This window comes from Arvicanthis niloticus, chromosome X (genome assembly GCF_011762505.2).
Source record: "Arvicanthis niloticus isolate mArvNil1 chromosome X, mArvNil1.pat.X, whole genome shotgun sequence".
In the NCBI taxonomy this organism is placed as follows: Eukaryota; Metazoa; Chordata; class Mammalia; order Rodentia; family Muridae; genus Arvicanthis; species Arvicanthis niloticus.
In genome coordinates, this window is record NC_047679.1 from 64,777,005 (window position 1) to 65,065,362 (window position 288,358).

General features: G+C 36.1%; 1 protein-coding gene and 1 pseudogene across 3 annotated transcripts; both read right to left on the reverse strand.

Moving 5' to 3' along the window:
- Window positions 1–85,391: 85,391 nt before the first annotated feature.
- Window positions 85,392–228,483, reverse strand: Chm (CHM Rab escort protein). Of its 3 annotated transcripts, none has more exons than XM_076918732.1 (16): window positions 228,384–228,483; window positions 204,249–204,315; window positions 186,884–186,956; window positions 185,506–185,630; window positions 173,501–173,882; window positions 170,953–171,069; window positions 170,335–170,455; window positions 168,551–168,776; window positions 132,212–132,289; window positions 127,142–127,195; window positions 124,152–124,256; window positions 123,697–123,760; window positions 119,976–120,072; window positions 105,946–106,044; window positions 100,231–100,391; window positions 85,392–88,486 (listed from the first exon to the last, which is right to left on the reverse strand). In XM_076918732.1, the coding sequence occupies exons 1-16, from the start codon at window positions 228,430–228,432 to the stop codon at window positions 88,295–88,297; spliced, it is 2,010 nt and encodes a 669-aa protein (XP_076774847.1). In that variant the 5' UTR covers window positions 228,433–228,483; the 3' UTR covers window positions 85,392–88,294. The 3 variants fall into 3 exon arrangements, with proteins under 3 accessions (XP_076774847.1, XP_076774848.1, XP_034341387.1); XM_076918733.1 differs by lacking the exon at window positions 228,384–228,483 and adding an exon at window positions 228,144–228,162; XM_034485496.2 differs by lacking the exon at window positions 127,142–127,195.
- Window positions 228,484–264,331: 35,848 nt separating this feature from the next.
- Window positions 264,332–265,673, reverse strand: LOC117695000 (ras GTPase-activating protein-binding protein 1 pseudogene; annotated as a pseudogene).
- Window positions 265,674–288,358: the final 22,685 nt, after the last annotated feature.

Consider the following 288,358-nt stretch of genomic DNA (forward strand, 5'->3'; position numbering starts at 1 on the left):
TTCAAACTCTACCCAGTGTGTGAAAAAAACAAAAACAAACAAACAAACAAATAAAATCCATTCCTGGTTGCTTGTGGAAGATAGTCTCTGTCTCTTCCTGGTTGTCTTCAAATCAAAAAGTAGAACTGTAAGCTCCTCCACACAATGTCTGCCTGAATATTTCTATGCTTCCTGCCATGATGATAATGGGCTGAACCTCTGAAACTATAAGCCAGCCTCAATTAAATATTTTCCTTTAATAAGAGTTGTTTACCTTGTAGGAATCTCAACTAGGGTCACCCCCATAGACTCTCCAAAGCCTCCCCAGTCCCAGTCCCCTAGTCCTCAAGCTAGTCTCACAGATACCACCACCAATTTTCATACTCACTCCCTACCCTCTCCTGTTCCCCTTGCCCCACACCTGATCCCTATCCCCATCATCTCCCCACCCCTTCTCCCACACAGTTCTCTTTCTCCATCCACCTCTGATGGTTATTTTGTATCCCCTTCTGAGTGAGATTCACACATGCCCCCTTGCGACCTCCTTATTACCAAGTTTCTTTGGGTCTATGGATTATAGCATGGTTATCTTGAACTTTATGGCCAATGTCCACTTATAAGTGAGTACATAGCATATGTGTCTTTCTGGGCCTGGGTACCTCACTAAAGATGATATTCTCAAGTTCCATTCATTTGCTTAGATGAGATTCCTACAAGAAGGGGATATAGAGCCTGAAGTGGCCACCTCCTGTAGACAAGCAAGACTTCCAGTGGAGGGATATGGATATCAATCCACCTGCAAAATCTTCAACTCAAAATGTGTCCTGCCTATAAGATGTGCAGGGATAAAGATGGAGCAGAGACTGGGGGAACAGCCAACCAATGACTGCACCAACTTGAGATCCATCTCATGTGAGAGAGCCAACCACTAACATTATTAGTGACACTCTGCTATGCTTGCAGACAGGAACTTAGCATAACTGTCTCCTGACAGGCTTCATTCAGCAGCAGATGGACACAAACAGAGAAACGCACAACCAAACATCAGGCAGAGCTTGGGAAGCCTTGTAGAAGAGTGAAGGATAGAACTGAGCTAGCCAGAGTGGTCAAAAATACAAGAATACCAACAGAGTCAAGTAACTTAGGCCCAGTGTGGCTTAAAGAAACTAAAATACCATCAAAAGAGCATGTAGGGCCTGGGCCCAGGCCCCCTACACATTTGTAGCAGATGTGCAATTTGATCTCCATGTAGGTCTTCTAACAGTTGGAGCAGGGGCTGTCTCCTTTGTTCCCTGCCATTGGATTCCTTTCCCCTACCTGGACTGCCTGCTTGGACCTCAGTTGGAGAGGATGTACCTAGTCCTGCTGAGACTAGATGTCCCAAGGTAGGGCAGTACCTAAAGGGGTCTTCCCTTTCTCTGAAGAGAAGAGGAGGGGGTGGTGGAGGTAAGGATTTGTAAAGGCAGGACGGGGAGGAGAGTAAGGAGGGGGTATGATCAGGATGTAAAGTGAATAAATGAATTATTGAAGAAGAAACAAAGTTGCCTTGGTCATGATGTTTTCACAGCAATAAAACCTGATGACAACAACAAGTGTAATTCTTCTCATGGCATGGGTCTCAAGTTGAACCAATCATGGCTTGGCTACTCTTACAAGTTCTCCACCACCATTACCCCAGCATATCGTATCTAGGTTGGTGTCTCAATCCCAACACTGCAAGCTTGCATGGTTACAGAAGATGACTAGTTCAGGCTCCCTGTCCCCATTACTAGGAGTCTTTGCTAGTGGTACTCTCATAGATTCCATGAAGTTTCCATTGCACCAGGTTTCTTTCTCACCCCAGAAATGACCCCCAGTTTTAGGAGTTTCTCCCAGGATTTTCTACCTGTACCCATCTGATCCCTCTTGTTCATATGCCCACCTGCACCCAGTCCAGAAGTAGAAATCTGTTTTCCCTTCCCAGGGATATCCATGCATTTTCCCCCTGGAGCTCTCCTTGTTGTGTATTCTTTCTGAGTCTGTGGATTGTAGAATGATTGTCCTTTACTTTATAGCTAATATCCACTTATGAGTACATACCATGCTTGTCTTCCTAGGTCTGGTTACCTCACTCAGGATGATTTTTTTCCAGTTTAATATATTTACATGCATATATCATGATATTTTAAACAGCTTATTAATACCCCACTGTGGAAATATACTACATTTTCTGTATCCATTCTTCTGTTGGGGGATATCTAGGTTGTTTCCAGTTTCTGGCTATTATGAATAAGGCTGCTTTGAACATAGTTGACCAAGTTTCCTTGTGGTAGGATGGAGCATCCTTTGGGCATAGGCCAAGAAGTGGTATAGCTGATTCTTGAAGGTAGATAATCCCCAATTTTCTGAGAAACTTTCATATTGTTTTCCAACATGGCTGTACAATTTGCTCACTGACCAACAATGAAGGAGTGTTCCACTTGCTTTATATCCTCACCAGCAAGAGCTCTCACTTGTGTTTTTAACTTAGCCATTCTGACTGGTTTAAGATGAAATCTCAGAGTCCTTTTGATTTGCATTCCCCCAATGGCTAAGAAGGTTGTGTATTTCTTTGTGTCTTGGCCTTTTGAGAATTCTCTGTTTGGATACACTGCTTAGAGGGCCAGGAGTCAGAGACTGATAGCTCAGAGACCTAGAATGAAACCAAACATGTCTGCCAAAAACAGGAAAAAAAAATCAGTGGAAGGATTGTAGAATCCAGAGGGGTCAAGGACATCACAAGAACATTGCCCACAGAATCAACTAACCAGGGCTCATATGGGCTCACAGAGATTGAACTGACAATCAGGGAGCCTATATGAGTCTGACCTAGGCACTCTACATATATGTAGCTTCGTGTTCTTGTGGGACTCCTAACAGTGAGAGTGGGGCTGTTTCTGACTCTTGCCTGCTTTTGTGATGATTTTCCTCCTATTGAGTGGCCTTATGCAGCATTAAGATGGGGGAAGGTGCCTAGTCTTACTGCAACTTGATATGCCGTGTTTGGTTGATACCCCTGGGAGGCCTGCTCTTTTTTGAAGGGAAATGGAAGAGTGGATCTGGGAAAAAGAGGAGGTGGGTTGTTTGGGGAGAACTTGGAGAAAAAGCAAGTGTGGAAACTGTGGTTGGGAGGTAATGTGTAAGAGAAAAATAAAACAAAAAGCAATTCCTGTCAATAAAGCCACCATTTTAAACTATTGTGGCTGTTCCCCTCCTCCATGTTCTAATTTCACATTTCTTAATATGTATATGTTAGTTCTTAAAGTTTATCAGAACCATCTTTAAGTTGTTGATGACCACTCCTACACAACTCATTGAACATGGAGAGGTCAAATTGTGCCTACATAAGACCTTGCCCCCTACATTCTAGTGTTGTTTTGGTACAGGAAGGTACTCTGCAGGCTACCAAAAGAAAAAGTAATGGGGGGGGGCGCAGAAACTCAGCCACAAATCATTCCATCTAAAATGCTGTCCTGCCTGCAAATTATGCTAGGGCAATGGTGCCATAGAGCTTGTAAGAGTAACCAGCTAAGGTCTGGTTTGACATGAGGTCCACTCCATAAGATAGAACCCATACCTGACACAACTTCTATGACCAAGAACTGGAAATTAGATAGCCCAGAGGAATAGGGTAAAACCAAATACTACTCATCTTTGCAAAAAAAAAAAAAAAAAAAAAAAGTAGTAACAAAATGACTTGTAATGATATTCTGCTACAGCTCAGTGCCTTATTTTGCCATCATCAGAGAAGCTTATTCTAGCAGCAAATGAGAACAAATACAGAGACCCACAGCCAGACATTATACAAGGAGAAATAACTTGGAATATTCATCACTTACTAGGATTTCTCTATAAAATCCTTCACCTCAGATCTGAGGAAACCCCATGCAAGAAGAGGAAAGACTGTAAGAGCCAGAGAGGATGAAAGACACCAGGCAATCAAGTCCCTCTAAATCAACTGAGAAAAGCTCATAGCAACTCACAAAGACTGAAAGACTGAAGCAGCAAGCACAGGGCCTGCACAGATCCACACCAAAAAGTTTAGGATGTGGTATCCAGTTAAAAAGGTAAGTTATTATATTGATTTTATATTGAAATTATTAGTGTTAATTTAACTTGTTAAATTGGCATAAAACTAATGTGAATTATTAAGTATGTCATTTAAAATGTTTTTGATAAGATTGATGTGTAACTGTATATTTAAACATGTGTGTGTGTGTGTTTGTGTATATGTGCATATGTGTATATATATAAACATACACATATACATTTATATGCTTTCAGTTTAGTGTTTTCATGGCACACCTGAGTGTGTGATTGTGTGAGTGACTCTTGTACCTTCTTTAGGACTTTTTTCTTTTGTTGGTTTGCTTTGTTCAACTTTAATGTGATGGGTTTTTATATTGTTATATTTTATTTTGTTACATTTTGTTATCTCTTAGAGTTATTTTCTTTTCCAATGTTAGAGGAAAAGGGAGTGGATCTGGAAGGGAGTGGAGGGGAGGAGGAACTGTGAGCTTTAGAAGAATGGGAAACTGTAATAGAATATATTGCGTCAGAAAAGAATCTTATTTTAATACACAATAATAAAAAAACAAAAAAGAAAAACAAACAAACAAAACAGATAATGGAACTGGCTATTGTAGTCTAACATTTGAGACTTTTTAGCAGCAATTTAACATTACCCATATTAGGGGGATTCCTTATAATTGTCAAGGACAAGAAACTGTGGAACGGGCCCATGGAACTTTAAAACAATATCTTCATAAAATAGAAAAAAAACAGTGAGATATATCCCTGTACACAATAACATTAATTGAAATCATGTTTTTTATCTTTTATTTATTTATTTATTTGTTTTAAATTTGGATGCGAAGGAACTTTCTGCTGAGTGTCTATGGCACTCTACACCTAAGCATACTTATCCATAGGTGAAAGGAAAAGATCAACTTACTGGCATATGGCATGATCCCAATCAGGTATTAAATATGGGGGAAAATGACATTTTTGTGGTTTTTCTGCTGGATGCTGAAGGAGTATGGTGGCTGCCAGAGTGATGGGTGAGACATGGTGATGCCAGGACAAAGAATGATGCTGACCTGTGAGCCTGCTGAGTGCCCTGACAATGGTGACTGGGAAGCTGTATTGGACATATGTTCCCAACCCACCATTGCTTACCTATACCCCTGATGGGACAAGCTGCCTTGTCTCAAGTTCTTAGACCTTGTGGAACAGAAAATCAAAAAAAAGAAGTTATAATGACTCTTGTATTGTTCTGAAATGTGACCAGTTATTCAGAATCATGGTCTAGAAATTAATCCAATATTGGAAATATCAGTCTTCATTTGGAAGGCTGGTTCTGGACATTTTCAGAGACATATATGGAAATTAGCTGCAGCTGTATGATGTTATGTTCACCAGAGATAAAGGTGTGGCAGGATCTGGATTTCAAACAGGTGTTAGCACATGTGTTAAGGCTCTTTTAATTGTCAAGTTAAAAATACTTTTGTTTCTTCTACAGTATTTAATGTAAGTTGCATTGATTGTACACCTTCTAATTGTGTTTGTATTTTGAAATCCAACATATCAGTTATGGAGGTCTATCAACCAGCTTTTGTTTTAGTGCCCTGAGTATCACAGAACATAGCTATTCTAAAACTAGCTTGCAAGTACTGAAAAAAATGAGTAAGGGTTTAAGTAGAAGTAAGAGGTTAGTGGGCTTGATTATTGCTGGTATAACAGCTTTAATTACATTAATTGCTAGCACCACTTGCTTTGACACAAGAAGTTAAGACAGCTACATTTGTTCATCATTTACAAAAAATGTTACTAATATGTTGAATATACAAGAGGATTTAAATAGACATTTGGAAGAATAGATTTATCCTATTCAAATTATTGGAAGGAGGTTCAGAATTTAAGAGCCATCTCAAGTGTCATGCTAAATACCATTGGATTTGTGTTAGTTCTAAAATTTACACTGGTAGTCATTATAATTAGGAAAAAGTTTAAAGACACTTGAAGTGTATTTGGCATAATTCTAACACCTCTCTGGATGTTTTAACATTACATAGTGAGCTTATGAATTTCAAGAATGCTGCTCTGTTGAGCATTGATGTGGTAGATACTGCAGATAAAGTTACCCATGGCCTGAGGTCAGTATTTTTATTTTGGTCAAGCTTCAAGACTGGCGTATATAGCTTGATCATGCTAGCCATTTTTGTCCTGGGAATACTTTTATTCCTGCCCATCATGTTAAAGCTTGTCTTTAACAACATCAACATGTTGGCAGCCAAAGTACATGGTTTGAAGCTGAAAATGGACCCCCCCCGACAGAGTTATTAAATTAACAGGCTGGCAAGCTAAGGACAGGTAATATTCTGCACAGAGACTTACCAACCTAAGAAGTGCATTGCTTTTGATAATGCATATTCCATGTCGAGTAAGGAAGGCATTCTTGTCTGAATAACCTAAGACTGGTTCAGTCTTGTTAATGAAAGAAAAAAAGGGGGAGAGGCAGAGAGCCTTTGGGACTGCTTGGCAAGAATCTGACATGGGCCAAGGACAAGGAAATGGGCTGCTTGGTAGGAATATGACGTTGGCCAAGAACAAGGAAGTAGGCTTCAGGCAGGAATCTGACATTAGACTAGATCACAGAAGTAATTTCAGGTAGGAATCTAAACTTAGCCTAGAACAAAGAAGTAATTTCATGTAGGAGTCTAAATATTAGGCTAGAACAAAAAAGTTATTTCAGACAGTAATCTAAATTTGAGGCTAGAACAAAGTAGGCTTCAGACATGAAGATGACTTTGGGATAGAACAGGTAAGTAGGCTCAGATATTTTGGTCATCCTGATAAGCCCTTAGAAACAGTGATCACTGGAGTGTTCATATAATTGGGTTTAATGCCTTACTTATTCTTTGACTATTTGTGTTTATTGTCTTGCTTGTTCCTTGACTACTTGCATCTATTGTATTGCTAGTCCCTTAACCTACAACTGACTTTAATACATGCATGTAATTAAAATGGTATAGAAGCAAAAAGGAGGAGGGGCAATGGGATAGGGGTTTCTAGAGAGGGGATATGGAGAAAGGGGATGGCATCTGAAATGTAAATAAATAAAATATTCAATAAAAAATAAAGAAAAAAAGAAAAAATTCACCATAAAGATTCTAACAGAAAAGTAAATATTTCATTTATATTTAAGGTTCAGAAATTTTCTCAAGTATTTTAGGTAATTCAGTTATCATGTATAAATAATGATTAGATATGGACTGATTAGACATTAATTAAAAATAAATGAAGACAAAAAAAAGTAAGATAAGAAACTTTTCTGAAGCTAGTATGCCATCCAAGGCATCAATATCTTCTTTACACTGGATGCTTACAAAGCAAATGAATGTGATCAGATAGCAATGCAAATACCAATCATGAGTTTATTTTTTATAACAAAACTTAAATCATAGAATGAATGGTTGTTTCTGGTAATCATTTGCTGATAACACTGTTTCACTGTATGAACAAAATAATACCATCAATTTGTTAGAAACAAAATTGGCAAAATCTGTGTTTCAAAAAATATGCTTTCACTGCTATATGTTCATAAACTAATGTACAAAATCAAATATAGTTAGGTATTCATCATCAAGTCAATTTTTATCCTGTCCCCTTATTGGAAGAACTTAGTTATGTTCAGAGAGTTTGGCTAAATTGATTTTTATATTTTAAACACTAGCATAAGATGAGACATTAAAAGTTGTGTATGTCTAAGATGTACTTAATACTTGTGTACATACCTATCCTTGTCTGTGTGGCCACACACTTCTAGCACAGGTATATAGTAAAAAGGCAAACGTGGCTGTCAGTTCTCACATTCTCTCTTATTGACACAGGGTATCTCCTGTTACCTGTTTAGGCATCTCATGAGCCTCTAGTGATTCTTCCACCTCTATGTCCCTCCCTAGAAAAGGGCTAGCCGGAAGTACAGATGCATTTTTTCCTTGGACATTTACATTGATTCTGAGGAAATGCCTCCCTACTCACCAGCTCCTTTGATAATTTTTCTTTAGTACGAAACAGTTATTATAAAAGTTTAGGATATGGTATCCAATTAAAAAGGTAACTTATTATATTGATTTTATATTGAAATTATTAGTGTTAATTTAACTTGTTAAATTGGCATAAAACTAATGTGAATTATTGTATGTCATTTAAAATGTTTTTGATAAGATTGATGTGTAACTGTATATTTAAACATGTGTGTGTGTGTGAATTTCAATATAAAATCAAATAACAATGAATATGGCTACAGTAATAGGGTGATAGACATGATGGCCCATATGACCTCCAAGGTATAAGACGCACTGGACTACCCACCCTAGTAAGGACATGAGAGCAAGAGGTCCTTAGCTACTGAGGAGTCCCTGTTCCAACTTGGCTCCAAACACTGAGCAGCTCTCTCACAGTTTCCATTCCAGACCCCCATAGTAACAGAAGTCCCTGAGGAGCCCCTCTCTTGAATACCATCAATAAAGTTCGCTGCACCCCCCCCCCAAAAAAAAAAAAGAAAGAAAAGAAAAAGAAACACATCAAAAAACTTCTGGTGATGTTCCAACTGCTTCTTGATGGTTCAGTGGACTTGTGCCGATTGGCAGAGGCTCGGGGTTTCTCGTGGATGGAGCTGCAGCTGCTATTTGTGATTGAAGTTTTGCTAGTGGACTGAACTGCTGACAATGAAGATTGTAATTGAGCAAAAGAACTACTTTAAACAGGTCCACATGCCTATTAGCCATCTTCCTCCCTTATCTTTGGTTGAAGGGAGGTTGAATCACTTAAGAACCCTTATTAAAGTAGGTTTTGAAAAATATAACCCTACATTTCAGTAATGTACAATTATTGTTTCATGTAGAGAAGAGGGGAATAGTATAATTAAAATGATACTATAATAGAAATGGGAAATGTAGGAAGCTTTGAACTAGGAAGTGAGCCCTGTGTCTGAAGTGCATGTTTTTTTTTCCACAATAGAAATTACCTTGAAATTCTTCGAGGTAACCAAGGGCAACAACAAAAAGACTCAGCATGTTACATTTATATATTTATTTGCTTATATGTAATACAGATGTACCAACAATAATTGAAGAATAAGTGATTATAACTTGAAAGGGATTAGGGGGAGGGCATGGGAGGGTTTGGAGGGAAGAGAGGCAGCTACAAACTGCCCATAGAACTATGCTCAGAGTCATATTATGAAAAATAAGCATGTCAAAATCAACTCTATTTTAAATATGCCAATAATAAGCATGTGAGTCCCAAATTTTAACCAGAATTATTCTTAAATTAAATAACTAAGTTACAGGTAAACTGATATATAGAGACCTGGTTTGCTACAAACTATTTAACATTAACAAAATAAATCAAGGAAATCTAAATCTTGTAAAAGGAACTACTTAAACTTTCTTTTATTTGGAAATTGTGTGTGTATGTGTATGTCTGTGTGTGTGTGTGACTTCACCACCTTTCAAGTACTAAGCATTCATTGAAACATATACCAAACATAATTCTGTGTTTGTTCTATTTATGTTCTCAGCAATTTCAAGTCACTCAGACTAAATTAATATTTCCAATTGTCAAATAAGGTAATACACATATGTAATTTTTTCTCAAGAATCCTTACACTGGATGAATGTGTTTTTATATATAATTGGGGCTAGTGCATCTTCTGGGCCTGTTGCTTCCCCATGATACTGGGAATTCTCTCAGGAATCATATTAAAATTACACTTTTAACATGTTTTATTTCTTTTTTTCTAGGTCTTATTCCTTCTTTGTCTCGCACCAACCCTGACTAGCAGGAATTAAGACATGGAACAACTGGTTCCTTCTCACAGCAGTTTACTCAGGATGCTTAGCAGTTGGTAGTCAAGATGGCGAGCCCTCGAGCCCTTCCCAGGCGCAGCTTATAAACCCTGCCAGGAGCCCATGAACTCATGCCACGTATCATCTCTCTATAGGCTCGTGACACTTGTGTAAGATCAGACCACCTTGAAGCACAGCCTTCACACCTAATAAGGACTTGTTTATCAGTCGGCCCTCGGGTGGCCATCGCCATCTTGGGGCGAGGTTCTTATGGCGCCTAACACTTCTTCTTAGAATTGTAGTCTTAGTACTTTTCAGATTATACTTTATTAATGAATAGAAGCATATAGGCTTAGATTTTTAAACCTACTTTAATAAGGGCTCTTAAATGCTTCACCTTCCCTTCTAGCCTACCACACACAAGAGATAGTTAAAAAGAAAGGTTAATAGGAAACAGGTGTTATAGACTTATTTAAAAATAGCTTCTTGAGTCTATTCCAATCTTGGTTGTCAGCAGTCCAGTTTGCTACCAAATCATCAACAAGAATCAGCAGTGGCAACCCAGTCCACTCACCAATCACCACTCACAAATTAGCAACAGCAGTTCAGTCCAGAAGAAAACATGAGGCTCCACCAATTAGCCCTAGTCTGTGGAAGCAGCAAGAAGTCCCAGGAATATCATGAGAAATTTTTATCATGAGTAATGAGAAACATTACTCTCTACAAAGTCATGGCAAGGGAAGATCAACAACTCCATTCAAGGCAAACCAATGCCAGACCATCATCAGTTAAGCTGAGCAAGGCACAACAATGCCATAGCCTCCTCCCACTGTCTGTGGAGTCATATTTATATTATTTCTAAACATCATATGTACTCTCACATGTTTGCTTTAACAAAACACCCTTTCATGTGTTTTCTTCAGCAAAAACATTCTTTCATTTGCCTGCATCAGCAAAACATCATTTGACATAACTGAGTTTCCAAAAACCAGAAATTTCTACTTCATAAATCCAATGGAAAAAGGTGAGTAGTATATGCTCACTTGACCTCCATTGTCTGGCTCTGGACTATCCATGTCATCCCAAGAAGCCTGGGGGTGGGTACCCAAGAGTGTGCTACTTCCCCATGGAGGTGTGCAGGGACCTCAAGAATAACCAGCTTGGAACACTGCCCCACCAATCACTTGAAAGTTGAGTCTACCTAAGGCACAGCTAGCAGAGTCTGGTCCTCTGACCTCCATTGTCTGGCCCACAGTTCTACCTGACTTCCCAAGGAGTCGTCTCATATTAGCTTCATTCAGCCAACACCAGCAAAAAACCAGATACCTGAACTATAGCATAAGAACAGGAACCAGGGCAATACGGTACCACCTGAGGCCAGCTTTCCTGATATAGTAAGCCCTGGATATCCTAACAAAACTGAAGCACAAGATGATCTTAAATCCAATCTTATAAAGATAATAGAGGCCTTTAAAGAAGTAATTATAGAAATATAGGAAAATACATATAAATTGGCAGAAGCCTTTATAGAGGAAACAAATAAATATAAAGAAATACAGGGAAATACAAGCAAATAAGTGACAATATGAATAAAACTGTCCAAGAAATAAAAATTGAAATAGAAGCAATAAAGAAAACACAAACTGAGGCAATACTGGAGATAAAAAAACCTAGGAAAGAGAACAGAAACTACAGACACAAGAATCACCAAATACAAATACAAAAGAATACAATAGACAAAAGAGAGGATCTCAAGCATAGAAGATAAGATTAAAATTAAAAATATTTATGTATGTCAAATATAATTTTAAATATAAAAAGGTCCTGACACAAAACATAAACTCTGGGACACTATACAAAGGCCAAACCTAAAAATAATAGGAATAGAACAAGACTCCTGGCTCCAAGGCCCAGAAAACATCTTCAACAAAATCATAGAAGAAAAATTTTGTAACCTAAGGAAAGAGATTCCTATAAACATACAAGAAGCTTAAAGAACAGCAAATGGATTGGACCAGAGAAAAAACTCTCCAGGTACATAATAATCAAAACATTAAATGTGCAGAACTAATAAAGAATATAAAAGCTGCAAGGGGGGAAAGCCAAGTAACATATAAAGGCAGACTTATCAGAATTACACTTGACTTCTAAACAGAGACTAAAAGCTAGAAAGGCCTGGGCAGGTGTCTTGAAGAACCTAAGCTGTGCTAGAACATTCCCCTAATGAATAAAGTGTTCAGGGACCAATCACTGGTTGAGGAGTAGGCAGGAGTTCCAGGTCGGAGAGGGGAAAGGGGAAAACAGGAGAGGAGAGTTGGCTGCTGGGCAGAAGAAGAGGAGGCCAAAATGTAACTAGCAGAGACCCCCCCCCCCCCCCGTTTCAAGTGACAGATCAATTGGGGTCCACTACTGGAGGATTTAACTTAGAGTGGCTTACAAATTAGGATGTTTGTTGTTGTGTCCAGCAATTGTGTTACCTGTTAGTGATAGTTGTTAGAAGTCCAGCCACCGTTCAGAACAGATCACTCCAGACCACAGGGTTCCAAGTGGGGGAGGTTTATTCAGGAGATAGGGCGAAGGTGGGGGGAAGAAGAGAGAAGAAGAGAGAAGAGAAGTAGAGGCTGGTCATGACCACATGGACAGAGAGGAAGAGAAAGGGGAGGGGATAGAGAGGCAAGAAGGTAGGAGGGTAAGAGATTAAGAGTAAGAGATTAAGAGTAAGAGAGTAAGAGAGAGAGAGGAGGGGGCAAGCAGCCCCTTTTATAGTGGACCAGGCCTACCTGGCTGTTGCTAGGTAACTGTGGGGAGGAGCATACCTAGCTGTTGCAGGGTAACTGTGGAGGTGGAGTTTAGACAGAATACTAAAAAGTTAGTTCTAGAGTAAGTTTTTGTGGTGGTTTCCTTCACACAGTGACTCAACTGGGTTCCAGAGAGAAAGGTACAGCACCAAAGAAGTGAGAAGTGTACCTCAAAAGGCCATGGGAATTTGGAAGAGTGGGACTGGCATGGCAACCACTCGCCATGGGAACTTAACGACTTGGGTGGAGAGATTTCAGAGTGCTGGGTCAGAAAACCAACAAAGATGGGAACAGGCCTGCCTGCCCACCAGTGCGTGGTCAGTCTGTCTGCTGGTGCCCTGATGGCATAACATGGATTGCTTTTTTAATATTTCACACAACATTAAGCAACCACAGATGTCAGCCCAGACTACTATACTCAGCAAAATATTCAATCACCATAGATGGAGAAACCAATATATAACATGACAAAACCAATTTTAAATAATATCTTTCCACTAACCTAGCCCTACAGAGGATAATAGAAGGAAAACAACAATTCAATGAGGTTAACTATACTCAGGGCTACAGAAGAAATAATCTCACACCATTAAAACTAAAAGAAAAGAATCCCTCAATTTCTGTGTATCTCTGTCTCTCTCTGTGTCTCACTCTGTGTCTCTCTGTAACCGCCTGCAGCTACGGGTGACTGGGTTCACCTGAAAGGAAGGCTGGAAATGAAAGGGGAATGGAGGGCAAGAGAAAATATGGGGCCAAGACAAGGCCTGAAGTTTAATATTTTGCTTTCACATATAAAGGGGAAGCCCCACCCCCAGTGGCTGGGTGAGGGGATAGCTGCCCAGAGGTGTCAAGGCAAGCTCAGCAGGCATTCTCAACTCCTGTAGCAGACTGCAAGGCACCAAGGCTGGCAATGCCATGCCTCCTAGGTCCTATTGTTTATTTGGTCTATCGTGGTAAACAGCTCCATCAGGCCTGCTCAAGGCTGGGGGGAGGGCACATCTTTCTGTCTCTCTTACACACACACACACACACACACACACACACACACACACACACACAAGTCTCAGGGATGCAAAGGTGGTTCAATACATGAAATTCTATCAATGTAATCTACTATGTAAACAAACTGGAAAAAAACATTATTATCTTATTAAATGCTGAAAAAGCCTTTGAAAAAAAAAGCCAATTCCCATTTCTCTTAAAAGTCTTGCAGACATCAGGGATGCAAGGTTCATATCTAATAAAAGGCAATATACAGCCAGCCAATAGCCAACATCAAATTAGATGGAGAGAAATTTAAAGCAAGTCTAGTAAAATTAGTGACAAGACAAGGCTGTTCACTCTCTCACTGTCTATTCTATATAGTATAGGAAGTTCTAGCTAGAGCAATTAGACAACTAAAGAAGACCAAGGGGATACAAATTGGCAAGGAAGAAGTCAAGGTATCACTATTCACAGATTATATGACAGTATACATAAGTGATCTCAAAAGCTCTACCCCAGAACTCCTACAGGTGATCAGCACCTTCATCAAAGTGGCTGGATACAAAATTAACTAAAAAATATCTGTAGCACAATGATGAATGGGCTGAGAAAGAAGTTAGGAAAATAGTACCCTTTGTAATAGCCACAAATGATATAAAATATTTCAGGGTATCCAAGCAAATGAAAGACTTTAATGACAAGAACTTCAAGTCTTTGAAGAAAGAAATTGAAGAAGATATCAAAAGATGGAAAGATCTTTCATGGTCATATATTGGCAGAAGTAATATAGTAAAAAAAAATGGACATCTTACCAAAAGCAATCTACACATTCAATGCAATTCCCATCAAAATTCTAGCACAATTCTTTATGGACCTTGAAAGAATTCTCAACTTCTTATATAAAATTTAAAAATCCAAGATAGTTAAATAATCCTCAACAATAAAAGAACTTCTGGAGGTATCACTATCCCTGACCTCAAGCTGTACTACAGAGCAATAGTAATAAAAACTGCATGGTATTGGTAAAGAAACAGACAGGTTGATCAATGAAATCAAATTGAAGACAGAAATAAACCCATATACTACCCACACTTGATTTTTGAAAAAGAGGCCAAACCCATACAATGGAAAAAGAAAAGCATCTTCAACAAATGGTGCTGGTCCAATCGTTTGCATGTACAAGAATGCAATTAGATCCATATTTATCATCCTGTACAAAACTCAAGTCCAAATGAATCAAAGACCTAAATGTAAAACCAGATACACTACAACTGGAGCTGTTCTCTCCCTGACTCTGTTGCTTGTCGGTGGATCCCGTTCCACTAACTGAGCTGCCTTGTTTGGCCTCAGTGAGAGAAAATGTCCTGAAGTGACATGATGTGATGGGGGATGGAGGGAGTGGGTTGGTGACACGCTGGGTGGGACTCCCCCTTTTCCAAGAAGGGGAAGGGGAATTAAAGGGAGAATCTGTGCAAGGAGGTACTAAGAGAAGAGGTGGGGGGCTGATATTGAGGTATAAATTGAATACATACATACATACATACATACATACATACATAAGAAGTCCAATGGAGTTTTGTGTTTTGATTTTGCATCTTGATTATGTAGTGAATTTATTATTTTATTATTTAAATTGCTTATTTACTAGTCATGAAATTCTGTTTATATAAACATTTTTTACCTATATTACTAAATACCCTAATAAAAAGGAAGATGTCCATAGTCACCCTACAATAAAATATGGCTATAAGAGCCAATAAAGAAACATAAAATCTAATACTCAAGCCAAAAAAATAAGTAAAAAAATTATATTAATCAGAAATCTTTATAGAATATTTCAACATTTCCCACGATGCCATACTGTCTTATTTCTTCAGTTGTCCCTTTCCTTTTGACACTATTTGATTCAATACTGATTTAAAGTTTATTAATATTAATTATACTATGCTATTTCGGGATTAAGGACAAAACAGCAAATTCAAATTCAAAACGGAAACATTTAGGCATGAGATACCTATGGGGATTAATTGTGATCAATTAAAAATGACCTTTTTATTTGTTTTGACCAGTGAAAGTTTTAAGGCCACTAAACTTTTTTTTTCTTGTCTCATACTTGGGGTAAGCCAATAAAATGGCTCACAGTCCTGTTCCTTGACATTAGCAAATTTATTTCTCCTTATCCTATCCACACATACTAGCTACATTGAATAAACAAAGCCTTGTGTCTTCTTGTTTTACTCTGGATCATACATGTACCTTTCCACTTGAGGAACACTTTTATTTTTTACTGTATGAGTGATAAACTTTATCTCATAGCCATTAATGGGTGACTAGGTGCCATTAGTCCCAACACGCAAAATTTCTTGTATTGAGTACTAGTCAGATCCAGCAGGGGACGCTAGGTACCCAAATATAACTGACAAAGTCAGCCTTCTTGCACAGTAACAATGGCTCATTATCCTTTCAGAGAGTAACTTGCATCTTTCATAGTGTTCAGAGTTTACCATCCTTATGGCATAACATTTTTTCTTTAACATTGAACATATCTCTAGAATCATAGTAAACTTGTTCTTAACCTAGTGATGAGGATGAGAAATAGATAAATGAATGAAAACAAAGGATCTTGTTCTGACACATTACTTAGATTCTCCTATAAAACTCCTGGGAAATAGAATTTTGTTGTAGTGGCAACACACTAACATCACTCTGTAATCTAAAGAATATGGCTTATCATTTTGTGGGGTTTTTAATAGTATTTTATTTTTCCATCAAGTAGAGTATGAAATAAGTATGTGTTTCATACTTGAGATTTCTATGTGGAGTGCATGAGTGGATGGGTGCAAAATCTTTATTTGAGATTGGTTGATATCTCTGATAAATTAGCAATCACATGAACCGAATCAGTGGTAATGGATTTCTGAGCTAAGAATACTGCAAAATATCTCAAAATGCGTGTTTAAGTTAAATTTTCATTTACAAAACTTACAGACACTGAGATGTTGATGCTTACAGTCCCAAGTAGATGGCAGGAGAATCTGACTTTAGGAAGAAGATGAGTATATGTTTGGTTTTTCTAATTGTGGAGAATGAGAAGTACATCTGATTCAGAGTTCTAGTAGTAAGTAGAGTAGGGCCTGAAAACATGCTCTAGAGCTATGAAAAATAGCTATAATTTAGTATTGTTTCACAAATCCTATCAAAAAACTTATACTATGCTGATCTTCAGGTTAATATTTGCTAGCACTTTTTTAGTTTTAATTAGTTAGTTACTCAACTAATCTTTCAAAGAAGAAAATGATGAGAATGAAAAAAATCTGCTGTTCTGAAATAAAAGATTTACTTACTTATTCTGGAAATTAATATGGACTACATCTGCTATGTAGAACTGTAAGTAACCAGCTAAAAGGCTCCCATGATTACTCTAAGTTTTTCAGTAGGTAAACTGTTATATCTGACATGGCAACTAAAGCATTGTTTTTGTTCACATGGCATAATTCCTAAGATTCAAGTTGCTCAGATAGATACAGCTGTGTTATTTAATAGCTCAAAAGTAAGAAAAGGGAAAAGCCAAATGTCGTATTTTTATGAATTTCATTTTATACTGTTTTTCACAAGAAGTCAGGAACCAAGAAATTGAAATTAGTAATGATACTTTCAATCAGACGGCAATAGTCTGTTTTGATTGTAGCATACTCTCTACTATATAACTAAATTTATTCTTTGAAATTTTAATTTCCTGTGAATGTCACTGAACTCCTCCCAAAGATTAGAAGGCTGGCTGAAGCCAGGACACATGTCAGTGTGCATACAACTTTCAAACCTCCCCTTTTCATTGCTTTCTGAATTGCCTGGCTATTCTCTTCTCGTACAGAGAAAAATGATGCCCCAGAAATGGAACTTTCTCATCTCTATGCGGGAATGAGCTCATATTCATTTTCTTAGCTCCTCATAGCTTCAGAAAAGATAGTTATTGTTAGCATGGAGCATTCTTAGAGCCAGAAATGTTGTGGTTAGGGCACTTCATCAACAAAATCACACTCGCTCTGCCCTCTCATAAGTGATGCACTCCTGTCCTCACTTCCTATTAAATTGCTCCAGGAAAAAGAGTCTGCCACAACTAGATGGTTTCATACAGAGTTAGTTTCTTTTTCCTCTATCTAACACTTTGGTTTGCAAAAAGTCTTTCTCTTCTAATAAGGTCATACACCATATTCTGTGAATCCTAAGCAGTATCACAAAACATCCAAGTTATGTTTTTATTTAGATAAGATAGATACCCTTAAACGTTGACAGTTACTCTCTTCTTTGCTTTTTGTCATATATCTCTTTCCAAGTATATGAAACCCATCTGATACAATCAAGAAGACCTATGAAATGTCTTCATTTCTGTACTTTATTGTGCTATATATGCTAATATATTATTTATAATATATTTATATTATACAAATGTATGAAATGCTATAGATTTACTTATTTTACAACACACAACAAATTAGCAATATCAATAAGTCAGGTATTTGTAAAACAGTAAGAGGACAGATTTGACAAAAAAAAAATGAAAATGTAGCATCCTTTCCAAATGGTGAGAGGGTGAATTTTTCTTTTTCAAATATCATTGAAACATCAACTTATGGAGGAAAATGGAATAACAATACAACTGAACACACTCAAGCTTGCTCAAAACATAACAATAACTATGGCCAAAAAAACAACTGCAAATGTATTTTCTAAGGAATATTTGAAGAAATGGCTTGTTCTAGGACCAGAATATGACAGGCACAAAGAAAGTATAAAATATTTTATATACTCCTACTATAATTTTTCAAAATTTTTATTGGCTGCTTGCTAAAAATACATACATTTCATGGGAAAATATACAACAATAGGAACACCAAAATAAGTAAATTATAGGGAAAAAAATTCATGAACCCCTGCTGGCAGTAGTAGAAAATGTATAAGGGAACATGGAAGAAGGACTCTTATTTAAAATAGAATGATGATATGTATTCATGAAGTGACATAATTGAAGTCCCTACAGTTTACAGTTATAATAGCAAAGCCAGATCATTTAAGAATCACCAAAAGAATCTCGCTCTTGGGGTAAATTACAATGAGAACCATTCAAATTTACCTAGTCTCAAAGTGACGCCTCAGCAAAAACATATTAATTACCAAGGTAAAAAGAAAAATTATCAATACATTAGATAATATATTCACAATTTTGATCAAGGGACAAGAAGACACTGTAGAACTGCTTTAGCATAAAGGAACTTAATGAGGTATGTTCAACATACATGGAAGAAAGTCTAGACTACTTTCCAATTGGAAGGTGATGCTCTACAAAGAACACATTGGGTCAAATGAAAGAAACTGAATGTGAAAGATATATTATAACAACATTGTGTCATATTCTTATGACTATGGTTTTTATGACTTATCATTTTGTCTAAATAAAGCAATGTCTGTTTCTGTGCCTGTATGTGACAGAGAACAATAAAAAGGCCAACAGACACATCAGCATAAGGAGTATACAGTGGTTCTTTGTACAATTTTTATTTTCATTCATTTTTAAGTATAAATTTATTTTCAAAAATATTTGTTTAAAAGTAAACCCTGAAAGGAAAATGTAATAAACATATGTAACTTACTTCCCCTTACTCAGGAAAGAATTTACATCTGCTACTGTAAACCTGGTCAAAACTCCATGACTGATAAAGTCATGGGGCCTAGAGGGCAAGCTCCATTTGCTGTTTTGCTAAATGAACATGGTATGCCCATAAAATTGCCTTTGAAATATCTATATTTGTGCTCATATATTAGTGCTGCTGTCCACTTGAGTCAGAGAAGCTGTCTTTATAGTGGCCAGCAGTAATTTCAGGGGCCCATGACTGATCAAAGTGCTGAGAATAAGTGACCAATGTTCAAACATAAATGGGACATCTAAATGACCCCCTTCAAGTTTCAAGGAACACCATGGGAATCATGGTAGAGTAAACATAAGAGCTGACAAAAGGAGAAGAATGGAAATCTGAGTCTGAGTTCTGGGTATAATGTCACTGCTGTACTCCTAAATTCATTTCAGTTGAGATCACCTGTACAATACCTGTATAAGATTGGCCCTGCCATCATCTTCTCATGGAAGGTAGAAGGCTACCTGGGGTACACTCTTTAATGAAGATTTATATGCACATAGTGATTGATGAGGGGATGGCTAGAAATTTTACATTGTGGTTTTAGTCAGTGGTAAGGTGCCATGCTTTGATAATCAAGTCCTGACTCATGATTCTGTAAATGGGCCTAATGAAACTTACTGGGACTCACACACACACCCCACAGAAAATCAGACACACATACCACAAAGATGTGAAAGTAAAATTCTGAGAAAGTTGGGAAGTGAAAAGAAGGAGGAAATCAAGAGTGGGGAAAAGACAAGAGAAGGTAACAGGACACAAATATGCTGAAGAATCATCACATGCATGTATGAAAAAGTAATGAAACATATTCTTATATATAATCAGCATATACTAAAAAAAACAGTTAAATGTCTCTAGACCAATATGCAAAGATACTTCAAGTTATAATTCTAGTCATCTCCACTTTGGACCTGAGGTCCCTATAGAACTGCAGTCCTTCTAGTATATAGCCTGTGGAGCATCATTTGACTTAACCTGATTTTCATTTCTTCAAGAATATTTTTAATCCACTACTCCAGCACTATGACTGATCTCCTACCTGTTCTCTGTGTTTTCACTCAGATATGAAGATAAAGTAGAGAAACTCTTGCAACAGATCCAGCCAATCCAGATGTATATAGGCCTATGTCTATAATCTCAACTACTTTGAATGCTTAGTCACAAGAATTTCAAGTTTAACTTCTGCCTGGGCTTCAATAGAAGTTTGTTGTAAACTCAGACAACATATGAGATCCTGTCTCAAATTTTCAAAAGTAAAAATAGATTCCAGCATTTGGGAGGTAAAAGCAGGAGGGGCTCTGTGAATTCAAGTCCAGACTTGTCTACACAGAGAGGACCAGGCTATTTAGGATTACAAAGAGAAGTCTTCTCTCCATAATATATGGGGCTGTAAATCATTGATAATTTGAAAAGCCTTGGATTCAGTCCCTTCTGATACAAAAAAATAGAGACAGAAACAGGAGACTTAGTAAATGATTGCTTTGTTAATATATTGTGAACTGAAAAATTGAACTCCTCCTCCCCACCCAAAGTTTTTATACAGAAATCTTAACTTTCAATGTGACTACATTTGAAGATAGGCTTTGTTGAATAATTATGGTCAAATGAATTAATAATAACAAATAATAATCAGACAGGGTCATTGTCCTAAGAAGAAAAATGGGAGAAATCATGTTTTCTCTCTGTGAGTGCTCAGAGGAAAGGACACAAGGACAAAACCATTCTGTATAAGCCAAGATGCTGGATCTCAAGATAAACTAAGCCCACCAGAAATTTGATCTTAGACTTTCCAGTCTCCATATTTAAGACAATGGATTTTTCTTAAGTCAGCTGGTCTCTGGCTACTTTGTCATGGTAGCCTGAGGACCTGTGTGCCAATTTGTCTGCCTTCTCAACAGTTTCCTCCTCGCCAATTAGTTTTGGTTTACTTAAGAAAACATTTTTTAGTTCACGCGCGTGCGCACTCATGTGTGTTTGTGTGTGTGTGTGTGTGTGTGTGTGTGTGTGTGTGTGTGTGTATGTGTGTAGGGGGATGGGGGTGGGTGTGGGGGTGGGTGTGTGCATTTTTACTTGCCATTATATCCACATATGGAGGTCAGAGAACAAGTTGTGGGGTCAGTCATACCTTTGCACCATATGAGTTGAAATCAGGTCATTAGGCAAGCACCTTTATTCATTAAGCAATGCCATTTTTTGTTTATGGAAACCTGAGTAATTTAGTAGAAGGTCTCCCAGAGCAGAAAGATACAAGAAAAATGAGTACTTCAATAGCATCTCAAACTTTGATTTTACCATAAAAATAACTCACTTTAATTTGAAATTTATGTTTGGCACTATGTTGAGAATTTTGTCTAAATTATCACTTAATTCTAATAATAAATCTCTCTAATATGTGACAGTTTTATCTTGTAGCTCTTTAGCAGTTACAGGTAAACAAAATGAGGCATCAAAACTTAAGATATTTATTAACATCTTCCCAACTGGTAAAAAAAAAAAAGACTTGAAATTCTAATTCAAGTCAAGCTCTTAACCATTTCCAAATGGCCTTTCTAACAGAATTGTGTTTTTAAAGCAAATTCATTATGATTAAACAATAAAACAGCTAGATATATTCTAACTAATTGTGCTGTTTTCTTTTGTAAACTGGATGTTAGAGAGAATGATATAGCTAAGAGAAATATTAGATTATGAAATGATTCATCCTTGTAAGTGATAGAATCTTCATTTACTGAGTATTTTAAGTACACAATACACTGCATCAAACTTTGTGGCACGATAGGTCAAAGTTTCTAATTTTAATCACTTACTCATGTGTATGGTCCCTACCTCCTATTTCTTCAAGGAAAGACAAACATTTACTTTAGTCTGACCCATTATTTGCTGGAGCCTTACCTAAATGCCCATGCTATGTGTCTGTGTCTCTTTCTCATTCTCCGTGATGAACAGGATACACACAACAGAGCCATCTGGCAGTGGGGAGAAAAATGGTGTAAAAATGAGATATGTGTGTGTAAATATAATATTGATGAATGAATCTCTGAGAGCTGAGATGAAAGTGAGGCAGAACTGATAGGTAAATCATCCTGATACCTATGTTAGTGCTGAAATGATGCTCCTCTGCTTCCTCCCTGCTCACAGCAGTGTGGTGACAAGGAATATTTTCAGTTTTGCTGCTGACACAAATACTGAGGCACAAGAAGCAGTTTCGATTTTGCTGCTGAGTAAGCAACCTGCCTTCCAGAGAAAAGGCAACATACAGTGATATTGGCCAACTTACCTACAATGTGTACTTTATGTTCAAATGAAGGTAAGGTGGCATGAAAAACAATCGGATGGAAATATAAGTGAAATGTGAGTGAAGTCAAGTTTCTTCTTTTTGTCTGTGGTTTTCTTCCCCTTTACATTGATTTTGATCTCTAAGTTGAGTGTAAGGTTTGGAAAAGAAAATTCTTAAAATAGGATAATTACTAATCTTTATTAGCATGTACAGTATCTAATATATACTAAATGGCTCCCAAATACCAAACATTGTGCTCTCTTGTTTGCCTTCCAAGCCACTGTGAGGTATAGATCATTATTGTCTCTAGTTTTGCAGGTGATGATACAGCTTAGAGATATTGAGTAACTTACCTAAATGCTTGGATAACAGTCTGATTTCACAACCTCAGTAACATGGTTTTAGTGACCATGGTACACTGATTATCATCTCAAGTGTTTATAAAAACAGCAAGCAGTACCTTAGTCAGAGTTAATACTAGAGACTAGCAAAGTTCATTATCCCTGCCACAGATCTATCAATCTGCAGCTTCTCCAATATTGTTATAATACACAACACAATGTTACAATATTGAGAGTTATTATGAAAAATCCCATTTATCAGATTAAACATTGAATTCCTTAAAGTTTTATTCTTAATAATTGACAGAGCCAAGATTTGAAGTCCAAGAGCAATGTGCTGTCTGTTCTGTCATACTGCCACTAGACCTCTTAACAGGCATCATGTCCTTTCTCCCACATTCTCTCCTTTAGCCTGCTCTGCCTACACAAGTGACATATATACATATTCTTTGAATGCACTATTCTTTGAAAATCTTGGCAGTTCTTTCAAGAGCAATACATTATATTAAGCAATTTCTGTGCACAAAGCACTGGACTATAGAATTTCTTTTAAGGTAGGAAAATGAAATGAGGATACAATTATGTTGAAGAACTCATTTCTTTTCTTCAGTCTCAGAATTGGGGATAACTGTAAAGAAGAAAATACAGATATAAGCATGTGTGACTAATAAATACCAGTATTATATATATATATATATATATAGTCACAGGCTAACTTTTTCTGTCTCCTGGAGTCACATATACAAAATGCCAGGCATCAGAGCCAAATGATAAGTAAATTCTTGTTTCTCTCTCTCTCTCTCTCTCTCTCTCTCTCTCTCTCTCTCTCTCTCTCTCTCTCTCTCTCTCTCTCCCTGTCTCTCTCTCCCTTCCCTTCTCTCTCCCTCCTTCTCCTTCCCTCTCTCTTTTCCTTTCCCTCTCCCTCCTTATCTCTCTCGCCTCCCTAGCTTCCCTTCTCCCTATCTCTCTCCCTCCCTCCCTCCTCTCTCTCCAGAGCATTTATAAAGACATTTAAAATAAATCAAAGTAGCATACGCTTGATTCAGATAAGCTACATGGTAATTTAAAATCTCCCTTTTGCATTGAACAAGCTAGATAAAAGAACACTAACTTCAAATATGTTACTTGAGTTCTAATTATCAGTTACAAGGTAAAAAAGGTAAGTTTTATGTAGTTGCTACTAAAAATAATTTCTACATAGGCTGTTTCTTGAGAAATATATACTATTAAATGTATGACAATATCATATAACATTTTATCTGAGTTCTTTGGACACATTGACTTCGAGAATTTTCTCCATAATTCATTCTGTCCTCAAACTTATCAGGTCATGTTATTCTCTGTGTTGTACGCAGTGAAGTTTAGAGAAACAAGAGAGTCTGGATAGGTTTGAGAATACTCTAGTAAAAATCACAAAGCCTCAGAGCCTTCAAACATGAGATTTCTCTAACTTATGCTACATGTGCCTTGGAAGTCAGCAGGTGCTTGTTGCACAAAGTAGAAACTCACTTCATGCTTCCTGAGTGTATGTGAAGTAGACAAATTGCTAAATGAGACTTTTATTTTATTCAAAAAACATATGAACTGAGCAGGTTATATTTATGCACTTATTAATTTATGGTATATATGTCACAATTAATGATAAACAGGCCATGAATTTGAGAGAAAGCAATGGCAATATACAGGAAGATAGGATACAAATAATGTAGTTACATTATAATTTTACAAAGTAAAAAGGTTAATATAAAAATTAATATAAAAGAAAATGGCTGATCTCAAAATACAGTCTTCAGATTAAACTGTAAACTGTGATTCTTTTTACAGTAAAAATATTCTGACACAAAATACATGCTAAGGCTTCTAAGAGCACTGTTATTTTTTCTTTTCTTTTTACATATAGTATAACAATCTATTTTGAGTTATTATACAACCTACACTGAACATTACTAGGTGCTTGGAAGGAATGCTGGCCATAAGACATGGAAAACTCAGAACAAATAAAACAATGTCAGTACTATAGATGATTTGCTGAAAGCACATACAGCACATAAAATACAAAATCACTAACAAAATGAGTCACATGTAAACATGTTTGGACCCTAGAGATATTTTAAGGCACAAGCATTTACTGGTGCACATGTAGTATGGAATATCACTCCTTTGCCAACTCTCTTATCTCATCATGCTTCAGCTTTATTATCTATGAAACAAGGACTATGATTGGTATTCATAAATTAATACTATCTAGAAGTGATGTGATGGAAAATGGAATAATAAAATACACCTCAGAAAATTTAATGATAGAATTCCTTTCAACTATGCAAACTCATTAAAACATAGATATTGTCACAATAAAAGATGTAATTCTAGCAATCAAAAGGCAGCATTTTTTAAAGAATTCTTACAGAGTAAAGTTATCTAATGTTTTGAAGAAGGTACCACAGTGAAGTATGTGCACACCTACACACAGCTATACGAATTTTAAAGATAGATAGATAGATAGATAGATAGATAGATAGATAGATAGATCAATAGATAGGAGATACAGAGAAAGAGTCACACAGAGAGATTGTTCTAAAAATTATCAGATTGCTACCACAGTGGATGCTTAAGAATGTACACAGCTTCTAACCAAAAGTTTTTTCAACTAAAGTACTTAATTTAAGAGCAAAAGATACGCCGGGCTGTGGTGGCACACGCCTTTAATCCCAGTACTTGGGAGGCAGAGGCAGGCAGATTTCTGTGAGTTCGAGGCCAGCCTGGTCTACGGAGTGAGTTCCAGGACAGCCAGGGCTACACAGAGAAACCTTGTCTTGAAAAAAAAAAAAGAGCATAAGATACATGAATAAGAGTAGAAAAATGTCACAAGAGACGTCCCAAGTCTTATATCTTATTCATTATTGAAATGTTATCAAGTCAAAGAACATTTCTGGGTGTGCATCCAGTAATATCTATTATAGACTTATAGAACAGAAATTCTTTTCAAAGATTTTTTAGAGCTTTGTCCATGACTTACTTTTTTTTCATGTATTGATAAGTTTGTCACTTCTGAACTGAAACTGAATATCAGTGACTTATCCCTGAGAACATATGTACAGGCAGCATTATACAAACTAAAAAGGTTATGTCTGTATTTTGTAACACATAGAAAAGGGGAGAATTATGTAATTTGTTATAATCTAAACAAATAAAAGGAATATTTTTAGAAGTACATTTCTTCTCATGTCAAATTTGTTTGAATTTTTATCATAAAAGCCTGATCAATTGAGTAGCAGTAATATGATGATATTGGTGTGCATGTTATATACCTACCTACTCCACAAATGCATTCATCATGACCACATTAGTGCTGAAATATAGTTTTAAATAATATAGTCACGTTGTTTAAATAAATTTTAATAAGGATATACAAGAGAAAGTAGAAGCATAAAAAGGAAATGTGCCATTTATATTTTTAAATTTTGATATCATTCACTTTCCAAATGAGAGTAGGATGAAATTAAACATACTAAGAACCAGCAAAGGTCAATATGGGAACCAAAGTGCTGACATTAGCCTTTGGTTAGTGCCCATAGATAATCCAGTCCATTAACTCACTAATGGAATTGTTGTTTTAATCTAATAACCTTGAGTTAAAAGCTCAACAATCTTTTTTCAGCATTTTTAAAAATTCAGTTTTATTTTTCAGAATCAAAAATGCAACTTAGTGATTCATTTTTAGTCCTTCTTTAATGACCTTTGAAATTCTGTTATATGAAAAAGACACCTAAGAGACTTTTATACTTACTCTTTTTTATTGTTGTTGTTTTGGTTTTGTGAGACAGAGTATAGTTTATAGTGTAGTTCTGGCAGTCCTAGAAGTTGCTCTGTAGACTAGGTTGACCTCAAACTCAGAGATCCACCTGCCTCTACCTCCCAAGTGCTGGGATTAAAGGCATGTGCCACCACTGCCTGACCATAGTTATTCTTTTTATTAGTCCTTGAAGATTACTGAAACTCTGAAGACATTCTGAAATATAGTTTTGAACTGGAAAGAAAATCTTAATTTTGACATTTTCTCGACACTATGTATTTAATAATAAACCATCCTTAAATTTAAGGGTGAACCTCAGTAATTCCATCCTAAACAGTCTAAGCCTATAAACTATACTCTGTTTCATAAAACCAAAACAACAACAACCACAATAATAAAGAGTAACTATAAAAGTCTCTTAGGTGTCTTTTTCATGTAACAGAATTTCAAAGGTCATTAATTGAAATTAGGGTATATTATGTAGCATTTCACATAACATATTTCTTCCAGATACCTGTACATATTAAAACTCTCAGATTTCTTCTACACACTCATTCTGAAAGATTCATTAGATATATTGAAATTCTGGTACATCTTCTTAGTCTGAAAGTATATGACTGTGGTCTCTCTCTAAACTAGACATCTAGCATAACAAGTTTTCTATATTTTCATCAAAGTAATGGTCTAAAATATTGGTGGACCATGAAATTCTCTTACATGATTAACTCTTTGCCCAGCTTATATTCCATTCATGGAGGGAACATTCTTCATTTCTAATTTCAGTTTCAATCACATACCAGAGACGAATGCAGTCCTAGTAATTATACAGCATGAATTGGGTTATTGGCTATTGATAAACTTTTAGTGGAGGTTTCACCAGTTTGGGTGAACATAAATGTTTTCTATATTCTTAAGTAATGTAGAGCTCATTCAGGATATTAGAATTGTCCTTTGTTCCAAAATGAAGATTCCTTTGTTGAATGATTTCTGTCAAGGCACTGTAAAGTTTCTCTATTTCCCTCAGGGAAGCTCTGGACTAGAAAAATTAAAACCAAATACAAACATTTCAAGTGATTATTCTGACATATATATATATATATATATATATATATATATATATGTGTGTGTGTGTGTGTGTGTGTGTGTTTAAGGAGTCTGTTGCCTTGTAAAGTTTTTTTTATTTTCTAAATATATATTTAACCACAATTGCATATAAGAATTCTTTTTCCTTAGGAGGTGGGTTATCTTTTCTTAAATAGTTATTTGCTATAAAAAGATAGGAAAACCTTACCTTAACACACACACACACACACACACACACACACACACACACACTGCCCTGAGCAAAGTTGTTTAAGTCTGATATTTTCTTGATCTAATATGGAAGAAAATGTTGAGAAAGAATTGGATTGTTTAGTGTTGCATATCCAGATCTGGCCTGTCTGTGTCTTGAACATAATATTATTTAAGATGACTATTTTTATTGCTTTGCTTGGACCAAGGGGACAGGTCAATTGATGAAAGTCAATATTACCACTGTCAATCAAGTTGGGAAGAAGCTAAGAACATAGAGTGCAAATACATCTCCCTTTGATATAGCCAGGGAAAGCTAAGCTTGGAGACCTAGGAGGTGACATTCTTAAAAAGAGACTTGTGTTTGTGAGAGGGGAGATACATGGCAACTGAAAGAGGGGTAGAAAAAGAGAAAGACTTTTATGAAAGAGATATTTATGTTTTATATCTAGTTTCCTGTTTTCCTGTTTCCTCGTATTACCTATACGTTTTTATTAATGTTAAAACCATAACCTGGTTGTATTTAGGAATTAAAATGTGCCTCACACTAAGAGGAGCATCTTAGCAAAGATAAAAATATCAACAGCAACAACAACAACAAAAAACCTAAGGCAGCCAGCCATCTGAAGTAATGGATTTGGTGACTATTAAAACAAATTTGTGGTAGATAGCAGAATAGTGGTTTCGTGAGGCTGAAAAAAAAGCTGGCATCTGTATTGGAGCAAAAAGAGATTGGGTAATGGGTAAATAGTTGCTATCAGACAGAAGGAATACTTTCTGGTGTTCTAAACTGATGATTATTTTAGTTAAAAAATATTGTATCATTTAAGTCAAAATGATCAGAAGAGAGTACCTTTAGTATCTTAATCACAAACAAATTGTAAGTGTTAGAGATAAAGGATAGCCTAAGAATCCTATTTTAGTATTTCTGGATGTTTAAATGTACCAAAATATTACTCCATAAAAGTATACACTCATTATCTCTCATTAAAAACTAACTATAAGCAATGCACTTCTGTCTTAGGTTGGTAAGGCTCTGTGCAGAATATTACCTGTCCTTGGCTTGCCAACCTGTTAATTTAATATTTTAGTTAAAAAAATTGTATCATTTAAGACAAAATGATCAGAAAAGAGTACCTTTAGTATCTTAATCATAAACAAATTGTAAATATTAGAGATAAAGGATAGCCTAAGAATCCTATTTTAGTATTTCTGGATGTTTAAATATACCAAAACATTACTCCATTAATTTAATAACTCTGTCTGGGGGTCCATTTTCAAGTTCAAGCCATGTACTTTGGCTGCCAACATATTGATGTTGTTAAAGACAAGCTTTAACACGATAGAGAGGAATAAAAGTATTCCCAGGACAAAAATGGCTAGCATGATCAAGTTATATATGCCATTCTTGAAGCTTGACAAAAATAGAAATACTGACCTCAGGCCATGAATAATTTTATCTGCAGTATCTACCACATCAATGCTCAGCAGAGCAGCATTCTTGAAATTCATAATCTCAGTATGCAAAGTTAAAACTTCTAGAGAGGTGTTAGAATTATGCCAAATACACTTCAAGTGTCTTTAAACCTCTTCCTAATTATAATGACTACCACTGTAAATTTTAGAACTAACATGAATCCCATGCTATTTGGCATAACACTCGAGATGGCTCCTTTAAATTCTGAATCTCCTTCTGAACCTTGAAGTGTGTTGTTTCCTAATTTCTTTCTCAAACCATTTCTCATTTGTATATAGAAGAGCTACCATTTTTTATTAGTTAATTTTGTACCAGCTGCTATGCTAAATGTGTTTTCAGCTGTAGGAGTTTCTTGGTGTGATTTTTATCTGAAAATAAAGGTACTTTGACTTCTTCCTTTTGAAAGGGTATGAACATCGCTGAAGGAAGACCCCAGAATCAGATAGCATGCAAAACCAAAGAGCATTTATTCTGCAGAAACAACCAGCATGTGGGGGTTAACCATTCTTTGAAATAGCAACCCCAGACAAAGGCATGCAGGCCTTCTTACAGAGAACTGGGGGAAACTCTCTAGAAGGATAGGTAATCGAAAATTTCATTGGTGGGTGCTCAGGGGTCACAGGTGATCAATGGTCTACATTCCTATGTCATGAATGTTCAACCATGTAATGAAATAAGGCTGTCCAGCACAGATGGCCCATTCTGAGATAAGATATTTCCCCATTTTTGAGATTATCCCCAGGCTGTTTTGGGGGAGGGGGGTTTATGACCTTGTTCTTGATTTTATGGTCTGTTCTTAGAGCTGGTGTGTTATGACTTAGTTCCTGGGACTCATGGTCTATTCTTGAAGCTGTTGCCTTAAGGCCTTTTTTAAAATCAGGCTTGGTCCTTAAAATAGAGACAAATGGGGTTTATGTTGCCCTTTCACTTTCTTGTTTGTATCTCCTTGATCTCCTTTAGTTGTCTTATAGCTCTAATTCAGACTTCAAGTACTATATTGAATAGGTATGGAGAAAGTGGACAACTTTGTCTTCTCCATGATTTTAATAAAATTGTAGTTTCTCTCCATTTAATGTGGAGAATAATGAAGTACCTTTATTTGGTTAAGGTATCTCATTTGTATTCCTAATCTCTTCAGGATTTTAATCATGAAGGGGTGTTAAATATTGTCAAAGGTTTTTCTGCATCTAGTGAGATGATCATGTAGGGTTTTTTTTCTTTCAGTTATTTATATTGTGGAAAATATTTAGTGATTTTTATATATTGATTCATCTGTGCATCTCTAGGATGAAGCCTATTTGATCATGGTGGATGATCTTTTTATGTGTTTTTATTCAATTTGCAAGTATTTTATTGAGAATTTTTTCATCTGTGTTCATATGAAAAACTGGTCTGTAATTCTCTTTGTTGTATCTTTATTTGGTTTAGGTACAAATGCAACTGTGACCTCATAAAGCAAACTGGACAATGTTCCCTCAATATTTTGTGAAATAATTTGAGGGGTATTGCAATTAACTCTTGTTTAAAAGTCTGGTAGAATTCTGCACTAAAACCATCTAGTCCTGGTTTTTTTTTGTGGGGGAGGGAGACTTTTAATGACTACTTCTATTTCATTTTGGTTTATAGGTCTGTTTAAATTGTTTATTTGATCTTGATTTAATTTTCATAAATGGTATGCATCAAGAAAATTATCCATGTCTTTTAAGTTTTCCAATTTGGTAGAGTACAGCTGTCTTAGTTTGGGTTTTATTGCTGTGAAGAGATGCCATGACAACAGCAACTCTTATAAAGGGAAACATTTAATTGGGACTGGTTTATTGTCTCAGAGGTTTAGTTTGTTATGGTTAAGGCAGAAAACATGGCTACGTGCAGGTTCAGGCATACATGGTTCTGGAGAAGGAGCTTAGAGTTCTACATCCAGATATTCTAGCAGGACAAATGAACTGGCTTGAGCTTCTGAAACCCCAAAGCCCAAACTCTAGTGATGTACCTCCTCCAACAAAGCCACACCTAGTCCAACAAAGCCACACCTAATAGTGCCACACTCTGTGGTCCTATTTTTGCCATTTTCTTTCAACCAATCACATTCCACTCATTGGCCCCCACAGGCTTGTAACCATAACATAATGAAAAATTGCATTCAGTCCAATTTCAAAAGTCCTCATCCATAGTCTATGATAGTCTCAACATTGTTTAAAAGTCCAAAGTTTCTTCAGAGAAACTGTAACTGTAGCGCCTTATGAAATAGAAATCAGATCATGTATTTCTAATTTATAATGACACAGGATATATATTAGCATTCCAAAATAGTGGAAACAGAACATTGTGAGGGAATACTAGGTCAAAGCAAGACTGAAAACCAACTGAGCAAACTCCAAATTCTGTATCTCCAATTCTGAGTTCAAAATGCTCTTCAGATCTCCAACTCTTTTCAGCTTTGTTGACAACATTCTTCTCTCTCTTGGATGTGTTACACTTCCTGTTAGTAGCTTACTTTGGTAGGTATTCCATGATACTGGCACCTCATATCTTTCGGTCTCCATAGCAATCTAAGCTTCACTTTCAGAGTTTCACAAAATGGATTCTCTAAGCTTCCAAGCAGGGTTGCTAATGACATCTTTATGAGCCTCAGCATCTTTCCTTAGTTGTAGAAGAAAATTTCATGAACCCTTCTATCCTTGACTCTAAAGGTAGAACCAAGTGGCCAAAGCTGTTTTACTGACTACCAGGGCTGGAACATGGTCTCCTTGTTCAATTACATCTTTATCACATTACTGTTTTTGAAGGTTTACTTCACTGCCTAAGCTTGGCTGTCCTGGAATTCACTCTATAGACCAGGGTGGTCTTGAAGATAGAGATCTGCCAGCTTCTACATTTTACATTCTGGGATTAAAGGTACACACCACCATGTCTAGACCCAAAGCTGTTCGTTAATTCCTTTTCACTAGTTGGAAGCTTAACTAGGTGGGTGGGCTTAACTTGCCCTGACATCATCTCTCCATTTAATTCCATCTACCATAAGGGTTTTCTTTGATCTGTTTTTCTCCTTTAACACAAGACTTATCTCCATTTTACTTCCTGGTACCCCTTTTCTCCTCAGTCTGAACACTTTGTATTTTTTCTTGCTCATGTTGGAATGTTGGACTCTAAGATCCAGACCAGGGAACAGGCTCCTACAGAATCACACATGGACAGAGGGTTTGCTGCAACTGAAGAATGAAAAATTATAAAATCATTTTTATAGAATATATATATGCTTTTTAAGTTCTGTTAGGGACATGGAAAATTTTCTCTGAAACAAGCCAGGCTGGTTTCAGGAACTGGCTGTAAAGAATGAAAGTCATTCAGGTGGCAAAACACAATGACCGGGCTGTGGCTCTATGGCTGGAACAAGTGAGAAATAGTTAATAAATAGTTGGTAAATGACAGGGTAAGGCACAGTGACATGGTAAAACCACATTTTTGAGAAGAATGAGTATATTGAGTAATTTTCATGACTATAAACCATTCAGGGTGGGTTTCTCTGGAATGTTTCACTATTCTTATGTATCCTTGACAACCCATCATCCCCCTTCCCACTCCCCTGGTTTATGGTCTACCCCTTTAAAAACCCTCCTCAGACTGACTGACTTGGTCAAACTCCTGCGAAAGTGTGCAGTTTGACTGCTGGCTGCCAGCTCTCTTCCCTAATAAACCTCTGCTGATTGCATCCAGGTATAGTGTCTTGGAGTTTGTGGGTGGTCGCGACTTCCTGAGACTTGAGTAAGGGTCTCCCTTGTTTGGGGGTCTTCACAACAACATGAGTTTTAATGATGGGGCTCTCTCGAATGCAGGCAAGAGAACCCCCAACAAAACCTTGGGAGCAGTTCTTATACAGAGTTCACGAGGGCAATCGCAAAGGACCACAAAGGCTGCCCTTCCCAGGTTAGGTGACTAAGATTCACACATTACTTTTATGACAATGAGTGTCTTTCGTTTGCCCAGGTTTATTATTTTTAGGGTCCAGCTTCCTGACTACCTCCCATCCTGGAATGTGTCTCTGTGCTCTGGGCCTTCCCCAAGTTTCCTTCCAGGAGGTCTGAGGAATGTTAATCAGCCTCTCCCTTCCTCCTCTGAATGTTAATCCAGCAAGTGTCCTCTAAGGAATGTACTCCTCCCAGAATGTGTCCCGGGGCAGTGAATTCTAAGTTCAAACCTGAATATCTGACACTCAGCGTGCTCCTTTTCATTATAAATCTTCATAAGAGTGAACACTAATGATCATACAACAGAGTCAATACTAGTCTGTTTTGGGATTTTCTCTGCCAAGCAATTAATCTAAAACTCTGCACTTTAGCCTCAGGCAGACTGTTTGGACAATGGCAAAAGGCAGCCATATTCTTAGCCAAAGTATCACAAGAACAGTCTCTAGGCCACATACTAAAGTTTTTCTCCTCTGAAACTACTTGACTCAGGCTCCCAAATTTCAAATCACCCTCAGCACCACTGTTTTCCATGCTCCTACTTCTATGGCCCATTAAGCACCACTTAAAGCATTCAACTGCTTCTCTAATTTAAAGTTTATTTTCAAAAGTGTGGTTGGGCTTAGCACAGCAATGCCCAACTCCTAGTACCAACTTCTATCTTAGTTAGGGTTTTATTGTTGTGAAAAGACACTAGGACCATGGCAACTCTTATTAAAAAAAAAAAAAAAAACATAATGTAATTGAGGATGACTTACACTTTCAGAGTTTTAGTCCATTATTGTAACTATGAGAAACATGGCAGTGTACAGGCGGCAAACAGGGTGATAGAGAAGGAGTTGAAAGTTCTACATCTGGGTCAGCTGACAACAAGAATTGAATTCTTGTTTGACCTTATGTAACCCCAAAGCCCACCCCCTAGTGATATACCTCCTCAACACCTACCCCAACAAGGCCAAGCCTCCTAATAGTGCCAAATCCTGTGGACCTATTTGGGCCATAGTCTTTGAAGCCAACACAAGTTTTTAAAGTATATTCTTACAATTCTCTGAACTGCTTCAGTATCTTTTGTTATAACTCGCCTTTGATTTCTAATTTTGCTAATTTGAAACATCTTTCTCAACCTTTTAGTTAATTCAGAGAATAGTTTATAAATCCTATTGATTGTCTCAAAGAACCAACCCTTTGTTTTATTGATTCTTTTTCATTTTTGTTTTTTTGCTTGTTTCTATTTTATTGATTTCAGCCCTATGTCTGATTATTTTTTGCTATCTACTCCATTTGGGTGTGATTTTTTTTTTTCTTTTTGAGATTTTAGGGCAGAGGTCGAGGAGAGGCTGTAGCAGAAGGTCAGCTACAGAGCTAAGGATGACACTGGTGATTGAAATTGAAAGAACAGAAGGAGAGATGAAGATCTTCAGTTAGCCTACCTGCTTAGCTGGCAGAAGTAGCCTGAGGTTTCCTTTGCAGTGGCGGCTGGAGCAGTGGGCTTAGATAAAGCAATCAGTGTGTGTGTTGGGGTCGGGGCAGGGATTGTTGGGGAAGATCTGTAGGATTTACTGGAGTTAGGTCAGAAAAGAAGGGGACACAGCAGGTAGTCTGCTACAGAGCTAAAGGTTAGTCTTGAAGATTGGATTTGGAAGAGCTGATTGAGAGGTAAAAATTAGCAATTAGCCTACCTGCTAAATTTCTAAGGGGTGTCTACTGGAGTTGGGGGATGGGATAAAGCAGTAAGTGGGAGTAGAACATTTAGGGGAGTGAGATCACTGGAATTCTCTGACCCACTGGAAGTGGGGAGGTAGAGGAAAAAGAGGCCTCTGCGGGTGGTCAGCTATGTTGCCTTAGATGAGACTGCAGGCCTTGGATTTAGAGGCGAGGAGAGAGGAGTGAAGATCTGCAGTTACCCTCCCTGCTTTCCTGGCTGGAGTGACCTGTGCATTCCCAGGAATGCCTGCTTTGGTTGGGGGATGGGATAAAGCAATGAGTTGGGGGAAGGAGGTTTGGAGGGGGATATTGATATGGTCCTGGAGATGGGGGTAAATAGGAAGGAGAGGCCACAGTTGGTGGTCTTCTACAGTTCAAGGGTATGAGACTATGGGATTGGATTTGGATTTGGAAGAGTTAAAGGAGAGGTGAAGATCTGCTGTTGACTTACCTGCTTTCCTCAATGGAATCAAGAACACCTCATTTTTAAATTTAACTTTTTAATGATTCCTTGTGAATTTCATATCATACACTCCAATCCCTCTCTTCTCTTTATGTACTTGTACCTGCCCTCAACCCTTGCAACTTTTCTAAACAAAAAAAAATATCTCATTGTAGATGCTGTGGTGTGTCACAGTGTGTCCCACAGTATACCTTTTTGTTTACACATCTTTACTTGGAAATGTTCATAGCAATGAATCATTGGTCCTATTCCAGGCCCCTGGCTTCTGTTACTCTATCAATATGGGATCCTCAGTGGCACCCCTCCTAGAAATCCTGTTGTTGCCCCGTGTTATGGAGATCCTCCAGCTTTAGATCTGTAGGACTGGCCTCTTCGTGTGTCCCAGGAGTTGATTGATAGGGTAGAAGCTGGATCTGGGTTCAGGTGGTCAGCATGCCAGCTCTTCCACACCAACACCACCAGAACAAGAACCTCTTAGCACAGATTAAATGCATTTAAAAATAAGAGTGGCTGCAAGTGCATTCTCCATGAGGCCAACAATTGAGCTGCTCCTAGCCCCCAAACTCAGCATTGTAGAAGTATAACAGTTCTTAAGATGTCCAGGACACTATCCATAGTAGACTGTGGCATTAAGACAATGCCTTGGTTAGGTTGCAGCATTCTTGGAAAGAGCTGCACTAGAAAAGTATTATCACCCTAACTATCTTCCTTATCTTTCTTCTCCTGGAAGCATCATATCTAGATTGTGGTTTGAAATGTTTCTTCTTCTCTTTCTTTTCCCTTCTTCAGAAAAATTCTTTTGTGCATGATGCATATAATTTGGTATATCAGTGTAAGGGTCCATGATTTGCAGAAGAATGACACCCTGAACTCAAATAGTATGTAAACACAAAGAGTGCTTTATTCTGCAGAAGTCCAAAATACTGGGGTTTTCCTATTACCAAGACATAGAGACACCCAACTGAGCTTGCAAGCCTGATTTAAAGCACATTAGGCAATTCCCAGGGAGGTGATCTCTTTGTTAATCTGTTGGGTCCATCTTTATCCATCTCTATGGACATTCCATTATCAGAGTGTGGGGGCTGGAAACTTCCTGGGGAGATCTGAAACTGTTGGCTGAAGAAGTAGCTGAGGAAGTCTGGAAACTACTGCTGACCCATTGTCCTTACCTCAGGCCAGGTGTCAGGGAGGCTTCAGAAGCCTAGACTTGCATGGAATTGTCCAGTTCTTGGAAACATATTTAGGCCTAGTCTCCTTAACTGTCAGTTTGAAGCCTGCCATGGAATCAGCCTAGCCTAGCCTTCTAATCAGAACTATACATGGAGCAAATAATGGTATGGTACCATCACAGTTACAGGAACTAGTAGGTGAATTGTTTAGGGGAAATTGGAAAATTTTTGAACAAAAGATGCTAGGGTGATTTTAAATGAATATAAAATTACCTAACCAAATAGACAATCTATAAACACAGATATAAATGCACAGACTTCCTTTCTGTCTGATTTTTGAAAAATCATAATTGTATCAGAATTAAATATTTATTAAATATGTTAAATATTTTCTAAATGGTTCCTTTTAGTTATTTTTAATGGAATTGGAAAGTTCTTCACTGTTGATAAAGATAATAATAATAATATTTTTCTTCTGATATGTAACAAACTGATATATCCAGTCTGAGGTATTAAGGACAATATTTATGGAACACTTTGTAGCAGGTCCTGTGCTATGAATAGTAACTGTAAAATTAGGAGAGAGATGATGTTTCTACCAATGACATATATAATTTTGAACTCATAGTAAACTGTAAGAAAGCCCTGGATACTTTTGAAGTCAGGGATAAAAGGCATAAAAACAAGTTCCTTAGGAAATAGTAAGACTGGCTTAAATAAATCTTAGCTACCTAGCTTTAGTAGGACTGATAGTGGGCATATGTGTGTGTGTGTGTGTGTGTGTGTGTGTGTGTGTGTGTGTGTATGTTTATGTATGTATGGAAAGATTATAATATAGCCACAAACATATACACATCCCTACTAATATTCAATAAACCTTGTTAGTTCTATGAAGTAATATACTATATTTTCTCACAATTTAAATGAAAGAATAAAAATATATATGAAATATGTTAGAAAATACATGGAGACTATGTCACAGTTGCCTCTGAAAAAGAAATCTGGGTGTCTAGGTGAAAGAGACACTTCATTTTGGGTAATACGCTACAGGTATACATAACTTATTTAAAAATTAAAGAAATTTTGTTTTAAAAATGTATTCCAGAATAAACTACATCTGTTATTTGTTTGTTTGTTTGTTGAGATATGATCGTATATAGCCCAGGCTATTCATAAATTTATTCTATAGTCCAGGTTGTTCTCAAAGTTCTGATTACCCTGTATTGTTCTCTGAAGTGCTGTGATTACAGGCCACAACCTTCATGTTCCAGTGGGGATTGAGGGCATGTGCATCACAGTCTACAATGAACCTGTGGGAGTCAGAAAATAGCTTATGGAAGTTGTTTCTCTCCTTCTACCTTGTAGGTCTGGGGCTGATACTCAAGTCATCAGGCTTGGTAACAAGTGCCTGAACCCAGTGAGTCACCTCATCAGTCCATCCACCCATCATAATTTTTGAGATAGTCTCTCATTGAATATGTACTTCATCATTTCAGTTATAATTGCTGGCCAGCAAGTTTACAGGATCCAACCTTCTCCACCATTCCAGTGTTGGTATTAAAACTATTCCCTGTTGTGCTATGATTCAAGCACAGCTCACCATGCTTATTTAGAAAAAAAGTTTATCCAGCAAGTCATCTCTCCAAGCCTCTTATTTCTTTCATGTTGGCTTGGGAATTGAATTCAGAGCTTTTGTGCTTGCTAGACAAGTACTCAATTAATAGAAATTAATACATCCTCAGCTTGTAGTGTGTGTGTGCATGTGCGTGTGCATGTGCGTGCATGTGCGTGTGTGTGTGTAAGAGAGAGAGAGAGGAGAGAGAGAGAGATGCATATGTATGTGTGTTCTGGTGTATTAACCTGTGCATGTGTCATTTTGAGTAGGAATAAAATGTTTTCATTTTTACTGAGGTCCACATCTCAAATAATTTTCACTAGTAAACCTTATTTGAATTGGAAGATCAGCTTATTATCATAGTTTTCATTTCACTGATTAGTGGAATCGATTTATTAAACCCTCTTTATGCCATCTCTCCTCCTAAAGCCATTTTCAGTCAAAGAAGATACTTTTTTTTCCCAGAAAATTACCATTGGTATCAATATAACTAAAGGTATTGATACAGGTGCACTTTCTGTGCTAGAGCATTCAGACAAGATAATATGGTCTCTATGAAGGTAGCATTTATATTTTTCTTAATAGGAGGGGAGACAGAGAATATTTAATCAATGAGAGGTCAAAATAAGATACTGGTAAATACTGAAAATATAACATAGAAAAAATGAATTATAAGAATGTCATAGAAATGTCAGCAAAGTCAATATGCATTATATGAGAAACAGGTATTCCTCCAGTGATCTAAAGCAATATTGGAGTTCAGTGAAGAGCATTTCTCTTTGTTCTTGTCCGAGTGACATGCAGCAGCTCAAATGCTATGCAATGTCACTTCCCAGGACACAGGGGACCTCAGTAGCTTTATGGAATTACAGGCTCAGCAAGAAAGTGTCATTGAAATAAAATTTGAGAGGGAGGGATAATTGTATTTTGAATATGGACTTCTCAATTGCAAGATAGATTAAAATTTTTGATGAAAAGATATTTGTAGATTTTAGAAGCTTAGGAACCCAGAACATAAATGTAATATACAATAAATTGGAGACATTGCTATTTTGATACTTCTATAATACTAATTTCTAGAAAATCATTTCTTTAGAACGTAGCTTTGGAAACAGAGAGGGCAATGAGGAAAATCTTTGTTAAGTTCACATTGCCTTTCCGGGCCAGAAACTCAATCTTGACAGTAATTCAAAGATCCTGGAATGCTCATCAAATTAAAAAAAAAAAATGCTGACATACAAAACAAAATACAAATTACTAATTTTTGCCTAAAATAATCTGTAACATGTGCTACAATAATTAAATCCATTAATTGGTATATTCTGTTCTATTCTTTGATGATTTTACACACACACACAAACACTATATATATATATATATATATATATATATATATATATATATATATATATCCCATTACCTTCTTTTATCTCCCTCTCATTCCTGTTAACCTCTCTGTTTTCCCAACAAGTTTCCTGTGTGTGTGGCCCACTGAGCTTAGTGAAGGTTGTTTGCATGACTGTGCACAGAGAGTTATTCATTGAAACATAGGTATGATAGAAAATTTTTATATGTTATTGTGGTTTAAATAAGAATGAGCCTCTATAGGCTCACATATTTGAATGCTTAATCACCAGCGAGTGAACTGTTTGACATGATTTGAAAGATTAGGAGGTATGTCCTTGTTGGTGTAAGTTTGGCCTTGATTGAGGAAAGTATATCACTGATGATGAACTCTGAGGTTTCAAAAGCCCATGCCAGGCCAGGCACTCATTCTTTCTCTCTGCGTTTCTAGATCAGGATGTATATCTCAGTTACTTTTCCAACACCACACCTTCCTGTGTATCATCATGCTCTCTTTCATGATGATAATGGACTGAACCTCTGAAACTGTAAACAAGCAAGACCTCAGTAAAATGCTTTCTTTGTATAAGAGTTTCTTTGGTCATAGTGTCTCTTCACAGCATTGGAATAGGGATTAAGACATGTGACAACTCAGATTATAATCCCAAAGTGATAAAAAATAAATTTAGGGGTAAATCAAGGGGGGGGGTTCCATATGGTTTTCATTACTATTGCCACCAAAAGAAGATGATAGAGCATCAATTTTAATTAGAGGACTTGAACTACTGAAAAAACGTTTATACCAGTTCTCTGGTATCATTTGTCCTGCACTATTCAAGAATTGACCAATCAATTTCTCTTATCAGACCCTTAACTTTATATGTACCATGGATTAAGCTTTGTCTAATGCTCTCTTCCACATTTATTCCATAAAATATGCTTTTTGTTATGTTTGCACTTATCTGAGTTTGTTCATTATATGTTGCTATGTAACCATAATTCAGAGTTAAGAAGGAGCCTCATTCTAACTTCTAAAATCACTTAGATGGAAGTACTTTTTATAGCTTTTATATAAGAATAGTTTGAATATATTAAAATTTGTCAATAAAAACTTAAATATGTCTTCACTTTCTTTTGAATGGTTTAAATGTATTTTATGCACTAAATTATGTAGCACGGTGTTATTTATTTTTATTAGGATAGATAAGGCTATAATCACACAAGTCAAGGAACTTAACCACATATTCTCAGTGCTTGGATTCTAACTCATTCATTATTAAATCCAAGCATTCTAATGATCCTCCTCTTTTTTTCCTATGTTTTTGTGTATATACATGTATTTATGCATATTTTCCTCTTAACATTTTACAAAGCCTTTGATTCAAGGAACTTTTTTTTTATCCACAGCACAGAAAGACTTGCTGGTTGAGATATTGAAAATATTTGGTATTTTGATAGTCTAATATGGAAATAAACTAAATGTACAACAATAAGGAAGATTGAATAAAATAGTGCTTTCATACAAGAGTTCTATATTCTTTAAAGTAATAATATAACCTGCTGCTTATTGTCATGAAAATATTCTTTAAATTTGTGTCAAATGAAAACAATTCACTTTTATGCCAGTATATTAATTTTCTGTCATTGTGATAAAATACTCTGACAAAATGCAACTTGAGGAAGAAAGGGTTTATTTTAGCTTGTACCTCCACTACGATAGAGACCATTGTGGTGGAGAATGTATGATGGCAGTCAGGAAAAAACAGTGGCAGGAACAGGAAGCTGACTTGTCACATTTTCATCAAAACACAGGAAGCAGAAACAGAGAAAACGGAAAGTAGGAGAAGCCTATAAACTATCAAAGTTCATCCCACTGACATACAGCCTCTAGCAGGGCTCCTCTTCCTAAAGATTTCATATCCTTGCCAAACAGCACCACCAGCTGGGACCAACTGTCCAAATACATAAGACTATAGGAGACATTTCTATTTGAAATTGCCACAATTAGTATAGGGAATTTTGCTTAATTTTTATAAAAGTTTTTCATGTATGCTTAAAAAATAGAAGGCATCAGGCACCCACCTCTGTATTTGTCAGGCTCTGGCAGAGCCTCTCAGAAAATAGTGATATCAGGCTCCTGTCAGCAAGCAGTTCTTGGCATCCACAATAATGTCTGGGTTTGGTGTCTGTGTATGGGATGAATCCCCAGGAGGGGCAGTCTCTGGATGGCCTTTCCTTCAGGAAAAGGGATAACATTTGAAATGTAAATAAATAAAATATCCAATAAAATAAAAAATAAAAAAACTAGAAGGCATAAAAATGATAGCTACAATCGTGTGTCAATTATTTTTTATAAAATTATATTTTATTTTTTTAATATTTTATTTTTATAAAAAATAAAAATTTATACTTTTCACCCATGAACTTTCAGTTCTTATTGAAAGGATTTTATAATGTCTACTCTAATGTAATTAATATTAATAAACACTGTTTATCTATTTTCCCATAATAGAATCTTCAACTAAATGAAATTGCAAGACTTTAATTTTATATTACTTAATATCTTCTAAACTTTCTCTAGAGGATTCTTTCTCCACAAATTATGTAAGTAGACCAAAATGGGCCAAATCAAAACTTTGAGCAATTTATATCCAATGCTCTCTGCTTTTTAACTTCATAATCCCCAGATCTTTCAAACTATTGAAGTTCTTAGGTAAAAGACAAGGATAATAATAATGACAGACACAAGAGTAATTATAGCCATCAAGGCCATGGCAATACCCTAAGCACGTAACCATGTAATTGCTGATTCACACAGTTTCTTCAGATAGGTCTTATTGCTTTAATATTACAGTTCAAAAACTATGTTTCAGAAGTTTAGAAGAGGTTAGAGTTTAGGAGCTGGGTGGATACATACGATCAGTGCATGATATATGCATGTATAAAATATCTCAGTCTATTCAGCAAAGTGTGAATTAATATGTGTTACTACTTCTTAAAGACAAAGAAAACTAGAAAAAAGTATACCCTTGGAACTACACATATGTTATGTAGGAGAGTTATGATTAAAACCCATTTTGGTGGGAAAGAAAAATCCATAAAAGAAAACAAATTTTTTCCCCAAAACACTTTATTTATCAGTATTTCTATATACATACATACTTATACATGTATACATATACATACATATATGAACAATAATTAAATAAGATGTATTTGAACAGTATTGGGGGTGGAAAGAGTGGGAGGAAGGAGAGGAAGAAAAAATTATGTAAATACAGTACTTGTATATGAAATTCTCAAAAAGGAATCCATTTTTAAAAAAATGTTCAACAGATTAACTTGCATTTTACAATATGAAAATAAATATGACCTATAATTATGTTGAAGGACATTTTAACTCACCACAAACTTTGAAATTTAAAATGAAATCAATAAAAATTATTTTACCCAGCATACTAACAAAAACCACAATAACATTTTATAATTCAAAGTATTTCTGAGAACAAGAAAATAGATTGTCAGAAGCTAAGTCAGCAAAGCCAGGGGGACACTGTGTGTCATTTCTTTTCTTTTCATTTCTTTTTTTCTTTTTTTTATTACTATCAAATCATAATTTTTACTTTTTAACACAGGGGTTATAAACACGAAAATGCAGGATGTGGGAAAGGGGATAACACAGGAGCATAGATGTTCAGGGGGAGTACAGATATCTTTCAGAATAGGGTATCAGCTGGGTGAAGGTTCAGGGGTCAGATCACTATGACTCTGCCTATGCTTCACTTGTCCTTATCTAAGTTGGTACTATCAGCCAAGGCTGCCTATTTACAAGGTCTATAACTACTCAAGCTGGTAGATTTCCACAAAAGCTGTCTGTTTACAATAGTTTATAGACATCTGTTTCAGTGTTTTTCCATAGAGACCCAAGACTTTTTGTTAGCAGGCATGTATGTCAGGCCTATTGCTGATTTTAGGCTTATGGCTGATTTTAGGCCTTCAGTGTATAAGCAGGGCTGCCCCTGACATCTCCTCCCTTCTCTGATTATAGAAGGGCTGCGGTGATTCTAATCTTGCCAAGGTGGGGATATAGGCCTGACCTCCAGTAATTAAAGGGGACCTTGTAATGGCTCCAGTCCTCCTGTCATTGTTCAGTGAAGCATGAGAGCCATACCCGTCCTGATGTCTTTTTCCTGGAGAGGGGATACTTTTGACATCAACCCCTAGGCAGTCAGGCTTGTCCCTCAGGGAACCCAGAAACATATTTTTAACTTTTATTTATATTCCCTTGCAGTGCTTAGCCTCACAGCCTAAGCAAGAATTCAGATCACCAGACAGAGGGGGTTCTGGGTGGCCCCTCACTGCTTGGTCTAGGGGCAGAAGTCCCCTCTTTTAGGTTGGGTGGAGATGGGACTTGGGAGCACCCTGGATAGAGTAACAACCTCATCTAGAGTCTTGTGGTCCTCCATAGCTAACTTATGATAATGTATCTGAATAGATTTTGCTATCAGATTATCTGTTGTTTCACAAAGTTAGTCAGCCTATTTAAGGCCCAGGGACCAAAGGAAATAAGCAAAAATAACCTAATTAATGGTCCCAAGATGGAAGGAAGTAGGGTTAACAATCATGGAGAGGTTGAAGACCAATTCTTGTACAAGCTCTCATTTTTCTCTTTCTCTCTCTGTCTTTTCTCAAGACCTCCTCTGGCCTTTTTCATGCTCTCTTTAATCATCCCTGTTTTGTCTATGTAAAAGCAGCATTCTTCTTTAAGGGCTATACACAGTCTAGAGCTGTGCACAATCTTTTCTATTGTAAAAGAGAAAATCAAGTCCAATAAAGTCCCTTGCAATTTGGGGGGATTGCATCAGACAGCAAAACGAGGGATTTCTTCAGATTAGTGATGTCAGTCTATAGCTGTTTGACGTCCTTGTCAAAGGCCCATTGGAGGTCTGAGTAGTATAAGTCCAGAAGCCAGCATCAGGATTAGAACTCCTAACAGCAGACATCACCAGTGATTAATTTTTTATCAGGAAAGGAAAAAAGAAGGGAACTCTCAGGGAAATTTCTCTTCCCTGGATGTCAAATGTTATTCATCTTATTTATAATTGGGCCTGGTTTTGTGGGGGTATCTATTTAGTTCATTAATCTTTTGGTGGCCATTTAGCTGTGCCTTCTGTGGTATCAAACATGCATATCAATCCTCGGCCCCATGTAGGAACTGGGTCCTGGCCATTCCATTTAAGAGTAAAAGGGTCCTTCCACATAGTTGTGGCTTAGTTTGTAGTGGTCTCAGCGATGCCAGAGGCAATCAGCAGCAGATTTGCCATGAGCTCTCAGTTTTAGAAAGTTAAGAATAAACAAGGCATGCCCCTTCCACCCTCAGATCAAAGGACTATTATAAAACTGCCAACAATTAATCAATCTATATCAATCTATATAATATATAAATTAATGAGAGCTTCTACTTTTTGTAAAATTACTCCTATTTTGTCAATTAATTGTTGAGAGAAATTAGGATTTGCATCCCTCTTGAGAATATTAAACAGAGACATAAATTCTTTTGTGAAGAGCTTAAAATAAGATCTTAGCCAATAAGCATCTCCTGGAAACCTTTGAAAATTGTTTGAAATAAGTAAACTATTTTTTTCCAGACTCATTATCTGGTTTTTTTTTTTTTTTTTGGATATTTTACATATTTACCTTTCACTGTTATCTCCACTTCCTTTCTCCCCCAAAACCCCTTATCCCATACCCCCTCTTCCAATTTTTATGAGGGTGTGCTCCCACCATTCTCCCAATCCCACCTCCCTGCTCTCGCATTCCTCAACACTATGGATCCAATCTTTCGGGGAACATGGCCCTCCACTTCCACTTTTGCCTAATGAGGCCACCCTCAGTTACCTATACAAGTAAAGTCATGAGTCCCTCCCTTTCTGTTCTCAGACCCTGGGAGCTATGGTTGAGTATTTTGCTACTCCTAAAAAAAAAAAAAAGCACCCACACTTTGGTCTTCCTTCCTCCTCTTGGGTTTCATGTGGTCTATGCATTATGTCTTAGGTATTTTGAGCTTCGGGCTAATATCCACTTATCAGTGATTGTATGCTATGTATGTTCTTTTATGATTGGGTTACCTCACTCAGGATGATATTCTCAAGCTCCATCCATTTGCCTAAGAATTTCATGAACTCATTGTTTTTAATAGCTGAGTAGTACTCCATTGTGTAAATATACCATATTTTCTGTATCCATTCCTCCAACTTCTGGCTATTATAAATAAGGCTGCTATGAACATACTGGGGCATGTGTCCCTGTTGTATTTTGAAACATCTTTTGGGTATATGCCCAGGAGTGGTATAGCTGGCTCCTCAGATAATACTACGTTCAATTTTCTAAGGTACCACCAGACTGATTTCCATAGTGGTTGTACCAGCTAACAATCCCACCAACAATGGAGGAGTGTTCCTCTTTGTCCGCATCCTTGCCAGCATCTGCTGTCACCTGTGTTTTCGATCTTAGCCATTCTGACTGGTGTGAGGTGGAATCTCAATGTTGTTTTCATTTGCATTTCTCTGATGACTAGGAATGTTGAACACTTCTTTTGGTACTTCTCAACCATTCAAGATTTCACAATTGAGAATTCGTTTATATAGTGAATTACATTGATGGACTTCCGTATATTAAACCAACCCTGCATTCCTGGGATAAAGCCTACTTGATCATGATGGATAATTGTTTTGATATGTTCTTAGATTCGGTTTTTGAGAATTTTATTGAGTATTTTTGCATGGATATTCATTTGGGAAATTGGTCTGAAGTTCTCTTTCTTTGTTGGGTCTTTGTGTGGTTTAGGTATGAACATAATTGTGGCTTCATAGAATAAATTGGGCAGTGTTCCTTCTATTTCTACTTTGTGGAACAGTTTGAAATGAATTGGTATTAGCTTACTTGAAGATCTGATAGAATTCTGCACTGAAACCATCTGGTCCCAGACTTTTTTTTTTTTTTTTGGTGACTAGATTTTTAATGACTGCTTCTATTTCTTTCAGGATTATGGGACTGTTTAGATGGTTTATCTGCTCCTAATTTAACATTGGTAACTGGTATTTGTCTAGAAAATTGTCCATTTCATCCAGATTTTCCAATTTTGTTGAGTATAGGCTTTTGTAGTAGGATCTGATGATTTTTTGGATTTCCTTAGTTTTTGTTATTATGTCCCCTTTTCAGTTCTGATTTTATTAATTTGAATACTGTCTCTCTGCCCTCTGATTAGTCTGGCTAAGGGTTTATCTATCTTGTTGATTTTCTCCAACTACCAACTCCTAATTTTATTGATTCTTTGTATAGTTTTTTTGTTGTTGTTGTTGTTACTATTTAGTTGATTTCAGTCCTGAGTTTAATTATTTCCTCCTGTCTACTCCTCTTGGGTGTATTTGCTTCATTTTGTTCTAGAGCTTTCGGGTGTGTTGTCAAACTGCTAGTGTATACCTTCCCCAGTTTCTTTTTGTAAGCACTTAGAGCTATGAGTTTTCCTCTTAGCACCGCTTTCATTGTGTCCCATCGGTTTTGGTATGATGTGTCTTCATTTTCATTAAATTCTAAAAAGTTTTTAATTTCTTTCCTTATTTCTTCCCTGACCATATTATCATTGAGTAGAATATTTCCACGTGAGTGTGGGCTTTCCCTTGTCTTCCTGTTTGTGTATCCAGCCCATTAGCCTATGTCTTTTTATTGGGGAATTGAGTCCATTAATGTTAAGAGATATTAAGGAGAGGAGATTATTGCTTCCTGTTATTTTTGTTAACAACAGAGGCATTGTTTGTGTGTTTATCTTCTTTTGAGTTTGTTGGAAGAGACTTACTTTCTTGCTCTTTCTGGGGTATAATTGCCTTCCTTATATTGGTGCTTTCCTGCTATTATTCTTAGTAGTGCTTGGTTTGTGGAAACATATTGTGTAAATTTGGTTTTGTCATGGAATATCTTGGTTTCTCCATCTATGGTAATTGAGAGTTTTGCTGGGTATAATATCCTGGGCTGGCATTTATGTTCTCTCAGGGTCTGTATGACATCCGTCCAGGATCTTCTAGCTTTTATAGTCTCTGGTGAGAAGTCTGGTGTAATTCTGATAGGTCTGCCTTTATATGTTACTTGGCCTTTTTCCCTTACTGCTTTTAAAATTCTTTCTTTGTTTTGTGCATTTTGTGTTTTGATTATTATGTGATGGGAGGTATTTCTTTTCTGGTCTAGTCTATTTGGCGTTCTATAGGCTTCTTGGATGATTATGGGCATCTCATTCTTTAGGTTAGGGAAGTTTTCTTCTATAATTTTGTTGAAAATATTTATTGGACCTTTAAGATGGGAATCCTCACTTTCTTCTATACCTATTATCCTTAAGTTCTGTCTTCTCATTGTGTCCTGAATTTCCTGGATGTTTTGTGTTAAGAACTTTTTGCATTTTGTGTTTTCTTTGACAATTGTGTTAGTATTTTCTATGGTATCTTCTGCACCTGAGATTCTCTCTTCTATCTCTTGCATTCTGTTGGTGATGCTTGCACCTATGACTCCTGATTTCTTTCCCAGCTTTTCTATATCCCTGATAGTCTGTCTCCCTTTGTGATTTCTTAATTGTCTCTACTTCCATTTTTATGTCCTGGATGTTTTTGTTCAATTCCTTCACCTGTTTAGTTGTGTTCTCTTGTAATTCTTTAAGGGATTTTTGTGTTTCCTCTTTAAGGGCTTTCACCTGTTTATCTGTGTTCTCAATTTCTTTGAGGGTGTTATTATGTCCTTCTTAAAGTTCTCTATCATCATCATTAGAAGAGATTTTAGATCTGACTCTTGCTTTCCTGATGATATGGGTAATTCAGGACTTTCTAATGTGGGAGAACTAGGTTCTGATGAAACTGAGTACTCTAGGTTGCTGGTGCTTGTATTCTTGTGCTTGCCTTTCCCCATCTGGATCTCCTTGGTGCTACCTGAGCTGTCTCTGACTGGAGCCTTGTCTTTCCTATTATCTTGGTTGTGTCAGAATTGTTTGGGATGAGTGCTGCTGCTGGGGTTAGAGCTGAGGTCCAAGCTCTGCTCAGTGTTCAGATGGAAACAGGAAGAAACCAGTGCTCTGGGCCAGGAGTGAATTCCTGGGTCCCTGTGGGTCTTGGTTACTCCCTGTTTGGGTAGAGTATTGCTGTCTCCTGACCTGAGATACTGCCCAGGTTAGAACTCCTGAGAGCCCTACCACCTCTGGGTTTTGTGAGGTTGGGTACAGAGCTGCCTCCTGGGATCTACTGAGCACCCAGTGCTCCTGTCCAGGAGTGAATTCCTGGGTCCCTGTGTGCCCCAGTTACTCCCTGTTTGGCGTAAGTGTTGCTGATTCCTTACCTGAGATACTTCCCTGGTTAGAGCTCCTGGTAGCCCCTCTTCATCTGGGTTTTGTGAGGTTGGGTGCAGAGCTGCTGCTGGTGGTCCCCTCAGTGCTCGGGCCCAGACCGGAAGAATTTTTTATACTGTCCTTAATTGCAAATAACAATTGAATAAAAGCAGATATCCCAAGAAATTGCAGTGCTTCCTCCAGAAAACTATCTCTCCCTAGATCACCTAACCACTCAGAGCTGCCTGCATCTTCCTATACTTCAGTAAACAATCAAGAAATTTAGATTTATCGGTGCAATCTTTTAGCAAGTTATCTCACATCTGTATTTTGCTAATTTCATATCTCTAGCAAAGTATCATCCATGATCATTACATATTTATTTTAAATTAAAATTAATTTTGCTTTCAAAAACATTGTAGCAAAATGTATATAATACCTTTTCAACCATTTGTATTTCAGTGCTAATAAGTATTTTCACAGTGCTATGTAACCATTAGCACAATCTATTTGAGATTTTCTTTTTGCTCCTGATATCATGAAAATAATGATTTGTTTATTTATTTTTACTTTTAAATTAGTAGAAAAGAGAATATCACCTTGGCATTTCTTTGAACAAAGTGTGTTTAGTAGATTCTTTTTGCTCCTCTCATCCCCCTCACTTCTGAGCCTTTCTGTCCCTACCCCTGTAATCTCTCCTGAGTCTCTTCTCTACCATGTGACATGTGTCTCTTAGTAAGCCATCTGCCTTTTTAGCACCTATTTTTTAACCCTTTCTTGGTTTCCTTTAGGTTTTAACCGTATCTGTACTCATTTACACACACACACACACACACACACACACACACACACATCCCTTACATGCTAGCATCCACATATGAGACAGAAAATGTGGTGGTTTTGCCTTTCTAAATTTGAGTCATCTCAGTTATTATATTTTCCTGTTCCATCCATTTTTCTGAAATTTTATTTTATTTACAGCTGAATAAAATTCCAGTGTTTGTATGTACTGCATTTTCTTTAACCATTCTTCAGTAAGATATTTGTGTTAATTCCATTTCCTACTAACTAGAACAACAACAAACATGATTGTACAAGTATCTCTTTGGTGGGATATGGAGTTCTGTGGTTATATGCCTAAGAAAATATTTGCCAGCTACATCCCTGATAGGTGTTAATATCTAAATTATATTAAGAACTGAAAACAATTAATCATCAATAAAATCTCTACAAATTACCAAGTGGGGGTAATGAATGAACAGAAGTCTTTCAAAAGAAGATACACAAATGGATAGTATTTTTTAAATGCTCAGCATCTCTTATCATGAAGGGAAATGAAAATTGAAACTAATCAAAATTGAAACTAATTGTAGATACCACCTCACTCTTGTCAGAATTGTTATCATCAGTAAATCTGTTATCAACAAATCTAACATCAATAAATGTAGAGGGGATGCTGAGGCAGGGGGACCCTTATACATTGCTGGTGGGAGTAAAAATTAATTCAGCTATTATGGAAAATCAGGATGTTTTTATTGGTAGTTGAAATTTTATACCATTGCCCTTATGTCTCACTCAATAGGAGTGAATTCACTCCTGGTACCACAAACCTAGCCAACCACCCATAGCTGAATATGCTACAGACAGTGGAGGAGAATGTACTACAACCATTTTCCTAATATAATAGCTAACATTAGTCTAAACATTTAGTCTTATCCCCATAGGGTTGGCTAGGTTTATGGTACCAAACATGAATTTCCTCCCAGTGACTGAGATGAAATTAAATATCTGTTGGTTATCCTCAAGATAAACGTGTATTGTACCATTGAGGGTATCTTGCCAGGGTGGTCATTGCTGTTCACAGTTTTATCCAGTTATTACAGTTGGCTACTGATTGCATTTATCCATTGACAACTTGTCGAGTGCCTTTCTATATTATAAGATCTGTCCTCAGGGAAGAGGCTTCCAGGACAGTTTCAGTTGAGTTACTCCAAGTTCTGTGACTAAAGTATGTGATATCTTATGGTTTTCTTTAAAGATGTCTTTCTTTCTTCGACCTCCTCTACTCACTTTCATGGCTATTTTCTATACAGCAACTTTTACTAAATTACCTCCCAGAACTTGAATTCAACCATGCTACCTATAATTCTTCTTTCCACTTCAATTATTTAAGTTCTATATCATGAATTATTCAAAATACTTCTGGCCCCTAGTCAGTTTGTATGTTTCATGCAAGGTAAAGATCATCTCTTCTACCAAATTCCATAATAAAAACATTCAGTAACATAATTAGTTTCCATCACTCTACTTATGTAGTTCCCCAACTTAGATCAATTGACATCTCTATAGTTAATCCCTCATAAATACTTTTTAAGATGTATGTAGCGCTGGAAAAAAAATAGGAAAAGTCTCAATTAGACTACCAATAATTTATATATCAAGTTTGCTCATTCTCTCAGTATTAAAGAAATTGATTTTACATGAGAACAATAAACTGAGAGTCTTGCTAATTCTCTCGCTGCCTTGAGGCTTTGCTCATAAATATCACACATGAAATTATTTATCTAATATACAGGATAGCCAAGAATAAAGAATGAAAGTAAATAAGTCGTAAATTATATTGGGGAGATGTGTAAAATAATCAAGACAATGTAGGAAATTACTTTGAAAATTCTGTTCCAAAACCAAATCAACTGGCACAAAAGTAGGGGAATTCTTTTTTCTTTACCTTGGTCAGTCAGTTTTGTTGATACATTTCTGTAATTTGTAAATTCAGAAGAATTTTGGCCTCTGTTTCCTTTCCCTTGATTCCTTTGGTTATTATCGCCTCATTATACAGTCATTTGTACAATGTTTTGGCAGACATTTGCTATTGCATAAATTAAAGTCATGGAATCTCGTTTTGCCTACAGGTCTTTATGAAAATACCAGCAACATTTTTATTGGAATGTCAAAGTTTTTCAACCATTAAACTGATTGATTTTTCATTATACAATTCAATAGAAGAGGCAATCTTCAGTTTGTATGCAACATTACTCTGAGAAAAAGACTCATCGCTGAAAAATCCTTCCTGCTTATACTGTAAAAATGATATTCCTTTCAAAAGAGAGCTTCATGTTTTAAAGGTATCTTTACACATGAATTGCTCCATTCATATTCCTGGTACAGGTATAGCATGGTAATTCACCTCATTGCAGAGAAAGGGCTTTTCTATTTTCTAGCAACAACACAAGCCCATTTTATATTACATTATATTTATTAATTATATTATTATTTTATTCTCTCAAAAGGAGCTGCCATTCATTCAATATAAATTATAACTCTTAAAAATGATCAATTTGACTGTTTTGGATAGAGAAGAGCCTTTTCTCAGCACTAACAAGTCTCAGCAGCTGTGTTGTGTTTCCTATACAAATCCTCTCAAATGATCCTGAACTTCTTTTGTAGGCACACCTGTCATGGAAATTGTCTATGCTAAATTGTAGGTTCGTTTACCCTTTGGCTATGCCTCTAAAAATGTCAGCAAGGATACCAGTTCGTGCCAACTACTGCTGGAACAGCTGTTTGTTGGTTAGGAATGAGAAAGCAACCTTTATATTGGCTTATTTATTTGGAGCAAACAAAGAAAGATGTAAATTTCCACAGTCACATCTCGATTCATTAAGGCAGATGTGTATCTGTTGTCTGTATGTCATATAATCCCACAGCAGTACTAGGAATGAAAATTGTCCTTTGCTTTAAACGTTCATTACAAATGTCAAAAAGAAAAGAGAATTGTCCAGCAGTCGGAAACTTCATGAGATGCAAAAATCTTACCTGAATATTCAAGATAAACCTAAAGTCTAAAAAGATAAAGCATGGCTGATGAAAAACACAAAACACTTTTATTGAAACAGGAACCCTAAAAGAAAAGTTAAAAGAGGTCAGCTTGCAAAAGTAATGTTATTTGGCGAGAAATTACAAAAGAAGAAAGTCAGAAATTGATGTTGATCCTAGCTAGGTGAGTAGCCTTGAACTTCCAAAACTGGTGGTAAAGAGAATGCTGAGAAATATTAAATTACTTATAAACCCTCCAAAAAAATCTATCAACCTAATAGATATGGGGCATTTTCAGATATTGCAGGTTGAAGTTCAATGACAAACTCTAGAGTTGACACACGCACTGGCATGACTTTTCAGAAATGGCTGTCTTAAAAAGTGGAGCATGTGTTGAAGATGCTCTTACATGCTTTCATAGAGTGCCACAGCTGCTTACAATGAACAAAGACAGAAGCTTGTGTGATGAAAATAGAACCAACAATCATATAACTAAGATGATATAAAGATGAATTGAAATAAAGATTACAAACATTTCAGTGATTTTTCATGCAGCATAAGACTTATGCCAAGTCACAAAACTGTTGGGAGTATTTATTTTGAGTTATGACCACCTCCCTGCTACCTTGAATTTGCTATATAATTGGCTGCTCATATAAACAGTGACTAGATGCTAATAAACATCATTTGCCAAGAAGAAAATATCAATTTCTTTGCACTGTCTTCACCAAGACGTAAAACAAGCCTTAACACATACAAGAAGATTGAAATAATCCTATGCATTCTATCAGATCACCACGTACAAACACAACAGAAAGTCCACATATGCATGGAAACTAAACAAAACTGCTCAATGATACCTTGGCCAGGGAAGAAATAAAGAAAGAAATAAAGGAATTTGTAGCATTTAATGAAAACGAAGACACATCATACCCAAACTTATGGGACACAATGAAAGCAGTGTTAAGAGGAAAATTCATAGCATTAAGTGAGTTCATAAATAATTTGGAGAGATCCCATATAAGCAACTTAACAGCACACCTGAAAGCTCTAGAACAGAAAGAAGCAAATGCACCCAAAAGGAGTAGATGGCAGTAAATAGTCAAACTCAGAGCTGAAACCAACCAGGTAGAAAAAAGGAGAACATATAAAGAACCAACAAAACCAAGAGCTGGTTCTTTGAAAAAATCAACAAGATACATAAACCCTTAGTCATACTAACCAGAGGGCACAGAGAAAATAGCAAAATTAACAAAATCAGAAATGAAAAGGTAGACATAAAAACAGAACCTGAGAAAATAAAAAAAAAAAAAAAACTCATCAGAACCTACTACAAAAGCCTATGATCAACAAAACTGGAAAATCTAGATGAAATGGATGATTTTCTAGACAGACACAATATGCCAAAACTAAATCAAGATCAGATAAACTATCTAAACAGTTCCACAACCTCTAAGGAAATAGAAGTCATCAAAAACCTCCCAATCAAAAAAGCCCAGGGCCATATGGTTTTATTGCAGAATTATACCATACCTTCAAATACAAATACTCCTTAAACTATTCCACAAGATAGAAACAGAAGAAATACTACCTAATTCATTCCATGAAGCCACAGTTACTCTGACAAGACAAGGTTGCCCACTCTCTCCCTATCTATTCAATATAGTACTTGAAGTTCTAGGCAGAACAATTAGACCACAAAAGGAGAGCAAGGGAATAAAACCTGGAAAGGAAGATGTCAAAGTATCACTATTTGCAGATACGATAGTACATATAAGCAACCCCCAAAATTTTACCAGAGAGCTCCTACAACCAATAAATAAGTTCAGCAAAGTGGCAGGTTATAAAATTAATTTAAAAAAATGAGTACACTTACTTCACACAAATGATAAACAGGCTGAGAAAGAAATTAAGGAAACAACACCCTTCACAATAACCACAAATAGTATAAAATATCTTGGTGAAAGATCTGTAAGACAAGAACCACAAAATCCCTGAAAACAGAAATCAAAGGAGACCTCACAAGATGAAAAAAAAAAAAAAAAAAAACTATGCTCATGGATTGGTAGGATTAACATAGTGAAAATAGCCATTTTACCAAAATAAATATACAGATTCAATGTAATCTCCATCAAAATTCAGACACAATTCTTCATAGAAGTAGAAAGAGCAATCCTCGACTTCATCTAGAATAACAAAACATACAGGATAGCCAAAACATTTCTCAAGAATAAAAACAGTTCCTGGAGACTCACTATCCCTGACCTCAAGCTGTACTACAGAGCAATAGTGATAAAAACTGCATGGTATTGGCACAAAAACAGACAGGTGGATCAACAGAATAGAATCGAAGACCCACCCTATATGCTCCCAGGTTGGTGGTTTATATCCTGGGGAGCTCTGGTTGATTGGTATTGTTGCACATAGGGAGGGACCCATGACTCCAGCTGTATATGTAGGGGAGAATGGCCTTTTTGGGCATAGGTGGCAGAGGAGATTCCTGGTCCCATGAAGGACGAACACAGAGTGTGTGTGGGGGGGATGTAAGGGTGGGGAGTGGGGAGTGGGGGTGGGGGGTAGGTGGGGGCACAGCCTCATAGAAACTCGAAGAAGGGGGATGGGATAGGAGGTTTCTGGGTGGTGGGGGAAGTGGGGTAAGGGGATAATATCTGAAATGTAAATATAATACCCAATAAAAAATAAATTTAAAAATTTTTAAAAAGAATCCAAGACCCAGAAATAAACCCACACACTTATAAACACTTGATCTTTGACAAAGAAGCCAAAACCATCCAGTAGAAAAAAAGACAGCATTTTCAACAAATGATGCTGGTTCAACTGGCAGTCAGCATGTAGAGAAATGCAAATTGATCTATTTTTATCTCCTTGTACAAAGTTCAAGTCTAAGTGGATCAAGGACCTCCACATAAAACCAGACATGACAACTCTAATAGAAGAGAAAGTAGGAAAGAACATCGAACACATTGGCACAGGAGAAAATTTCCTGAACAGAACACCAATGGCTCATGCTCTTGCATCAAAAATTGATAAATGGGACTTTATGTAGCAGAAAGGCTTCTGAAAGGCAAAACTTGAATAGGACAAATCAGTAACCTACAGATTGGGAAAAAAATCTTCACTAACCCTACATTTGACAGAGGGCTAATATCCAAAATATATAAAGAACTCAAGAAGTCAATCTCCAAAAAACCAAATAACCCAATTTTAAAAATGGGATACAGAGCTAAAAAGAGAATTCACAACAGAATCTCGAATGGCCAAGAAACAGTTAGAGAAATGTTCAAAGTTCTCAGTAATCAGACAAATGCAAATCAAAACAACGCTGAGATTTCATCTTACACCAATCAGAATGGCTAAGATCAATATTTCAGGTGACATCAGATGCTGGCAAGGACTCGGAGAAAGAGGAACACTTCTCCATTGCTGGTGGGATTGCAAGCTGGTACAACTACTCTGGAAATCAATCTGGAGGTTCCTCAGAAAACTGGAAATAGTTCTACCTGAAGATCCAGCTATACTAGTCTTGGGCATATACCCAAAAGATGTCCCACCATGTTCATAATAGCCTTATTTGTAATAGCCAGAAAATGGAAACCACTGAGATGTCCCTCAACAGAAGAATGGATACAGAAAATGTAGTTCATTTACACAACAAAATACTATTTGGCTATTAAAAATGAAGACAACATGATTTTTGCAGGCAAATGGATGAAACTAGAAAATATCCTGAGTGAGATATCTTAGACCCAAAAGGACATACATTGTAAGTACTCACTGATTAGTATAAATTAGTCAAAATTACAGAATACCCATTATACAACCCAAAGACCATAAGAAGTATAACAAGTAGAAAGGCCCAAGTGAGGATGGTTTCAATTCCACTTAGAAGGGGAAGTAAATAATCATGAGAAGGAGAGGGAGGGAAGGACCTAGGTGGGAGGGGAAGGGGAAAGGAGAACAGCGTCAGGTATGGGGTGGGGTGGGGTGGGGGGGCAGAAGAGAAGCCCAGAGGGCCAAGAGAATGAATGGAGATAAACAACTTGGGGTGGGGACCCTCTAGAACATACCAGAGACCTAGGAGATGAAAGACTTTAAGGAATGAATGTGGGTGACCTTAGCTAAAATGCCCCACATTGGAGAGAGGGAACTTGAAGAGCCCACCTCCTGTAGACAGACAGGGCCTCAGGCTATGGTAGAGGGTTACTAACCTACAGTCAAAATTTCTGACACAGAATTGTTTCTGTCTAAATGAACTGCAGGGACAAATATGAAGAAGAGACTGAAGAAAGGCAGTCCAATGACCAGCCTAATTTGGGATCCATATCATGGGAGGGCACCAAGGCCTGACACTATTACTGATGCTATGATGTGCTTACAGATAGGAGTCTGTCATGGCTATCCCCTGAAAGGCCTTACTAGCAGCTGACTGAGACAGAAGCAAATACTTACACCCAACCATAGGACTGAAGTCAAGGACTCCTATGGTTGGATTGGGGGAAAGATCAAAGAAGCTGAAGGGGAGGGCGACCCCATGAGAAGACCAACAATCTCAACTTATCCAGATTCCAGAGAGTTCCTAGATACTGAGCCACCAACCAGGAGCATACATAGGCCAGGCCAAGGCCCCTGGAACAAATATAGCAGAGGTCTGCCTGGTCAGGCCTTAGTGGGAGAAGATGGGCTTAATCCTTGAGAGACTTGAGGCCCTAGGGAAGAAGGAGGCCTAGGGTGGGGAGCACCCTCTCAGAGGCAAGCAGGAGGAGGAATGGGATGAGGAACTGTGGAAGGGGGAACTGAGAGGGTGGGCAACGACAGGAATGTAAATAAATATAATAATAAAAATTGAAAAAAACTAATATAATATAGTACCTTTCAATTCAATAAAACTGATGTCAGATTTATTTGAAGAATTAGTGGGATAAACTATTCAATAAATATGGTTAAGAAAACTCATATAAAGACAGGATAGTAAACAATACAACAGGAGGTAGAACATCTATATAATAGTGTATGAAACATAAAAATAAATTGCTAAAACATGTTTATTGAATTTCCATGTTCCTGGCTTTGATTCAGACCTAGCATTCAGAGTCATTTTAAAGGCAAAAAGAAGAAATTCCTCTTTTTCAAGAAATTTAAATATGTATCTAAACAATATAAAGTATTTTCAAAGCAGTGTTTGTAATTATATGAAAATGCATACTAGGGGCTGTTAAAAGCAGTAGGTGCTTTTCCAGAGGACCTGGGATTGATTTATCAAAACTCACATGGAGGGTAATAACTGTTCACAACTTCAGGGGATTCAATACCCTCTTCGGGTGTCTGTGAGCACCAGGCACAGAAATGGTATTGAGATACATGCAGACAAATACCTCATACACATAAAATAAAGGTATTTTAAAAATCTATACTAAAAGTATTATTTTACCATCTGCTAAACTGAAATTTGAAAAATTGACATTTCCTAATTTTACTAGAAACTCAGATTAAAACAAAAATATAATTAATGTAGATCTGCAACCACACATCTTTCTCTATGACTAAAACATTGCTACACTGGGCTTTCTAGTATATTGTAGGATTAATATTATTGCATTATAAAACCATCACTAAGCAAGAAAAATCACAAGTGTAACAATTTTTTTAAAAAAATATAGCTGATAAAATTTAACCAAAGTGGCTTGGAAAATCAAACTAGGTAAATACTCAGGTAATAAGTTCTACCCAAGACTGAAAACAAAATGTGTTATACATATTTACCTGAAACATGGAATCTATTTTTCTCTTATAACTAATTGGTTGAAGATTTATTGTTTCAATAACTCTATGAAACTGGAGTTAATTTCATTCTGAGTATTTACAGATTTGTTCTTTTTAAGATGTAGCAAAATGCAGTCTCAAAACCTGCCTACACCCCACAAGTGTATTTTGTCTTTCACACAGTGTTTTGCATTTTAAAATATTTAAATGGATACCAATTGTTTAAAAATATTTAAATAGATATCAACTGTTTAAACTCAAATTACAATGAAATTTGGACAGTTATCAACTATCTAACTCAAAGTTAGGTAGAGGTTGTATCAACTACAGATCTTCATTCCTACGTGGGGAAAACCACAAACCCACATTTCTTCAAATGTTAACTCTTGAAAAGGAGTTGTTTAGTTTACATAGAACCTGCCCTTTTTATTCCTCTACTGAAGACCTTATTTATTGTTATCTATTTAGCCTCTCTAAGCTTTGTGACTTCAGTTTAAGAGAGCCACACATTGTTTGTTGGTAACTATATTCTGTCTCGCTTCTGTGATGATTATAGTTGGCTTAAAATATTTTATTACATTTATTTATTTATTTATTTGTGTGTGTACTACAAATGGCACAACACAAATGTGGAGATAAGAGGACAAATTGTGAGAGTTGGTTCTCTCCTTTCTCATGGGTCCTGGTGATTGAACTAAGGTTGTAAAGGTTGCCATAAAATGCCCTTACCCACTTACCCATCTTGTTGGCCCTAATTGGTATTTTTGAATTACCTATGTTTTGATGATAGAGTAACTAACTAATCATTTTCTGCCCATGTAAATGGAAGAGCATTATCACTGTCCAAATGGCAGTGCTGCAGTCTATATAAATTACATACTGTATCATTTTCACATTTCTGTGCAATCACATAGCTGTTTTTAGAAGTTAATCATTAGAATAGTAGACATGGACTGTGGCCTCATCTAAAATAAAAGTAACCCAGTAAAGATGTCTTATAGATGTATATACATATAATTTGAGTATATAGAGATAACTGGCACAGAGATAATAACAACTGTGTTTTAGAGTTGCAGGGAGCTTTTCTGAAAACTTCTGCTTTTCATTATAGCATCTATTGTGGCATTATTTGCTTAATTAACTATGGTTTTAATTTACTTCAATTTTAAAATGTTTATTTGTTTACTATTGTATTTGTGTGCATATGATGTGTGTATATAAGCAGAGAAAAAGTTTGCAGGAATTGAGTCTCTCCTTGAATCATGGAAGGCCAAACACAGTTCATCAGGCTTTTGAGACAAGTTGTTTTGCCTACTGAGATATTTTTTCAGTCATTGTTAGTTTTTGAATTTTTATTTTTATATATTTTAATTAAAATAGAATCACACCGCTTTCTTTATTTTCTTTCCTTGTTCCAGATGCCCTCCATCCAATCCCTACTATGCTCCTCTACTCTCAAACTGATACAATCTTTTTCCTTGATATATAATAAACAAATACAGAGATACAACCTGATGAGTCCATTTTTGTTGTTTGTGTGTGTATGGTTTCAAGATTATCCACTCTGTATTAAAGAATCCATGAAGGGACTCACTCCTGGGAAAGGCTAGTTCCCCTTCTCCCAGCAGTCAGTAGTTGCCTGTAGTTCTTTGTCTAAAGAAATGAGTCTTCAAAAATTTTCCCACTTCCACCTAAACATGTCTATTGATATTGTCATGGCTCTGGTCTTGTTTATGCAGCTACTTCTAGGATAAACTGTTTCACAGCACACATCTTGGCATTCTGGCTCTCACAGTCTTTTCATGTCCTCTTCCATGATATTCCCTGAGCCATAAATGCAGGAGCTGTAATGTCCATTCAGCTTGGACATTTCCTCTGCATTGTGCCCAGTTATGGTTTTCTGTAATGGCCACTATTTGCTGTAAAAAGAAGCTTCTGTGATAAGGGTTGGTAGTTACACTTATCTGTGGGTATCAGGAAAAGATTTAGAATGTAGTTAGGAGTTATGCTGGTTTAACAAAGTGGCAGTAGTAAATTCTCTTCTAAGATTTATGATTTCACTAGTTTCATGTAGTTGGCCAGGTTATTAGTATCAGACATGATTTTCTTACTGTTGGGTGGTGTTTAAAACCAATTAGACAGCTGTTGGTTATCACTATCAATAGCGTGTACCACTTATTGAACTTTTTATGGGTATCTGACCATGCTTGTCATTGTTGTAATACATAAGTGAAAAGGAGTACTAATTGTCTAATTGTTTCCCTTTCTTGAAAGATTGCATAATATTTTCTGGTACCATGAATGGTAGACTGCAGGAAGAATTTCAGTTTAGATCAAGCATAACTTACCTGAATATTTTATATTAAGTGTAGTTAGCAATAGGGGTAATCTAGAGTTTCAATAGTTTACTGTGTTTGGGAGTCACCTGGACTAACCTGATCAACCATTGGAAAGGTTTCTCATGCCTATACTGGAATTTTTGTTTGTCTATGGTTTTGTGGGGAGAATAACAAATCAAACATATGCTTTGGTGTTTATTTTGTAAAAAAAATGATTATTATATACTTGTAATAATTCCTTTCCTTATGGTAATGTTACCATTAGGATAAGACAGTCAATGTATCATATATTTGGATGATTTGTAATAATATCTGGGATAAATAAAATGTTCCAAGAAAGGCAGTAGTCTGTAAGTATAATTCCATGATAACTAAAGGAAATAAGCATTTATGGAACTATTTGAAAAATATTTGGTAACTGAATTGAATTAAAAGTTTATAGAAATACCAAGACATTTCATAAACAAATACAAAATTCAAAAATCAGAAGTGTATAAGCAAATGAATATATAAATGTGACCAATTAAATAATTACTAAAGACTATGTTTAAGAACATATACTGTATATGCAATCACATGACATTTTCTTTTACTTGTTATACAATGTGACAGGACTTAAATACAAGGCTTAAAGCTGTAAAAGTCTTAAACAAAAACACACAGGTAGATCTTCACTAAATAAGATTTTGGAATGATTTCTTGGATATGACAGAAAAAAATATATGGATAAATTGTACTTAATTCAAATTATATTTTTAATTTTTATTACCTCTTTGAGAGTTTGGTATATGTTTGGTGATATTTCCAAATTCCTCTTAGTTCCATTTCCTCATTTTAAGGGTTTATATCTGTTTTAGTTAGGGTTTCATTCCTGTGAAGAGACATCATGTTCAAAGCAACTCTTATAAAGGACAACACTTAATTGGGGTTGGCTTACTGTTTCAGAAGTTCAGTCCGTTATGATCACTGTAGAAAGTATGGCAATGTCCAGGCAGGCATCTTTATCTAAAGAAAGCCTGAAGAGTGGTTCCCATGTGGCTATAAAGAGGGTCTCAAAGCCCATGCCCACAGTGACATACTTCCCTCAACTCTAACAAGGTCATACATCCAAATAGTGCCACTTCCTGGGCCAAGCATATTCAAACCACCATAATGTCTATACTGAATTTTGTTCAACTGATATACAACTCCATCACCTAGTCTTTTATATACTGTCTTAGTTACTATAGGTCTATAGTAAATTTTGAGGTTCAGTGCATGAATATAGCAACTCTGCTATTTGGGACTCGACCCTTTGCAGTTTCACATAAATTTTAGGATCATGCTGTCAATATTTTAAATGTTTGTACAATATTTAATTAACTTTTAAAATTTTATATGTGTGCACTATATTACATCATTCTCCTTTCCTCCCTCCATCCTTCTAAGGCTCTTCCTTCCAATCTCCTCTCAAATACATGCCCTCATTAACATATATATATGTGTGTGTATATATATATATATATATATATATATATATATATATATATATATATATGATTAAATATACCAGTACAATCCACGGAGTCCATTTAATGTTGCCTGTATGTATAAGATTTATGGCTGACCATTTGGTATTCAGAGTTACTTGTGGAACTTCCTGTGGGGAATGCTAATTCTCCCTCTCTCAGCAACCATTGCCTATATAGCTCTTCATATATCTACATGTGTGGCCCCATAAGATACCTTGGCATGTAAACTGGTGTCATCATTGTTGAGCCTTGATATGGTTGAGATTCTCTGGGTGCATCTTTCCTATCATATATGGAAGACACACACTTATAGCAGACTTTGTGGTCCTCTGGGTCTTACAATTTTTCTACCTCCTCTTATGAAATGTTCCTTGACCCTTAGGTCTAGGGGTTGGATTTTAGATGTATGAGTTGAAGCTGGGCACACTATAGTCAGTTCTCTGCATTTTAACCTGTTGTGGATTTCTGTAATGGTTTCCATCTTCTGTAGAAGGAAGCTTCCTGGAGGAGTTGTGAGAGCTACATTTATCTGTGAGTAGAATATGTATTTAGAATGCAGTTGTGTATTATTCTGGGTTTGTAAAACGGTGGTAGTATTTTCTCCTTTAATATCCACATTCTTATTAGCCCTAGGTAGCTGATTACATTTCCAGTATCAGGCATAATTTCCCTATTGTTGAGTGGTCTATAAGTCCAAATAGACAGCTATTGGTCACTGCCAACATATAACTGCCACTGCTGCTTCTTTATGAATATCTTTCAATGTTGGCCATTGTAGTACATAGGCCCAGAAAGATATCCACAATGGTGAAGTGGTGATTTTGGGTGTAACCAACAGCTATTTAATTGGACTTATCTTACCATCTACTAGTAGCTAGTGAAATCATGGGTCTTAGAGGAGATTCTTTCCTATGACAGTATAACTTCTGTCAATTTCATTTTAAAATTCTGTTGAGAGTTTTAGGAGAATTGTATTTAATACATAGGTTATGTCTTTACAATATTGAGTCTTCTAAGTCATGCACATGGATTGTCTACTTATTTAAATATTAAGTTTCTCTCTACATATGATCTCTCCTGTCTGAAAGATGTGCTGAAGCAGTAGTGGCTTAGAACTTGTAGGAGTGGCCAACCAATGTTTGGTTTAACTTGAGGTTCATGCCATGAAAAGCAACCCATAGCATGAGAAGGAGCTCATGGCCTACACTTCCTCAATGCCCAGGAACCAAGGAACCCAGAGACCTATTAGTATGAAAGACAACTGACAGAAAAGAAACCAGTGATATTCTGCTATACTCATAGATTGAAGAGGCTTCCTCTGGTAGATGGGAACAGATGAAGAGACCCACAGCCAGACCTTATGTTGATAAAGAATCTAAAGCAGAGGTCTCCAACTGGTCTCTCCTCTCAGATATTAGGGAATCCCATGGAAGTGGGAGAAGAATGGTTGTAGGAGTCAAAGAGGATGGAGATCACCAGGAGAACATGGCCCATTGATTCAACTAAGCAGGGCTCATGAGGGGTCACAAAGACTGAAGTAGCAAGAGTGGGACCTACATGGGTCTGTACCAGGTCCTCTGCATATATGTTATGATTGTTAGCTTGGTGTTTTTTGCAGGACTATGAGCAGAAATCTGAATCTTTTGCCTCCTCTTGAGACTTTTTCCTCCTGTTGGGTTGCCTTGTCCAGCCTTGATATGAGGGCATTTGCCTTGTCTTGTTGTATCTTTTTAAAATTCTGTTTGGCTGTAGTCACTTTGAGGCCTCTTCTTAGGAGGAAACAGAGGGGTTTCCAGAGTGATTCTGGAAGAGGGATGGGAAAGTTGGGAGGAGTGGAGGGAGGTGAAACTGGTTGGGATACACTGTATAGAGAAGAATTTATTTTCAATATAATATAATCATAAGTTTTCTTTGTAAGTGTGTTTTAGTTTTCTATGGATAAACTACATACTTTACATAATAATCCTAAGTACTTTATTATTTTTGAATGCTAGAATACATCAGGTAATACTCTTAATTTCATTTTTGGATTATTATTATTATTCCATATATAGAAATATAATGGAACTTTCATTTTGTATCCCAATATTTTTCTGTATTTTCTTGAGTTCATTAAGCTTTTTCTTATAGACTACTTTAAAAAAATATCATCCACAGAGTTAGATTTACCTCATGCCAAATTTGGATGCCCTTTGCTTCTTTTGCCAGCCTTATTGTACCGAATAGAATTTCTAGAAAATATTAAACAGAAGTGCTGATAACTTATATCATTGTGTTTTGTCCTTATATTAAATAGTAAGGACACGGTATTTCTCTAGTCAATATGGCATCAGCAATAAGAGAATCATATGGGAGTTCCAGTATACTTAGAGAATAAATTTATTTCGCTAATTTTAAGAATTTCTGCTTTTTTTCCTAAAGTTTGAATGTGATGTGGCTAGATGTCAATCTCTCTGTGTTTACTAATCTATAGATTAATGTTTCCATCCAAATTAGAAATGTTTTAGCCATTATTTCATGAACTATCTGTTCAGTCCTGTTTCTTCTTTCTTTGGTTTCTTGAACATCTGTTAGAGAAATGTTGGAATGTTTGATGCTGTCCTACAGATCATGGAGACTCTAATAACTGATACACAATTTTTTTCTTTTTTAGATTAGATGATTTCAAACAATGTGCCAAGTTCACTGACTGGTATATTTTTTCAAATATAGTATTTGGTAAATAAGAATACTTTGTTTTAGTTATATCTTTAATTTTAAAGTAACATTTAAAATATAATTGCTATATATTCTTTGAGAAACTCATACATGCATACAATTTATTGATAATATTTACTCTCCAACTCTACTATTCAACTCTTTGTAGATCACCACCATGTCTACCTCCCAACATCATGACCTCTTTTAAAAAAATAACCCACTAAGTCAAGCTAGTGTGGTTCATATATACAAGAGTGTAGGAACATCTACTGGACCATGGTCAATTTTTATTCTTCATTAAAATTCAGTACTTACAGGTCACTGTCTTCATGCTTCCCCTTATTTCTTACATAGTACTATCATTTACTTTAGTATTTACTTGGTAGTTATTAGTTTGCTAAAGTCAATAGCTAGAGTCACACAGGCAGTTTGCATTTTTTTTCCTTTCTTAACAGAGTTTATATCATGGTTCTTTTTATGTCTAGAACTTTTAAACTGCATATTTTATGCAACAAGTGGTGGCTTTTTGAAGTTTTCCCCCTAAAGGTGCTTGGTGGTGGTATTTTTGTTTGTTTCATTTCTTAGTGACTGTCTTAGAGTTAATCTGTAGGTTTTGTTCCCCTCACTGGGTGGCCTCTGCTAGCTTGGCTCATTTCTTTAAATTCTTAGTTTTGCTTTCTACCCTGGCTTCCTAGGGGTCACTCTGTGTTTATGTAATTTAATGGTCAGTGAATGATCAAAGGTTGTACTCAAACAACTTCAGTCAGTGGGGCCCTTGTGCATGGTTTTGTGTATTTATACAAATTGGGTTCTTTCTTTACCCTCCAGACACTGGATCCTTTAAGGGTTCTAATTACATTTACATAGTTTACATAGTCTTCTGGTTAGCCAAGAATATTTTCTTATGGTTCTCTGACATACTGGATGTTCATGTGACATTTCAACTGTTTATTGCTTTGCTCTTGCCTGTAACCCTGCTCATATTCTACCATACTTTCTACTTTTTCTAACAGTGCCACTGGGCATAGTGTTTCCATCCTTCTCTACCAGTCATGATATGATTTTACTGCCTATATGGTGGGGGTAGAACTAGTTCAACTACTAACACAGTGTTAACACTGGAGAAGACAAAACCTTATGGATTTTATTGCTCTTTCCTGAAAATCAATTTTTCATGAGTAAACACTTTTTTTATTTTTTGTTTACTCTTACTTATTGTCAGTTCTCTGAAATGATGGTTGAGCTTATAGGAAAACAATATTATAGCTGGTGGTGGCTATGGTGGTACATGCTAAGATTAATAGCACTGGGGAGGGAGAGGTAGGTGGATCTCTGAGTGTGAGGACAACCTTGTCTTACTCATAGTAAGTTCCATACCAGTCAGTTTTACATAGCGAGACTTTGTTTCAAATATAAAAACAAAAGAATCCCCCCAAATCTCCAATATTGTGTAATTTTATAGTTGTGAAAGGTAAGATAGAGAATGTTTTCTATACTTTGATTATATTATAAAATGAAGTTACTGCATTTAAAATCTACAAATACTTGAAACTTGAATTTTTGGATTTTTCAATTTTTCTTTGGGTTCTTACTTGAGTATTCTGAACAGAGCATGGTTAGTCAACAGCACATATTATTTGACTACTAACAGCAAATCTGACTGGATGTAAATACCTAATCACAAACTCAAACTCTATGTTCACTCAGAATTATCTCTCTGTATCAAAGCATCTAAATAACACATGGTGAGGAATCAGCTATATCAATGTATCAAAGAATCACTCAGAGTCCTTAATAAAAACTAAGACTCCTGGCCAGCACCTCAGGTTCTAACTTCATAAATTTGGAGCCCAGGAAATTAGATTTAAAACAAGTATCATCAAATAATTCTAATGCAACTAACCCAAGAGAGAACTAAAGAAACTGTTCTATAAGAATGGAATATAATGCAACAATACCAACCAACCAGAGCTCCCAGAGTCTAAATCACCAGCCTGGGAGCATGTAGGGAGGGACTCATGACTCTAGCTGTATATATAGGGGAGGATAGCCTTGTTGGGCATAGGTGGGAGAGGAGATCCTTGGTCCCATGAAGGCTGAACACCGAGTGTGTGTGTGGGGAATTGTGGGTGGGGAGGTGGGAGTGGAGGGTAGTTGGGGGCACATCCTCATAGAAGCAGGAAGAGGGGGATGGGATAGGGAGTTCCTGGATGTGGGGGGATGGGGCAAGGGGATAACATCTGAAATGTAAATAAAATATCCAATAAAAAATAAGTGAAAAAAAAAAGAGAATGGAATATAATATTTGAGCCTGGGAGATGGCTCAGCTGGTTAAAGCCTTGTTTCTCAAGCCTGAGTTTGGAACCCTAGAAGTCATCCACTCATGTGAGGTCCTGACAGGGTGACATGCCTGTAATCTCAAAACTTCTTCAGTAAGATAAGAGGTGGAAACAGGAGAATGATCTAGAAACTTGTAAATCAGGTAGAATGGAGTATGTACCATATAGACAAACCAGAAGAAAGATCCTGCCTTCAACATGGTATAAGGCAAGCCTAACACCAGAGGCTATACTCTGGCTTCTATAAGCATGCTGTGGGAGGCATATCCTCTCACACATAAATGCATACTCATGAATATTTTATATACACACACAAAATAAATACATATTTAAAATGATATGAAGATTACTATCTGAAAAAAACCTAGCAATGTTTTATCAAGGATATTCAAACAGTTGAGAGTGAAGTCATATTTTGTTTTAGTTTTGTCATATATTGCTTTATGGCATTACAAATTTGGAAATATTGTTGTTAATTTATTGTGTCAGTCATGTTATTGTCAGTTAAACATAATTATGTCTTCCGGTAGTTGAACCTTTCCTAACAAGTTGATTCCTGTGTATGAGCACAAGTGTGGTGAGGGATTTAGATTTTTCCAGTCAGATTATCCACTCTTGTTGCCTAAATGTGTTGTTTGGGAATAAGCAAACAGTCCAAACTAGTCATTAAAGACATTTCTAGGAGTCTAATTGGAACTTGTGCAATAAATTCTTCTATTAAGAGATATAAACATAATATAAGCTTAGATCAGCTATTACTGCAGGAAAATTTATCATTTGTACCCAATTAAACAAGGAAGCAGTTTTCATTCTGCTGCAAATCTTACAGAAGTAAAACATATTTCAATAAAATCTCATTTTCTGTTATATGTTAATTACCTCTGTTTTTATTAATATCCAAACAAAGCAGTGCTTCTATGGATCAGTGAAAGTGGCAATTGAAAAATTAAAAAAAAAACATTAGTGATGGAAGTGGTACTTGGTCTGGAAAACATCTGTTGCTCTATTACATTACAGCTACACTTGATTTCCATACAGAAAATTGTTTGCATCTGTCCTCAGCATTTTCTCCAGCACATATTTATAGCATATCACTATATTAACACTCACTGTTTCCTCTGCTGTACAACATTTCACACTGCTGAATCAGTGCTGTTATGTATGTCAGGGGAAAAAAAGGTGAACATTTATCACTGTTCTGGCAGCATTTAGGTACCCAAACTCAGATATTCTCCTAAGAAGATATTAGAAGGGCTGTTTGCACAAAGTGTTGTCAACCAGCTTTGTATAATTAAATCAAGCAGAATAAATAATTTGGATTGCATGCAGAGATTATATACTTCCAAGGATATAATGGAGCCATTGATTTTATCCCTTTGTCACACTGTATAGGATTACAGTTTATAGAGCCATTTGGAAAATGTGATCTTCAACCGATTGTTTTGATATCACCAATTAGACTGGAATAAAGCCACTTAGCTCAGATTTCATTATTTTCCTTACTTTCTTGTATCGTTCACGAAGTGAACAGGGTCGTAACTCTTTCATGAGGTGAAGAATGGGAAGCCTCTCACTTCCTGGATATAATGCAGACTCCTTAGCAAACAACTTGGGCCTGATAGATCCAGTTTTCCTGTGAAAGCTCAGCTTTCATGGGCAAAGCCGCCTGCTTAGGATGGGGCTTGTCTGATTTTGTTGAAATATTAGACAAGACACTCATTTATCTAATGGTGCTGCCTACTCACTTCTCTGTGCCAGTGAAAACTTTGGCCTATAAACTGCTCTCCCAGGAGCCTCCATTATTAGATGGGAAGGTTCTAAATCTGAAATATGTTACTTTCACTTAATGGAAGTCAAATGAGAAAACTCTGCCATGGAGAAATTATAGATGGTTTATCATGGCATTTCTACTCTAAAGTTGTTGAGCAAAACATTCTATAGAAATTGAGCTCATCAAAATTGTCCAATATGTTGTGCTTTAAAGAAGTGAGTCAGATTTACATCAAAACCAAGCATTTCCATGCTGCTCTCCCTTTTAGTTTAAGCCTCTGAACTACTGGTAAGTGAAGGAGACAATACAAGAATGACAGCAGAAAGGATGCAAAGATTGTCACCAGTATGCCTTTAGATTAAAAATAAATGTTTTTAACTACCCTGGATTTGATTGCCTCAGCTTATACTTTGGCTTTACCATGTAATATAGAAAATCATGCCTCAGGTTTTTTTTTTTTAATTTTTATTTTTTTCTCTGAGTATAGGAAATGTAGTAGTACCTGCATCCTTGGCTACATAAGCATATAAAGTGCCTAATCCAGTGTTTCCACAGCATATGTGTAGTGTGTTAGCTATTAAATATTAGCCGTAATAAGCTATAGAATCTACTTTTAAAAAATTAAACCCAGATTTTAAAAACAATACACAGACTTTCTACTCTAAAGACATTGCTTTGTTTGCTGGGCATGTCTTATTGGTGTTATTTATTTTTGTTCACTATTTCCTCTGACCTCTCCCCTGCTCTTAAATTGAGAATGTCCAGATATCAAAACTCCCATTTCAGCAAGCAAATCTTATCTATTTCTCAGCATGTTAATGCAAACGAGTCACATTTGTAATGCACTGCCCTTGACCCCTTCACCCAATTTAACTTAGGTTCATAATAAAAAGTTTGGTTGGAATTCGGAAGCACTTTTGGCAAAGATCAATTTTAAGAGGCTGTCATCTGCTAAAAGCTGACCAGTGTCAAGTCCATGGCAGATACAGAAAGTAGAACAAATAGAAGTTTCCTAGATAGAAAGTGTAAAGTATCCTGAATTTATTCTTTAAAAATTACAGCTATACATAGCAATTGCAGCTGTCCTAATGCTGACTTGATTCTATATCTGAAAAAAGAATTTGTTAGCTATATGATTATCTAACAAAATTGCTATGCTATAATATACTTTAAATGAACTGTATCTAGTTTATTTCTACTGTCATTTTATTTAATAAAACATTCTTTTTTAATAATTACTTAATAAATATTAAAGTGACTTTAAAATGTGCAATGTATTGAAATCACTACCAAATGTGTGTTGTAATTTAGAGAGAACAAGTTTTTCCCTAATTTAGAAAAAAAAAGGAAAGGAAGAGTATTCAGAATATGAGAATACTCTCATATTCCCATTCCCAGTACTGCTTTATTTTCCTCAAACCTGTTTCATTTTTAAAAATTTATTTAGATTTTTATTTAGATTTTAATTTGGGCCTGATCTAATGGCTTATACATATTTGTTCAAGAAGAAAATACACAATTTCTATATTCTTATTTCAGAGTAACATTTTTTAGAGGATAGAAGTTTAAGAAAACACATGTCAGAAACGTGAAGTAACTAAGACACATTCTCTGAAAAAATCACGAGTCACATCTTTGTCTTTACTTATAAACAACAATACTAGTGGTATAATTTCTTACTTTTATATGTTTCTGTCTTCAAAAAATTGCTGAGCTCCTTGAAGACAGATTGTTTATACCACCATTTCTGATTTTTTAAAAATAAACATGTTTGTGTTATCATTTGGGAACATTTTCAATTAAACTTCATTTACCATTAGTAACAGTCTCATTTCAGTGGTGGTTTTAGTTTATTGCTTTCTTTTGAAAATGATTTGGGGATACAAAATGGCATCAAATTTCCCAATGGTGAGTGTGCTATGTGGAATTTAAAAGTTTAATAAGTCTATCTTAGTCAATTAAAGTCAATATGTACTGGATCTCTACCAACTGACAGACAATATGTTAGGAAATTTACTTAGTTTGTCTTAGTTACTTTCCTACTGCTGTGAAGAGACACCATGACCAAGGTGAATTATACATGAAAAAGTTTATTGGGCCTACAGTTTCAGAGGGAGAGTCCATGACCACCATGGCAGGGATCATGACAGCAGGAAAACAAGGCATGGTGCCAGAGCAGTAGCTAAGAGCTATATCCTTATTCATAAACAAAAAGCAAATTGTAATAACTAGGAGGCATGAGCTTTTGAAACCTGCTCATCTCCAGTGACACATTTACTTCAGTGAGGCCACATCCCCTAATCCTTCCCAAACAGTTACACCAATTAGGAACTAATTATTCAAGTAATGTTCTATGAAGCCATTCTCATTCATACCACCATATTCTACTCCATAACCACTATAGGGTTATAGCCATCTCACAATGAAAAATGTATTCAGGTCCACAGATTGGGAAAAGATCTTTACCAGTCCTACATCCAATAGATATCCAATATAATATCCAATATATACAAAGAACTTAAGAAATTAGACTCCAGACAACTAAATAACCCTATTAAAAATGGGGTACAGAGCTAAACTAAGAATTCTCAACTGAGTAAACTTGAATGGCTGAGAAGCACCTAAAGAAATGTTCAGTATTCTTAGTCACCAGGGAAATGGAAATCAAAACAACCCTGAGATTCCACCTCACACCAGTCAGAATGGCTAAGATCAAAAACTCAGGTGATAGCAGATGCTGATGAGGATGAGGAGAAAGAGGAACACTCCTCCATTGTTGGTGGGATTGCAAGCTGGTACAACCACTGTGGAAATCAGTCTGGCAGTTCCTCAGAAAATTGGACATAGCATTACCTGATGATCCAGCTATACCACTCCTGGGAATATACCCAGAAGATGCTATAACATATAACAAGGACACATGTTCCACTATGTTCATAGCAGCCTTATTTATAATAGCCACAAACCGGAAAGAACCCAGAAGCCCTTCAACAGAGGAATGGACACAAAAAATGTGGTACATTTACACAGTGGAGTATCATTCAGCTATTAAAAACAATGAATTCAAAAAATTCTTAGGCAAATGGATGGAACTAGAAAATATCATCCTGAGTGAGGTAACCCAATTACAAAAGAACATACATGGTATTCACTCACTGAAAATTAGATATTGGCCCAAAAGCTCACAATATCCAAGATACAACTCACAGACCACATAAAACTCATGAAGATGGAAGACCAAAGTGTGGGTACTTCGGTCTTTCTTAGAAGGAGTAACAAAATACTCATGGGAGCAAATATGGAGACAAAGCATAGGACAGAAATTGAAGAGGGGCCATCTGGAGACTGTTCCACCTGGGTATCCATCCCTTGTGCAGTCACCAAAGACAGACACTTATGTGGATGCCAGGAAGTGCATGCTGACAGGAGCGTGATATAGCTGTCTCCTTAGAGGTCTGTCAGAGACTGAAATATACAGAGGCGGATGCTCACAGCTAACCATTTAACTGATCATGGGGTTCCTAATGAAGGAGTTAGAGAGAAGACTGAAGGAGCTGAAAGGGTTTGTGGCCTCATAGGGAGAGCAATAATATCAACCAACCAGAACTCCCAGAGCACAAGCCTGGGAGCATATAGGGAGGGACCTATGGCTCCAGCTATATATGTAGGGAAGGATGGCATTGTTGCACATAGGTGGGAGAGGAAGTCCTTGGTCCAGTGAAGGCTGGATGCCCCAGTGTATGGGAATTTGAGGGCAGGGAAGTGGGAGAGGTGGGTGGGTGTGGGCATATCCTCATAGAAGCAGGAGGAGGGGGGATGGGACAGGGGGTTCCTGGGTGGGGGATGGGGAAAGAGGACTACATCTGAAATGTAAATAAAATATCCAATAAAAAAAAGGAAAAAAAAAGAAAAATGTATTTGGTCCAACTTCAAAAATTCTTATAGTCTTTTACAATCTTAAGAGTAGTTAAAAGTCTAAACTCTTCTCTGAGACTCAGGATAATCTCTTAAGTGTAACTCCATATAAAATCAAACAGCAAATTACATAATTCCAATATACAGTTGCACAGAATATATACTATCTTTCCAAAACAGAAGAGTGGGGGCATAGTGAAGAAATATTGGAACAAATCAAGATAGAAATCCAAAGGGAAACCTCCAAATCCTGTAGCTTTGTGCCCAATGTCAAAGGGCTTAGGTGACTCTCCCCTTCTAGCTTTGCCTACTACAACATACTGCTCTATCTTGGACTCAGTCCACTCCCTTTGTGCAGCTCTCCATTGAGAGATATCTCACAGTAATGACATCTCTACTATCTTTGAGTCTCCAACACAAACCAAGCTTTACTTCTACAGATTCACACATTGGCCTCTCTGGGTCTCCATGCAGGAACTCCCCTGCCACAGGTTTGGCCTTAGCAAAATTTTTTAGCCTCAAAGGAAGATTTTAAAAGCCCTTTACTCCTCTATTCTTCATGAATCTAAACCGTCATATGCCCGATGTTGCCAAGGTCTGCTGCCTGCTTATGATGAATCCTGGCCTCTTCTTGAATTAAATTTGTATAAGATTTGCTTTGTTATTGATTTTATGAATAGATAATCCCTTAGGTCTTTTTTATTTTCAAAAAGGTGGAAGCTTATCTGGTGGGGCATTGCCCTGAGGGCAAATCTCTTGAAGATAGCCTAATATAAGCTTTATCCATTGCTACCTTGACTAACATTAATCTTGGTTTGTCTCTGATGATATTCACTATCCGAAAACCAAGACTTTTAGAGCTGGACACGTTTAATGCACATTCAGAATTCTTGAGCAAAATTTTTTGAGGAAGAAAGGCATATTCATTTTATTTGTTTGTTTATTCATTCATTCATAATGCTTAATGTTTATAATATGCCATATGTTATCTTATTTATCATTAACCAGTAACATTGCAAAATAAAGATTCTTGTTCTCCAACCACTACTTAAAATTATTAATTTTTATGCATTTGGTGTAATCACAGAGAGCACTACAACTAGTGGTGTCTTTGTCAATGTTCTAGTTCTGTGATGAAACACCATGATAAAGACAACTCTTATAGAGGAAAACATGTAATTGGGGGCTTGCTAACAATTTCAGGGGCTTAGACTATTATCATAATGGCAGGGAGTTAGTGGCAGGCAAGTGTAATGCTGGAGAAGTGTCTAAGAGCTACAACCTGATCCATATACAGAGACAGACAGACAGACAGACAGACAAGCATCCTGGTGTGGGCTTTTACAATCTCAAAGCCCACCCCCAGTGACACATTTCCTTCAAAAGTGCCATACTTCCTAATCCTTTACAAATAATGCCACTTCCTGGTGACTAAGCATTCAAATGGATGAACCTATGAGGACCATTATTAAAACCAACTCAGTGATGCTCATGTATACAAACTGCCTTTGTGACAGTAGTGTCTTCTTTGAGTGATAAATATTAAAGTAAGTATCATCTATTGTTTTACAGTAAGAAGACTAGAACCAGAAATACGAATATGCTTAAAGACATATAGCTTTGAAAGTGAGACAGGTTTCAAGCCTGTAACTAAGTGCGGGATTTTGTTTTCCCTGCTATATATTGTTTCCCATTAAAAATATATTAACAATATATAAATTTCTACTTATATATTACAACAAGTTAATGAAATAGGCCATATGATATGTTGATATACCTTTGCCTTTATTACTACATAATTTTCCGTTGTTCCTGTAGAAAGAAGTACAATGTGATTTGTGGATTTGAGCATATTTGTCTTATTTTTAACTCAAATTTTCTGTGTAATGTTCTTTGTAAGATTCTGACAGAAGTAATTTTACCAAAATAGTAATTCTGCTATCACTTAGTAATGGTAAGTAATATGAGTAAAATACTGCTTATTATCTTTTGTTCAATTACCCATTGTTTATTGAAAGGTGATGTTGTAGCCATTGTACTTATACCATGCTTATGCTTTCACTTACTCCAGAGACAGAAACATCTATGTCACCTGGAAAAATTTTAAAGTATTGTAACATTAAAAATCTTAACATTCTTTACCATATCAACAGGAGGATGAACTAAATTTAATCAGTACATCACCTATAATTTAAAATGAATCAACATATACAGGAAAGAAAATCTCTGGCCAAAATTCTCAACAATTTGTAAGAAAAAATTTTAGTAAGATTAAAAACAGAAAGTAACTTCTTTACTTTATAAAAGGGTATCTAAAATAATTTGTAATAAATAATTAAACCTAGTGATAGAATGAGCTAATTTCTCATAGCTAGGAAACAATGATACCACCATTTCAGTTGGCAGTCCTTATGCCTTAGCACTCCTAGACATATCGGTAAGAAAATCTAAAAATAAATAAAAGGCCTAGGATTGAAAAGAAAGATATAAAAATATCACCAATCATGGATTTTATAATTATCTTGGATAAATATTAATAAGGCAGTTTAGCAAGGGGGTTATTTGGAAGATCAATACCTAAAAATTATTTTGGTCTTGTACAACCACAAGTTATAATGTAATGAGAATTTAATAAAACTGATTAATAAATCAAACATGGTCAATACCTATTAAATAAATGACATGTTATAGTATCCTGTAGTGAACATATAGTCCGTAAGATCACCACATAATAACACAATATAGATTGGTATCTTGTTCTAATTACAGTTAGTATCAGCCTTCTGGCTTTCTGTCATAGTTTTTAACCCACCTGTGTTGAGAGACCAAATCTTTTGTGTGTAGACTCCATCCTAGAGAATCTAAGTTCTAAAACTGAACTCAAGTTAACCAACAGGCCAATACCTAGCATCAGTTTCCAGGCTACTCCACAACAAGACCTGTGTTTAACACCAGTTTCCAGGTTCCCCCCCCCACCCCCCGCCCGTCCTCAACAAATCTGTACCACCAGATTACAAGCCTGTCCCTGGCATGTCATTTCCTAACTACCAATCAAGAGGAAAACAGAAGTTAAGTTTATGTTTGGCTCCCTGCAACAATCAATTATGTTAAAGGCCATAATGGCCTCTCAATCAGATGTGTATCAGCTTAGAAACCCTCTTCTTACCTCTATAAATACTTGCCTAAAACTAGGCTCAGGGCTTCACCTTCTGGCTGTGTCAGGGTTGGCGGGGAGCCCAAGCTCATACTTGAAAAAAGAGGCACTAATGCAATTACATAGGAATCGGCTCCTCAGTGGGTTCATGAACATTTTCTGGCACAACAGTATCACGACTCAGGATTCCTGTAAGTTTTAAGTTTGTGGTAAGGGCATCTGGAATATGTAAACAGTTATGGAAGAGGTAAAATGAATAGAGGAGAAAAATTGGCTCATAACCACCTAACTACCCTAATTTACTTTCAAAAGAGCATGGAAAATGTAGAGCTGAACATGGGCATTTGGTGGATATTATCAGTCCCTGACCAAAAAGAAAATCAATCAAATAAGACAAAACAAAAGAAAAAAAACCCAAAAATGAAAAAAAAAAAGACATGTTTAAGAAACATAATAGAAATCTCAGTAAAAAGCATGATATTCTATGTTCATGGATAAGAAATTAGGATACAAGTAGGTAAAATTTGAGTGGAAAACCACAAAGAATTTTATTTATTTATATTTTCATCTTTTAATTGTTTATTTACATTCCCAATGCTACCCAACCGCTTGCCCCTTTGACTCTGAGAGGGCACACACCTTACCCCATATTCCTCCACCATGGTGCATCATGTATCTGCAGGATTAGGAGAATATTAGATCCAGATTAGGTCAAGATTAATTGACACTGTTGGTCTTCCTCGAAAATCACAAGGAATTTTGTACATGATGTTTGCAATTTGACAAACTGACCCTTAACGTATATTACAGAACAAACCATCAAAAATGGCTGAAAAGAATGCAAACTAATACATATTTACCACCTTGTACAAAACTCAAGTCTAAATGTATTAAAGAACTCAACATAAAACAAGATATACTGAACCTTATAGAAGAGAAAGTGGGGAATAGCCTTGAACACACTGACACAGGAGTTGACTTCCTGAAGAGATCACCAATAGCTCCAGTACTATTATTGACAATTAATAAATGGGACCTCATGAAACTGAGAAGGTTCATAACAGTCAGAAACTGGAAACAACCCAGATGTCCCTCAACCAAAGAATGGATACAGAAAAGGTGGTGCATTTACACAATGGAATACTATTCAGCTACTAAAAACAATGACATCCTGAAATGTACAGGCAAATGGATGGAACCAGAAAAGATGACGCATCTTGAGTGAGGTAACCAAGATCCAGAAAAAATGCTATGTACTCACTAATAGATGGCCATTAGCTGTTAAGTAAAGAACAATTATGCTATAATCCACAGGCCTTGAGAGTCTAAGTAACAAGGAGGGCTTAAGGAGAGAGGCATGGATCTTCCTGAGAAGGCTGAAATAGAATAGATTTAAGGTTGAACTGTGGGCAGGTGAAGATGGGAACAGGAAGGACCAGGTGGGAGGACATGGGAGAGATGAAAGGAGAGAGTAATGCAAGAGATGACCGGAATTGAGAGAAATTTGGGGTGTGATGTAAAAGCCTGGTGCAATGGAAACTCTCTACAATCCATGAGAATGTCCAGAGCAAAGTCTCCTAGTAATGGGAGATACAGAGCCTAAACTGGCCATCTTGTATAACAAGGCAAAGCTCCTAACAAACTAGAACATCAACCCAGCCTCAAAATCTTTAACCTACAAGTTGTCCTGCCTGTAATGAGCCAGGGCAATGGTGGTCCTGAACTTGTGGATGTGGCCAACTCACTACTGGTTCAACTTGATGCTCACATTACAGGAAGGAGCCTACCCCTGAACTTCCTAGATGTCCAGGAATCAGAGGCTTGGATAGTCCAGCGATCCAAGATAGAACCAACATGACTTGCAAAAAGAAAAAAAAAGTTAATGAAATGATCCTGTCATACTCTCAGATCAGTGCCTAGCATAATCACCACCAGAGAGGCTTCACCCAGCAACTGATGAAAACATGCAGAGACCCACAGCCAAATACCAGGTGGAGTCAGAGGAACCATGCAGAAGAGTGGGAAGAAAGAACTGTAGGAATGGGAGGGGTCAAAAATCCTAGGAGAACATGACTGACAAAATCTACTAAGCAGGCCCCATAACAGCTCATAGAAACTGAAATGACAAATAGGGACCCTGTATGGGTCTGCACTTTGTCTTCTGTATATAGCTTATGGTTGTTGTGATGGTTTGTATATGCTTGACCCAGGGAGTGGCACTATTAGACAGTGTGGCCTTGCTGGAGTAGGTGTGTCACTGTGGGTGTGGACTTTGAGACCCTCATCCTAGCTGTCTGGAAGCCAGTATTCTGCTAGCAGCCTTCAGATGAAGATGTAGAAGTCTCAGCTCCTCCTGTACCATGCCTGCCTGGATGCTGCCATGTTCCTACCTTGATGACAATGGACTGAACTTCTGAACCTGTAAGCCAGCCCCAATTAAATGTTGTCCCTATAAGAGTTGCCTTGGTCATGCTGTCTGTTCACAACAGTAAAACACTAAGACAGTTGTGTAGTTCGATGTTCTTGAGTGTGTGTGTGTGTGTGTGTGTGTGTGTGTGTGACTCTTTTGCCTGCTCTTGGGGCACTTTTCCTCTTACTGGGTTCCCATATCCAGGGGTGATATGGGGATTTATGCCCAATCTTATTGTATCTTGTTAGGTTGTTTGGAAACAGATGTGGAATAGATCTGGTGCAGAATGGAAGGGCAGGGAGGGGAAACTGTACCCAAGATGTAATGTATGAGAAAAGAATAAAAGCTAAAAGAGAAAAATAATGGCAGAGACAACTTTGAAGAAAACAGTGCAGTTGCTGACCCTCCCAAGTTTCAAACTATGTTATAAAAATGAAAATGTTTTAAGTGTATATGAATAAAAAACCATACAATAACATTGAATATAAAGTTCAAAAACAGTGTTTTACACATATAGGCACTAAATATTTGATAATTGCAGTACTTCAGATTGCTGTGAAAATTAAACTAGTTTAAAAGTTGGGAAATGTAATATACATGTAGAAAACATTATGATAGCTTTTAATCTCAGCATTTAGGAGACAGAGACTAATAAATCTCTGTGAGTTTGAGTTCAAGTGGATTCCAGGTCAGTCAGGGATGCCTAGTGAGACCTGGTCTCAATTTTTTAAAAAAAGGCTATGATAATTTTAGATCTTATATAATACTTACAAATAAATTTCAGGAAGTTCAAAGAATTAGACATTCAAGACAAAACCTAAATGACATTAGGAAAACATATAGATCATTATCTTCATGATACTGAGTGAAGATGACTTTCCAAAACAATATGCAAAGTTGAAAAGCTATAAAGGAAATGAGTAAACAGCTTGTCTACATCAAAATAAAAATCTTGGGGATAATAAACTACAACACAAGCAAACTAAAAGTCAGACAGGAAAATCTATTTGCAACAAACATAATAGAAATATAACATGCTGAGTATAAAAAAGTACTCAGTCATAATAGTAGTGAAACATTAAATGAGACTCCACCAAGGAACTAAGTCAAAATTACCAATAAATACATGTCTAGATGTGTAGGAAGCAGGGAAATGAAAATTAAAGAACTATGATATAATTTAAATTCATCATATATCAGATTGATATGTAAAGCCTGAAATAATAATACTGTATAATTTTTAGTAAGTGCAAATCAGTCTTTTGGAAGTATTGTAACTATTAAAATCATCTATCTATCTATCTATCTATCTATCTATCTATCTATCTATCTATCTATCTATCTATCTATCTTCTCCAGCATTTAACCTGAAAGAATTTGCTTGAAATAGTCACAGAAATAGAAGCAATTTGGAATTTTTCCTGGTGTTTTTTTTGGCTTCCTTAATTCTTTTGGCTCAACTTTCAGCATATTCTACAGTCCCATTTTTGTTTTTCTTTTTTCTTTTAGAGCAGTATATCAGTGTTCCTGTCACATGGAATAACAAGATGCTGAATCTTAGGTGCCTTGGTCTTGGGCTTCTTGACTTCTTTGATTAAGGGCTTTCTGATAACATAATTACAGATATCATTTCTTTAGAGGGCTTGAAAGCTTTTGGATTCTGCTAGCTCTGTGAGGGCCCAACAGCCAAAGCACAGTAGTATCTGTTGGTCCAGCATCATCCTTCTATCCACAAGCCATCCTCATTCCTCTCTTGTTTTACAATAATCAATTTGAAGACACTCAGATTGTCCTCCACAATACATCCATGAACATACTTGCATGCAGAACTTCAGTTCTCTTGTCTATATTAAGAATGATTCTTATTTAATAGTAGGTGCAGTATGTCATGGGTCAAGATGCCTTGGTGTGATGGGAAAACTTTGTCATTATCACCAATTTGGACCACATGACCTTTCTGCTCTTCACTCAGAGCACCTAGTAACTGCAGCCATTCATTTCTCATAAAAAAGTACAAAGTTTGTGTTTATTGTCCTTGTCAGTGTGCTTCTAACAGCTGGTGACTGGGAAGGAGATACTGAGCTTCATCTTGACAAAGCTGACCATGTAGGAAGTACCATGAAAATTAGCACATGGCACATTTTTGATAAATAGAATTTTTACCCTAGTATTTCTTGTCTGTTCAAGTTATAACACAAACAGCTTTTGGCATTCAAATTTCCTTGGATTCTCCTTGTTAAGTCTGAAGTACCAATTGCCACAGAAACTTAAGGTACTTCCATGTATTTTACCCTGTATTGTATCAGTAACTGTTAGCTGGAGGGGAAAAAATTCTGTAAATATGCATAATTGTGGAATGTGTAACAGATACTTTTTCACAGTGAAAGGTTGAATTTCACACATCTGCTAATTTTCTTGTCTCACAGGCGTTTTTTGTGTTTTTATACCATTTACTTCATAAAATATAATGTGGAGATGGTGCAATTTCTACTATTTTAAAGGAGAATCTGAATATTTACACTAACCCTCTTTTGATGGAATCTTATACTTATCATTTTCAACTAGCAAGTTAAAATAAACCACTAACATCAGGTAACTAGAAAATAGGTTTGGTTCGCTATCAATTCTTTAGCACAAGTTCTATGGCAGCCCTTTTAGAAAGAACAGTGACCTGGTAATTAGGAAGCAGGAGTTGGTTTTGTCTTTATTCATAGGACATCAGCGCCATCTTTTACGAAAGTGTCTTTTTATGTACCAGGAAGTTTACAGAGTATTTCCCAGGGATTTTTATCAGATCCAACCATACAGAAATTATCCACAGCAAGTACTACCACAATTTCCATGCAACATACAAAGAAACTGAAAGCCAGAGACTGAAAGGACTTGCTAAGAGTTACAGTGAACAAGTGACAGCATCAGGATTCAAACTCAGATTTGACTTCAAAGTCTTAGGCCCTCAACTTCCTCAAATACAAAAGCAGGATATTTTGTCCATTAAGATTTCCTCCATCTTTTCATTTTCACAATTTTTAGTTATTTAAAAATAGTTTTAATTCTCTAAGAATTTCACACAATGTATTTTGACCACATTAACCGGCCAATTCCTCTTCAACTACACCCAGATCTATGCCTACCTCTTTACTCTCTCCAAACATCATGTCATTTTTTTTTTCTTAAAAATATACCAGTTCTAATTTGTGTTGTCCATGTACTCATGGGAATGACGCCATCCACCAGAGTGTGGTTGGCCTACCAACAACCATGCTCTTAAAAAAGAAAAATCTGTCTTTCTCTTTCCTGAAGCCATCAACTTTCAACATCTCTTCAGTTAGTCAGGCTTCCAGGATCAATGAGTGCATTTGCTGTCCATACTAGACTGGCTTGATGATATGCAGACATCCACAGCTGCTCTGAGTTAAATCAGTATAGTTTTTAGACTAGTAAATCACATGCCATTTCCTTTGGCTTTCTATCACAGATGATTTGAGATATGGTTTTGAACAAATGCTTTGGTATTTTTTTTCCTGTTTTTATGTTTTTTCAACATTTTATTTTTATGTGTTATGCCTGTCTTCTTGATCTTGTTACTATGGCTTAATACTACTACTGACTACCAAGAATAGGAAGGCCACAAAGGCAGGGATGTCATAGGACTACCATGAACACCCCAATAGTCCATCGAGAGGGCATTCACAATTCTTTATCAGGAACCATAGCTCATAGCTTTACTTAACAACCTCAATTCTAACTCTATATATTAGGCATTCATTTATTTCACATTTCTAGAGGATATTCCTTTCTTCATTTCGATACTGATTTATTTACAGTTTTTCCAGATATCAGTACACATCTATCTTCCATAATCTATAAGATCCATAAGGCATTTTCAATTCTGTAGCTTTAACACATACACATACAGAACTTTCTATAAGCTAGGTAAACTATAAGAAATGTACGTGCTGGATAACAGGCTATCTGCACTTAATGTCCTGGTAGGTACTAATAAATTACCCCTCATATGAAAAGGTCTTACCAATTTATACACTGATATATGAGTGGTTTTCCTCTTACTCATCATTCTTATCTACTATCAGTCTTATAAACCCTGCTGGTCTAGCTTCCCTTGACCACTGAGGTGGGAGGGGGCAGGTAGCACTATTATTTTTTGGGTTTAAAATTTTCAACATTTGCAAAACATATTGCATTTTGATTATATCCTTCTACCACTATGACCCTGTTGGAACATGGTCCAGGAATGAAGTCGTGTGAAAATTCTGAATGCTTGTGAAAAGAAAGGAAACAATCTCAGACTGTGTTTTCATGCCCCTCCCAGGTGTATGTATCACAAGTGAGTTTACTTCTGATTACTCCTTACTGCTGCTATTCAATTTAATAGTAAAACCATCCTTTATATGCCTTTATGGAAAAACACGTTTTTGATACATGTGGCTTATCTTTATGGTTGTATACAACTTGAACTCGAGGATTTTACTCATGTGATTTCTCTTAACCCCCAGAGTATAAATTGTCTGATGCTTGATGCATGAGACCTCAGTTCACCTCATTTAGCAACTCCATTCTCCTAGGTCTCACCACATCCAGATCAGTGCCACCTCCCTCTAACTTTTCGCTAGTTAGAGGGAAACTTTTCCACACTACATCTTGTGCCCACTTTTATGTCACATTCTCTCTTTAAATTCAATAACCCTGATTCCAATTAGTGTTGTTTATCTACTCATGCATGTGACTCAGAACTTTTGAACTATTACTGGCATATTAATAACAATGCCAAAGTAGTTGACTTATCCTTATTCCTTCAAGTATACTTCTCACTTATCAAAGAAGCATCCTTTTGAAATGCAGAAACTTACAGAGATGTACAACCTCCAGGCTAGGCAGGGATACATAGTAAAATCTTGCCTAAAAAGCAACAAGAAACAAACAAAAAACCCAACCAACCAATCAACAGAAATTTTCCTTCTATTCAAGAGAAACATATTAGTAGTTCTTAAAAATGCAAGTTTCTTATATATGTTAAAATGGAAATAGAAAAATCAAGAGCTGGTATTTAATTTCAAGCTCAGTAATCTTCTGCTGACCCATACTACTGCTTCTTTTCGACCATACTTGAAAATCCAGAATATGGCTAACTAGTGCTGCTTTTCCATCAGTGAGAGTGTACAACACTAGTTAATTTTCTTTTAGGGTTTAACTGTCTACTTTGTAGAAAGTGGATTTACACAAGCAAGTGTTATTATTGATAGAAGTTACGAAAAAAAAATTCTTGCAATGGTAGACAAAAAGACTCTACCTATCTACTAAGATTCAAGTGCTAATGACTGACTGCCTGTTATATGGTCCTAAGAGTCATCATCAACAGAAAGAGCAGACAGGGTAACTTGCAGGGCAAGGACTTCTCAATGAAGCCCACAGCAAAAGTGCATTAATGGAAAATATAGCCTTCAAAATGTGACTTGGGATGCCAAGTGTTAAACTGTTTGATGTTTTAAACTGCTAGCATTAAAGGCAATTCAAACATATCAAGGCCTTTTTTAAAGAGTGTGAATATTCTATGAGCTCCAAGGTGCTTGAAGGTTAACACAGCTACTTGTTTAAAAATTCAATTAACCTTAGCTTTCGAAAAGCTGATTTATTAATAATCTCACAGATAAATTGCCAGTTTCACAAGAGTTCTGGTTAACTTCTGAATATGTTCTATTTCAGCAGCTTCATGTACTACTTGGAGTTGAGTATCAGTAATCTTTGACTATTTTATTTAAGGAAAACCATAGCATAATAAATTATTTCTGCATACAAAGTACAGAAGCAACCATCATTCTTACTGCAAATAAGCTGTTAGAGACTCAAGCACCTAAGAGAAAAGCATTTCTAGTTTTCATCACCAAACATGGAAAAACATTTTGGATTCACTTTCTCTAGAAGGTGTGGAAGCAAGGTGTAAGAGATAAATGTATGGAAAAGTCATAGCTTATGTCTTACAGCCTCTGTACCACTAATTTCAGGATAAAGTGCCATCTTCTTTTGCTTGATAGTGACATTAGTACTGGCATCTAGAACATGCTGCTATGTAAATAAAAGCCATACAAACTTTGATAGCTTTCCTTACAAATTTACCACAGAGGGTAGGTGGATGCCTTGAAATTAAAACACACAGCTAACAACTATTTAAATATCAGTATAAAAGCAGAAAACTAACTCAGATCCAAGGCTGTCTTTCAGTTCTTGGTAGTTATACTTTTTAAGTGATGTCTGGGATTACTACTGTATAATAATCAAGATACATTAAGTCATTCTCCTATTAAAGAATACTTATTGAGTTATGATCAGTATACAGACAGAGGTGACTATAAACTAGGGAAAGCTTCTACGAGGAGTGAAAGTGCTAGACAGTAGGTTACCTACACTTAATGTTATAGCAGATACACTGCTAAGCAAAGTCTCTACTTCTGAGCTGTATCTCTAGCCCTATACACAAAATTCATATATAAAAAAGATAGGCCACTACAGTGGAAAGGCATTGAAAAGTCTTTATTTCCTCTGAAAATTCCCTGTTACAGGGTGCAAATTATTATATATTCATGCCTTTTTAAATACATAAGAAGTTTTACTGCGCAAAAGACAAATTATTCAATACCAGTAGCACTATATAAGTATTTGCAAAAAATGTTTTTTAAAATTTCTTTAAATGATTGCTACTATTAGGAACTAGATAACAATACTAGGGCAGATAATTCTAGAAACAGTCCCGCCAGAAGTTAATAATTATCAACAATTAACATTATAATTGTAAATATTATTTTAGAAACATCCACTACTCTAGAAGTTACCCACAACCGTGGCCATTTTATTATATAAAAATAGAAACTGATGTTTATTATATATGCTTCTTGAACAGGCACACCAACTAGAAAAAATGTACAAAAGCAACATAAGATTAGTTACTGGATCTTATCACTTAAATTAATGATAGCATTTTTGGTTTCCAGAAACAGGCATGCATATTTAAATACTTTCAACAAACAAGTAAAAGTTTTTTTGATATCAGCAACTTCAAAATTTAAAATTACTGAAATGTTTGCATTATGTAACAAAACAGCAATTTTATTCATATGACTTTAGACATGGTTTTACAACACAACCTTAAGGTTTATTGTTGGTGTTGCTTTGAATTTAATACAGTAAAACCAAGTATTAAGCAATAATTAAGAAAACACAAGAAAACTCTCTTCAAATGTTTAGAATGACACTCTTTGAGGCAACAAGAAATAGGTCTAATTGTCTACAATTTTAAAAACAATTTTGTGGTATCTTAACCACCATTAATCATATTCAGAAACTTTAATCACTTTAACAATACATTCAGTAAATGACCTGGAAGAGAATTTTTTTTTCCTGATTGCATCAAAAGGATGAAAAAAGTTACAGTATGCGCTGGGCCATGAAAAAAATAGTTTCTGTGTTTTTCCACAGTGTACACAGCTGCAGTGTCCAAAGGTATCTAGGTTTTCTAATTATTCTAACCTTATCTAGCCGAATAGTCTCCTTAGATAACTATGCATGCTGAATTTAGGAGGCCTTAACTCTAAGATTATAACAAAGTATAACATTTTTACTGGTGCGACATAACTGTGATTGTTCCAACTTAACGTTCTCATCTAAGAGAAACTTTCATATTGCTGGTATGGAGAGGCAGGACCAGTACCTGGTACATTACAGGTGCATACTTGGCATTTAGTGCATGCCCTAGGTGGGCTTCAGGAAACAACAGCTGACTTAAGAGCTGAAGCTTTGTGACAAAGTAGGTTATAAAGTGATTCTGTCCCTGATTTGTGTGACACTATAAAAAGGAAAGGATACTCCAGAGAAGAAGCGGGCTGTACAGTGGGAGGTGCATGCAGCCTGAGAGGAGCAGCCTGGGAGTCTGGGAAGTTTTTCCCAGTTTCGCATTCCAACTCAGTCTGCATCAGTCAGCGAGAGCTACAGTCCTTGGAATTTTCCATTTCTTAAGAATCTGTGCTGGGAGCTTTAACATCTTCTCTGAAACCTGCCCAGGTCAGGAACAAGCTGCACATGGAGAATTCTGTGCTTTTCATTGGAGCCATGGCTCCTGGCAGGAAGCATTGGGTTTATTTATTGTTTACTTATTTACAGGTAGTTCTAGGTCCAAACTATTGCTCAAAGAAAGTAGACCATCAGAACTTAGAGACATTTAAATGTAGGCATTGCAAATAGGTTTTCTGTCAATAGATAGCCCTCATTTTTTTTTCATGTAAAGTGTCTATTACAGGTTATTAACTGTGACACTCTGTTCAGTTCTTGATGATTTAGTTGCCAGAAAAGGAATATGAATTTATAAAGTATTCCTAAGATTCAAGAACCACCATTCCACCTGTTATTAATGAGTTTAGGAAACAGACTGTAATTCAAAAGTTACTGCAATAAATATAGCACTGTGATCATGAGGTTGGTTTGATATTTATCCACAGATCAATTAACAGTAAAGTTCCAAAACAGTATTTTCCAGAAGAACCATTCTAAGGATGGTGCTGCATTGATGTTCATAACTGCTCTGTTATAGTAGGCATAATGTTTCACTTGATACCTGGAGAAACTTAAGAAGTTAAACAATTCGCCTAATATTTTGAGTGACAGCTATGATCAATTAGTTCTGTGGATAAGAAGTTAGTGCTTCAGTTAACTTGACTCACTAGAATCATCCTATCCAAATGTTCGGTTGTATTCTTGTATTTCTTCATCTTTGAATTTTAGCCAATGTGTATATGATTTACATCCAATCACTAATTACAGGTAAATTAAAATTAGCAAAATGTCTAAATACTTTAGTATTAACATATTCAGGTATTACCATAGAAAATAGAACCAACTTTTATTCCAAATATAGGCTCCTGGCCAGATCCTGATAGTTTGCCTTAACCCTACTGTATTTACATATGCTTTGATTTGTCATATCATACCCAGATTGAAAATGTAATTCAAATAACTAAAATAAGTTGTGAGCTGACTCTCCAGACGTGGCTTTCAACAAAAAAGATCCCAAGTGGCAATCAAATTTATGTGACCACCACATAATTAATTATTAATGATGCCTAGAATCCCTTTCACATCACAACTTCATTTCTGGGAATCAGTCCATTTATATTTTTCACTTGCTAATCTCACAGGTTGGTATGTTAAAACAGGCAAATCAATGTGCTTTTAAAAGTGTTTTATGTTTCTGCAAATGCCCTCTTTGAAGAAAATTTCTTTTTGGATTTCTGGGACTCAATTTTTCTAATTTTCCCAAATAAATTGGTTGTTGCTTTTAAAAATATTTTAAATCCTCCTTCTATCACGAAGACTGTGAAGGCAAGAGGAATTTCCAAAGAAGGATGTTAAGTCTGATGCACATCCACTATTCAGAGGGCTCTTCTGAGTTTCCCAGGACTGTACTTTCCTTGGGAGTCTCCGAGTTGGTTTCTGGTATGACACTGGATTCTGAAACTTCTTGTTGTGAGCTGTCTCCATCAAGAATAATATCCTCAGGATTTGGCGGGGCTGGACAGAAGTCTTCATTTGGGCAGATTTGCTGGAAAAGTGTTTCCGCCTAGCCAAAGATATAAGAACAAATTTTTGGATATGAGCAGCTTAAATATGTGCATTTGTAGTGTTATCTAAATAAAAAATATCCTTAAAAATTAATGTAATCAGGTTTTAACAAGTACATGTGACTGAGCTTAGAAGGACAATATAAGAGAGTAAAAAAGCAAACATGATGCTAATAATAAGCAAATAGATAGTAAATGTGGCAAGTGACAATAACCCACCTCAAAGATAGCTAATTATCTGTGTCACAATAGGAAACTTCTACTCTTGGCAACTGGTGGGAAATTATAAGATGGTAAAGAACATAATGGTTTCCTACACAGCTTCAACTTTCTTGATAATGCACATACAAGATCCTCTATTTGGCTAAAACTTGACCATCTATAGTCCAAAGGTCCAACCTAGACCACCTCTTGCTTTTGTAAATAAAGTTTTATTGGAACACAGTTGACATCAGATTACCTACTATCTATACCTGTTTTTTTTTTTTTTTTCTATTTAATGGCAGAGTTGAAGAGCTGCAATAAAGAGTACAAAAGCTTTACAACTGAAAATATTCAGCATCTGGACACCTTTACCAGATGAGTTTGGTGGAAGAATAATAACAAAAACTTTGTCTGTGTATAATGTGTGCATATACAAGTGCCACAACATACATGTAGAATCTAGAAAACAACTTTTAGGAGTTGGTTCTCTCCTTCTGACTTGGCTTCTAGGATTTAAGCTCAGGTTGTCAGACTTTCATGGTAAGTACCTTTACCCATGGAGCCATTTTTTTGCATTTAATGTTTCCCAGGACATATAAGTCATATTAAAAAAACCATAATAAAAGCTCAGGAATAGAACACTTCGGGATCCAAAATTAGAAATAAGGTCAATGCATCTTAACCCAAGTCATGGAGAGCTATGAATTGTTTTGGTTACTTGATGATAGACAGAGCTGGTGTCAAAGAGGCCAAAGAAGATTAGATGCACATTTGCATGAATACTTCCCAGGTCTGTAGCTGGGATAATAGTTACAAGGTCTTAACACGTGATTTCAAAATGTCCCTCTGTGGTTCCTCTTCTATCAAGAGCTCCCACTTGCACACAATTATCCAACAATTAACCCAACTGATAATGCTGAAGAACACAAACAGGCCCCAGGCTTAACCTTCCTGCGGCCTACTTCCCCACTTGGGCCAGATCAGAGGCCGGGCAAATACCTGCTTTAACACTGCAGCCTGTGAGCCTCGCAGGAGGTCCACACTAACCAAGGGCACAGGTAAGAATTTTGCCCAAATACCCATGCCAGCTTGGACACCCACACAGCTCAGCTGATGCAGGACTTACACCCACCTCCAAACTCTACCTTCCCTTCTCTCCCAATTCCCCACCGGGGCCAGAGTAGTGGACCGAAACCCACCAGAATGCTACAACCTGTGAACCTCCCAGGAGGTCCAAAGTAACCAAGGGCACAGGAAGTCCACAGTAAGCAGGGACACAGGAGGCCTGCTCTAACCAGAGACACAAGAGGCACACACTAACCAGAGACAACACTGCCTGCTTCCAAGGAGACCAGGTCTAACTCAGGTCAGAGAGCTCTACCTGCCTCCAAGAAGACCAGCTCCAGTCAGAGACACCCAGGCCAGTTAATACCAGAGACCCAGACAGTTAGATGCAAGCTCAAGATCATAAGTGAAAGAAACCAATGCAATTTGGCACCATCAGAACTCAGCTCTTCCACCACAGTAAGTCCTGGCTAGCCTAACATGCATGAAAAGCAAGATAATGACCTAAAATCTCATCTCATGAAGATGATAGAGGCCTTTCAAGAAGATATAAAGAACTCCCTTAGAGATATATAGGCAAAACACATGAAAAGAGGTAGAAGCCCTTAAGGAAGAAACATAAATCTCTTAAAGAAATACAGGAAAATACAATCAAGCAGACGAGTGAATTGAACAAAAGGGTCCAAGAACTAAAAATAGAAATAGAAACAATAAAGAATACACAAAGAGAGGCAACCCTGGAGATGGACAACTTAGGAAAGAGATCAGGGGCTACAGACATCACAAACAGAATACAAGACATACAACAGGCGTAGGTAGAAGATACTATAGAAAATACTGATATTTCAGTCAAAGAAAATATAAAATGTAAGAAGCTCCTAACCCAAAATATCCAGGAAATTAAGGACACAATGAAAAGATCAAACTTAAGAATAATAGGAATAGAAGAGGGTGAAGAATTCCAGGTCAAAGGGCCAGAAAACATCTTCAACAAAAATCATAGACAAAAACTTCTAAAGAAAGATATGGCCATAAACATATAAAAAATGTACAGAACACCAAATAGACTGGAGCAAAAAGGAAATCCTCTTGTCACATAAAAATCAAAACAGTAAATGCACAGAACAAAGAAAAATATTAAAAGCTCTAAGACAAAAAATCAAGTAACATATAAAGGCAAACCTATCAGAATAACATCAAACTTCTCAACAGAGACACTAAAATCCTAGACTGATGTCATTCAGACATGAAGAGAACATAAATGCCAGCCCAGCATACTATAACAGGCAAAATTCTTAATAATCATAGATAGAGAAATTAAGATATTCCATGACAGAACAAAATTTAAACAGTATCTTTCTACTAATTCAGCCATAGAGAAGATAATGGAACAAAATCTCCAATTCAAGCAGGGTAACTCCAAGAAAACAAGAAATTAAACATCTCACAAAAAACCCAAAAGAAAAGAATCATGCATCCATACCATCTCCAGAACACAAAACTAGTAGGAACTAACAATTATCTGTCTTTAATATTTCTCGACATCAATGGAATCAATTCCCCAATAAAAAGACAGAGGCTAACAGACTGGGTATGTAAACAGAACCCAGCATTTTGCTGAATCCAAGAAAGAAACCTTAGGAACAAGACAAATTCCACTTCAAACTTAAGAGCTAGAAAACAGTTTTCCAATCAAATGGTCCCAAGAAATTGAAGCAGCCATTCTAATATCCAATACAATAAATAGACTTTCAACCAAAAGTTATTAAATGAGATGGGGAAGGACACTTTATCCTCTTCAAAGGAAAAATCCACCAAGATAAACTCTCAATTGTGAACATCTGCAAATGCAAGGGCACATATATTCATAGAAGAAACTTTACTAAACCTCAAAGCACACATTGCACCTCACACAATAATAGTGGGAGACTTCAACACTCCACTCAGAGCAATGGACAGATCATGGAAACAGAAACTAAAAAGAGACACAGTGAATCTAACCGAGACACAATGAAACAAACAGAAGTTATGAACCAAATGGATTTAACAGATATCTATAGAACATTTTAGCATAAAACAAAAGACTATACCTTCTTTTCAGCACCTCATGTTACCTTCTCCAAAACAGACCATATAATTGATCAAAACTTGAGCAATCCCACTAAGATCAGGGACTAGACAAGGCTGCCCACTCTCTCCCTGCCTATTCAATATAGTAGTCAACTTCCTAGCCAGAGCAATTAGACAACAAAGGAGGTCAAAGGGATACAAAATTGGAAAGGAAGAAGTCAAAATATCACTACTTGCAGATGATATGATCGTATACTTAAGTGACCCCAAAACTTCCACCAGAGAACTCCTAAACCTGATATACAACTTAAGCAAAGTGGCTGGATATAAAATCAACTCAAACAAATCAGTAGCCTCCCTCTACTCAAAGGATAAACAGGCTGAGAAAGAAATTAGGGAAACGACACCCTTCACAATATTCAGAAATAATATAAAATACCTTGGTGTGAATCTAACCAAGCAAGTGAAAGATCTATATGACAAGAACTTCAAGTCTCTGAAGAAAGAAATTGAAGAAGATCTCAGAAGATGGAAAGATCTCTCATGCTCATGGATTGGCAGGATTAACATAGTAAAAACGGCCATCTTGCTGAAAGTAAGCTACAGATTCAATGCAATCTCCATCAAAATCCCAAATCAATTATTCAGAGTTAGAAAGAGCAATCTGCAAATTCATTTGGAATAACAAAAAACCCATGATAGGGAAATGATTTTCAACAATAAAAAAACTTCTGGGGAACCACTGTTCTGGATCTCAAGCTGTACTACAGAGCAGTAGTGATAAAAACTGTTTGGTATTGGTACAGAGACAGGCAAGAATATAAATGGAATAGAATTGAAGACCCAGAAATGAACCCATGCACCTATGGTCACTTGATATTTGACAAAGGAGCTAAAGCCATTCAGTGGAAAAAAAGACATGATTTTTAACAAACGGTGCTGGTTTAATTGAAGGTCAACATGTAGAAGAATGCAAATAGATCCATTCTTACCTCCTTGTGCAAAGCTCAACTCCAAGTGGATAAAAGGACCTCCACATAAAACCAGATACACTGAAACTAATAGAAGAGAAGGTGGGAAAGACCCTTGAATACCTAGGCACAGGGGAAAAGTTCCTGAACAGAACACCAATGGCTTATGCTCTAAGATCAAGAATTCATAAATGGGACCTCATCAAATTGCAAAGCTTCTGTAAGGCAAAGGACATTGTCAATAGGACAAAGCGGCAACCAACAGCTTGGGAAAAGATCTTTACCAATCCTACATTCCAACAGAGGGCTAATATCCAATATATACAAAGAACTGAAGAAGTTAGATTTCAGAGAATCAAATAACCCTGTTAAAAATGGGGTACAGAGCTAAACAAAGAATACTCAAAGGATGAAACTTGATTGATCAAAAAGCACCTAAAGAAATGCTTAACATCATAAGTCATCAGGGAAATGCAAATCAAAACATCCCTGAGATTCCACCTCACACCAGTCAAATTGGGTTATGTTACTCAGGATGGAGTACTACTCAGCTATTAAAAACAATGAATTCTAGAAATTCTTAGGTAAATGGATGGAACTAGAAAATATGTTCCTGAGTGAGGTAACCCAATCAAAAGAACACACTCATTGACATGTGGATATTAGCCCAAAAGCTCACAATACCGAAGATACAACTCACAGACCACATGAAGTTCAAGAAGGAAGACAATAGTGTGGGTGCTTCAGTCCTTCTTAGAAGGAGTAACAAAATACTTAAGAGAGCAAATAGGGAGACAAAGTGTGGAGCAGAGACTAAAGGAGGGGCTGTCCAGAGACTGTTCCACCTGGGTATCCATCCCATGTACAGTCACCAAACCAGGACACTCACTGTTGTGGATGCCAGGAAGTGCTTGCTGACAGAAGCCTGATATAACTGTCTCCTGAGAGGCTCTGACAGAGCCTGACATATACAATGGTGGATGTTCACAGCTAACCATTGAATTGATCATGGGGTACTCAATGAAGGAGTTAGAAAGAAGACTGAAAGAGCTGAAGGGGCTTGCGACCCCATGGGGAGAGCAACAATACCAACCAACCAGAGCTCCCATGGTCTAAACCACAAGCCTGGGAACACACATGGAGGGACATATACAGCTCCAGGTGTATATGTAGGGGAGGATGACCTTGTCAGGCATCAGTGTCAGAGGAGGACCGTGGTCCTGTGAAGGCTGGATGCCCCAGTGTGGGGAATTCTAGGGGGAGGAGGTGGGAGTGGGTAGATGGGTGAGGGTACACCCCCATAGAAGCAGAAGGAGAGGGATGGGATAAGGGGTTTCTGGGGGTGGGGAGGGGAAGGGGATAATATCTGGAATGTGAATAAAATATCCAATTTAACAAATAAGAAATCCTGAAAAAAACAAGCTGTTAGTTTGTATACTGATAGCATTGGTTTACAATTACTTGAAACTGTTCTGTTTTTAGATACTGCTAATTCTAAAATTTTGCAATTACTTATGTAAATACAACTCAATTTTAAGAGAAAATTCTGTTCCTTAACTTTATAGGACATTTAAGAGCTCATATTGTATTGCTTGGACCTCTTAGGGCAATGCCAAAGGAGATTCGTATATCAGAGAGATTATAGGGCTTACACAGGAAGAGTCAACCAAACAATCTCATTCTTTACATCATTAAAATAGTAATAGCTTGAGACAACAATTTAGTATTTCTAGAGAATGTGCACATCAAATTGTAAAGACTTGTCCTGAATGTCCTCAGTTTCTACCTGTACCACATAATGGTGTTAATGCTCCAGGACTCCTACCTAATCAATTATAGAGAATGGATATTACTCATATTTCTGATTTTGGACAATAAAAATATGTACATGTGACTACTGACACCCCCTCAAGCTTTCTAGTTGCAACTGCTTTAAAAGGAAAAGCAACTAGAAATGTAATTAGTTATTGCCTACATTGTTTTTCTATGCTGGCTGTTCCAAATCAGATCAAAACAGCCAATGCAATCGAGCATTTGAGACTTTTTGTCAACAATTTAATATTAAAGGGATTCCTTATAATCCTCAAGGATGAATTATTGTGGAATGGGCCAACAGAACTTTAAAACAGTATCATCATAAAATAAAAAGGGGGGAGGTTTATCCCCGTACACCACAAATTTATTTAAATCATGTTTGTTTATTTATTTATTTATTTATTTATTTATTTATTTTTGTTTTTTGAGACAGGGTTTCTGTGTGTAGTCCTGGTTTTCCTGGAACTCACTCTGTAGACCAGGCTGGCCTCTAACTCCGAAATCTGCCTGCCTCTGCCTCCCAAATGCGGGGATTAAAGGCATGTGCCACCACTGTCCAGCTATTTTAAATTTTTAAAAAATTTGGATGCCAAGGAACTTTCTGCTGAGTGTCTATGGCACCCAACCACCAGGCATACTTATGCATAGGTGAAAAGGAAGGGTCCACTTACTGGCATATGGCATGATTGTGAGCTTGCTGAGTGCCCTGACAATGGTGATTGGGAAGCTATATGGGACATATGTTCCCGACCCACCTTTGCTTGCCTATATCCCAGATGGGACAAGCTGCCTTGCCTCGTGGGACAGAGAATTAAAAAAAAGAGAAGTTATAATGACTTACATTTTTCTTAAATGTGACCAGTTATTTGGACTCAATCATGGACTGGTTTAGAAATCAATACAATATTGGAAATAACAGTTTTCATTCAGAAGACTGGTTCTGGACATTTTCAGAGACATATATGGAAATTAGCTGCAGTTCTGTATGATGTTATGTTAGCAAAATTTATCTTTTGGGATATCTTTGTTGGGACAGGATCTGGATTTCAAACAAGTGTTAGTGCATGTTAAGGCTCTTTTAATTGTCATGTTAAAATGACTTTCGTTTCTTCTACAGAATTTAATGTATGTTGTATTGATTGTACACTTTCTAACTGTGTTAGTGTGTTGAAATCTTGCATGTCTGTTACAGGGATCTATCAACCAAGTTTTGTTTTATTGCCTTAAGTATTACAAGACCTTGGTATTCTGAATAAAGATTCCAAGTACTGCAAGACGTGAGACAGGTATTAAGCAGTAACAAGAGGGTAGTGGGCTTGACTATTGCTTGTGTAACAGCTTTAATTACATTAATTGTTAGCACCACTGCTTCTGCAATTGCTTTGACACAAGAAGTTAAGGCAGCTACATTTGTTAACCATTTAGAAAAAAAAATGTTACTAATGTATTGAGTATACAATCGGATTTAGATAAGCATTTTGGACAATGGATTGGATTGATGCTCTTTATCCTATTCAAATTATTGGGAGGAGGTTCAGAGTTTAAGAGTAAGAAGCCATTTTGAGTGTCATGCCAAATACCAATGGATTTGTATTTCTTCTAAAATTTACAACGATACTCATTATAATTAGGAAAAAGTTTAAAGATACGTGCATGGTATTTGGCATAATTCCAACACCTCTCTGGATGTTTTAACTTTGCATAGTGAGATTATGAATTTAAACAATACTGCTCTGCTGAGCATTGATGTGGCAGATAATGCTGATAACATTACCCAGGGCCTGAGGTCCGTATTTCCATTTTGGACAAGCTTCAAGTATGGCATATAGAGCTTAATCATACTAGTCCTTTTTGTCTTGGGAATACTTTTATTCTTGCCCATCGTGTTAAAGCTTATCTTTAACAACATCAACATGTTGGCAGTCAAAGTACATGGCTTGAAATGGAAAACAGACTCCCCAGACAAAGTTATTAATTTTACAGGCTGGCAAGCCAAAGACAAGTAAGATTCTGCACAGAGCCTTTCCAACCTAAGATAGAAGTGCATTCCTTTTGATAATACAAATTCCATGAAGGGTAAGGAAGGCATTCTTGTCAGAACAACCTAAGATAGACTCCGTCTTGTTAATGAAATAAGAAAGGGGAGATGTGGAGAGCTTTTGGGGCTGCTTGGCCGGAAGCTGACATTGGCCAAGGACAAGAAAATGGGCTTCAGGCAGGAATCTAAATATTATGCTAGAACAAAAAAGTAATTTCAGGCAGGAATTTAAATATTATGCTAGAACAAAGAAGTAATTTCAGGCAGGAATCTAAATCTTAGGCTAGAACAAAGAAGTAGACTTCAGGCATGAAAATGACTTTTGCCTAGGACAGGGAAGTAGGCTCAGATATTTTGGTCATCCTGATAAGCCCTTAGAAACAGTGATCAAGGGAGTGATCACAGGATCTGTTATTGCCTTGCATATATATGTGTGTGTGTGTGTGTATGTATATACATATATACATATATATATATTTTAGAAACAATGGTCAGAAAGTACAAAGTGAGGACAATAAGAAAATATTCATCAGATGATATAAACTTTCAGTGACAACATGATTAACTGTTGTAGGGTCAAATGTGTGGGCATGGTGATTAGGGATGACTCTGAGCTGCCTACTACAAATACCTTAAATACCAGTGATGCTTGCTTTGCTCTTCACCCTGGGGATTCACCATATGCTTCTGCTAGAGCTTCCTGGCTCCAATGATAGCAGCTCAAAGACCTAAACCAAGGCCTCTACTATGTTAAACCTCACGACATCCATTCTGTTTGTAGGAGGTCTCCCTCCCCTTTACTTTCTCATAGAAACAGTTGCCAAATCATGGGAATGTCACTTTTTGTTTTTTAAACTCCATTCTTTTCCCACTGACAAAGTTCCAGCATGCATCATCTGTTAAACTAGTGTATTCTTCTGGCTCATACCATAATCCATCTCTGTGCTACTCTCAGTAGGATTTATGGAAAAAAAAAACTTTCTTTATGCCATTTCCTGCTTAAAACCACCCTGTTACTGACAAGAGAAAAAGCCACAGGTCTAACTATTTCATTATAAAATCCTCCAAGCTTACCTTCTCTGTCATTTCTTTCAAGCTCTAGCCATCCTATGTTTTGCTTCACTAAGAAGTGGTTGTTTGGACTTTATAATATTTATATCCTGTGCAGGTCAAGATGCTATTGTCTCTACATGTACCATCTGTCTATCTTTGATTTGAATAGAGCATGCTCCTCATCTATTGTGCTTCACCATAGGTTTTCATTACCACTACAAGTATTTGAACTGGTGGCTTCTAAAGACAGATCAGGTAGGTAGCCAGATTAATGTGTAGGTCTTCTGTGCATCTTAAAATCATAAATGGTCACATATGCATACAAGAAAGTCAAACTACATAGTCAGTCTCTATGCACTAACAAGAAAGAAAAGGTGCAAAATTTCCAAATGCTAAAATGTAGAATTTTATTTGAAAAAAACAAAAATATTACATCTCTGCAGGGGACTGTATTTTCTACACAGATAAAGCCATGATAATATTCTGAGAGCTTTCATGAATATCCTTATTCAGAAAGCAGAAGTTGCCAATAGCTGACCGAGATAACCAGTCTAGATATATTAGAATTAGCTCAATTTATCTGAACAAACTGGCAACTTACAAATCTTATTGATGTTTTTAAAAGAAAGCATTTTTTCCTTAAGTGATTATGTGATATAACATGTTAATGAGCACACAAATGAACATTAATGCTGTTTTCTTCATTATATTTCATATAACCTATGAAAGTTATCTTCTGTGATGCAAATCACTGCATACAATTGCCCTTTAACAGTAATCTTCTAGTATGCAGGATATAAATCACAAAAGTGCTTGCATTTACGTTCTTTTCTTTACTCAGAAGAAAAATCTCAACCTAAGCTAATTGACTGAAAGCTTTATTTGAAAATTTCATCTTTTAAGAAAACTGAGTTATCAATGTATAAATGAAGTTACTAACTTAATTTGTAAATGCAAATCCCCAGCCATGGGTAAGAGTTGTAAATCCCTGCTCATTTGACATCATTTGGGGCCTAGAATGATTTTCTAGAACCAATATTAGACTCTAAAGATAAAATATAAAATATTATGATAAAAGTCTGGACCATTGTTCATAGCATTGCTGCTGTGACTACAAAACACTGTAAAAAGAAAACAAATATATTCAGGTTACGAACCGATTCTAGCTACTGGTGGGAATATAATTGAATCCATGTCACCTGTGGTTTTATAGTCAGTCATCCCCTCCCTATAAACCTCAGGGAACTGTAGAAGACTGGGTGGAAGGAAGATGGGGCAAATGGCTGTGAAATACAATTTTGCAAGTAAGAAAGACACAGTCATGACAATCATGAACTCACAACAGCTGTTTTCACAGAAGTTGAGCCCACATAACTGGCAGGCATGCAAGAAGATGGGACTCAAGTGATCTACCACAGTGCTGAGCTACTGGATGCAGAGTATCTGCTTGTATATAGTCCATGCTCTCAACATTAGTTTCAAACTTAGAATCACATACTTGGCCCTAATAAAACTATGTGAGCACATTAAACCAAATCAAAACTAGTAAATAGGGGAATGAAATTTAGTGTGTGTGTGTATGTGTGTGTGTGTGTGTGTGTGTGTGTGTGTGTGTGTGTGCGCGTGTGATTACTGATAGGGTTGGCAAGGAAATTGCAACGAACAAATGAAGAGTAATTCAGAATACATAATGTACACACATGAAATTACAAAAAAACAGAACTTACTAAAAATACAAAACCAGTATTAAATTATCTACTTGTTGATTCAAACATGGATGTGCCAAAAGCATCAGAGAAAAGTATACATGTTTGTCTCAAAATACAACTTCTCTTCCTATCTAGGTAAAAAATGTGTACTCTAATGTGCCCTAAGAATCTTCTACTTAATGGAATCATAGTGTGCTTTTGGCACCTAGAATAAGCATGTACTTCTTCACAGCACTACCTAGGACTAGCCCACTTGGATTTAACATACTTCTTAGAAACTATAATGGCAGTTTTGAGTTTAGTCTGAAACTTAGTCTCAAACTAGCACTGGTTTGAGTCAAAAAATTTATGGTGTTATATTAATTATGTAAAATAAAATTATTCATTTTTTCCAAGATTAAGAAATGCATCAAACCACTGTAAAATTATATCTTATATACTTTGCTAGTTATATTCTTTTAGAAATGGCTAAAGTTTTTGAAGGATAACATCTATGTTTTCAAAATATGCACCTTTAATCCAACTGTTTATATTAGAAGTAATATTTAAAAATACTGGCACTTTAAATTCATTCTAAGAACATATATATTTCTAACAACTTCATTCTTTATTCTCACAGTACTACACATAAATAAGCCTTTACAATTCCTTCTATAATTCAAGGAAGTGAAATATCTGATAAAGTATATTTACGGTACCACTGCAGCTCAAGGTAGTTTTTTTACCTCCTCCTAGGAGGACAACCCCTTCCACCCTACCCCCATATATCCTAGCACATCAATTTCTTAATACAAAGCTGAGGAACACCAATATCTTACCTGTTTGACTGCATTGTCATTTCCTAGACCACAGTCAGGGCCAGAGCACACATAGACATTGGATGGTAAATCATTGTAACAATCTCTGCTGATATCTGATGAGTCCCTCATATTGAAGTAGAGTGCCCATAGAATTCTTGGCTTTTCAACATGTTCATTTTCTAATGGTAGAAATAAATTTTACTATGTTGAAAAACATAATTTATTATACTATGTTACCAAATACCAATAAAGCCATAATTAGACTTGTAGTAAATAAGACATTTATATATAAGCACTTAGTGAATATGAAAATACAAACTCTAAGGTAAGTATATGATATTTTGAACAATGAAAGCTTTTCAATCCAGCACAAGTTAGATTTTAAAAATGATTTTGAAAGGGTGGCCAGAGAGCTCAGCAGGTTAAGACATTGGTTACCGAGCCTGAAGACTGGTGTGCAATTGCTGGGACTCACTTGATGGATGGAGAGAAACAACCGCTGAATTGTCCTCTGAGAAAATGTGCAGTGCTGCATGCATATGCACATACAAACAAATAAATAAATGCAACAAAATATTAAAGTTCCTACAATAATACCTACCCTTAAATTATCTCCCAAGTGAAAAGACAGTATAAATCATGTTTCACATAGAAAAACAACTTAATATGTTATATAGTAATAATACATATGAGATGTTAATTATATTAAAAAGACATTAGTTAGAATAAGCAAACACATAGTGAATAGAGGGAATTAATGGTTACTCAGAGGTCAGGAAGAGGGATTGGGGACAAAGGTCAGGTGGCTGTTGATGGGTATGGAGTTTTTTTGGCAGAAGCCAGAAGTAGAAACATTTTATGGTTCTTCCTAGAGATGTTCAGACAGTTCTGTGAATATACCTTTTAAAACTTGGAGTTTTCACCTGAAATGTGAAAATTTTATTGTATATGAATGATGTCTCTAAAATAGTATTTAAAATAGCATGCACAGAATTTAAAGTGATATATTCTAATACTCACTCTAAAGTTGTACGTTATTAGATCGAAAAGTCAATGGGAACCAACAAACATAAACAATTAGCAAAAAATGAGGCCAAAAGGTTGAATGTCATTTTGAGTACAAGCTCTCTCATTTAACAGCAGGCATCCATTATGTATAGTAAATAGTGACAGAGGGTCTGGGGTACATATAGGTAGAGCAGACTTAGTTCTGATTCTTCTGTTTTCAAAATTTTCCCCTAATACAGGGACTGGTACACAAAAGACATTCACTAAGTAACTTAAGAATTGATTTTAAACCTATTTTCAATAATCAAAATATCAAGTGTTTATAGAAAGGTCCAGTCTTGTTAGCCTCAATTCCTGCAGCCTATTTCTTATTATAGTGATGATCATTTCTCTGCCTCTTTCTTTTAAAATGCTATAATTATCATTCATTGAAGAAAATATTGCTGTTAATATACATATAGACTATAGTTTTCTCCAGCCCAAATTCAAATTCTGTATAATCATAATACAAAAATGTTTAAGACAGTAGTCCAAGTATGTAAGACACAGTCTGAAACATAAAGAAAATGCTAAAGGTATAATTATCCAATTATTGTTTTTATTGAATTAGTAAATGGTGTAGAATTAATTTAGCTAAATATGCTATTCAGTTAATCAGAATTCCCTAGTCCCCAGGATAAATACATCTTATTTAACTTAAAATATCTCTACTTTAGGGAGAGCAAATACGCCATTTCTCTGTTTGTCCTGGACAACTGATAATTATTAGTGGGAAAACATAAGAGACTGAGTGAAAGAAGTGATATTCTAAGGAGTCTTATTTTTATTTAACTTGTTTACATTCTATTTATTTTATGTGGCTAGGTAGATGTTTTGGTTGCCTTTATGTCTGTGCATCATGTACATGCATGGTGTCTTAGGAAGCTAAAAGACGGTATGCAATCTCCCAAGAACTGACTTACAGACAAAAGTGAGCTGCCATGTGGGGCTAGAAATTGAAGTTGGGTTCTTAACAAAAGCGGACACTCTTAACCACTGAGCTCTGTCTCCAGCTCCAAGAGATCTCTTTCTGATGCTAGGAATTGAGTCTAAAGTACCACTAATTCATGTAGGTGCACAGTAAGTGATGAAAACTACTTAGCAACAAAAGAATTCAAGAAACTGATATGTCGCAGCTAAAATCATGTGGTTTTTATTAAACTGACTAGTGATTTTAGCTTCACAAGACTGTAAGAATTTACTTGTAAACACTACCTACAAGTCATGCATCAAATTTCACAGGGATATGCCACCTAAAAGTGATGACATCAAACACTGCAGCAAGGAAGTGAGCTAACATACGGAAGGTCTTTAGTGGGGCCCAGGGCATGTCTAGGTATATATTAGGTGAGCCTGTCTTATAGTTCATAAATGTTCTGTCTCAGAGGACAGCTTTCATTCAATACAAGATGGGGCAAATGAATAGTCCAACAGAGTTTAGGGAAGAGATTTCACAAAGGTTAAAGCTTTGACAAAAAACTATGAGGAAAGTGAAAATTGACATAGCCTGAAGATCAATGGTCTGGATACAAGGGAGCCATCAAGCTTTGACCTTAGAACCTTCCAAGATACAAGTAATTGCTTCATCTTTCTTGTAGGTCAGCTGGAGGCAGAGAGAGAGAGAGAGAGAGAGAGAGAGAGAGAGAGAGAGAGAGAGAGAGAGAGAGAGAGAGAGAGAGAGAGAGAGAGAGAGAGAAAGAGCTCGAAAAATAATGTGCACACTGAAGCAAGTAATTGTCAAAACTATGAAAGTTGCCGAGGAATAGCTCATTTCCATCTGTTGGATGACATGATAGACAAAGAAGTAATGAGTGAAACAAAGTAAAATTTTGTTAATTACACAAGAGTATGCACTGAATAAAGCATGTGACAGAAAAGTACTGAAGGCAAACTAAATAAAAGCAACAAATGTCTATAGGTGCAGGTTATGAGTGAGTAGGGAGCAGTAAGATAATTTAGTTAAGCTGTTTCAGCAATGGAACACATAAAAGTGAAATAAAGATACGGCATTTGGTTTCCTGAAACAACAAATATTTAATACCCCTAAAAGCCACCAAATGCTCACATTATGAAGGAAATTTGTTTTTAGGAAACCACTGCTCTTAAGAGATAAAAATGACTACATTAGAATGAGAGGCAACCTAGATGATGCTATGATAGTGCTACATTCTAGACATTTAAAAATCCTGTACTAACAAAATGCTGTTTTACTTTGTATTGAAAATTCTTCTATTTCTGGGTAAAATAAGTAATCAGGGAAATTCTGCCATGGAGACTCACATACCACTTATATAACCACCTCTTGGTGTTTACAAGGGTATGTTAGACTCTATGGAAGGAAGTGAATTGTAAGCAATCACCTCATTTTCTAATGCACAGAATGAGGCTCATTAAGCATAAAACATCTGATATTTCTTTAGACTAAAAAACAGAGAAGAATTTAGAGCTATTTCATGTGCTTAAAGGATTCTGGTAGGTGGGTAAGAGTACTGTTATTTCTTTGGAGAGGGCAGTTCTGAAGAGCTCTGGCTGATACCCATGAACTGAAAAGGTAAGAAAGAGAGTCTTTAGAAGCTTACTACAGTTCTCCACATACATGCTCAATCAGTCTTATAGTGTTAAGGAGAATATCATCCTTTGCACAAGATGAACTTCCTTGTAAGGTGACTAGGCTGATTTTCATAAAGGTTGATGATGCATAACACCATGTAGAATGTAGAACTCAAATGGAAAAACAAAACAAACAAAAATAAAAACAAGGCCATACAGCATTATTCTGTGTTTCAGCAAAAATATTTATAATACTTTAAACCACAAAGTTTCAGATGACTGTCAAATAATCCAAACACAATAAAAGCCTGAAAATTCAAGCTTTTGTTAGAGAATATTGTGTTTTAATGTATTAAAAGTTCATATTACTCATAAAGTTCCTTATTCCTCATTTAGGCAGGAAGATGAATTGAGTTCTCTTCTGCAGGTGACTTTGCCTCTTTGACCTGCCATGGCCCAGTGCTCAGTTTATCTGGTGATTCATTTTCAATAACTCCAACAGTATTTGTTCTGACATTTTAATTAAAATATGACCACTACCTCATCCTGATGATAAAAAGGCCCATGTGTCAGTGAAAACTAGCTTTGCAGTGCCTCACTGCACCTGAGGACTCCTGGCATAGTTCTTGCTAAAGGATTTCACTCGGGTTCCAAACAATACATCATTTCAAACTGGACCACTTTAAACATTAAGATTAAACTTAAAAATCTAAAATGGCTAGTGGATTCCAGTTAATGAACATGTAATTTCTGTCAGCTTGATTTTGCAAACCAGAAAATTAAATGCATTTAGAAAGTGAAGAATAATTATATGTTTAGTGTATTATTTGGCACAGTTACAAACTGAAATTACAACAGAGACACTGTGAAATATTTCATAAATGAAAACAGTATTCATGGTTCTTATGAACAAGTTACAGATGCAATTAAAATCTAAACATAAAACTATGACTTTATATTAGGTTGAGGAATATGGCTGTATATTTATTATAACATTTCAATCAAATTTTTAACAGTAACTCAAACATTTACATGATACTTTCAAATAAAAAATGTACACAAAAAACTAAATCTAAACCAAAATGAAGCTTTTTAGATTGAAGGAATTTATTCACCTGGGATTTCATGAAGAAATTACATTTACATTAGTAGCTATAAGTGGAACACTTTGTCTTATATGTAAATGTTTATGTCCCAATCTGTAATATCTCTGCATTAAGAAAGTAGACAAAACACAGGAGACTAAAATAAATAGAACCACTATGGGTAAACATGAATGGCTGGCCTATCTGAATAAAGAATCATTTAAAGAAAATGTCAATGTAAGAATGGAAGACAGTGAAAGGATTCAAGTGAAACTGAAAATGCTTTAATGAAAGTTACCTTCACTTCCCACATGTGAAGAGGGTCTTCATGTATGTGTATTTTTGATCACATACATGAAGAAGACCTGTCAGGTTATATTCTTGACTGTTCATATCCTATACATATGATATTTGTTTCTCTCAGAGCTAAGAGTTACTTGTACCTTCTTTATGGGGGAGGAGGATGATTTTTAAAACTTCAAAGTGGAAAAACATTTTTAACTATTAGAAAGAAACACTTATAATTTGTACAGCTAAGTATTTGCCAAATAAGTAGCATTTAAAGATAATTATTTAGTCATCAGGACTTACATATTTGCCAATCTTGGCAACATTAATATATTCTGAAAGTCAAATAAAAATGATTTTATAAATAAGATGATAAAGAAAAATATGCCTTTTTCATAAAAATCCTGTAAAATAAATACAATTATAAAAAAGTGCCTGTGATCCTACCAAAATTGAGAAATTTTCCAACAGTCTTTCTTTTTCTCCCCTGGGCATGTAAGTGCACATGCATATAAATGCATATTTTGACAATTATGGAAGTTTGTCTATAAGTGTGTTTATTTTCATTAAAACTAAGAACATTAAAGAATAAACACTTCTCTTATTTACGCAGTGACTGTATTCAAACTCATTTTTAGTAATCAAGTATGTGAGAGTTATTGCTAGTAGTATTGTTTAGTTCACCTTCAGTTCTGTTCATGTGATATCTAAGGGGAAAACCATGTTGCAGTAACTTTCCATCCCAAATAATCCATTTTCTTACCTGCTTCTATTTCTGTATATGGAGTAAACAATTTCTGGACTACAGGTTCTAAATCTTCTCTTGCTGTTTTAGAAGACATGCAAGTCAAATGCACCAAATCTGGAAAAGACAAAACAAAATATTCTGACTTCCTGTTTATTGTAACTGTTTTATTCATATTCAAAGCACTATCATGGGTAGTAGTGATTAGGGAAATCATGTCCTGTGTTCAATAAATTTGAAGTCTAGTAATGAGGGGACAGGGAAAACCACTATTATTATGTTACACAAAAATTAAGTGCATATGAATGATAGTTACAAGAAAAATCAAACTAAGACCCAAGTAGCAGCTAAAGCTAACTTTGATGCTTAAGAAATCATTTGTACATGCATCCGTCCCACTCCCCCCCCCCCACATACACACAGAGAAACATCAGAGGATTTGGGAAGAAGTAGAGCATTTCTTAGCCCAAAGAAGAAAAATCCATTACATATACTTGGTCGATAATCATCTATTCATTACAGTGATTTCATAAACCTTTTTGGGGGAATACTGCTGCCTTAGTTTGAATCATAAAATTCTTCACCAGGCGGTGGTGGCACACGCCTTTAATCCCAGCACTTGGGAGGCAGAGGCAGGCGGATTTCTGAGTTCGAGGCCAGCCTGGTCTACCAGAGTGAGTTACAGGACAGCCAGGGCTACTCAGAGAAACCCTGTCTCGAAAAACCAAAAAAAAAAAAAAAAAAAAAATCTTCAAAGTCCATAAAATAGCATCAAAAGAGTCTATTTGCAGAAATTCTAAGTTACTTATTTTTGGTATGTACAAATTCATGTTGCCTAGACTTGAATAATATTTAGGTTAGAGAATGTAATATTATGTTAAAAAATACCTTTGACAAAAGTAAAATAGTATAGTCTGATAGAACACCTGAAGGCATATGTACAAAGGGAAAGTCTTATGTACTGTAAGATAGAAATGTGTACATGGATAAAATAACAGCAAAAGAAAAAAAAAGAGAAACAATCTAATAGAGAAAAAAGGGTACCAAGAAGTTCTTTTTATAGTACACCACTAAAATGTATATCTATTTCCTCTCTAAGAGTTTATTTCAAAATAGTAGAATTTTTTAAAAGCCCTGAAAAGATATTTCAAATTTTATAAAAGCCCAAATCAATACTCATCATTAAAATTTATTCTGTATCTACAGACATAGAAAAGTTAGTATAGATACACACCAGAACTTTATCCAGCCATAAAAAAAACTATATCATGTGATCTACAGGAAAATGGATGGAATTTGCTATGCCAAACAAAGTCACACTTAAAAGACAAACATCTCGAGGATTAAGGGCATCTTCTCCCACTGAGGCCAGAGCAGGCATTCTTCTGCTATGTACATGCTAAGGGCCATGTATGCTGCCTGGTTGGTGGTTCAGTCTGTCTGGGAGCTCCCTGGGATTGTGGTTAGTCGAGATTGCTGGTCTTGAGGTTGCTCTCCCCTTCAGCGTCATCAGTCCTTCCCCTAATTCAACCATAGGGAGTCCCCAACTTCAGTCCAATGGTTGGGTGTAAATATCTGCTTCTGTCTCAGTCAGCTGCTGGTAGAGTCTCTCAGAGGCCTGGTGAGGGAGGGGCATCCTCTCAGAGGCAAGGGGGAACAGGAATGGGATGAGGAAGTGTGGGACGGTAGACTGAGAGGGGAAACAAAGACTGGGATGTGAATAAATAAAATAATAATAATAAAAAGACAAACATCTTTTTTTCTTAAGTGGAATTTCAGGCTAAAGACATGAGAACTAAAGTGGAAGTATTTTGGCCCTAAGAAAAAAAGGGAGAGAGCAACACTAAGAGTGGTGGGTGTGTGTATGAATATTATCAGAGCACATTACATGAATATATGCATATGTTACAATGAAATCTGTTCCCTTGTATAATAATATAATAAAAATCAGTTCTACATGCAAATGATATAAAATATCTATGAATAAAATGGGAAACTGTGTGTGTATCTGTCTGTGAGAGAATGTGTGATGCATATGAGTGGAGGGGAGGGGAGTTCCCCTGTGAGGATGGGTTGAGGCCAGAGGCTGACATCCAGATCTTCCTCAAAAGGACTTTCTTTTCTGAAAGAGTCTTTCATGAAGCTGGAGGCTCTAGGTTTCATCTAGAATGAATTGCCAACCAGCCCTAGGGATCTGGCTCTGGCTCTCAGCTCTGAAGTGTGGGCCCCTGCTCTGGGTTTTTCATTTTTCACATGGGTTGTAGGGATGCAAACACAAGCCCTCATTTTAAACAAGTACTTTACCCACAGAGTCTCTCCCAAGCCCCTGAAAAATTTTAAACATGAGCAAAACCCAAATTTTGTAGCCCTTCTGGTCTACCAAAGAAAGTCACATTACAGGTTAGTTTATGAATTATGTTTCTCTGTTTCATGTCTTAGAGATTTTGGTTGTTATTTTAAATTGGGATTATTTTTGAAATTGAACTATCAATTTTATACCTCATGAGTCCTTTGCAGGCCCAAGCTTTAGAAACCACTTTTCTCTATTTCTTAAAACTTTTAGTCAGAGTTTCATGAACATTTGTTGCTAGTAAAATTTTCTTGTTATGAGCAGTCATTAATCTTTACCACTGCTGAAGAGACATGTGTACATACAAATGCACCAAAATATTCACTTATGATATGAGTAAAATAAAACTGGTTTCTATGTGAAATGCAGGAAACTGATCTACCAAGACAGAAGCAAATAAAGTACAAAGAGATCTGACCATCTTCAAATTAAATCTGCCAAGAAATACTCACAAAATTATTTTAAGATACATTTCTAAAATTCTTAATGAATTTTAAAAATCCTAGAATTATTTATAATACATGTCTTATTATTATTCTACCATTACTGTAGGCATGTTATAAATATTATTTTATTCGACTCATATAACAACATTATCATTTTCTAATTGAGAAAACACACAGATGGTGAAATAAAACAGATTTCCCAAAGGTAGTAAAAGGAAGAACTGGGACTGTGCTTGAACTTATCAGGTTATATACTGGTGGACCCTCTGCCTTCTCTACTCTTATGAAAAGATATAGTGTGATTGTCACCACCTACAGAAAACACACAGAGTCATTAAGATCAGTGGTACACCTGATAGCAAGAAACACTTCATACAGTATGGGAACTACATAGAAGTCACTATATAGATGTTCAACCCTTGCTTCTTCTAAAACACCAAGTGATATATTTCAATCAATTTTACTTTTCTGTTTATATTTAAAAGCATCATATATTAATGGCAACTAAATTAATGTGTACAAATTATATTATCTATTCAACCTGAAAGAAATTTAATTGTTTAAATAGTTAAAAGTTTACAGCCCTGTGAAATTCTCAAAAATTCTTTTCCATATTCTTTCTTATAATATATGCCTACTAATTAGATTCCAATAAATATATTTACAGGGATGTTATAGTTTTGCTAATATGAATAAATATTAATAATGTTAGAAATAAAAGTATTTGAAATTGTTTGAGCCTTATGAAAAACTGTATTTGTAAACATAGCTGTGTTCAAAGGATACATAATGAAATATATGTGACTGTGTTAACCTGTACAATATACTATCATATTTCTCTTCTCTATAAAACACTCACTTTTACAAGTTTAATTTTTCTCCAAGGAACTATCTCACTCAATAAATGTGAATACGTCCTACAAATCAGATCAGGCAGGGTAAACATTTTCCTAAAAGTATTATATTTAATTAGCACCTATTGACAACTGTTACTAACATTATACAATATGCAACACATGTTGCCACATTCCCCACAGTCATAATGTGAAGTTAATACTGACAAAAATAAAAGGCAAATCCTAACTGTGAGATTTACAAACTATATTTCTTTTACTTCATTCAGAAACTGCTTGAGGGCTTACTGGGCTAAAATGATGAATCAATGTACTTCATTCTTGTGTGATAACAATACATATAGATTTATATTGACATTAAGAAAGCATATTTTAAAATAACATTTAATTCTCAAAATGTAATGATAACTCTTCCAAAACCGGTTAATAATCACAACAAGTTATCACCAAAAAAAGAAAGAAAGAAAGAAAGAAAGAAAGAAAGAAAGAAAGAAAGAAAAAACCAAAAACCTAAAACTTAAAGTCAAAGTTCTTTCAACACAAAACTCAAAGTAAATATTCATAAAATTTGTTTTGGAACACTGATATCTCTCATAAGATGTTTAGGAACATATGGGATTTCCACTAAGAAATACATAGAAAGACATAGGAGTGCAACAGAAATGACAAGACTTATATCCGATATCTGAATGAGATAGTATACATGATTATATGGTCCTGGACTGGTTCATTTTTCTTCTGCTTCCTGTATCTGTAATGCTAAGGCAGTTTCTTTCTCAGGCCACAGTGTCCTCATGACTAAGCAGTGGAGTGGTGTTAGATCATCTGCACGACCACTACTAAAGTCTTATGAAGCCAACTCCTACTTAAAACCATAATTAAAAAAAATGATAATAGAATTTTAAACCAAAAATTGATAGCATTAAAACCTAAATATTAAACATGAGTAAGTAAATGGCTATTGAAAAAGGTTCTGAAGTTAGAATAGATTGAAGGTAGAATTAGGTAGAATTCACTACCTACAAGCCCACAAATCTGTTCCAAAGGTTTTTAAGGGATTTTGCAACATGCTAGTCAACCAAGTGTGTTTTGTTGTATAAGCAAAGAGATCATAATTTATATGTATAGGGGCTGATGTGGCTCATAACTTATCTTTCACATGTAGTCATAAAGCCAACTGCAATTTATGTAATATAGCACAAATAAGAATACATGGCATGTCCATAAAAGGCAAAGAGTCAGAAAACATATTTCCTTTATAGTGCCAAATAGGGAACCGAGTTTGACATCTATCACACAATTTAGTTTCAAAATGCAACCTTGAAAAACTTGACCCAACTTGCACTTTCAGAGAAAGATTTCAGGTAAAAAACATTCCAGAATGTTAACCTAAGATCAAGAAGAAAAAAAAAAAGGTAGGCTTGCTTGTAAAATAAAATCTGTGCTTTGTAACAATACTAATGAAAATAATTTGAAATATCACATTTTAAAGAAGCAATTAAAAACTGAAAGAAGATAACTGAAAACTGTTTTAAATGCTCTAAACTCATTTTATAAAAGGTATGTAAGATTTTCTCATTAGGGTTGTAAAAGCAGAAAGGAGTATACAAACAAGATCCTACATAAAACTTTAGATTATCATTATTATATATGATATTCACAAATCTATAATCATATCACAGATAAGTAACTTCCTGTAATATAAAATCCCAGAATAAAACAGCTGTTGCTGCCTGATTATTATGTATGGAGAGAAATTTCAAACCGCATAGCATATGAATAACAACTATAAAAAACCATAAACTTGAATGTCAAATGGAAAGGTTACAGAGATATTTGCTCATTCATAAGTGATTTTAGGGGAAAAAAACCCTTTCATTTACTATATAATACAACTTGTTTAGATTTTAAAAAACACAATGTCAAATTCTTAACCATCCCAGTAACACAAAACCAAATTAGCCAAGGGAACATGAATTTGAGTTAATGTAAGCATTTTTAGAAATGTAATATTACTCCTTTACAAAAGATACATTAACTTACCTAATCAGGGCTATGGAATGGACAGCTTAAGAAGCATTGGTCTCTTGTTATCATTGCAAGTATAGTAATATGCCACTTATACAAGGGATTTTTTTTACATAGTCAAAAACCAGGAAGTATACATGTTTTTCTCTCCTAATTTTGTTAAAGCACCCAAGACAGTACAAAATTTACTGCCCAATTTCTTGCTAAAGATTTTCTTATGCTAATATTACAGGTATTATAGGCAAACTAATTTGTTTTCTGACACCTCTGCATGTTATGAACAGCAGATCAGATATTTTGGAAGAGATACCAGTGTTCCAAACATGTTTTGTGAACAGTTATTTTTGGTTTGTGCTGAGAAAATTTTGACTTTTACATGTTGTGTTTTTGTTTTGTTTTCAGTACATTATGCTGATAGAAAGAGGATGCTGAAAGATGCAAGGAAATAGCCTGACAAGAAGAAAGAAGGAAGACACAGGAGTGACAACAGCACAGTAGAGGGTCATGTGCTTAGGAGCACAGGTCTAACCACCTCAGTAGCCTTCAAGGGCACAGCTGAATTACAATGGACTGTAATAAATAATGATCCTGATACCTGTAAATTATAACACAGCACAGCAAGGAAATGTGAGATATGTGTTTAAAACCTTTTCCTATGAGATTCCCTTCTAAAGTACTGAAATCGAAATTAACAAGATATCAAAAACATTTTTATTTTGAATTAAGGGATTTCTAGTTTCCTTGGGAGGCAAGTCTGCTGTAGTCTTGTTTTATAAAGGTTACTTTAATTTTACATATTTATGTGGAATAATAGTACAGTTATTCGATAAAACATGCATGCAATACATAACAATCAAACCAAGATAGTTGGCATTTTCATCTCTTTCAGCATGGCTTTGTGTATGTGATTAATACATAACAATTTTATATTTATGAGGTACAATGGTATTTCAATACATGTAAAACAAATAAAGATTAAAGTATAGTTAGTAACATATATATTCTCTCCCCAACTACACACACACACACACACACACACACACACACACCTTTTAAAAGTCAGCATTATGGGAACAATAGAAAAGTCATAACCAAGGCTACAAGAGGAAAAAGACACAATCATCAAAGTGTGCAAAGTTTTGGCTGAACAGGAACAACAAACTTAATGATTAGTTTACTTTAGAAGCACCAGAATGAACTGCATGAACAACAGATTTTTCAGTATTCTTATCGTAAGATATATATATATATATATATATATATATATATATATATACACACACACACACATATATATATACACACATATACATACATATATATGTATATATGAATGTATATATGTATATGCAGTGATGGATATGTTAATCATTTCAGGTAGAGATTTGACAATGTATATAAATAATAATATCACATTTTGCTCTTAACATATATAATTACTCTTAAAATTTTAAAAGGTAAAGACTACCATTAAAGTATAAAAAGATATCTTTAATAAAGAGTTATCAATTTTTTCTGAAAGCAGTAAGTTTGTATCAAGCATATGTTAGAAATATGTTAGAAGAACAAACTAGCGCCTGGTGGTGGTGGCGCACGCCTTTAATCCCAGCACTTGGGAGGCAGAGGCAGGCGGATTTCTGAGTTCGAGGCCAGCCTGGTCTACAAAGTGAGTTCCAGGAAAGCCAGGACTACACAGAGAAACCCTGTCTCGAAAAAACCAAAAAAAAAAAAAAAAAAAAAAAAAAAAAAAAAAAAAAAAAAAAAAAAGAACAAACTAACAGATTTTAACATCTCAAAATCTTTCAGCACTTAAATTTTTGCCCATCTTTACTATAAAAGTCATAATTTTGTATTAAGTGCATCTTACAAACAAGATGGGTAATTTCTGGAATATTTAAAATGCATTTTTTTTAACAACTATAACTTAAGTCACCAAAGTTCACATGATTTACTTTCTATGAATCTCATTTTGTTTCCTCTGAGGAATGGATAGTCAGCCTCACTGGAATATATCTGGATTACATCTGATTTACTCTGGTATAACTATATTATTACAGTGCTTGCCAACATTTGTCAAGTGATTCTTCCAATAAGAAGGATGATGAGTTTCACTCAGGATTCCATCATTACAGTCTGGTTTCAGGGCAAGTACAGGTGCTTTGTTCCATTTCTCTCTCTCTCTTACTCTCTCCCTTTCTCTCTCCCTTTCTCTCTCCCTCTCTCTCTCTCTCTCTCTCTCTCTCTCTCTCTCTCTCTCTCTCTCTCTCTCTCTTTCTCTCTGTGTAGATGTATATGTAAATGTACTTTTCTACTAATTGTGCACAGGAAAAACAAGTCACTTCAAAATCCTTTCATAGTTAAATGCCTGAAAATACATAAAGCTTGGATATGTAGAATTATCTTTGGATACTATTTTAGTTTTTGATATCTATATCACAAGCAAACTGAATTATCATTCACAATTCACCATAATTAGAATGAATATGAGAAATCCAGAAAAAAATCCAAAATGTGGACTCTTAACACATAACATAGTTCTATTTAGCATTTCCAGAATGCTTGACAAGAGAAAGAATTAAAATATATTTCTAAATTAGACTGAGGAGATAATTATGTTAATTTTAGGAGTACGTTTTATTATGTCCATGATGTGTCTTATTTAAAGCTCCAGGAGAAAAAAGAAAACCCTGAAAAGACACTGAACAGTAGTTTGGAAGAGAATGATGGTATAACATTCTGAATGAAGTAGTATGTTTATCATCAGGGAACTTCAGATGAGAAAAATAAATGAGGCAGAAGCAGGTTTGCACATTCAAAATAAAAACATAGTATATTTGTCTGTATTTTTCCCTGACTAGAAATAGATAAAAAAATGAAGAGAACAGTATTAGACACACGCACGTGGAATCCTTCTTTGATATGATCAAACTAATTCTATTTTAGAAAATAGATGAAGAACAGAACAACCTGAAACTATATGTGACATCAGTGACTCTTAGGGGAGCAACAGGAAAATCTGCCATTAAAAACCTTTTAATATCTGAGTTACAAATCACTCCTAAATATCTGTGAACAGGCTTAAAGAATAAGAAAAGGAAGAAGAGAAATCAGAAGCCAAATATCAATTAAGCTACAGTAAGTAAATGATAAATATGTCAGTTTCTATCTCAGTATCTTTAAGTCTTACTACATATTATGCCAAGCTATTAACTCTATTAACTTTAATATAACACGTACCACATAATGAATGAAAATATTTAAAATGATCAAAAACTTCTCTTTTTCTCTGGTACAAGAAAAAGTATAAGTAATGAACTCAAACTTACCTCTTTCAAGCTAGGAACAAGAGAGAGAAAACAGCCCGTTTGTCTACATTCCTGGTATTAAACTGATATGAAGTGATTAAGCTATAGTAAAAACCACAGAGACAATTGTTATCAAGGTAGAAACATGTGAGGCAGCAAGGGAATCAGAAGCCAAATGATCTTGGCCAGTTTTCTTAAAATACTGTCATATATTACAAAAAAAAAGAAAAAGAAAGAAAAAAGAAAGAAAGAAAAAGCAAAGCGTCTGCATGACTAGTGGCTTCTGGAGGCTTGTGCAACTCCATTTCTTTAAATATCATTTAGGCTAATTCCTAATGAAGACTTAGAAATACCCAGGATAGGCGGCAGATGTGGCTAGGATGTAGACCAATTGTTTTACATATGCATTCCTATCAACACACACACACACACACACACACACACACACACACACACACACACCCATAAACAAAATTAAACAGCAGAATCTTCTAGTGAAGAAACAAGACACATTAAGCTAAAAACTTTACTAAGTGAAGTGACCAATTGAGGTAATTCTGTAGACTCTTGAACCAAAGTTCTTTTCATAATACCAGTGTTCTCTTTACATTTCCTATGAAGTCAAGAGAGTAACCTATCCCCACAACTTCATGAAATTAAAATAACTTACTTAAATACATTTTCCAGCTTCATTACTTATGAAGATACAGTTCTTTAAAAATTTTCATTTTTCATTTGCTAAACCTAATAGGTACACTACTCAGAAACTTTAGGTTAGAACTTCACTTAGAGAATGTCATTTTAAAAACAAGAATGATACATACTTACTGCATAAGAATAATTTAATAAAGCTAATTAACATACTCTTTATCACACATGCTGTTATGTTTTTATAAAAGTACATCTATGTTTATTTTCATTTTTAATGGGGTTAAGCATGTAAGCCATAATCCTGTTCTTTTCATTTTGAAGAAAAAAAATTCCATCTATAGTCATGTTGAAATTGCTCTGAGAAGCAGTATATAGCACAGTGATTAAAATGGAAGTTTAAAATGTTCAAATTCTAGGTTCAAATCTTGCTTGTCCTTTCTGTCACCCTTCTTAAGAATATTTTGTTTTTGATGCTTGTATTGTCTAGCTAAAACAATAGAATGCACAGTGAGCTGTATCTAAAAATTTTTATTAGTTGTAAAAGCGTATAAAAGTCAATCATGAGCCGGGTGGTGGTGGCGCACGCCTTTAATCCCAGCACTTGGGAGGCAGAGGCAGGCGGATTTCTGAGTTCGAGGCCAGCCTGGTCTACAAAGTGAGTCCAGGACAGCCAAGGCTACACAGAGAAACCCTGTCTCGAAAAACTCAAAAAAAAAAAAAAAAAAGTCAATCATGGTACAAGCACATAGTTGGTACTTAATATATATCATCTATTACTATAGTCATTAATGTGGAATAAATAGTAAATAAAGTGGAACAGTTAATCTACAGAAAAATACAGGGCTCTATCTAAACAATGGCACAAAAGCATCATTGTAGGAATGAGCCCCTAAAAGAAACAGAGTTAACATCTAAGTTACAATTTGAAGGATGAAAAAGGAATTAAATAGTTGTTAAGGTCACTCTAGTTGAAAGGACTCATATTTGTAACGTTAATTCTGTAGACTTCTGACGTTTTGAAAACCAACTATCCATGTAAGGTAATCTGGACTGTTGTCTGTTAACTCCACTCAACTATTTCTCAATAAAATATAGAAAACACCCTAACAATAAACTCAAAGCTCTGAATTTGTTATAGTCCCTTAACTCACAAGCTAACCATCTCAAATCAGTTAAAAAAGTTAAAGAAGGATTGGGTCTAAGCCTTGTATTTCTAAATGTGTTATACAGGCACAATGCCCATGAGAGTATCAATATTCATCTCACTTTTATATCAAAAAGAATCTCGTACCAATGAAAACCTTAAATTTGAAATCAAATAAATTTTGTACCATTTAAGAAATTATAACTTCATCTTGATAATAATTATACAGATTTCTACTAATAGGTTATGGCTATGCAATAAATCCTAGCTAATCCTCCCTGTTCCAACAAAACCACTACTTTTCCCTAGAAAGACAGACCATTATTAACCACCTTAGTCCCCAAGCGCTGACTCTTCATTAACTTCTTCAAGCTGATTACGGGCGTTGAGATATTAGAAGAGGGGTGGGGGGAAGAGTAAATTGATAAGCCTCTGATGCTGTGTCTTCACTGCATCCAGATGGAATTCCAGGACATCAGAGGTTTGAGAGACCTGTCTGCTCCAGACAGCTTCCTGTCTTGGATTCTAAGAAAAAATTAAGCATCTTTGGAGTTACTTCAGTTGTGGGGAGACAGCCACCAGGCCAGAATTGCCTCTTTCCATCTACAGACAAATTACTGTCCAGAAAAGAACACACTTGCAGAATAGTTGACTGATTATATCTGCCTAGACAGCCCTTAATAATTCTGCATCACTAGGTCTGTCAGATGATTCTGGGCCAGAAGGCTTAAGATTTGATGTTCCAACATTCCGTAGTATAGGGACTGTCCAGGTGTTCAGTGGTCTCTATAAATTGGCTAAGTTTTAGAAGCTATGCTTTGTGCTTCCCACAATTATAGTTAACTCAGTCATTCTGGATTTCTGATGGGGTTGAAAACTTATAGTCTCATAGCCAATCCTGGCTATTTACTTTGAGAGAAAAGATCTGAGTGGGTGGTTTTCAGCTGACATTCATTCTAAAGCCAAGAAAAAAGCCAGGTTCAGAACTAAGCATTTTGGTTAGGAGAGATTACAGAGGTTCTGGTTAGTCAACAAAATGATGGGTATTAGGACTATCTTGTACCTCACTGGTACAAATTGGCATAATTATGCTCTAATTGTATTTTGAGAGAAAAGTTTTATTTTAACAGGAAGGGTGATATGTAGGAGGAGCTAAGGTGGGAGAAGTGCTGAGAGTAAGAGCAGGAGTAAGGAGAGGAGGAGAAGAATGAGAGGAGAAGCTAGGTGATGAGAGAGAGAGAGAGAGAGAGAGAGAGAGAGAGAGAGAGAGAGAGAGAGAGAGAGAGAGAGAGAGAGAGAGAAAGAAACAGAGGGGGAGACATGGAGGCAGATGTTCACATGTCTCCACCAGTCAAAGATAGTTTATATATCTAGGTTGGGTATTGGGTTATACTTCTGATTGAGTATTACCAAACTTATAAAGCCTTTAATTAACATGAAAAAATTGTATAAAAGCAAAAGGAGAAGGGAGCATGGGATAGGGGTTTTCTAGGGAGGGAAAATGGGGAAAGGGGATGGCATCTGAAATGTAAATAAAATATCCAAAAAAAGAGAGAAAGGAATCATATACAAAGGCATAAAGGCACAAGACAAAAACAAAACAATAAAACAAAACAAAACAGAGTAGTTAGATAACTCCTAAGAAAGAAGGGGAGAGGAGGAAATCTACCAAAGAGAAAAAAACAGTGTTGTGGAACAATAAATGGGAAACTACTGTAGGTGGGGTAAAAAGAGGGGGATGGGAGATCAGGGTAAAGGAAGGAATATGGGAAGGGACAGCTAACACTAAAGGCCTTTTGACAAAGAGTATGGAAATCTACTATAGAGGTTTGCTAAGATAATAGAGACAGCATCCCAGATAGATATCTTATGCTACCAAGTAAAAGCTCCAAGTGACAGGAATGAGTTACAGATTACTGAATTGTTGGCCAAAGGGGTTCCACAGATGCCCCCACCAAACATCAAAGGTTATTGCCATGGTTATTGGTTATTGTCCACAACCTAATGGCAAAGTCCTATTTCTGAGAACAACACTTGTGACATTGAACACTGAGATGTCTATCTGGTGCCCAACTAGAAGCTGCACCTCAGCTGATGAACATTCATGGTGCTAGGAAGTAGGCAGTCTGTAGAGTACCGAAAGAGAGAATTAATAATGAATATCATCCATATACACACTCTGTGGTCTACAATAGAGAATGGACTGCAAGATATACTAATGTTATCATGGCACAAATGTTACGGGAGTGAGGTCTACTCCATGAAAACCATACCCAAATGTCCTTTAACTGACAATAAAAATGTGGTTCATATAAACTATGAAATACTATTCAGTTAAAAAGATAAATGAAATAATGAACTCTACAGGGAAATGGATAGAACCAAAAAGATGATATTGAGTGAGGTAACCCAAGCTCAGAAAGACAAATATCACAGTTCTCTCTGATCTGTATTTGTTGAAATAAAACTAAGAAAAAATTAGTCTCATGTCAGAATCATATAAAACATTTATATACCACAGCGATTTAAAAATAATCCCATATGGTAAATTGAATTACATATTGCTATAGTTTGGACATGAACTATTTGCCACAGTTTTGTGTACTGAACACTTGCTTCCTAGCTGTGGTGCTATTTTGCTATGTTCTGTAAACTTGAACTCGCACCTACCTAGAGGAAGTGAGACACAGAGGGGAAACCCACTTCTCCCTAGGGTACTGGGCAAATATTAAGCACTGTAAAAATCACTATTAAGATTATTGTCAAGTTCTTTAAATCCATATGGTTATCACTCTTGATGTTCATTTTCTGTAAATAAGCAAAGAAATTGTGTTAAAGTCAACAATGAATAATATGGCTGAAGTTGTGGCTTTGCACTAGAACACCTAGCATATAAGAGGTTGCATGTTCAGTTCCCAGTATGATAGAAAGAAGGGGGAGGTATATCTTTACAGAGATGCACATCCGCATTCATTGCTTCTATTCACCACACTGGTAGAAGTCCTAGCTAAAACAATCGGACAAAACACAATTTTAACAAAAGATATTCACACTGGTAAAAGCTGGAGTTCATCACTGTTTGCAGATCACAAGATTTTCTGCATAGAACCTTCCAACATTAAGTAATGCATTATACAATGTATATATGTATCAAAACCAATATTGTGTCTAATAGAGATTTTTTTGTATTATATAATCATTAGAAATTTTAATAACTAAGTTTTAAAAGAAGCACTTAGAAAAGAGAGAGCGAGAGACTACTGTGCTTACATGTGCCTTTCATGCATGTCATTGTTGACGAGCATAACTCAATGACTCGAACAGCAAAACTTCCTGGCTCTTCTGCTGGCACTGTCAAAATGGAGACCTGAAAGCCAGGAATAGGTAACAGAAATAACTATTAGGTCTTTTTTATTTTGCTATCTTGATAGAGCTAACTTCCAAGTTCCCAAATATCTTTTGACATTACAAATTTGGCTTTTAATGATTTTATTTGGGAGTAAAATATGTAACACATGTCTCAATATTCCAATTTCTTCATTATATATTATTTATATGATTCTCACCAACCACGAATAATTCCAAATTTTAACACTGATTCCATCTACCACAAAGCACATACTATTCAGAAAGGAATGCAACTGTAATATTACTGTTAAAATATAAGCACTCTGCTCCTTAAAATCAGATCATATCACTAAGTGGTCTTATCTACTATTTATATGCTATTATATGGCTTGTATTTTAAAGGCTTTACATGACTACCAGACCAATGTTTCTTTGTAGAGCTAAGGTTTCAGTGTTATTCCTCTATTAAATCTGTAATCTGAGGAAATTATATCCTCTTAAAGGAAATGCTAGAAAAAGAGAATGTACCATCTTCCTTTTTCCCTACATGTGTTGTGGTTACATTTTGACTAGGACAGCCATATTCATACCCCCAAAAGGAAGCAACTACAACACATTTTTAAAATAGAAATTGTTTTGACAGCAATACTATCCTATTTGCCATCTATTTGGGGGCTTATGATATCTCAAAAACAGGTCTCCATGTTCCCTTTAACTCCCTCTGCTGCTATTAAGGAGAGAAAATGTACTTTAGCATCAAAGAGAGAGAAACCACAAGACATTGAACACTGTGAAATAATGAAATGACTAGGACTAAAATATGGCCATAACTAAAAATGTTCCTTTAATTACTCTACCAACAGCAAAGAACTTCTTTTGGTTCCTGCAATTATCATGATTTATTACTGAGATACATTCAGTATTATTCTACTGGAGCACCTCCTTCACCTGAAAGTTGAGATGTTGTCTGCCTGATGTTTCACAGAGGAGATGTTAAGGGAGAATCTAGTCAGCCCTCTAGTATCACCATGAAGTGTGCCTAGACTGTCTACTTGTTTTTCCCTGTGTTCTACGCTTCTTAGTTCTACCTATGATCAAAGTGAAGATATAAGGAGAAGTGGGAAGAGAGAAAGGGAGGGAGGAAGGGCCTGGGGGTAATAAAGGACTGTAACTTTCTCAGAAACATGGGGGGAGGATGGATCTGGAAAAGGCTGATGTGAAGCAGGGTGACCAGTTACAAGGAAGAGATGGTATATATGGGAATAGTAAATTAACCATGAAAAAGTAAAGAACCGAGAACACATTTAGAAAGTACATGGGTAGGACCCAAAGGTTGAAGACATATCAGAGAGAAGGAAGTTTGTGTGGCTCAAATAGTATCAGTTCTGTTCTCAGCAACAGTGAGCACAAGTTGACAAGCAGTGCAACAACTGAGGACAGTGGCTTTAGCTTTAAGTGACTATCTCTTGACAGACACCTAACAGACTTTTGACATATGGTTCTGGCACCCTTGGGTCTCCAGGAGGTATCCTCCAGTATTCATGTGGAGTTGAGACTATGGGGATACATGGAGTCATTTGTTGTGTGTGCAGGGAGAAGTATAATGAAGTTGGATGAAGGGAGAATTTTGATATTAAATGACAGGATAAAAAAGAGCTTCAGATATGTAGAGAAGGAATCGTCAGTGTTATGAGGAGGGTACAGGGCATGGAAACCTAAGACAGCAAAAATTATTGTCAAAACCCTCAGGAAAGTTTTGACAGAAAACATAAAAAAGTGCCCCCTGACCCTGAATATCATGATTTTTAATATATTCAGTAAGATAAATTGTGGTAGAAGTGTATGAGCAGAAGTTGCATTGTGGTTTAGAAATGACTGTGAGTTCAGGAGCTGGAAGCATCAAGAATAGTGTACAGAAAATACTATAAAAAGAAGGGAGAGGATGAGTACTCAGGAGAGATGGAGACAGAGTCAAAAGATAGGGGTTATTTTGATTGTTTTTAATTTAAAAACTCAGTGGATGTGTCTGTATGTGTGTATTTAACAGTGAGTTTTGTGTATGTATGCTCACTCAAGTGTTCATGTATGTGTCAAAGGCACTTGTGAAGGAGGTTACCAATAGACAATGAAGAGACAGACTCCTCAGTCATGTTATACATATATCGTGAGTGGTAGGGCAGAAGTTCAAGTTCCTTTGTGCATGGTGGGTATTCTATTTTGCCCAGAGAAACAAGAAAATAACCAGAGCAGGTTAGAAAATGAAGATTGGTACTAGCCATTGAGGTGAATGAGCAAGTGATCAAAAACCAGTGTGAGAATTTGTAATGTGAACAGGACCTAGCTGTGTGCAGTTGATGCCATGACTTTGTGGGAGGGCCAATCTGTTTGGTTACATAGTTTTCTTAAATGGTCCTCAGATACAATTAATAACCAGACATGGGGAAGAAAAGTTCCTCTTTTGTTGCAGTGGAAGGCCCTGCCAACATGGGAATTGGAGGTGTTAGAAGGATACCCACCATTGCATGTATGGCAAAGGAAAGGAAGAAAGTAGAAGAAAGATGATAATCAGACCTCTAATATAGAGAGGGTAATGGTTTATATGTATATGAACAGACAGAATGGGAATAAAAGATTAAAAGAGATGGTAGGGCTGGAGCAGATTTATAATCCTGTAAGTCTACAATATTCAGACTTGACTGGAACACTGATACTGCTTAAGAAAACATACATAGAACAGGGCACTCCATAAAGTAATTATTGTAGGTTTTTCTTCGAGGTTTGACTTGATTGTAAGCCTCATACTTGAAAGATGACTTCACTTGTAATTGAAAGATCAGAATTCGTCAACTCCCAAACTTACAAATAGTCCCATTTTTATCCTTTTATTTCAACATAAAGTCACATTTCTAAAGGCAGTGCTTTGCCTGGTTCATTTCTGATTTTGTTTGGACCTCAACTCATTAACTACTCTTTCCTGCCTGAGTATCTCAACTCTTTTGCTGACTGTTCAAACACATAAAATACATAGCAACCTTTTAAAAGATAGCCCTCTTCGCTTCCACATAATTCTTCAGGGGCTACATTTCACAGCTTAACTTCTAAGAATTGCCTCTACTTGTTCTCTTCACAATTCTGTCTCCCTGTCACCCTGTGATGTATTCACAAAACCTATGGTTTAATGGGAGACCCAGACCTAGCAACCAACAGTAGCAGACCAATGTGCCGAGTGAAACATCAATTGCTATATTATTTCCTTAAACTATACCACACTAATCCTTATCACAGTGAACTACACTTCCTATTTGTCTGTATCTGTACCCCCCAGGCTGTGTTGTATCTGAAGGCACATATGCTATCATAGTTATCAATGTCTTCTAGGAGGCCAGGATGTGGGCTGCTGAGTAAAAGGCACTTGTTTGCCAAGTAATTAAATGAAAGCTCACCCTTACAGCATAGAGGCCATGGTTACAAATGTAATAATATAAACTTAAAATCTGCTAAGAGTGGACTTTCACTGTTCTTGCCATAAAAATGTTATGTAAAGACAGACATATTAATTAGCGCAGGAATAAGTTCACCATTTGCATCCATTTCTTAAAATTCACAGCTTTTATTCTAAGAAAAAACATAGAGGACGGATCACCTGTTGATCTGAATCCGTTTTTAGTACAGATCCATCTGTAATCAGGACTGCCCTGGAAATTTGCCTGAAATGCACAAAAGAGGAAAGCAGTGGTTCAGATTCCACGGATAAGTTTCATTTATTGTTATGTAACCAGCAGAAGGCATGTTTCAAAGATTTAAGTAAGGATAAAAGTGTCAAAACCCAGTCAAGTCTTGCTTTAATCTTTTCTTGGCTTAAGAAAGAAGGATGCATGACCTACAGACAAACTCCAGCTGAGGCAAAGGAGAAGACATTCTGCTGGGCTTCCCTCGAAACAGAACCAAGTAGGGAAGAATAGTAAGAAATAAGAGTATACCTTTGGTTTGTTATACCTCTGCATGGTACTTGAAAAACAGAATGGTGAGAACGGTCAATATAACCACACAGACAGAAGTTTTCCCTTCCTTTGTGTAATGGGGTGGAGGACACCTTACCTGTATTGTACACGGGAACAGGTTTTCTCAGAAAGGTAACTGTCTTCAATAATGAAATGTTTAGAGATTATCCTTTGACCAAACTGATCTATCATTGCTTTACATCTATAAAGAAGATAAGCATAGAGAAAAGACCATATTAATGATGAAATAATTTAGAAAATTAAATAATGAACTGCTAACTTGAATTTGAAATCTTGTAAAGCTTAAAGAAATTGCCAACTACTCTACATTTTCTGACACTGAACTAGACATATATTTTGGTTGTTCTGACATTTTTTAAACTGTCAATACATGTCTACTGTTACTTAAATATTTATTTTGATTGTCATTAGTCTGTAAGTGTAAGTCCAGCAAAGCGTCATTGCATAATTCCAAGCTTTCCTCATATTTGGAAACATAGAAGCGGTTTCTTTGTTTAGAAAATCGGTTTTCCTTTTTATCACCTTTAACGGTTCTAAGAGGAAAAGCAAGCTGATTAAATATCGTGTTGTATCATTCACAGCCTGTAAAAGCCACTAAAGGCTTTTTATTTTTCTGTTAAGTGTTGCTTTCTCTTTTGTTCAAGAATAGCTATCTGGTCATGCATTTGATAATGTTTTAAACAGAAAAAAGAAGGAGATAGAGCTTCTTTTAATATGTTTCCACTTTACTTCAAAGGATAATCATGGAAAGATTTCTTTCAAGTGCTCTTTCCAAATAAGGAAAACACTTATGCACAGACATTCTCAGGTCTCTGTCATCTGATATGTGTTGGGACAATGAATCATATAGAACCCTCCATTGACCTTCTTTCAATGTGTCTAGATAAAAGGATGAAAATTAGAATCCATCTCCTTGCAGTGCCACAAGTTATAAATGTACTTTATAGGGCTCATTATCCAAACTAATGGACTAAGGGCAACATCCTTGAAACGGACTTACCAGCACTGACAAAGCCTCTATGCAATATTTCAGGAACTATATGCAAATGACTGTTATGTTTGCTATATCTTTTTATTATGGAAATATCAATTTCCTTTTGTCATGGCTTCTTTTGGTGCCAGAATTATTTTATTAGAAATAAACTTATATGCTGGTCCTCATAAAAATGCAAGCAAATGATTTCACATTTATATCATATATAAAAAAATTCTGCTATACGCTTGGTCTTCATATGGGTCCCCCAACAAGTGGAGCAGGGGCTGTCCCTGAGCCTGTTGCCTGCCTGCCTACCTGGCACCCCTAAATGGACCAGCTTGTCTGGCCTCAGTGGGAGAGGATTAGCCTAATCCCACAGCAACTTGATGTGTGTGTTGGGGGGCGGTATTTAGTGGGAGGTGAGACTCAGAGGGGGGCTTCCTCTTCCTACAAGTCTTCACTTTTGGTAGGATGCAGGGCGAACTTGTGTGAAGGGGCACTGGAAGGAGAAGAGGGACAGCTATTGGGTTGTAAAGTGAATAAATAAATACATTTAAAACTAACTAAACAAAATATTCTGCTATAAATAAAAGTATCCTCAATTGTTCTACACAAGACAAATAAGGGATTTATAACAGGCAGAATTAAAAATAAAATGAAGGAACTGAATTTGTATTTTGCTGATATTATTGAACAAATGGCATACCACTGCTGGCAGGTTAGACTATTAAGTTCTATTGATGTTATATGCATATGTCTAAATATTTAAGCAACTTTAATATAAATCTGTTGTACTGATACTTAAATAATTTCTCCACTTGCCTACACTCCAACTGCCCTACATTTCCTTAAACTAGAGCTCATCGTATCTATAAAATACTTCACTAAAATAGCACAAAGGACTTACATCAAATACTGGCCAAGATAACTTTTAAAAAGTGGAAAGGTAAGTTTATTTCTTAAACATTCATAAACATTTTAAAAATCAATGCACTTGAAGAAATGGAGAAAAGGCATCTGTTCAATTGTCACGATACACTGATTATATTTGCCCTATAACCACTGGCAAGCATTTCTCACTTTTAACTAAGAAGTTATAGAAATTGAAGAGGGAATAATGCAGGCAGGCAAATAAAAGGGAGTATAAAGCCCTGTGTATGTTGATAGGACTGGGGTATACATATTTGTCTTTTGTTTGAACTCAACAGGTGAGTACTTGAGGATGGGACACAACTACAATTATGTTTCAAAAGGCAATGGGAAATACTGAACTGTAGATCACGATGTTCATATTGAAATGTTAAGGTGAAATTTACTGATATCTGACGGTTACTATGGAATGTATAACAGGTGAATCGGATGGCTCAAGGGGTGAATATCTGTGAAGATGTTAGAAGAAGCAGGTAAGCTGTGACGTTCATTAGAGAAATTGAGCAGAAGATATAACAGGTGTTTATTTTAAATTCAATGTTGGCAAAACTTTTCATGTATAATGTTGGACTAGAACTGAGAGAAGAGTGTTTTCATATAAATCTTGAACCCTAGTGCATTTTGAAAGCACTCCCATTATCAAACAAACAAACAGAGCAACCCAGAAATAAACCTAGCCTTCAAGTCAAGTTTATGAAGTCTTTGCTGCTTTGTTTGCTTCCAAAGTCTAATAGAGATCCCTTGGTGACTCGCAGACACTGGTTTCAGGTGTTACAGCATCAGAAAGAATAAATGCAGATAATGCAGAGAGTAAATAATGCAAGCTCAACTATGCAGGGATAAGATGCTAATGAATGTGCCTGTTTATGCAGAAGCTTCAGATAAAACTGATTTCCAAGGGAGGAGGAGGAGCAGGAGAGGGAAACAAATCAGAATCACACCTGGGGGACTTTTCAAATAATAAGTACCCCTGGAGATTCTGATAAGCTTCCGAGTCCCAAGAAAGAATCATAGTGAAGAAGCCTCTGCTACTACTGCATCTTTATGCTGTGTGAGAAAAGTAAAGAGCTACAGACAGAGAGAAATGAGCACATCTGCACTGAGGGAGGTGACTGTTGTGGGGGCTCAGTCTCAGTCTGGTTGATGGTAACATGACTCACCTGTTAGCCTCATTCTTGCCATGAAGTACTGAGGCAGTGGGCCTAAGCAAAGCTCTGCAAACCAAGGCATGTTAAGCAAGTGGTTAAGATTTGTTTTCCCTCAGATACTTGACTTACTGCCATATATTCAGCCTAATTGGGAGAACAATGAAGAACGGATATTGATTTGGGACCTACTCTTAATCTGTATTATAAAGATTAATATAAAAATTAGATGACATTCGCTTAATGGAAAACAACAAAATGAAACAGTGCTGCCAGACACATTAAAATACCCTCCTGCCTACTCCTCCCACACAAACCCGAGGAAGCTATTAAGATTAACAGCGTTTCGAACTTAGCAGAGGGCCTTGCTGAGCCTCATAAATAGTAAATTGAGAAGGAACATGATAGGAGCTCCTAGTTACAGGGACACAATGAGCAAGCTGATCAGAAGAATCAGTGAAGCCAGACAAAACAGTTCATGGGCAAGGCTTTCTAAATCAACAAACCACAGCACTCACTCAGCTCTTGGTTCACTGATATGAGAGCAGCCATAGCAAACTGACAATAAGGGAGACAAAAAAAAAAAAAAAAAACCTCAGCAAGTCTAAAGCAAAACATCTGGAACTCAGTCAAGAAGAAAAAACAACAGTATTAACAGGTATGCAATCCCTTTGATCTTCAGAAGCCCCAGGTAATTACACAGTATGGAAATTAGAAATGAAATAATAAAAAAGAAAAATGTTAATTAAGGAAATGATAAATTCCTAATCATGGAAGGAAACAAAACAGGTGTTCCTATTGGACACAGCTTGTGAGTTTTCTCAAAGGCATTATTACATCTTTCAAAAAAAATGGCTTCAAAATAGTCACAATGATATTTCTGGGCTGACCATCTACTATAGTCATCTCAACCATTAACAAGATTGGGTTGTTAATTGTTGCTCTGACCTTTTCATAAGATGTATGTCATCTTCTAAATTATGTACTAATTTGCTCTTTCTTTATAGAGTCTATTTAATCTTCTAAGAATATTTAATTGGTAAATAAGAACCATGTATACTCAAGGAATACAATGTGATAATTTGGTGTATTATACACTGTGTGATGAATAACAGAATCATACTAACATACCCAGTCACCACCCACAGTTACCATTGGGGAGCAAAGATGTTTAAAATTGGTTCTTATCCCATTTCTTTTCAAGTACACAATTATCATTACCTACTTCCTTTATATATCTAGCATGGTATGCTCCAAACTGACTTTATCACAGCCCTACATCTGTTTTCCTCACTTGTAATCTCTCTATCAAGTACAGCTTTAACCAGCAGTTATAACTTTCCCACCCAAATCTCTCTTCATATCTAATCTGCTACTATTGTAGATTCCACCTTAAAATATTTATTGTAATTAACCTCTTCTCTCTCACTCCACTGCTACTGCCTTAGACTCTGGTTGCAGTTAATAAAACAGTGGAATGCTAAGAAGCTGATATCTCATTTAATCAACATAAAAATATGGCAAGTACCTGTGCCAAGTACTGTTCCTATAGGTAATAATGAAGATGCAGACATGGGCAATTTAAAAATAATAGTGTCACTCAGCAGTAAGGTGAGGAAAGGCCATGGCAGAGTATTAAGTGAGGGATCTAACTCAGCTTTGAATCACTTGGCAGAGTATCAGGGAATGTAGTTTAGTGGCAGTGCTACATTCACAAAGTTTGTATGGATCAAACAGAATTAAGCAAATAAATATGAGAATGTCTCAGGTACAAAAAAGCACAATCACTTCAGTGTTATCTGTCAAGGTGAGAAACAAAAAGGGCAAAGAAATGAGTGCCAGACAATGGTCAACTGTCTCCTAGAAGGCCTCCGAGTTTATCTGGAGATGACACAAAGCCATGATCTGTGAAACTAATGACTCTCAATATATAATTACTTGGGTAATTTAATTGTTTTATAATGTCTTCCAGTGGACTTTGTAAACTGCACGGAAACAAAAATCCTGATTCTCTTGTTCTCATTTGCATTCCCAGTGCCTAGTACATAGAAAACAGCTAACACTTGCATGGACTGGGGAAAGGATGGATGACTGAACTATTCTGTGAGAGTGAACAGACAGGAAAAGGGCAAACAATTGTGATTCTAGAGGTAGAGTCTCTTGTATTTTTTTTACTTTCTATTTTATTTTTATGCATATTTGTTAAATGTATGCACATAGAAAAAGTATACAATAAATATAACTTTCACTGGATTATACATTCTTTTTTTCCCAATCTGCTTTCATTATGTTCCTTCCAAATCACTACAGAAATTACTTAACACCATTTAAAAATTCTAAGTCACATTTCTTGTCAAAGTGTAAAACACAACTGGCCTTCTTCCTTCATGGCATGCCAAGGTTTCCAATTACATATGCTACTAAACTACCTGTATGTGTAATCTATGATTTTATGATATTTATCTGCTCTGGTAATATTACAACAACTATACAAGGTATGTCTTGTCAGTCACTCCACTTTTTATAATAACATTAGGGCACAGAGGGGTTAAACCTCTTGCTTAGTTTCACAAAGATTGAAAATATCAATGTCAGAATTCAAATACAGTCTATGTGACATTGAAGGCTGCAGTGTTCCATTGAATCCCAAATTACAGAGGACCTATATTTTATTTACTTTGTTTACCATCCATATCATACCATAACAGCTACCATGGGAGTTTGTAAAGTGTAAGCATAAAAGACACACTGTGCTAGTTGCTTAAAAAATAGACACAAAGTGTTCAATTTGCTTCTAATTTCTCATTACCCAATAATATGCTAACTGGCCCACATTTCAGCATATAAAACATTTTAAATTCACTTATTTCTAAATGTTAAAGAAGCATCAGCTAAGTACTTTCCAATATTATTTGACATAACCAAATAATAGGTGAAATCTAAAAGAAGACTCAATGATTACTTCTGAATTCTTCAAAACTATCTTACAAATAAGGGAATTTGCCATGAAAAGGACTTGCTATCATTCACAGCACTAATATTATTCAATAGCCCCTCTTATTGCAGGATTAGGTTTTGTTAATAAATATGGTGCTTTGGGACTTGTATGATGATACAAAAGAAGCAAGCTGCCTACTACCACAAGTTCATACAGCCAGTATATTGGGCAAGTCCATCTAGACAAAGCCTTTTAATAAATTAATATCTAGGATACTCAAGCTCATCACGAAACATAGTACTCTTGCCTAAATCTTTAAAATCACCTTACAGAGCACTGTTTCTCCGTCATATAAAAATGATCTATATTAGATCCTACTTGAGTATTGCTTATAACTAGTTTCCCATCCAAAAGTGGTGACAAGCATCTGTAATCTTGTGAAAACCTATCTCAAAATACCAAATAAACCAACAAAAAATTAATTCCTGGTGATATGTAAAAGAATATTTAGTCTATTTCCTTGGTCACTTTATAGTTTTGAAATTGCAAGTCTTATGGTAGCTAAGACCTTTAGTCTTCACCTATCTGTTCCAACTAGAATCAGTATAAGTTCATGAAAGTAGTTTGTTCAGAATAGTTCATAAATGAAAGTCCTTTATTTCAACAAATGTTATTACAGTACTAGCATACCTATTTTACGAAAGCAAGCAAGCAAGCAAGCAAGCAAGCAAGCAAGCAAGCACCAACAAGAAATATGAGCCATGCAAATTCTTCACGTCACTGAGACCAACATGTGGCACTGGAATAGTGCCTAAAAAATGATAAAAATGACCTAAGCAAATAAACACCAAACAAGCAATTGGTTATCTGGCTTTCTGTCACAGGAAAGCCTTCTTGTTTCAAAATCACTGTATAAGGAAAAACAAACTGTGAGGCATAAAGACAACAGCTCCTTTATTATCTTACATAGAGTTCTTCATGCCGAAATCTGAATATCCGAAGACTTTAGTGATAGTCCCTTGTATATTGTCACCTCTTTTATTTAGATAGTATGATTCTGTTCTGTTCGTTTGCTAATGATACTTTATAAGAACTTAAAATCATGTGTCAATTTTTATAGCATAGAGCTGCAAAGTTCCTCTTGATTAATTATTTCTAGAACTAAATCTTAGCTAAATTAACTACTTATAACACTATAATTCACTTATGAGAAATCAATGGCCAATTTATTCCATGTAGACTATACAAAATTACTACATAAAGAAACAAGCCGTTTAAGATTTTAGTTACTAAGTATTGTAATTTCAACAATACTTTCAATATAGTCCCAAAATAATCATCTATAAAATATAGGTCAATAGGTACTTGAGAATGTCTAAGAAAGAAGAAAAACAACAGTTTTAACAGCTCCTAAAATTCCATCCAGTTGAGCTATTTATTTCTTTTTCAAAGGAACACTTAGAAAGTGTACAATGGTGTTTTACCTAGATTTAATTCAGACAAGAGTGTGCATTAATAAATAATAATAAATTCTAGAAAAAAATAATTAAAATACAAAACAGAGGTAAATAGATGGTGCTCAGCTATTGTAAGAAAGTGGTAATCTCATACTTTAATCCTCAACCAGCTTGTAGCCTGATTCTGTTGTAAAAGAATTTATCCTCAGATAACAGGGCAGCATAGTTTATGACAACAATCTACCTAAAAACTCATTAAAGTCTTTTCTCTTGAAGTGACATGCATTATCAGCAGAGATTAATCTGATGAGTCTTTAGGTGAGCTCCATTTTTAAAAATGCAATAACAGAGGGCTTTGTTGTCATCTGATGAAAATCAATTAGAGGAGGTAAGGCCACAAGGAAAACTAACATCACTCATCACCTACCCCCGGCAGCTGAAATGATTTGTCTTCCAAGCTTGAATGATCAGGAGCTATAGTCAGATTGCAGGGGAATTAATTTAGTTTCTATATTCTGAACTCACTTTCCTTGTTCTGGAAGACCTAAACACAAATTACTTTTAATCAAGGTTGATATGTTATTAATACCAAGGAGGATCTTTCAAGAATCACATTTTAAAAAGCAACTTCTATATTTCTCACCCCTGTCTGGTGTATAAATATAGGAAGGTTACTTATAGCATCCTTACTTTCTGGATTCTTTATCCACTACAAGGCACTGTACAGAATGGCGAAGACAATAGATTCCACCAAACACAGCACACATTCTGGAAAGAGAATAGAAAAATGAGAATTAGGATAATTGGGTTGAAACTAAGGTAAATATATTTAGGTATCTTACACATAGTAATTGGCATTACAAAAAACAGAAATCTGATAATATATAATTTTCACTATCTATATTAAATTTTTCAGATGTAATAATAGCAATTTCTTTGTACAACAAGGAATCATGATTAATGATATAATATTGATATCTAAAATTGTAACCAAGTCAAAAGTGTCCCTAGGCATGAGTTAAAATATGTCCCCCTAAAATGAGCTCCTTCATTTCTTAGGTGCATAGAGCACAAATATCCTTCAGTGGAGATGCATGAGACACCCAAAAAGGGTAAAGAAAGACTGAGCAAGGAAGGCTTTAGGAGACTTTTGAAGATGTAAGTTACCATCAAGGTAAGCAAAAATCTCTAGGAGCCAAGACTAACTAGAAACTAAAACCTCAGAACACAGCATGAGTTAGTGCAGCAGAAGCTGTGTCAGTTGGCTAACTACTAACAACTCAACACCCATTTAGGGAGAATAAGCTTTATGATCTGGATAGGACAGAAAGCAGAAAAGGAAATCATCTCTTATGACATCTGATTAGTTAAGGAACTACACCTCTGTAAAATGATCTAGGAAAGAAATGAACTCATTACTAGGGCAGGGGGAGAAACAGAATGCTGATTTGTCTAAGCTCAGGGTAGAGGAAGCATAAGCTTCCTCTGTATTAGAATCAGGGTTCCACCCTCACAGTGAACGGAAATTTGAAATTACTCCCATTACCAAGAAAATATCAAGAAAAATGGCTCTGGGTAAATGATAATTCTAGATTTCAACTACTTTCACAGTAATGATTTAAAAATTTACAATTACAAGACACAGAAAGAAACATACCATGCCTTGAGTGAGAATTTGTAGACAAAAGTTAAAGCAGGGCTTAAGCTGTAAATCCTTATTTAGATAGAATGTAACCTCATAGGTATGCTTAAAATGAATTAATCAAAACTGTGAAAAGGAACAATAGTCATCAGAACATAGCCATCAGAACACAGTCACCAGAAAGATGACTATCGTAGACTGACTATTCCCACCAGTACACGTTCACATCCTAATTGCAGAGATCCATAGACATGTTACACTGCATGGCATGAAGGACTTTAAAGTACCTAACATTAGGGTTCCTGCAATCAGATAATTCTGGTGAGCACACCATTACAAGGGTCTTCAAAAGAAGAAACAGGAAGGTTAAAGTCAGACACATGGATATGCAGATGATCACAGAGGTCAGAGTGATGCTGTTTGTTTAAGGTGGACACACGCCAAAGAATGCAGGTGGCCTTTTTAAACTAGAAAAGGAAAGGAACAGAGCCTTCCTTCATGCCCTAAGAAGGAATGCAGTCCTGCTGGTCTCTTTCAGACTGCTGACCTCCAGGAATGTAAGATAATAAATTTACATTGTTTTATCTTACTGAGTCAGTTAGAGCAGAGGTAGAAAATTAACATATAGATATATGTATACATTGAAATGATTATGAAAGTAGTATTATGAATCAGAGTAAAATGAGCCATGGCATAAAGATTTGGGGACAACAGTTTATATTTATCAGAAGAATCATCTCTGATTCACACTGTGTTCAGAATCAATTCCAGGAAAAGTACAAGCGTAAGTATGAGAAGCAACACTAGACAAGAATATAGGAAGATATGAGTCAGAAACAGAATCTCCAGTAAAACATAAAACAGCCTAAAATCAACAAAATATAGAACTTTAAACATTTAAACATCTAGAAAAGAAAGTTAAAAGGTAAGCAATAGTTAAGAAAAGATGTAGAGCTATAATAGTAGTTATTAAATCTTTCAGTAAGAATAACAATTTGTTACAGTGAAGTTGAACATGTATACCTTTTCAGAGTAGCAAATCTTACTGCACTTAAATATTTTAGGTAATCCTAGCTATATGCATGGAAGAAGATGTGTACAACTTTTTCTTTCTTTCTGCACACATTTTAGGCCTAGGGGTTAAGGAAGAATTCTGACTGCCTGGCTTCATATGCCAACTATGCCACACACTAGCTGTGTGGCCATGGAAACAGGATAATGAGCTCCAGTATATCTAATTTTCCACACCAACCCTATACTACCACCTATTCACATAAGCTTCTTTTGAAGAATAAACAAAAAATGTTTGTAAAGAAGTTAAAAAGTAGCCGGGCAGTGGTGGCGCACGCCTTTAATCCCAGCACTTGGGAGGCAGAGGCAGGCAGATTTCTGAGTTCGAGGCCAGCCTGGTCTACAGAGTGAGTTCCAGGACAGCCAGGGCTACACAGAGAAACCCTGTCTCAAAAAACCAAAAAAAAAAAAAAAAGTTAAAAAGTATATGATATGCAGAATTATATATATGTTTATTTTTAAACAGTGGTTTTATGTACCAACATAAACCCAAAATATCTAGAGAATTCACAAATGGACATTTATATGTGCAGTAAATAATTTTAGTTTAACCAAAGAAAATCTAAGATCTAGCCACTGTCTCCAGCTTGTATGTCCTCTAAATGTCATGCCTGAAAGGAGTAGTTTTGTTTGTTTCTTTGTTTGTTTGACTTTAGACACTGGATCAAAAGATAGTTTTAAGAAATCAATTTAGGGACAGGGTGGAACAGATAGTCTTAGGATGGGAATAGTCAGGTCAACAGTTTGATCTGGGGTGAGAACTTTGGGTCATTTGATAAATATCAACTAAACTCCAAAGGGGTGGGCATTGACTTCAGCTCCAAGGGAAGTTGTGCCTAACAGTTGAAGCATCAATAAAGTTGAATACTGATGGTCAAGTACATATACATATTGGTCATATACCTGTATTTGGAGAGATTATACAAAATATTCTGATCTTTCAGTAAGGAAACAAGTTAGAAATTATAATTTGAATCCCTCAGGGCTCTGCCCCATAAACCTTGAATAACTTAGTTCTACATCCATTCTCTCCAATGAACATAACTATTATATACCAACTTTTAAAAAGTCCACCAAACTATTATACCTGAGATCAACCTCACAAAACTAACAACTATACATTTGGTTTTAGAAGTATGAATAGTTTGTGATGGCTGCACCCTATAAACATACAAACAACTGTCCAAATTCTTATATCATACAAAGGAATATCATAAATAATAAAAATGCATGAAAGCTAATCTCATCTACTAATTGTTGTGTTTTAAAAATGCAAAAGCTGATTGACAATAAAAATTTTGGAAAAAACTCCTGAGTAGCATCATTTATTTAAAAAAAATCAACTTTATATACAAAAAATCTTGAGATATATCAAAAGGATACACAAGTATGTAATGCACAAAACTTAGAGGAAACTAGAAGTAAATAGACTGGAGCAGTATCTAGGAAAGTAGAGAATGAAAGTTACAGTGAAAAGAATCAGGTGCTAGTTTCTTTACTGCTCTTCCAGAGGTCTGGTTCTCAGCACTTATATCAAAAGACTCACAACCATTTATACTCCAGCAGCAAGGGCATCTGACACACTACTCTCCCCAGGAACCTACATACACATGCTGCAAATACGCAGGCACACAGACTTACATAGAAATAAAAATGAGAAAAGCTTTAAAAAAAATTAGTTGAAATAAATGAGGCCACATTTTGAGATTTGGCAAATCTGAGCATATTGATGTTTTTTATTTTAGTCTGTGTTGAGAAAGTATTTCATAATCTATGTAGGACATAAGAAAAATTATCAATGGTGGAGATAAATGACATTCATTAAATAGGATTTAATATTTTCCTGTCTTTCCAAATTGTATCCTTTTAGATGCACATAGGCAGCTAGGCCACAGTAGAGTACGGGTTAGGTAATATTCTTCTTGTATACAACATCAGTACACAAAAAAACTTGTATTTTTTAAACAGAGAAAATTAGAATAATGCAATTAAGGACACAATAGAGCCACTAAGTAGAATTCCACATGGTTAAGAACCTGTAAACTAGCCTTGTGGTCTGGGCCTGAGCACTGAGCAGACCCTGAGCTGCAGCTCTACCCCCAATCTCAAGATCTCAGAGGAAGTGGGCCTTCCAAGGGCTCTAACCCTGGCAGTATCTTAGGTAAGGAGAAAGCAACATACAGGAAGCCTATACAACGCCAAATAGGCTAGACCAGAAAAGAAATACCTCCCATCACATAATAATCAAAACATCAAGTGCACAAAACAAAGAAATAATATTAAATGCAGTAAGAGAAAAAGGCCAAGTAACATATAAAGGCAGACCTATAAGAATTACACCAGACCTCTCACCAGATACTATAAAAGCTAGAAGATGCTAGACAGATGTCATACAAATCCTAAGAGGTCACAAATGCCAGTCCAGGCTACTATACCCAGCAAAACTCTTAATTACCATAGATGGAGAAACCAAGATATTCCACAACAAAACCAAATTTACACAATACCTTTCCACAAACCCAGCATTACAAAGGACAATAGCGGGAAAGCTCCAATACAAGGACGGAAATTATACCCTAGAAAGAGCAAGAAAGTAACCCTCTTCCAACAAATCCAAAAGAAGATAGCCACGTAAAGATAATTCCACCTCTAATAACAAAAATAACAGGAAGCAACAATCACTGTTCCTTTATATCTCTTAACATCAATGTACTCAATTCCCCAATAAAAAGACATAGGCTAATGGACTGGATATATAAACAGGACCCAGAATTTTGCTGCATACAGGAAACCCACCTCAGTGACAAAGACAGACTTTACCTTAGAATAAAAGGCTGGAAAACAAATTTTCAAGCAAATGATCCTAAGAAACAAGCTGGAGTAGCCATTCTAAAAACTCCAGCCCCAGAACACAAAGGGAGGGGCTCATGGCTCCACCTGTATAGGTAGTTGAGGCTGGTCTTGCCAGACATCAGTGAAAGTGGACAGCCTTGGTGCCTAAAAATTTGGATTCCCTAGTGTTGGGGAAATTCAAGAGCAGGGAGGGAGGAATGGGAAGATGGTAAGAGCACACCCTCATAGTAATTGGAGGAGGGGGGATGGGGTAAGGGGTTAGGCATCAGTGGAAGTGGAGGGCCTAGGTGCCCGAAAGTTTGGATTCTCTAATGTTGGGAAATTTGAGAGCAGGAAGGCAAAAATGGAGGATGGTGGGAACACATCCTCATAAAAACTCCCACAATTATATGGATTAGATATGACAGAGACAGGCTGCCAGAAGACTAGATTCCAGAATTCAAACAAAAAAAATTATCTTGATACTAAAAATTGTTTTGAGAGGATGGTTTTCAGCTGACATTCATTCTAAATCCAAGAAAAAAAAAAGCCAGGTTCAGAACTAAGTCTTTTAGTTAGGAGAGATGACAGAGGTTCTGGTTAGTCAACAAAATGATGGACTGGGTATTAGGTCTATCTTGTACCTCACTGACATAAATTGGTATAGTTATGCTCTAATTGTATTTTGAGAGAAAAGTTTTATTTTAAAAGGAAGGGTGATATGTAGGAGGAGCTAATGTGGGAGGAATAAGAAGAGGAAGAGGGGGAGTAAGGAGAGGAGGAGGAGAAGAAGAGGAGGTAGGTGACAAGAGAGAGAGAGGTGGGGGGAAACATGGAGGTGGATGTTTGAGTGTCTCTGCCGGTCAAAGTTAGTTGGTATATCTAGGTTGGGTATTGGGTTACACTTCTGATGGTACTGGCATCTTGTTATTGAGCATTACCAAATTTATAAAGCCTTTGATTAACATTAAAAACAATAGTATAAAAGCAAAAAGGAGAAGGGGGGATGGGATAGGGGTTTTCTAGGGAGGGGAAATGGGATGGCATCTGAAATGTAAATAAGTTATCCAATAAAGATCTTCACATCTCCTTACCAAAAAAAAAGAACCTGTAGACTATACATTTTATGTAGGACACTAATGACAGTCTTTTTTCTTGTTAATCTTGCTCAATAATAGGATAACAAATTGTTTAGTAATATTTGTTACTATATCTAATGTTAAGATACTGTAATCTAACAGATTTTAATTAGATTTAGAAAACAATAATCTTCCAGGTGTTAAGACTGTTTAGCTGAATTTGCCATGTGGTATTTAACCTTCTGATTTTGGCAAGAGAATACTGATACACAGGAAGTCATGACCAAGGTGGTTGACACAATCTTCACTGTCCATTTCCTGCTAATAATGAAAGAATTCACACAAAACACCATTGATTTACTTCCCATAGAGAAGCTGAACTAGATTCAAAGCTCAAATGATTGTTCTCATTTGTTTGGGGAATATTGTTATGTTGTGACTATGGTTGCAGTGTTTCCAAACTGCTCAGACACAGCTAGGGATGAGCTGTCAACACCTGACCTACAGAATTTTCCATCTTCGACAGACTAGGCTGAGTTCTCATGTTTGTTTCCACTAATTCCCTGCATGTTCACAGCAATAAAGAAATTGTTGCATCAATTCTCCATAGGGGAAATACTATTCTTAAATATCTTCTTAGATTGGAAAAAAAAGGAAAGGAAAGAAAATTCTGACTCCATTCCAGGTTGTATAAGGTTAAAATGCTATAAAACATTATGTCACAGAATGCTACTACCATGTTATTAAAAGAGTGTTAAATACACTGAAATTAAGTGTAATTTTTATAAAGACCACTTTTTTTATAACTTTGTTTTTGAAACATACAATTGTCTTTGTATATGTTACCTAATATCCCTTTGAAAATAAGCCTTTATAAATTTGGGCTACAAGAAGCCACTGTATTTCATCAAAAATTACCTGGTTTTCAACATGATATGATTTTTTAACTGTTGTTCTACATACTATAAGAAAGAAACATAGAGAATACATGGGCTGGTCCGAGACCCCGGCACATATGTAGCAGAAGACTGTCTTGTTTGGCCTCAGTGAGAGTCTCTAATCCTGCAGAGACTTGATGCCCCAGGGAGAATGATGTAGGAAGGCATCCTCTCAGCTGTGAAGGTGAGGAGGAATGGGAAGAACTCTGCAAAGGGGACTGGGAAAAGGGTGGCAACATATGGTTTTCTTTCTATGTATACTAAACTTATATATAACTTCAACTAAAGATAGTATAACTATACTTACAGTAGAAATGCTTGTCTTCAAAGTTCCTTACAAATAATGAATACTGTACAATACATATTTTTTAAAAATGTTATCAAGGACATTGGTCAAGTAGAAATTTTAAATAAAGTGCTCTAAGCAATAAGTGAACACTTCACAATGGGATATATTTATAGGAATTATGGCTTAATGTTTGACTCTATGAAACAGCAACCCAGTGAGGCAAATGTTAATGCATTAATGCTGAACAGAAGCATCAAGTATCAAGACTTCCTTTTTCGTGTACTTTAGAGTTGCATTATGAGGTCTAGAAGAATGTGTGGCTCTACTATACCTGTTTGCTGTAGTGTAGAAAATATTAAAAGAATAAGTCTTATAGGTATTGAGGAACTAAAGGAAAATCTACTGGCATACTATAAATACGGGATATTTTTGCATCTCTCAAACGATTAAACTGTCTTTTTAAAAAATTGGATATTATATTTACATTTCAGATTTTATCCCATTACCCCATTCCCCCACCACCCAGGAACCTCCTATCCCATCCCCCGTCCTCATGCTTCTATGAGGATGTGCCCCCACCTACCCCCCACTCCCACCTCCCCACCCTCAAATTCACCCCCCTCAGTGTTTATCCTTCATGGGACCAAGAATCTCCTCTTCCACCTATGCCCAACAAGGCCATCCTCCCCTACATATACAGCTGGAGCCATGGGTCCCTCCCTATGTGCTCCCAGGCTGGTGGTTTAGACCCTGGGGGCTCTAGTTGGTTGGTATTGTTGCTCTCCTCATGGGGCCACAAACCCTTTTAGCTCCTTCAGTCTTCTAACTTCTCCATTGGGAAACCCTTGATCAGATCAGTGGTTAGCTATGAGCACAGGCCTCTGAATGTGTCAGCCTTTGGCAAACCTCTAAGGAAACAGCTATATCAGGCTCTTGTCAGCATGCACTTCCTGCCATTCACATCAGTGTCTACCTTTGGTGACTGTACCTGGGATAGAGACCCAGGTAGAATGGTCTCCAGATGGCTCCTCCTTCAGTTTCTGTCCCACACTTTGTTTCCATATTTGCTCCCTTGAGTATTTTTGTTACTCCTTCTAAGTAGGTCTGAGGCATTCATACTTGGTCTTTCTTCTTCATGAGCTTCATGTGGTCTGTGTCCTGAGTCTTGGCTATTCCAAGCTTTTGGGCTAACATCCACTTATCAGTGAGTAAATACCATGTGTGTTCTTTTGTGATTGGGGTAACTCACTCACGATTAAACTGTCTTAGTTGAACACGTATGTCATTTTGAAAACGGATAAAGGAGAAACACCTAACCATTGATCACTGTCAATGTACCTTAGCTACACCCAGATTATACAGCACATTGATAAAACCACAGTTTCACTAAGTATGTCTCCTAAATATTATGATATATAATTCAACACTGCGTCTGCATATTTGACAGTGTTTCTTCTAACTATATGCATAAATAACCATGTATCAGAGCAGTATATCTGAAACAACACACTGAGCTTTCTATCATGTTCACCAGGTACATACTGGTGTGAAACATGAGTGTAGAAGAGAACTATATGGATGTGTGTCTATTTTACATACATGTATATGAGGGGACAAAAGTCTCAGTGTTTCTTACATTTTACACACCTTTAGTCTTACTACATATTACACACCACATAGCATGTTTATGAATTACATACAACAATGTGTATGTATTCAACTACATCCTGCTTACTGATTAAAGTTATACTACTTACTGCAATCTCAATTATACTATGATTCTTAATTTCCTGACTTTCCTGGCATTTAGTATCCTTTCAGCTGGAAGAAGGACACCAGATGCCACAAATGGATGCTACAATTTTTTGTTGCTGTGTGCCTATCTAACAGAAAGGTAAAAATGGGTAAGATCAGAGTCACAGAATCATTTCACCCCAAATTTCCATCAAATATTCAAGCTCCTTTTTCACCCACTCCAGCTTTGGATTTCCCATTGCCCTAGAATCAAATGTATCCCCTCCAGAAAAAGAATGTTCATAGGATTCTAAGGTGGTCTCCATCATTTACTGTCCATTATTGACTATATTCCACATGATAAAAATTAAACCAAAAGTAAATAATCATGTTACCAACAAAATACTCAAATATGTGTTCTATTCACAGTGAAGTAGTATAGAAAACTCACAAGCCACTCATAATATTGATCAAAGTGACAGAACCTGAAGGCAGCTGGTTTGTCAAGCAATAGTCATCACCATCAAAACTTTCAGGTCATTAGGAATCAAGTGTCCAACTGTAGTCACAATATGCAAATCATACAGAGATCAGCTTTTGGAGATGGGTATGGAATCAATATGAACATCAGCCATGACATCACAGTGTCTGTGTCCTTTTTGTTTCTTTCACTTACTAGTTCTGTGACTATGCTTCAGTTCGTAAGACAATAAAATGGGGATTATAACTTATCACATAGAGCTGTTTACTGAGTTGAATGAATTAAGGCATGTGAGGTGTCTTGAACATTGTAAGTAGTCACTATATTGAAGTTTGTTAGCTACCACCTCCTGAAACGAAGAGACAAGGTTTTCAGATTCTATTACCTTAGGCAAATTGTTGGCCTACATTGATCAGTGTATAGCAATCTGCTTGAGTTGTTCATGGTCTGTATTTTCTCTCCTACTAGCGTTTAAACAACATAGGCAGCTGGTCAATGCAACCATCTTCCACAAAGAGATATGTGATGGGTCTATGAGAACTCTTTGTGGTGATCACAACATGCACTGGCATTTGTCTTTTCATTTCTAAGTATTTATGGAATTAGGCCTACTGTCCAGTAGATATGGTCCTAGTCAGTTAGGACACAAAAACAAAGACAAAGGCTGTCCCTGATGATATGTAACTTTTTAGTGTAAAAACAGACAATGAAAGAACATAATTAAAGATTCGTAACAGCATTAAAACAGTTTAAGATGAATGTGATTTGGGAACAAGAGCATAAGTCAAACTGAACTGATGTTTGAGCAAAGAATCAAGTAAACAGAAGCATGTGACCATCTGAAAATGTGAAGGAAGAATATTTCAACCAGAGCAAGCAGCCACCATCACTTGAGTTATAACATGGCTCAGTGTATTTGAGAGACCAAAAAATGACTAATAGTGATACAATATAGGGGATAAACATCATATAAAGTGATATCACAAAAGAAGCAAGGGGCGTGGTAATGCAAGGCCAGAACTGGGCATGTTTTTCCTTCCTTGTTATAGCCACCCCAAAGTTGTCCATGTTTCTACAGATTAACCCATCATTGATATTCTTAAAAGCAAATCCAATGAAATCTACTGATTCCATTGTGTTAACCTTGGGAGGGACTCATATTCTGGTCTGATACCCTTTTTGGGGTGAGTAGACAGTTGTTTATTTCTTCTCAGGAAAAATTATTGGATTTCTAGTTAGTCTGATTGCTTTTTAAAGATGGTCTTTGCTACTCAATGGAAAATTATCTAAAGGATGAAAGAAGGGGGGAAAGGCTAGTGATGTCGTCCATTGATGGAATGAGTGATGACAGCAACCTGAAGCATAGTAGTAGTGATGATGGAGACAAGGAGGTAGAGAGACTGGGGCCACAATTAAGACACAACTGCTGAAAAACTGGATATGAAATGCAGATTCCCCAAGAACAGTTCAAAGAAACTAATAAAGTTCTAAGTATAGTATCTCTCTTGAAACATGTAATAATTAAATGCACCTTCTCAAGACTGATCACCCTCCTACACAGGCATTGCTGTGAAGGAGCACCTAGGGATACTTACTACAACCTTCTACCCTGAGAGAAGCAATTACTAGAGAAAGTTAACTGCCATCATTTCCAATAAGCACTGTCTCTTGGCCCGTTGGCAACATCGGTACTTAACAGTATACATACTCATTTCCAGATGGGGTATACACAGATTAGTTTCTGTTCCTTGAAGAAGTTACCATGGGTTAGGAAGGATACAGCACTCTTGATAATTTAATAAATTATCAGGTACATGTATCTGAATCCAGTGGAGCTTCTCAGGCAGACTTCAGTCCTAAGAGAATCAGGCCATGGGTAAACAGGTTGTACTTTAGGCACTGTGGTCACTCTTAGAAGGCATAATCATGCTTAACTTAGAAAAAGCTGTCCAAAGAGGATGCATAGCCTTCAAAATGCTCACTCCCAGAAACTGCCTTTATTTCATACATCTTAGCCATATATCTTGCCTCTTTTGTTCTTAGTGCCATTCTGTAGATGATATATTCACTTTTTGCCCAGCTTTTCCAGCTGTCCTTAAATTTAACCTTCTATAGGAAAGTCACAATAAAACTATGTATTGGATGACAGAAACAGATCTCTTTTAATAACTGCACCAGGGGTTCCGAATAACTTAGCATAAATTATAGAACACTAGTCATTCATTATTCAAGCCTTAAAAAATACAGCCTTTCAAAAAATTGGGCGTCAATTTGTATGCTTCGATCACAAGCCAGGCTACAGATCTGCAGTTCAGATGCTTGTACATGGGCTCCAACTCTCAAAATCCAGTTACCTCCTTAATACAGCTTAGCACAGTGATACTAAGAGGACTAGAAATGGAAAGTATCAGGGTTTCCTAACTAGTCTTAAAACATAACTTGTTCTTAGTAATATTTAACTTTTCAGTCAAAACACTATCACTAACAGCATCATCTTTTTATAGTGGCAGATCTACTCAAAAATTATTTTAAAGAACTTATTTCAATTCAAGTATATAAAAAAAAATCTCTGTAGACTATTCAATTTCCTTTGATCAGTATCTTTTCTCTGCCTCTTTCTCAGGTATGACAATGTACATGATAAACCAGTACATGTCTGGTTTGAGTAATCCTTATGTGAAACTTTTGTTTTCCATTTTGCAACCTCACAAAAGATCCAAATTTCATAATACATGGATAAAAGTAAATGTATTATAAACAAAGACAAGAATATGTTTGTCTCTTTTAATTTCTAAGACACTCCATGGTTATATCCAGTATTATATGGGCGTTTTTAAGTGCAGAAACAAAAATGACCTAAGCGATATGACAATTAAATTTCCCAATATATATGCACCACATTTATTATCTGCTTATCTGCTGCTTGATATCTAAGCCTATTTATCTCCCATTGTGAGTAGTACAATAAAAACAGGTAGATATAGATATTTCTATGATATTTTAGTTTCATAGTCCTTCAAGTATATATTCAAGAGTCTTAGAGTTGAATGATGTAGTTCTATTTTCAGGTTTATTATTTAATTGTTTAAAATTTTGTTGAGAACTTCATACATGAATACTATAAACACCATCCCCACCATCCCTCTTTCTCCCTCTGCCTCTTCCTTTATTCCCCTTTAACTCCTTCTCAATTTCATTACCTCTTATTACTACTGTGATGTCTGTATTCTCACTTATGATACTTAAACTAATGATTACGTTTGCTTGCGTGTGTGTGCTCATATGTACACACACACACACACACACACACACACTTGAATCTGTTCAGTGTTACTCATATGCATATGATTTCATAGATGACCACTTGATACTGATTATAACCATTTGGGGGGCTCGTCCTAAAAGGGCTGGTTGTCTCTTTTTCAGCAGTCATTAATTGCCACATGTTCTTTTATGTTTGGTTTCTTAAGGAACCTTGATACTGACTTCCACAGTCTCAATACATTCACATTTCCACCAGCAATGCATTGTTATGTGCTTTCTTTATGACAGCAGGAAAATGGACAGTTTGAGATCATTTTGTTAAGTGTAGTTTAGCAGATGGAGAAAAATAAATATTTTTTTCTTAGATAAATATAAATTTAATATTGTGCATACATACAATTGTGTGGGTGCATGTGCAAGACATAAAAGTAAAAGGGGGCTATGAGAGCAGAGAAGAGCTAGTAAAGGTAGGAGAGAAAGGACAGGGTAAAAGAATTTATGTAACAGGAAAGCAGAAGGGGACTCTGTGGGTAACAAGGAATTAACAGAAACAGAAGGCAGTTGGGGGATGGAGAAAAATAAGTACAATGTATAATTCCATATTTCTCTTAAAATGCAATAACAAAATCATAATTTTGTATGTTAAGTTTAAATTCTTTATAAAAACAAATTAAATAAAAATTTAGTGATTAGCCAAAACTCTAATCTTCTAACCTGCAAAATAACACCCAGGTCCCTTTCACTACTTGAAGAGTATGCACAGATCTGTTCTTCTCATTTTCCTACTTATTCCAAATGGTACCTGTGAAATTGTCCTTCAATTAATATGCCTCAATTTTGAAATTTACTATGTATATAATAAATCTCTACGTTTCAAGTATAAAGTGGAAAGCAGATAACCAGTGAAGTGGGAAGTTACTATGCCAACTCCCTATAATTTAGGAAAATAGTTCATAATGAAAAAAAAAACCCAAAAAACTAAACATTATTTCTATAAAAAGTTCACCGTGCAATAAGAACTCAATTAAACCAACTCTTTCCTCCTTCCCTCCCTTCCTTCCTTCTTTCCTTCCTGTGTCTAAACCAGATCTAATCTATATGCATGAACATTACCCCAAACCCCATGGTGAGAGAACATTTATCTTTTAAAGAGGTCTTTGATATAAAATGTTATCAAAGGCGTTTTGAGAATTTAAACAATCACTGGCTCCCAGTTCATCACACCTTATTTACCCATGTCAAAGAACTTTTAGAATGCTGAGGTATAATTCTTTCACAAAATCCTTTCCTCCTATGGATTCCATATTCAAGAACTTCACCCTTCTGTGATTTATTAGAAAACTGACTATCATGCTCAATTCACTGTTTGCCTTAATGCTCTGTCATTCCTGGGCTAGTTCGTGAAAGTATACACCTGGTATAACTTTTCTACTCCACATGAAAACTAAACTCATTTCCTTTAACTGCTCCCTCTCAAAATAGGACTTCAAAATGATGTTACCATATTAAACTGAGATGGCTCAAAAACCCATCAGGGCCCAGCTGAACCCAGACACAGTATCTTCACATTTTGTTAGCATATATAGTTATATAGTCAAAGAAAAATAAAGGGTACCCAGCTGAGTTAGGCAAATCCTAGTTAAGGCTACAAGGGCTCTTTAGTATAACTGCTAATAGTCCTAGCCAGGACAAAGGCCACAGTTACTCCTTACTACCTGCCACAGTTTCTCAACTGTGTTAACTTTAGAATGAGTATGAAAGAATAATTCATAGATTTAGTTTTCTGATAAGCATAACAAAGATGCTGTTCATGTAACAATTGGAGGAATACTAAAGATGAAATTATACAGTCCTGATATAAGGCAGTTTAGAGGAAAAGGAAGTCAGTACGTATTCAGTAGAGGAGTTACAGAATTTAAATAAAGGAAACCTTTGGAAAGGTTCTTTATTATAGAACCTGCAAGAGCTTAATCTGCTTACTTAAAAAGTAGATGGCCACTAATGGTCAGAGATTGTTGAAGACCTAAGAAGTGGAGTAATACGAGACTCCAGATAACAGGCTACATTGTTTCAGTAGAGACAAATTTTTAAAAGCAGGAAAAGGCCAGGCATGGTATATGCCTTTATCCCAACACCCAGGAAGCACAGTTAGCAGGATCTCAATGAGAGGGAGGACACCCTGGTTACAGAACAATCAGGTCTACATCATAGAGGCCCTACTATCTCAAAACTCAGAAATAAAGAAAAAAAAGTAAAATAAGAAAAGCAGAAAAACATAAGGAAAAACAAAAGTTATTTAAGCAAATGGATACTTTAATGACTTGTATGAACTGGGAAAATCAAAGAAGTGAAGTGTGAATTCACTTAAGTATCTTCAGAAGACTTAGAAAGGGGGCTGGGAAGATGGTCCTACAACAGCGTTCTGGCTACATAACTTTATGTTCAAGGTTTGGTAAAAGACTAGTCTAAAAAAAAAATAAGGTGAACAGGGACTGAGAAAGACACCAGATATAGACCTTTGCTCCTACCACCTAACCACCAACATGCACGCAATACAAATAAACATAAAGTGTGTGGAAAGAGAAAATGTACTTTATGCTCTGAGATGGCCATTTTCTTTCTTTTTTTTTTTTAATGAAAAATCAACAGGTTTTTTCTTTCATATTCATTCGATTCCAGTGATAAAGGACTTTTGGAAGCATCTGTGATTTCAGACTTACATCATTTTTTCCCTTTAGATTAAAAAAAAATCTAAGATTAATTAAAATTTAAACTTAATTATAAATCTATACCTATTTAGAATGTTCATTTCAAATTATCTTAGAGTTACTTTTTTAGTTACCTGCCAGTTAATATCAAAATAATCTTTGCACTTTACAGAAGTTTTGCACTTCCCAAATTAGCACAAAGAAACTAAGTCATGGAGAGCAGAATACTGATCTGTCAAACATGAATGTACGTTTCTCACTAAGGACATAAAAAGACAGAAATCTTTTTCACTTGTGAGCAGGGCTTTCTTTGTAAAACTTTCCATTTTAACAATGCCATTTCCAAGCATATACAACAATCATATTGCACATTAACTACAAAAAGAAAAAAAAACCATTTGTTTTCTAGTTTCACAAGCCTTGGCCTTTTTTCAAAACCAAATTCACTTCATTTTAATAGATTCTGGCAGAATGTAATGCTTGACTGCACAGAAACATTGCTAAGGCTAATTTTTCAGTATAATCAACTATATGACAAGCCTGGTCAACACCTACTGTTACTATACATGAAATAGACACAGCTTAGCCCCAAGAATTTCTCACTTCTCTCATTTTAATAGAAGTTAAAAACACAGAAATTGTTTTGGAAAAACATGAAAAACTCTTATTTAGAGATTGTTTCAGTTATTAAACTGCCCTTACAATTAAGAGCTGAAAGAAAAGTTACAAAGCAACATAACATCCATAGAATATATTATTCAGATGATTGCATATATTTAGAGTACATCTGAACCATTTGATGCTATTAACCCCCCAAAATAGACAGTAAAGCAATATAGGCATAATTAGTAGAGTACATTCCAACAATGAGTCAGAGTTTACTGAAACTGCATACCAACACTGGACTGAATTTCAACTTTGCCCTGGTGACATCAAATAGTATTATAGATCAATTAAGAGTTATGAAACATTTTGGCTTGTAGCCCTCATCATACATAGCCTTTAAAAAAGCAATTTCAGTTGCTATCAAGGTAGGAATCAGCAGTTGTAATTTTTTAATACAGCTGCAAAACAATAGGACCCATTAATAGCTGAACTTTTGACAGCACTATTCAAGATGATTTATGAGTTTGTATATAATTTGATTATTCTATTAATTCTGCTGATTACTGCTTCAGCTAATAAAGTGAAGGTCACTTCCAAAATAAATCTTCATTACATTTCACAGAAAGTAACTGCCTCCAACTAGTTGTTTTCTTTAATTAAAAACTAATGTAATAGAAAGAAGATAGGCTTCAGGGTCATTCATCTGCTGTATTGTGTGGATATAATATACACAAGACAAGTCCAGTGCAATACACAGTATCCCTTCATCTAAAACTTTAATTACAAAAGTATTATATTTATTTATACTAATACTAAAATTATAAAACCCAATTATATTAGTGTTTTAAAATTAAAAACATACAAAAGAATATTTGAAAATAATCCCTAAACACATTATAAAATGTAAAGCCCTGTTTTCACTTCTAAAAATATGTATGTGTGGTCCTGCAGGTGGAAAAGGAACAGTGGGTCATTGCTTTAACCAGATCTTTCCTGGAGGTAGAAAGAGACTGTCCATGCTCCATAAGATAAGTAATGGGCACCGGGCCCTGAGAGGTTGGAGGCAGATCAGAGGAAAAATGGTCAGGGCTCATATTAATACATTATTCTTATTTAATCTATTTTTACACACAGAACATTCTGTGTCCTAGATTTAATGCTGTATTTTATTATTTTTTAAAGTTCCTGAGCCCTTCAGCTTGAAGTCTGATCATCAAAGCTGATGAATCATATAACCGCATCAAACCAATAAAGCGAATTAAATGATGCATATTTTCCCACAGAAGTAAAAAGCAATCCTCAAACTCAGGAAATAATATTTCAAAAGACTGAAAGTTTGAATATAATCAATTATACAGGTGCAGTGATACCACAAAGAAGTAGGCAGCAACAACTTACATGCAGCCTCAATGGGGCTTTTACCACTTATTCCACTAGTGTTTAATTGCTTTGATGTGCTCTGATCCTGCCCCTGTACATATGAACAGATTCTACATTCCAACTCTATAACTCCTGCTTCTTTAAATTTAGCAAGATGTTCCACCATACTCTGGCATAACCCTCAAATGTAACCTTTCTGAGACACCCGCTACCCACCATCACCTACTGTTATGTCCTTCCTAACCAATATCACATGATAAAAGCATTTTGCTCACAGCACATTCACTCCTATTATTTTATGTCTCTCAATATTCTCTCAAATAAAACGTGCTTTCAACAGTTTATCTTGAACATCCATCAAAACACTGGAGTATTTAGTTAATTAAAAATTTTAGTCTAAACTTGCATTCGATAAAGCAAGGAGCCTGAGTTTATAGTCAGTTGTTCACCTAACTCATTTGGTTGGAGGGAGAATTCATAGGCCTCGAAACCACCAAAACAAAAATGAATTGGTCATAGGAAACAACTAACTAACCATACTCTTTACTACTAGGTCCTTCTCATGACCAAAAGTACATATTTTCAAGACAGAAAAGGAAGGAAATGCACTACATACTTAAGTGAAGACCAGTCTTCCCCTATAATGCAAGGAAAATGGTCTTCTTCCACTGAATGTGCAGTTTGGGAAGGAGATGTAGTGATGAAGCAGAAAGTGAACCCACCTAATCAGCCAACCAGACCACTAGAATCAAGCCTGGTGATCAGATGTTGCAGCTAGATTGCCCTCACATCCATTTTATCAAGCTATTTGTAGAACTACCAGTTTCTTCCAACATCTAAAATCTTGTTTATATTTTTCATTAAAGTATAAGGAACACACATCAGTTGTTAACAAGACAATTTTTATCTAACAAGACCAATGATAACTTACCATCTCTACCTGACTAAAGGAATAAGAACTTTATGCTTAGATTAATAATACCTTGATGCTCCAAGAGGCAGAACGCCTGGTATTTACTGAAGGAAAAAGCAAGTGGCATGGCAAACAAGTGGCATGGCAGAGTCTCTAGCTTTTCTGATCTGTGTTAAAACTGATAAAACCTCTGGGTACATGTCTGGGAATGAATGAGTCATGGAAGTATGTGTTGGGTTAGAGAAGGGTTGAGAGCTACTCATTATTTAACCCCATCAGTTCTCAGCAAAACAAGAAGGAATTGTGCCACAAAGAACTTCACAGCTACTCAAACACCTTGCACTGAGCTTTCATTTTTTTTTTTTTTTACTGTAGTAAAATTTTTTATTTTATTTTTTTATTAGATATTTTATTTACACTTCAGATGGCATCCCCTTTCCCCATTCCCCCCCCCCCGACCCCCTATCCCATGCCCCCTTTTCCTTTTTGCATTTATACATTTTTTAAAAATAATGTTAATCATAGGCTTTATAAGTTTGGAATTGTTCAATCAGAGGTGTAACCCACTGACCAACCTAGATATAACATCTATCTTTGACTGGTGGAGATACTTGAACCTCTGCCTCCCTGTCTCCCCCCTCTTTCTCTCTTTCTTCACCTAGCTTCTCCTCTCTTTCTTCTTCTCCTCTTCTTACTCCTTTTCTTCCTCTCAGTACTCCTCCTACCTTAGCTCCTCCTACACATCACCCTTCCTGTTAAAATGAAACTTTTCTCTCAAAATACAATTAGAACATAATTATGCCAATTTGTACCAGTGAGGTACAGGATAGTCCTAATACCCAGTCCATCCTTTTGTTGACTAACCTGAGCTTTCATTTTTGGCTGGTGTTTGTTGCCCTAATTTCTGATAGATACATAAGGTATACAAACTTAGGTTAATATCAACATATTAGAGTACTTTGATACATTTAGAGAGTAAGGATTTCTTACATCTCAAACATAAGCTGTGGATTCTTACCTTTCATCTTAACATCTAAGGAAACTTTGAAATCTTTCCAAATGCAATGATCAGAATGATTTTATTAGCAAATTACTTTGTGTGATTAAGAGTATGTGCCTGAGGGACACATAACTGAAAAGCATAAGTACTTGTTTTACTTCTATTGCCTCTGAATATCACCAGGGTTCAGTGAATTTACTAAAGCAAAAAAGGAAAACGATAGTTCCAAATTTTCATGTCTCAGGAAAAATACTTTTGACTCAAGTAATATTTCAGAAATAAAACAAGATTTCTTTGTAAGTTGTAGTGTTATTTGACCTCTACTAGAAAATAAAAACTATATCAGAGATAGGTGATGCATTATCTTTTACAGTAAAATACGAAAGTAGAAGATCAAAAGCTTCTGGCCATATTTGATTAATCCATGTTATATGCCTTCCTTTAGTTTGCTGGTTTCAAGTACCAGCACAATTATGTCCAAAAATACAGTAACTAATACTTTACTGTCCCAGTGGGGTTCCTGCCTTGCTACAGAAGGTAGTCTCTTCAGGTTCCATATTTCTAATGTTGTGAGTCACAGCTAAGGTCACCCCCATTGATTCTTGGGCACCTTCATCATCCTAGATCTCTGTCTCCTTCTGGAGATGCCCCAGACCTCCTTACTCCAATCAGTTGCAGGTTTCCACTCATTTTCATGGCCATCTAGCCATTTCTCCTATCCTTCCCCCACACATTTTACTGAACACCCCCATTTCCCTCTCCATTTCCCCTCCCTCACATTTCCCTCCCTACATCTGTCTCCTATGACTATTTGATTCACCCTTCTAAATAAGATTCAAGCTTCCTCACTTGGGCCTTCGTTCTTGTTTAGCTTCTTTGGGTCTGTGGAGTGTAACATGGTACCTGAATTTTATAGCTAATATCTACTTATAAGTAAGTATATACCATGCATGTCCTTTTGGGACTGGGTTACCTCACTCAGGATGATATGATATTTTCAAGTTCTATCCATTTGCCTGCAAATTTCATGATGTCTTTGTTTTTAATAGCTAAATAGTATTCCATTGGGTAGATGTATCATAGTGAGCAATACAGACAACTCATCCATAAAACTTTCAACCCAAAATTTATCCTGTTTATAAGAAATACAGACATAGGAGATGGAGTAGAGACTGGGAGAATAGCCAACCAATAACCTGCCCTACTTCTGACCCATCCCTGACACTATTAATGACACTGTTATGCTTGCAGACAGGAACATGTTGTCCTCTAAGAGTCTCCACCCAGCAGCTGACTCAGACAGATGCAGACACTCACAGCCAGTGGATGGAGCCTGGGGACTCTTATGGAAGAATAGGAGGAAGGATTGTAGGCCCAAAGGAGATAGGAACTCCACAGGAAGATTAACAGAATCAACTAACCTGGACCTTTGGGGCTCTCAGAGTCTGAACCACCAAACAAAGAATATATAAAGGCTGGACCTAGGCCTCCCCACATATATGTAACAGATGTGCAGCTTAGCCTTCAAGAGGGTCCTGAACACCGAAACAGGGCTATCCTAAAAGATGTTGCCTATAGGTAGAATATGTTCTATTAGCTGCATTGCCCTGTTGGCATTAGTGGGAGAGGAAGTGGTTAGCCTTGCAGAGATTAAGTGCTTGGGGGGGGGATGTTACTCAGAGGGGCCCCCACCCACCCAGAGGAGAAGGGGATGGGGTATGGAGGAAGAACTGTGTGTGTGGGGTGACCAGAAAGGGGGCAGTGAGTGGGATGTAAAGTGAAAAAGTTAAAAAAAAATTAAATAAAAAACCAACAAAACAAAAAATATTTTCTACTTCTGCTTTTGACATGCAAAAAAGATAATATTTATTTCCACCTACATTTACTAAGAAGTACATGATGATACATATATGACCACAATATGGGGAAGAATAAAGTCCAACTTCAGAAATGGTGATAAGCCAAGAGTTCATTCCAATGAGAGGAAGAAATACTAAAAGGAGATATGAGACAATAGCAGCTCTGATCTAGGTAGGTACTTAGAGCGACTACAGTATGACTATTAAATATTCATTATGAAATATCAGAATGTTGGCACTGAAGACTATAAGCACCTTGGGCCTTGCTATTTAAAAAAAAATGAAAATTCACACATTATCACTACAACATAACATGAAGATTATTTGTATTAAAAATAGTTTGGAAATTGTTGATTTATATGTCAGATACATTCTAAGAGCTTTGCAAATATCTGTTTCCTTAATCCTTAAAAAAAAAGAACCCTGTGAAGTACATAATTTAAAACATAAGGGTAGAAACAAAGTTAATCATTAACTAAACAAACAAGGGTATTTTAGAGATAATTTCCTCTGGATGCACCTTAAGAATATTGCTATATGCATAAAAGACCAAGATTACTGTAGGTTAAGAAAAAGATTATCTTAAAATTCTATATATTTATTTTAAAATGGTGACAATGCCATTTAAAACAACAACAAAAACACCCTAAAATGGCAATGCAAAAAGCTTGAAAGGTACAGGCGTTTGTAGACATTTATGCATTAGAGTAAACCTAATTTCCACAAAGTCACTAAAGACCAGTTAAGTGTACATTATAAAATCTTGGTTAACAACTTCCATGTGGTTTGTGTTACCACACAGAACATAACTCAAGATGACAGGAATCACTTAGAAGTAAATCAAAGTAGACTTGTTTCTTAATAGGTTAAGAAAGTAGAAGGTTCTTATGTATGTCTTTTATTTGTTTAGCAAACTATTTACATAGAGTATAAAGCAATTCAATTTCAATTGTTATGAATGAACAGTTAATTGTAAAATTCAAATAGACAAATATGAGATAAAAGTATTTTGGGATTTTGTGCATGTGCAGAAGTACTTAACTTGCATATAAATGGAGGCCAGAGGTCATTCGTGGGTGCTGTTTCTCAGTTCTTGATGTAGTGTCTCCCACTGAGACTTGCTGGCTACACTGACCTGCCAATGAACTCTGGTGATCCACCTATCTCTGCCCCTCCCCACTAAGGTTACAGGTACAGGAGACTTATGTCCATATTTTTATAGGGATACTGGGGATCTGAACTTAGGTCTTTACACTTAACTGGCAGGTAGTTTCACTAATAAACTATCTCTCAAACCCTACAAATAGCTTTTACATTTGGGTTCTGATAATATACTCAGAGCCTAATATTTGCATGGAAACTACTAACCCAGGTATCTTTTCAGTCAAGAACAGGTTGTCACTCTATTTGTTCATTATCATTCAATTTGTGGGAAGGAAGATGTCTTAAACAAGGATGCGCCAAAAGCTACATTTATTATCTGAGTCTCAAGCTAGGTGTCTTATATCTATCTAGTGAATAAAAGAAAATGTTTTTGTACTGCAGTATTCGCTTTTATAATTTCTAATTCAATTAAAATATCTAATTTGTTAAGCCCATACTATGTGTAACAGTTTTCTTAGAGATCAAAACATTCTATCCTGAGGGAAGCTCCTAAATAAGTAAACAACTCAAAATAGCATTAGGAAATCCCTGAAACTGAGCAGATCCCTTAGGCCCCACCCTGCCAGAGTAAACAATAAAGGCTGGTAGTCTCTCTTAAAGAGGACTCCCAGACAAGACAAGTGGCAATGACTCTCAAATGAGAAAATCTACAAAGACTCAGACCAGAACAGCTCCCTGGAAGTTTAGAGCAGAGTTATAACGAATACTTTCCAACATGTTGTGCTGCTTGTAAGCTGTGCAGTATGCTCCAGGTTCTCAGCTTTTATGAGATGTTGCCCATGATGGGGAAAGGAGGCTTTGGTTGCTTTAAGTCATTTCTGCTCCTAGAAGTAACTCGGTAACCATATTCCAACAAAACCCATTGGTTCACCAAGTTGGACTTTGGTGGCATCTGTCCTTCAATGTGTTGTGGGTGAGTAGACATGTGTGTTGTGTCTCTATAGGAAAAGTTTTGTCGCACAACATTACCAACCAGAGTTCTAACTGTAATGACATATGAGTAAAACAAAAAAATTCAACAACAATAAAAGCATCCATTTTGTGATAGGACCTACAGAGAGAAAAAGATGACTGTGTTTTAACATACCAAGCACAGCTATCAACAGATACAAATTATTGGGTTATTACATGATTGAATTTTAATGCCAGATACAGTTTATATCACTTGAAAAAAGTCTACAATATATAAATTTGTTGCACAGTAGTCACCAAAACATTCATAAGTACCAGGACTGTGAATTTATACAAATCTGATATAACAATATTTTTCTTTCACTTTAGATAATAGAGATATGATCTCTTATGTCATTACATTGAGTCTTAATATATCCAAGGGTAAGAGCTGGAATGATAGTTTATTCATTAAGAACACTGGCTGTTCTTCTTAAGGACTAGGGTTCAACTCACAGCACCCAAATGGCAGTTCCGAACTCTCTGTACCTCCAGTGCCAAGAAACCCAATTCCCTCTCCATGACTCCATGGGCACCAAGCAAACATGCAGGCAGAACAACCATACACATAATTGATTTTATTTGTTTATAATTTTTTAAAAAATCTAAGCATTGTAGATAAGATTAGATTATTACCTTTACCTTTTCCATAATATAAGTAAGACTACTGAAGTATTCTGAAGTTAAAAGGAATGTTCAGCAACAAAAAATTACAAATAATTTGAAAGACAGTCAGAACTAAATTTGGAGACTGTCTTTGTTTTGGTTTCTTGTTTTACTTGTGTTTTGTTTCATGTTGAATGATAACCTTTAATTTATATTTGAATAATCACACTTTACATACTATTTCTATTATACTTATAGGGAAATAGAGTTATTCCAAAGAGAGGGTAAAATGTGGCTTTGAAGCCGGGCAGTAATGGCACATGCCTTTAATCCCAGCACTTGGGAAGCAGAGGCAGGTGGATTTCTGAGTTTGAGGCCAGCCTGGTCTACAGAGTGAGTTCTAGGACAGCCAGGGCTATACAGAGAAACCCTATCTCGAAAAACAAACACAAACAAATCAAAAATGTGGCTTTGAATATTTTGTTAAAGATTTGTCCATTAATACTGTGTTACCTTCCAATTCAATCAAACTAAAATTTCAGTTTCAAACTCTGGCCTTTAAAATATCACCCATATTCAGGAAGGAGCCAGCTTTATTTGATCCTAATATATATTCCTGAAAGTATTTTAAGATCTGGAATATTATACCTATCTAATAAGAAGAGGAAATGAGCTTAGGTAAGTTTTTCATACCTACTATCAGGATAACCTATTACCTGAATCAGAACTGAAGTGGGCTATTTCTAAAAATTGAAGCTCACTGTATTACTTAGCCAATGAAGCGTCAACAAGCTCTTAAGAGTTATACTGGAATCCCTACCCCCACAATACACTTAAATATTAGCAAGAGGTTATTAACATTAATTCGTTCCCTGTCAAAATCTAAGGAGTAGTATAGGCAAGAATACAAAGCATTCCATTGCTTTATTAACAGCAATGCTCACTGATCTGTGAATAACCTGAAAAAAGAATGACGATTATTGGGTTACTTTACCAATCTATCCATCCATCACCACAGAACAGGTTTCAGAATGATGGATTATCTCACCACCCTGCTGTTGATCCCACACAACATTGTCTCCTCAAGGGAGAAACACACAATCATCCAAACATAACCATGCTTACCCTACATCACTCCCATGGTAATTTAAACTAGTAACTAGGAAGAAAACTATTTTTAAAATAATATACAACTGATTCAGAAAATTGGGTATATTGCTGCATTTATTTTATGTTCCAGAATTCTAGAGTCTATACTAATTCTTACAATACACCTCCTTAACTTTCCAGAAAGTATTTTTTAAAATAATCTATTCCACACTATTCTTGTGATTTAATGAGAATAATTCTCAATTGAGTACCTCAATAGTTTTTATCATTTGCCTAGGGTGTAAACTGGCAATCATAAAGATTTTTAAGGTACTCAGAGATTTTGTAAATAAATATAGTTACATATATTATTCAGATAAAATTTGGCATGCGATTTCACAGTATCCCAAAATTTGTGAAATTTAAGCAAATGATGACAAACTGGATTTGAAGTTATGGGTCAGGGATTCAGAAAATTCCTTTGCTCTACTGAGGCTTTTGCTAATTTTTATTTTAAACTAAGATTTGCTTTATAAATGATGCCTTTAAGTTTGTGGTATAACTGAAAGTCAAATATAAAAATATATAATCATATATATTCTTTTAGATTTATAGATTGAACAGACAGAAAATAAAATATACCACAATATTCTATATGATAATGATAATAAGTTATAGAAGCCAGGCATTGTAGTAGTACATGATTATAATCCTAGCACTTAAGAGACTCTGGCAGAATTATCCGTAAGAGTTTGAGGTCAGCTTTGGCTATATAGTAAGTTTAAAATAAGTCTGGGCTGCATAGCAAAACCCATGTCATATAAAAACAAAACAAAAAAAAGTAATATGATCCTTTCTTTCTTACTTAATTTTTGTGGTGCTGGTAATGGAATCCAAAATTTGTATAAAAACTACCATGTCGCTACAAACAGAGGGTTCTAATTATTTTAACAATAAATAATGGGTTTGTTCTCGTTTTTAAAAAGCATTTGTCCTCAAAATTATGTTTCTTAACATAGTAACATTAGAATTTATAACATATTAGAATTTATATGTTGGTGTCAACATAGGTTAATTATTAAATTATGGTGTATGTATCTATATACTAGGTTATGTCACCATTTAAAATTTAAAGTATGCTAGCACTGGCTATGGGTTCTATGGAGGCAGATGTTCATGTATTTCCACCAGTCAAAGATAGTTGTTATATCTAGGTTGGTCAGTGGGTTACACCTCTGATTGAACAATTCCAAACTTATAAAGCCTATGATTAACATTCTTTTTAAAAAAATGTATAAATGCAAAAAGGAAAAGGGGGCATGGGATATGGGTTTCCTAAGGGGGGGGCGGGGAGGAATGGGGATAGGGGATGCCATCTGAAGTGTAAATAAAATATCTAATAAAAAAAATTTAAAGTATGTGTACATATATACCCCTTTACACATGGGTATCCGTACAAGCATAGAATAAGTAAAAGAATACACAATCAACTTAGTCTATAGAAGAAATAGAATTGAAGGATGGAGAATGGGTATTATACTTCTTTATGAAGTTACAGGTTTGTGTTCCTTTTGTACCCTCAGGATTTTTACTTGCCCCCTAAATATGAAGATAGTGTTGTCCAATAATTCGTTTTTTTTTTTCCAAGACAGGGTTTCTCTGTGTAGTCCTGGCTGTTCTCGAACTCAGAAATCCACCTGCCTCTGCCTCCCAAGTGCTGGGATTAAAGGCGTGCGCCACCACAGCCTGACTCGCTTTTTAATATATATTTAGAATCTCCTATGCTAAATGTCCCACTTAAATTGTTCTACTGATTTAAATACTAAGGTATATTAGACTGCTCTGTTCCTTAAAGAAACTTTACATTATTGCAAATTACAGAATTGAAACAGTACAAAATGATTATAAGACTGGACCAAAACTTTTATTAGTCTCATTCTTTCAGCATGTAACCAGTGCAGGAGCTCATTAGTCTGACTGCTCATTTTGTTGTAGGATTGTGCTACTCAGAAAATGCAATACATTCTAAATTGGATGCATTTGCCTAAATGGAACATCCAAAAATGTCTCAAGGCTTTTTTTAAAAATGGATTTTTGTCTGCTACAAATCAGAAGAGAAAAGTAGTAGTGGTGTTTAATGGGTAGAAATCAATGATACTGTTAAATCTTCTGTAATACAAAGGAAAGCTGCTCTCCAAATGGAAAAGGATCATACTGACATTAATATCTATAACTGTGAACCTGAAAAACTGTTCTATAAAAGACTTTATGTATTTATACCACAGTAAATTAAAGCAGGTTCAGACAACTGATGAGTCTTACTTCCAAATCTACCTCACATTTGCTCTGGTGTCATTCTATAAAAGTAACAGTAATGGTCATTAATAATCATAATAACAACAATAGTAACAGCAGCTAATATTTCCATAACACATGAATATTCAGTACTCTAAGAATTTCCCAGATATTAGCCATTGTAATACAACCTGTGAGATAGATACCATTATTATTCTCACAAATATGGAAAAGAACAAGATACTAGATATCTGCTCAAATATGTATACCAAGTAAACAGCAGCCATCATTTTATCCCATGAGTCCCTGTCACCCAATTCACTATAATTACTTCTTGCCCACATGACCAGGGCATTAAATAGCCATTTGTATCCAACTGGAGAAGCACATTACAATTACTCTTTCAGTAGTAACACATTCCAAGTTTTCTGTGTCCTGACCCACATCATATATCTTAATAAACCCTGGAAGCACTCTTATAATTCACTCCTTGGGACCTTTTGCTTTCATGATCTCTTAACAAACATTAAATAATGAAAATCCTTATCAGTGTCTCAATTCTTTTAAATCATAGCTGCCTTTGAAAATCTGATGAACCCATGGACTCCTTTTATAAGAAAACACATGTATATAATATTTCATATATACAAATTCCCAAGGATTAATGTACTGTAGATTAAGAAGCTCTGATATATCTGCTTTTTCAGAAAGTTATTATAACTATTGTCTAGTCAATGAGCCACAAAGAGTGCGTTAGGAAATCTGTATTCTAGCCTCATATCCTTTCACTTGAATTATTCTCATTTGTAAAATCAGACAACCAATCAAAACAATTTCTATGAACATTTCCCCCAGGTCTATTTTTCCCAGAATTATATTTTGATTTTGGGTGGGGAGGTTATAAAAAGAGATTAAGGGGATTTTGGTTAAAGGGAAAAATCTAAGGCTTATTTGTCACTAGCAATAACAATAAGGCAGACATCAAAAACCCTTATTTCATTCTTTCTGATTTCTTATGCAATTGAAATATATGTTCACTTTCTCAAAAATTTAATCTCTGGTCATTTAAGACTTTCCCCTGATTTTCAGAGAGTCATCCCAATTAACAAGTGGCTCCTATGATTCTAAGAATCACTTAGAGGATAAAAGAAGTCCTAGCTATTAGAGAATGACATGAGTAGATCACTTTGGCCCAAAATGTGTTTTCAACCATGATTTGTCCAAAAAGGAACTACAAAACATTAAGCAAAATTTTTTGATCTACTGACCTAACATTGAACTCTAGCCTGAAGAAGGCTTTAAAAGACAACAAAGACACAGCAACAGCAAATATCTCACAGTCTATATTAAAACTCCAAATCAACAGTTACCATCAAATCATGGCAGCATCTGTGTGCCCCTTTTGGGGTTGTTCTGACATTACTAATTGAATGCATTCAATGGAAAAGTCCCTCTCCTTTCTGTTCCTGTTGCTCCAATAATCTCAAGTAAGGTTGCTAAATATGCCCACATCCATTCACACATTTCTTTACATTTGGGTTTCACTCATGCTCTGTTTTAAAAATCATTAATTCAGAGATCACCTTCAGGTCTACAATTTTCCTGCAATAACAAGCAACTTTCCGTACATATTATATTGAAATTATATGATTTTTCACATACAACATGCAGGGAAATGCTGAGTCTGAATACTCAGCAAAAATGTTTGTTGGTGATAATTTGAGTGTGTGTAATTATACACACATATACATGTGTGTATGCATATGTGCTAAATTTGAAACATTCCTGTTGCTCATCTTTAAATAGATTTTCATATCAGAAGGAGTACATTACTGGATAAACTAAGCTAAATACCCTCTTCTTATTGCCATTTTCCCCTCAAACAAAACTCTCTGGGCAGTCCCAGTCTCAGCCTAGTGAGGAGGCTCAACAGGTAAATCACTTGCTGCCAAGCATGATACACAGGAATTTGATTCCTGAAACCTCATGGTGGAAGGAAAGAACAGATCCCTTCACATTGTTCTTTGATACCTGCATGCAGTAGGTCTTGCAGGAGATGTGCACATACACATACGAATGACTAAATGAAGTTTTAAAAAATTAACATTTGTTTCCACTGTGCTTCTCCATTTCTCAGATTACAGAAGACACGACGGAGTTTATAAAACTCATTCTGAACTAGAAAAGTAGTTCCTAAACTTATTATATTACTAACTATACAGATGGCAGTAATAAATTCCTAAAGTTAGGAGCAGAAAAAAGAACTTGTGCTTAGAAAATAAACTTTGTTTAAAAATCTGCATACTAGACACACACCTCCTGTCCATTGTGGCAGAAAAATATTAATTGACTAATTTATAGTAAAAAAAAATTGTAAGTCTTGCAAGACTAGAAAAATACATAGGTTTCGATGACTTTCTTTCCAATATGGTGCCAATTATATGCTCTGACATATAAATGCCTACTAGGTAGCACAATAAATAAGCTTCATTTTCGTTGCTAAAAAAATCTACCTATTTAAAATGATAAAAGCCTCAAATGGCATTTATTCATGGAAGTTATCTCTAGTAGTTAAAATGTTATACTGCTTACACAGAATTCATTTAGGATGCAAGGATATGACTTACAAATGTCTTTGAATCCTTCACATAAATATGCATGCACACCATTTATAACAGTAGCCTTGATGAGAACACGTTGTAACTGGCTGTGAGAAATGCTTAAGAGGCTTATATTAAAACAGAATACAGAATGGTGGTTAGAAATCACGGAACAGGTGACACCTTATTCTGATAACCTGGTGATAAAAAGCGTAGCCTATGATGTATAGATAGTGGTAGTGTTAGTGGTTTAGGATATAAACAGATCAATAGTTACATGAAATTAGAGTGCATTATGTAGTAAATCCATTAAAAACTTAAAAATAGTATCCCCAAGCCAAGTTAATGCATTTTTACTGTAATTCACACAGTCCCATGTATATAAAAAACACTAAGAAATCAGTCGTGATAATTACCAAAGAACTACTTAGAAGTTGGATATAATATATCAAGCGTTGCAGGGAAAGGGTTGTTGGTTGTTTCCAGTATACATATATCTCATTGTACCATTCCTGGGGAGACTAGTTCAAGTTGGAGAAGATCAAGTATAATTTACATAATAAACATCAAAGTTGAACCATAGGTACAATATTGATAACTCAGTAGAAGTATAAAAAAAGAATGTACTGATGACATTTTAGCCTTAAAAAGATAAACCACCAATGTAGAGAAAATGTTCTTGTTTGTCTAGGACATTATACATAAATCTCATTCTGAAATATTTTCATATTTTGGGATATTTATAATACATAAAAAGTGACAAGGTATATTAATGATGAGATCTAAATTTAAATTCACTTGTGTTAAACATATGCCTAATAAAACATCTGAAGGTGATTTTATTATAGAATATGTTTGCTGCTTGAGTTTTTGACTATGACCACATATAAAATTCCCTACTTGTAGTACTGGGTCAGCTCTCATAAAATTCAGACTTGGGGCATATTTAAGGATTTCAAGTTTTTAGGAAAACTTTTTTTCTGCATTTTATATGATCATTTTTAGATAGAGTCTCACTATGTAGCCTAGGCTGGCCTCAAACTTATGGAGATCCAAGATTGGAACTGTGTGACCTGACACTAGGTTGCTGCTTTCTGTTTGTATACAGTATCAATAAGGAAGTCAGTGTGCTGCATATCACTTCACAGGGAACTTTTCACTCTATGCCTGGTCTTCACCTAGTTTGGGAGGAGCAAGTGTGGCAGTATAAGAAAAGACAGTGTAGTTTCTGAAAAATAAATCAGCAACTACAGGTGAAAACTCTTAAACTCTCTACTTAATTTATTTTTAACCATTGATTTTTTATTTTTGAGATTATATTCAAGTATGTTTCCCCCTTCCTTTCCTTCCCTCCAAGCCCTTCCATATACCACTCTATATTCTCCTTCAGATCCATGGCCTCATTTTTTATTAACTGTTATTGTATGCACATATGTGTTTGTATATACATTTATATTCCTAAATATAATTTGGGTGGCACACGCCAGTAGGATATGCTAAAGAAGCAAACTAAGGAGGATCACAAGTCCCTATGTAATTTCAATTGATGTGACAAACTATGGTCCTAAGGATCCAACACTCTGTCATTCATTTCTACCTTGTATCCCTATTCAGAAGGAAGAAAGAGACATATAATATTCAGAAATTAGTGGATTCCATTCTTATAATCAAGTATTTAGGAAATGTAAGTGTGAGAATACATGTTTCCATTGATACTGAAGGCAAGGAACTGCATATGATAAATACCACAGCCCCTCAAACACATATATGTGCAAAGTACAAGACTAGGGTTGAAATCAAAGACTCAAGCAATAAGCACTTGGACAAAAAATAATGTGCTCAAAACTTTCTTGCCGGTACCATGATGGAGCTATATACTGTGTTCTATACCTACGTGAAGGTCCTAGAAAGGAAATAGTAACACTTCAAGTGTGTAATACCTTGACAAAACCAAGTAATTCCAGCAATATAACCTATCTAAAATTCTGAATACTCAGATCAAAGGAAACACTGCCAACAGAAAATAAGATGCTAAAATGAATCAGCAGAGCTAACACGTGGCACTAATCAACCATGTGAAAGTTAAATATCAGAGTAAACAGAATGAGAATGCAAAATGCCTTCTTTTAGCCTCTGGGGAAATTCTACACACATACACACACACACACACACACACACACACACACAGACACCATAAAAAAGCAGTAAGAAAGATTTAGTATAGTAAAAATGTAGGATATCAAAAACACAGTTAAAAGCACTTCAAAGAGATACAACTTACACAGAAATCACAAATTAGGTTGACTTCAAAATATCAAAAGCAAAAATGAGCTATAAAGAACAGAATACACATTAAAAATACTGAAAGGAACTGACAACCTAGGATTGTTTCCATAATTGAATTCCACTTGATCAAAACATAAAAGAAAGCCAATGGCTATAGTTCTTTTCAGATACAGAGTCTAAGAGGGAAAGGGAAGAACAGATTGCAGCTAACCAGACTCATGCCAGCTCAGCAAGAGCATGCTAATAGAGCCCCATGCAGACTCCACAACACTACAAAGTAAAAGGCACAGAGAGATGAGGCAGCCAAATACATTACAAAACTTGGCATAAATATTCAACTAGCACACAAGTAGAATTTGAAGAAAAATTAAAATTAAAAAAGATCAATAGATAATTAAAAATATTAAACTTATTAGAAAATACTGACAAATTTCTATATCAGAATAAACATAAATTAATCTTTTATAAAATTACAGGGAGACATTGACAAAACCAATAGTATCATGAAGATTTTCAAAACATACCTCTTAATATTAGATCAACAGGAATAAAATTCAGTAAAGTGTGAAAATTATAATTTCAGGTTAATTTATTGGACTCTCAAAACAATTCTTAAAGGACTCTGACCTTTTACCTGCATAAATATTTTTGAGCAGATACAGAGAAATAAAGACATGATATACTAGGTCACAAAAGCGTAAAGCACCAAAACTCCCAAAATATTTTTATCCTCATACTGCAATTTAATTTACTACTGAAAGAATTGTCTCAATTTGTCTTGAATACTTCATAGTAATTGACAATTCAAAAAAAACCTTAATAAAAATTAAAGCTTAAAATTTCTAATAAAAGTAATACATAGCCGGGCAGTGGTGGCGCACGCCTTTAATCCCAGCACTTGGGAGGCAGAGGCAGGCGGATTTCTGAGTTCAAGGCCAGCCTGGTCTACAGAGTGAGTTCCAGGACAGCCAAGGCTATACAGAGAAACCCTGTCTCGAAAAACCAAAAAAAAAAAAAAAAAAAAAAAAAAAGTAATACATAACAACTAGTAAGATATAAAATAACTCATAGATACAAAGTAACTCAAATATTTTCGTAATTTAACTGTTTTGGTAAATAAAAAGATAAACAGAGCATGGTGGGACATGCCTATATAATCTGAGTACTTCAGAGACTGAAGCAGGAGGAGGTACGTTTGAGGCCAGCCTGAGTTACATAATGAGATGTTTTTCACACATACAAACAAAGAGACTTTCCAATACATAAAATATATATAAGTAATAGTTTTATTATTTTCTATGATGAAATAATCACAGTTGTACATTATGGACTTTTAAAAACTACAGTATTATGAAAAGTTACTATTAATCAAAATTTTAGACACTCAAGACAAAGTAACTGTACATGGTACCCCTCACAGTGGAGAGAAATGCAAGCAACACAAAGGTAAATGTAATCTATGCCATGTTACTGAATTTCACAGCTATCTCATGTTACATACAATAAATTCAAGCATTATGCATGTCCACCTAAAATTCTGAGTGGTATCAATCATCACAAGAGAAGTTTGGCTCTCCAAGAAATTCGGTGGTGCAGTAAAAGTGATCTTTTCTTACATAATTTTTTGTCACAAGCTATACTTGCAAAATATTACCAATCAACAATGTTCTATAGGTAAGGCTTCAAACTGAAGTCATACACAGGCTACCAGTATTTAGACTGTGGGGGTTAGTGGATCTGATTTCAAAGATGGGTCAGTACAACCAACTGTTCCATCATTGAAGTTTCAAGTTTCAGCCTAATAAATAGGAAAGGCAAGGAAGAATACAAAAGAGCAAAATTGTCTCCCAAAGGCAAAATCACAGATGATATAGAACAGAAATTAATATACTAGGATACAAAGTTTTAAGAGAGACAAACAAACACCAAACATAATTCTTAGAAAGCTAATTCAGCTAAAAAAAAAAGTTATCCAAGGTCACAAAGGTAGTGAACTCACAAACTTTGACTTAAAAGCATCTTATCTCCAAAGTTCATATTCTATACTACCCGTCAAAAGACTAAGCAGAAAAGCTTCCTGGATCCAACTACATTAATTTTAATGATCTTCTTGTAGTACAAAATTGCAAACAAAACATTTAAAATTTTAACTATGATCAATAATCAGACTACACTTAAAAACTGTATAAATCAGTTAAGAAAAGGGCAACAAGCTGGGTGTGGTGGCACATGCCTTTAGCCCTAGTGCTTGGGAAGCAGACACAGGCCAACCTGGTTACAAAGTGAGTTCTAGGACAGTGAGAGCTGTTAACCAGAGAAACCCTGTCTCAAAAAAAATTGAGCTGGAGAGATAGCTCACAAGTTAAGGGCTCTGGCTGCTCTTCCAAAGGTCCCCAGTCCAATTCCCAGCAACCACATGGTGGCTCATAATCACCTCTTATGAGATCTGGTGCCCTCTTCTGGTATGCAGTCATACATGCAAGCATAAGTCTGTATACATAACAAACAAATAAATCTTTAAAGGGGAAAAAAAAAGAAAACCAAGCAAACCAATGAAAGAATTAACAGAAGAATGAAAAGAAAGAAAAAAGGAAAGAGGCAATAACTCAAAAGACAAATGGCAAAAGATGAACAAGTATTCTTCAGAATAGAAAACATGAATAGCAATAAACATATGAGGAAATCAGGGCAACTCAAAATTAAGATACAGTACATTGAAATTTTTGTGAATAAAGACTAACAAAATTGTTTAAACGTTCAGAAATTTATAAAGGTAACAAATTTTTACACATTGTTCCTAAGGTGTGCATAATACAATTATCAAAATGAATAACACATATTCTATGGTTAAAAAAGATTCATTCATTCAAGGCTGGAGAGGTGACTCACTGGTTAAGAGCACTGGCTACTATTGTAGAGGACCCATGTTTGATTCTCAGCTACCACATGTCAACTCCCAACCATCTGTAACTCCAATTCCAGTGGATCCACATCAGGCACACATACAATACACATATATACATACAGGCAAAACACTTATACACATGAAATTATAAAAAAATCATTCTTGGAAAGTCCATGTATGTATTTACATTAGAGAGAGAGAGAGAGAGAGAAAGAGAGAGAGAGAGAGAGAGAGAGAGAATGAGAATGTGTGTGTGTTTGCACAAACCACAAAAACCCTCTATTCTCAAACTTCTTCCCTAAAAGAAGCTAGAAGGTTACAGGCACACATGAAACTACATTTGACTTTTTATGTGGATCCTGAAAATATGAACTCAGATCCTCTCTAATTACTCATCTCTGTAAGCCCCTAAAGAAAGTCTTGAACACATATATCGCAAGACATACTGTGCTGGCTAATATTATGTCAATTTGACACACAAACTAGAGTTATCCTAAAGAAAGAAACCTCAATTGGGAAAATTCCCCCTATAAGATCCAGCTGTATAATGTTTTCTTAATTAGTGATTGATAGGTCAAGGCTCAGCTCATTGTGAGTGGTGCTCTCCCTGAGCTGGTGGTCATAGATTCTATAAGAATGCAGACTGAGCAGGCCATAGGGAACAAGCCAGTAAGCAGCACCCGCCTCCTGGTATCTGCATCAGCTCCTGCTTCCAGGTTCCTGCCCTGCTTGAGTTCTTGTCCTGACTTCCTTTGGTGATGAACAGCAATGTGGAAGTGTAAGCTGAATAAACGCTTTCTTCCCCACGTGTTTCATCAAAGCAATAGAAACCCTGACTATAACACATACAAAAAGATGTTAATAGAAAACATCAGCAGAAAAATGCAAAAGTAGCTTATGGTAAATTCACAATCAACTATTATGAAATGATAAAAACTGTGTGTGTGTTTGTGTGTGTGTGTATCTATCTATCTATCTATCTATCTAGTATGTGTCTTATGTCATGATGTATACATAGAGAGATAGGTGTACACACACACACACACACAATATTTTAGGTTCAAAATCATGCCAAATTGAATATACTATTTATATGGAGAAATAAACATTAAATCACTTATAAAAATAAAATGAACTATGTTTGCATATACTAACTCTTCACTGAATTTATTTTAAGATAGGAGCATCAATAACTCAGTGTAGCCTCAACATGCTATGTAGCAGAGTGGTCTTCACACCCACATGGTAGAATTACAGGGATGCATTAACCAGCTCACTTTTGTCTAATTTTCATGTTATCCATACAGATCTTTTAGAAGATATAAATCATAACTTACCTGCAAAAACACTGTGGAAGTTCTCCTTGGCCATATAAAGGAAACAGAAATGGAGTGTTGCCATACCGCCCAAGGCACTGAAGAAACTTTTTAGTAGCTTTGAGACCATCTACAGTACAGCTTGTTGTCTCTGATGTCATTGCAATTGAGTGCAGGACAAAATACTGTAGGTTGGGGGTTAATTTTTGAGTTTTTAAATATTCAGAAAATGTAGTTTCCTCATATGCTACAAAAAGAAAGATGGAAATTTTTCAATTAAAATCATGTTTAATACCTACTTAAAACTACTCCACATTACTACAGCCAGGCCTGTTAAAGATTTCAAACAGGACACAAGTGGTCCTTATTACTACAGTTTGGAAATGGACTATTTATTGGTCTTAAGAACAAAATATGGAACAACTTCACTATTCTAAATGAATCAATAATATAGTTTTTTAAGCTTTAAATAATGAATCTTTATTTAGTAATTTATTGATGTGAAAATTCAGGGAGATATTAAATGACTCAATGGGTTGCTCTGAATGGCAATAACCTCAATTCATTAGCATTTAAACTATATAATAAGGTCAACATTTATATCTAAAAATATTAAAGAAGATAAAATGGAATGAATTGATAAAATGTATTAATAAAAATGTCATTTGTTACATTTTGCATCATAGTTTTGTTAAAAATATACTTCTCCATCAAACCTAGGATGAAAACTTTTACTAAAAAATAATGAAACTAGTAACTCTGTGGCTGCTTGAATCCAACATACTGACAATCACACATCTAATAATAAGGAAGACATATAAAATTAATTAATTCTTTCTGTTAGTAAGAGAAAACAAGTAAATGTACAACTAGTGGGAGGATCCAATCCTGTGATAGAAGACAGGCCTTTATGGAAATCATCTAACAGAATTAAAATGGTAGAATTGAACTTTGTGAGAGGCTCTAAGTCCAGGCACTGGAAAGAACAACCTGGTATTCATTGCCTTAAGGTTTTAATAACAAGAATTAGGCTCTCAGAATTCCATCAAAATAAATCATGATGTAATTCTCAATGTAATTTTATATGTTACCAACAAAGTATTTTAAGCTTGCACAATATTTCCATCCCAATGTACTTAAAAAAAAGTTGACAATGAAATCAATTTTGAACAAGCTAAAATAACTAGCCTTAAGAATACAGTAAGAGGATTAAACCATAGCTCCTCTAGATCTGGAGGTTTCCCCTATATATCTATGGTATAGCACTTATGTCAATCAAATGAATAAGCTCAATTTTTCAAGTAAAAGCAGTCCAGAAAAATGACATCTACCAAGTTATTACTATAGTAGTAGTAGTAGTAACAGCAACAACAAAAAATTAAAGCTGAAATAACAAAAAAGGCATGTCACATATCAGGAATCAAGTAATATACTGTATCCATGATCTATGTTTTACATTCAATTCCTAGTGTCATACATATAATGATTAAATAATCAGTTAACAGTATTTAATTTTAAAAAAAATTAAAAAGGGGAGCTGGCATGACATTTTTTGCAATGTTGAAAATATTTGCATTATAGCTACTAGCTGCATATAAGTACTTGAAATATGTCTAGCATGACTGAGGAACAAACTTTTTCAGTATTTCATTAAAATGAATTCAAAGAGTAGCCTGTTTCTATAGCTTACTAGATCTAGCAGTTACGATGCATTTTAGAATAATCAGTTGTTTCCCAAACTGAGGAATCATATTAAAATTAAAATCTTGAGTAATCAGAAAATACAAGGTAATGAAAAGCAATACCTTTGTACTCATCAGGATGTTCTTCATATTCCATACAAAATGTAAGAAATTTCATAAGCATTCGCTTTTCTACCATAGTAAGTTGTTTGCTATTGAAGACATCTGCTCTGGAACAAGGAACCTGAAAGGCATTTGAAAGTGAAGGTTTCAAAGTACTCCCTATTGACACAAGTATTTCAGGATTCCACCTTTCAGTCCTTTCCTCATAACAAGGTTATCATTTCCATTGCAGTCTCGCTGCTTCATGTCACCTTTCATCACTTCTAATAGCATCTCTGTTAACTACAGAGATAATTAACTTGAGAGCTCTGTTACTTAATTCTGCCAAGTTGTTCTTCATGCCTTTAAAAGGCCAATGGCATGTCACCCCTAATATCGAACAAATGACAATTCAAATATAGTACTGCTGACCGAAACTAGCATTTCAACATTAAAATCAACCTGGGGAATAAATGTTCAAAAATAAAACAGAAATTTTAATGGAGCTAACTTTGTATTTACATTTATAAACCACCATGCAAAGCTGAAACTTACAGCCTTACTAGGAAATACTAAGTGTTGCTTATCCTTCCAAAATGAGTAATAGTAACTAGGCTCAGGAGTTGAGCAGCACAGTACCTGTTCCACAGTTCCTTCTCGAAATGCAAGAATCCTCGTAATATTTTTAAATTCTGCATATCGACTAACATTTGATTTGATTAGAAGATCAATTAGTAATCCCCGAGAATATAGAAGCTGTAGACAGAAGTATATTAGAGGATATCATCAAAGGTAAAACAAACAAAAATGGTAACTACTACCACACACACACACACACACACACACACAAACACACACATCCCTGTTCGAATTTAAGGTATACATACATTTAAAAATCTAAAAATATAAGACAATTCATTCAGTGTTCACAATTCATTATAAAAATTCAAACCAAAAAATTTTATATCAAATAGATTTCTTGGTAACTCATTTTGACAGTAAAACCAGATTTAAACTCCTACATGGTTCTTCTACTCTTGCCTAGACATATGAACATTTATGAATTTCATTAAAGAAATTAATGTATTTAGCTATTAAGTCTTTTCATAGCTCTGGTAAGAATGTTACACTGCACATAGTACATTAACGATTCCCTTGTATTTCCTTCTAAAACATCCTTGTCATCTGAACTATATGATACCTCAGAATCTAAATGTCTAAGGTTGATACAAGGTTTTGAACTGGAAACAGAGACTGTTGGTTATAAGAAGAAATAAGTACAGTGGACCACCCCATGACACCAATACTGACGAACAAACCAAAATCAAACAAAATAACCACTCATGGACTTGTGATACATTTACCATAAAAGAATCAAATTCTAAGCTCTCATAATCATAGTTTATATGACATATGACCTTTTCAAGAAATGAACAATTTTATTATTGACATATGTGTGAAGGACTGATTTAATCTTTCTACACATCTCAAAATTAATAGCAGAGATAAAAATAATAAAAATTTAAGCACTATTATCTAGGATGTTTGAAATTTAACCATATGGATAAATATACATTTTGCTATTTCCTATGATCAATATACTAATAATTTATAACTCAATATATTAAAAATATAAAGCCATATCTATAATAAAGAAAATTAAAGTTTGACTATACAAAAAAATGGCATCCCTAATTTTTTCTCAATTATTAGTTTGAGCACACAAGAAGATGATCTTTAAGTCAACAGAAATTATGTGCAATTTTATAACCTATCAGATTAATTTACCATTGGGTTAACCAGAGTTAACATGTTTTTAGAAATTAATCTAAATATTCTGACTAAATCAGTATGCTATGTCATTTGATTATTTCATTCCTAACACAGTATACAACTGATACACCCTACTTTGATTTTATAAGTCTGAACTCTATAAAATAAAGTGGCATTTTATTTGTTTAAAATATAATCATTTCTGATTTAATACTCTACCAACAGGCACAATTTTATAAATACTAATATATTTATACCCAAAATTATTTCTTATAAAGTCAAATAAACCTTAAAACAAGTTAGTTTCAGTTATCACTAAAGAGTAAAACCAAACTTCAATTAAAATTATCTTAAGCTTAAGTTTTGAAAGAGTGGAAACAATACATGCACCATATTTAATCATAAGCCTTTCTTCAGCATCACCCAAGTGATCTACCATAGCAATTTTATGCTGATGAAAGTTGAAACAAATTTGTAATTACATTAAAATAATAAGAAGCTGTTTTAAACAATTTTTTGTCTGTGCATACTGGCTCCATAGTTGAGGTATATAAGCTTACTTAAAATAGACTTAAATTAGAACAAAAAAATCCATTATTTTGATTTTTCTCTAGTATTCCGAATAGTATACTCTTTTGTGTAGAAAAATATTATTATTTTCACACACTATAATTCAAAGCAAACAGGGAACCACATACCAGATTTCATCAACAAAATGTAAGGACCATGAATCCTTCCCTTTCTTTTATCACATCTTTTAAGGCAATGTCTGATTAGATATTTTATTACTGTTTTGAACAAAAATAGACATGTTTCTTATAAACCCAATGCAATTTTGAAACTTCTCATGGTCCATCATCAGAAATTATAATGAGCTAATGTTCAAGTTAGTTATGGAAACACCAGCGAAGACAAAAGAATTCTTTACATACTCTACCACCAGTAGACCTGACCATAAGATTTTCAAAAATTCATTGGTTTATTTAGAATACTTATACAGGTTAAATTTTATAAGGGCTATCATGTTTATATAAAATTTATTGCAAAGACCATGAAATTTGAATATAAATATTGAACACAAATATAATTTTTCTTCTAATGGATAGTACCCATGCATTAGAATATTAGGAAGAACTACCTGCCCTAATAGCATAATTCACATACAAAAAATATTTAGTAGAGTTTAAAAGCACGTTAAGTTATATTAATACATCTTTATTTAACTATTTATTTATTTAAAGAAAGTATGCTGTAACCAAATTATAAAATTTTGTTTACTATCATTATATAAAGCAAATACTCTACAATTCAGAAACTAAAATGAGGAAAAGTACACTTAGAGGTCCAGATACTTTTTTCAATCAATTAAAAATTATTGTTGTTCTATGTTAAGATGCATAAAATTGGTACTCACTTTTGAAACTAAATCAATGTTAAATCTTCTGCCTTCTTTAATAATCTGCGAGTAAGTAACTGTATTTTTCTTTGGTGTCTCTGTGTTGTCTTGTACTTTAGGCACATTTTCACTTGATTCTTCTATTGAACTTTTAGCATCACTCTGAGTTTCTTTCTCTCCTGCTGCTTCAGCATCATTTACTTCTGGTGAACTCTCTGGACCACTGCACTGACTTTGTTCTGCAGGTATTTCACAGCTCCCTGTGCTTAACGACTCCTCTGCAGTAGGAAGGCAAGCAGCCTCTGCAGCTTCTGCAGCCTCTGTGGAGTGTGCGGATGTCACAGAAGCATGATTTTTCTGCAGTGCACCAGCTTCTTCAACATCTTTGTGCAAATCCTGACTAATAAAAAATTATGATAATTAATATCATACTTCCAATAGTTCTAGCCTGCTCAAATTTACTGTTTTAAAATTTTCATGTCAAGTTTTAGTCCTGCTTTCTTTTGTCACAAGTTCAGAGTACATATTGTCTCATGTGACCCATACATTAACCCACCATCTGTTAATGTTTCAATGCAATATGAAACATTAAAGATATGAAATCCATAAAAATATCTTAACATTAAAGAGACCATACATATAAACTTTTTAAGCATTTACAGCAGACAGAGGAATCTTATTTTAAAAGCAAACCAACCCAGGATAATCTTCAAAATGAACAAGTAGAGCTATAAACCACAATACCATTGCTGATTAACTCTCTGAACGTATGCTCTAGCCCTGTAATATCCAGGGGCCTACCATCAATTTGGTCTAAAACTAAACTAACACATTGCATGCAAAGACCACAGCATTGTACCTGGGGCAGAACAAATGCTCAATTGTGGTAATTATCAAAGAGGAGTAACATAAAGCTCTTTTGACATGATTGTGTGACAAAGTACCTTGAGTCCAGTGGGAAAACTCTGATGTGAAAAAAATTCAGTTTTCCTATTATTCTGTGGTACCTACCAGGATCCTTTCACATTGTTTCCTATTTACTCTTGATATTTATTGCTACACTGAAAACTTCATTTCCAAAGTTATTATTATAGTAAGCATTTTTAGTCTAATGTTATCTTGATGGAACAGACTCACATTTGGCTTGCCTATATCGTACAGTTCTCTTCCAGAAAATTCACTCTTCTCACTGACCTGCCTTCTTGTTCAATATCTGGTCCTAATGCCTTGGATTTGACATGTCTGTTAAGTAAGCATATGCTAACTGAGTGTTAAAGGCTAACAGTAGCCCTTCTACTATCAAACCTAAACCCTACCTCCCAAAAAAAATCATCCTTCCAAAACAAGTATCTATCCTCTTTACTCATATTCTCATCTCATTTAAAATGCTTTCACACATGGCATTTCTATCATCAAATTAACTCAAGTCCCCATATTCTATCCCTTATGTTTTGTAATATAAGCTATTCTTCCCATTCTTCATAGTATTACAATAACCCTAGTTTCATACATAATCCATATTATCAATCTATGTAGTCTAGAAAATGTTACATTTCAGAAACAACCATATTTATCAGTTACTACATGTACTTTAATGTATGGATACAGTTTATCTTGCACGAATTTATGAATAACTTTCTAATTCCCCATTGGTTGTTCAATACAGATTGATTATACCTAAGCTACATCCTAAATATTAAAACATTATCAAATCCAAAACCTTAAACTCTGAAACAATCCTGGAGCCCTTCTGTTTCCAGGATGGAGGTCTGAATGAAAAATATCCCCCATAGTCTCAGGTATCTGATTACTTGGTTCACAGTTGGTGTTACAGTCTGGGAAGTTTGGGGGAGGGGGGTGGCCTTACTGGAACAAGTATATCACTGATGGTTTAGAAAGTTGAATGCCTCAGTCCACTCCCTGTTTGCTCTGTCTGCTACATGTTTATGGCTCAAGAGAAGAGCTTTCAACACCTGCTTCAAACCACCACACGACTGTTTACTATCATTCTTCCTTGCCACGACAGAGTCTTATACCCTCAGAACAGCAAACTCAAGTCAACTCTTTCTTCTGTAAATTGTATTGGTCATGGATCAAAACTATGCTGAGATTGATCATGCAGTTTCTAGAATGCCTAATATCAGTAACACAAGTGACAGCTCATGTTGGAGAAGATGTGGAACAAGGGAAACATTCATTGCTGGTGGGACAACAAACTTTTATAGTCACTATGGAGATCAATATGGTGGTTCTTTAGAAAATTGAGAATCTATCTATTTCAATATCCAGCTATATCACCCTTAGATATATACCCAAAGGACACTCCTTCCTACCACAAGGACACTAACTTAACCTTGTTCATTATGGCTTTATTCACAATAGCCAGAAACTAGAAATAACCTAAATGCATACCAAGAGAAAAATGAATAAACAAAATGTGGGACGTTTACACAATGGAATATTAGTCAACTATTAAAAATGGTATCATGAAATTTGCAGACAAAGGGATGGAACTTTAAATGAATCATCCTGAGTTAGATAACTCAGACTCAGAAAGACAAACATGGAATATATTCACTTATAAGATGATATTATCCATTAAGTAAATGATAACCAAGTTATCTGTAGAACCTGAGAAGTTATATATAAAGAAGAGGGCTGTTCAGAGAAGGAGAAACAGAATAGACTTTTCAGGTGGATTGGTGTTGGGTGAGGACAAGAATGGGAAGGATTTGTATGTGGGAGATGGGACAGAGTTGAGAGAATCTGGGGAAAATTGCTGGAACTGGGGGACAACTTGAGGGTAATGTGGAAACCTAGTACAAGGGAAACTTCCTGGAATGTAGGAGGACTTCTGATAATGGAGAGCATAGACTGAACTGGCTATTATAGCCAGAAGAGGTTCCCAGTCACTGGACTATGTGGTATTCGATTGAGTTGTTGGCTGAGGTAGTCCTGTGGAGATCCCCCCAAAACCCAGGGTGATATTAGGACAGAGGTTCCTTTCTGTAAACTGACAGCGGGGCCCATTGCTGAGGACAACATCCACATAGTTCTTTGAATGTGGCGTAGTGTGGAGCCTTCACTACTGTATTCTAGTCTTTTGGGTGTGGGAAGGTACTCTGCAGGATACTAAAAAAGAAATGTGGACACCAACCCAGCTACAAAATCTTCAACCTACAATTTGTCCTGCCTGCTTAGGTGTACTGGAGTAATTGTTGCACAGTGCTTGTAATATCTGCTTTAACTTAAGCCTCACTCCACAAGAGGGAGCCCATGCCTGACGCTACTTGGATGGCCAGGAACCAGAGTCTGGATGGCCCAGAGTACAAACATGACTGATAATAAAATGATTCCTGATATTCTGCTCTACTCATGGATCAGTATGTTATCGATTATCATCAGAGAAGCTTTCTTCAGCAGCAGATGGCAGTGGATGGAGAGACCCTACAGCCACATATCATGCTGGGTCTAAGTTGAAGGTCTCCATTGGGTCCTTCTCCTTGGAGCTTAGGGAACCACCAGAAGATGGGGAAGAATGACTGTAGGAGTGACACCTAGAGAACATGTCAACTGAATCAAATAAGCAGGACTCACATGGGTTCACACGGACTGAAACAGCAAGTATGGAGCCTCCGTGGGTCTATACCAGGTCCTCTGCATATACGTTATGGATGTTAGCTTGCTGTTTGTTGTCAGACTCTTGTTTTTTTGTTTGTTTCTAAGCTTGATATATTTTTTGAAATGTTTCGTTCAAATCTTTATGTTTGAAGAAGCAGTTAGCTTTTTTAGCCTTTATATCCGTCCTTTGTAAGAAACCCATTTTCAGTCAGTAGGCTAGATATTCTATGAATTTTACAAATATTTTCTATTGATACTACTATTTCATCTCTCATGTTAGATTTTTGGAAGCATATTTTTATGTCTATGCCTTCTTTCGTTTTCTACTATCAGTATTCTAAAATGTCTAGTTTGTTTTCCACAAGGCAGTATCTCAAAACACTTGGGTATGCTTGCTTTCTTCCAATTCCATGCACGGAGTCAATTTGGACTGATTGACCATGCTCATGAACACTCCCCAAATGGCTGAACTGCCCTCTGAAAAGTACTAACAAAGGGCTGTTCAAAAGGGATGAAGGAGATGAATGTGCCATTGAGGATGTCCATAATTTATCAGGGGTCAATCCACTGTTAAGGAGACTTACATACCTTATAGACAGATCATCTAATTTGTCTATTCAAAGAAATGAATGGACAAGTTGACTCTTTATCGAGTTTTAAACTCTGACTTCTGTATATTTTCTCCTCATTTTCCTTCTTTTATTGGTTGTTGATATCATGTTTTTAATTGTCATGTGTTTAATTTAGTTGTTGGACTCTTCACAGTGAGAGTGAGTATATCTCCAACTCTTTCACCTATCCATGGGACTCTTTTTCCTCCTATGGTGTTGCCTTGTCCACCTTCAGTGTGAGGGATTTTGCCTTGTCCCAATGTATTTTGTTTTGTCATGTTTGGCTGTTGTCTCTTAGAGGCTTGCTGAGGCCTTGATGAGATAGAGAGGAGGAGTAGATCTGGGAAAGAGGGAGAGGGGAGATAATGGGGGAGATTGGGAGGAGTGGACAGAAGGGAAACTGTGGTCAGGATATTTTACATGAGAGAATATATTTCCAATAAAAATAAAATGCCATTAAATTTATTGTCAAAATGTAATGATAACTTCAATGAAATTTAATTTAAATAACAACTGATATCATTAATGATACAGCAAGACTTTTCCTAAGTAGGTAACAATACTGAAGAAAGGACATAAGTTCCAGTACATCATGTTACCACTTGAAAGATCCTAGGCAGGATACTTAATATCACATAAGCTGCTCACCTATAAAATAGGTGTAAGTCTATTTACGGTACCTTTCCTAATGGAGTTATGAGATAAACTAACTTATGTGAAAAGTATTTAAGAAACTCAAAAACATTAATCAAACATAAGCTAGATATTAAATGTAAAGTGTTGTTAAACTACCTTTAAGTCAAAAGAAAAACTTCAAAACTTGTACCTACATTGTCTCACATGGTGGAAAATTTGACCATAAAGTGCATAAAAATACCTTTACACTTAACATTAAAAACAAAGTCAGAGCTAGAAAGATGGCTTAGCAGTTAAGATGCCCTATTTTCATCTTTGTTGCTATGAGAAAATACTGATCAGTGGTATTGGGGAGAAAAGATCTATTTGATTTAGATAAGGCAGTACATTATAGTAGGAAGCCAGGAACTCAAAACAGGAACCTGGAGGTCAAAACTGAAGCAGAGACCTTAAAGCAATATTGCTTACTGAATTATTTCCTCTAGCTATCTCAGCTATCTTTCCTAAACAGCTCAGAAAACCTGCATAAGAACTACACTGGCCACAGTGAGCTGGATCCTTCTATGTCATTTTACAGTTATGAAAATTACCCATAGACACACCCACAGGCCAACCTGCTGAGTCAATTGCTCAGTGTTGCAGCCTTTCCTCAAATAATTCTAGTTTTTGCCAAACTGATAAAAATTAACCAGCACACTACACTTGCAAAAAACCAAGGTTCCAACATCATGTCTAGCAGCTCAATACTGTCTGCAATTCCAATTCCAGAAGATCCAACACCCTCTCGAAAGAACCCACACATGTGGCATACATTCACAATATTATAAACATGAATAGAGATTAATAATTAAATCTTTAAAAATGAAAAGTTATGATATAAAATGTGATTTGTGTGTTTTCCACAGTAATGTTCACATGTCTGAATTTGCTTTCATTTTTGAAAAAACCAAAACTAAAGTTGACAACTTTCAGCAAATGTTCCATGCCTAAAGACTAAGCTAAGAAGTGACAACTTAATTAGTTACACTGCACAGATAAGACAGAATATGGCAACTTCTTTTATTACAGATTATGATGAGAACAGCATGAAAATTGAGCATAGCAACTGATTTACTCAGTAGGTATCTTGTACCTTAAGTAAAAGAGGTATTATGTAGTAAACAAAATTTATTATCCAGTGCTGGACAATCTGAAAGCTGAAAGTCAAAACATTTCATTAAAGGTATAATCAATGGTTAATAATACTGTGGGAAATGTGTACAGAAACAATTACTCTTTTGGAATTTGTCCTACTTTGACAAAGTACTAAGTTACAATATTGTCAACATCACAAGTTGGTAATGTTGTTCCTAGTTCTACAGGAAACATGGAAGCATAGTTTTACCTAATTGGTAAAATTCCTAGCTCTAGAGAAGCATTAAAACCTACTACTACTCCCAATTTTTGCTAAAAGCCAAAGTATTTTTGGAGTTCCACCAAGTGTAAAGCTGATATCTAAAAGTAATCAAGAACTAGAAACTCCTAAATACCCACATAATTACTCTGTAAAGAAAATCCTTTTAACCAAAAGAACAATATTCCCATAAATTTAAAACCTTATATTGTGGTTCATATATAAGCAGCATTTTGTAAAAAGATATTCTACTGCCAAAGAAAACTTTAGGATAACAGTTCAATTTTAGTAACTCAAATGTATTTGAAAACCATAAAAATGTATCTGCTAGATATAAAAGACATTAGTGGATTATAAGCCCTCAAAAAACTTTTTAATTATAAAATACTAAAATGATTTTAACATATGAAGAAAAAATCAGCATCATTAGTTTTGGTAAAAATTTTACTATCAAAGTAGATTACACAAACTAAGCCTAATATCACTTATAATGCTAATTTGAATCTCAAGGGCCATTATATATAAACTGTACTTTTTAAAAATTCATACTAACTAAAAACTGCTGACTGCTTTGTATAAATGCATATGCTTTAATCATTGTCAAAATGTATCTGTAACTTAAAGAGCGTGGAGATATTAATTCTATTATTATCTAATATCACTCCTCAATTATTGGTAATAAACAGGGAGCACTTCCAAATGAATATATGATATTAATAACTTGTAATCCTTACAGAAGTTAAAAATAAAACAAAACAACTGCCAATAGCTGGTTAATTTATTCAGCACAGGTGTTCGTTATTTTTCACCTTTTGCACATTTTCCCCCAATATAGCATATTGTAGAAAGTGTGTTCTTTTACTTTTAGATATACATTTTGTTCTAAGGCCATTCATTTTGATTTGCATAGTATATTATACTTTCCAGCTGTTTATTCCTAAAATACATAAATATTCCATGACTACTCAAAAGAATTACAGATCAGACTACACAAACTGTTCTAGGAAATTAAATTAATCTTGAATTTCTCCATATAATATATTGTAGAAATGTCTCCAGTTGTGTCCAATTTAAATGTTTTTTTACACATTATAGAATATACCTGAAGTATCAGCTTTTCCTTACATCTATCCTAGAACAAAACTTCATGTGATTAGCAGCAGTAACCTCGGCTCCTTACTCAGCCATAAGGTCCTTCTTCCTTCCTATGAGATAAACTGAGTTCATGACACAATTTCTCAGGCAGAAGGTTCCTAGGCCTAGGAATGAATCATTACTTATCAAAATTTTTGTTGTGATGGCATTTCATATTTGGTGTGATGGATTTAAAAGTGTGCGTGTACTTCAGTTTTACCCAGTTAAGGTAGACTCCTTTGAAGGTTCTTGGTAAAATCTTTCTATAATAATCACAGTAATAATGATGATCTCCCATACCCTTTTTGGTACATGTGAGAACTTGACTGGAATAATGACAACTATCTAGATAGTAACTGTCTAGGGACCCTGGATGGAAAACTAAAAGAGCAATACTGCTGTCTAAGTATTCTAAGGAGCATAAGCAAAATGAGCTACAAATGCTCTGTACAACCTGCCCAATTCACTCCTATCTACTGACTTGTTTTGACAACCTTTAATTGGCATGCTTTCACAGCCTAAAACAAACCCACTCTACACCATGATAAATGAATTGCTGTAAACTGAAGGAGTATATCAGATGTATTTTTTATCTCTTTTATTTTATTATTTTATTTATTTATTTCTACTGATAATATTGTTCAAGAGGTTTATTGTTTTAGAGTTCAAAATGAAGAAGTGGAATTTCAGATTCCTATCCCAATAGAATATACAGTTTTGATATCATTATCAACCCAATAAAGAGCTGGTTCATTTAAATTTAAGAAACATTTTCATTCTGGTTTAACTGTGTTATCAAAAAGGGGAAAATGATAGTCATTAACGTTCAAAAATAGAGAAGAAAATAGCACATGTTGTTGACATATGTTTAGAATAATAAAATTCCGTCTTACTAGACTCAGTGAGCAAAGGCCACTTGCAGCCAATATTGACAACCTGAGTTTGATCTCAGGCAGTATATGGTAAAAAAAGAGAGAACTGACTCCAACAACTTTTTCTCTAATGTCCACACATGTGCAAGTGATCACACACACACACACACACACACACACACACACACACACACAGAGAGAGAGAGAGAGAGAGAGAGAGAGAGAGAGATTTTATTTTCTTACTAAAGAAACAAACATGAGTATGAAATTAACATGCAACATTTTTTCAAGAATTATTTACATTTGTGTGACCCAAGTCTGTACAAAATTTAAATCTAGAAATAATGGCAACTTTACTTCATACAAACTAAGAAATATTCCTGAGCATATAAACTACAATCACAACAAATCAAGGATACTGGAATTTCATAAGTTCTCATGAGTTCAAGACCTAAGTGCTGGGAAGCATAGCAAGATCATGTCCCCTGAGATTCCACCTCAAACCAGTCAGAATGGCTAAGATCAACAACTCAGGTAATAACAGATGCTGGAGAGGATGTGGACAAAGAGGAATACCCCTCCATTGTTGGTGGGATTGCAAACTTGTACAACCACTCTGGAAATCAGTCTGGCAGTTCCTCAGAAAATTGGACATAGCATTACCTGAGGACCCAGCTATACCACTCCTGGGCATATACCCAGAAGATGCTCTAACATATAACAAGGACACATACTCCACTATTTTCATAGCAGCCTTATGTAAAATAGCCAGAAGCCGGAAACAACCCAGATGTTCTTCAACAGAGGAATGAATACAGAAAATGTATTACATTTACACAATGGAGTATCATTCAGCTATTAAAAACAATGAATTCAAGAAATTCTGAGGTAAATGGATGGAACTAGAAAATATCATCCTGAATGAGGTAACCCTATCACAAAAAAACATACATGGTATGCACTCACTGATAAGTGGATATTACCCCAAAAGCTCACAATATCCAAGATACAACTTACAGACCAATGAAGCTCATAAAGAAGGAAGACCAAAGTGTGGGTGCTTCAGTCCTTCTTAGAAGGAGTAACAAAATACTCATGGGAGCAAATATGGAGACAAAGTGTGGGACAGAAACTGAAGGAGGGGCCACCTGGAGACTGTTCCAAGTGGGTATCCATCCCATGTACAGTCACCAAAGGTAGACGCTGATGTGGATGCCAGGAAGTGCAAGCTGATAGGAGCCTGATATATCTGTCCCCTTTGAGCCTGAAATATACAGAGGTAGATGCTCACAGCTAGACATTGAAGTGATCATGGGGTCCCCAATGGAGGAGTTAGAAAGAAGACTGAAGGAGCTGAAGGGGTTTGTGGCCCCATGAGGAGAGCAACAATACCAACCAGCCAAAGCTTCCAGGGTCTAAACCACCAGCCTGGGAACACATAGGGAGGGACCCATGGCTCCAGCTGTATATGTAGGGGAGGATGGCCTTGTAGGGCATAGGTGGGAGAGGAGATCCTTGGTCCCATGATGGCTGGATGCCCCAGTGTGGGGGAATTCAAGGGCAGGGAGGTGGGAGTTGGTGGGTGGGAGTACATCCTCATAGAAGCAGGAAGAGGAGGAGGAACGGGATGGGGGTTCCTGGTTGAGGGGAATGGGGGAATAGGGATAACATCTGAATTGTAAATAAAATATCCAATAAAAAAAAAATCTTAAAAATAAATAAAGATCCTGTCTCACACAACCAAAACTGACAAGAGGTAGAGTGAGCACAGCAGAGAACTCGGACTTGGAGAGCTGTGAGTTCAATCACCAGCACTATGATCTCCACTGCTCACTAAGCTTCAGTTTATTCTCTTGTAACAACTCATGCATTTGCGTTGTAATCCAATGTCGTAAGATATATAAAGGAAGGCTATTGCGACTGCTACAAAAATCACAACCAACAACTGCATGGATGTTTTCTTCCTTCCCTTTCATTAGTCAGTTGTTTAACTTCAAAAGATCACTTAAAGGAGAGACAACCTTTGAATACCAAAAGCATTAGAAGGTTCCATGAGGCAGGATGAATAACAAAACTCAGAAAAAGCAATCTCCGAACTTTCCTAGAGTGCCATGTTGACATGAATGATGTTCTGAGGAGTGAGAAGAGTATCAACCTAATCCTCATACCACACACAGAAAAGAACTCAAAGTTGAGTTGTGAAAAATTATGCATAATATGTAACTATATAGGAAGTACTTTTCAACAAGAAAAATGCATCCAAATGAAGATATCTCACATTCAATATAAAGACATAATCCACAGAAGGGAAAATGAATAAATGACACTTCATTATTATCTGTCAAACCTTCTAGGCCAAAAATCCTGTTTAAAGAGTAAGAAATGACAAGTTAGAGATCATAGAAAGTATTCTTAAACTACAGTTACCAAAGATCAAATATCTACAAAAAAAATTCTGTAACCAACAAGAAAAAAAAAAAGAAATTCACTTTAAAAATATGTAAAAAGCATCAATCAACAGACAGTTCACCCAAAACACGTATGAATGCCAAGAAACTACAGAAAATGGTATACAAAAATGCCATCAGTGAAATTCATCCTAACATCAAAAAAGTGGGCTGAGATGCAGTTCAAAGGGTAGAGTGCAATCCCTAACACTGCATAAACTTAGGAGGGGTAAGCTCAGCACTCTGGGAGGATGAGGCAGGAGGGCAGACAGGAAGGAGCACATGGTAAGCCTAAGCAACATAAAAAACTCTAGTGCCAAATATTCAAAAATAAGTTAAAAGAATCAATGGTGCTGCCCCACTGCTCTACATCATGTCCCAATAGAGTAAGAGACAGAGCCCCTTGCAATAAGTAATGGGAATATAAAATGCTTTTAGCCTGTGCATAGCAAAGAAAACTGTCAATCGAGTAAAGAGGCAGCCCACAGAATAGAAGAAAACCTTAGCCAACCATATTTCTGATGGGATTAGGATAGTATACACAACAAACTCAAACAATTTAACATCAAGAAAACAATTTTAAAATCGAAGATCTATTGTTAGTTTATTTGAGAAGCAGACATACTGACTTCCATAGTGGTTAGGCCACACTTATACAACAGTATTAAAAAATGCCTTTTGTCTACATTCTTTTTATTTTTTCTTAAGAACTAATTTATTGTATGTGAATGAGTGTTTAGCCCGCATGTATATATGTATACCACATGCACACCTGGTGTCCAAGGAGGTGAGAAGAGTATATCAGAGATCTTAGAACTGGAGTTATGGATGGTTGTGAGCCACCATGTTGATGTTGCGAATAAACCCTGGGCTCTCTGTAAGTAAGGTACCTCTTGAGCAGTCGGCCTACTTTCTTATACCACTCAGGACCACCTGGGAGCTGGTCCCTCCTATATCAATCATTAGTTAACAAAATGCCTCTATGGACTTGCCTACAGGCCTCGAGGCATTTGCTCAATTGAAGCTACCCCCTACAGATTCCTATAGCTTGTGTGGAACTGATAAACTAACCAGCACAGCCCTACTGTAACATAGGATTGTTACAAAGAGAAAATGAAGTGCATGGCATTGATGTTAGACGTTTTTATACCAAAACCAGAGAACACTGAGGGTTACAGCTGAAAAAGAAGAGAAAGCCAATGTATCCATTTCACTATAACAGTATCCTTATCACTCAAGTCTCCTGAAGAAGTGTGAAAAGGGGAAAGAGCTGTTGTCTTATTGAATGCTATATAAATGGTTTTCATACCTGGCGTAACAAAATACTTCTACATGTTGAATTGTTTTGTCCTTGCTACTAAGAAGAATAGCTTCTTCATTTTCAAGTATCTGTTCTTGCCACATTGAATTTTCAGTCACAACATCACTATTTTCCTAAACAAAACACAGAAAAGGAGTTTTAACTAAATTGAAAGGAATGAATTAAGAAATTGCCAAGAGAAATTGTATCCTGTCTTAAATTCATGTTTTTATTTGTAATCACATAAAAATTTAATGACTTTACAATAACTGAACTGACTCCAACAACTGCCAGCTTCAAAGAAAGCAGGGGCAAACAATGCATAAAATGTATCAAAAGCTAGCTTTGGTATACAGGTGTCTAGGAGGCCCTGTTGTGTCTGGAAGATGCTGTTTCCTTCAAGTTATCCACTACCTCTGGCTCTTACATTCTTTCTGTTCCCTCTTCTGCATAGATCCCTGAGCTTTGATGGGAAGGATGCAATAGGATAAAGACATCTCATTTAGGGTTTAGTATTTTAAAGTCTCTAACTCTCAGAATGTTGTCCAGTAGACCACACCCATTTTATGCAATGATATTTAAAGTATAACCTCACTGCAGCTTTATCACCCATCATTTTGTCTTCAGGAGAGTCACTGCTGATATACTCTATTAAACCAATAAAAGCAAGTACCATGCTTAGTAGATTAGTTAAATGCTGTAAAGCAACAATTCTTAGCTACCTGAATAGTTTCCTGGAATAATATCATCTCTTTTCCCATCCTTCTTAGCTTACTTGAGAGACAGCAGGTTCTGAGTTCATGTAAGATATTCTCAGCAAAAGTTTCATTTCAAGACACATATAGCCATTTACATAAAATGAGACTTATAGAAAATGTTAGCCTATATAATGGCATGACTAAATCTCTACTGCACAGCCAGTTATCTCTAAAACCCTTCCTTACAGTGGGTACTCACCTGTAGTATTAAAGAAGGTACTTTAGAAAATATAATTTCTGAAAGTCAATGTTTTTCTCTTTCTTTTTCTTTTAAGTGATTCTGCCACATGATAGAAGTAAACATACAAACCAGAGACTATTCCACATTGTTTTCTTCTTCAAATAAATGATACTACATGTAACATCTTAAAAATATCATAATGCAAAGAATAAGTAATAAAAGGTGAGATTTTAAAATGGCTGGTAAAATTTCTGTGAATGATTCTGTAGAAAGTCTTTCTTCATATAACATTAGCTTAAAAGTAATTGCATTTATTTTTGTCAAACAAGTGAATGAAAATAAGGTACCTATCTCACATGACAGAAACAGAAAATATTTCATCAATGAATAGACATTATATGACACAAGATATAACACAGTGACTTGCAATATCAGATCACTACTTTACCTGGTATTCCTTTAGCCAGGACAGCAGTCCTGAAAAGCTGAAACTGGCCCAGTTTCCTCCATAGTAGCTTCTTCTGTAACAATGAAAATAAAATGAATATAAAAATCAAATCACTGATCTCTGTAAACTAAGCCATCATTGATCTTTAAACTCGCATTGTTTTCCCATACTGCTGTCCCAAGTATTCCAAAGTACATGATTCAGTTGTAGAAATAAGAGGAAATAGGAAACTGGAGGAAACGGTTAGTCTCAGATCTCAAAGCAACTTTTCCTGATATAACAGTGTAAATAATATTTGCCTTTCAGAAAAAAGAAAATTGTTTTCTTCGGGGATCATAGGGAAACTCAGTTTCAAATCACCAGCATTGTGAGTTCTAGTATTGATTCATCAGAATACCTAAGAATCACAATGCTGGGAACTGATGGGAAGGTGTCTGTAAGTTGATAAACTTTCAAAAACATATGCCAGCTCCTTTTAAAATTACCCTATGACTCGGCAAATGTATTCCTAAGCACAAACATATTTTCAAGAATGTCTTTTCATCAGATTATTAGACCCAAAGTGGTAATATAATTAACAGGAAAATGTGTAAACAAGTTAAGCTATATCCACAGAACATATACTTTTACCAATGTGAAAACAAAATACTGACACATACAACAACATAGATCAATTTCACAATTTTTATTCTGAATGAAACCTTAAGCCACAAGGAGTATACATTCCATAATTCCATTAATGTAGCATTCAAGAGCAAGCTAATATAATCTATGACTAAAAAAAAAAAACATGAGTGTTTGCCTCAGAGTGGGAGTGTTAAGTTTTAAATTATATAAGTATATACATTTTAAGAACATACCTAAATGATATACTTAAAATCTGTACATTTCACACTATATAAAATTTAACTTTGAAAAGAACCATAAGCAAATATTAAGTATTTACTAACAATGTGAATGCTAAAATCCTGAGTGACAGAAATTACTAGAGTGTACAAATCACTAAGACTGAGAGATTTATGGACCCCAGAATGAATATGTGGATGGTTACATAATACACAGCAACTACATCCAAATGGCAATCATAGAACCTCTGTAGTAAACTCATAGGTACTCACATCTCACTGGTTTTGTTTTGTTTTTCAAGTTTTCTGTACATTTGAAGATTAACACGATAACATGTAAGAAAAACAGAAGTAATCTGAGTTTTTGAGTACTGACTACAATATGTCAATTTCTAAGGTATTTTTACCTAATTATGAAGAGACTAAGAAAACTCTTAGCGAAGCCACTGTGGTGTCACTATTAAGTAACCTGAGGTCAGTTCCTGGTCAAAACCTATTTTTTGTCCCCTCCACTTGGTCAAATGGTTTTTGACAGAGCTAATTAGCCCTTGTATTTTTCCATGCAGCTCCCATTTTCAACTTTTCCTGTTGATTTGTCCCTAACATCAACATCTGGTGATCTCATCCAATTACGTATGTAAAAGGTGAAAGCATGGTTTCCATTACTGTGGTCTGACAAAACATGGCAAGACAAACATTAGTAAACTCACTATAAAACCAGAATATTCTGACAAAACTCATTTTGATATCTCTATGGTTTTAAATATGGTTTATGACATCTCTTAAAGATATTAGATATCAATATCAAGAGGACTGAAACAAATAGAAAAAAAATCAATATGACATTCCAATATGATCTCTGGAGCAAACTACAATAGATATGATAGAAATTAAGGCCACTGGATGTTTTGTTTTAACTTTAAAGATATGGCTTTAGAACTGTGACATTTAAATCCAATTTATAAAATGTTTTTCCATTATGCTTAAAACCGATTCTGCAGGGGGAAATAAGACTAGGTTACTAGTTTTGATTTTTAAGCCTCAGAGACATGATTTAAAGACAAAGTGAGGATGAGGGGGAAAAAAAGGAAAAAATGGTACAGCATGTTTCTGCCAATTTTGTATCATCACTGCCTTTGTACATTGAGAAAAGTAAGAAGCACTTGATGAGGGAAAACAAAGTACATTTCTACTGTCAGGAACAGTTTCTGATGATGAAAAAGATTTCCTTAAAACTAAAGTCTCTGGGAAATTGGAAAATAAATATTCATGATATTTAAACAGGAAACATAAAAGTAGAATCTAAAGTTCTCTAATGTCCCAATATAAATTAAGTGTCCTAAAGTCTTTAGCAAAAATAAATAGACAAAAAAAAAGGTATAATGAAAGAAAAAAAAAGGCCTGGCAGTGGTGGTGCACGCCTTTAATCCCAGCACTTGGGAGGCAGAGGCAGGCGGATTTCTGAGTTCAAGGCCAGCCTGGTCTACAGAGTGAGTTCCAGGACAGCCAGGGCCACACAGAGAAACACCCTGTCTCAAAAAACAAAACAAAAGTATAATGGAGCATTTTTTAAAGATAATCCCCTGTGTTATAGTACCATAGTATGTGAAATATTGTCTTAAAACTGCATAAAATATCGTTTTAATTTATCTACAGTTTTATACAACCTAGTCCAAATACCACCTAAGCTTTTCAAGATAAAATAAGAAAAAAAAAGATTAACTGTATCAATATCAATCAATAAATAAGAATAACAGTGACATAATAATTCTAGATATTTCTTAAACTTTCCATAGGTTTTGTATCAGTTTGCTTCATTTTATCCAAGAGAAAACATATAATATACAGAGATGACTCTATTAATGAGCACCAACCCCTTCCTTTTCTACTTGGCATAATTTTAATTCTTTACTGACAGTAGCAGGGACAACCACAGGATGCTATATTATATACTGCATTGTGAAACAGCTTCAATAAACAAGCCCCAAAACACTGACAAAAGACGGAGCTACTGGCATTCAGACACATTCATCTGGGAATCATTTTCCTTAAGAAACTCATAGTGGAAAATACATTCAGACAGGTACACAATAGGTTTTAAGATTGCTTAGTGAGAAAGAGGGCCAGCCTAGCTCAACTCTAATAATATTCCTCTGTATCCCAGCATCTCACAATTCCTCTTCCTAGGGCAAGACTAATAGCACTTTCCTTTGACAGCATTTTATCTCTCCAAGTTTGTTTTCAGAAGTATTGTCTCTTGAATCTACAGCACTTTTATGAGAAAGATACAAAATGCTTCATTTTATGGGGGAGCCCCATGAGACTTGTTACCAGTAAAGGCAGCACAGCCCTGAGTAACAGAACTGATACTCAAACTCAGTTCTCCCAAATACTAACCCTGTCTATACCAACACACAAATCTGCAACTTTAGACTAGGCATCATTAGTTAGTCCTCAAGATAATGGTAGCTATGGTAAAATACAGCCTCCCACCTGCATACTGAAATGAAGCTTTCCGCTAATCCTAAATTCTACCTCTCCAAAATGAAACCACACACTGACTACTAATAGTTGTCTCAAAGGAAAAAAAGCCTAATGACAAAATAAAAATAGAAAACACTAGGTTTCAGAAAGTTAACAAATGGTTTTCTAGTGCCATGGCATTTCGGCACCATTAACTATTACAATGTCTGCTGTAGCTTTCAAGAGAGAATACAGCTCTATATAGCATTTCAAAATGTAAAATGACCAATGAGCACACTTTTTGAGAATGTTGAAGGAAGGGCATTTAACAACACATTTTGAGAAATAATAGCTGAATTTATATTAAGGGGAAGGAAAACCCACATGCCATTGTCATTTTATATTCACTCTTTCATTTAAGTGTCTCTCTGCCCCGTAAATATTATCTACTGTAAACTATGGGTTTCACATATTTAAAATTAGGAACATAAGTAAACCCTAGACTGACTTATAAGCAAAAGCAATGGTATGTGTTTACAAACTCCAGATGGCATAAAGTCTAGTTTTGTTTGCTTTGTTTCATAACAGCAGTATAATCATCTCAACACTGTCTATTTCTAATGTCACAGCTGGGAGGACTATTCATTTCTAGGGCCCAAAATTTGATTGGCTCTCTCAAATTCAGAATGCACAAAGAAACAAAAAAAGAAAACAATTCTTGCCAGCTAGTATTGGTCTGTCAGCTATTAATGAGTACAATGTGCCCTGTAAATTAAACAACGGATCAAACCTGCCCTCCTTGGTACAGTAAGCAGTGTCAGTCTCAGCAAAAAAAGGTCAGTTCCATTTAAATTTGTTGGAATCCTACATTGTCATGACATGCCAATATCATCCTGTTAACAAACAATATGCCATAATTCTAGGACATAGAAAACATACTAAACTTGATCCCTAATAACACAATGATTCATTTAGCAAAAGTTCAACATACATGCCATACAAGGAAGTTGTACTCCTTCCACCATCCCCTACAGTCTTAGACAATTAGGTTGGACCTTCATGATCAAACTGAAGATTAATTCTAATATTAGAAGATAACCAGGCCCTTTCTTTGTCGTTCATGTCTTAAGAAATAAAAAGTTTATGCACTTATCATCTCACTTGTCACTCCTCTACTGATGACTCATAAATTGGTCCCAATCTGGGCCCCTCTGCTCATCTCCAAACTCAGATCTGAAAATGCAAACTCTGAGCCATCAGTTTGTTAGATATCTCCCTTTCTTAAACAGCCAACATGTACTTCAATTCTCTATATCTAAAGGACAAAAAATATTTGCCAATAAGCCCCAACCGAGTCTTCTTTTCTTTCCTCATTTCAACAAACAGAAAACCAACAAAAACAATGGCACTGTTATAATTATCAATGATGAAAAAAATGAACTTTGCAAATATTTCTTCACGTATCAACTGTAATTAATTTGTCAAACCTCTTCTGTCCTTCCTACCCTCCCTTCTAGTGTCTTACTATGAAGATCCACTTATTTGCTTACCTGTCTTAAATGTATTCATCTCAAAGGTTTTCCTACCTCTAGCTTCTTCCCTTTTCAATCCAAGCTCAACACTAAAGCCACTGGACCTGTCTGGAGAGACCCCATTATGTCTTTCTCAGGTTTAAAGATGTCTGATGGATCAGTAATGCTTATGGAGCCAAGTACAAAATTCACAGCTTCACTCTATATGGATCAGTCACAAGTTCATATTCAGCTACACCAATGCCTGACTGAGCCAAGTGCCTTCATGCCACTTTTATTTGTAATACTGATTGCCTATACTATGCCAACATTCTAGTCCATCACAAAACTAATAACAGTACTGGCCAAACCACTCAGAATTCTCACCTCCTCTATGCAGCCAGAAGTTCTTCTGCATAAATAATCAGAAGTACGGTGTGCTCCCATAACTTTGCACTTACTTATATAAGAGTTCTGTCACAGTGTTCTTCATAAATAATATTTTTCTTCTCTTTTCCCACAGTTTATATTTTATTTTTATTGGATATTTTATGTATTTACATTTCAAACGTAACCCTTTCCTAGTTTCTCCTCTAGAACATCCCTCTCCCCAACCCCTCCCTCTGCTTCTATGAGGGTGTTCCCCCTCCCACACACTCCCACCCCACTGCCCTGGCATTCCCCTACACCCCTACACTGGGGCATCAAGCCTTCACAGGACCAAGGGCCTCTCCCCCCATTGATGACAGATAAGGCCATCCTCTGCTACATATGCAGCTGGAGCCATGGGTTCCTCCATGTGTACTCTTTGGTTGGTGGTTTAGTCCCTGGGAGCTCTGGGGGAAGGGTGTTAGTTAGGTGATATTGTTCTTCCTAAGAGGTTGCAAACCCCTTCAGCTTCTTCACTCCTTTCTCTAACTCATCCATTGGAGACCCTGTGCTCAGTTTAATGGTTGGCTGTGAACATCCTCCTCTGTATTTGCCAGGCTCTGGCAGAGACTCTCAGGAAACAGCTATATCAGGCTCCTGTCGGCATGCACTTCTTCACATCCATAATAGAGTCTGGGTTTGGTGTCTGCATATGGGATGGATCCCCAGGTGGGGCAGTCTCTGGATGGCATTTCGTTCAGTCTCTGTTCCACTCTTTGTCCCCGTATTTCCTTTATACAGGAGCCCTTCTGGGTTAAGAATTAGAGATAAGTGAGTGGTCCCATCCCCCAACTAGGGGGCTTGCCTAGCCTCTGGATATGGTCTCTACAGGTTCTTCCTCCTCTTTGTTGAATATTTTTCTTAATGCAGTAAACATTTCTCTATTTTCCTAGCCATTTATGGTATAGTCTTATTCACAAAATATATAACTTTGTGCTATCTTAGTCAAATATCTCTATTTTGGTAGAGGAAAATGGCTTGCATTTTTCTAAACTATCTAATTTATTTACACTAATATTAAGATGAAAACTAATATGATTGCTCTCATTTCAGCAGTCACCTATAAGCAGTGGTTCTCACTGTAATCCCCTTGCTTTTTTCTTTTATTTCTTTGAAAATAGTTTTTTCATACAATTTATTCTGATTGCCGTTTCCCTTCCTCCAAGCCCTATTAGACCCTGCCACCTCCCTACCACCCAAATCCATACCCTTTCTTACTCTTTCTCATTTGAAAACAAATAGGCATCATTTAAATAAGGAAGGAAAATAAAATAATAGGATAAAACAAACAAACAAACTTGCATAGGACAAAACAAAGGAATAGAGAAACAGCACAAGAAAAACACAGACACTGGGATATACAGATTCACATAGAGAGAAAGCCTCTAGAGACACAAAATTAGAAACCATAATATGTACCTAATGCTTGTAGAAAGGAAAAAAAAAAAAAAACCAAGGCTTTGTTTCAGGCATCTACTGCTGGGATCTGCCCTTAAGTGTGTTTTGCATACCCCAGTGAGACTCCTTGAAGAAACTAATTTTCCTCTTTGAATGCTTATCAAGAAGAGGCACCTTCTAAGTTAGGGATAGGAGCACAAAAGCAGACAACCTAACCTTGATTTCCACAGAGGAAGGCTACTACAGTGACACTTCACAGTAGGAGTAGTTTTGAATCAATACTGGTTTCCTTTTTGATGAGTCAATAATCATTGAACACCTAGAGTACTGTTTTTTCTTTCATTAGAGAAGTAACACATCATTTTATTTAACTGTTTATATACAATTTAATTCCCGAGCAGAAAAATAAGCACAAAATTGATTTGACAGACAATTGCAGATGCAATATCTGAGGTGATTCAATGAAGTAAAATTATATTAAACAACAAAACCTGCCTCTAGTAAGAAATCCACCGTATTCTATGAAAGGAGTAAGGTAGAAAATGATGCTACCTGTCAATGCTACAATGTCTTTTATGTAAGATAAAGTCAACAGGCATTGTCATGACCACCTCCACTCACTGAACTCTATAACCACAAAATCTAAATGATTATATTTTATTACTCTACAATAACTCGAAGATTTCTTCTTCATGGTGTAATTATAAAATTTAAGATATTTAAAATCCATATCCCCTATTAGGGTTAAAAGACAATAATGAAGATAGGAGTTCGCCTCATGGTGTCCAAGGATTGGAAATCTACATGATGAGTTCAGTTGGTTTTATAGCCAGCTTCTTCTATGTATTTCTTGAGAAGTCCTAAGTCTTGACAAAGCAGAGGTGCTTTCTCACAGTGGTTCCACACCTACTAATAACTACGTTGAGAAGAAGGCATGCTGATTCAATGGTAAGGAAAGAGTGAACACAAATGGCTCCACACTAGTACCTATCTCTCCTGGCCTTAGAAAGGTCTAGAGGTAAGCATCCTAACTTGAAAGGTGGAGAAGTTATCAGAAATCCTGATGATCTTATATAGCACAATGGAGACTAAAGCCCAACTCTGGTTTATTTGTTTGTTTGTTTGCTTTTTTCTTTTAAAAATTAAATTATTTTATTTATTTACATTCCAAAAGTTGCTTCATGTATGAACCCCAACTCTGAAATGACAAATGGCCAACATTGTATTAACTTCTAAGATATCAAGTGAGATCAATTTTCCTTTTAAGGCCTCACATAATCTCATTTAATTGTATAGTTGAGTCAAATATTTACCTATTTTAAAAGATTTTTTTTTTATTGTTCTGTCAGTATCAGTGTTCCAGAATAATACAGTAGCACTATATATTCTGCTACTCTTAGGCTGTAAGGATATATAAATGAACAAATAATGACCCCTGAATATCTATAGATAATAACACAATGTAAAATTTTTATGTTAAAAATGTTACATAAATTTTAAGGTACAAACAAATACAAAATTTGATGTTACTAGAAATATTAAGAAAAACGTCACTGGAAAACTATTTTATTTGTTCTTGGGAAAGGAATAAGAATTATGGAAGGTTTTTTTCATCTCATAATGCTTTATCTGGGCATCTTTTCTTAACCTTACAGGTTTTTTGCTTATTATTATTATTTGTGGATTTGTGGTTTCATAGGATTTCTGTATGTGTGAATGTGTGTCTCTGCATCTATGTGTTTCTTGCACTTTTTCTTTGACTCTTTATTATTTCAGTTTGTTTGCTTTTTCCTATTCCAGTTTTATCTATTATTACCATTATATATTTAGATGCCTGTTTGAAAAAAAGCAAAGGGAATGAATTTGTGTAACTGGTAAAATTGAGAGGGGTTGAAAGGAGTTGGAGGAAAGGAAACTATAATCAGAATATGTTGTATGGAAAAAGCGCTATTGTCAATAAAAAGAATTATCTACACAGAATGGATAAAAGCCACACAGAATAGATAAAAGCATAAAGTTGTGAACAAGTAGAACATTTTGACAAAGAGTACATGGTGGGGTGTGGCAGAAGGATGACTGTAGTTGAAGTGGAAAATTTAGCTAAGTAAATGTATACCACACATGAATGTAGTACTATAAATTATTCTACTTGCAGAAACAACAACAAAACCCAAACTGAAGCCCCCAAATTAACACACACAAAAAATGCTTTGAACAAATGAGGTACATATAATGACTCTGCACATTTAATCTCCATTTGATGAAACACTTCCTACCAAAAACCCCAGCGGCCACTATGCTGGGAAGCAGTTCTCTATAGCTCCAGTCCTCCATTCTAATCTCTCCAGACTTATTCTTAGTCCTGGAGCAACCTGCTTCAGGAACCCCTCTTCTCACCCCATATAAACTTTCTGAGCATTCTGCCTCTTGGTGTGGACCCCCGTCCACCTAGCTCTTTCCCCCTGACCCTCTTAGCCTTTACTTCTAGTCCATCTCCATTCCTTTGTGGGATCTATCAGCAGAAACACTATCAAGGACCCCACAGCCACCACACTTGCCTAAGACCCAGAGAAGGCAATAGCAATCAAAGAACAGAACACATAGTACACCCATCATGCATCAGACCAGGTATTTACCACAAGAAACACCTCAAACATCTTAACTCCACATGCCAGTGTAAAACCACAAACATGAACAGCCAAGACAATATGCCTTCTTCAGAAGCCCATAACCCTACTCTAATATGACCTGAGAAATGCAACATAGCTAAACCACAAGAACTTCAAAATACCAATTATAAGTGTGCTCAAGAACCTTAAATACTTTAATGAAAACAAAAACAGTTAAATAATAATAACATCTCAAGACATGAAAGTGTAAATAGAATGACTGAAGAATGCCCAACAAAAATATAGCTAGCTTATAACTATCAAAGAAGATAATGGGGAAGAAATTATGCAAAATGTAACATTAAAGGCATAAAAATGAAAACAGAAAGATACCTCAAGAGGAGTGGAAAAGATAAAATGAACATGTATGTGAAATCAGTTCATGACCCTAGGTCTTCTAGCCTCCTCTGCAAATGGGCTAGCTGTACCCTGTCCCTACTTACAAAAGAAATTTTCACCAAACTTTAAGCAAGATCATGAAGCTACCACATGGCATTTCACAGATAAAGTGTTACTTGGCTTCCGCTTCCAACGAGAACAGCTGAAAGAAGTGCTAAGACCTGTGGTGAAGACATCTGCTACCAGATGGATTTTCTCACAGCCTCCATAGTCACTGAGAAGTGAAATTACTTCCTAGACAATCTACTCTTTCTTCATAGCAATATGAAATATTCCACTCCCCAGAGCAATAACGGAAGCTGCAATAACCTCCCCCATTATCATCAGCAGAATGATCAGCAGTCATTTGACTCAAGAAGTGACCATTAAGTCAGCATGGCAAAGCCAATGCCAGGCCTCCATCTTTAACTGAGTGGGCCATAACCAACCCCAGGATACCAGCTGATAGGCATATAGGGGTATAGCTCAGCCATACCCCTCCGTGTTCACTCCACAAACTAGACATCTAGAAGTAAGAACAGAAGTAACTTTGAATTCTTTCATATCCAGAGAGCAAATACCAAAAAAGACATCAAGATTACCTACCTGCTCTTTGCTCTCTAAGCCACAGGAAAGTGTTTCTAATACCTATAACTATTTGTCTTGCTCCAAGAAGAAAAATAAACTACCGCCAGCCAACACAACAAGATAAAAAAAATCATCCAGTGTTTTTACAATATGCTTAGAGTTCTCTGAAAATGTAGTTTAAAAATAGGGGGCCATACAGGGTACAACCCTAGAGGAATAGAACTCAGTGAATAAGATATAAATAAAACAAGTTAGATATTAGTATTTGCTATTCATATACAAGACCAGCTCAAATATTGTCTGTTTGCCTGGAGTGTTTTAACTACAAATACTGACAGCCTAAAAGCAGGCTGTCATGTAATAAATGTGTTTGCTTTGGTGGAGACATTCTTTAGATTCTCTGAATTGGAGTTATAGGGCTGATATTAAAAATAAAATCTGTTCTATTTGAACTTTCTAATTGTGACTGAACTTGTAACTCTGGACATGTAATGAAAAAAAAAAAAAAACAAACACATGTCCAGAGACAAAATGATAAAATTTCTGCTTCTTGGATAATCATTAGTCTATCTTTGTTCTGTGAAACTTGTATAAAGAATCAACCTGACTGCTAGTCAGACAGAGCTGCAAGATTCCCCTGACCACAGCACCTGACTCACTTCTCCCTCTTTGACCCCTTATCTCCTCTAGGACCACTCTGTCAATGGCCAGAGCTGGCCCCAGAGAAAAAAAGAAGAGGTCAACATTGAATATATTCACTAAAAGGCTGAAATGATAAAAGGTAGAAAACAATGGAAAGCTGAAAATACGATTGCAGAAATATATCTGAATATTACTAAGTTACACCACATAAAATGAACAAGATGCATTTAAAAGACAAATCTCCAGAAGGCAACAAACTTCAAAACAGTAGCTTACTAGTGGACCATTTGCCTAATATACATAAATACTTAATTAGATACAAAGCAATTTGCCTACACACACAGGGGGGAGGGAGAGAGGAAGGGAGAAGAGAGAGAAAGAGTGCACACGTGTGCACAATGTGTGTGCACTGTTTTTTTTTTTAAAGGTACACTGTTCTACTTTCTTTTCTGTTGTGATAAAACTCTGACCAAAAGCAACTTAAGGGAGGAAAGGGTTTCTTTGGCTCATATTTCCAGGTCATAGTTCATCAGATAGGGAAGTTAGGACAGGAACTCGAGGCAAGAAACTGAGAGCAGGCCAGCTTATGAGTACATGCATACCTAGTAATAGCAAAGTCACTCACAGACAAGGCAGTAAGGCACAAACTAGAGAGGAATGCTGCTTGTTGACTCAACCACAGACCCATACTTAGCTAGCTTTCTTATAAAACCCAATAACAACCTGCCCAGGGAATGGTACTGCCAACAGTATTCTGGTATGCTTCTTAAAGCAATCCCCCAAATCTGATCTGATCATTAGCCATCATGGAAACATGAATTAAAGCTATTATGAGTTGTCACTATACAACTATCAGAATCATTGAAATTAAAAAAAAAGAACAGTGACAATACCAAATTCAACCAATGACACAAATTGAATCACTCATTCATTGTGAGGAAAAAAATCTAAAATAATATATGTACTCAGAAATAGTTTCTCAACACTTTTAGAAAGCTAAACATGAAATTAATATATGGCCCAGAAAAGGCAATCCTAAGAGCTCATATTCACATTCACTCACATTCACATATTCTCTCTCTCTCTCTCTCGGTCTGTCTCTCTCTCTCTCTCTCTCTCTCTCTCTCTCTCTCTCTCTGTGTGTGTGTGTGTGTGTGTGTGTGTCTGTGTGTGTGTGTGTTCACATAGCAATTTTCTCTGATCTTGGAATCAGCTCAGATGCCCATCACTGAGTTTTTACACAAGCAATTAGACACACATAACAAAGAATACTCTCTTAGTCACTGTTCAATTGCTGTGAAGAAACACCGTGACCAAGGCAACTCTTATAAAAGAAATCATTTAATTGAGACTGGTTTACAGTTTCAAAGGGTTAGTCCATTATCATCAACACAGGAAGAATAATGATAGGCAAACAGGCATGAGGCTGAGAGCTTACATCCTGATCTATAGAGAGGCAGAGAGTCAGGCAGGCAGGCAGGCAGGCAAAGGAGATTACCACTGGGCCTGGTGTGAGCTTTTAAAGCATAAAACTCCACCCCCAGTAACACACCTCCTCCAGGGCCATACTGATTCCAACAAGGCCACATCTAGCCATTCCCAAACAATTTCACTACCTGGGCATTAAACATTGAAATAGATGAGACTAAGAGAGCCAGTCTCATTCAAACAATCACAATTACTAAAAGATTTTTTTAAAACAAACTATTGGAAACATACAACATAAAAAATGCAGGGAATTATGCTGTGTGAAAAGGGGAAACATCTCAAATTTACCTCCGAAGCCAGATTAGTGCTCTATAACCACTATGCATAAATAGAGTTTTATTCAATAAAGTTCATTTAACAGTCTATGTAAGGAAGCAGTATATAACTGAAATCCTAGCACTCTGCAGGATGAGGGGAGTAAAATCCAAGTTTGAGGCCTGTCTGAGCTATATAGCAAGATGCATTCTCAAATAAAAGCAGAACAAAGAATACATAAATAAAAGGTAATGGTAACTGCTTCTGAAAGCTGAAACTGGTGGGATACAGAGAGGAAGAAACAGAAAGATATACTAATACTTCCTTTACTTTTCTTTGATCTTTAGTCATGAGAGTTGTAATAAAAACTACTTCAACATGGTGAACAAAATATGTGTGTGTGTGTGTGTGTGTGTGTGTGTGTGTGTGTGTGTGTGTTTCTTAAAACACACCTCTAAATAGTCAATATAAAGAAATCTCTTGACGAGTATTAGAGAGCATTTAGAATTTATGGACACAGTTAATATGGATGTGAACAGAACTCTATAGTGGTGACTGACTGTACTAAGGAAAAAGCATGGTGTAAAATGAAATTAAGTATTTAAATCAAGAAGTAAGAAAAAAACATTGGTCCCAAGCTTTAAAAAAGTCAAGGACAGCTGGGCAGTGGTGGCGCACTCCTTCAATCCCAGCACTTGGGAGGCAGAGGCAGGCAGATTTCTGAGTTTGAGGCCAGCCTGGTCTGCAGACTGAGTTCCAGGACAGCCAGGACTACACAGAGAAACCCTGTCTTGAAAAACAAACAAAAAAAGTCAAGGACAGAAAATATAAAGATAAAAGTAGATATTTGATAGAAAAGAGTATCACTGAACAAAGAAAAGGTTGTTCAGTTTTGTTTTATAAGGTAATATATGGCAAGAAATATCGATTCAATCTCAGAGGCCCCTACAGTGGAAAGAGAAAGCCAATTTTCACAAGTTATCCTCTGAACTCCATATGCACACTATGGCACATATATGAATGTACAGACACACATGCACACACACACACACACACACACAAATAAATAAATAAATAAATAAATAAATATTAGGATAGAATCTATTGCTCAATATCTCAGAAAGTAATTTTAAACAATTATTTAATTAAAATTTAACAATAACCTCAAATTGATATATTCACAAATCACCAGCTAAACAGATTAAAATATAAGATAAAACTATTTGTTTTTTCCAAAAAACTTAGGTTTATAAATACTTATAAACTTAATGGCTAGCAATCAACTTACAAAGCAAATAAAAGCAGAATACAAGCTGGTGTAGCTATTCTGGTACATGATAAGTTAAATCTTTAAACCAAAATTAGTCAGATTTAAAGAAGGCCAGTACATATATTTTAAAAATACAATTCATTAAGAAGACATAACAATTTTAAATGTATATGCTCAGAGCACTGGAGTTTTTTATTTCATACAACAAACACTAATGGGCATAAACATCAGATCTGAAACATTAATAATGGGCAAGTTTATTACCCAACTCTCACATTTACAAAGATCATCCAAAGTACAAATCAACAACAACAACAAACTTCAAAGGTAAATTACAACATGGATCAATTAGACTTTATAGAAACCTATAGAATATTCCAGCCAATAAATAAACAAGTCTTTCTCTGCTGAGACATCCTGCCTCATGGACTGGACACCTATCAGATTCTGGACCTCTAGAGTGCAAGGCAGCCATGGCTGGACTATATGGGCCACATCTAACATTTATATAAATCCCCTCTTAACATTATATATATATATATATATATATATATATATATATATATATATATATTCATTGTATCCATCTTGTTCCTTTAGAGAACCCTGACTGATACAAAGAGGTAACATTAATAATCAACAAAGTAGAATAAAAAAGAAAGAACAAATAGGGTCAAATTTGTTTTACAAAAATAGTAAGAAAACCATAACCTAATTTTGCTAATAAACTAGGATATTTAGGAATCTCAATCAAATACATGTAAACCAAAATTAAGAAAAACAAACTAAAATGTTATTATACCATGACCAAACTGGTTTCATCCCAGGGATGTAAACCAGAATCAACATAGACAAATCAATAAATGCACCATATAAAACAGATATAAGGTCAAAAACCACATGACAGTTTCAGTACACTGTGAATAGAGATTTGACAAACTTTAACATCCGTTTGTGATGAAAGCTTTGAGAAAACTGTAACTACTGGAAACATGCCTCAACATAAAAGAAACCTAGAGCCAATATTATACTAAGAGGAAAAATGGCATCTCCTAAAAATCTGGAACAAGAAAATAGTCCATCTTTTTTCTACTCTTATCAATGTAGAGCTCAAAATGTTAGCTATAACAATAAAAGCATGAAATGAAATTGATCCAAATTAGAAAAATGTCAAATTATTCCTACTTCATGATAAAATGATCCTTTATTTAATAGATAAAAGACTTCAGCAAAAACTCTCGGAGCCAACGAGCACTTATAGTAAATTAGGACACAAAAATCAACATATGAAAGCTATCACCCTTTCTATACCACAATAACAGACTTGTAGAAGAAGAAATAACAGGCAAAAAAAAAAAACCAATAGCTTTCAAAACATCATAAAATACTTAGAAATATAACTTTTTTTTTTTTGCTTTATTTGTTTGTTGAGACAGGGTTTCTTTGTATAGCCCTGGCTATCCTGGATCTCACTCTGTAGACCAGGCTGGCCTCAAAGTCACAGAGATTTGCCTGCCTGTACCTCCCTAGTGCTGGGATTAAAGGTGTGACCCACCACCACCCAGGTAGGAATAAGACTTAAAAAGAGGTGAAAGATCACAAAGACCAACCTGAAAACTAAAATTTAAAACTGGGTGTCAGATGGCTCCTATCAGCTAATCCCAGCCCTTGGGTAGCAGAGGGAGGAGAATCAGAAGGTTAACCTGTGCTATGACACAGTGGCTCAAAAAATTAAATATAAAAATACATTTTAACAGAAAAACAAATTTGAAAAAGAAAAGGTGAAACGACATTTCACACACATGGAATGGCAAAATTCATATTGTAAAAATAGCTATATTACTGAAAGTGATATGTACTAAATGAAACACATTTCACATGAAAGTCTCAATTACATTCTGAAGAATATATTTAAAAAACACAAAATTTCACACAAAAGCAAAAATGACCCCAAATAGGCAAATAAATTTATTTTAGTTTACTTTCAAAACCATCATGGGAAGGAAAGAGTCTATTTTAAAGTGTACTTACTGTCCATCATTAAGGAAATCAGGGCAGGAACCTGAAGACAGAAACTGGAGCAGAGACCATTGTAGGAATGAATACTGCTTACTGGCTTGCTCTCCATTGCTTGCTTGGTCTCCATATTAAACAACCCAGACCACCTGCCATGAGCTAACACTTCAATTGTTAATCAAGAAAATGCCTCACAGACTTGCCTACACATAACAATATGATATGGGCATCTTCTCAATTGATGTTCCCTCTCTTTAGATAACTCCTGTGTATAATAAGTTGACAAAACCTAACCAGCACACAATCTTAGAATGAAGATGTTCTGTGGAAATAAAGAGATACATGCTGCTGTAAACTATAAAGCAACACATAAATGGAAAAAAATGATCTGAAGGGAGGCATCAGAGCAGATAAAGAAGATAGCTAAAAAGACAAAGACATGAATGCAGAAAGGAGTCACTGGAGGGAGGGGATCAGTAAGAAGTGGATTAATGGGTCAGGGAAGGAAAAGGGGCATGAATAAGGACAAGGTATACATACATATAAGAAAATGCAAACATAAATCATAGTCATGTGACTACGTAAAAATAAATTTATGAACTGTTAAGTATAAATTAAGGAATGCTACTTTTTACAGTAGGAAGGAAGGAAGGAAAGAAGGAAGGGAGAGAAAGAGGGAGGGAGGGAGGGAGGGAGGGAGGGAGGGAGGGAGGGAGGGAGGGGAAACTGCTATACACTATATCTAGTGCTACTTTGTTCTCTAGCACTTTGGAAAACACTGTAGTCAATTATCTTATAGAAGACAGATCGTTCACTTATTCTCTCTTCTGAGTCATTGAGCCACTATTGAAAATGAGTAAATGCATATGTGGCACACTTATGGTCTGCTTTCAAGAGACATAGGAATTAAGATTTAAGTTATATATCAAGTAGCTTTCCTTTTACTTCCATTTTATTCACACTTTTAAGAGAAAATTATTCTAGATATTTTACCTAATGAAGACTTTTAAGTTCAAATATTGATATCCATGAATTCAAATCTACTGGCTTTATTTTATAATAAAACATAAAGCCTAAAATACAGTACAAAATAAATGTGGTATATACTCACAAACACATATACATTTACATAAGAAAAGGCACACATGAGGGTTGCAAGCCTATAAAAGAATTACTTAGTTTAAGAACAAGCTCACTCCTGAGGGGGAAAAAATTAAATTCATTTAGTTTACTCTTAAATGGCGAATATCCTTATTTCAAAGAACAGACTAAGAAACCTTATATTTTATGTTTTACACATTATTGATGAAAATGAAAGTATTTTCAGTGCTTCTTCTATGCTATGAAATTTCACATGGCACATAAACACATAGACATATATGTGTATTAAATGCTACCAGGGTTAAAACTTACGAATCAACATGCAGAACCCTCTGGCCACTCCTTGAACATGCAGCTGCAATGATGGATTCAGGCAGACCTACAAAAACACACACCTATATCATTTAGAATGTAGATAGATAGAGATAGAGATATATTTTATGGAAAATGTTTAATTAATACTATTGTTGCAATTTTAAATAAAAGTATTTTCAATAAAGAAAATTGACAATTTTCAAAATTACCAATCTTTCATTAATGGTAGATATTTCCTAAACATGCAAAACTAAAACTGAGTTGGCTTAGGTAGAGGAGATACTTTTTAATAAGACAAGTCCTCAGAGTCTTTTCATCTGTAAATTGTCATTTTCAGACAACTGTTTAAATGGACAACTGTTTAAAGGGGCTTTGTTACTTAGGAACCAAGTTAGCACACAAGCTTATCTGATCTTCCTAAAGGCACTGAGAGATAAGAATCTGCACCTGTGAGACAACAAAGACTGTGGCGCTCATGGATGTTAATGTGCTGCTAAAAAACTCCAGAGTTGACAGTTAAACTCAGATCTAACTCCAAAGTCACAAAGCCTCTAAGTGAAAATAGAATGCATTTTTGAAGTTAAAAATTATGTTACTTAACTATCTTGCTTGTTGGTCACTATAGCATATTGGAAAGAATATATTATTGCTTTAAAATCAAATGTAATCATATCATAAAGCTGATTATCTTAAAAGGGAATATAATTTACTACTAACAATATAAATAAAAAATTTAAATTACCAAAGTCAATTGTTATACTAAAGACCAGGTTTTCTGCCACATTAATAAAATGTCTTATTATAAATTCAAGACTCTTCCACAATTTTTCATCATCAGACTTATCATTTCAATAGAGGTCAATAGGTTTTATATTATCAGTCATACAGATAAAGCATATTCTGAAAGCCTATAGAACTACCACTATGATAAATCATGGTTGTTCTACATTTTTACCTAGTAAAATAGATAAGCACCTTTCTTTGATGAGCATTTAAAGTACTCACCAAGAATCAAAGATTTATTTTAAGGGACCTGTTAACTTCTTTATGTAAAAATGAAACATAGAGCTAGGGCAGTAAAGGTGCCTGCTGCCAAGCCTGACAACCTGACTTTGAACTCCAGATCCCACACTATGGACAAAAAGAAAATCAATCCCACAAAGCTTTCTACTGTCCTCCCTCCATACATATACCCAGTAAGTATGCACATACAAACACAAACAAACACGCACACACACACACACACAAAAAAAATAAATGGATTTTAAAAGCAGTATTAAAGTAAAACACACATGGAAGCAGATGCTATAATTAGTCTTCAGCTAAAAACCACATTAAACACAAGCAGCAACCACCTTTAAAAGAACTGTTTTTCCAGTGTTGAACATTTTGTGGATATATAACGTCTGGTTCAGAAAAAGAAGTTGTGACCAAATGTACAGAATATAACCATTAAATAACAATTATTGGATCAAGCCATCATAAAGTTTTAGCCTTAACTTCGGATATAACCAGAGAAAGAATGAAACATTATTTTTGGAACAGAGGAAAATAGAAGTTTCAAATAACTACACATATTACATTCTTCTGTTAAAACTTTATTCTAATGTCTCTTACAATGATACAAACTTTTTGCTATACCTAGAAAACTTTCCTTGCTAAAGAAATGTAATCAATATATTTTAAAAGTTGATAAGTAAAGAAATATTACAAAATAAAATTATGTTTATTAAACGTTTTCTATATAATGATAGCATTAAAAGGGTAAGCAGACAGATTTATGCTTTGTACCATGTTTATACTTATAATCTCATGTATTTATCATTGTCATCATGGACAATACTATGTCTAAGGGACAAAACAAGCCAAATACAAGGGAATTTCATATCTCTAATTCAAATAAGAGTAGTTGTTCACTACTTCCAACTTGACCTAAGTTGGAGAACAGGATGTAAAAGCAATATAGGTGATGCAATGTAATGATAACATCTTGATCACTGAGACCTAGACTTGTTTCACTGGTTCATTTACAGTGCAACTTCAGACAAGTCAGAGTTTCTGTGCTTCTTTTTTCTTCTAGCAATGGCAATATTTATACGATTATTTACTTATTAGCAAGACTACCTGTGTTGGGAATATTCTTCTTTTATTTACTTATTTTTTGAGATTATGATAACTAAACCATTCCCCCTTCCCTTTCCTTTCTTCCATTTAAAACCTTCCAAATATTCCTTTATTGCACTCTTTCAAACTTGTGACCTCTTTTTCTCATTAATTTATTATACCACACACATACATGTGTGTTTATATATACTCATAAATATTCCTAAATATATAATATATAACCTAGAAGAAACTATTCTTAGCATCCTTGAGGATTGTTTAGAAGCATCAAGCTTTCATTTGATTTCACACTAACATACACTACTTTACAACAAATCCCAATACCAATTGCAGATAATATCACTCTCCTCTATTTTACCCAAATTAGCTATTCCTTTGGGTAGGCAGATATGTATGTGAAAATTTCTATGCCTGAAATCAACAGCCAGAAGTCACAACTGCTGACAACACAAAGCCAAAATGGTTTTCAATATAGAATGTGATCTGAGCCCAAAGTACATACAACCAAAATAACTATTATTTGTGATATCCCTTAATTCTTCCATCCAGATATCACCACAATTTTGTGGAATCCATAGGCTACTCCAACGTTAAATGATAAGGGTCCATTATTTTACACTTAGAATTATTAAAATAACAAGCTACAAATATAGTTAGCAATGTCTTTGTGGCCAAGGTTACATTTTTTGTTCTACCCAGTCAATAAATAGTTTCTGAGGAAAAAGAAAATGTTAGGAGAATATATATTATTTTATATATTTTTACAATAAAACAATATTTTTTTTTTCAAAAAGAGTAGTTGGAGCCAAACTGGCAAATCTGAATGCCATTCTTTGAGCAACGTGAGTTTGAAAATTATTTCAGTAAGAAAAGCAGTTCTAAATTAGTATTTAAAGTAACACTTCAACTCAGGGCTGGAGAGACAGTTCAGTGGTTAAGGGCACTTGTTCTTTCAGTAGACCCAGGTTCAGTTCCCAGCACCCACATGGAGGCTCACAACCACCTAGCTCCTGTTCCAATGGATCTGATGCCCACTCTCTGACCTTCACAAGCACCAGGCATACAGGTGGTACACATACATGCATACAGACAAAATGTTCATATGAATAAAATTAAATGAATCTAAGAACAAAATTAACAATTGCTCTATTCACAGCATAAAATTAACTTTTATAAAGTGGGAGCTTTAAGTTTAAAAAGACATAAAAGAGAAAGTAACATGATTAAAACTTTGTTCTCCCTAAAGAAATGTTCAACATCCTTAGTCATCAGGGAAATGCAAATCAAAAGAACCCTGAGATTCCACCTCACACCAGTCAGATAGCTAAGATCAAAAACTCAGGTGACAGCAGATCCTGGCAAGGATGTGGAGAAAGAGGAACACTCCCCCATTGTTGGTGGGATTGCAAGCTGGTACAACCACTCTGGAAATCAGTCTGGTGGTTCCTCAGAAAATTGGACATAGCATTACCTGAGGACTCAGCTACACCGCTCCTGGGTGTGTGTGTGTGTGTGTGTGTGTGTGTGTGTGTGTATATATATATATATATATATATATATATATATATATATATATATCCAAAAGATGCTCTGACATATAATGAAGACACATGCCCCACTATGTTCATAGCAGCTTTATTTATAATAGCCAGAAGCTGGAAAGAACCCAGATGTCCTTCCACCAAGGACTGGATACAAAAAATGTGGTTCATTTACACAATGAAGAACTACTCAGCTATTAAAAACAATGAATTCATGAAATTCTTAGGCAAATGGATGGAACTAGAAAATATCATTCTGAGTGAGGTAACAAAAGAAAACACATGGTATGGAAATCACTGATAAGTAGATATTAGCACAAAAGCTTGGAATAGCCAAGATATAATTCACAGACCACATCAGCTTAAGAAGAAAGACTTTGGAAGACCAAAGTCTGTATACTTTGGTCCTTCTTAGAAAGGGGAATAAAATACTCACAGGAGAAAATATGGAGACAAAGTGGAGAGCAGAGACTGGAGAAGGGGCCGTCTGGAGACTGTCCCACCTGGGGATCCATCCCATATACAGTCACCAAACACAGACACTATTGTGGATGCCAAGAAGCATTTGCTGACAGGCTCTTCCAGAGCCTGATAAATACAGAGGCAGATGCTTCCTGCCAACCATTGGACTGAGCACAGTGTCCCCAATGGAGGAGTTAGAGAAAGGACTCAAAGAGCTGAAGGGGTTTGCAACCCCATAGGAAAAACAGTATCAACCATCCAGACCCCCCCCCCCCCAGAGCTCCCAGGGAATAAACCACCAACCAAGGAGAACACATGGAGGGACCCATGGCTCCAAACACATATGTAGCAGAGAATGATGACCTTGTTGGGCATCAATGGGAAAAACGGTCCTTGGTCCTGTGAAGGTTCAATGCCCCAGTATAGTGGAATGCAAGGGAAGGGAGAAGGGAGTGGGTGGATGGGTAAGGGAACACACTCTCATAGAAGCAGGGAGAGGGGGAATGGGATTGGAGGTTGGGGGCAGGAAAGAAGATAACATTTGAAATGTAAAGAAAGATAATATCCAATAAAAATAAATAAAAATAAAACAAAACAAAACCTAAAAACCCAGGCTTTTCTCCTTGGGTAGTCTTACAGACGGGAACTGCCTTAATCACTTAATAAAATGACTGCTTGTTTTAATAAAGGGGATAGGGATAAACTCCAGTGAGGCATGGCCTTGGTAGGGACAGAGTGACATGGTTCTTGCCTGTGCTACAGAGTCCCAGTGTAAGCCTCCAGGAGTGTTGATGGCTGCTATGGGTGTAAAGCATGCTTGTGTAATACTGTACATATTTTCTGGACCCATTAGCAGTGGAGGACTCTTTCCTTCTGAGAAATACCCTCTCTGTTAAAGTTAATGACTTCATGACATGCTAGAAACAGCATTAAGTCCAGGAGTTGAGGGTGTGGCTATGTCTTGGCCAAAACAATGGGACCTTCAGAATAGCCCTTAAGGCTATGGAAAGGAGTTCTAAACACATGAGTTCAAAAATATATAATTTCTCAACTAAGTAAAAATATAAAGATGCAATATGAGGGACTTCTTGAATCTAAAGGAACAGAGGTAGCTTCACTATGAGCCAGCTTGTCAGAAAAATACAAAGACAGGGAGTTAAAAAGGCAGGCAGATAACTGAGTTCAAGTTCAGCCTGGGACACAGGCAGTCCAGGCCTAGGTGTGGTAGAAATGGTCATTCCAGGGCAGGGTCCCATCCAGCTAGCGTAGCCTGGGTGCTTACCAAAAGCAGACCAATCTCTGAATTCTTTTGCAATGTTAGGGAAAAAAATGTAGGCTGACTGTCTCCTGAAAATGATAGGGCTGGGATCTTGGGATGCTAATTCATAAGATAATCAAAAGGAAACCGAGAGTAAATGACTGGATAGATATATAAAATAAAAAAGACTGGACCTGTGTTCTGCATGAGTTGAGCTATCCAGAGAATATTTTAAGATAAAAAGAGAAAAAAACAGTAGGATAAGGAACAGCCATCCATAGACTGCCACACCTAGAGATCTATCCCATCTGCAGACACCAAACAGACACTACTGCTGATGTCAAGATGACCTTGCTGACAGGAGCCTGGTCCCAGCATAGGGAGATGCTAGAGAGGTGAGGAGGGAGTGGGTGAAGAAGCATCCTCCTAGAGACAAAGGAGAGAGGGAAAAAGGGGGGAAGGGATGGAGGGGGTTGTGAAGAGGTAACCAGGAGCGGGAGATATCATTTGAAATGTAAAGGAATAAAATAATTTTTTTAAAAAGAGAGAGAGAACTGCTTGGAGAGCGTTTGACACCCACACACTCACACACATGCAAGCATACATGCATGCACGCACACAGGACATAGACAAAGAGATATCTTAGAATAGTAATCAAGCAGAATATAGACAGAGAAATCTCCAGTGAGAAAGCTGAAAATAAATAGAAGTAGACTGGAAAAGCTGTATCAAGCAGAATACAGGTTTTCAGCTTGGATCCACAATTTGACTTTGACTTCCAGTCATTCTTTCTCTGCTTCCAGACATCCCTTCTCTCAGAACCCTCTTCAACCCTTCTCTCAGAACCCTCTTCAAGTCAAGGCTGGTCATTGGCAGGAAAACATGTGCCATGATGCACATGTGAAGGTGGGAGGACAACTTGGAAGAGTAGGTTTTCTCCTTCCAACCTTGCGGGTCCCTGGGAATCGAACTCAGGTTGTCAGACTCAGCAGTAAGCACCTTTACCCGCCAAGCTACCTCTCCAGCCCTTTTGTTTTTCTTATTTTGTTTAAATAGGGATCTATACGTGTGTGTGTGTGTGTGTGTGTGTGTGTGTGTGTGTGTGTGTGTATTCAGCCTTAACATCATATTCCTCCCCTGTTGGTGGGAGTGCAAACTAGTACAACCATTCTGGAAACCAAATTGGTGGTTTTTCACAAAACTGGGAATAGTTCTATCTCAAGACCTAGCTATACCACTCTGGGGCATATACCCAAAAGATGCTCCACCATACCACAAGGACACATGATCAAATATGTTCATAGAAGCTTTATTCATAATAGCCAGAAGGTGGAAACAACCTGGATGTTTCTCAACTGAAAAATGGATAAACAAAATGTGTTTCATCTACCCTATGGAACACTCAGCAATTAAAAACATCATGAAATTTTCAGACAAATGAACAGACCTAGAAAATATCATCCTGAGTGAGGTAAGTCAAACCCAAAGGACATGCTTATAAGACATCACTTATAAGAGGACATTAGCCATAAAGTATAGGATACCCACACTACAATCCACAGGCCCAAAGAAGCTAAATAACAAGGGCCCAAGGGAAACAACTAGAATCTCACTCAGAAGGGGAAATAAAATAAATATGGGAGGTGGATGGAGGAAGGGACATGGGAGGAAGAGGGGATGGGAAGAGGAGTGGGGGAGGGGGAATCTGGTATAGGAAGAGCCAGGGAGAGAGGACCAGGAGAGTGATGGGAAATGGGGGGAGGGGCATTTCTAGGATGGGGGAAGCTCCTGGAAGTCTAAGAAGGTGACTCTAGCTGAGACTCCTAGAGGTGGGGGGCATGGAGCCTGAAGTGGTCACCTCCTGTAGCCAGGCAGGACTCCCAGTGGATTGATAAGGAAACCAACCCACCAACAAAACCTTTGACCTAAAATTTACTGTGCATACAAGAAGTGCAGGGACAAAGATGGAACAGACACTGAGGAAATGGTCAAACAATGACTGAATCAATTTGAGACCCATCCCATGGATAGGCACAAATCTCTGACACTATTAATGATATTCTGTTATGCTTGTAAACAGGATCCTAGCTGTCCTCAGAGAGGCTCCACCTAGCAGCTGACTGTAACAAATGCAAAGACCCACAGCCAAACATTGGACAGAGCTCCAGAAGTCTTGTGGAAGAGTTGGGGGAAGGACTGAGGAACCTGGAGGAAATAGAAACTCCATAGGAAGACCAACACAGTCAACTAACCTGGACCCTTGGACTCTCAGAGTCTGAACCTTCAACCAAATAATATACAGGGGCTGGACCTAGGCTTCCCACTACATATGTAACAGATGTGCAGCTTGGTCCTCATGTGGGTCCTAAACAAGTTGTGAGGGATACATTATCCCAAAAGCAGTTGTCTGTCTGTGAGATGTATTCTTCTAGATGGGCTGCCTTGTCTGGCCTCAGTGGGAGAGGAAGCACCTAGCCTTGCAGAAACTTGATGTGAGAGGTTTGGGGGATACCCAGGGGAGCCCACACCAACTCAGAGGAGAACAGGAGGGGGGAGGGAGTGTGGGACAGGGTGACTGAGAAGGGGGCAATGATTGGGATGTATATAAAGTGAATAGATTTAAAAAATTAATAAATTTTAAAAAATTATATATAATTTTTAAGTGCAAATATATAAATATCTAAATATATATTTATAAACATATTTAAATATATATTTATAAATGTATTGAAAATATAAACAATATATTATATAATATAGTTATACTTTTTACATATAAACTATATACATATAAACTTAAAATATTTATATATTAAAAATTTTAAATGTTATATATTTGACACTTATACAATGTTTTATTAGTTATTATTTCAGTTACTCTTGTTTATAAAAAGCAAATAATTTTATATATTCTACAGGAGTTCCTCAAACATTTAATATAATTTAAACATTTCTTATTACCTATGATAATTAATTAGTTGAAAGTGTCACAAAGAATCTGCTCTGCCATTCAACTATAGAAGATATGCATAATTCTTATATAAGAACAACTTTGACTGAAAAGACATTATTTTAAACAGATAAATATAAGGTAAGAAAATGACTTTTCTTAAGTTGTAATGGAGACCCTCTCAGTTAACATTCTACTATGTAGCTGTCAGATTATATATATATATATATATATATATATATATATATATAGAGAGAGAGAGAGAGAGAGAGAGACATATATATCTGAGGAACTTATGGATTGTTATATGATCACATACTATTGTGAAGAGTCCCATCTTTTCTGATTTTTCAAACCCATTAAGATAAAATAAAGATATCTGAAAATCAAATGAAGACTCAAGATTAAAATTAGGGTCATGGTTATAAAATGAATATTTTCAAAAATATTATCTTAAATATTTATAGGAATGAAAAAGTTATTCATTTGCTGTTAAAAATCACATTTAATCCAAATCATCAATGGTGAAACTCATCCTTTACAACTAAAATATTTAGGTTAGTTCTCTATGATATATACTTAAAACAGTATTTGTATTTGTAACTGATTTTTCCTAACAGTACCCTTACATAAGGAAAACATAAAATAAAGTACTTACACCACTCCTAGTGAATCAAACAATAAATAATAGATTCCTCTGACAGGACTTTGATGACCTGGCAAAGCCCGAGTGCTTTCAGCCCAAATCATATGAAACCATAAATCACTCTTTATTTTATAGAACATTTCAAAATGGATTCCTGCTTTCTACCTTGAAAGTCATTTCATGTGTTATTTATAACTAGTGAAGACCAGAATGGAAAGAAAATTACATAGAACTAGAAAATTTACTATGACTGCTTTTATGAAGAACATTTTTTTCTTTTCTTTTCTTTCTTTCTTTTTTTTTTTTTAAGAAAAGAAACAGAATGAATGACAAGAAGCAACTTGTGAGTACAACAAGCTTTTAGTGGGCCGTGGATTTTACTTTATTACTTAAACACCTCTATGTAGAGCCTTGCATCATCACAAACAAAACAGAAGCAACATTGAGTACAGAAATGACCAGAGAGCAATGCAAGGGTAAGACTCCATACTTGAGTGGTTACAGCCACTCAAAAAAAGATGACCTAAATTAAGCATTAACTCAATTTCGACTGAGGCTCAAGTTATTTTGTTTATTTCTAATTTGACTTTCACATTCAGAATACTTTTAGTGGATACCTTAAAATGAAAAGGGAAGAATATCCGGGAAACAATCCAGGGAACCACAAAAACAGGTAAAATAGTGTTCATAAATTCAAAGTTAATTCACATTATTTCCTCACAAAATATCAAGTACATTATTAATAAATTATGTTTAAAATCTAATGAATGTCTTTCTTGTAAAAATATCATATATATATGTATATATATAATTTTTCTACCATTTAAAAATTATGCCACCTATTAAAATATTAATGAAAATCCCATAAAATGGAAGGGATTAGGAATAGCTAATACTGAGAACACTGTTCCAGGACTCATAGTGCTGAATACTGACCCAAGCACCAAGATAAATGGTTTGTTCTTTTCTGATTCATATTAAATAGCTCTGACATTGGGAAAGCAATTGCCATTCCCTCCCTAGAATTACCTCCTACGTATACCCTTATTAGAAGAAAATGAAGGGCTTAGAATAAATGATGCAAAGGTTTATTTCAGACTGTAGAAAACATGAATGGTAATACTATATAGGCCAATATTTTTAGACAAATGATTTGAAATGAAAAAATAAAATAATATTCTTGGAAGACCACAGGAGCAAAAGAGTTGATGAATCTCCTCCCTGAAGACCTTCAAAGTATCAAATCCTACAACATCTACAACAAAACTTGATATCAATACCATCATAAACCTCAAAATATAAGTGAGTCAATTCCAACAGCAAAAGCTATAAGAAAATGAGGGCAAAGCAAATCCATCCCCTTAAGAACTAGAATACCTCCAAATTGACATCATCTATTGGCTAGAAGGTATTCCAAGAATAGGGGTGAAAAGCAGGAGATGCTAAAGGTTTTAGTGATGAGTAAAATGAAATGGGTATATAAGAATGTGTCTGAATCCTGAGAAACTGATAAATCAAACTATTCTGAATTGTGTGCTAGGGGGCTAAGTATACATAGAAAGAGGAATGAAAGAGTAGGAAAAAGGAGTAGGTAGGGGAAGGGAAAACTAATATTAAGATGTTTGGAAATAACATATGGGAAACATTCCTCCCTGAAGCCAAAAGCTGTCAAATCAAAAAAATACTAAACTTTTAGGGTATGGAATACTTCCCCTCAAGTTGTTAATCAGGGGAGAATCTCAGAGACCCTGACCCTAATAAAACAGAATGCAGGCTACTGCCACTGCTCTTGATAGTCTAACAGAACTTGGTTTTAAGACCTTACTGGTAAAGATCCTATACATTTTTGACTCAGGACTTAGAGAAATCACATTGATACTGACCTTCCTTGCTGGCTATTTTTCATAGTACCAGAAGGTGCTATATACACACTGCTAGGAGAGAAAAACAACATGAGAACTTTTACCAATGTATGAAGCCTGTGAGCTACAATAATGGCTGGTACGGTAAGATATGCAACAAGATATGCAACAGTGGCAGTGGCGTGAATGTTATTTGGGATAGCCAACCACTCTCAGAATGGTTTTAAGGCCCACCCCAGAGAAGGAAACTCATGCCTGGTACTGTAAAGCTGGCCAAGAAACAGTGGCTGGAACTCGGGCCTTAGGGCTGAAACAACTTACATTGTACTAAATGGATATAGCTTCACATTGTATGTTCTCTCTTCCCCCATATATATGTAGGAAGTAACCTGAGGAGTTGAACAAGGAAGTGAAGAGTATGGTCAAATACTATACACAGTTTAAACTTCCCAATGAATAAAAAATACTAGATTAAAAGGAAGAAGTGACTGCTGTGACATCTCCCAAATCCACCAAAACAGATAAAAAGGGGGACGAGGAAAAGGAAAGACAAAACTGGCCAAGGGAAATAGTCAACAGATCTCAGATCCCAGTATGTTTGCTCACTGCATGAAAACAGAAGAAAAAGGCCTGGAATAATAATGTTCAAAAAGCTATAGTGGCCTAATAAAAAAAAAAAAACACAAGGAAAGGTCATTTCACACAAAAAACACTGTGATTAGATTCTATTCAAGGCACATTAAGAAAAATAAAACACAGCAAGATAACACTCCAAACAGACAAAACAATATATATCAAAAACAACCAGACAAGCTCAATGACAATTTTAACCTGGTTATGGTAATAAAAGCTGAGAGAATTTAAGGAAATCGTTACAAATCTAAGCTACAAATCAAAATAAGTAAATGCAAGGTAATTAGAGAGCAGGAACATTTGAAAGACCATCTCCTGGTTGTTATTGTTTTGTTTGTTTTCTATCAACTTTACATAAACTAAGAGTCATCTGGGTAGGAGGACTGTTAAATGAGAAAGTGCTTCTATAAGAGTATCCTGTAGGCAAGTCTATGGGGTATTTCCGTGATTAATGATGGATATGGAAGGAACTAGCCAGCCCACTATTTGTGGTACCTAGGCAGCTGGTGTATTTAAGAATTCAGGCTGAATGTACCAGAGATCTGGGTGGTGAGAGACTCTCAGGACACAAAGGGAGGGATCTTACATAAAATGCCTTACAGTGGGGAGAGAGAACTTATAGAATCCATCTTCAGTAGAAAGACAGGACATCAAGTGGAGGAATGGGGTTGCCATCCCACAGTCAAAAACTCTGACCCAGAATTGTTCCTGTCTGAAAGAACTGCAGGGACAAAAATGGAGAAGAGCCTGAGGACAAGGAGGTTCAGTGATAGTCCCAAAACTGGGATCCAGCTCAAGGGGAGGCTCCAAGACCTGACACTGTTACTGATGCTGTGGTGTGCTTACAAACAGGAGCCTAGCATGACTTCCCTCTGAGAGGCCCAGCAAGCAGCTGAAAGAGTCAGAGGCAGATACTTACAAGCAACCAATGGACAGAAGCTGTTGACCCCTGTAGTTGAATTAGGGAAACGCTGAAAGAAGCTGAGGAGGAGGATGACCAATTAGGAAGACCAGCAGTCTCAACTAACCTGGACTCCCAGGATCTCTCAGATACTGAGCCACCAACCAGGCTGCATGCACTAATTGGTCTGAGGCCCCGGACACATATGTAGTAGAGGACTTCCTGGCCTGGTCTCACTGAGAGAAAACAAACCTATTCCTCAAGAGAGTTGGGAACCCAGGGAGTGAGGAGGTCTGGTGGGGTGGGGGTGAGGATGGGGATACGGACAACCTCTTGGAGACAAGGGTGGAAGAATGGGATGGAAAACAGTAAGAGGGCAGACCAGGAGGGGGATAAAGACTGGACTGTAACAAAAGATTAGAGAATAATAATAAAAAAAAAAAATACAGAAGAAAAAAAAAGAATTCAGGCTGAACTAACAATGAAAAACAAACCAGTAAGCAGCACTTCTCCATGATCTGTTCAGTTCCTGTCTCCAGGTTCCAGTCCTAAGTTCTGGCCCTGACTTGCTACAATGATGGACTGTGACCTGTAAGTTATAAGAGGAAGTATAAACCCTTTCCTCTCCAAGTTACTTTGGCCATGGGGTTTTATCGCAACAGAAATCCTAAGACAGATTGAAATCAGTTAGAAAGGAAGTTAAAAAAATTCATTTCAGAAATGAAAACTAAGCTAGATATTATACAAGCAAAGAAAATCAATGAAAAAACTGATAATGCAAAAGAGTATGAGATGACAGTACTGTACTTGTAAGGAGAGCCTTTATCTTTCAGATACTTGTTGAAACTGTATTTATAGATAAAATGATGTTATATCTTGAAATTCTTTCTAAGTCATCTGGAGTTGGATGGTGACATGAGAGAGAAGGTAGAAAACACAGAGAAAATAAAAGTGGCTATGATGGCTTGATAACTGATCAAACTGGAAATCTGATACCTGGGGAGAAACTTATTCTGCTTCGTTATTTTTATAATTTTTCATAATAAAACTGAGTCTACAATAGATGCTTAAATAGACTTGGTGCTCATTTTAACACTTATAAAATCAAAATCTATTTTTGTTTTTTACTTTACTTTTGAGATAATTACATTTCTTCCTTCACTTTCCTCCTTCCAAACCTTCCCCATACACCCCTCCCTGCTCTCCTTCAAAAATCATGGTTTCTTTTTTCACCAATTCTTACTGTGTATATGCATGTACATATATATTCCTAAAGCCTGTTCAGCCCATATAACGCTATTTGCATGTATGTTTTCAAGGCTGACTGTTTGGCCCTGGACAACCAAATGGTGTGCTCTTCCCAGGAGACAGGGTTACAGCAGAGTTCCAGAATGAATGAATGAATGAATGAATGAATGAATTTCCTTATAAACTTTCTTTTTTAGGTACAGGTTGAGCCAGCAAGATGGCTCAGTGGGGAAAGGTACAGACCTGACAATTTGAGTTCGATTCCTGGAACCTATGTTGGAATCAGAGAATGGACTTGTCCTTCTCTGTATGTGTTGTAGCACATGCAAGCCCATACACATATACAAAATAATCTTCTAAAAAGGAAGGGAAAGTCCAGATTGAATACCCCTTATCCAAAATGCTTGGAAACAGAAATGTTTAAGATCTGGGATGACATTTTTCAGATTTGAGAATATAGGTTATATATAATATATCTCTGGATACAAAAGCCAAATATAAATACAAAATAATGTTCTACATATACCATATACCCATACTCTACAGGCAATTTCATTTTTGTCTTCTAGACAATGTCTCACCTCAGAGGCTAGCCTAGCCTTAACTCATGGCAATCCTCCTGCCTCAGGTTCCAAAGTGTTGGTATTACAAGTGAGCGCCACCATACCCACCTATCTGCCTATGCTTGTCTAGCAAATGCAAAACCCAGTTTTGACATCCATAACTTCAACTGATTATTTAAAATGTAAAACCATTAAGAGATAAAATTTTGTCTAATAAAAAACAGCTTTACTGCATTAACAACTGTATACTACATTTTCAAGAATAATAAATCAAACTACTTTTTTAACCTACTCTTTGAGAAAAGGAAAAGGTTTTCTATGCATATCTACAAATGCCAGAAACCAAAGAAGAAAATCTGATAGACTAGAAATGTAAAATTTATACATCTACACATGGGGTATCACCAAAAACATAAATCACAATTAGAAATCAAATATGGCAATAAAAAAACACACATACAAAATGCCAATATCCCAACAAACCAAATTCAAGAACACAGTAAGACTGATCTCTGCAAACACAAAGACAGTTAAACATATGTAAGTCAGTAAACATAGCTCACCACATTAACAGAACCAGCAACAAAAACGCAGTTATTTAAATAGATGCAGGAAGAGATATTTGAGAGCATTCAACAAACCTTCATGAAGAAAACTTCCAAGCAACTCAGTATATACAAAAGGACTGTACCTTACTACAGCAGACGCTCTCCTAAGATGTAGAATTAGACCAGGATCTTACCACTTTTGTTCAACATAGTATTGTAAGTGTTCACCAGAGCAATGGAGCAAGAAAAGGTCAAAGGACATCTAAATTCAGAATGAAAGAAAATCAAACTGTCCTTGACAGGACAATTCCATTTACACAGAAAACTATACAGTCATCACTCACTAAGGAACAGCTGGAACTAATGTATTAGGAAACTCAGCAAAACTCAAGACGCAGAAACAACAGACAAGTATCAGTTAGTATTCTGAGACACTAATAGTGAGTTAGCTAAAAAAAAAAATCCCAGTTACAATGCCTATAAAAATAACACATCAAAGAGTAAGGAAATATAAATTCATACATTTCCACATAAGACATCACCATAAAAATACAAGGCACACTTAGTAATTGAATATAACAATAAGAACACATACACAAAAATGTCAATATCCCTAAAGAACAAAAAAAAAAAAAGAGAGGAGAAAGATCTCTATGAACATCTTAAAAAAATGATAAAAGAAACTGAAGAGGGCATCAAAAAGAGGGCATGAAAGAATGGTGGGTGTGGTTGGCAAACACCTTTAATTCTAGGACTTGGGAGACAGAGTTCCTGTCAACTCAGAAAGCTTCTCCACAACAAAAGACACAATCAAAATTGAAGAGATAGGCTTGGTAATAGAGTGTTTGCATAGCATACATTATAGCATGGGATCAGTGGTCTTCACTGGGAGTGGGGAATGACTGAAGAGACAGCTAATACAACTAATTGGGCAGAAGAAAATATCTGCAAACTATACATCTGACAAGCAGTCACATTAATATACAGAATACAAAAAGAACTGAACTTAATAGCAAAAAATCAAATTAAAAAGGGGCTAAAAGATAGATTAGGCATTTGTTTGTTTGCTTGCTTGCTTTTCAAGACAGGATTTCTCTGTGTAGCCCTGGCTGTCCTGGAACTCACTCTGTAGTCCAGTGTGTCCTGGAAGTCAAGAGATCCACCTGCCTCTGGCTCTTGAATACTGGGATTAAAGGCATGTACCACCACAGCCCAGCTTCAGAATATGCATTTCTTAAAACAAGCAGCCAATAGATACATGAGAAATCTCTCAATGAGGAAATGCAAATTAAAAAAAAGATTGAGCTATAACTTTATCACAATATTGAAAAGACCCCTCCAAAAGTGAGGATACAAAGAAAAAAGAAACTCTTATTATAAGAATGTAAATTTGTATAGCCATTGCAAAAAAAAGGTATAAGAGTTTCTCAAGATACTAAAAATAGAACTACTGTTATTTCTAGCTTCCCACTATCGGGTGTATACCAAAAGGAAACAATCTTCATGTTGAAGAGATAAGTACATTCTTTTTTATCTTCTCTTGTTTTTTAATTCTTCTCTCATATACTATGTCCTGACCAGTTTCCCCTTCTCCCCTCATCCCAACCCCCCCCCCACACACACACACACTTCCAGATCAACCTCCTCCCTACCTCCTCTCAGAAAAAAAGCAGGCCTCCCAGGGACACCAACCAAAGAACAAGTACATTCTTAATTGCACTCTAATTCACAATGGCCAAGGTATAGAAACTAAAATGTCTGTCATGTGATGAATGAATACAGAGAATGCAATATGTAGGCACAATGGAGGAGTATTCTGTCATTCAAAAAGGAAGAAGTATGAAATCGGGGCTTGGAGATAGAGCTCAGGGGTTAAGAGCACTTGTCACTCTTACAGAGGAACTGTGTTCAGTTTCCAGCACCCACATGGTGATTCATAGCTATCCATACATAATGCCAGTTCTAATCCCCTCTTTAATCTTCTTCAGTGTGCACCTGGTGCACATACATATGTGCAAGCAAAAACATTCACACATAAAATAAGTTTTTTCTACAAAAAAGAATGAAATTGTGCCACCTAGAACAGCAGAGTATGTGAAGTGAAACAGGTCAATACAGAAACACAAATACCATGTGATCGTTATGGAATCCACCACACCATTTCACAGAAGTTAAGAGAACAGTGATATAACAGAAACTGGGGAAAGAAGGTGAAAGAGGAATGGAGAGAGAGAAGATGCTCATTAAAAAGAGTAAATTCTGGTGACCATAATATATCATTATGAATATACCATATTGTATACTTAGCAATAATTAGAAGTAATTTAAAAAATGTGAATAAACAACTAATAAAAGTTTAAAGTGATGAGTATCCTAACAAATATGTACATTATACAAGTATGTCCTAATCAAAATAACAATAGTATTTAAACACATGACAAAAATTAAAAGTTAATTAATTACTACACATTTATAATGAGACAGGTAATGATATAATGAATAGGTAGGTTAAGGCAATTCACAAGGGAAATGTAGTGGTCAAATTATATAAATATTCAGCCTTATTTATCATAAAAGGCAAATTCAAACAAGAAATATTATTTGCGTGTCAAGTACGTAGCCAAAAAGTAATATTTGTTTATCAAGTTTGTTGCTATACAGATGGCCTGTAAAGCTTTCCCCAAGGACAAACGTAAATTCGAGGGTAACCTGTGACACAGTTACTCCTCCCCATGGGTGATCACATGTCTTTTCAGAAAATTGCATGGCCATCTGATAACCTGAAGGAAAAATGCCTTTAGGTGAACCGTTTTGGAGAAGTCTGTTCATTAATTCTGAGCCCTTATAACCTCTAGTTAAGGCCTAACTTCCAGTAACCCTGCTGTGTCCTTTTATTATACCAAACTGTAAAATAAAGTTGTTCTTTTTTTTTCCTTAGTAAAAGAAACCTGGAGAGCCTGTGTGTCTCTCCGAATTCATCATAGCTCTTCTCTTCCAAGAACACCAAGTTTTAGCATTTGCTGCAATAACTGCAAAACACATTGACAACAATGAAAACTAAGACATGAATGCCAACACTGAAAGATGACTCAGTCTCAGAACCACCTCATTATTATGTGATTGAAAAATCTTGGAATGAATGAAATTCAACTGAAACAAACTGTATCTTAAAAAATGAAAAAAATCTCTGATCTCACTGCTTTAGTGACTGTAATTCTCTCGATTTTGGTTTGGGGTTTTTTTTTTGGGGGGGGGGGAATAAATATAACTAGGTCATCCTGTTTGCCTCTATGTAAAGGCTTGCAAGCTGGCTCCAATGTGATAAAGTTGTCAATAATTAAGGACATGAAGCTACTGTTGGCATCAGTTTAAAAAATGCCAACCATAAACCTAGAGGAAGGTAATCTAATTTTCGGAGTATATGGTATTTCTTTTCACTTGGAAAGATGAAACAAGCTCAATTCAGTATCTCAACTTTAGCTGACAATGACTTGTCTAACCTATCCAACCTAGATCAAAGTTGGCTAAATCTAAAGTTTTACACTTACCTGAGGTGAGATAGTATTTACTCCAGACATGGTAGTAGTAAGAAACCAAATATTATACCAAATTGATGTGGACAAGCATAGTATTAGAAAACACTAGGGAGAGGGGAAAATAGATGCTAGAAAATCAAACCAGCCTGAGTGCTTTTAAAGTCTAGTTTAGAGATGAAATAAATCAAGTTGCCTCTGTCTCCTCCACTATTTGTAATCTGTTTAGGGTTTTGGTTTGGTTTGGTTTTTTTAGATTGTTGTTTGTTTTGCTTATTTGTTTTCCCTATCTGCTTCAATGTGAAAACATGTCAACTCTTATAATCATGCTCCAATAAATCGCTAACTATGGCAAATTATTTTCCCTTTAATATATTGTCCTTTAACTAAATTATTAGAAAAACAAAAAGGAAACCTTTAGAAAAGTATCCCTATTTTACTAGCAACAACTATATGTCTCCCAAATTCTAAATCTTTCTATATTACAGATTATACACTAAGCAAAGACATCAACTTTACACACATAACAGGCATAGCCTAACTTTTCAGTTCGCACTGAAACTGAATGGCAGATGATTTCACATGAGTTACAGGTCAATTATATGGAATTATAATTGTTTCTGTGCATTGGGATTTTATGTTAAACATGAGAATGTGAGGTTGAGCAACCACATTTGATTTTAATTGCTGTAGCCTGAGTTATCCAAAACATCATGAGAACACTGGAGAAAATGAGAAAATGACAAGCAGCACGGGAGATGAAAATGATGCTGCCCAGGGAACTCCAGTAACAGATGCGGCTCTCTCTAAGGGACCAGCTCAAATTTATGATTTACAGAGGAGCTCAGAGAATCCTCGGAATTAAATAAATCCTCCTTACTTTGTTAGGTCTCAAAAGAAGAAAAGACAATTTTCCTTAAAAAAAAGAAAAGCTCAAAGAAGTACAAACTAAAACAGCAAGATCTTTTAGTTTGTAGGCTTTCTTTACCTCCTACAGCATCTCTAAGCAATGAAAATGCACTTCCCACTATGTTCCCAATTAAAACGAATCATAAATCTATTCTAAACAGATGATAAATAATTCGAATTGGTGACACATACTCAAAAATAATAATAAAAAAGGAATATCTGTAAACTACCAGATAAAAAAAATCTGATTTAAAAATAAATGGTAATAAACAAAGGTCTTTCCAAGCAAGCAGTCAATGGGAAGAGGAAGACAGTGGACCTTATACTACCATCCTTCCAGGACACTCCATGAAAATCATGAGCTCTTCCTTGACGCCATCCAGGCAATACTAATGACAATAAAAACACCTCAGTATGGGTTTTCAGGCCATAAAAAAACCCTACATCATGTAACCATTTTATAGGAACTATTTCTTCAATATTTAACACAGCTCAGTGAAACTCATCCTATTTAGAAATAAGGTGAAACTTAAGGGCTAAGGATGTACCTAACGTGGCACACAAAGCATGTGTGGAATTCGAATTCTACCAATCATCTTATACTGCTCAAATGAAATACATGCATGTAAAAGTGTGCAAAATATATGGAAGGTATCTTGGCTAGAGTTTTACTGCAGTGGAAACTATGACCAAGGCAACTCTTATAAGGACAGCATTTTATTGGGGCTGGCTTACAGGTTCAGAGGTTCAGTCCACTATCATGAAGGCATGGAACATGGCAGCATCTAGGCAGGCATGGTTCAGGAGAAGCTGAGTTCTACATCACAACTGGGTAACTCGAGAAAGACAAGATAAGGGAGCAAGAAAGCACATACCGAGAAAGGGACAATGCCACCGGACAAGCCACCACGGAAAAAAAAAAAAAAAAAAGCACAGTGTGCTCAGGAGGCACATGATCTGAGGTTTCTAGAAGACTTACTTCCAGGGAGCCAGGAGGGGTCTTAGAGCTACATTTTCTCCAACAAGGCCACACCTCCTAATAATGCCACTCCCTGGGCCAAACATATTCAACCCACTACAGAAGGTCTAACATTGATGAATCTAAAATACTTTTGAAATACAACTTTCAACTTTATTTACTATTAAGTTGCTTAGTGTTTTCTAGGCATTATTTTTTATGTGTATAAAGATAGTATCTTTATTATATGTATTTCATTTTTTATTATATGTATTATGATATACTCTACTCAATTTAAGGGCTAGTATCCATTTCATGAATTACAAAGAAGTGCCAACTTACAATTTAAAAAAGACAGCCACTCAGTAGGTATAAGAATGGAGATATAGGGAAGGAATATGTGCCTTCAACAGAAGCACACACAAACATCCTAAGATCTAAGTATGAAAGTCACTTTTACTGAGCCTAGTTTCCATGCAATTTAGCAAATATCAGTTTTTACACCACTTCCTCCAGCATTATTATCCCCCAAGATTTAGAACTGGTACCCTGCTGCTATAAGAAGTATTAAAATTCTTGAGTGAGCAGCCAGCCAAAATTAACTACATCAATGTTGCAATTTGAAACATCAAGAATGGGACTGTACTATTTACATGAACATTCATAAAAAGGCAGCTTACCATTTAAATACACATACACAATTATATATATATATGTAACTGTAATTATATATGCAATATTATATATTATATATAATTGCAATTATATATAATTGTAATTATGTATGTGTGTATGTGTAATTTTACTCACACACAATACTACATCCTTTAGTGAAGCATTATCTACACAGCTTTAAAAAAAAATGACTAGGGCTGGGGATGTGGCTCAGTACAGAACTTCCATAGCATAAGCAAAGGCCCAGGTTCAAGGACCACCACCACCACAAGACTGGAGGGAGGGAGTGAAAAAAAGAAATCAGACCTTCTTTAAAGAAATACCTAAGAAATTAAATAAGTTAGCTTATATATTACCTTGGAGGAAGAACTTCTCCCCAAAGATATAGCATCGTAGTTAAGAAAGAACAGCAAGACTAAATTCCTACATGGTGTTCTGAAACCATAAATAATCAATGACATGAACATTTTCCATGGTTTTAAAAAAATTGTAGAATTTTAACTCTGAAGAAGTCCAAAAAGTTCGTAAGAAAAGACAATATGTTAAATATTACAACTACAACAGGAGTAGGTGCTTGATAGCAGTCAAGTATCACAAATATTGATCATGTGTATGTGTGTATGTGTTTACACTAAACAATGTCAAGCTATTATGCCACTTCATGTATATTCCCTTTCTTACATAGATAGAAGCTGTCAGTCAGTTGTACATCTATGAGGACCACACAAACATATTCTTGATAACAGTATATGCCTACAAATGAGGTGGTTGTAGCATATTCTAAGCATACTAGAATTCTTTCTAAGCAATATATTCAAGTGAAGAACTGAAGAATTCCCCTATAGATGACATATATCAACATCATCATATAAGCCTTATAACTTAGATTTCTTCTGCACTTGTAACTTCTTGGCTTTGCTGGAGGTCATACAGTTACCAGAAAAATCACCTGTACCCAATGATAACTTTTTCACACCCCACAAAATTGGCACTAAAATAACACTTTAAATGCCAAACTATACTGAAATGAAAATTATGTACCAAACTAAAAGATCACATTCTAAGAATTTATGTCCATTTTCCTCCCCACTGAGATTCCAACTGGTTTTCCTTTAATCTACTTCCTTTTCATCTTTCCCCCACAATTCAAGTACTGTATTTTAATTCTCTTCCTTTAGGTATTCTAATATCATTTTCCTATAATATCTTCAAAATATGACCTTAAAGGAAAGCTTTAAACCATGTTATAAAAAAAGTAAATATGCAATAAGGTTGACAAACTTTTAAAATATTCTTGGATAACTCTACTTGATTAAGTAATTGTCTTTTGATGATATTTTAACTAAAAAAAATGCTAAAAGGGAGATATAACTCAGTTTATGTCTTTACTCTGTTTTATAATGGCATGCTTTCATTCTGCTTTTGATAACAAAACTGAAGTTATAAAACACTGCTTTTCCTATAAGTTACCTAAGTACTAATTTAATAAAGCCAATACATTTAAAGTCTACCCTCAGTGATGTATTTGAGAAGGAAATTACAATGCTTTAAAAATAAAGCCAATGAAAAGCAATGATTGAAATCCTAGGTATTACTTTTTAAGAAAAAAATGACGTTCAACAAATGTTTCCACTTTTAATGTGTCTAAAAGAATTAAAATATTTACTATAAATAACACACATCACCCAAATAAATATAGACTTCAAGTATAATTTTGAAAAGGCTTATTCTAAAATGGATGGTGATTTCAGTTTTAGGCGAGGAGACAGGGGAAAGTGAACCTTCTACTGAGTTTTTCAAGTTCTTCTTTAGCATCTGCTCACTGCAGGTACAACCAGGTTAGCTGCTGTGCTGCAGCTATCTTCAGACTGGGAGTAAACACCCCCCCCACCCCCCCACCCCCGTTTTGAGAACAATTACCCAGGTACATCTAGAATATGAGAATTTGTGTTCTGGATAACACCTTAAAGGCTATCTTATTTACCTTCCTTAGATTCAAAATTGTGGAAATTGGAACACTGAGAGTGTCTGACTTTCCCATTGCATGATCTAGAGCAGGTTTCCCAGGTATTTGTAATAACAGTTCAATTTTGAGTCACAAAACAAAACAAAACAAACGAATTCCATTTCTTGGATGTAGCTGTGTGATTTTGACAAGTTAGACTTCCAGGCTGCTTCTCTTCTGTATACTGAAAAGAATACCAATTTTGGCAAGGTAGTCGTTGGGATTATATGAAGTGCTTAGTCCATTGGTTAGGGAATGGTAAGCATTTGAAAACGGGTTGCTATTATTTTTACTCTAAACCTGAAAATATGTTCTTACTATTTGGTAAAAAAGCAAACAGAATTCATTAACATAATGGACAGGACCTCATTCACTTCTGTGGCCTACCACATTATAAGACAGTAGAACCCTCACCCTCCCCAAACTATCTCTTTTATCCTATGCAAACTACAACCCCTACAGTTAAGAAAAGAATTGTTAATTATTGCCAAGTGTTGCCAGGGATTAACTAGTCAACTAGAAGCTGAAAAGGATTTCTGGCTCCACCCAAAACATGGAGAACTAATTATGGAAAAGCAAGGAGAAGCTGAGGTCAGACTCAGGATGTGGAACACTCTCGGCACATCTAGTTGTGGTGTATGGATGGGTGACAGAAAACAAGATGCTTCCTTTCTGTGTCATTAACTAGGATGCTTTAAACTTCATAATGCAGCAATGGCTACCTCAAGAAAAAGAATCCTTAAGCTACTCAACACAACAGAAACGAAAATGTTTCCGTTTCTTTAGTAAATATACACACAGGTAACGACTGAGCATCATTCTTATAAAACTGCAAATTGGGCTTCATCTGAGGTGCAAAGTACCTTAGAATCATGTAAGTACATGGGGGCGGGGTGTCCTATGAAATGGCGACACGAAATGATGGGGAATAAAACCTTGAAATCAACAAGGAAGGAAGGTGGCAATTATCTGCACCAATGGCGTCTCCATTGATGAAATCCCGACCCTCTATTCTCATGACACTGCAAACCCACCCTCCTCTAAGGAAATTAACAGGAATCACCGCAGCAACCAACCTCAGCAATCGGCATCGACCAGATCGACCCCTACTCAAAAGGCGCAAAACACCGCGGGTCCAAGCCCCTCCCTGGAGCTGCCAAGTCCCGCGCTGATTCCAGACTACCTCACTTCCTTTCTGTCCTCCCTCCCAGGCTCGACCCCCGCCGTTTCTCGCCAACCCTCACCACTGACAGAGAAAATAAAAAGCGAGAATGATCTCCTATATTTTGTCCAGGAAAAATCAGGGCCACACATACCCGTCCCTATTACGATCACATCAAAGTCCGAAGGGAGATTATCCGCCATCTTGACAGGAAACGTGTCATGTGACTGTAGTTTGTAGAAGTGAATTTCTGAAGCACTCCCTAGGTAGAAAGCGGAAGAAAAAACAGTGCATTCTGGGTGTTGTAGTTCTAGAGTGGCGGGTGTAGGTAGGCGACAATGGAGTAGTATTTAAAATGTTAATGTGAATGCTAAAAGCTCGATTTATTTCACAGGCTTCAGTGAAATACCTCATTTATCCTAGAAGTTTGGTATGAAAAAGAAATGTGAGTATTCGACTCCTCAAGCAAGGATGAATGAGGAAAGTCTTTGACAATTGCCAAGCAAAAATTGGTCAGAGGTGCTCAGGCAGTAGTGAAATTCAAAAGGGCTCACTTTGAACAAAGGAGTCATTCAAGCCAGGAAAACTGTTACCCTAGCGTGTCTGTATTTGTATTTTTAGAACCTGAGGCCTCTCTTTATTTTATACCAATACTGTCCAATTATACTCTGTCTTTTTTGCCTTTGTGCCTTCTCGGTGAAAATAGAACCAAACAAAAAACTCTGCCTAGTTTCCACAGAATGCAATTCCAAACAGAATTCCAAAGAGCCACCTAGCAATGTAAGTTGAAACATTAACTTTACTTTAGAGATGGAGGTGAGAGTGGGGGACGGGGGAATGTAAAAGAGTATTAATGAATAAATCTTCTGTTTCAGAATCTGACTTTCTGCCAAAATAAGAAGAACCTACACAAGTTTCTCCTACAACTTTACAGAGAAATGATTAAAGTAAAATAGACTTAATATAGAAGTGGGTATATTTGATAAAAAAGCTTAAGACTGTCTATGCCAAGCAGTTAATATAACTCTCATGAGCAATGAATGTTCTTCTCAATCTCTAGGTAAGATGCTTAATAACAAGGAAGGGATACACTTAGCATTATTAAAACATTAACTGATATATATGTTTCAAAAGAACTCATGATTCCACAAAATTATGCACAACTTTATGTGTCAGTTAATAAATAATAAAATAAAGGAGAAGCTAGAAATGTACCTCAATGGTTAAAATCATGGACTGCTCTTCTAGAGGACCAGATTCTATTCCTATGCTCATATGGCAGCTCACAACCTCCAATTCCAAGAGATCTGTCATCCTTTCTTGGCCTCCCGAGAACACCATATGCACATATTACATAGACAAACACACTGTCACATTAAATAAACAAACTTTTAAAAATAATAAACATAATAAAAGAAAAGCAAAAATCCTTTGGTGGCAATGTAATCAAAATTTTAAGTGTCCCTTTCTTTCTTGAGACAGGTATCATAAATGTAGGTTAGGCCAGCCTAGAATGCTCAGCTTTCCAAGTACTGATATTACAGATGCACAACTAGCAAAGGTTTCAGAATACTGTAAGAAAGATTTAGCTCAGCTTCTATTTTATCTTTTACTCCTTCCCTATATTGTACTACTTCCACTTTATCATATCCTGTTATGCTGCACTAAAAGTCCATGTATGTTGTCTCCTATATAGTACTCATATCCCACACATACACATAAAAAATACACACTCGGACATATAGTATTATAAAGTGTACAAACTCTAGCATGTCAGACATCATTTTTACCCAGTGCACTTAATCTAGACTTGTTTTCATAGTAAGAATTCAACAAATATTTCCTAAACTGAACTTAATCATGACTTCTTTAACAGATAGTGAGATAAAGACAAACTATATCATTTTACCTTGATGTCTACCTGCCAATTTAAAAGTCACTTTTATTTGCCTGATGTAATTGTCATCTCAGAGGCTTACTGTGCAATAAGCTCATCCTTTCTACTTCTTTCTGAACTCTGGCTGGCTGGTTCAACTCAGCTGTTCTGGCTCAAACTGCTCTCCAAGTTCATTGATTTAATTTTATTTTTCGCAACTTCTCAGTGAATTGCTCTGCCTAGACTCAAGCTAACACAGGCAATTTGTTCTAAGCTTTCTGGCTCCTTATTGTCTGGCTTCAACTGCCTCTGCTGACCTGCAATGAATTTCACTAACTCATGAATGAATGAACTCAACTGACTGAACTGAATTCATCTGAACTCCTTGCGCTGCTTTTAAATAGCTTCTCTTTCCTATGCTGTTCTCATGAGAGTTGGGCATATCCTACTTCTGACTCATTCTGTCAAATCTTTCTGATTCATCACATTGTCTGTCCCTTAATTAGATAGACATCACTTTTTTTTTTTTTTTTTTGATTTTTCAAGACAGGGTTTCTCTGTGTAGTCCTGGCTGTCCTGGAACTCACTCTGTAGACCAGGCTGGCCTAGAACTCAGAAATCCATCTGCCTCTGCCTCCCAAGTGCTGGGATTAAAGGCGTGCGCCACCACCGCCCGGCTAGACATCACTTTCAATCATAGTTACTTCATTCTACAAAACTAATTTTACCTTAAAAGTGTGTACTAAGTGTATGGCTATATTCCAGCCAGAGGGATTAAATGTGTCGCATGTCTGCATTCCAGCTGGATCACACAGATCTAAATCTTTGGATGTGATCCCTTGCCAGAGCAGCCATGTTGCTGAATTAATTCCTCTACATGCCACAATGAAGTGCCTAAAATTTTTTAAGATGTTTGATAAATTTCTTAATTTTAAAAGTTCCATGAGAACTGTTTTAAAATTGATTTTGATAGACATATTTTTTGCACTTTCATACATTTTGGTATGACAATTATCAATATTGTAGATTTCTTAATTTTATTTATGGATTATCTTGTTATACTGCAGCAGTCTCTTGTGGTATGATTCAATAAGGAGTATGTATCTCTTGCAAAACAGATTTCTTGAAAGGCACAACATATTATTCACTAAGTCACTACATTATTTGTCTTGCCATGACAAGAAAGTTTTGAGTATTATCAGAAATAAAATAGATGTTATCTGTGAAGTGTCCAATATATCAATAGAAATGTAAATTAAAACAACCCAGAGAAAATACAGCAACCTTTCCAAAATCTCTGACAGTGAGAAGCCACAGAAAGATAGAATATAAACAAACAAGAGAATATAAGCAAACACCATTGCATTTCTCTTAGGAGATATATTGATATACATTCATGAATGCACATAGTATGAGTACATTTTATTTTTTAAATATGAATGACTTACTATGATTCAGAAAATGTTCTAACATTCACAGTGTGAAAACGGAATCACTAATAAATTTATTCTTTAAAAATTAAAAATTCTATTAAGTGGATGGGTTAAAATAAAAAATGCTAAATCTAAAACAAATAATAGACAAAAAGTCCTGTCTTCAGAAGGTTTATGTATCATTCTGCGGAATTTCTATCATGTCTTGCCCCATATTTGAAGGGTTTTTTTCCCCTTGAGGATCAAAACATGGTCTTCATGAAAATAATATTACCAACATGTTTAGCTGTATTTTTATGTATGATAAATATGTCATATATAAAAATAATCACTGTATTAGAAAACTATAATTCTTAGTAAAAATGTTACAATGTCTTTTAAAATAAATATTGTTTATATTTTATGCAAATAAACAATACAGGACTTGACAATGTCAGGAAAGGGCATAAAACAAAACAACCAGAAATTTCTGGCTGTTGTTCCAAGGACATCTATTTTTGAGAGCTGAAATATTTTGATAAGTCACAGTACAATGAATTTTATCTAAGAAATAAGTACCTATTAAATCATCACAACACTAATTTTGTTCATAAAGATTTTCTGAGTTGAAAGCAATAATTTTTTATACATTTATTGTGTTTAAAAGTACATTCTACTTTGAAAAGACTACATTTTTACATTAATAATTTAATGAGCTTGTCTCTCTAGAATTATATTTAACTCCTTACTCTCTTATAAGAATGTCCACTTCTGAGCTCCAAAATATTTCAACTACATTCCCAAACTGTCTCTTTATATAATAATCTCTATCTTATATATAGTTCCACCTTCTACTCACTTTAGTCAAAATTTCAAGAATCTTCCTGAGCACATCTTTTTCTTCTACTCTTAAACTGTGTAAACAACTCATACCAGATTTGTCTTTAAAATATACTGCAAGGGTTTGGGGTACACTTTACTGTACCAGACATTAGTTTCATCTTGTGGATCAGTGCCTAAATCCAATCAGAAAGTGGTTGGTTACTCTCATAACATTCATGTCACTATTGCACCAGATGCTATATTTTGATAAGACACTCATTATTGTAGGTCATAGGGTTCACAGCAGGTAAGTTGTTTTTGGTTTTTGTATATTTTATGGCCATTTCTCCTCTGGTAGCAGAAATAGAGCCCTTAAGCACTGGGAAACCTACTCAGAGGAAATAAAGCTACCATGAAAATATCAGCTTTATTTTTCTGTTTCCTATAACTAAGGTTGTGACAAAGGCCTTGGGGGAGAATGCAATTCTGTTGTCACACTAAATGACATAATATTGAACTTTCCCCAAGTTCTTGATTGGTGCACCTCTCAACCCCCATCAGAGAAACTTCTTTTTGTAGTATATAGCAATTAATACAGAGACCCACATCTAATCAGTATGCAGGAAAAAAAAGAGTATATAGAGTGTTCAACTCTAATTGTGAAATAGATGTAACTCTTCCTGACCCCAGGCTCTATCCTTGTAGAAGAAAGGGCAGAAAGATTGTAAGGGCCAGAAGTAGTAGACATCAACAACCAGTATTATTTGCTTGATATGACAGGCCACTGCACATATAAACTCATAGTGGATGTGACTACATGCATAAGATCAAGCCAGCCAAAATTCCAGAATGGACACTGAGGTGCTCATGAAGTGCTACTCTTAGCTGAGAATCTGTTAACAGCTGGTGGATGCTAAAAGAAGGAAATCAGTTTCTTCAGATATGTGGCCTCTAAGAGGTTACCCATGCTTCATTAGGTGGTCCTATATTCATGCACATAAAGGTAGAACAATGTCCATTCAGTAGGTTTGAGAAACAGTGGAAGGAGGGAAGGAAGGAGAGAGAGGGGGGAAGAGAGAGGAAGGGGATGTGGACGGGGAGAGGGAGGGGGCATACAGAGGTGAAAATTAAAAAATAATGGGGGATAGGGGAGGAATTGGAAGTAAAGTACTGAGTAAAGTACTTTGATTGTAACATATTGTATACATGCATAAAATTCTCAATTAAAAATGAAATGAAGATCAAATACATATGCATATATTTCTTTCTCTCAATCTGGGCTACCAAAATAAATTTTGCCTGGACAACTGCAGTAAGTCCTGTTTAAATGCATTATTCATACTTGCTTCTCTCCAGTCCACTGTTAACAATATTAGTAAGCATCTTAACTCAAATATTACTATGTGTCTGTTTATCTTGAACCACTCATGAGCTTGCATTGCTCTAAAAATATGCTCAATTTTCAGTCTCAGATCACCGTTTTTGCTTTCCCTCTATAGGCTACAGTCATATTACACTTTCTCTGTTTCCCAAATTGGTTGTGTTCCTTCTTGCTTCAGGGCTTTCACACATTGTGAGTCTTATGTATGACTGAAGTACACCTCTGCCTTTTTCCTCTCACTCGTTCCTGTCACAATTTTACTCATTCTTTATGTTAATTTAAAAAAAACCGTTATGGCAAGTCGTTGTTGAGGACACTTTCAGGCTTAAATTCTATCATCTTTTAGTCTCCCCTCATTGAATACAATTGGAAATAGCTAGTTATTTAGTGAATAACTTGTTTCACATGCTTAGAAGGTAAGATCTCAGAGACTTGGTATGTACCTTATACTAGTCTTTCATTTCTAGTACATGCTCCAGTGCCTAGCACATAGTGATACAACAGCATCTACTGTTTGAACAGATAAATGATAAAGAATATGAAGGCTTGAGAAACAACATATGAGTTGCAATAATTAATATTAATTAAGAAAAATATTTTTACTCAGTAATTTACTTAAATTTCTGTATTTGTGTTATTGAGCAAATATCAAATACATTAAGTAATACAAAATCCAAGAAGCACCAAGGATTTTACAATGTCTGATATGAATAATAACTTTTTTTATTAGATATTTTATTTACACTTCAGATGGCATCCCCTATCTCCATTTTCCCCCCCACCCCCCTTAGGAAACCCCTATCCCATGCCCCCTTTTCCTTTTTGCATTTATACATTTTTTTTTTAAAAAATGTTAATCATAGGCTTTATAAGTTTGGAATTGTTCAATCAGAGGTGTAACCCACTGACCGACCTAGATATAACAACTATCTTTGACTGGTGGAGATACATGAATATCTGCCTCCCTGTCTCCCCCCTCTTTCTCTCTTTCATCACCTAGCTTCTCCTCTCCTTCTTCTTCTCCTCTTCTTACTCCCTTTCTTCCTCTCAGTACTCCTCCTACCTTAGCTCCTCCTACACATCACCCTTCCTGTTAAAATGAAACTTTTCTCTCAAAATACAATTAGAGCATAATTATGCCAATTTGTACCAGTGAGGTACAGGATAGTCCTAATACCCAGTCCATCCTTTTGTTGACTAACCAGCTCCTCTGTCATCTATTCTAACTAGAACATTTAGTTCTGAACCTGGCTTTAGGATGAATGTCAGCTGATGACCATCCACTCAAATCTTTTCTCTTAAGGTCAATAGCTATATGTTTTCAACCCCATCAGAAATCCAGAATGACTGAGTTAACTATAATTGTGGGAAGCACAAATCGTAGTTTCTAAAACTTAGCCAATTTATAGAGACCTCTGACCACCTGGACACTCGCTCTACTTCAAAATGTTGGAGCATCTGTTCTTCTGCCTTCTGGCCCAGGATCTTCTGACAGACCTTAGTGCTGCAGAATTATTAAGGGCTGATTACTCTGTCTAGGCAGATATAATCAGTCGACTATTCTGCAAGTGTGTCCTTTTCTGGACAGTAATTTGTCTGTAGAAGGAAAGTGGCAATTCTTGCCTAGTGGCTGCCTCACCACAACTGGAGTAGCTCCAAGGATGCTCAATTTCTTCTTATAATTCAATATAGGAAGCTGTCCGGAGCAGACAGGTCTCTAATGAAAATGAACATTTATACTGAAATGTTTGTCATGTCAATTCTAAGGATTTCTGATGTTTTGAAAACCAGCTATCCATGTAAGGTAATCTGGACTGTTGCCTGTTAACGCCACTCAGCTATTTCTACATAAAACATAGAGAACACCCTTATAATAAACTCCAAGTCATGAATTTGCTATACTCCCTTAACTCACAGGCTGACCATCTCAAATCAGTTAAAAAAAGTTAGAGAAGGACTGGTTCTAAGCTTTGTATTCCTAAATGTGTTATACTAGTACAATGCCTATGAGAGTAACAATATTCATCTCACTCTTATATCACTAAGAAGCTCATGCCAATGAAAACCTTAAAATTTATAAACAAAGTAAATTGGTGCCATTTAAGAATTTATATCTTCATCTTGATATTAATTATACAGATTTCTATTAATAGGATATGGCTATGCAATAAACCCTAGCTAATCCTCTCTATTCCGACAAAACCACTACTTTTCCCTAGAGAGACAGCCCAACATTTACCACCTTAGTCCCCAAGCCCAGGGAATAGGGGCGCTGACTCTTCATTAGCTTCTTCAAGCTGATTATGGGCATTGAGATATTAGAAGAGGAGTGGGGGGAGAGCAAATTGACAATCCTCTGATGCTGTGTCTTCGCTGCCTCCAGATGGAATTCCCGGACCTCAGAGGTTTGAGCAGGTCTGCCCAGCTTGCTTGTTGAGTAGATACACCAAGGCTGATCATTCTGCAATATACAATTATCAAAACAAATTTTAGTATCAAGATAGTTTTTTTTTAAAGGGCTGACATTTTATTAAGAATGTTGGTTCTACCCGCTTTTCTATTTTTCCCCTCTTTTATTGGATATAATATTTACATTTCAAATTTTATCCCCTTACCATATTTCCCCCACCACCCAGGAACCCCTTATCCCATCCCCCCTCCTCCTGTTTCTATGAAGGTGTTTACCCACCTACCCCCAGCCTCCCTCCCCACCCTCAGATCCCCCCCTCAGTGCTCAGCCTTCAGGATACTAATTATCTTGTCTCCCACCTATGCCCAACAGGGCCATCCTCCCCTACATATACAGCTGGAGTCATGTGTCTCTCCCTATGTGCTCCTAGGCTGGTGGTTTAGACCCTGGGGAGCTCTGGCTGGTTGGTATTGTTGCTTTCCTCACGGGGCCACCAGCCCTTACGGTAGTTTCCCTCCTTGTGTTGGAGTTTTCCACCAATTATCCTTTGAAGTACTGGATTTGTGTTGAGATACTGTGTAAATTTGGATTTGTCATGGAATATTTTGGTTTCTCCATCAATAATGATTGACAGTTTTGCTGGGTATAGTAGTCTGGGCTGACATTTGTGTTCTCTTAGGGTCTGTATGATATCGGTCCAGGATCTTCTGGCTTTTATGGTCTCTGGTGAGAAGTCTGGTGTAATTCTTATAGGTCTGCCTTTATATGTTACTTTGCCTTTTTCCCTTACTGCTTTTAGTATTTTTTCTTTGTTTTGTACATTTGATGTTTTGACTATTATGTGGTGGGAAGTATTTCTTTTCTGGTCTAAACTATTTGGAGTTCTGTAGGCTTCTTGTATATTTATGGACAGCTCTTTCTTTAGGTTAGGGAAGTTTTCCTCTATAATTTTGTTGAGGATATTTACTGGTCCTTTTAGTTGGGAGTCTTCCCCCTCATCTATACCTATTATCCTTAGGTTTGGCCTTCTCATTGTGTCTTGGATTTCTTGTATATTTTGGGTTAGTAGCTTTTTGTATTTTGCATTTTCTTTGACAGTTGTGTCAATGTTTTCTATGGTATCTTCTGCACATGAGATTCTCTCTTCCATCTCTTGTATTCTGTTGGTAATACTTGTGTCTATGACTCCTGATCGTTTTTTTAAGTTTTCTATCTCCAGGGTATTCTCCCTTTGTGATTTCTTTATTGTTTCTACTTCCATTTTTAGCTCCTGCATGGTTTTGTTTAATTCCTTCTCCCATTTGGTTGCATTTTCTTGCAATTCCTTAAGGGATTTTTGTGTTTCCTCTTTAAGGGTTTCTATCTGTCTACCAGTGCTCTCCTTAAGTTCTTTGAGAGTGTTATTTATGTCTTTCTTAAAGTCCTCTATCATCATCATGAGAAGTGATTTTAATTCTGAATCCTGCTTTTCTGGTGTGATGGGGTGTTCAGGGCTTGCTATGATGGGGGAACTGGGTTCTGATGATGCCATGTAACTTTGGTTTCTGTTGCTTACATTCTTGCGCCTGCCTTTTGCCATCTGGTTAAATCTAGTGCTATCTGTACTTCTGTCTCTGATTGAAGCCTGTCTTTCCACTTGTCTCGCTTGTGTTTGGTCTTCTAGGAGTCCAGATGTCTCTGTGATTTTTTTCCAGCTGCCCGGATTACAGTGGTATCTCTAGGATGCCTCAGGATATGGTGCCTCCAAGGTAGCAGTCCAGCTAGATGTCTGCTGTTCTGGGTGCAGTGTCTCCTCTTGGATATCTCAGGATATGTTGTCTGACACTCTGAGTTCAGTTGTTCCTCTGCGGCTCTGGGTTGAGTGGACCTTCCAGTATGTCTCAGGCAGAATCCGTGGTCCACACAACTGCAGGCCTGGTAGAGGTCTGGTCTGGGCCTCAGACCCGGGAGATGGGCAGAAGGGGGGTGCTAGCCTGCAGGGGCGCGTGGGGGTGGGGGGTATCTGCTGGATTCTGAGCACTCAGGGCACCCAGCTATGAGCTCAGGGTAGTATGTGGGTTTTCCTACCTAAAGCTGGTTGTGGGATCTGTGGATCCCCCAGAATGTGTCTGGTGGTATCCAGAGTGCACTCACCAGCCGGCCTCAGACCGGAAGAGGGGCAAGCAGCGGGAGGGGAGTGCTAGAGCTGGCTATGGGTTCTATGGATCCCCCAGAATGTGTCTGGCGGAATCCGGGGTGCACTCACTCGCAGGCCTCAGACCGGAAGTGGGTCGACCTAATAACTCTTTCTATCCTTCTGTTCTCACAATGTTTTACCTATACATAACCACTAGTGCTTGCAGTTTCTTGTGAACTGTGGTAGAGATTGTATGTATGTATTATAGATCACATCATAGTATAAACATTTATACCTTACACCTTTATTCACTATTGTTTTAACTTGGAGATCTGCTCTTGTTGTATAAAAGAATTCTCATTTGTTTACAATAATTTCCTACAATTCTATTGTATGGGTATATCATGATTGATTTTACATTCATTTAGTAATTGATATTCAATGTTTTTATGGTCCATTTCTGTTAAAATTATACTGCAATGAATTTTTTTCTAAAAATACAGTATAAAATAATTATTATACATTAAGACTCATATGAAGATTATCAAAACTTCATCGCAGTTCCATTTCTATCAACTGAATGGCCTTGAGCAAGTTATTGTACCTTTTGGAACTTCATTTTCTTAGTTCTTAACATAGCAATGACAATATAACTTACCTCCAAGGTATAGATGAGGAGCAAAAAGAGTTAAATAAGCTACTTAGATTATATTTCTACTAGTGTACATATTCAGTAATATTGTTGTTGTTAATAGTGGCAGTTTTCATGAGCACATAGGATATAACAATTTTAATCTATCAGATTACAAAGGTTGGAAATATTTGAGAACACACAGTATGAATAAAAGGCACAGTATTAATAAAAGATATGCAAGCAGACACATGCAAATAGTAACATTAAATGGTAGTTTGGCAACATTTGTCAACATGTTAAATTTATGTACATGACAATTTACCACTTCATATTTGGAATTTATCCTACAGACTCACAAATGTGGTTTACTGGTATTTGTAAAGATAAATACACTATTTATCATTTCAATTTTTGCTGATCTTAGGGCTTTAAATCCTTGTGATCAAGAAATAATTTTTCATGTTGGTAGTTATTTTGACATTTAGTACCACAGTGTAGACAATCTTTGTTTAAATCAAAAATGAGTGTTTTACACAGAAGATAGCCTAGATTTAAGCATATAAACATATCTGTTAAGCATATTTTAGAAAGTCTTATATTAACATAGGCATCTGAAAGAATGCCTAAAATAGAATATAATAGTAAGTATTTCTTGAATGTTGAAAGACAGAGATATATACTACACTCTTGTGATACATTTTCTTACTGCTCTGGTTACTTTTCTTTTCCCCAGAGCCATTTTCTAAATGACTAGGCTACGAGAAAAATAATACAACAGAATATTAGCAGGTATTTCAAGATCAAATACATATGTGCAGCAATTAAAGAACAGGATTTCTCTTAAAGTCTTTTATAATGAACTTACATGTGAGCTATGAGGGTTTCATAACTTGTAACTATAGGATACACTAGGCTGGACTATTGGGGTGCTCAGGAATGATATTTTTCAGTTTTTAATAAATGATGTCATTGTCTTTATCAGTAAGGCAGACACAGAGAAAATGTGTTTTGTGAGTGGCACTAAACCAGATGGACCAGAATGATTGCATACTTTTCTCAGATGACAGCATTAGTAGAGTGGTACAGTTTATGCTCCAGCTCACACAGTTTTCCTTCCATTTGCACACATATATTAACCCACTACCACAGAACCCCATTGGCACCATGTTAAAACTAGTAAGCTAACAAAACACTTCTTTCTGCATAAACAAAAGCACCAGTGTCAGATGAATCACTGTCTCTTTGAGGTCTTTAAGTTAAAAAAAATAATTCAAAATGGGTTATGTGTATAGCAATGTGAGTCTCTTAACACCATGAACAATAAGCACTGGCAATACAAAAGGAAGCTTATTCAACTTAATATTGGAAGTTACATATTTACAAAGGAAATTAGAGTTAATGCAGAACTACTGTCATGGTTTCTTTGAATTGAAATCTTTCTGCTGTGAAGCCATTGTTTGTGGTGGTGATAAAAATCTTCAAACACAAATGTTCTGGGTAACTGAACATAGCTAAAAATAGAGAAAGTTCTGTCTACTGTAGAATAATTTCAAATTGCATAAAGTTTGTGTAACTTGAATTAAATTCAATCTTTTCATTTCAAATACATAGAAATACTAAGCCATTATCTGTTTTCTGTTTATAAACCTCATTCTTCAAGTGCATGCACATTGCTGCTTTTACAAGATAATCAATGTCAAGGGAGCAATCATTACACCATATGAGAAATATGTTTTAAGTATCAGTTTTAGTAACAAAATGATTATTTGTACTGTCATATTTGTCAGCTTATTCAATACAGAAGTATTCAGAACACATTTGCATTTTCATGGTCCTTGCAAAGCAAACAAAACAGAAAACTACAAATAATTTTGTGGGAATTTCATGAACTTTTACTGAAAAGCTGACTGTTCTTATTTTAGCTATTTAATTATAATGTCATATTAACAGAAAGCAGCATACCTGATTCTGCATGGATGAATAAGCACATTCAATAAGGAAGGGTTTAACGGAGTAAATCAAACACTAGATTAAACGTTTTCTGCATAACAGACCACAAAATGGGCATTCATTTTACCAATGCATTCTTGGCATTAGAAGCAAAAAAAAAGTGCATACCAACATAATTAAACTGAATATTCGGTGGCCCAATTGCAAAGGTCCAGATATTTTATCAAATCAACATTCATTTAATCAGAATTTCCTAAATATATGCAAGAATACACACAGGAAAAATTAAATATAAACACTACTCATTTTCAGTTCATTGTTTAATAAATTGTTTCATTCTGTATTATTCTCAAATGTTTAAACCATGTAGTTTTCTGTATTTGGTTTTACAAAGCAAAATATTTCAAACACATGGAAGTTCTCAATAATTTTAGTTCATGATGCTGGGAATCAAACCCAGTGTTTCATTTTTACTAAACAATTATTCTCGGTAGGATTGGGCACATCCTCTACCACTGAGTCAGGACAAGGCAGCCCTCTGCTACATATGTGTTGGGGGCCTTGGACCAGTCCATGTATGCTCTTTGGTTGGTGGCTCAGTCTCTGGGACTCCCTAAGGATCCAGGTTGGTTGACACTGTTGGTCTTCCTGTTAAGTTGCCATCTCCTTGAGGGGCTTCAATCCTTCCTCTAACTCTTCCATAGAGGTCCCTGGAATCCATCCAATATTTGTCCATGGGTGTCTGCATCTGTCTCAGTTAGCTACTGCCTCTCAGAGGACTGCCATGCTAAGCTACTATCTACAAGCACAGCATGGCATCATTAATAATGTCAGGGAGTGTTCCTCTTTCTTCATATCCTCGCCAAACCTGAGGTTTTGATCATAGCCATTCTGATTGGTGTAAAGTGGAATTTCAGGGTTGTTTTGGTTTGCATTTCCCTGATCACTAAGGACTTTGTACATTTCTTTACGTGCCTCTCACCCATTTGAGATTCCTCTGTTGTGAATTCTCTGTTTAGTTCTGTACCCCATATTTTTGATTGGGATATTTGATTTTTGGTGGTTAGCTTCTTGAGTTCTTTATATATTTTGGATATTAAACCACTATCAGATGTGGGGTTAGTGAAGATTTTTTTCCCAATCTGTAGGTTGTTGATTTGTCCTACTGACTTTTTTTTTTTTTACAATGCCTCACTATGTCAGGGTTCTCTAGAGGAATAGAATTTGATAGAATGAATACTTCTTTAGAGGGGGATTTATTAAATTGTCTTTCATGATGCAGCCTGAGTAGTCCAGTGATGGCTATCTTCACATTGGAGAGGTTGAGTACCTATGGCTGCTCAATAAATGAGTTTAGATGCCTCAGCTATCCCAAAATGTCACGGAGGGGTTCCTAACTGTTCATCGTCAGTTCACATAGAAGGGCCAAAGAAGCTGGGTTCTAGTGACAGCAATGGATGATGGTGATTATAGCAGCAACAGGGTAGATAATCTTGTCAGTGAGACATAAAGAAGAGTAGGGAAAGAGCAATAAAAATTTACCTTGGACTTCATTATATCTGAGCTAATTCCAGAAAGTGCTACCTACATTTAAGGTAAGTCAGCTCATTTTAAATAAACCAATCAAGAAAATCTCTTACAGGTTTTCCCAGAGGCTTACATTTAGTTGATTCCAGATCAGGTCACATTGACAACAGAGATTAACCATTACACACCCAGGCTGATCTCAAAATAGTGATTCCCTTGGTTCAGCCTCCTTAATGATAATGGCAAGTGTGTGCCAATAAGCTTGGTTTACAAATCGTTTGTAATACCAGACACAATAATTGCCATTATAAAACAATAGATATGATGTCATGAATATGCAATAGAAGAGGTACATCCTTCTACCTATAGGACTGGAATAAATCTTCAGAAACAGTAAATCATGAAGATTGAGATACATTTGAAAAATAGAAAAAGTAAATGTAGCTGTGACTGTTTTTCTGATATAAAATATGAATTCAATGTATTCTGGACATCTCTTCAATGGTTAGAAGTAGTATTTTTCTTGATGTAATTAAAGTAATAGTTTTCCTGTTTAGTTAAATGTTTACCCAAAGAATGAGAGGACACCATGCAATGGAAATATAAAGTAGCCCTCTTATAACATATAGGCTATAGGTACTATTTTCAAAATGATATGATAATGTTTAATTTTAATGAATAATTGTTTCTAAAAGTGAAATGTTTTGACACAAAATTTTCTTTACTGGCTTACACAAGAATTTCAACCATATAAGGCATATCATTTGGATTTATTTTTCTTACTTGTTAGTTTTCAGTTTTATTAAACATTTGTAGCAACATATGAATAACAACACTGCATATTTCATAAAATTTAATGACAAAACCATCAGTGAATATGTCTCACTATACATGTTTGCCCAGTTGTACCACCAACATGTGTGCTTATGGAGAATGGGAGAGCAAAAGGGCTATAGAAAAAAAAATCTCAATTTTTAAAAGGGATCAGGATAGATTTGAATATATTATCACTTCCTTTTGTCTTCAAAATTGGTTCTATCAGTATTGTTTAAATTACTTCTTGTGGCTTTTAGATCATTAAGTTGTTTTTATGCACAGTGATAAAGGTATTTACATAGTATGCATGCTTCCTAAAGTTTGTCTTCTGGATTGCTTTCTACTACCATTGTAAATCTATGACCTAACTCTTTGAGGTTTCATTTTCAGGAAACCGTGAGAGCTAGATAATTGTCTTCTGTGCTCTAAAACGTTTGCTTCCAAAAAAAAAAAAAAAAAAAAAAAAAAAATAGAAGAAGGAGAAGAACCCCCAGCTCAAAGGCCCAGAAACTAATTTCAACAAAATCATAGGAGAAAATGTTCATACTCTAAAAAAGGAGATGCCTATAAAGTACACTAAATGTCTATAAAGTATACCGAACACTGAATATACTGCATCAAAAAAATTATCTGGGCATAAAATAATGAAACACTTAACATACAGAACAATGAAAGGAGAAAAAAAGCTCCAAGAGAGAAAGACAAAATAACATGTAAATGCAGACTTATTAGAATTATCACTGGTTTTCCAATGGAGATTCTAAAAGTCAGAGGGACATAAAGAAATGTGCTACAGATGCTAAGAAACCATAAATGCCAGCCTGAACTACAATATCTAGCAAAATTTTCAATCAACATAGATGGAGAAAATAGGATATTCCATGAAAGAATCAAATCTGAATAATATTTATCTATACAGTCAGCCCTACAGAAGGTGCTAGAAAGAAACTCTTACCTAAGGAGATTAATTATACCCAGGAAAACATGGAAAATAAATAATCTTTTAACATCAAAGCCAAAAAAGAAGACACACACATATAGCCACCACCACCAACACCACCACCAAAATAACAGGAATCAAGAATCATTGATATATGTCAAAATGAATGGTCTTAATTCACCAATAAAAAAATACAGACTAACAGACTGGATCTGAAAATAGTATCCATACTTGTGCTGCATCCAAGAAACACACCTCAACATCAATGATAGATGTTACCTAAGGGTAAAGGATTGGAAAAAGAAATTCCAAGTAAATGGACCTAATAAGCAAGTTGGTGTAGCCATTTCAATATCTAACAAAATAGATTTCAAAATAGAACTAATCAAAAAAGATAAGGGAAGACACTACATACTCACCAAAGGGGAAAAATCCATCAAGATGATATTTCAATTCTTGACATCTATGTTCTAAACACGTTTAAATCACATATTAACCTTTACACATTGATAGTGGGAAAGTTCAGTACCACACTGTCACCAATAGACAGGTAATCTAGATCAAAACTAAACAGAAAAAAAATTGCTAAGCTTAACTGAAACTAAATGGACCTAACAGATATTTACAAAACTTTTCACCCAAAGAGAGAATAGTATATCTTCTCAGCACTTTCTGGAACTTTCTTCAAAATTGTCCACATACTCAAACACAAAGCAAGTTTCAACAGATACAAAAAGAAAAAAAAGAAAGAAAGAAAGAAAGACAGACAGACAGAAAGAAAGAAAGAAAGAAAGAAAGAAAGAAAGAAAGAAAGAAACAAGGAAGGAATCCCTTCTAATTTATCAGAGCATCACATATAAAGCTCCATTTCAACAACAACAGAAACAATAGAAAGTCTTCAAACTCAGGAAAACTGGATGAAAAATGAGTCAAGAAATTAATTAATTAATTAATTAAAACCTTTATAGAATTTAATGAAAATGAATACATAGCCAACCCAAATATATGGAACACAGTTAAAACACTAGGTGCTTACATTTTTAAAAATGGAGATAACTCATACTAGCAACTTAACAGCACAACTGAAAGCTCTACAACAAAAGAAGCAAACACACCAAAGAGGAGTAGATAGCAGAAAATAATCAAACTCAGGGTTGAAATCAATCAATTAGAAACAAAGAGAATAGTACAAAGAATCAACAAAATCAAGAGCTGTTCTTTTGGGAAAAATCAACAGGATAGATGAACCCCTAGCCAAGGTAAATAAAAGGCAGAGAGAAAGAGAGAGAGAGAGAGAGAGAGAGAGAGAGAGAGAGAGAGAGAGAGAGAGAGAGAGAGAGAATCTAAATTAACAAAATCAGATATGAAAAGAAAGACATACAACAGACACTGGGGAAACTCAAAGAATCATAGACATACTTTAAAAACCAGTAATCCATAAAATTGGAAAATCTAAAAGAAATGGATAATTTTCTGGATAGATACCACTTACCAAAATTAAATCAAGATCAGATAAATACTTTAAATAGATCGCCAACCACTACTTAAATAGAAGTAGTCATTAAAATTCTCCCAACCAAAGAAAGAAAGGAATGAAGAATAAAAGAAAGAAAGAAAGAAAGGAAGGAAGAAGAGAAATAAAGAAAAGCACATGGTTTTAAGGCAAAATTCTAGCAGACTTCTAAAGGAGAGTCAATGTCAATACTCCTCAAATTATTCCACAAAATTAAATCAGAAAGAATATTGCCCAAGTCATTTTATGAGGGCACAGTCATCATGATACCCAAACCACATAAGTATTCAACAAAGAAAGAGAATTACAGATTAATTTCCCTTATGAACATAGATGCAAAAATAAAGAAAATACTTGTAAACTGATTCTAAAAAACATCAAAAATCTCATCCACCATGTTTAAGTAGGTTTCATTGCAAAGATGCAGGGATACAAAATCAGTAAATATAATCTATCATATAAACAAACTCAATGAAACTCATTAGGAGCCAAAAAATCCTTTGACAAAATTTAACACCCCTCCATGATAAAAATCCTAGAAATATTAGGGGTACAAAGGACATAACTAAGTATAATAAGGCAATTTACAGCAAGCCTATAGTAAGCATGGATTAAATGAAGAAGAACTCAAAGCAATTCCACTAAAATCAGGAGCAAGACAAGACGGACTTCACTCTCCATATTTACTCAATAGAGTATTTGAAGTTTTAGCTAGAGCAATAGCACAACTGAAAAAGATTTATGGACTACAAATTGGAAAAGATGCATTTGTATGTGATCTGATAAAATAAATAAATGACCCTAAAATTTCACCAGGGAACTCTTACAGTGGATAAACACTCTCCACAAAATGGCTGGATAGAAATTTAACTAAAAAAAAATCAGTAGCCATTTTATATAAAAATGACAAAGAAGTTGAGAAAGAAATCAGAGAAACAACACCTTTCAATGTAGTCTCAAGTAATATAAAATATCTTGGAGTAATTCTAACCAAGCCGTTAAGAGACTTGTATAATAAAAATTTCAAGTATTTGAAGAAGGATATTTAAGAAGATATCAGAAGATGGAAAGATTTACCATGCTTATGGATCAGTAGGATTGACATAGTAAAAATGGCCATTTTACTAAAAGAAATCTACAGATTCCATGAAATTTCCATCAAATTTCCAACACAATTCTTTATAGAACCTGAAAGGACAACTCTAAATTTGATATGGAAAAAACAAAAAGCCCAAAATAGCTAAAGAATCCTGTAAAATAAAGAAACTTTTGCAGGTCTCACCATTCATCATTTCAAGTTGTCCTACAGAGCTACAGTAATAAAAACTATGTGGTACTGGCATAAAGACAAGTAATCAATCAATGGAATCACATTGAAGACCCAGACATAAATTCAAACACATATTGACACATGATTTTTTTAAGAAGAAGCCAGAAATACACACTGGGAAAAACTAGCATCTTCCTCAAATGGTCCTGCCAAAATGGATATCTGCATGTAGAAGGATGCAAATAGATCTATATTTACTACCCTGCATAAAACTTAAGTCCAGAAGAACAAGGCCCTCTGTGTCAACAAAGTAAGGTATATATGAGCTCACAGAGACTGAGGCAGCAAGCACAGAGACTGTATGGGTCTATACCACATCCTCTGCATATATATTATAATTATTAGATTAATTTTTATGGGACTCCTGCTATGAGAACTGCTTTTTTGCCTCCTCCTGGGACTCTTTTTCTCCTGTTGGTTTGCTCCATCTTTTATACTTTCTTTTTTTTTTTTTTTTAATTTGGCTGTTACCTCTTAGAAGCCTGTTCTTTTCTAATGAGAGACAGAAAAAGGAGTAGATCTGAAGGGGAGGAGATGTGAAGAGGAACTTGGAGGAGTAGAGGTAGGGAAAACTATAATCATTATATACTGTTTGAGAAAAGAATCCATTAAAAATCATTACTAACTTCCACAGTCCAAAGTCCTTTGGATTTTATATTACCATGTCTTCTGCATTTCAAAATGCATTAAACAACCCAGTTATCTTCTTCATTTGTAGGTGGCACCATCTACTAACTAATGTCAAGGCACATGAAAAATTATATCTGGAAAATTAGTGAGGGAAAGGAATCAATACAAGGAAAAAGTGTAGTGAAAATAAGTGTCTCAAAGTCTTATTTCACAGTGTTTCAGACACATGTTATTTAATGATATGTTAACGAATACAGGCACTTAAGTTTTAAATTAAGGACCCAACCTACCTAATGAGAAATAGAACACTGTAAATAGTGGTATTTGTTACTGCTTCAAAATAACATAATAAAATATTAAAATATAACTTGAATTGACATTAATTTACCAGAGAAAATTCCATATATATTTTATATGTTCCATTGAAGCTCGATCTGACAATTTTTTGAAGAAGAGTATAAGAAAATTTATTATACAAGTTTGGATATTGTTTGAGGCTCCAAAGATTCATGTTTTAAACCTTGATCATTAGTGTAGGCATATTAAGAGGTAGTGGAACATCTAAGAAGTTGAATTAGTGAATCATGGCTGGGTAGCAAAAGTTTTGTGCTTTTCTCATGGGAGAAAACCTCTTGAGGGAGGTCCTTTGAGGGTTAATTTTTTGAGTCTGGTACCTCTTTTGATTCTATTTTTGATATGTATCTTTTACATACTCCTTCCAATGTAATACCACATGCTATAAAGTTTTTATTAGAGCCAAACATATGCCAGCTTTATACTTTTGAACTTTTTAAACTATGAGCTAAATGCACCTCTTTGTAAACTACCTAACCTCAAGCATTTTGTCACAGCAACACCAAAACCAATAAGTAAATTATTGTAAATTGTATTGCCTATTCTGTGTTTCTAGAATACAAGTTTCATGGAACACATGTCTTGCCTTCTTTGTTAACTGTTTCTATCCATTATGATCATAATAAAGTCTGGAGCATATTAGAAATGATAAATGAATGTTGGGATTTAAAATAATGGTTAATAACAGGTTTTACTTTGTTTTGTTCCCACAGTTATAATAATAAAAGCAGAATCACCAACAAAAATAGCAATTGACACATTTAAATTGTAAAAATATAATAGAACTTTGCAGTTTGGACAACTCAGGATTGTAGCAACACTGGGTGCTTATGCCCATGTGAAGTGGAAACTTAAGCATCCTTTGGAAAGTCAGTTGTGTTGGATGGTGTTTTTGCTGGGACAAGCACATGAAGAAGGAGTGTTTTCCTGAAGTGGACAGAGGTGAAAGGCTGAAGCAAACTCCTGAAGGAACATTTCACTGAAGCAGACACAGGAGAAAGGATGTTCTGCTAAAGCAAGCACATGAAAGGACACATGATATAGGATTCTTTGCTAACAACATGCATATATTAGTCTGCCTTGTGTTGTATAGTTGAGTTGCATTTGTCCATACTCCATAGAGAGAAACACACCGAAAAAAAAAAAAAAAAAGAACTTTTGGTGGTGTGCTGTGGCTTCTTGCTGTTTCTGTGGACTTGAACTCACTGGCAGAGTGATGTCATCGGAGACAGACACATGTGCTGAGTCAAGAACTGTGGAGAAAGGGAGTATAAAAAGGACTCGAGAGACAGTAATGGAGGCTGAACAAGGCTCGCTAATAGAGCTAGCTGTGCAATGCTTGTTGGTCTCACATCTTTGTTGATCTTTATCTTTCTTTCTTGCTCGCTTGCTTGCTCACTTGCTTGCATCTTCCTCTATCATCATCCACCTTAGTTTTTGAGACAGGATCTCTCAGTGAACTTGGAGCTCACCATTTAGGCTAGATTGACTGCCCAGGGGGGAGACCCCTTGATTGTCCTGTATATAGTTCTTAGAACCAGAGTTACAGTCTCTTATTTGTTCCTCTCTCTCCTTCCTTCCTTCCTTCCTTCCTTCCTTCCTTCCTTCCTTTCTTCTCTCCTTCCTTCCCTTCTCTCCTCTTCTCTCTCTCTCTCTCTCTCTCTCTCTCTCTCTCTCTCTCTCTCTCTCTCTATCTTTCTTTCTTTCTTCTTCCTTCTTGTGGGTGCTGTGAATCCAAAATCAGGTCCTCATGTTTGTACATCAAGCACTTTGCCGTCTGAGCCTCTCTCACAGCCTCCCGCTGCTATTTCTATGAGAGGAAAATGGTCTATGAGTTAATAAACAATGACAATGATTGTTGTGGGCCGAGCTGCCCCACGTTGGGCTCCAAAATGTTGAGGACCGCTCTGTCAATATTGGAACCTGCACTGCCAAAAGCCTTGGGGGCTAAATTATTAGAGCCCACACTGCCTCAAGCTGCTCCTGTCTGCAGGTTGGGGTTCAGCAAGAGAGAGAGAGTGAGGATGGACTTGAAGAATGGAGACGAGACAGAGTGTGATTCAATCTCCTTTATTCTTCAGTCCCTCTTCCTAGTCCAAGTCTCAAGTCTTGAGCTCCTACTTCCTAGTCCCTAGTCCCTAGTGCCTCCAAGTTCCAAGTTTCCCAGTCCTAAATTCTAGTCTCATCCAAGTGTCTAATCGCTAGTTGCCTGTCTCGAGTCTCAAGTGCCTACTGTCTAATGCCAATTTCTTCCTCCAAGTGCCAAGTGCCTAATACCTAATAATAATAATGATTTCTTCTGAGTTCTCTAGTCCAAGTGTCTTCTACCTAATAATAATTTCTTCTGTCTGCCTCTTGCCTTTTATATGTCTCACTTCTAAGCCACGCCTTTAAATCACACCCTTAAGTCATGCCCTTAGGTCTTGTCTCTAAATCTGATCTCTAAGTCACACCCTTAAGTCACACACCTTTAAGTCTCACACACCCAAGGGAAAATCCTGGGTAACTAAAACAAGATGTTATCAGAGTGTGCTCTGCTGTTTTAGGCTATTGTAATCAAGTGTCTTGTCAGGGTATATGGCTAAAGATGGCTGCAAGGATGATAGCCGCCTTCTGTCGGCTCCCCACAAGTGACTTTGCCTTTACCAAGCCTGGAGGCTACTTTAAAAAAGAGACATGACTGAGAGGGTCAGTCCTGACATTAAGAAGTTCAGGTGGTGAATAAGTATGTTTCCCTTTTCTAGAAAGAGAGGAAGGCAGGAAACAGGCATCCTCACTGCAGGTGTGAGTTGGAGGATCTTTCATCTGAAACCCAAGAGAGATATGTATCCCTACAGCTGTCACTCAACATGATAATACTCTCTGAGCCAGTGCGAAGGCACTAGCTGCTAGAGTCTCCAGTACTCTCAGTCCTGCCCACAAATAACATTACCCCTTAAGTAAGTTTGCATGGGCTAGCCTTGGAAGCTAATTATCTTTCTTGTCATTATTTCTGCAGGAAAAACAAATGGTGCTCTGAATTTCACTACACCAGTTTACACTGGAGCTTTTAGGATATGGCCATTTTTGGTTTGGAAACCTACCTGGGCCAAACATTCATCAGCTATTTACTTTTTTAAAGTTTCTTTTTATTGGATATTTTCTTTATTTACATTTCAAATGTTATCCCCTTTCCTCAACCCCTGAAACCCCCATCCCATCCCCCCTCCCCTGCTTCTATGAGGGTTTTCACTCACTCACCCACCCATTCCTGCCTCCCCATTAGGAATCCCATGTTCAGTCCAATGGTTGGCTGGGAGCATCTACCTCTGTATTTGTCAGGCTCTTGGCAGAGCTTCTCAGGTGACAGCTATATCAGGCTCCTGTCAGCAAACTCTTCCCAGCATCCACAATGGTGTCTGGATTTGGTGACTGTATATGGGATGGGTCCCCAGGTGGGGCAGTCTTTGGACAGCCTTTCCTTCAGTCTCTGTTCCACACTTTGTCTCTGTATTTGCTTCCATGATTACTTTGTTCCCCTTTCTAAGAAGGACGGAAGCACCCACATTTTGATCTTCCTTCTTCATGAGTTTCGAGTGGTCTGTGAATTGTATCTTGGGTATTCAGAGCATTTGGACTAATATCCACTTATCAGTGAGTGCATACCACCTGTGTTCTTTGGTGACTTCTCCTGGCCTTCCTCCAGGTCCCTCCTGCTGACTTATGCCTAGGCTGAGGCCTGGCTGTCTTTGCTAAGAAGTGCCACTGCTGCTGATTTCAATTTGCTATCCAATTCTACTGAACTGTACTGCAGGTATATCTGTGAAATGTTTGGAGTGGATCAAGCTGCTGCTGCTAACCCCTGGACTGAACTGCCTGACGATTTCCAGGCAACACAGATGGGAGTTACTCCAAAGAACCATTTTAAACAAGTCCATTTTCCCTTATCCATTTTTACCCAATACCTCTGATGTGTGGTGGGCTAAAAGGGAAGTTAAAGGATTTAAGATCCATCATTAAAAACAGGTTTTGAAAAAAATTAAAGTTGCCTCTATGTATTGAGTTTCCTCTTTGTTTTCCAGAACATCTTAGTCCCCATTGACCCTTATGAGCTTATGATTCCTCTTAAATTCATTTATTTAATTCACACTGCAGTGAATTTAAAGTGTAAGAACTATATACTTTTTGACTGAATGAAACAGCATATAAGTAAATATAAATTCTATACATTTTCTGATTTTTTCTTTAAAATGCATATACTAGTATAGTAATAGAGAGATGACTCAGCCCTTAAAACACTTGCCTTTTAAGCATGAAGACCCGAATTCGATGCCCTGAACCCACAAAAAGGACAAGGGTGGTGGTAAACACCTGTAATTATGGTGGTGGTGGGATGGAACCTGGAGTTGAGTGAATCCCCAGAAGCTTGCTAGATAGGTAGTCTAGCATACGTGCTTAAGTTCTGAGCCAAAGAGAGAACCTGTCTCAAACAAAAGGTAGAAGACACCTACAGAATGACATGTGAAGTTATAATCTGACCTTCACATGCACATACTTACTCCTTCCCTTTTGCATCCTCACACCCAGGTGCATACACTCATACACCAACATGCACACATATGCACACACAGAAATTTAGATAAAACAAAAATAGAACTTCAAAGTATAATGATTGGTTCTAAAAAGGAAGCAAAGGCTACATAAGTAATTTTTTAAATTTACAGAAATAGTCCTTATTATTTACTAATAGGATTTCTTACTCATTTTAAATCTTTTCAAATGATCTGCTGTTCAAAGAGAACATTTTATGCATAGTCTCCCACATTTTCCCCCAAACAAGTATTTTTTTTAACCTGTTCTTAGTGTCTTCTAGCTCCTCATTCTGTCATCTGATATGCTCAACTTGTCCAGGGTAAGCATTCTACTTTGCTCTAAATACTAATACTAAATTTCAGGATTTTTTTCTTCAGAACATTGTGGTGACTAAGGTAAGACACCATTGGACAAAGCTCACAACTTATTATTCTTCACAAACCTAATGGTAATGCATTTTATCAGACAGAAAATCAAACTCCTTGAAGTCTAAAGAAGAATTTGTTGCCTTATATAAATGATTATTAACAAGTATGGCTCTGAGATGCCTGTAGAGTGTACATTCATTTCATCCTCAGCACCGCTTTTTATGTTACTCCCTTTCCAAGAATGTGATGGTCCTCAGTTACTCTAGGCCTTTTCTTTCTCCTGAGAAGATAGCTGCAGCAGCATGACTTGCTTGACTCAGACAAACTTTCAGTAGAAAAGATTACTTCCTGAACTCTCTCTTCCCTCCTCATCTCCCTCTCCCTTCCCTCTCTCCTCCCCCTCCCCTCCCCCCCCCCCCCTGCATTCCTGTGCATGTATGTGTGTCAACTTTTCACAAACTAGTTATATGGGAAGAGGTACATCAGTTGAGAAAATATCTCCATCAAAATTATAGGCAAGTCTGTAGGGTACTTTCTTGACTATTGATTGATGTGGTCAGGCTGAGCTGGCTGAGCTGATGAAGGGCATTGCTATCTCTAAGCAGGAGGTCCTGAGCAATATGAAAAAGCAAGCTGAGCAAACCATGAGAAGCAAACCAATAAAAAGCATTCCATTCTGACTTCTGCTTCCATTCTTGCCTCCAGGTTCCTACCTTGAGTTCTTGCTCTGATTTTCAATCAAGATGGATTATGATTCAGATGGGTAAGACAAATAAATACTTTCTTTCCTCATCTTCGTTTTGGTTATGGTGCTTTTCATAGCAATACAAATCGAACTAAAACACCTGTCTTGCAAAATTAATCTCAGAGATAAGTCTCTATTTCAAGTGAGGCCATGTCCCCCCTTTGATTCACACTGATTGTGGAAAGTTGAAGTTCTGGATGGTAAGACTCAAGTGATGTGCATGTCCTCTAGATTATGGAACAAAAAACAGGAGACCAGTCATTACAATACTATCATAGTATATTTGGTCATAAAACTAGTGATGATTGAATGTTTCATCAACAAAATAGATGAGCACTATAGAATGTAGGTTATATTTTCTATTTTGTTGACATTTTAAATTTACATGTAATTTATTTTCTTTAAAGCCCTGATAGTGTCACACATCAGAATTTATGTACTATATTAATCTAATTAACATTAATTTGGGGGAATTTCTAGAGCTTTATAGTTTAATATTTATTTTCTTCAATACTCAATATTCATGAATTCTGCTAACATGTATGCTATATTTTTGTGATATATTGGACAGGATAAATTGAGTTTATTTTATATTACACATATAAGTAAAATCATGCAGTGAGTTTCATTTTGTGCTGGGCTTACTTCAGGTAGCATAATATCTTCAATATTTTTTTTCTACTCATAACCCCCTTTTCAGATTCTCCCACCACCCAGCTTTGGGTCTCCCCCCCTTTTTTAACAAAACAAAATACAAAAAGAGTAATAATGAAAAATGCCAAAACAAAAGAAAATGTAACAAATGTTCTATAAATTAAAATAAATAAATAAATAAATAAATAAATAAATAAATAAATAGGGGTTTTTTTTGTGCTGGTCATGGGGTCTGTCCTACATTGTGACACTTCTTTACAGAAAACTGATTTTTCTCTTTGTCAGACACTGTTAGCTTCAAGTAACTTTTTAGTTATGGGTGGAGACTACATGTTCACTACCCTCACCTCAGTGAAGGGACCCCATCTGGCTTGAACTTGTGTATGTTCTCATTGCCTCTGTGAGTTTGTATGTGCAACAAGTCTGTTGTTTCTGGACATACTGTTTCTTAGGAGTCATGCATTACCTCTGGGTCTTACATTCTTTTTCTGAGGCTTGAGAGGAGGGGTTTGATAAAGACATCCAATTTAGGACTGAGTTTTCCAAAGTCTAATTATCTACACATTGTTCACTGTGAGTCTCTATGTTGATTACTATCTCTGTGATGGAGGTTGAGTGATACACAGATTTAAGGGTATAGAAGTTTTTAACTAGGAATCATTTTATTGCTATGTTCCTTTAGTAGATTAGTAGTGTTAGGATTTCTCTTGGGCCCATGAACTATCTAGTCCTAATTTTTTGGTCACTTTAGCAGTATCAGGAATAGATTCCATCATGTGGAGTAGGTCTTAAGTTTAACTGAAAAGTAGTTGGTTATTTCTGTAACATTTGTGGAACTATGATCTCTCATTGTTCTAAAGCATTAAAGACAAGTCCTCTAAAACTAAAGAATTGAATTCAATTGAGGTAGAGCCAAGATGGATATAACTGAGGTGGAGACATCTCCGAATTTGTTCTGCTGGGATAGAAATTCTGGGTCCTGGGGACTAAGGTGGTTAATATTGGGCTGTCTTTCCAGGGAAAAATAGTGGTTTTGTTGGAACAGGGAGGATTAGCTAGGACTTATTGCATAGCCATAACCTATTGGTAGAAATCTGCATAATTAATATCAAGATGAAGTTATAATTTCTTAAATGGTACAAAATGTACTTTGATTTCAAATTTAAGGTTTTCATTGGCACGAGCTTTTTATTGATATAAAAGTGAGATGAATATTGATGGGCATTGTGCCTGTTTAACACAAGGCTTAGACCCAGTCCTTCTTTAACTTTTCTAACTGATTTGGGACGGTTAGCCTATGAGTTAAGGGACTATAACAAATTAATGGCTTTGAGTTTATTATTAGGGTGTTTTCCATATTTTATTTAGAAATAGCTGAGAGGAATTAACAGACAACAGTCCAGGTTACCTTACACGGATAGTTGGTTTTCAAAATGTCAGAAGTCCATAGAATTGACCTTACAAATATTTCTATATTAATGTTCATTTTGATTAGAGACCTGTCTGCTCCTGACAGCTTCCTGTCTTGTATTCTAAGAATAATTGAGCATCCTTGGAGTTACTCCAGTTGTGCGGTGACAGCCACTAGGCAAGAATTGCCTCTTTCCATCTACAGACAAACTACTGTCCAGAAAAGGACACACTTGCAGAATAGTTGACTGATTATATCTGCCTAGACAGAGTAATCAGCCCTTAATAATCCTGCATCACTAAGGTCTGTCAGATGATTCTGGGCCAGAAGGCTGAAGATTTGATGCTGCAACGTTTGGTAGTATAGGGGCTTTCCAGGTGTTCAGCGGTCTCTATAAATTGGCTAAGATTTAGAAACTATGCTTTGTGCTTCCCATAATTTCAGTTAACTCAGTCATTCTGGATTTCTGACAGGGTTGAAAACCTATAGTCTCATAGCCAATCCTGGCTATTTACTTTGAGAGAAAAGATCTGAGTGGATGGTTTTCAGCTGATATTCATTCTAAAGCCAAGGAAAAATCCAGGTTCAGAACTAAGTGTTTTAGTTAGGAGAGATGACAGAAGTTCTGGTTAATCAACAAAATGATGGACTGGGTATTAGGACTGTCTTGTACCTCACTGGTACAAATAGGCATAATTATGCTCTAATTGTATTTTGAGGGAAAAGTTTTATTTTAACAGGAAGGGTGATGTGTAGGAGGAGCTAAGGGGGAAGGAGTACCGAGAGGAAGAGATGGAGTAAGGAGAGGAGGAGAAGAAGGAGAGGAGAAGCTAGGTGATGAGAGAGAGAAAGAGAGAGAAAGGGGGTCATGGAAGCAGATGTTCATGTGTCTCCACCAGTCAAAGATAGTTGACATATCTAGGTTGAGTAATGGGTTACACTTCTGTTTGAGCAATAACAAGCTTATAAAGTCTTTGATTAACATTTTTAAAAAATTGTATAAAAGCAAAAAGGAAAAGGGGGCATGGGATAGAGGTTTTCTAGGGAGGGGAAATGGGGAAAGGGGATGGCATCTGAAATGTAAATAAAATATCCTATAAAAAATTAATAAAAAAGAATTGCTTCATGAAAAATAATTTATGTAGTGTCTAATGTCTTATGTAAAGTATTTCATGAGATTAAAAATATATATTTAAATAAGCATTTAACCAAGATCCATAAAACACACTTGATGGATATGCTTTTTGTTCTCTCTGAAACTACAGCACTATATTATTGCAACCTTTGTTTTCTCCACCACTATCTTTTTGGAAATGCTACAATAATTGTTTTTATGGACTATGTTAAATTTATTCCTGTTTCCTTCCCAGAGATAGCAATGCACTTGTCTTCCTATCCTTCACATTTTTATGAATAAAACTTTTCTCTGATGGTAATGTCTAGATAACCCAACAATTTTAGTATTTCCTTTAAACCAAAAGTCTTACCCTTAAAACATGTAGGCAAATTGTGCACACAGACAGACCAATTTGAACTTATGGGTCAGTTGCTATTTCTTGTTTTTTTACATAGTAATATTTTCTTTAGTAACTGAGTGGGGAAAATGTTTCAGGGCTGTTATAAATCGGAAGTAGAAAAGTAGGAGACAAAATGCATCCTGTTTTAAGACATATTTTTTATACAAAATAGCTTTACTCATTTATATTACCCATTTTGTAAAAGAGATTTTAAAAATATTATTTTTGAAACATAATATAATTACATAATTTTCCTCTTCCCTTTCCTCATTTCAATCCCCCTCCACATAGACTTCCTTGCTCTCTTTCAAATTCGAAGCCTCTTTTTTCACTAATTGTTAGATGTGTATTGCATGTGTATATAAAGATGTAATTCACACACACACACACACACACACACACATATATAGACAGACATACACATTCCTAAATACATAAATACTAAATGATCAGCCCTGAAAATGTAATACATATAAATGCTATTTTATAATTCCTTATAAGCAGATATACCAAATCTCTACTGTCAAACTGTATTTGTGTAGACAACTCAAGTAGACTGAAACCACACACAATGTGTTTTGCTCTTCTGAAAGTTCTACATCAGAGCATAGTAAAGATATAATTTGAACCTTTGCTCTTTCCCCCTGCAAATACCCCCCTATAACCCTGAAAAATAAAAGTAACCATGACAAAATGTTTGACATTGTCCAAAATTTGGAGCTGAAAATTTTGTTTTAGGAATTTTACTTTACGTTTCATCACAAAACTACAGGAGTTTAAGGTGGTCCATAAAACCTAAAGTCTTGATGGCTTTCATATGCAATATTTTAACTTAGACATTTTAAAGGGAATCCATAAACAAATGATCATAAAGATATCACATGAAATGAGGTTTTGAAACCTCAGATTTGTTGAGGAAGACACTCCAAATTCACAAGGGATAAAAAGTAAATATGAAACTTTAGTACCCATAATGATGAGAAACATAAGTTACAGGTTAAATTTCATATTTTCAGCTCCTTCAGAAACTATTTATGTAGTGTCTAAATTGAGACAAAGGAAGTCAGAAGGAAAGGAGAATAACCAGAAGAACATGTTATAAGTATCCTTTTTGAGATTGTTTTCAAAGCTTTTAAAACTGAGTATGTAAGTTAAAGCTGCTTTTAGCACTTCCTTGAAAACTCACCTTAGATTTTCCTAAACTTAGCAGCTTTATATGGGTCATATTTTTACATGGATGCACTCTTGCTGAACAGAATGCAGCTGACAGGAATAAGTTTTTCTTTTTATTCTATGTATTTGTGTTTCTTCTTTTCATAATAAACAGCAAGATAAAGCTCACTATTCTGCATTATCTTCCTAAAATTCCCACTTAGCTAGGAAAATAAGTTTGTTTGTTTTCATGGTTTGGAGAAGTGTTTTTAACTTTTTAGTAGAATGTAGCCATGTTTTTCACAAGAAGAATTTTAAATTCTCTGATTTGAATTATTCTTTCTCTCTCTCTCTCTCTCTCTCTCTCTCTCTCTCTCTCTCTCTCTCTGCCTATCAAGTCTTTTTTTCTGAATTATTAAGGGAGATGTTCTAATGAGTAATACTTTTTACATAATTTAACAATTATTATAGCTTTACTTGCCCCATTTAGATTTATAGAATAAATATGTCTGTATTCTATAACCAGACAGGTAGAAGACTTTATTTTGTTATTAGTATATAGTCTAGAAGGTACCAAGAATCAGAATTTTGCCTAAAAGTCTTTTAAGAGTTTGTCTAGTTTTATACTCTATCCTTTCCCAATGAAGTTTGTCAAAAACCAGAGCCAAGTTATTGTAATAGGCTAAAATCTTAATAAAGTAAAGAAAATACATTTTCAGGCTATATTTAAACTATGTATTAAAATATACTATAAGCTTTATTCCAGTGATTCCAGGATAAAACATTATACAGATAAAATTCCATATCTCACTCAGAAATCAAAGCATCTACTGGAAACTTTGGCACAGAATGAATAACTCTTCCATTCCTCATTTTGACAGAGGCATTTAGGAGAAAGCTAATAAAAAGACCTGCGCTTTGAGATGGTCATATCTTTATTAGAAAGAGAAATATGGTTTTATATTGATAAAGAAAATAAGTAAGTTAGAATGCTATTTCAGCTTGATTGCTGTTATCACACTACTCATTTCTTCGAAGCTGTAGTGATCAATTTGTAATGTAGTGTAACTTAATTTTGTATTTCATTCTTTACCATCATACTTTGCTTTAAGAAATTGCTTAACCTCTGAACTGTTCCAAAATTCTCATCCTTTTTAATTCATATGCCTATATTAGTCACTAAATATAAAATTTTAAATGTGAAATTGTGGCAGCTATTTTATGCCAAAACATGTTTTATTATTATTTTTTCCTGTGTCATGTACCTTTCATGAAGCAATTCTTTTTATTAATTTTTTATTGGATATTTTATTTACATTTCAGATGCCATTCCCTTTCCCCATTTCCCCTCCCTAGAAAACCCCTATCCTATCCCCCCTCCTCCCTTTTGCTTTTATATATTTTTAAATATTTTTTAAATATTAATCAAAGGCTTTATAAGTTTGGTAATGCTCAATAACAAGATGCCCATACACTCAGAAGTGTAACCTAATACTCAACCTAAATGTATCAACTATCTTTGACTGGTAGAGACACGCAAACATCTGCCTCCATGTCCCCCCACCTCTTGTCACCTAGCTCCTCCTCTCCTTACTCCTCCCACCTTAGCTCCTCCTACATATCACCCTTCCTGTTAAAATAAAACTTTTCTCTCAAAATACAATTAGAGCATAACTATACCAATTTGTATCAGTAAGGTACAAGATAGGCCTAATACCCAGTCCATCATTTTGTTGACTAACCAGAACCTCTGTCATCTCTCCTAATTAAAAGACTCAGTTCTGAACATGGCTTTTTTCTTGGCTATAGAATGAATGTCAGCTGAAAACCATCCTCTCAAATCTTTTCTCTCAAAGTAAATAGCTGGTATTGTCTATGAGACAATAAGTCTTCAACTCCGTCAGAAATCCAGAATGACTGAGTTAACTGAAATTATGGGAAGCACAAAGCATAGCTTCTAAAACTTAGCCAATTTATAGAGACCGCTGAACACCTGGACAGTCACTATACTACAAAATGTTGGAGCATTCGATCTGGCCCAGGATCATGTGACAGACCTAGTGATGCAGAATTATTAAGGGTTCATTACTCTGTCTTGGAAGATATAACCGCAAGTGTGTCCTTTTCTGGGCAGTCTGTAGATGTAATTCATATGCCTATATTAGTCACTAAATATAAAATTTTAAATATGAAATTATGGAAGCTATTTTATGCCAAAACTTGTTTTATTATTTTAAAATTTTATTTTATTTGTTTTATTTTAGATATATAAGCGTTTTGACTACATGGATGTATATGCAACATGAGTGTGTCTACTGCTAGCCAAGGTCAGAAGAGATCATCAAATGCCCAGCATTTACTGCTCTAGTTGGTAGTGGGTCCTTCAAGAATGGGGCTAATAAATGAAGCAGGTTAAAGCCTCACACAATAGCCAACTTTATTCAAAGCATCAGACCATTTATACTCTGAGGGTTAAGAAGAGCCACACGGGTAAAGTATACAATCACAAGGGCAAGCTGCATGTGGCAGGCAAACCACACGCCTCAAAAATGCTTTTCTACAGAGGCATATAAACAAATAGCTATAGCCAGTTTTAATGAATTATCTAAAGTAAACTCCTATCCACTACACCTAGCTTAATCCAAGAACATTTTTTTTTTTTTTTTTTTTTTTTTGGTTTTGAGGAAAGTGATGTCACAAGACTCTTGTCTGGTTTACTTGGGATTTTCTTATGATGATGTAGAATTCTCCTCTCAAAACGACATTCTTGAGCTGTGTTCTGTCACCTGAGGCACTGACGTTAAAGATGGAGGGTGGGTGCTGCCAACCAAACCTGGGTCCTATTAAAGAAAAATTCCTACAACTGTGGTGAAACCAGACTAATTAAGGTGGAAGTCTACCATGACTGGATGGTTCCTTTTTAGCTCAGCACTAAATAGAGGATCCCCTTTACTGACAGGACTTCCCTTCTCTGACCTTGTCTGTGGATACCATCTCTCTACACTCTCTACCTGGGGAAGGTTGAGTAGTCCTTGGCAAACCTATAAACTTCCTCCCCCCAAACCCAACTTAAGAACCTGCCCTGCAAGTACCTGGGATTCGTGGAATACCTCTCCAGAAAAATGAGGCATTCTCAGAACTTTAAACTCTATCTGATGATTTTCCTTTACCTCGAAAACTCCTTCCCACTCTTCATGGTCCATATATACCCGTTTTACCATGTATAAAGTGTATGAATAAAAGGCCACCCTGAATAAAGGTGCAAAAGCTAAGATCATATAAGGAACTTTTTTTTGAAGACCATTGGCGAAAACCACACTCCCCACCCCCACCTCCACCCCCAGTCCCCCAACCCACAACCAGACCAGCCTCTGCCCATCCACCACACTGTACACAATGCTCAGCTCAGCCCAGACCATTCCAGCTATGGTACCTGGTAGAAATGAGACTCTTAATGCTTAAAGATTATCCAATAGATTTATATATTTGGAAATGCTCAATTAACAAGATGCCCACACAATTGGAATTGTTACCCAATATCTAACCTTTAGATATAAATTGTTACCCAAGACTGCTTTTGACTCATCCGTTTTCCTCCATGGTTGCTACCTTCTTCCTTTCTCCTTTCCTTTTCTTTTCTTCTCTCCTTCCAACTCCCCACTCCACCTACTTTTCATACTGCCCAATCACCGAGCTCCACTGCATACATGATATAGCAGTAACAGGAAATTATCCTGCTACATGTATGTATGTATGTGCACTTTAATTTTAATGAAATACATAATTGAATTTAGACATATGTGAATAAAAATCCATTTTCTAGACAATCCTGAGGAAAAATGTCATACAAGCAGAAAAGGCACAAAATGAAATTTTTCTGCTGTGTCTCCTATTAATACAATAGGGCCTTTCTCCATAGTTCAAGGATCTTGAGAAGGGAAAGGAATGACATGCTTGAGTAGAAATATCCTGTACACTTTCTTATTAACAGGGTCTTGGTTACATCCCAGAAATTCTCATAAGATATGCTTTCATTATCATTTATCTTTAGGCTATTTTTTACATATTCTTTCTGATTCCTTAGATAATCCAATGTACATTAAAATGTGTTGTTTCATTTCCAATTATTTTTGTGGTTTCTGTAGTTTCTCTTATTGATTCTAGTTTTATTGCATCATTTTTTGATAAAACATAATAAGTTTTCTCTTTTTTGAAATTGTGGACACTTGAGTCTTCTGAGGTTATCAGTTTTGGGGATGGTTACACTTACTGCTGAGAAAAATGTCTGTCTATTTAATGCCACATTCTGTATATATCTGTTAATTCTTGTACATCCATAGTGTAGTTTAGTTCTGAAAATTTTTTATTTTGTTTTTATTTTAGAGTATCTAAATTAATTTAAGAGTGGAGTATTGAAGTTCCCCCACTATTATTATGTCAGGGCCTATGTGTTCTTTTATGTCTTTTACAATTTGTTTTAATAAAATTAGGGGCTCCAATATTTGGTGCTTAAATGTTATACACACACACACACACACACACACTCACACACACACACACACTCACACACACACACATTAATGTGTAGTGTCTCAGTTCATCTCTTCTAACTGATTTTAGTTTGAAGTGTATTTTGTCTGATATAAGGATAGCTACAATAGCTTGTTTACATTTTCTGTTTGTTTGGTAGTCTGTTTTCTTTAATCCTTTAATATTATAACTTTGGATATCTTTATTTTTTCTATTTTTGAGAGAACATAGATGTACTTCATACTTTTTTCTTCCAGAAATATTTTAGTAAAAATCGGCCTTTTCCCAAGAAACACCCACTGCATGTCCATCAGTAACTGTAACAAAATAGAAAATTTACAATATGGCTATGATTTAAAGAAAAAAAATTCAGACCCTGGAGCACAATAGCCAAGTCCGATATTCAACCATATTTTTCTTATGGCCCACCAGGAATCCAGACAGACAGTAGCATGGCGCACAGATCCACTGAGGTCACAGGCCTCACAGAAGCACCTTCCTCAAAAGCATCCCAGTCTGAGGCATGATTTTAGGATAAGGCAGAACAATGTTAACATGACATATACACATGATCAGAACAAATTCTACATTTCTTCCACATACTCTGAATCTGAAAACAAATCTAAAATCTTTATTACTTTTCTTTAAACAATTGCCAGGACGGAATGGAATCAAAGATAAATAGAAGGTACAGTTTTGCTTGGTTTTGTTATCAGATTTAGGGGTTGTTTTCTTGTGGGGATTTTTTTCTTTTTTTGTTTTTCTTATTTTTCCTTTTTAAAAATACAAATAAAACATGAAAAACTCTACCTCCAAAAAAATCTAACAGTGCAACAAAAGTCCTCACCTGTGTTCTAGACATTGACAGGCTACATCACAATTTAAAAATCCAATGGTAAAATCGGAGGTTTCGGGTTGTTTGATAGTCACATGTCAAAAGAACAAAGTTCTGGAAACACCTTTTATTCAGTTATTCACACCAGCAGGGACCTTAGTGGCAGCTGCCAAAAGGCAAATTTTTCCACATCAGAAAGGAGTCGTGACTTGATTTTTTCTGCTTCCAAAATGTTTATCAAATCCTTTGTTTCCCAACAAATGAAACATACATTGTCAGTGATACTGAGACACACTCCTCTGGGGGATGATCTTGGAACTCCAGTCTGTGTATATGCAGTGTGAGCAGGAAGGTCAGTCTTTCCTCTTCTTCTTTACAAATCTATCCCTCTTAAAGTATCATTACAAAAAACTGAGAATGAAGGACTAAAAAGTCAAGGGACAAAAGGGGATTGGGGAGCATACACCATGAACAGAAGCGAAATTAAAATTATACTGACTCAAACGTTTATAATAGACTGCTCAGACACACCAAAGGCTGGTTGAAGGAATTCACCATTCTGCAGGAGCCGAGGCTATATGCTGTGTGGAGACCTGAGCCAAGCAATTCACTGCCTTTGAGTTGTAATCTCCATGCCCACGCCAAAGCCTGGTTTCTGCACCATGCATCGGCAGGAGGGCCTCTCATCCCATCACTATGCCCACCACCAGGGCCTCTGGGTCCAGAAGGTGGCTATCTCTGCAGTCACCTTCCCTGGCAGCTCAAGTTGTCTTCTCTTCCACTTTCAGATGGACTGTGCCTAGGAACATGATGGGCCTATTATTAAGGACCCTCTGAACAGGTTGAGAATCACCAAACACAACTAGGCTGAGAATTCGATACCTTCCCAACCCTGTTGATGGGCAGCTCCACCACATTCCCATAATTTTGGAAAAAATTCTTCAGTTTCAAATTGTCAACCTCATGTGGCAGATTCCTGCTGAAGAGCTGGTGACTGCCAGGGTGCCTCACCATCCTTCGAGGTTCCACATCTCCTGGTTCACCAGCTTCATGGATTGATTGGTCGGGGTCCTCTCAGAGGAGGGATACTGATTCCCTGCTTTCGAACTCTCTGATCTTCTGAGGCCTTTGTGGTGGGATCTAAGAGTCAGGCTTAGATTCTGAATGTGGCTGTGACTCTGGCACTTTGACCACGTGAGGTGCTGTCCCTGTCACTGGAACAGCCCCACTGGGAGGAAGGTTCTTACTAGTCACAGAAGCCCAAGAAAATGTCCTCAAGTCCTCCTGTGCCGGGGCCATGTCTTCTGGGGCTGGTGAAGCGCTCTTCTGCACATCCTCAGGAGCAGCTTCTTCCAATTCAGGCTCAGGCTTGTCCTCTCGGATGTCAGGCACAGGTTCTAGCTCTGGCTCTGGCTCTGGCTCCTGCTCTGATTCTGGATCCATAACAGGCTCTTCTAAACACTCCTCCAAGTCATTGCTGACAGTCTCATCTAGAAAGTTCCAGAATCATCAGGTACCACCTCTGCTGTCTGCTGTCTTTCTTCAGGCTCCTCTACTTCTTCTTCTGATTCCTCTTGAGGCTCTGTGACAAAGCCATGGAAGACCTAATCTTAGTATCTGTGGATGTCCTTGTGAACATAGAATTTATTGGCAACAGAGCCTTCAGAAGCGAGGACAAAAGTCTGCATGAACCTCCGCAGAGCCTGGTTGTTGTTGGACAGTAGTTCTATCACTTGGTCCACCACCCCATCATTCAGAGTTGCGTGAGCATCCACGTGACAGATAGTGGTGTGACAGTTGGTGAAGTTTTGTGACATCACTTTCCTGTGGATTTTCTTCTGCCTGTAGACTCCATCTGCTGGCTTCCTGTTGGAATCCAAGCCCCCGTGGGAATAAGAAAAGTTCTTGCCATAAAATCCATGCAGCATAGACGGGGCCTGGTTCAGCAGTGTGTAGCACAATCGCAAACTCCTGCCAGGGGACTAGGCTTCTCCATAAACGTCAGTTTGGTTGATTCAACCTGCGAGGCTGAGAGGGAGGTCAAGGCTGCTGTGTGGGCAGAGGTGGCAGCATCCCTCACACGATGGTTCGTACTTTTTAATCCAGCCCATTAGTGTATAAAGTTTTGGTTATGAGTTGAGGTTATTTACATTTAAGGTTATTATAGAAAAAGGTTTGGCTATTTCCTATGAATTTGTGAGGTGATAATTTACTTTCCTGGCTTATTGATATTTTCTTGCTTTCATATTAGTTTTGAGGGGTTTCTGAGTTATTGATGCTATCTTTAACATTTCTTCCTGTAAGGTAGTGTACTAAAAACATTCTGCAGTGCTGCCTTCTAAGTATATTGCAAAGTCTAAGAGGTATCAAATAAATAACTTTGATACACCCCAAAGCTCTTGAAAAACATTCAGCCAATCAAAAACATAGTAGTTTGAAAGAAATAATAAAGATTGGAGACTAAGTAATGAAATTGTTTAAAAAATATAATACCTGAAATCAACCAAAGAGTTGGTTCTTTGAAAAGTTAACAAGATTATTGATAAACCTTTAGCTAATTTTACCAAAATTAGAGAACAAGCATATCCCTGCAATTTACTCAAATGAAACAGAGATCATTATTAGAAATAACTAGTAAAACTTATGCTCTGAAAAGCTGAATAACATAAAAAATACAATTTCTAAATGTTTATCATCAACACAATTAACCCCAAGAAATATGAATAACTTAAACTGACTTATTACAAGTAATGAGATTGAAACTTTTATTTAAAACTTCCCCTTAAGGAAGAGACTAGGACCAGATGGATTCAATGATGAAATTCTACCAAGTTTTCAAGGATGAGCTCTTACCAGTTCTTCCTGGTTTGTTTGTTTCACAAAATAATGATGGGAAACATGTTAAACACACAAAGCTTCCCAAACATGAGTTGAACAAGGATGATACCAATGGACATGTCAAAGTCAACAGGGAAATTCCTCAACCCTAAACAAAGAATTATAGGCAACTGAGGAAGGCTAGAAAAGGGAGGGTGCCCTTCCAGGAAAAAGCATAGCACTTGGTAGTCCAATACCAAGTGGTCATTCCTGAAATATATATTCATGTAACATTATATGAGCTGAACAGGTTGTATTTAAGAATATATATGAATATACATAGACATATGTGCAATAACGATTACTGAAAAAGGTTATGAATTTGAAGAAGACCAGGGAAGGGTATATGGGAGAAACTGAAGGGAAATAAAGGGAGAAATGTTATAACTCTATTATAATCTCAAAAATAAAATAAGAAATAAAAACCAAAGGCCAGTATCTTTGATGAACATAGATGCAAAAATCTCAACAAAATACTTACAAACTGAATTCAAGAACACATTATGAATGTTATACATTATGACCAAGTAAGTTCCATACCAGAAAGACAAGATTGGTTTAACACATGGAAATCAAGAAATGTAATACTGTTTAAATAAACATAAAGAAAGGAACCATGTTATTATTTTAATTGATGTTGAAAAAGAATTTTTCAAAATCCAATGTGTCCTTATACTAAAACCTCTGAAGACTTTAGAAATAAATGGGGCATATTTCAAAACACTAAAGGCTATATATAGAACAAGCCTTTAGGAAATGAATTTTAGAATTTCTCCTAAAATTGGGAATGAAATGACGATATTCATTCTCTCCTCTGATATTTGATTTACTGCTCAAATTCTTAGCTATAGCAAGTAGATATAAAATGTATAGCAATAGGAATGGAAGAATTAGAATTATCCCTATTTGCAGATTATATAACTCTTTACTTTAAAAACTCCATCGGGAATACCAGATAACTCTTGGACCTAATAAGCATTCACAATAAGACTACAGGGCACAAAATCAATGTAAAGCAAAAGCTCAGTACCCTTCATTTATACCAACAATGTATTTTCAAAGAAATACAAAAGAAAAAAATCTATTAAGAATAACCCAAGAATCGAGTAATTAGAAATACACTTAACTAAAGAAGTGGAAGACAAAAACTTCAAGATGTTGAAAAGGAAAACTATAGAAGATACAAGATAATATATTTTCATGAATTAGTATAATTAACTTTTTAAGATACATATTTTATGTAGTACCTATCTAGGTTCCTTTATCATAGCTCACAGATTTAGAAAAAGTAATACAGGCATTCATTTGGAACAACAAAAGACTATGCATGGTCAAAGCAACCCTCATGAAGGATTCCCTGTGAGAAGGATTTCAGTGCTCTACCTAAAATTATACTACAGGCCTATACTCATTAGCACAGCCTGGTACTGGCATAAAACAGACAAGAAAATCAATGAAATAGAATTGAGGACACAGAAAAATGAAAAAGCTGTGCTCATTTAATTTTTGACAAAGGAGGTGAAAACATACATTGGATAAAAGATAAACTATTCAACAAATGGTGCTGGCAAAACTGGATTTCTACCTTCAGAAGAATAAAATTAGATTCTTACCTTTAACTTTGTACAAAAATCAATTCAAAGTGGATCAAAGACCTCAGCGTAAAACTCGAAACACTCCTACTTCTACAAGAAAACAGGAGATAGCTTCAAGATACCTGGATAGCTAAGAATTTTTTTTGAATAGAACACCAAAAGCACACAAATTTTTAAGTTACCTATAGAAGGGACTACATGAAAATGAAAGTTTCTCTATAACAAAGAGTAGAATATTAAAGACAGCCCCCTAAAATGAAAAAAAAATTATTAACTATACTTCATCAGACAAGGAACTAATATCTAAAATTTACAAAGAATTTCAGAAATTAAATACCAATGAAATAAAACTGTCAATCAATAATTGAACAAAATAAATGCATAGACAGTTTTTCTTAAAAACATGAATTTCAAGCAATTATTTTTAAAATGATTTAATGTTCTTAGCCATCAAAGAAATGCACATTAAGATGACTTAGAGATAGATGCCCCAGTTAGAATGGCAGTCATCAATAAATATACTGTGAGTTGGAGAGGATGTGGAGAAAAATGAACCATTTTTTTCAATATTGGTGAGGGTACAGATTAATATAGCCACTGTTGAGATCAGTTAAGAGATTTCTTTTAAAATTAAAAATAGAAATATCATATTGACCCCTCTATTTCACTTCTGAGAATATACTCAAAGAGTGCTGTATCCTACCATAGAGATATTTACACTTCCATATTTACTACTGTTTTACTCACTATATAAAAGATTTGGAACAGTCAGTAGTGGTGCATGCCTTTAATGCCAGAATTCAGGAGGCAGAGGGGAAGAGGGGCAGAGAGGGGCAGAGAGGGGCAGAGAGGGGCAGAGAGGGGCAGAGAGGGGCAGAGAGGGGCAGAGAGGGGCATCGAGGGGCATCGAGGGGCATCGAGGCAGGAGGCAGGAGGCAGGAGGCAGGAGGCAGGAGGCAGGAGGCAGGAGGCAGGAGGCAGGAGGCAGGAGGCAGGAGGCAGGAGGCAGGAGGCAGGAGGCAGGAGGCAGGAGGCAGGAGGCAGGAGGCAGGAGGCAGGAGGCAGGAGGCAGGAGGCAGGAGGCAGGAGGCAGGAGGCAGGAGGCAGGAGGCAGGAGGCAGGAGGCAGAGAGGCAGAGAGGCAGAGAGGCAGAGAGAGGCGGAGGCAGAGAGAGAGGCGGAGGCAGAGAGAGGCGGAGGCAGAGAGGCGGAGGCGGAGGCAGAGGAGGCAGGGGCAGGGGCAGGGGCAGGGGCAGGGGCAGGGGGGCAGGGGGGCAGAGGGGCAGAGGGGCAGAGGGGCAGAGGGGCAGAGGGGCAGAGGGGCAGAGGCAGAGGGGCAGAGGCAGAGGCAGAGGCGCAGAGGCAGAGGCACAGAGGCAGAGGCAGAGGCAGACAGATCTCTGTGAGTCTGGTCTAGAGTGAGTTCCAGGAAAGTGAAGGGTATACAGAGAAACCTATCCTTAAACATTAAAAAACAAACAAACAAACAAACAATAACCAAAAACCACCCCCCCAAAAGAAAATAGTTGGAATCTACCTAGTTGTTCTTCAATAGATGAATGGATAATGAACATTTGGAATGTAAGTACAATGGAATCCTATTTGGATCTAAAGAAAAATGGAAGCACAAATTTTATAGGAAAATTAATGGATTTAGAATATGAAATATTAAGTGAGGTCACACAGTCTCAGAAAGAAAAAAACCAGATCTTTTCTCCTATTCCCCCATATGTGGGTTTTAGCCAATGATCATATACACAAACCCATATATGTGTGTACAGTATAATATGAAGAAAACAGAACAAGGCTAAGTATTAGGGGATGAGGAAGGGCTGAATGCAGGCAAAGAACTTGAGTTATAAAAAAGAATATAAAGCTAAGCTTTTGTCTAATCCTAACTCTATCATGGATTTTTGGTTTTTGTAGTATATAAGTGTACAAAAACATATTTGTTAGTGACAGTATAAAATTCAATGTACAGTTTCATAGCTACTCTGCTGAATGCCTACTGTAACTGTATAGAAGTCAATTGAATTGCACAGAAATTAAATAAGGTTAATTTCAATTTGTGCTATTTTTTCATTTTAAACTTTTTAAATAATAAAGTTTAAAATAAAAATTTAAAACTAGAAAGGTTCTTGCTGTCTATTTTCATCTAGCTGACTCTTGATTTTAATACCTACATCAAGACCTACCTTTTTTTTTAAAAAAGAAAGCCTTTCCTAAAGCTTAATTTATACACCCATAAAATACTATGTCGAAACTATGTCATGCTTCTCAAAGTATATATTATAGCATTGTAATCATAATTTTAATGTAAAAATAGTGAAAATAAAGTATACAATATATTTGACATATACATATAAATATACTGTTTATAGTGTATGTAACGTTTATAATAATCAGATTAATTAGCACATTCATCACTATTCATGTTGTAAATTATAGCCACAGAATTTATTTAGCCTTCTACTAAAAGTTTATATGCTTAGAGCAATATCTCTACCTTTTCTTCACAGGAACATCACTGTAGCCAATGGTAGCTATCATTCTACTCCCTTGTCTCTTAATTTCATTATTTTAAAAAGTTATTTTATTTATTTACATTTCAAATGTTGTCCCCTCCATGATTCTCCCACCACCTTTCCCCTCCCCATCACTTTTAAGAGGGTGCACCCCAGTCACCCACCCACCCCCACCTCACTCCTCTATTATCCCTCTTCTCTGGGCCATCAAGCCTCCACAGGAACATGTGCATCCCCTCCCACTGAGGCCATACAAGGCAGCCCTATGCTACGTATGTAGAGAGGACTACAGACAAGCCCATGTATGCTCTTTGGCTGGTGGTTTAGTCCTTGGGAGCTCTGAGGGGTCCAGTTAGTTGATACCGTTGTTCTTCCTGTGGGGCTATAATGCCTTTCAGCTCCTTCAGTTCTTCCCCTAATTCTTCTATAGGGATCCCCTGGCTCAGTCCAATGGTTGGGCGTAAGTATCTGCCTCTGCCTCAGTCAGGTGCTGGTAGAGCCTCTCAGAGGACAGCCATGCTAAGCTCCTGTCTGCAAGCACATCTTAGGATCAGCAATAGTGTCAGGGTTTGGTACCTGCTCATGGGATGGATCCCAGGTTGGGTCAGTCTTTGGATGGCCTTTTCTTCAGTCTCTGTTCCATTTTTGTCCTTGCAATAACTTTAGACAGGAACAATTCTGGGTCAAAAATTTTGAGATGTGTGGCTCCATCCCTTAACTGAGGACCATGTCTGTCTACTGGAGGTGATCTCTTCAGGTTTCATCTCCCCACTGTTGGTCATTTCTGCTAATGTCATCCCAATTGGGCCTCTTACATCCCTGGTGTCTGGGACTTTTTAGTGTTCTGCCCCCACTCCACACTGCTGCATATTTCCATTCATTCTCCTGGCCCTCTGGGCTTCTCTCATGTCTCCCTCTATACCTAATCCTGCCTCCCTTTCCCTGTCCCTCCCATTTCCCACCCTGGTCCCTCTCTCCCTCTGCCTCTTGTGATTACTTTGTTTCCCATTCTAAGTCGAATTGAAGCATTTACACTTAGGCTTTCCTTCTTGTTAAGCTTCATACGGTTTTTGAGTTCTATCATGGGTATTCTGAACTTTCTGACTAATACCCACTTATCAGTGAGTACATACCATCCATGTATGTCCTTTTGAGTCTGGATTACCTCACTAGGATGATTTTTTTCTAGTTCCACTCATTTGGTGCAAAATTTGTGATGTCCTTGTTTTTAATAGTTGACTAGTATTCCATTGTGTAAATGTACCACATTTTCTGTAACGGGATATCTAATTGTTTCTAGCTTCTGGCTATTATAAATAAGGCTTCTATGAATATAGTGGAGCATGTGTCCTTGTGATATGGTGAAGCAACTTTTGGGTATATGCCCAGGAGTGGTATAGCTGGGTCAGATACCTTTAGTCCTAACACTTGGGAGGCAGAGCCAGGCAGATCCCTGAGTTCAAGGCTAGTAAAACTCCACATACAATACCAGACAGTATTTGCCGTTGTATGTTGACATGTTCCATCTAGCCTGATTTACATATAATAGCATATAACATTTGTCATTCCATGTCTAGATATTTCATACATCCTGTTTGTTGGCAGGTTCATGCTGCTATTAAAAATTAAAGGATTCCCCTTCTTTTTAATGGGGAAATTATATTAACACATACGCACATATCATAATTTATCCATGCAGTCATAGATAGATGCTTAGATTCAATGCCTTGGTTATTGTGGCTAGGGTTTTACTGAGCATGGCAATGCAAGTATTTATTCAATCTACCATTATATTTATATATATATATATATATATATATATATATATATATATATGCAAAGTAGAACTTCTGAATCCTGTAGTATTCCTGTATTTAGTGGAATTACCACACTGCTTTCCATAGTGGATGTATCAGTTTATATTCCTAGCAACTGTGTGGGTAGGATTGCTTTTTTCCTACTCAAAATTCTTGTCAAAATTTATTTCTGGTTCTTTAGGTAATAACCATCCTAAAAATTGTAAATTACTGTTATTGTTTTGTGTTTATGCCAACTAGCAATGCTTAACACATTCTAATACACCTGTTATCTATTTGTCTATGTTCTTAATGACCTGTATAGTTTGATCTTTTTTATGTTTCTAAATTTGATTATCTGGCTATATTTATATTTTTTAGAGTTATGTGAGTTACATGCATATAATTGATACTAGAAATACATGATGTGCAAACTTTTTTTCACTTCTGTAGCTTGTCTTATTTTTTTATTATTTATTTCCGTATTACTTTACTATCACTGGGTTAAAACACCTTGGCTGAAATAACTTCCAGAAGAAAGACTATTTGGTATTATAGCTCCAGAGGGTTAAAAGTCTATGTTGGCAGAGAGAAGGCATGAAGCAGAAAGCAGGAAATTTAATGAGCAGGAAACTGAGGGCCCCCATCTAAACCCCAAGTTGAAACTAGAAAAAGCGAACAATGACATGAAGCTTTGAAACTTCAAAGCTTACTACTCCCCATGATGTCTTTCTACAAAACTATATCTCTTTGGACCTCCCAAAAGAATACCAACAAATGCTCAAGTTCCTGGGGAACTTCTCATTCAAACCATCATGCGCTTGATATTTTTTTCTGTTTAGAATATACTATTAGAGATGATAAAGTTATATTTCATAAGTTTGTACGTGTTGATGTTTCTCTTATGAGAATTGAGGAAGATTAAGACAAATTGAAAATTTCAGGAAGCCAGATGTTTGGAAGAAAAATAAAATGTGATAAAAAGAGAATGAAATTTTAAAATTCATGTTGTATATCTTCTTGATATACATCATACAAGTGTCTGTATTCTAAGCATTTTAAAGCATAATTTATACTTTCCCCTACACATGAGGAAAAAGAGGAATTAGTGTAAGAGTTGCGATTACTTCATGAGAAGAAATTTTTATTCTTTTTACTATTGAGAGGTGTTATTAATGGCTATAGCTACTCTAATATGTTTAATTGTAGTCTATCCAGAAACCAATGCATTGTGTTTTCAGAGTCATTGAAATGTAAATTACTCATTTATTGTTTGATTTGAAACAGAAATACCCATAAATTTTATCCATCTACACAAATCATTCTTTTGTATATATCTTTATTAATTTTTTTGCAAATTTCATTAAATGTCATTCTATAATTTTAACCTCTATTCTTTCCTCAACTCCTTTGACACCTACCACCATCTTCCTACCTCCTCACAGCTTTGTGTCTAGGTTTTATTTAGATGAACTTTTTTTGAGAATTTCATATATGAGTACTTGAAACACAATCTGATGAGTACATTTAGTGTTGCTTGCATATGTATGTGTTAAGGATGGCCACTTGGTGCAGATTAATTTATCAGAAGGCTTAACCCTGGAGAAGCTTAATTCTGCCTTTCTTCTCAGCCATTAATTCCCTACCAGACTTAATTTAGGGATAGAGTCATGTAAGCATTCTTTCACCCACCATGGAATGTCGAGTGCTATTGTCATTGAGCAGGTCTGATTTAGGTGACCATGTTGTTAAGACTTAGTGAGTACAGCTCCCTGATATAAACAAGACACTATCTTTAAGTAGATGTCTTTGCCCTCTGGTGTTCACAATCTACAGTCCACATTCTTTCTGCCTGCTCTTTTGTGATGCTCTCTGAACTTTATGTATAAGAGTTGTGTTTTAGATGTATCAATTAGAGATCGGCACCTCATCTGCATTTTGACTAGTTTTGAATTTTATTTTCCTCTTGCTCAACTTTATTATATATATATATATATATATATATATATATACCCTTTCAAATAAGTAAAAACACAAAGAGGAATTTTAATATGGAAACATGGCTACTCTGGGAAGGGATCACATGTAAAGATGTCTACCTGGAATGCAGACATGCCATTAGTATACACTTTTAATCCCAAACAATGGCATTTAATTGAAGGGCAGGCAAAGTGATGAATCAGATAAACATTTAACAGATGTGTCAGAGCTAGGATATGCCCAACTCTCAACAGGACAGGAAAACGAGGCTATTTAAGAGCAGTATGGAGAGAGGTGGAGTTGAATATAGTTAGGTTAGGCACAGTTCAGTTGAATAAAGTGCAGTTCAGTCAGTTGAGTCAATGGAGTTGAGTTCAGCGAGTCAGTGCAGCAGAGTTGATTTGCTGCAGTTCCATGTACATAAGCAGGGGCAATTGTAGCCAGAGAATAAGAAGGAGCCAGAAGATTAGAACAAATTGCAAGGGTTAGCTTGAGGCTTAGGAGAACAATTCAATGAGAAGTTGAGAAAAGCTAGATTGAATCAGTCAGGTTAGAGAGAAGTTTGGGCCAGAACAGCTACGTTGAACCAGCCAGGAAGAGTCAGAACAAACTAGAATGAGTGAGCTTATTAAGCAGTAAGCTTTCAGGACAGCAATTAATCTGATGATTAAAAGTTACATTTTCTTTAGACAGGAACAATTATGGGTTAAAAATTTTGAAGATGGGTGAGTGGCCCCAGACTCAACTGGGGGCAATGTCTATCTACTGGAGGTGGTCTCTTATGGTTCTATCTCCCCACTGTTGGCATTTTGGCTAATGTCATTCCCATTGAGTCCTGGTAGCCTCTCACATCCCAGGTCTCTGGAACTTTCTAGAGGTTCCCATCCCCCTAACTCCCACTGCTTCATATTCATTCCTCTGGCCTCCTGGGCATTCATCCTGTCTTTGCCATACTTAATTCTGCCCCTCCATTCCCCCTCCTTTCTTCCCCTTCCCACCCAGTTACCTTCGTCCCTCTACCTCCCATAATTATTTTGTTCCCCTTCTAAGTGGGTTTCAGGTATCCACACTTGGGGCTTCTTGTTAAGCTTCATGGATATTTTGAACATTTTGGCTAATATTCGCTTATCAGTGAGTACATGCAGGGACAAAAATGGAGCAGAGACTGAAAGAAAGGTCACCTAGTGGCTGGCCCAACTTGGGATCAATCCCATGCACAATCACCAAATCCTGACACTATTACTGAGGCCATATTGTGCCTGCAGATAGGATCCTGGCATGGCTCTCCTCTTAGAGTCTTTACCAGCAACTTATTGAGACAGATGCAGATACTTACAGCCAACCATTGAACTGAGGTTGGGGACCAATATGGAAGAGTTAGAAGAAGAAGTGAAGGAGCTGAAGGGGATTGCAACCCCATAGGAAGAACAACAATGTCAACTAACATGGACCCCTCAGAGCTCCCAGAGACTAAGCCAAAAGCCAAGGAGCAAACATGGGCTAATAAATGGCCCTGGGACATATGTAACAAAGGACTGCCTTGTATGGTCTCAATGGGAGAGGATCCACTTAATCCTGTGGAAACTTGTTGCCCTAGGAAACAGGGATGCTGGTGGGGGTGAGATGGGGGGCAGGTGGGAGATCACTCTCTCAAAGGTTGGAGGATGGGGTGAAGAACTCAAGGAGAAAAGACCGGGAAGGGGGACAACTTTTGGAAAGTAAATAAAATAATTTAATAAAGATTTTATATTTTCAAAAACATAACACAGTAAATGTAACCAGATCAAATGTCTATAAAACTACAACAAGTTCTATTTAGTTAGAATAGGCATTTCAAATTGATGTTGTTTCACATTAAGTTTTACACTTTAATTATTGAATATATTTTATTCACCTATATACCACTAAAACAAAGAATTCCACCAAAGAATTACATGTAAAAACTTAGCTTTGTATTTTCTTTCACAACTCATGTTCATTACATGTTTTCAATCTTTTATCATCCCATAATATTTAACCTTTCTTGTTATGTTTATGTTACGTTATCCCATAATATTTAACCTTTCTTCATGTTATGTGGTACCCATATGTACATTTGTTTACACATATACACATATTACTATCTAGATTCCATGTATAAGAGAATGTTCATCTTTTTACTTTCTGAGGTTGTATGACCTTGTTTAATATTAGATGTTCTAAGTCTATTACAAGCTTTATTACTCCAAATAGACATGATCATAGAAGAGACTCTCCCTCCACATGTATTATGATCAGGATGTCAAAACTACAAAGTAAAGGAATAATCCTAAAAGCAGAATGAGAAAAATTACAACTCAAATAAAAAGGCAGAAATATCAGAATTATCCAAGACCTTTCATCAGCAATGATAAAAGTCAGAAAAGCATTGGTTGAAGTACTTCAAACTGGTTTCCTTAGCAACCTGCAAGCCAGGAAAGCAGGTAGGACCACTTCAGATCTTCAGCTTTCTCTTCACTTTTACAAATCCAACTCGCTGGCAGTTTTACCACTAGCTCTGTAGCAGATTACTTGTAGTGGCTTCACCTTTCTCTCTGGCCCCATTTTCAGTAAATTGGGCAGAACTTATCCTCCAAACTTCCTGCCCACTCATTCTGTTTTCTCAGCCCCCAACTCAAGCAGGCATTTCATGAGACTCACCAGTCAAACCTACTAAAGAAGCAGGAAGCCTAGCTAAGCAGGCAATTGAGCTTTAAATTTTTACTCTCATTCCTCTAATAAAAATCCAATCCTGTAGTCTGATCCCTGCTGAAAACCACATGCTACAGCCTTTCCAGACATTCTATCCTCTTTTCCAGGGGACTAAGCAGATTCTGGTGGAACATCCCACTTTTTTTTTCCTATGGAGATCCCCGTTTTTTTCTACCTCTATCCCATTCCTAAGTTTCATTGCCAACTACCTAAAAGCACGTTCTGCCCTGAATCCACAGTGGTCAAATTTGGCAGTATATCAAAAGAATTCCCTCTCAGGCAACAGACAGCCATCTTAAGAACTTGAGAGGACAATAGAAACCAAGGTAGGAGTAAAAAACCCCAACAAAAAATGACAGGCTATCAACCTATAATTACAATAATCCCAAATTCAATACCTGAATGCCAATATAAAACATAATCAATAAGAGGCAGAACTATTTGTTTCCACTACAGCTAGGCATCCCTACAACATCAGACCCAAGAAGTGCAACATAGCTGAAACACAAGACAAAGATCTTAAAATAAGTTTTATGTCTATGATGGAGGTCCTTAAAGAGGAAATTATTAAATTCCTTAAAGAATTCTATGGAAGCACAAACAAGCAGTGGTAGAAAATGAATAAAACAGTCCAAGACCTGAAAGTTTAAAAAGAATCTATAAAAAACCAAAACTGGGGCAAACTTGCTAATGAAAAATTTAGGAACTCAATCAGAAGCTCAATCAGTAACACAATGCAAGAGATGGAAGAAATAATCTCAGACATTAAAGATAAGATAGAAGAAATGTATATCTTGGTCAATGAAAATGTTAACTTTTTAAAAATCTAGGTATGACATCTAGGTACAGAATATACAAAACATTTGGAACTCCATAAAAAGAAAAATCAGCCTTCCACTCCTCTCCTGATCCATCCCGGTAGCAGGAGCAGACACCCAGCAGGGTCTGCACCCTTGGGGAGATTGTATCCTGAGCCATCCCTGGAAGCCCAGGGCCCTCAGGGAGACAGGTAAGGCCAGTGGCGCACCACCCTATGCACCAGACCCACAGCTGCGAGTAGGAAGCTCACAGAATCCCACCACAGGTACCCAACCCCACCCCTGCAGAACCCCACCCCCTTTTGCTCCTCTCCAGATCCATCTCAGTAGCAGGAGCAGACACCCAGCAGGGTCTGCACCCTTGGGGAGACTGTATCCTGAGACATCCCTGGGAGGCCAGTGTCCTAAGGAAGGCAGACACCCAGAGGGTCTACACCCTTGTGGAAACTGTATCCTGAGACATCTCTGAGAGGCCAGTGGCCTCAGGGAGGCAGGTAGGGCCAGTTGCACACTGCCCTATGCACCAGAGCCACAGCTGGGAGTAGGAAGCTCTCAAGATCCCCCCCCCCCCCCGGTACCTATAAGAATTACACCAGATTTCTCACCAGAGACTATAAAAGCCAGAAGATCCTGGACTGATATCATACAGGCCCTAAGAGAACACAAATGCCAGCCCAGACTACTATACCCAGCAAAACTCTCAATCAATATTGATGGAGAAACCAAAATATTCCATGACAAATCCAAATTTACACAATATCTTGCCACAAATCCAGCACTTCAAAGGATCATTAGTGGAAAACTCCAACATAAGGAGGGAAACTACAACCTAGAAAAAGCAAGAAAGTAATCTTCCAACAACCCTAAAAGAAGGTAGCTATACAAACATAACTCCAGTGCCAATAACAAAAATAACAGGAAACAACATTCCGTTTTCCTTAATATCTCTTAATATCAATGGACTTAATTCTCCAGTAAAAAGACATAGACTATCAGATTGGATACATAAACAGGACCCAACATTTTGTTGCATACAGGAAATGCACCTTTGTGAAAAAAACAGATACTACCTCAGAGTAAAAGGTTGGAAAACAATATTCCAAGCAAATGGCCCCAAGAAACAAGCTGGAGTAGCAATTCTTATATAAAATAAAATCACTTTTCAACCAAAAGTAATCAAAAAAGATAAAGAAGGACACTTCATATTCATCAAAGGAAAAATGTCCCAAGAGGAACTTGCAATTCTGAACATCTATGTTCCAAATGCAAGGGCACCCACATACATAAAAGGAACTTTACTAAAGCTTAAAGCATACATTGCACCTCACACAATAATAGTGGGAGATTTCAACACCTCAGCTATGGACAGATCATGGAAACAGAAACTAAACCGAGACACAATGAAACTAAGAGAAATTATGAACCAATTGGACTTAACTGACATCTATAGAACATTTCATCCTAAAACAAAAGAATATACCTTTTTCTCAGCACCCCATGGTACCTTCTCAAAAATAGACCATATAATTGGTCACAAAACAGGCCTCAACAGATACAAAAAGATTGAAATAATCCCTTGTACCCTATCAGACCACCATGGATAAGACTCGTCTTGACATGAACAAAAACAACAGAAAGCCCACATACACGTGAAAACTGAACAATGCTCTACTCAATGATAACTTGGTCAAGGAAGAAATAAAGAAAGAAATTAAAGACTTTTTAGAGTTAAATGAAAATGAGGACACATCATATCAAAACCTGTACTAAAAAACCTGTACCTAAAAGCAGTACTAAGAGGAAAAATCATAGCTCTAAGTGTCCACAAAAAGAAAATAGAAAGAGCATACATTAATAACCTGGCAGCACACCTGAAAGCTTTAGAACAAAAAGAAGCTAATATCCCCAAGAGGAGTAGACGGCAGGAAATAATCAAACTCAGGGCTGAAATCAACAAAGTTGAAACAGAAAGAACTATGAAAAATATCAACAAAACCAGGAGCTGGTTCTTTGAGACAATCAACAAGATAGACAAACCCTTAGGCAGACTAACCAAAGGGAGCAGAGACAGTACTCAAATTAATAAAATCAGAACTGAAAAAGGAGACATAACAACAAAAACAGAGCTGGTACAACCACTCTGGAAATCAGTCTGACGGTTCCTCAGAAAACTGGACATAGCATTACCTGAGGATCCAGCTATACCACTCCTGTGCATATACCCAGAAGATGCTCCAACATATAATAAAGACATATGCTCCACTATGTTCATAGCAGCCTCATTTATAATAGCTAGAAGCTGGAAAGAACCAAGATGTCGCTCAACAGAGGAATGGATACAAAAAATGTGGTACATCTACACAATGGATTATTACTCAGCTATTAAAAATAATGAATTCGAGAAATTTTTAGGTAAATGGAGAGATCTAGAAATTATCATCTTGAGAGAGTTAATCCAATCGCAAAAGAACACATATGGTATTTACTCACTGTTAAGTGGCGTCTGAAATGTAAATAAAATGTAAATTAAAAAATGTAAAATCATAAAATATTTTGACTTAATGAAATTAAGAACAAAACATATTAATTTTATAGGATGCATCTAAATCAGTGCTTAAAATAAATTTATTGGTTAAAATCTCTATATTGGCCGGGCGGTGGTGGCGCACGCCTTTAATCCCAGCACTTGGGAGGCAGAGGCAGATGGATTTCTGAGTTCAAGGCCAGCCTGGTCTACAGAGTGAGTTCCAGGACAGCCAGGGCTACACAGAGAAACCCTGTCTCAAAAAAAAAAAAAAAAAAATCTCTATATTGAAAAAGAGAGGTCAGTCTTAAATAAACTTTCTAAAGGAAGGAAATAATATTTATAAGATATTAAAATGGATGAATGGTAGTGGTCCTATGTACATTTGTCAGAATTTAATAAATTTAAAAAAACATAAAAAAGAAAGAAAAATCAAAGAATAACAAGGATAGAGAAGGGATAAGTGACCCAGATAAAAGACATAGAAACTATTTTCAGCAAATTCATAGAAGAAAAATTTCTAACCTAAAGAAGGGGTAACTATCAAGCTATAAGAAGCATACAGAATACCAAAGAGACTGGGCTAGAAAAAAATTTGCCTTGAAACATAATAATCAAACACTAAACATCTACAAGAAAGAAACAATAGTAGAAGCTGCAAGGGATCTAGGTGGTAGTGGCACATGTGTTTAATCTCAGCACTTGAGAGGCAGAGGCAGGCAGATCTTTGAGTTTGAGGGTAGCCTGGTCTACTAGAGTGAGTTGAAGGACATCCAGGGCTATACAGAGAAACTCTGTCTTGAAAAACAAACCAAAAAACCCAAAACATTTGAAAGGGGAAAAAAAACCAACAACATATAAAGTCAGACCTATTAGAATAACACCTGACTTTTCTTTTCTTTTTTCTTTTTTTTTTTTTTTTTTGTTGTTGTTTCAAGACAGGGTTTCTCTGTGTAGTCCTGGCTGTCCTGGAATTCACTTTGTAGACCAGGCTGGCCTCAAACTCAGAAATCCACTTGCCTCTGCCTCCCAAGTGCCAGGATTAAAGGTGTGTACCACCACTGCCCGGCAACACCTGACTTCAATGGAGAGTCTAAGAGCCAGAAGGTTCTGGACAGACAGATGTGCTGCAGACTCTAAGAGACCACAGATAGAAGCCTAAACTACTATACCCAGCAAAACTTTCAATCACAATAGATGGAAAAAATATATACTAGTATCTATTTACAAATCTAGCCCTATAGAAGGACTAGAAAGAAATCTCTAACCTAAAGAATTTAACCACACCCAAAATAACACAAGGAATAAATAATTACAGTCTAGAAAAGCTAAAGAGGAGCAAAAACATACTAACACACACACACACACACACACACACACACACACACACACACACAGAGCAACTCATTTTGATGTGCCTTGACTAGCTCAATGGTTGGGCACATCTAAGCCTCCCTCTGGCTAACATATAACTCCCCTCTTTGATATTCCTGAGTTAAAGTGTTTTAAAATCTGTATTTAATCTGCTGCTTCATTACCTTCTGAGGAGCCCCTCCCTAGGGCCATATTTTTTTCTGCCTACATTGCTGGATGGTTTCTTTCCTCTAGCTTTAAATCTGATCTCTCTGCCTTGGACTTATATCAATTCTCCCTCTACTTCCCTCCCTCTTGGGTCTGTGTCTGTACAATCTAAAAGTCCTGCCTAGTCTCCTTGCCCAGCCATTGGCTGTATGACAATTCTTTATTATCAATTGAAGGCAGCTAGGGAGCAGGGACCCTCAAGTCTAGAAAAGTAGCTTTGGGGAGCCAAAATAAGACAAATCATTAGAATCAATTCCCAACAATCAACCAACATTGTTTATTGAAAACTGTCAACATCAATGGTCTCAATCTGCCAATAAAACAACTAACAAAATGGATGCAAAAACAGATTCCATCCTTCTACTGGATCCAAAAAATACGTCTTATCATCAAGCATAGGCATCATCTCAGGGTAAAAGGACAGAAAAATATATTCCATGCAAATGGACCTAAGAAGTAAGCTCCTATAGCTATCTTAATATAACATAAAATAGTCTACAAACCAAAGCTAATCAGAAGAGAAAAAAAAATATACTACATGTGAATCAAAGGAAAAGTCCAGCAAGATTATGTTGCAGTTCTTAACATCTATGCACCAAACAAAAGAGCATCAAGTTTGTAAGAAATATTACTATAGTTTACATCACATAGCATCACACAGTGATAATGGGAGACTTCAATATCCCATTCTTGCTAATAGACTGGTCATCAAGTCCAAAACTAAACAGAACCTTCTGGAGGCAACTGATGCTATAAATCAAATGAACAGAACAAATATTTACAGAACAATTCACACAAGTAAAAAATAATACGCTTTCTTCTCAGTACATCAAGGAAATTTCTCCAAAATTGATCACGTACTTGGACCAGAGCAAGCCTCAACAAATACGAGAAAATTGAAATAACAACCTGAATCCCATCTGACCAGAACAGATAAAAGCTGGATATCAGAAACAACAGAAAACAAATAAACAGTAACAACAACAAAACAGAAAGCTTACAAACCCATGGGAACTAAATGACTGACTACTGAGTGAAAAATGGGTCAAAACAGACTTTCTAATATTGAATGAAAAGGAATACCAAATTTATAGGACACAGTGAAGGTGGCTCTAAGAGGCAAGGTCATACTATTAAGTGCCTATATAAAATATTAAAGAAATATACTAATATCTTATCCACACAATTGAGTACTCTATAACAAAAAGAAGAAATCAACCCCAAAAGAAGTTGATGGCAACAAATCTTTAAACTCAGCTTTGAAAACAATAAAGTTCACATATATCTTGCAAAATCTTTTCAGTTTCATGAGAGTTCCATTCATTAATAGTTGATCATATTCCATGAGCTATTGGTGTTCTGCTCAGGAATTTGTTGCCTATGCCAATGAGTTTAAGGCAGTCCTTCACTTTCTCTTCTATTAGACTTGGTGTGTCTGGTTATATGCTGAGGTCTCTGGTTCACTGGACTTGAGTTTTGTGCATGATGATAGATATAGGTCTATTTGCATTTTTCTACATGCATACATCCAGTTAGACTACTGGCATTTGTTAAAGATGTTTTCATTTTTTCATTGTATAGTTTTGGCTTCTTTGTCAATATCAAGTGTTTGTAGTTGTGTGAGTTGATTTTAATGTCTTTGACTCTATTCTCTTGACCAACCTGTCTGTTCCTACACCAATACCATGCAGTTTTTATTACTACTGCTCTGTTATACAGCTTGAGATCAGGGATGGTGAGACCTCCAGAAATTTCAGGATTTTTCAGGGTTTTTTAAATAGCTATCCTGGGTTTTATTTTGTTTTGTTTTATTTTTATTTTTCCATATCAAATTGAGAATTGTTCTGTCAAAGTCTGTAAAGAATTGTGTTGGAATTTTGATGATAATTGCATTGAATGCATAGATTGCTTTTCCTAAGATGGCCATTTAAAATATGTTAATCCTACCGATCCTGAAATCTGAAGGCAAGTGGATGGAACTTGAGAATATCATCCTGAGTGAGGTAACAAAGACCCAGAGAGACACCTATGGCATGTACTCACTTATAATTGGATGTTAGCTATAAAGTTTAGGTAATCATGCTACACCTCACAGATCCAAAGAAACTAGGTAATGAGGGGCTAAAGGAGGTTGTGTGAATCTCACTCAGAGGGGGAAACAAAATAATCATCAGAGGTAGATGGAGAGAGGGAAATGGGTGGGAGGGGGAGTGAGAATGGGTATAGGAATTGTGATCAGGTATGCGGAAAGGGGCTGGGAGAGTGCTGGGAGTGAGAATGAAAATAGGTGAGGGGTATCTCTGGGACTAGCTAGAGACCTGGGAACAGGAGAGGCTATAGGGAGTCTATGGTGGTGACCATTCCTGAGATTTCGACCAGCAGGGGATATAGAGACTGAAGTGGCCACTTTCTGTAGCCAGGCAAGACTTCCAGTGGAAAGACGTGGATATCAACCTACCTCCAAAACCTTCAACCCAAAATGTGTCCTGCCTACAAGATGTAAAGGGATAAAGATGGCAAAGAGATTGAGGTAATGACTAACCAGTCACTGGCTCAACTTGAGACTCAGTCTAAGGGATATAACCAACTCCTAACACTATTAATAATATTCTGTTATTCTTGCAGACAGGAACCCAGCATAACTGTTTCCTGAGTGGATTCATCCAGCAGTGGATGGAAATGGATTCAGAGACCCATAGCCAAACCTCATGTGTAGCTCAGGCAATCTTGTGTAAGAGTTGGGGATAGGATTGAGCAAGCTGGAGGGGTCAAGGACACCATAGGAAGACCTACAGTGTTGACTGACCTGGACCCATGGGGCTTATAGAGATTGAACCAGCAACCAAAGAGTATGTAGGGGCTGGACCTAGCCCCTCCTCCACACATTTGTAGCAGATGTGTAGCTTGGTCTTAATGTGGGTTCACAACAATTGGAGAAGAGGCTGTCTCTGACTCTGTCACCTGCTGTTGGATCCCCTTCCCCTACCTACACTGCCTTGTTGGGCTTCAGTCTGAGAAGAGGTGATTGTTCCTGCTGGGAAGGGTAGGGTGGTATCTGGCCCACAGGGATGAGGTGGGGGGAGCTTCTCCTTCTCTGAAGAGAGGGGAGGGGTAGTTGGAAGAGGTATTTGTGGAGGAGGGACTACGAAGAGAGGCAGACTGCTATAAGGATGTAATGTGAAAGAAGTAAATTATTAAAAACAAGAAACACACACACACACATCGAAAAGTCAGTAAAACCAAGAGTTGAGTTCATTGAGAAAATCAATAAGTTAATTTAGCCAAATTAACTAAAAGACATAGAAGATAATCCAATTTAAGACATTAGAGATTAAAAAGGAGGACATAACAAGAGAAACTGGGGAAACTGAGAGAGCTATTAGGACATACTTTAAAAACCTGTCCTCCACCAAATTGGAAAATCTGAAAAGAAATAAATATTATACTTACCAAAGATATATCAGATAAACAATTTAAACAGACTTATAACCCCTGGTTAAATAAAAGCAGTAACTAAAAGTCTCCCAGGCACCTACCTCCAAAAATATTTTCCAAGGCCAGATTGTTTTAGTGCAGAAATCTACTAGAATTTCAATGTGGGTTAATATCATCAAAATTGTACAAAGAATGTTTTTAAAAACTAGATATCAAGAAAACAAATAACTCAATTATAAACGGGGTAGACATCTAAACAAAATTCTTTTCTTTTTATTTATTCTGTCATACAATACATTATGACTGCAATTTCCTGTCCCCCCAATCCTCCCATTTCCACCCCCAACCACACACTTTCCCTCTCACCCAGATCCACAGCTTCTTTTTCCCTTCAGACAAAGCAGGTTTTCCAGGGATATCAAGCACAGCATAAAATGATGCAAGAAGGCTATGTACAAATTCTCATAACGAAAGCTGGACAAGGCAACCAATTAGGAAAAAAAGGGTTCCAAGAGCTGGCAAAAGAGTCAGAGACAACTCCCACTCTCACTATTAGGAGTCCTATAAAAAATCCAACCTAAACAACTATAGAATATATGCACAGGACCTAGTTCAAGCCCATGCATGGCCTGTGATTGTTGCTTCATTTTATATGAGCTTCTATAAACCTTGCTTAAACGGATTCTGTGGGCCATGTTCTCCTGGTGTCCCTGACCTCTCTGGCTCCTGGAAGCTTTTGTTCCTCCATCCTTTAGGTTCTCTGAGATCCATTTACCTAATAGTTGTCTGTGGATCTCAATGTCTGCTTCTACCTGATGATAGAAGAAGCTTCTGTGATGTCATTTGGGCTAGGCAGTGATCTATGAGTATAACAAAATGTCATTAGGAATCTTTTCATTGACTTTTTGTTCCCAACTGTGTTTGGCTAAGTCTCTGGACTATCTAGCCTCTGGTTTATGGCCATCCAGGCAGTGTCAGAGGTGAGCTCCCTCTCTTGGTTTCAGCCCCACGTTAGACCAGTCATTGGTCATCCATTCCCACATGTTCTGAGCCATCATTGCCCCAGTACACTTTCAGGCAGGACAGTTAGTAGGTCAAAGGTTTGTGTTTGGTTTTAGTGTCCCAGTCTGAACACTAGAAACCTTGGCTGGTCACAGAAAATGGCCTGTTCCTGGATTTGAGGATAACTTGGAGGAGGGTGATGTAAAACCTAGCACAGTGGAAAAATCTTGGAATCTATGAGGGTGATCCTAGTGAGAACTCCTAGTAATAGGGGATATAAAATTCTTAAAAGAGAAAACTGAAATGGCTGAAAAATACTCAAGAGAAACTACTTGGAGATTTCATTTTTTACCTGTCAGAATGACTAACATCAATAAAATAAATGACAGCTCATGTTGGTGAGGATGTGGAGCAAGAAGAACAGTCCTCCATTGCTGATGGGAGTACAAACTTGTACAACCACTATGGAAATTACTTTGGTGGTTACTTAGGAAGATGAGAATGACATAAAGATTCAGCTATACCACTCTTAAGTATATATGCACAGGATGTTTCATCCTACAACAGAGAGAATTGCTCAGCTCAACCATGTTTGCATCTGCTTTATTCATAATATCCAGACACTGGAAACAACCTAGATGTCCCTGAGAAGATGAATGGATAAAGAAAATGAGGTATATTTATACAATTGAATACTACTCAACCATTAAAAAATAAAATTCAAAGGCAAATTGGTAAAATTAGAGAAAAATCATCATGAGTGAGGTAACCCAGACACAAAAAGACAAATATGGTATGTATTCACTTTTATGTAGATATTACCTGTTAAGTCAATGATAAGAAGCTACAATGCATATAACCACTGATGTTAGCTATAGTTTAAGGGCCTGAGTGTTTGTGGGGATGATAGCTCTCCTTCCCTAGGAAAGAGAAATAGAAGAGATAACTATTGACAGATGATGGAGGATCTAGAATAACCAGATAAATGAGAAGGAAAGACAAAAAACAGACACAGGAGGGTATATAGGAAGAGAAAGCTAAACTTAAGGGCCACTTATAGAAGGTAATATGAAAATGCAATAGAAGTTTCATAAAATATATACATGTATGTAGGTGATCTAAATGAAATTGCCAAACCACAAAGAGATGGAGCCCAACTAGACAACTCTTGTCACCAAATTAAGCTTCTAATACTGGGATTGGGTTAAATATAATTGAGTTGTTTGCCAAGGGGATGTCATAGGAATTCCAAAACAACCCAAGGTGTTGACAAGATTATAGGTTGCTCTCCACAAACTGACTGCAAGGCTCTATTGCTGAAGACAACACCTATACAACTCCTTGAACATGGAGAAGTTGAGTTAGTGCTTACCCAGAGCCTTTATATACAGGAAGGTATTTTGTATGCTATCCAAAGAGAAATATAAACACTATGTCAGCCATAAATCCCTTGACCTGCAGTGGTGTACTCTGTGTAAGATATACTAGGGCACTGGTGGCAGGAAGCTTGTAGGAGTAACCAACCAATATCAGATTTGAATCAAGGCCCAGTACACAAAAAAGAACTGTTACAAACTATTTCTCTAGTGACCAAAACCTGAGATTAGATAGCCCAGGTACCTAGGATAAAACCAAATACTACTGTTCTACTAAAGAAATGTAGCAATAAAATGACTTCCTGTGGGACCAGGTAGCCATGGGGAGCAGGCTCAGAGCAAGAGTGGGGCCGAGGCATGTCCAAACCCAAGAAATCTCATCCTGAGATTGGAAGG

What these genes read in the sequence shown, in the direction of transcription:
- Chm (XM_076918732.1), bottom strand. Translation starts at nt 228,432, where the DNA reads ATGGCGGATAATCTCCCTTCGGACTTTGATGTGATCGTAATAGGGACG. An exon ending in GAGAAGGAACTGTGGAACAG is followed by an intron (nt 170,456 to 170,952) that starts GTACTGTGCTGC and finishes AATGCCTTTCAG; the next exon opens with GTTCCTTGTTCCAGAGCAGA. An exon ending in AAACGGATTCAGATCAACAG is followed by an intron (nt 120,073 to 123,696) that starts GTGATCCGTCCT and finishes CCTGGCTTTCAG; the next exon opens with GTCTCCATTTTGACAGTGCC.